The 222,245-nt window shown below is 37.8% G+C and overlaps 4 protein-coding genes and 1 long non-coding RNA gene across 20 annotated transcripts; 2 read left to right on the top strand and 3 right to left on the bottom strand.

The window, feature by feature from the left end:
• The first annotated feature begins 31,651 nt into the window (after positions 1 to 31,651).
• On the top strand, positions 31,652 to 53,763 carry COCH (cochlin). The gene is made up of 11 exons (XM_058846606.1): positions 31,652 to 31,815; positions 31,895 to 31,939; positions 37,444 to 37,600; positions 43,838 to 43,971; positions 45,168 to 45,233; positions 46,074 to 46,118; positions 46,206 to 46,353; positions 47,282 to 47,385; positions 48,736 to 48,962; positions 50,668 to 51,184; positions 51,979 to 53,763. The coding sequence occupies exons 1-11, from the start codon at positions 31,791 to 31,793 to the stop codon at positions 52,152 to 52,154; spliced, it is 1,644 nt and encodes a 547-aa protein (XP_058702589.1). The 5' UTR covers positions 31,652 to 31,790; the 3' UTR covers positions 52,155 to 53,763.
• Positions 53,764 to 61,227: 7,464 nt separating this feature from the next.
• On the bottom strand, positions 61,228 to 122,770 carry STRN3 (striatin 3). Of its 3 annotated transcripts, none has more exons than XM_058837728.1 (17): positions 122,373 to 122,770; positions 103,774 to 103,877; positions 97,712 to 97,785; positions 96,997 to 97,075; positions 96,536 to 96,715; positions 95,951 to 96,083; positions 94,180 to 94,321; positions 82,815 to 82,955; positions 77,772 to 77,905; positions 72,217 to 72,392; positions 72,045 to 72,092; positions 70,184 to 70,305; positions 68,943 to 69,110; positions 68,552 to 68,692; positions 66,527 to 66,634; positions 64,182 to 64,268; positions 61,228 to 64,071 (listed from the first exon to the last, which is right to left on the bottom strand). In XM_058837728.1, exons 1-17 carry the CDS (start codon positions 122,691 to 122,693, stop codon positions 63,902 to 63,904), a joined length of 2,328 nt encoding a protein of 775 aa, XP_058693711.1. In that variant the 5' UTR covers positions 122,694 to 122,770; the 3' UTR covers positions 61,228 to 63,901. The 3 variants fall into 3 exon arrangements, with proteins under 3 accessions (XP_058693711.1, XP_058693701.1, XP_058693718.1); XM_058837718.1 differs by having other exon boundaries at positions 96,997 to 97,078; positions 122,373 to 122,769; XM_058837735.1 differs by lacking the exon at positions 82,815 to 82,955 and having other exon boundaries at positions 62,375 to 64,071; positions 96,997 to 97,078; positions 122,373 to 122,766.
• Positions 122,771 to 122,880: 110 nt separating this feature from the next.
• On the top strand, positions 122,881 to 147,319 carry AP4S1 (adaptor related protein complex 4 subunit sigma 1). 5 transcript variants are annotated; one of them, XM_058837795.1, is made up of 7 exons: positions 122,881 to 122,983; positions 128,127 to 128,272; positions 129,930 to 130,130; positions 131,462 to 131,548; positions 132,578 to 132,646; positions 135,718 to 135,729; positions 144,971 to 147,319. In XM_058837795.1, the coding sequence occupies exons 3-7, from the start codon at positions 129,993 to 129,995 to the stop codon at positions 145,097 to 145,099; spliced, it is 435 nt and encodes a 144-aa protein (XP_058693778.1). In that variant the 5' UTR covers positions 122,881 to 122,983; positions 128,127 to 128,272; positions 129,930 to 129,992; the 3' UTR covers positions 145,100 to 147,319. The 5 variants fall into 5 exon arrangements, with proteins under 5 accessions (XP_058693778.1, XP_058693769.1, XP_058693747.1 ...); XM_058837786.1 differs by lacking the exon at positions 122,881 to 122,983 and adding an exon at positions 123,205 to 123,344; XM_058837764.1 differs by lacking the exon at positions 122,881 to 122,983 and adding an exon at positions 123,205 to 123,344 and having other exon boundaries at positions 128,127 to 128,236; positions 135,718 to 135,741.
• Positions 135,856 to 144,964, bottom strand: LOC131578725 (uncharacterized). Its single transcript, XR_009277553.1, has 3 exons — positions 143,874 to 144,964; positions 139,826 to 143,048; positions 135,856 to 139,334 (listed from the first exon to the last, which is right to left on the bottom strand). It is a non-coding gene; the product is annotated as an uncharacterized LOC131578725 (long non-coding RNA).
• Positions 146,983 to 208,157, bottom strand: HECTD1 (HECT domain E3 ubiquitin protein ligase 1). 10 transcript variants are annotated; one of them, XM_058837608.1, is made up of 43 exons: positions 208,019 to 208,157; positions 205,690 to 205,965; positions 190,220 to 190,454; positions 189,086 to 189,313; positions 186,272 to 186,553; positions 185,695 to 185,965; positions 185,297 to 185,373; positions 185,111 to 185,209; positions 184,681 to 184,795; positions 183,949 to 184,123; positions 182,439 to 182,577; positions 182,077 to 182,247; positions 180,821 to 181,043; positions 180,688 to 180,732; positions 178,142 to 178,417; positions 177,964 to 178,040; positions 176,427 to 176,561; positions 176,061 to 176,207; positions 175,611 to 175,705; positions 175,238 to 175,343; positions 174,181 to 174,315; positions 173,956 to 174,095; positions 173,129 to 173,452; positions 172,554 to 172,720; positions 172,200 to 172,376; positions 168,740 to 169,576; positions 165,071 to 165,292; positions 163,224 to 163,357; positions 160,956 to 161,112; positions 159,889 to 160,111; positions 157,400 to 157,454; positions 156,981 to 157,163; positions 156,426 to 156,636; positions 156,259 to 156,344; positions 154,585 to 154,712; positions 152,711 to 152,912; positions 152,429 to 152,566; positions 151,557 to 152,164; positions 150,003 to 150,081; positions 149,798 to 149,891; positions 149,331 to 149,481; positions 148,333 to 148,477; positions 146,983 to 147,937 (listed from the first exon to the last, which is right to left on the bottom strand). In XM_058837608.1, the coding sequence occupies exons 2-43, from the start codon at positions 205,827 to 205,829 to the stop codon at positions 147,800 to 147,802; spliced, it is 7,770 nt and encodes a 2,589-aa protein (XP_058693591.1). In that variant the 5' UTR covers positions 205,830 to 205,965; positions 208,019 to 208,157; the 3' UTR covers positions 146,983 to 147,799. The 10 variants fall into 10 exon arrangements, with proteins under 10 accessions (XP_058693591.1, XP_058693584.1, XP_058693616.1 ...); XM_058837601.1 differs by having other exon boundaries at positions 180,691 to 180,732; positions 185,695 to 185,983; XM_058837633.1 differs by having other exon boundaries at positions 168,740 to 169,435; positions 185,695 to 185,983.
• Positions 208,158 to 222,245: the final 14,088 nt, after the last annotated feature.

Genomic DNA, 222,245 nt, shown 5'->3' on the forward strand with positions numbered 1-222,245 from the left:
TGCGTGCTCAGGGCCCAATGTGAAAACAGGTGAACCTAAAAGAGGTCACTCTTCTGCAGAGCCAGTTTAAGGGTTTTTTTTACTGATAATACCTCTTGCTTATTACTGAGAATTAATCTGCTGTCTTTTTCTTGCCTCTCCCTCTCATTTCACTGCAGTATCAGTGGTCAAAAGAACAGTCCCTGTATTGTAGGGTAGGATCCTGTTTAGTCAAAAAGTCAGTGAAAACTTCATGAAATCTGATGTTTTGTAATCGTGGCAGTCATATCATGAACAGCAAATCAAACAGTGACATTTTCCAAATTGCTTTTCCTCCTTTAGGTGTCATTAGTAATTTTTTCTGCTATTGTCCTGGCCTGGCCTCCCTGTGTGCAGTCTCTGTCTGGTCAGGATCTGGGCTTCAAGTGCCAAGCTCACCTGTATCCCAGCCAGGACAAGGATTTAGCCTCAGAATACTTGTAGTGATAGCTCAGAGGAAACAACTAGTTCCATTCCCAAACCCACAGAAATATTTGTACAGCTAAAGTTCCTGAAGCAAAAACACATCACATTTAGAAGAATCCTTTGGCACAACATGACCTTGCTTTCTGTTACCTATTTCTAATAAACACACATTTTGGGAACAAAAACAGTGCTAAGAAAATAAGTGCAACTCTGGCTACAGAAAGGAAGAGATCTGGACTGCATTCTTTGGAAATTTTCACAGTAAGATATTACAGACAAATGTCTCTATAATTTAGTTAATATGCCACATTTTGAAGCTGTTCATATATATACAATTACTTTTTCTACAACGGCAATAGAAAATCTACGGGACATTCAAGTGTATTCACTGAAAGGCAATTTTCATTGTCCAGTGTCATAAGGATTTGTAACTGAAGCGGTTTCAGCCTGCCTTATTGGAGGAAAATAAGAACGAGACCATTCCCAAGGCATCAAGGTGCAGAGATCACACAGGCAGCAGTGTGTGAATGGGGAGAGATCATAAAAATATTCAAGCAGAAGTCCAACAGGGAGAGTCTCCCCTAAAATGAAAGTAAAAGAGAGAAGGTAATCCTACCAGTCAGCAAACCTACAGAGGCATCATGCAGGCTCCAGTGCCCTTCCCACAATAGCCATGACTAGGGGACCAAGAAATAACAGTGGGCTCCATCCCAGGGGTGGTCCCAGGATAGAAACCTTCTCTCTCCCTTCCTTTTCTCTCCTTCACAGGAGGAGGGCCAGGGGAAGAGCAAACATTGGTCACCAAACAGAGCCAGGAGGGAAACTCCAGCATCTTTAGATGCCACCCTACTGAGCCAGGTATGAGACAGGCTCCACTCTGGCATTCCTCCCTAGAAGAATCAGTTACCAAGGAACTAGTGGATAAATTCACATATTGAGGCACAGCACCGAATCCCAGGAAAAGACAAATGCCACCTATACAAAGAATATCTGTTGTCAAGCTATAAACACAAAGAAAATGCTGTTCAAGTGAATACAGGTACCTCTGAAATCTTGCACATTGTTAGGTGCCACAGCTCCAGTTCCACCCTATAAAACTTTGTGGGTATACAAAATAAAGGCGGAGACAAAAAGCATTAGGTTGATCCTACAGGAGTTTTATTGGAAAGCCCGGATTGAAAAGGAAACAACATCTCAGCCATGTCCATATATCAGACAAAAGTTGGATATAAACTAAAGTCATCTTTTTCTACAAATACAGCTATTTTGAAAGAAAGCACATGAAAACATCAGTTTATGCCAGTGGACTCCCTTGCAAAGCACACAATCAGTTTCACAAGTCTTTTGAAGAGACTGGTTCTCCTACAAGGATACACAACTCTGCGAGGATCAAATTCTTGTCAAATAATGAAAGACCAATAGACAAGTAATATTTAACTGCAGCATCTTACGCTGTTTTGTGTGTTCTTTTGTTCATCCTCAAATTCATCAAGACTCATAAGAAATCTCAATACTTTATGTACTATAATGGCAGACCTGCAATATATATTTACACACACAAATTCAATTATTAAATAAAAAACATGGTTTTAAGAATCTTAACATTTTCCATATCACAGTTGTAATTAGACGAATGTGTTGCCTTCCTCATGAAGCGCTTTTATTTCGTTACATGTTTGGAAAATCCCCACATCTAAATTTAAGAAGTCAGTAGTCAGTTGTTCTGAAACGGGAAGAGTTGACATGATGATGTGAATTAAAATAAAATTATTACTCATCAAATACATCAAGCCATTTTGCTTGCTATTTACTTTAAACCTGGTAGGTCGGTATTACAGGCTATACTTTTAAATGGAATGCAATTAACTTGAAATAGATTTTCTTATTATTATTTTAATAAAACTGTTTTTCATAACTCCGTGTTCCTTTTTCCTTTCCCCACTGTGATCAAAATGTAACTGTCTGAAAGTTCATCTGGCAGCGGAAATGTTGTTTCCAGTTTGCCTACAGATACAGTCATTTCTCTGGGGCTGGCTCAGAGCAGACGCTTTTGGAGACAGTCTTTAAACTTTGCCATTTCAGAGGCAAACACTTTTGATCAAAGGATGAATAAAAAGAAAGGCCTCAGGAGATTCCTTCTCGGCCAACTATCTCCAAAGGGTCCTCTCAGGTTATGAGCTCTCTGAATCACAAAGCTACCTGTAGTTTCTAATTTTATCTTCTAAATTTCTAGACCCGTAGACCCAAAAGCAACTACAAATCTTCCTTGTCAATTAAGACTTCATCTTGTTTCACACACTACCTTTGAGGAAAGAGGGAAGGGGAATCATGGATGGAAGCCAATGCTGTAGTGTAAATACCCAATTGATCTGGACATCTCCCCGTAGGAGAATATTGTCCCATGGCCCACAAAGGAGGTTATGTTTGTAGGGAAAACGCACGTTACTTGTTTTGGGAGCTGTGGATGCAGAACAGAACCCAGAGAGCAGCAGACACTTCGTGTGACGGCACAAAGAGCAAAGGGAAAATGCAGCACAGCCACCCGTGTGAACACTGCCCTTTTTCAGGCAGTGAGGCAACAGCACTGGACACAACGGGGGAACGGGAACGAAGGAGAGAGCCATATGCACGGTAGGAAAGAAATATCCAAGAGGAGTAAACAGCCACGATTTGAGTTAGAATAGCTCTTCACTGGAAACTCTAAAAGAAAAGATGTAAAAGAAAGAACTGGCACGCACGCATACAGAATTATCCTTGTAGAAGGAAAGTTTTTCCTGCTTCAAGAGAAAAGGGCCCTATTTTACTGAAATGAAATACTGGCTACTTAATAGGACTTAACAAAAAAGAAAAAAGGATCTGAGAACAATGTATCTATTATAGCCTTGTTTTCCAGCAGATGTTTTGAGGTGACACAGAACAGTTTAGTGGCTGGGTGTTCTGTTTTAAAGACCATGCTGTGAGTCGTTCCGGAACAGAGCTATTTTGGCTATACAGGGCTCTTAAATTACCATTTTGAAAGTGTACTTAAGCTAGTAAGCTATGTGTAGCTGAAGACTTTTGTTTGAGAAATAGGGGCAGGAGGCCAAGAAAGGTACCTCCAAAAGGAAAATGGGCTTTATCAAATCAGAGTGAACAAAAAATACTAATATTATTCTGGTTTTTTAACACATCACTCTGCAGCCTTACTAAAATAACATTTTTTACTTGAATTCAAAAGTAACACTTCTAGCACGTAGAAAAGGAGCTTTTGCCTAGCAAAAATATTTTTGCAACAATCAGGTGTCTGAATGCACTTCCCAAAGAATGAGCACATGAAGTGAATAATGATGCTATAAACTATCTTTGACCTTTAAACAGCTCTCATTTTGAAACAGGCCTTCACTGAAGAAATGGCACTATTCACAATGAAAAAAATTAAACAAGGTTGCTCAGCATGAACTTACCTTTCAAAAGTTTGAATAAATGAACTGCTATTTAAGTAGAAAGAAATTTGAGAAATTTCCCAATCTCATTAGTTCTTTCTATGTGACAGAGGCCTGGTTGTGACAGACAGGGAGTGGTTGCAGGGGCGATCTGCAGGTACCTGCACAGTGCTCAGACTGTGGGCAGGCAGTGCCCAAGTCCTACCCAGGCTTGTGGGCAGCAAAGCACTTTATTTTACTCTTCAGAGCCCACCGTCAATGTATTGCTGACAAGCCTCTGTTCTTGACTGGCAACTTTCACATAAATACGATTAAACCATTTTCAGAGCTGTTCTTGCCCATCACTGCCTGGAAAGTTCATGCCCAAAAAGCCTTGTCTTAAGGCTGTTTCACTATCAATGCTTTTATAGAAAAGATTAAAATAACATAACTTCAAATCTCTCTCCAGCGCCAGCAGGAGTAAAATATTCAAATACAGATGCTACAATTTAAAATGAAGATATGCGTTTATAAAAAAAAAAATTATTATGGCCAGCAGTGTTTACTGTTGTACTATTACTTCTGTCTATAGCAACCTCTTGGAAAAGAGCACTTTCTTAACTTTAAATAATTCATTAAACACAAAGCTGTTTAATTTCAAGCAGTGCCCTTATGAAAAGACACCTATCCAAAAGTGGTAGAGCTACCACTGTAAGACACTCAGTTTATCTGAAGTCCTGAATTAATGCCATGAGCTTTTGAATGCATCATGTTTCTAGTAAGAAGACCAAACATTTGAGAAAAATCAGCTGAGCTAAAATCTATTTAAAATCCCAGAAATCGCAACCACAATGAAAATCATAGAAGGACAGCTTTCTGTCTGAATTCCTGTCTGAGGGTGAAGCAGTCCTGACACAAACAGGACATTGTCCAGCTGCAAGTGCCCATGCGGTGTCTGTGCTCCTGAGGAAACTCCACTTCCAGAAGCCTCCTTGGTAAGCACCAGTGTGCACCGCAACAAGCTGACACACACACACAGCCACCATATTCTGCCTCTAAGTCAGCTAGAAAATACACAAATGCTTAAATTATTGCACCCATTAAAACCTTTGATGGTCATCTTAATTATTTCTGTCAATAACAAAGAAATTACAGACGCCACCACTACCAAACAAAACTCCAAACTATTGGTATCTATGCAAAGAGTTCACTAACAAAATTTAACAACTTTAAATGCACAGTAACAACAAAGCTGTTATCAGCCAAGTCTGTTGCAGGTTTGTGTTCATTGTCCCCAGGTATCCTAAAGGCTTGTGAGTTGAGAGGTATTTGCAAATTATTTTGATTTTATTAAAACATGTACATGCTTTATATAAAATCAGATTATTTTCAAAAGAGCTCTTTATTATCTTAATTCTACTACAAGTGAAATCAGAAAAACACAGGAAACAGCAACAGCCATATTATAGAGATCAGGCATCCATCCAGTCCAGCTCCAGCCAGATCAGTACTAGCAAAGATCAGACATTTCTGCAGCCCAGAACTTGGTTCTAATGCAAGTTCACACCCACTGTTGACTGGTGGCAACAAATTAGTCCAAGTTATCTGTATTTCATTTCCAGCCTTAGTGATTCTATGCTTCATAGCCAAAAAATCTTGTCACTATGACTACTCTGAACATTTGATCTTATTGACATTTTGCAGAGCGGACAGCTGTGTTCTAGCTTAAATGTTTTTCTTAATCACAGGTTTAAGGGTAGCAGTTGAACTACAGTCCAGCTTAAGTCCATCTTGAAAAATTGTAATATACATGCATAGAACACACAGTCATTTTTCCCAAGGAAAACTACACCACCAATTGCAAGTTCAGAGCCATGCATTTGCAGACACTGAGGGCAGCACAACAAAAATATCTGTCAATGAGACCAGGGAGTGGGAGATCAACACTACAATATCCCAATCACCTCTCTTACTTCCCCACAGTTGAATGAAAGAACAGAAATAATGTGAGTCTTCTAAAAATCAAATACATTGGCAGCTGTAGGAAGGAACCCAAAATCTAAAAGGATACTGCCCCACTAATGGGTCCTTAGGTATTGTTCACAACCATAACAGTCAGAAAAAATATGCAATTTAAATGCAAGGAAATTCTTAGTGTCTTTATTTCCTTGAAAGTGTGACTTGCATACACTTACTAATCCTAAATGTGACTTTCTATAATTTCAGCTCTTATTATGCTTCTTCTAGAAAACTAAGTCATAAAATGTTTTAGACTGGAAGGGAGCTTAAAAATTATCTGTTTGGTTGGTTTTTCTTAATTATCTGTTTCTTTAAACTTCAAATTTTTAAATTTTTTTTTTTAAAAATTACCTGGTTCCAAACTTCCTGCCAGGAGTTCTCTGGGAACATCTTTCTCCAGACCAGATCGTCAGAACTTTGAACACTTCCAGAAACAGGACATTCACTGCTTCTCTGGGCGACTCGTATCAGCGCCTCACCATCCTCCTATTAAAGAACTTTTTCCAAATATCTAATCTAAGCCTACCCTCTTTCAGATTGTCCTTGTCCTGTCTCCTGTCACTACCTGCTCTTGTGAAGAGTCCTTCTCCAGAACTCTTGTAGGCCCCTTCGGGTACAGGAAGGCTACAATTAGGTCACCTCAAGGCCTCCTCTGAGGCTGAACAGCCCCAACCCTTTAGCATTTCCTTACAGGAGAAGTTCTCCCTCCCTCTTATCACCTTGTAGCCCTCTGGACTAACTCCAGCAGGCCCATGTCCTAAGAAGAAGTACTCAAATTATTTCCCTATTAATGCTAATGGTACCACCCACCACTGACTTGCTAATTTGCTCCAGACAAATGACTCTACCAAATTCTCTTCTCTCTTTTCTCTGCTCACTCACCTGACATTTTTCACACACATATTTTCTTTCTCATTCCCTTGTGACAATGAACGCCACTTGCCATTCACTAGAATAATTTTTAAAATATCAGCATCCTTTTAAGGGAATATTTCTTTTTTATTTAAGCACTCTACTAGTATCTTAATTCAATCACATTAAATAAGAACCATCAGATATGGCAATCTTAAAATACATCCTCTGCCTTCAAACACCTCTCTCAGGCAAGCAAGGGTAACAATGCATTTTTCTGCCCCTCTTCTTTGCACAGCTGTCTGTAGAGATACGCACCTACTGTCAGGCAAAGGTACTAGTCCATGCCACACCAACCTAATTTGTTTCAGTTAAATTTTCACTACAGTTAAAGCACCAATGGTTGGAGACTCTTAAGTTTGAAGAGTGTTGCATGCCAGGAGGGCAAGAGGTTTTTTTTTAATTTCTGAAGCCTGAAAATCAGTAACATAAAGAAGGAGAGGCCAAAGGAACCCTTTGAACTTTTTTCCTTACCAAAACCACTTAAATATTGAAAAGGACAAGTGATTCACTTTGAAGTTACACTTTAAAACCTTAAATATAAGAAGGTGAAATTCTAGTGCTAAAAACTGTTTTGTTTCTTCCTGACTCTCAAGCACTCCTGCCCTTAATTTAAAGTTAGGATAATAGTCACAAATTCTAAACCAGAAGATAAAAGTTGACAGTCTAGACTGAAAACTAATAATCAAAAATAACACATGGAAACAAATTCTTTGACATTTCTACAGAATTTCCAGAATTTCTAAATAGTGCCACAAAACCAAGAGTCCGATTACTGCAACTACCCATGGCTTTATTCATGAGCCTTTCAGAGCCTTTTACGTATGTGGAAACTGTTCTATCAACAAAGTCATTTTAACCACAACTGCTTAAGCACTATCAGTGAAAAGAGATTCTACTCAACACTACTAATAGTTGCCAAAGCCAACAGATTAGGCCAATGTACTCATCTGGAAGTCCTATATTGAGCTATTTTGGAGATACAATGAGCCAAAACAGAAAGTGTTCAAGCAGTGAGTTAATCTTATTTTTCTGAAGTAGAAAAATTTCCCAAATGCCTTTTCTAATTTATCTCAATATTCATAAAACAAAATGACCCTTAGTGAAAGTTTACAGATGTACCAGATCAATTATTTCGGTAACAGTGAAGTCAGTGAAAAGATATTTTTAAATATGGAAATAAAGTCAGTCTCTGAAAAGTGAATGTGAAATAAAAACAAAAGAAAATTTATTTATAAGCACAAAACACTCTCCACAGAAGTTTTCCCTACGTACTATCCCAAACCACATGAGAGAGAAAATAAGAAAAAAATTAATTTCTTAGCAGGTAAGCAAGTAGAGATATTACAAGAATCAGGTACTCTCTCCCTCTAATTAGCCAAGACCTCAAGTTTGCCAAAAATTCAGGCTGGTTAAAGGGAAGAACTGAAAGGTCTTTAAGTTTCAGGTGAGGAAATCGATCTCTTCTCTTCCAGAGGCCTTTGGCTTCTGACTTTTTTGCACCCGCCTTCCACCTCATGGCAAGGAAGATTAAGCCCAAAGTACAAAACAAATAATCGCAGAGGTGAAAAAAAAAGGAAAGGTAAAAGGTGGGCAGAACAAATCTGAGAAGAAATTCATAAGGAGGAAAAAGTATCTGGGCACTAAAGAAAGAAAGGAATTGTTTAACTAATAGGCATCAGGAAAGATCTTCTCTATAACACCTGACAAAGAGATGTTAAATTTAAATGATGCTTAAAATACAGCAAAAGATTTTTGGGGACTAAGTCTGGAGGAAAAACCTAGTAGCATTCCTAAATTTCATTTGAAAATATCAAGTATTTATTACAGTAAAGGAAGGAATCTTGCTCAGCATTTGCTGGAGGACCAGTTATTACTGAGACTGTCAGGTAAGAAGTATTCTTCAAAACTCGCTCGAAAATTATCAAGTTTATTAATAATCTAATGATAATAATCTTGGATCAATGTAATTAAAAAATAAAATCAGTCACTGAGAAATAAGACAGAAATCAAATAAATAAACAGCTCATTGGAATAAGGATAGAAGGCTACCTAAAATTTTCCTGAAAGATGATGGTTTTAAAGTGTCCATTTTTTTTCTGGCTGCTCATGAATTTGCAATTACCCACATCTGTGTGAATCAACACATAACCACGAGGCACCATTAAACCACAGCTGAAATACAGTGAGTATATTTGTTTCATTAACTCCCTAACAAAGCCAGGCTGCAGAGACAGGGAACACTGGCTCTGTTAGGCTTGGTTTATCCTCGAGCCTGCCTGTGAGAGTGTGTCACCTCTCCACAGGAGTTGTACTTCTCAAAACAGCCAGAGGATGAGCAACACTAGGCATAAGAAATAGAGTTTTCCCACACTGACATTTTTAGCATTCTCTGCTTCAAGTTCACTTTGAGAGAAACTACTCCCTCCTCTCATTATTGTAACACTTTCATCCTCACAACATCCTAAAAATGCTCTATTTTCTGTTAAAGTGTAGCTAGCATAAGAGTAGCATTGAATTTTTAATAACTCTCACAGTGAACATTGCAGCCACTGTTGGTGAAGCTACTTGACATTAGGAGAGATATTAAAGCCAGATTATGAAAAAAAATGTTTGTCTTTGATCCTAAATTTCTTTTATGAGCTAGTTATGAGGTTGATAAACATACTGGGGAAGACAGGAGAAGAAAAGGGGATTTGCATGACAACTCTTCCAGTGCTGTCAGGGTGTAATATTGGTGTATATATACATAATAATACACAGGAAAATCCAATGTTTCCACACTGCTTCAGTTTCCAGATAAACCCTACTGCTGATATTTCTCAACAGACCCTGCAAAGCGCTGTCTTTTGCCTTCAAGTTTGTTTGCAGTTTTTCTTCTGTCTGATTTAACACTAAAACCATCGGGCCACACACATCAAGGCATTGCAAAGGATTTGTCCTTTGCTGCGTTCTACATGGGTTCCTCCTCTACAGCAGACTCAGGAGATGGCTGGTGGCAGCCAGGACCTAGACCCTGCAAATCAGTCCCTCTGGAAAGAAGGGCAGAGCTGAGCTGATTTATGCAGGGCAAGAATATCTGCATTCAGTGCCTAGGGTTTAGGAGAGACTGATGATCCAGACCATCAATCACTTGGAGCCCTTTTCTCTCTAGGGCGTCAGCAGCTCTGAAAGATGTGATTCACACCATAGTAACCAGCTGCAACAGTATCAGAATGCAACAAATACAAAGGAGTGTCTGGAAGACGGTGAGTCTTAGTCCCTTATGCCTCACTGCTGTGGTCACAGGCCACAAAAGAGGCAGGAAAGGCAATGTCAAACAAAGCTTTGTTGCTAAAATAAGGAGTTGTGGGACCGCTTGCGCACTGTGGAGCAGCACTTCCATCAGCACTAAAAGGCTTTCCAAGAAGGGTATAACCTAATCCAAATCACTTTCCTCAAAAACTGGCACGTTCTTCAGAGCACATACCCAAACCCAACAGACTGCAGGGCTACCTCTACAGTAACTAGAGTAGATCTGGTGACAGAGTACTCTGGAGATAGCGCCAAAAGAAAATCTCAGAGCTGAAGAGCAGAAAGGACTTTGGCTTGGGTTTAGCCCCTGGAACTCTGAAAACTGTAATTTTAATTTTTCTTCTCCCTCAGTCCCACTGATCTTAGATTGATATTACATTCTTATCTTTCTTACTCAAAGAGAACAATTAACTCTAATAGATACATTATGTAAGCAGTTGGATGAAGGATGTAATTGCAGTAAAATGCAACATGTAACTAACAATATCATAGCATATCTCAGACTAATCTCATGAAAACTCAGACAGAGTTTAATTTACTTGCACAAACAATGAAACCTGTTAAAATATGGTCTTTGTAACATTTTAATTTTTATTTCAATATAATCACTTTCGAATAGAAAGCTCTTTGGAAGACTGTGGCTCAATTATTTTGTCTGACACCATGAAATCTGATGAGGATGACACTAGTTGAAAAGGAGCTGGTAGGTCAAAGGTATAGCTGACTGATCACAGCTGGGTTGTGACACAGATGTCATCTTTCTACTTAGCAAAGGTTTACTCCTGCATGCCTCTCCCTCTCCTCCTCATCTCCAATCCACCCAAGCAAACTCTGCTGTGCCATCTCTGCCAAACCTGGCAGGTTCCCAGCAGAGCTCTCATGCAGGTAGAGATCCCCAGAGCTGCATTACAGTTAGTGGAGCAGTCATCCTGAGAAGTCAGGAATGTGGTTTTCATGGGTTTATAGCCAGACTTTTGCAAGCATCTGAAGAGTGATAGTGTTCTCACACTAGGACATACAGCATGGATTGGTCATTTTTCCTTGCTCATGACACCTTCGCCACACAGAAAAGGTCTTTACAGTAAATTCCCTTTACCAGCACTCACCAGTCTGTAGCTGGTTTAAAGACAGCCCACCCAACACACTCACTACTTCTTATTCTTCACTAGCACTTCTCTCACACTTTTAAATGCGCTGGTGAAATTCTTCATTTATTCTATCAGCCTGGGAAGCATAATAAAAAATAGTTGAAGATTATGTGCTAGGTAAATGTTCTAAAACTGGTACAGTTCTAATAAAATTATTTTAATCCTTTAATCTTCAAAATAGTCCAAAATATTTCTTAGAGCCTTCCCAAGCTTCTCTTAAAAAAAACCAAAAACCAAAAAACCCAGTTACACTCTGTCCTTATTTACAAGCACCACATCTCCAGTGTTATTTATTTATTCCCGTCTTCCCAGGTATCACAGTCCAGATGTTTTCCTCACACAGAAGACTGTAGTCAATAATTCCAGCTACTATTTAGCTGACATGCTTAATTGTCACTAGAAACAAAGCTTTATATAAGAGAATATTTCCCAGGAAACTCCACTAGCAATTTGCTAACTGAAACCAGCAAAACAAGTGACTAAAACAAAGTTAAGCTTTGATCTCATAACTTTTCCCACTACTCTTCTCTTCCAGTCCTCCTTATTATCCTGCCACATTACTTCTTCTCAACTCCTTTTCTAAAAGGCTTTAGTGTGTTTTTTCTAAACATGATTTCTAGCTTCCATGGACTGAAGCCTTTCAAATGAATCAGATTAACTATGGAAATTTTTAAGTACAAGAGGACCTTAACACTCAGATAAATGGTTCTGTCAGTCATGAATATCAGTTTTCCAAGTTGTAATATTTGTCTTTTATCCAAGCTTACGAATGCTGTAAAGCCACCATTAAAAAAAGAAACAGAAAAAGGAAAAACAAATAGTATTTTTTCCTACTATATCTACCAAAATTAGCTGCCCATTTCCCTAGGAATGTTACATAATTAAAATAGAAATGGCATGAAGGAATACTACAGCTTCTCATTCTGTGGCCCAACAGGGGAAAAAAACAAACCCCAAGTATCACTTATATTTATTTATTCTAGGTATAGCGTTTCACTGAAATACAACAAAATATACAACATGTTCTCTTACTTGACTACGTGTTTTACATCTTCTGCTTGCATGACAGTGTATTTGGAATGACTAAATGTCAACAGATGTAGTGTAACGTGATACAATACAAGTAAAACAGATATTACTTGCTGTGGGTATTTATATCCAAATCTTCAGAGTGTCGTTAGATACAACAATTGTTTCAACAGAGATTTAGTGGAAAAAAAAAAAAAGTCATTTGAGACACAAAGCTTTAGTTTAAGCCTTTTTGATTTTCACTCATCTGAAAAGAAAAAGTAACTAATTAGCCAAACTACAGAAGGGGTTATGGAACAAACTATCAGACAAATGGGCTCCTCAGCTGGAGTAAATTGCTTTATTTATGTCAGCCTCAGCAAGCTGTGTGCCAAAATCACGGACTCTGCAGCCGCTGACCGGGGGCCACTGGGCAAGGAGCAGCTGCAGTGTTGGCACGCTGGTGTGCTCGGACTGAAGGAAGGAGAAAGGAATACTTTCCAGCTCCATAGAAGCAGAGAGGTGAGGAGGGATACAGTAACATCACCCCAGGCTGATAGATCATCGCCCTGATGCAGCTTGTGCTGGCTGTACCTGCACGGCAAAGCAGCTGTGCCTTGGGCACTTCTTGTCTTGGGAGCACGGGGTAGGGGGCACAGCAAGTAGGGCAAGTGGGTTTCCACAGTCCTGGCCCACTGACAATGCAGAGGAAGTATTTAGGGAGAATTTTATCTTCCCCCATGCTGATGTGCTTCTGGTTCCTTCTGCAGGGAAACAGAACGTGTGATGAGATAGTGCACACCCTCACCATTTGCCAGCGACTCAGACAGAGATCAAACCTGCAGAGATTTGGTACCTCTACAGTGCAGCCTTTTCTCCCCACACAAAGTATGAAGTATTTCTGCTAGTACTCAAAAGGCGGCAGTGTCATAGCTCTGCATGACAATCTGTTTCAAGCACTACTGAATTCTAATTTTCTAATGGATTTTGAAAATAGGTGTCCTATATCCCTAATCATAATGTTACATTCTTACACTGACACACTAACATTTTACATTTCTATGGTGTTTTCATCAGATGATCTAAATGTAGCATGAAGCTCCATTTGGACTTTATTTCTGCTTTTCTCATACCCAGATTTACTATAACTTGCAATTATGATTTAGAGTAGGAAGCAAACCATGACTTCGATTGGCATAAGTGCACAAAAATTGTGAAAATTCAATTAGCAGTACCCAGTCCACAACTATGAAAGGAGTCAGAGAATTGGCACAGCAGCAGGACAACCAGCAGGACACACTGATCTGGACAAGCTGGAATAGGCTGGCACACACAGTGGCACCCAGCTGATAACACATCCCTTGACAAGCCAGAACAGAGTCTGATCCTTGACAGGAGAAAACAATCCCTTGGACCAGGAAGATCTTGACCCACACACAGGTCAGTGATATGCTGTGGAGCTTGGGAAAGCTTAAAGCTTTCCCTGGAGAGAAGTTCTCGAGCCTAGCCATCTCAGTCTCAGAGGGAAGAAACACCAAAACCCTCAGAGCCAGTGATGTGGCATCAGGAGTGCATCATCATACACTTAAGGACTGACTAGTAAATGGATTCATGTCTGGGGTTTAGTAGATAATAGAAAAAAATGCCTATTATCTGAGGATAAGTGAATGTTTCAAGATTTGAGGTTTTGCCCGGTTTGTAGATCTCGCTGAGTACTCCCATCATGCTGATCCCAAACCCACAAATAATAACAGCAGCAACATGTACTGCTGCCTTATAGCAGCCTCACCAAACAAAGATCTATTATCCCTATTTTAGGTGTGAAAAAATGGGGTGTAGGGAGGTAGTAGCTGACTTTTTGCCAAAGCTACCAAAGCCTTGATCTCCTCAGAGCAGACTGAGTGGTTCAGCAAAGAGAACTAAAGCAAGCTTTGCAAGAGATCAAGGCCAACAAGAGTAGAGACTTCTACAGTGCTAATGAGGATCTATGCTGCCAGTCCAGAGCCCAGCTCCATCTGGCCTGCTCAGAAATCCTATTTTTTCCTGAAGATCATAAAAACCACAGAAACTAGTATTTTTCTGTATTCTTGCAAGTGAATTGTTTCATCTCTTACTTTGTTCCTCTCACAAGTGCATGCGAAGTAAACTGTTGACCTATCATGCCCTAAAATTTTGTGAAAGGGTTCTGATTTCTGTGGTATAATCTGTCTACATTGTAAGTCAAGACTTTCAAAGTAAAATTTCATGAACTTCCAAGTACCGCTTTTTTCCAGGCCACAGAGTAACATGATGGCAGAATGTTCTGTAAACCTATATGTATGTGTGTACATATGTCTTTTTTGCCAAGACTTGTAACTGTTGGACAAAATTCTGGCAGTTTGTCAGACACAAGGCTCTAGTTAGGATTAGTTACAAGATGGCATTTCCATATAAATCTGTCTCTATGAAGACTAAGAAGAGAAATGTCGTTGGATTTTACTTTTGAAAACAGGGTATGAAAATCTTCATATACGTTGAGAAAATGGAACATCTTTCCCTTAAGTTTCAAGTCTCTATATTGTTTGAGTTAGACTATATCCATGGTGTATCCATATATCCACATTTTTGATGACTTATGTTCACATAGTTGTTCAGATTGTTTCGGTGAACAGGAACACAGCCATGTGTGTGTACACTGTGCAGTTTAAACTAGACCCATTCTGTCCCCCTTCTTCCTTTGCTCCTGATAGATTGTCACTGCTTATTGATCCAGTGCTTGGCTTGCTACACACAAGTCAGTTTTCATGTAATGGGTAGCTTGGCTTTGGCTACAAGCATCTAGATACACTTATAGTCATCTATTTTTACACTTAGTCACCACTTTCCAGGCAGGAAACTGGAGCAAGAGAGGCATATGCAACTAACAAAGATGTGCCACAGGTTTTAGCAAAGTAAAGTGAAATGTAACGTCAAAATTTGGAGTATAATTACTCATGATGATACTACAGCTGTGCTGCATTAAAGTCAGTTTGTCTTATGTGAACAAAAGTCCAAAACTCTGCTAAATCATCCCTATACTAGTGCAGCCCTTCCTTACGAGATGCTCTCAGACATCAGGAGCATAATTTTTTATAAAAAAACAGATGTATTTTAAACTTATATTCAGTATCATCTCCTACCATTGCAGGAAATTCTCACAACTCAACATTCCCAATTGCTGGCATTCCATTGGTGAAGTTTTCTTAATTTGAATAGTTAAACTCAAAGTTCCTTCCAAGTAATTCTCAATATCAGAAAATCTCAGATGAGCATAGCATTTTCTGCTGTTTGGGATGAACAAATCAGTGTTAGAAATGTGGTTTTAAAAGCAGTATTTTATGAGTGATTATTGGATTCTTTCTGTTCATTTTTGTGTCTGTCAACAGATTATTTTTGAAGGGACTACTGGCACTGTAATGACTTCATTAAAATGGCAACATCATCGATTCCTTGTTTCAACAGTACTTTTGAGACACTTAACATTCCACTGGTGACTAGCTATCCTCCTTTAAAAAACACACAGTCCTTCTATTAATATATACTTAAAATTCTATGGAATTGCAGCTTCCTGTGTCTCTTCCCCCTCCATGGAGTAGCATCTGCACTAAGACAAGTAGCAAGCTATGCTGCTGCTGAAGCTGTGTCTATCCTTGTACCAATAATGACAGCAAAATGAACCCCATTTTCCCTGGAATGACAGTAATTATTTTTCTAGGTGTAAGAAACACATCAACGACAACTTCAAAACTTTATCAGCAATTTTTTGTTTGAGTTTGCCTTTAGCATAGCTTTAATTTTTAATTTTATCATCAAATTTTGTTGAAATGCAAGGGAAGCAACACAGAAATTAATACCCAAACCAATACCCAGTCAGTTTTGTAGCATAATGATCAGTTCTCCATCAGGATCTCAACTTCTCTGCACACAACAGGCTGTACAGAGCAGTCTCCATGTGCATGGGGAATTCACATACAACTCTTTTTACAAATTGCTCTTCTTACTCCTGGGCTAAATCCCACAAAGTTTGCTAATTCCCACGGCATTTGGTGGGAGAGTCAGGTGGTCAGAGGGCTGGAAATTCATCCCTGTGTAGGTTGACACCTATTAAACACCAGACCCACTGTTTTTAATCCCCAGGATCAGTTTCTGACTGCTCTGTACATGTCATCAGGATTCAGCTGTTGCAGGTCTGAAACAGCAGACACGATCAACCTGATGCCAAGATAGGACAAAAGGGAATTTTTCTTTCTGTGGAGAAGAGACTGTTGTGCAAAAAATGTGACACAGGTCAATATGGAGGAGACAGCTGATGCAGCCACTAGGAGAAAATTTTATCTCCTTGGACCCAAGCTCTGGATGTGCCCGTGAATGACCAGTCTCCACCACAGCAGTCACAGGGCAGAGGGCTGAGGAAGCAGCTTGATGATATCAGAATTATTCAGAAGAGTTTTATGAATTTGAGCTCATGAATTAATACAGTTGAGGTTCAGAAGAGGAAGTGTAACCAGACCTTGTAACCACAAGACTATGAGACTGGGAAGACTTGGAAATTACTGCAGTTCTTAATTTATAACAAGATTAATTCAAGCAGTATTTTTATTCTAATAACTAATTCTAATTCTTAATAACTGAGAAGGGAATAATTTGAAGACTACATATTTTTTACTGCTCATAATGAAATGCATCTCCCTCTACTGTTTTCCCTTTGGGCCCAAATCTTTTGATTTGTGCAGCAGCTTTTAAGTGTGCCCTGCAGGTCAGGTTGGAGAGCAGGCATCGCTCACTATGGGCCCACTCAAACTGGGTGAATTCATGTTTCTTGTTCTCACACATCTTCCCAAGCCTCCTATGCCCAGCCAAGTGGACTATCTATAAATATTCCCGGATCTAATATTATAAAAATAAATTGGCCTGTGGCACTTAAGCAACATGCAAGCCAGTTTAAGAGAAAAAACTTTAAGAGAATAAATCAAATCCAGCTAATTTAATAAGTGATCATGTGGATATGCCCAGAAGCTCTATTTTTAAAATTTGAAAATTAAAATTGTGTATTAGAAACTGTTTTAAAAAATAATTTTATAAATTATTTTTACCTAGTCAATTTCATGATTTAGAAACAGGAAAAAATTGTTGATGTAGAAAAGCTCTTCAGCTGTTTCAAATATCTTGGAGACATCCAAAACCATCTACTAAATTTTAACCACATATCCTTTAGATATGTACCCAAATTGGAAGCGAAATTTGTGTTGATTTATGGAATATTGGTGTTGGAATATTCTCAGTTGCTAATTTTTGACTGCAGGTTTCTAATTTTACATGCAGATTTGCAATTGATACAAAAAATTCAATACACAGACACAGAAAGGAATGGTTCATGTAAGACAGCTGCAGGACTATTAATGACTATTAACTAGCTGTAGAACTATTAATACAGCAAAGGATTCTCAGAGAGAAAAAGCCACTAACAAACAACGTTTGCAGCTCTAGGGAATTGAGAAGACCACCTCCTTCATAGCCCTGGTTAACCCTATTGTTTTCCGCAGGAACAGGATCACCCCCATAGTTCCAAAGGTGTTAATGGCAGCAGAGTTCATCCTGCCTGGGAGGTTGGCATCTCCTTCCCACCTCCGGCTGCGTGGTCCTGCTCTTCCTCTGCAGCTTCCCCGCTCCACCTATGCCACAACAACTGCTTGCAGGACACGGGGTAAATCGGATTGCTGAAAATAGCCCTCTAGCAGAGCTATTTTTAACCTGAATCTCGTCAGATTTTGCCAGGGTGGCATCACAAGCCATGGGCGGCTGTAGAAGGGCAGGATGAGTCGCTGAGAGCGTGGCTGGGGGTGGAGGGCAGAGAGCACCTTTTAATGTGGCTTTCCACCTGAAGGAACTCTGAAACTACATCCAGGGTTAACAACTGCATGTACAATACACAGAGAAGGAAAAATACTGCTCTTTCTCTCATAGCCATGAGAGAACAATGACGTTCCAAAATGCTTAAAAATCATCAGAATATTTTTCCTTTCTTTTTCTGTCCCCATAGCTATAAAACACACTGAGATGTCTTGCAGTATTAAATAACTATTTCCTCACTATTTTTATCCTCTCAGTGTAATTAATTAACTGCCTCTTCTGAAGGACTCCATCAAATCTGAGTCCTGAGATGTCAGAAACATTCACAAGAGAAATCTCTGCTAATAAATTGGATGGCTGCGATTCACAGCAGAAGCACTTAACTCCAGTGATAGTGCCACAGCACCTTCTAGACCACTTTTCTAACGGTGTCACAGAGAGGAAAGAGTAGTACTTTTCTGATGAAAGTAAAAATCTGTGCACACTGATAAAAAAATGACATTTTCAATCAGGAATGAAGAGGGCCACTGCTCTGAAAAAAATGGGAGACTAGACCTGTACTGGAGACTTGTCAGTGCTTTCCCATCCACAGAGACCAAGGTGTTGTTCATGTACCTACATTACTTAAAAGGATGTAGAAACATTATAAACACACTTATAAACACTAGAAGGAGGAAATCTTTTTCCTAAGAAGTTCTCTCTCCTTTATTTGTTGCTTGATGAGTCCTACCCTTCATTCTCAGTAGCAACTCTCCTCTTCAGGTTTGTGGGAACTAGCTCCTAGGGGGAATTTTTTTAATAAGGAGGGCATTTCCTAACTCAGAAGGCAGCAGCAAAGGAAACCCCCAGGACTGTCTTTTCTCTCAGTATTTCCATGTATTCTTTAATAGCCACTTGGCTCCTAGATGTCTATTTGAAGGACTGGCTGCATAAACAAACTGTTTTTCAGTTGATTCAATTGGTGCTTCTGTACCTAAACAGGACATCAATATTAGCTGTTTTAGTCTTTAATTTTAGATTATTTTCGATACTTTCGCAACTCTTGCACTCTGAGACTGATCTGGGATTGATATTGCAGCCAAAGAGGATTTGGGGTTTTATTTAATCCTGTTCCTTTGCTGTGTAGCTAAAAGGCTTTTGCTTTGTTATCAATAAAAGTCCAGTTAAGTCAATAAATATTCACTATGTCTGCCTACTTCTTGTAACTCCTGGTTGGATGAAATCCTCAAAGCATTTGAGGAGAGCACAATAAAATCAGTGCTTCAAATGGTAAGCAGTGAAAAAGAACAAAAAATAAAGCTGTACAGTCAGATATCTTTTTCCTGTCTTTTCTCTTGTTCTGTAGCCCACCTATCGTCTTTTTTCAACACCTCATTCCCTGCCTCTTCCTTTTTCTGGGCTTTCCTCACTTGGTTTCACCCTCATTTTCAAGAGTTTGTTGCTTCTTTTTCTGACATCTTGTTGTCACTGCAATATCAGACATACAAAAATAACTTCTTCAAGCAGAAGATTGTAGCAATACAACTCATTTACAATGCTCATACTTGTGAATTTGCCCTTAAAATTTTCAGCGCTAACATTTACACAGCATGCTATTTTCTCTGTTCTCCTCAACATGTTATAAAGCCTTCTGCTAACCCATCATATTTACCCTTGCAGTTACCACACTTCATAAATAAATGTCCATATATTATGTGTAGATATATGTATTTACATAAGTACAAAAACCAGTTCTTTAAAACACTCCCCCCAAAAAGTTAATCTTTTTTATATATACTATATATACATATACAGTATATATATATATATATATATATAATATGTATGTATATACACTGACATGTACAGACTATTTCCTCCAGTCTGCTGTTACTGTGTACACCTGTAGATTCACCTCTAGTTTTCCTGACTGCTTCTCTACCCACCAACATCCAATCTACCCTAGCATATGAAACCCCTCATCTGGCTGCTGCTACACCATCACCCTGATTTCCACTCTCAGTGCAAAATCACCTCACACATTTAACAGCCTTTTCCATAGGCTTTTCCATTTTCAACAGTGCTGATATGTGGAAATTAGTTTTACAATGCAAAACAAATCCATGCTTTATTTCCTATCAGTTGTGGAGGAGATAGGATATTCATGAATGGCCTGGTCTCCATGGTATGGCAGGAAACAGCAAATGGCATCCCAGGCACGAGACTGCTTAAAGGCCTGCACCTATGGAAGAGAGGAGTGCCATCTCCTGAATCGTAGGATCATAGAAGAGAATCATCAAATAGAATCATTAAAGCTGGAAAAGACCTCCAAGATCATTGAGTCCAACCTTTGACCCAATACCACCATGTCAACTAAACCACAGCACTAAGTGCCATGACCAGTGATTTCATCACTTCCAGGGATGGTGACTGCACCCTGGACAGCTTGTTCCAGTGCCTGACCACCCTTTCAATGAAGAAATTATTTGTGCTGTCCAGCCTGAACCTTCTCAGGTGTAGCTTGAGAACACTTCCTCTGGTCCTGTTGCCAGTTGCCTGGGAGAGGAGACTGATCTCCACCTGCCTACAGTCTCCCTTCAGGCAATTGTAGAGAGGTGTAAGGTCATGCTTCTTCCTCCTCTCCAGGCTAAAACCTCCAGCTCCCTCAGCTGCTTCTTATATAACTTTGCTCCAGACCACTCACCCTTCTCTGGACATGCTCCAGCACCTCTGCCTTTCTTCTAATGAAGGGCCCATAACTGAACACAGGATTTGAGGTGTGGTCTCCCCAGTGCTGAGTACAGGGGGACAGTCACTGCCCTGCTCCTTCTGGCCACACTATTACAGTGTGTAATATATTACACAGTGTGTGTAATATATTACAATGTGTACTCTACAGGCCAGGGTGCCCTTGTCCTTCCTGGCCAGCTGGGCACACGCTGGATCATGTCCAGCTGCTCTTGAGCAGCACCCCCAGGTTCTTCTCCACCAGGCAGCTTTCCAGCCACTCTGCTCCCAGCCTGTAGTGCTGCCTGGGGGTGTTGTGACCCAAGGGCAGGATTCAGCACTTGCCCCTGTTCAACCTCAAACTATTCAAACTGAACATCTCTGCCAGATATCAGTCACACTAAGGAGGGGTCCCCACATTAAAAGGAAGGTAGACTCCATCTGTTCTCTCTGGTTTTGGTGAAGCACATCTGAATGAAATTACTCCTTTACCTTTTGTAGTACCTGCAGAGAAAGGCAAAGGAAATCAGCTTCTAAATTATCAGATGAGCTGTAGTCCAAAATAACGGGGTAATGAATATTTCCCAGAGAGCAATATCCAACTTTCCTATTACAATTTTTTCTTGTCAACAGCATGCACATGCATCCTATTTAACAAGGTTTGGTGTCATCAGGGGGTCGTCTTGTATTTGAAGTATGTGACAAAGCTTATACTATGAAATACACTCTATATATTCTATTTTCCTCAAAATTTGATTCAAAAACCTGATGAGGCGTGCCTTACCATTGTGTCTCCTAATGAGAAAATTAACTTATCCAATTCACTACTAGAGATTGTCCGCATGAAATTATACAGTTTGGATTTTGAATTTTTAATTACAGTTGAATCACAAAGTTAAAAATTAAAAACTTAAATGTCATTAAACTTGTAGAGATTTTCAAATAAATTAATAGACCTGCATTATAAAAATGCTTAAAATGTGAATCTAATAATTGTTCACAATGAAAAGAAAGCATTATCTTCAAAAGCAAAGGACAGAATGGGGAAACTCAGGAAGGGAGGGACAGCTGCAGTACAATATATTTTTTGTAGCTAGGGTTATGAAGCGAGGTGGTTTGTTTGGGTGTTTTTGCATTTGGCCTTTTTTTCTCCTGGAAGCAAAGAAAAAACCCAAAACAGTTAGATGTGGCTTTGCATATGCCAGATGTGACAATGAGTTCAAATCCCTTTCTGGGGAAAGAATTGCTTCATGGAGTGTTTGATTTTGAAAGAGCAAAGGTTCATTGTCTCTAAATTTTGCTGGATACCAATAAATGCTGGCATTAGTGTGACATTTCCCTTTGAAAGTTAGAGTACAGAATTAATCCTAATAAACAGTACAAATCTGCAACCCTTGCTGAGGCAGAACAGTGCTCACTGTCACGGACTTCAGAATGATTGGTGAACACAACTGTGGGCTGCAGCCCCTGGGTCTTTTAACAACCACACTTGCATCTGCTACCTAGCAAATGGAATTGGTTTTTTCTTATATTTGGATTATCTTTCAAGAACCTAATGAGTTATTAAAATCTGCTGATGAAGTACAGCATTCGTGGTTGTAACTTGCACATATTTTATCAGTTCAGTTTAGCATTTCTGTGTAGCATTTGCTAAATGATTAAACATTACTTTAGACACATACTACACAGAAACATCATAAATTTAGACATTTATTTCTTCCATCCTATCAACTGCTTCACTTATGAAAACTTCTTAAAAAAATTAATATATTCCTCTACAACATGGCATAATAGGTTATTTTTTACGTCTCTCGGATTAGACATAGTTGTAAAACACCATTTTGTCTCCTGCCCTATGGTAAATTACAATCCACAAATAAAACGGTCTAAATATATTTGTACTGATTCTCTTTCAGGCACATGAAAGAAGAGTTCATGTGTGATCTATTTGTTGGTGGTCTTCTTCAAACTGTTTTCCCCAGATTTTTCATACACATGCATTTCATAGATGCATTTATATTGGCCTTAAGTCCTGCACATTTATCAGCCAACTTGTATTTGGTCTACATTGGCCTTATCCCAGGTCTTGTGGGCCTTAGTGAGGCACAGAAATGTTTATAAAACTGAAGAATGGACCTCCTACTAGTGTTCTTTTAAGAAATTCTCTGTATTTGGATCAGAAACATTAAGAAAGTGTATTTAAGCATTCCTTTAGCATAGTTTCATGGAAAACATTCTTAATTTTAATGTAAAAAGTTAATTAAATAGCTGCAGTACAAGCAAACAAAAAAATTGAGGTTTAATGTTTGAGATGTAAATGTTAAAAATATGTATACTACCAAAAAATCAAAACAATCTTTCCCAGCAAGGAGTACTTGCAATAAATCAACTTCTGAGGGTTGCAGCAGCCCTTTTTGTGACACTGTGTGACATAAACAAAAAATCTGAACACAAAGTACCATTCTTGGGAAGGAATTTGACAAAGCTGTAATGTGGTCACCTCATTAGAGAGACACCAAATACTGCTAATAAAAGCGGGTATCTTGGAAAGACATATCCATGGGGGAAAAAAATGTGAGGTTGTCACATCTGCCACTGGCAATAAAGTACCAAAACGTACTTGGCTTTGTGGACACCTGAGTCCCACAAAGGTTAACTATAGATTAACCAATTCGTACTGACCATAAATTATCAAGTGATATATGTAAATATTTCTTACAGTACTTGTTTCACACACAAGCAAATGCACCAAACTGAAAAAAAACAAACCCTGAAGAACTGTATTTTTATGAACCGTGAATTATTCAGAAAACAGAACTGCAGACAGATATTCTAGAAAGTAAGAGTAAATCTGGTGAAAAAAAATCAGGTATTTTTATCTTTAACTAATAGCAATGTTAGATCATTCTAATATATCAAAATCAGATGTTTAATTTCAGAAAAGCAGGAGGGTTTCAATGCTTTAAAAATAAAATTGCTCACATTTTCAATCAAAATTCCATTATTTTTAATTGAAACTCTAATTTTTTAATTGAATTTTTTTAATTGAAACTCTAATGTAAAATAAAACACCACTAATTAGTTTGTGATCAAATTGAAATAAAATGCTTTAATTTTTGGTTTAGATATAAATTTTAAAATCTTTTCTCTTCCGACAATAATCAAATTGTGTCACAATTGTTACTGTAGAAAGAAATTACTTACATCACAGTAGCAAAAGTCATGCTATATACAACTAAATGAGCAATTCAGAGATAGAGAATAGTGATGATACTTGAGGTAACGAATTAAGAACTTCAAATCTTTTGCCACACTCCCATTTTTGGAATTAACCAATCCTCCTGCCAAGCTGGACAGCACAAGAACATACTTCCTCTCTTTTGATATCATGATCTGAGTAAGATTTTAAGAGCCAATACAGACAGTGGTGTCAAAAGAAAGGAAATCAGTATCAGTAAAACCAGAAGGAACTAAAACAAAAATCTGAGAACAAAGAGTACGAGTTTATGGCCTTTAAATCTTTGACAGGGTGTGAGTCTCAGAGACATCAAAGTAAACACTGTCATCCTAAACAGTTCCAGCAATTCTACCATAACCCATGTTGCTCTTCATATTTTTCCAAGCAGTTCTGAACTTAAGGGTTCAGAGAGATCCTAGTCCTACAAAGCAACACTAGCTATATGAGAATAAAATATCTTGAATTTCTGTTGCAAAGGGTTACCACAACACCTGTTTTTAAAAATTCTCACCATGGGAAAAAAAGGAATGGCCATTAATTTATGTACTGCTCCTTCATTTCAAAATGTTTTATATCACTTTCAAACTGGCAGTAGCTGACAGGGAAAAGAATAAGTTTTGCACTGAAATGAAAATCTGTATTCATCATTCAGCATGACTTTTTAAAATAAAAGAAGCATTGTTTTTCTCTATCTTTTAATCTCTGCTGTTTTGGAGGGCAAAATATTTCCTCTCTTTATTTCATAATCTGAATAAGTTTTTAAGACCCATTTAACAAGACAGAATACAGTGTTCAATGACAGAAATAAAAATCAATAAAACCCAAAGGAATTAATCCAGAAATCTCTGGTAGCTCAAAACTACCATTCACTTGAAGAAGTTTTAAAGAAATTAATTATTCATTCCAACACTGTGCAGAATACTCTTTGTACAATATAGCATCTCTCTGAATTGACTGGAACTGGCAGAGCTAAAGGCCAACATACTGTTTGCTTTCTCCTCTCAAACTTGTGTTCTTTCAAAAGGAACCAGGCTTGTCTCTTCCCATACCAGTGCAAACACTGAAATGGCTCAAAGAACAGCCTCACAAAAGGCCAAACATACACACTCATAGAGCTTAAAATATAAAAAGCCTTCAGCACATCCTTAGAGGACCTTAAAACCATCTACCCTTAGTAGGAGGCATTCCTCTGAAAGGCAGGGCTTCCCCACCAAAGTTATTTCACCCCTGGAGTCAGTGTGGCTGTGATACTCGGCCATCCAGACTAGGACCACCACCCTGCAAGGAAACCGTCACTCTGCACATCCCTGTCTAGGTGGCATTGTTGGTCTCTTATCCACGGCTGCCCTTCAGATGTATGCCCAAGTATAGATGAATGATGAACCTGGCTAAGGATGAGTTTCAGAATAATTCCAGTTTTAAACCATAGTTTTTGTTGCAAGGGAAATGCATAGGGGGAAATCTCCTTTTTTCCCAATTCAAGAAGAGTTAAACTATCTTACCAAGCACCCCTTCAGCCTTACACAAAACCAGCCACCAGACAAACACAGGCATCCTTGACCACCATTCTCTGATGTCACAAACTCTCTACAGCTCTTTACTTTTGCAGGGAGAAAAAAGGCAGACACATGCCATTGCCTTCAGAGAAAAAGAATGCAAGCAATTTGCTTTCAGCTCTGTAACTTGCACACCCTTTCCATACCTTGGATGAAGTTCCTGGAGAAGTTGTGTTTCTAGAAGTACATAACTTGGAGTTAGAGGTAAATTAGTGTTGTGGCAAATAATTCCCATTTTAAGAACATATATTTTAAAAATACTGAAGTGGGGGGAAAAGGACAGTAAAGGACTGATAGAGAGAAAAATACTTACAGCTCCATCTGTTGCTGGAGATGGGTAGTAATTCAACTGCAAAAAGAGTCAAAAGCCAAGTCTACCACTTGGTAGACTGATACGAGTTCTAGCTAAAGGAGTTGAATTCTGGAGAGTAAATCAAGCTACAAGTGTAGAAAATAGTGATTTAACAGTAAGTGTCAGATTTTTTAAAAAATCATCAAAATAGAAACTATAAAAATATTTTAGGAGCCACATAAATTCTTACAATACGTGCCAAAATGAAATCTGACTGAAATTTCGTCCCTATAAGTGGTAGATAACGGTGCCCTTGATTTTAAAAAAGAGACATTTCATCTCCAGAGACTACAAACTGCCTTGGATCAAAAATTAATCTCCTAAAAGCCTATATTTTATTGAACATGAGAGAAACACAATTATTTCTGAAAACTCTGAGTATTATCAGAATTTCAGTGTTTAATAAAGATATAATGGTACCTAAATAGATATCATAAATCTGTTTATTTTGCTGTCATAGAATTCTGCAAAAAAATATTTTAAAGAAAAGATTATAATAATACAGAGATACAGGTATCATAATGTCTGTTCTTTCTAGATATTAAAAAGTGGCTCCTTTCAACCATCTGTGTAGATTATCAAATCATGCTCAGCAAAACCATGGGTTTTCTCATTCAATTAATGACAAACAGCTAGGTTTCATTTCCATTAGTTTATTATATTCAAGAGCCCAGTGAAATAAAAGAGTTATAAATGGGTTTGCATGATTCTGACTTTGGGCAATCCACCAGTGACATATTTCTGCTTGTCAAAATGGCCAAGTACTGGCTAGTTTTGGCAATATGTACTTTCCTGGACTATCAATAAAAGCACATTACAGAGGGTCTTCACATATCATGCATATTTAGAAATATTTCTGAATTATCTCTTTTTCTTGGGTGTTTCACAACAATCAAGAGCAAAGGTACCAATTCAAATTCCAACCTATTGCTTGTCCCATTCTACTCCAGTTATAAGAGGTTAAAGTGGGTGAAATGAATTCACTGTATCTTCACTTTAAAAAGTTGGTCAGAAAACATCTTTTACATTTATGAGGACTTGAAAATATTGTGTGGAAATGTAAGTGAGCATGAAGGAAAGATGAGGAATTTGTGTTTTAAAGAATGGCTACAGTGTGTGTGTGTGGTGCCCTGGATTACCCTCAGATTGTGCAGATGACCGTTACCGAAGGAAGTGGAAGGAACAGCATGTTCACCATCTACAGAGCCAGGAATAACAGAAGCCACACATTCAACAACAGCCATATGACCACAGGCAGGCTCTGATCGGGCACTTCCATCTAGGATTAAAGTAATGTTTATATGAAGCAGAAAAATGCACCTTGCTTACAGAAAGATACGTATTTCTCCAAGAAATGTGTGCCCATGAAACAGGAAGAAGTACCTGCAGCCACTTGATTAAGTAGATGGATGAACCCTCAGACTACAGGTCCTGGCTATAGAAACAGGATTTAAAATTCTGTTTCCAGAAAGCACACACCTTTATCTGTGTTTCACCACAGAGATCAGTATCCCCAGCTCTCAGTGTACAAAAGAGATTTTCTGACTGACAGTTTGCTCCTGCACACGATGGCATTGCTGCACCAAGTGAAACAGAAGCACATGGAAGCAGGGCCCCATCATTGTCTTCACTAATTAAGAGTCTTCAGTGTTTTAACACAAAAAAGTTTCCAAAGTGTTAATAAAAATACACCTCTAGGCTGAAAAAGATGATCATAATATCTCAAGCTAAGCACCCAAGGATTAATCCAGAGCCATTAACTTCTTCTGAAAAAATCATTACAATTTTACATTTTAAAAATTCATATGTGAAGTAAATTTAACCTGTTTCCCCTTACCTATGTTATTTTACCCCCAGGCCTCTTTTTTATCCTCATGTCAGTGAAATAAGGTAATTATTTTAATTAATACAGTAATAGAATCCACAGTAACAAGCATAGTTAAAATTTTATCTTGAAAAAGCAAATCTCTTCAGACATCGTAGCAAGGACCAACCACAGGTTACTCTAAGAGCACAGAACAGGAATGGACAGAGGTGAGGTCAGCACTGATCATGAGTGAGAGATGGGCAGTCTTCTCCCTTTTCGTGGGGAAAGCTCTGATAGGAGAAGAGAAACTCTCATCTATCCCTCCTCACAGAGCTCTGCAGCTGCTGTATAAAATATATTGCTAGTCTAAAAGGTAAACTGCAGGTAGATGATGCCCATCAGGAAATATTGCTAGCAGTCATGCTTGAGCTCTTGAAAGGGGAGGCCTGAATGCAGCCCCATCTTCCCCAGTGCTCAGGCTGCTAGGCTGAGGAGCTGGCTCCACACTGCTTCTGCCCATGGTAAGGAGCCCACTCCTGAAAAGCCTTCCTGGAGAGTACTCCGGGCTGTGCAATGCCAGGCAAGGTGCCTGCTGTCCCTGCAGCCCCTGCTGAGGTGTCCCCTCGGGCATCTGAGTGCATGTGGCACTCTCTGCCTCCAAAGGAAGGAGGCAATGTTGATTCCAGGCTGGACTAACCCCTGTGCTGGGAGCACAGCAGGGGCTGGGGGACAAAGGGCTGCCAAGGAGCATTTCAGCAGTAGGACAGGAACAGTGGCAGAGTTCCGATGCTCCAGCCTGTGCCCTGGTGCTGCTTCATACTATATATCTGCTTGGATGCACTTATATTTACATAAATAGCATTTCCCCTGCCACCCAGAACAGGGGGCATCAAAAAATCCTGTGTTGCAGTCTTTTTAAGTGCTGCTTCCACAGTAATTTTCTTCCTTTTTTTGGCTTTAATTTTTTATTTATTCTATGTGTTTTTCCTACTTGTTTCTCCTGATATTCTGTTTGTTTTATTAGCAAGACAGTAATTTGGGAACAAAACAAAAACTAGTGTTTCATAAAGGAGCCTAACTAAGGCGATGGTGTGAATTAACAAATTGAGCCCCATCATGTCAGGAAAAGTGCAGTTTCCACAGACAGTGTAACATCTGCATGTACCCCTCTAAAGTCCCTTCAAATCACCTGTCTCTAAGGCATCCAACAGCCTTGCTACAGGTGGCTGCCCAGCACATGTGTGTGCTCCGTCAGCTTGGCATCAGTTTGCCTGTCTCATACCAGCATTCCTGGCAGCTCCCTAATGCCCTTCCCAAGACAGCATGGCTTCAAACTAAAAAAGTCAAGCACAGCTCAGAACCTCCTCAACATAAAATTGAAGGTGACATGCACAAGTAAATGCCAAACAGTTTGGAGGATGATTTAAGTAGCCTTTGTGAAGAAGGTGTAAAAGAAAGCATTGTAGATCTGAAAGGAATGCAGGGACAAGCCAGTAACACAAATCTCCAGAAAACGAAGGGAATTAGAGAAAAGAAAAATGTAGAAAGGAGGCAACGGAGGACTGCAGTGAGGATGGGTGAATGTATTTTCCCAGCGAGAGAACTGCAAGGCACAGGAAGGGGCCTTCCTACCCAAGTGGAATATAGGGCTTAAAATTTAATTAGTACTTTCTTCTGTCCTTTTTGATCTTCGCACAAAGCCTTTCTTCACACAAAGGACAGAGAGGTTTCTGTGGGGCTGTGTGGCAGGGCATCCAGGCTCCCTCGGTTCAGGCATTTCCCGTATTTCCCGGCATAAATGGGATGCCTCTCCCGGCTCTTCCTGCCCGTCCCTCGACCTCCGGAGGAAGGTATTCCCGGGACATTTCACTGCGGCAAACACCTTAGCCCGTGTGACAAAAGTTTCTGCGGAGCAATTTGCTCTCGCCACCAGAGAAATTGAAACATTAGCCCAGGACTAGCCGACAGCATCTCCTCCGCCCCGGCCGGGCTTGAGCTCCGCTTTAGTGCGGCTTCCGCAGGTCCGGGGGAGCGGGGCGGGCACGGGAGGGCAGCGGGGGAGCCCCGCGGGCTTGCGGGGAGGCGGGACGGCAGCGCTGCCCGCCCCACCGCTGCCATCCCCACTGCCAGCCCTTTGGCCGCCCAGACTTCCTCTTTAAAAATAAAAAATCGAGCAAATGTCCCTTCGCTCCTAAATACCTCCGCTCTAAGGAAATGGGACCTCAGGAGACTGCACCTGCGGGAGACACCGCACGGCCGGAGAGATCAGGGACACACCTTGAGGCGGCCTTTGGCACGGAGACGAAATGTGACCGACCCGCCCGAGGGCACCTCTTGCTGTAGAGGGAGCCTGCTGACGAGCAGGAATTTCTTGACAAGATCTCGGGATCCTGAGAGGCTGAGAGAAACTCCAGCAGAAGTTTCTGACATCTTCATCATCCGCCTTGCATAATTTTGCATTTGAGATGCTCCCGTAGGAGAAGACCCTGTCATGAGGAAACCATCGCCACCTTTATCCTGTGTGGGAAGCACGAGAATGTGATCCTGGGATCAAAGCTGTGGGGGAAAGGGGTATCATGTTCTCACCAGTTCCGTGCTTTGCTTGAATTAAACCCCAGAGAAGCAATTAAATTATGAATAACTTACCCAGTCATGCTTCCTATTTTGCTTTTACGGGCCGTATAACTCTGAAGAGACCACAGAGTTCTCAAATATATTTATTTTCAATTATACAAAGAGATTTTTCACAAAGGGCATTTTCATGTGACCTTAAAAAAACCAAAAAAACAAATATAGAAACCCCAACAACAAAAATCCACCCTAAAGCGAGTTGCCCTGAGCAGCTGCCTCCCAAAGCCGGTCGCTCTCAGGGCTGGCTGCAACGCCCTCCAGCACTTAATTTTCTGCTCCTGCAAATCCTAATTCCTATGAAATCTTAAAGCTTATGTTAAAGTTCATTTCGGGAACAGCTGTCCCAGCAGAAGTCAAGCAGCGTATGCAGTCGGCTGGCACAAAATGCGATTTTAAGGCATTCGTTAAAATACACTCACTTCTGCCCTCTGCCCACGATTCCCAGGTGACCTGTCCAGTGCACATCAGCGCCAGCCGGCAGCTCAGAGCACACGTGCGTGTGTGCGTTCAGCTGCGGAAACGGCTTTGCCTGTCAGCTGGGGACTTGCTTTGCTTTTCGGCTGGTTGGTGCTTGTTTTGGTTTTGCTGCTTTTCCTTCCCTTTAATTTAATTTAAGCAAAGTTTTACTTGAATGAAAGGCAGGCACCTGCAGTATTTGCGCTGTCGTTTTAGACCAAACGGAAGCGATACGCGAAACTCCGGTTCGGGCGTTTCCATCTCTTCGAAGGATTGAATCAGGCTTAAATCCCCCTTTTCTCCCCGCTGCGGGACCAGGTAAGGCCCCGCGCAGCGGCGGCTGCCAGCTCGGCAGCTCTCGCAGGGCTCATGACAGCTCTGTCCCTTCGCTCAACTTCGAGCAAGGGACAGAGGTTGCGGCTTTCACCTCGCTGCTGTTTCCCAGGGCATCTGGAGTAAAGACTCTGCCTGACATGAGGTGTTGGAGAACCGTAGGTGGAGGGGATATGGAGGTGTGCGCGGGCAAGGGCGGGAAGGCAAACCCCAAAGGCATTTCGCCGGGCACGGGGACGTCCTCACACGGCCCCTGCCCGTCGGGAGCGGGCGAGTTGGCGGAGCAGGGATGCGAGCTGCTGCACCGACTGCTGGGGGAAGCGCTGGGCCGGCGGAAGGAGCCTGCGGGGGGCGCGGCGGGGGAGGGACGGCAGCACCTGCCGGGCCCCGCGGCGGAGCTGCCCCTGCCCAGCCCCGTGCCCTCCTTCCCTCCCGCCCGCCCCAGTGCTCATGCGCCCGCCGGAGGTTTAAAGCGGGAGCGGCGGCTGCTGCTGCCCTACGGCTCGGCGGAGGTGCGGGGCAGCGCGCAGGGCACGGTGCGGCGACCCGGCCGGCACACGCCGCTCTCCTGGGCTCGGCTCTGGGCTCGGCTCTGCGGTGCGGGCCCGTCCCCCGCCATGTGGCTCTCGGCCCTGCTCCTCGGTGGGTAGCGCGGGGAGCGGCGGGGCCCGGCGGGGCGGGCGCGGAGCAGCGCCCTGACCCACTCCCTGTCTGTTCTCAGGCTCCTTCCTGCTCTCCGGCACCGTGCGCGGCAGCGACGGCTCGGGTGAGTTGGCCGCTGTCCCCCCGCCGCATCCCGTGGGGGTTTCCCCCTCGGAGCATCTCTGCCCGGCCTGCCCCGCCCCACCCGGGAGGCGGCGGAGCCTGGGGCGCTTGGCCGTGGGTCCCGGCTCGGCCCTTCCCGGCTCGGCCCTTCCAGCATCCTCACGCCGGGATGCGGGGCCAGCGCTGCCGGGATGCGGGGCGTGGATCCGGGCAGGGGGACACGGAGCATGTCTGGGAACGCTTCCAGACTGGGGTTAGAGTTTCTGGCACGGGCTGAAGCAGCGCCGTGGTGACAAGTGTCCCTATCTGGGGGAGTGACGGTAGCAAGAGTGAGTGGCGGTGTGTCTGTGTGTGTAATGAAGGTACTCGTACAGTGCTTGGCAATTTGAAGATCTCTGGCATATTTTATACCGTGGAATTCATTAAAACCTTTTAAACTTGCCCTGCCATTATTTCGACCTGGAAAGCAAAAGAACATGCTTAGGATGCCTAGCAGGGTATGGCAGGGACTGCCTGTTGCTCCATCCTGTGTTGGACTGCATCCTTGCTGCTGGAGAGCAGGCTCTCCTAAAACCAGAATAAATCCATGGGAGCCAGGAGCCACGGGAAGCAGTTGGAGAAATATGTGACAGAAGGACGCAAGCACTTTGTCTGCCCCTTTCAGTGGAATCTTTCACCAAAGGAGGATAGGAGCCTCCAGAAGAACATGTTTCCAGGCCTGGCCTGCAGAAGGTGAGTGACCCCAAGCTTTTCTGAATGGTTATTAATGATTTCACAGTTACTAAGAATCAGGATTTGCTGCTCATTTTGTGTTGAATCAAAGATTTGGAATTTTTTTTTATGCTAAGCAGAAAAAAAGCTATCTGTTGAAGGAGTGCTATGGCTAAGAAAAGGAAAAAGCCATGCAGCAGTGGAAAACCGTCTCTAACCCCAGTTACTTTCCCTTTTTTATTTTACAGGTGCTTTATAGATGAAGTGCTGACAGTCAGGCAAGAAACAAGTGAAAATTTTCTGGAATGCTTCCTTCAGGGCTGGGGAAGCCACTGTAACCTGAAGGTATCTGGAACCAGCTTAAATAGCATTAATGTGAACAGTTTCTGTAAGACCTTGCCTCTTACCATTATTCTGAGCACCTAACTTTAGCAGCACTTGGTTATTGAACTAGAAACTTGCCTTTATAATAGTGCCTAAATTCTGTTGTTCAGAGTAATGAAAGGGCATTAATTTCCTCAAGAATCTACAGTATTTAGGCTCATAATGTTTGGGAAGATCCTGGAGGATCTTACAACTTTATACTCCACTGGGACAGGCACGAATGCTGCCAAGATCAGCAGTGCTGGCTGCCACACACGAGGCTATGCAGGTGGGTGAGCACTGCCATGCCATGGCAAGAGGCCTTAGGATGATGAGAAAAGGGCAGCTCTCAGATTGAAATTAATGATATAGCCCTGACCAGGTTTCTCTAAATCCCATTGCCCTTGTCCAGATCAGGGTACGTACCAAAGATTTACATGAGTTAGTATGCAATCTGTGAATGTGTTTTCTAAAATAGGTTTACTAGTATGTCTTTTTCTGTTTTTCCAGCAATCAATATTGCTTGCATAAGATAGAAAAAGCAGGCTTGTTTAAGCCTCAAAATAAAAAATAACCTAAAATCTATTTTAAAAAGAAAATCCACTAAATACTAAAAGAATAGGAAGCATAATAGAGATGTGTTTCTCTATATTACAACTCATAAAGTTATCTTTCATGTAGGAGCCCCTATTTTTAATTTTGTAAAAATGTACATAGGATTTATTTTTTCTTTGCATGAAGTTTTCCCAAAGAAATGCACAGAAGCTTCAAGATGAGAAAATATAAGATTTTGCCTAAGGGCTTTATTTCCCTAGAATAACTTAAAGCAGTGGCTCCTGCTAAAAGTTAAGTCAGAACTTTTATAAATTGATATAAAAGGCAGCGATTCATGGAAAACTCAGAGTACAGGGGAAGAGGCACCGAAATTATGAAAATTGATGGAATGATTGAAAACATGGTTGTTTTAATAGAGAAGTGAGTCTTTGCTATTTTTTTTTCTTCTTTTTTTTTAGGTCAACAATGATGGAAGACATTCATCCCTACCCTTTAAATATGGCCTAAATCAGGAAGAATTGCAGTTTCTTTTCTTTGTAGCTTGCTTATGTAGTGTGTTTCTGTGAAGCTTGAAGGGTGTGTGTCTTGAAAGGATGGGGTGATAGTTGTTTTATTGTGGTTCTAAAGGCCTAATTGAATGTAACAGAGCATAGGTCTCATGTTTTCATCAGAGTCTAGAACTGAACCCTTTCCTGTAAATTGTAAGCTTATATTTATTTCTTCCAAAAATACTTGGATTTTGAGTATTGCATCATATAAATACTGAAAGAAATGCCTCCACTGCTTGCATTCTTCAATTACAGTGGTTAAAACATACAGGTTTTATCTCAGTTGCTTTATATATAGACAGATTTCTTTGGCAGTTTTTGCCATGTTGAAATACCTTGAATAGACTAACAAAAACAAGCACTTCTTCAATTTCAACAGTAATATCACATACGAAATTTGTGAGAATGATGAGTATGTAAGCTGACAAAGAAAGATTTTATGTATTCTTACCTGATTAATACTTTTTCATGTTTGCAATGAAATCACTGATGATTTATGTGTTGGATGACTGATCATTAACAAACAGGGAAGAACAAAAACTACTGCAGAGCTGATATCACAAGTCTTCATTTTGGTAGTCAACAAAAAAATTTGCTTTCATTTTGGTACGTCACCAAACACTTCCAATGTTAGTCTCTATTTTAGAGTTATGGCTTGGAGAAAACTGTATCTACCTACAGAGAAAGCTAAAATGAAATTGTTGCTTTTAATTAACAGCATAATTTACCTGAAAGTGTGTGTTTCTACCTCAGTGCTGATCCAGCTGAGGTAAAAACTGCTAAATCCCCTAGCTACAGCATGTTAGCTCTTCAGTTCACACAGCAGCAACGTGTATCCTTCCCTTAGAAACCTACCTCTCATGTAGACAAGGATCATGACAGTGTTTAGGCTGCCAGTACAGAAAAATCCTGTGGCTGGACTACAATGGATTTCTGTGTTTTGATTGCCCAGGAAAACACAGAAAGATTAATTTTTCCCCTCATCTTCTGTGCTATGCAAAAGCACATGACAGTAATTAGTAAGTACCTGGTGATGAGGGAAATAAAGATCTCCAAGTGATAGAGGGTTTGTTAGCTAGACATGTCTAATTACTGTCTTTGTATGCACAGCCAGCCAAGGAATTCAGTCAAGAACATTGCATTAGAAACGACAGGAGTTAAAACTTCCTGTGGTGTCTTGCACTTTTAGAGGCTGGAAAAATGTTGCAAGGCGAGCGGCACAAGCAGTGCTGCGAGAGCAGAGATTGCCAGTGGAGCTTATTGCAGTTACTCCTCCAAGGATTTCCAGCCTCACAGCTGCTGTTTGATTTTGATGGTCTTGCTAGGGGTCCTTTGGTGGATACTACTTGTTCAGTGCCCAGTAATTAGCACACACCCTTGTAGAACTTCCATGAAAGGATTAAGGGGCTCAAACAGCAAAGCAAATCAGCTTCTTTTACCTTACCAATAATACAGCACTTTTGACAATAAAAATATGGAGCTTCTAGGTATAAGCGCTGATTCTGTTTGATTTTTCTGCCTTTAGTTTTTAAGGCAATGAAATAAGACTAAGCATGGCTAAGATGTGAGTATGTAAGACTAAGTCCTAAAAGAAACATCTTTAATTCTTAGAATGCTTGAGAATCAGATTAAATCACTTCAGTTCTTGCTAGGTAGACAACTTTGATTATCTTAAGAAGGGAAAAATAAAGAAGTGCTTACTGCTTTCTTTTCTTCTTACTCTGGACTATACAGGCAGATTCAGCATATGTAAGTCCCATATTTGTGCTAACAAGTAGCAGCAAAGATTTTTCAGGAAGATGTGATTAGGTTTAACATCATTTTAGTTTAACATCATTTCAGCATAGCATTAATGATTATTGTATATAATTAACACTACATGCATAATTGATGAATGTGTATTTACACAGCCAGAATGAACAGGCATGCTTCCCTCTGCATTTCTGGCTGCAATTGTGCTGCTTTTCAGCTCTTAAATCAGTGAGATTAGCTGCAGGTATCATCTTTTCCATCCCTTGATGAAGAACAGCATATGCTCCAAGTGCTTTTATTTATAAGCAGCATATGTTGGGGTCAGGAAACAGCCCAGGGTAAGAATGAAAACAGCAGGCAGAAAAGCAGGTGAGAGACAGATCACTGATCCCTGAAACATCCAGTCCTTGGCATATAATGTTGTGGTGCATGCACTGGTACCTTGGCCAGCCTCTGCCAGCTTTCATCTTAACACTGTGCAAAGGTAGTATTCCAGGTGCATTTAGAAAAGGTTCTTGCACCTTTGGGATGCTAGGGCAAGATGTGCCTTAGGAAGTTCAGAATAAACAGCTGGGCATGGGTTAGATTTACGCTGCTCAATTGATAATGATCTAAGCTAAATCTCTAATTTGCCGTGCAACAGACCAGGGGATTGTGCTATCTTGTGCAGTAGAAGGATGGTAGTTACCATGTAAGATAAAGACCTCTGTGTTTTCAAAAGAAAAAGCATCAGTTTGCCAAGCAAAATTGTGTACTGATGTTAATCTGTGTCTGCATACCTTCACTGCACACAGGCAAGCACAATGAAAGCTTAATGATGATAACCTGGAGAGCAGCTTCTGAAAAAAGGCAGAGTTCTACATAAAAAATGCATGTGCCTCAGATGAATAAATGACTTTTGTATCACTGTATGAATCTGACAGTCCTCTGCACAATGATAATGATGTAAACTTCACTGTAATGAATCGATACCAATGTTCTAGGTGTTACTATATTACCAGAGCAAGGAGAAAAAAAGGGTGTTCCTTTGGTTTTGTTTTTTTAACACTGGCCTCAGCAGGATTTATTGCAAGACGCTAAGGGAAATGCTGCTATCAACTTGCTTCATTAATGCCACTGGAGAGAAGATTCAGAATTTCCCAAGTGACTCTTAGATGTCTTATCGCTGGAGATTTCTGTGGGGATGTCAGAGTGATTTAATTTCCTCCTTGGAAAGTGCCACCTGCATCTGTGGTCCATCAGCCCTCAAAGGTCTTCCCCTTGGCCTTCTGTCTCTGCAGTAAATTTTCAGATGTGAATTGCTTTTCCTTGTGTAATGTTCCTTGGATATTATTTTCATGTTGTCTGTTCATGGGAGTTTTTTTCCTGACACTTTTTTCCTGTAAATAATTTTGAAGTGTGTGCTTCCTTGTAATAACTGTACATTTGCAGGCTCCAAAGACATCTTTGTAGGCATTGTACCTAATTTCAAATTCAGACACTGCTTTAAACTTGGAAACTGTAGAGACATTAAAAAAGAAACCCCAACAATAAACCCTTAGGATTTTAAAATCAAAAGTTCTTCTTTTCCCTTTAGCTTCTACTGCTATCACGTGCTTTACAAGAGGACTTGACCTTAGAAAGGGGACAGAAGATGTCCTTTGCCCAGCAAACTGTCCTCTGTGGCAATTTTATGTCTTTGGGGATGGAGTTTATGCCTCTCTTTCAAGTGTCTGTGGAGCTGCCATACACAGGTAAGTCAGATCATTGTTAATCCATGTGCCAAGTGAGTTTATATAGTCCTTGCCACGCTTACAAATCTTAGCCTTTTGATGCAATCATAGTAAAAATCTCTCTGGACTTTGGGTCCTATTAACTCAATAGGAATGTCACTGGGAGAAGAGAAAACAAGGAAAAAAAGAATGTCTGTGCAACTCACAAGTTGTCAGAGCTGTGTTTGAGTGCTCCTGAATACAGCTTTGTTAACTTTTTCCAAAATGGCCCAGCACTGTCCACAGGTGGACTTTCACTGTAAAATCACTTGTATCACCAGTAGATATGGAAGGATACAGTATAAATAGTAACTAATTGAAGAACAAAAGCAGATTCACTTTCTGACTTTCTTAAAAGCTTGCATCAAACAAACTGTTTAAAAGAAATGGAGGAAAAGTAGTTACAGTATTTTATTTTTTTTTTTAGCATCAAGCAACAGAAGAAAGCTCTTTCAGAATATATTGATGTGATGCTGCAGCTATCAGAGTATTTTTTATGTTAAAATACCCACAACTGTGAACTGAAAATGTTGCAGAAATATAAATGGCTAGAAGATAAATGAAAAAAATAAAACTTTGTTCAGTTAATATTCATTGCTTGACAATTTAAATGCTGTAAAAAAACATGCAAAGCATTTTAAATAATATTTAGGGGGCTGACATTACTATATAGAATCTTATTTAAAGTGTCAATTAAGATTTTATAACTTTTAACAAGACTTCCAAAATTTGGGCTACTTGTACAGTATTTAAACTCCTAAGTAAATGAAAATGAACTTTAAAAAAAAAAATTGACTTAAGCGGGGGTTTTGAGTAGAAACTCTGGAATTTCTCAAATGCTGTAAAAGAATCTAAGGCTAAGGTACTTTAGGAGGAGTTAGAAGGAGCTTGGGAATTTTTCCATGTGTATTTTGTTGTTAGACGGGCTTTCTTCTGATGCTTCTGTGAAAAGACTTAAAGTCTCCATTTAGTGTGTTCTAAGAGTCTTCATGGGTGTTTAAAAAACATTACACTTTGGTTCTTCACTCTTCCTAGTTCAGGTATATAAAAAAAGCTTGTGAAAGAATGTCTAGATCAAATGCAGGTAGTGACTTTGGATTTGCTTTTTTAAAATTGTTTTTCTTTTTTGAACTGAGGAAAACTGTCCCATTGTCTTTTTTTTTTTTTTTTTTTTCCCCTGAGGCAGTTTGTATTTACTGATGTAGCCATTTATTTTAACATTCAATTTCTTGCCAAAGATGTCTTTAAAAAGAAAAAAAACTTGCTGTCAAGACCTCTTTCTAAAGAGATTATAAGATTTGAACCTTTTGAAAAGACACAGAAGTTCCTGACCGGTTCAACTAGGCAGCGTTCCTGTACCTTCCATGCCAGGGCTGTCTGTGACTGGCTGTTAGCAAAGTCCCACCACAAAAGCTGCTGGGGCTCAGTCCTGTCACAGCTGGGAAATACTTCTTAGAAAGGAAGAGGTACAAGAAATGGAAGATGCATATTTCTTTCCAGGATTTGCATAGTCTTCACCTAGATAATATAACATAAGCTTTATTTTATTATACTTCACTTAGCTCTGCATTGAAGTCTGTACCTTATAAACTATGTGTACTATTGTTCTCCAGCCCAGAAGCATGAGACTATAGAAAAATCCATACTTTTCTATAGTAAGAGTCAATATAAATTGTTGTGCTTGTGAAATATGCAAACCTTTTTGTAAAACCTGCATCTAACAGTCTCTCTCCACAGACACTGTGAGAATAATGAGGGCTCTAACAGTGATAAAAGGATTAAAATATACTCACCATTGTAATCTGTCTTCCAGATTGGAGTTACATTAATCTTGTTCAAGTCTCTGAGTATGAAAGGTGTTTTGAAAAAGCAGACTAAAGGTGAAAGATTATCTGTTTAGGAGAACTGCTGTTTCTGAAGACTGCCTTTAAGTTGGGGGCTATTAGTTTAGCTGGCCTTTCATACCCAGAACATAATTTGGTACGTGAGAACACTTTGGTGGCTTTGCTGCAACTGTTAACAGCCATAACTAGTCCTGGCAGAAAGGATTGATGCATGGAGGAGAGGCAACAGCTGATTAGTTCTCAGCTAATTTCAGTGCAGACTGCAAAACCCAACAAAAACATAGAAAATACTTGCTCCTTCTTGCCCTGTGTTGCAATGTATAAATCCATATTGGTGTGAAAGAAACTTCAAGACAATATTCCCAACAGGTGATTGGAGTTTGATGTTATTGTGACGAAAGTAGATCTGTGCTTTGAAAATTCTGTGAATTTCTTCCAAATAACTGAGCTAGCCACTTGTTTCAAACCAGGTGTGCCCTCCATTTCACTGCCTGGTGAATGCAGATAGCTCTGCACCTTTGACACTGTTGGGTCCTGGCCCTGTGTCACCTACCATGTGTCAGACAAACACCCAGAATTTCAGGAAACATCAGTCATGGGAGCAGGGCTTGTTTAGGTTTTTAAACTGAAAGTGGTTGTGTGAGCATGGATCTCTTCCCCCTTCCACATACACTTCAGTTTGTCTGCTGGGTCTATATTGAGGCTGGATTCCTTAATTTTATATAAATCAAATAATGTTTAGTCCTATGAGTAGTTCCATTACTGTGAGGCAGTTATTAAGGTGAGAAAATACCATGTAATACATAAATGAAATAGCAGAATTCAGCTACAAATAATTCTGTGTACTACAGATGAATAATCTTTCTGCCAGTTTTAGCTTGTTATATTTGGCTTTTTCTCTCATTTTATGTGTAATTACTCTCAGGAAACAAAACATTTATATAAAATTATTCTTTTTCTGGGCAGAGGGATAAAAGGTTTATTTGTTGAGGGAAGAATGGAGAACCTCCTACCAGGCTGACACTATGTAGGCATGAAGAATTGAGTTAAATCTACCACTGAGTGATTAATTGGATTAATAACCAGAAGGTCAAATGAAGGACTAGGTTCTCAGCTTGTGCAGTTCTGTTGTAGTGCCAATTCTACTAAACGGAGACCTAGCCCAATGCAGCAGTATTTAGATGTTAAATAGGCATGTAAACTTTTTCATAACCTTCCTAACTAGTAACAGGGTGAAACCAGTCCTCATTAAGCACTGGGGTTCCAGAACTCAAGTCTAACAAAAGCATATCATGGTACTACTGAGCTGGCCACAAAGTGCCCATAAACACCAATTGCACCTGAGCTGCCCCAGTGTTTGCTAGAAGAATAATGACAAAAAGGTTGTCTGGCCAAAGGGATTTCTGAGCAGCTGTAGATCCCTGGGAAATGTTGGTATTGTGCCTGCTTTTGTTGCTGAGCTTCTTTCCTGCCAAAAGCAGTAGGGTGCAGAAAAGGAAAGAAAGAACACAGCATAGGGGTCCAGAGGATGCTGGCATGAAATCCTGAGCAGCTCCATATCAGTGATTGATGGCAATCAGGCAGCAGCAGGAGATCAGTTTGGAGATGAGGAGGATAATTCTTGGGGTGATGGAGAAAAGTTCTTTTGGAAGGAGTTGGGAGATGGTGATAGTAGGAAAGATGGGAATTCAGGTGATTCAGCTGTCTTGTCTAAAGTCCCTGAGGATAAACTGGCAGCAGTTAAATCTATAAGGCTCACCTCCCATGGCCAGAAGACTTTCTTTGCTGTCTAGGTATCAATTTTGATGTGTAGACTCCTTAAGAAGTTCATTCAAAATTCAGCAACACCCTGTATCTTTCTCCAAGAGTGCAAATAAATAGTTCTTGCACACTGAGGAAGTGCATGGGGATCTTAAAAAGTTTCCATTTAATCTGGTGATTTACCTCAATTCAGTTCAGATTTTAAAGCATGTTTTAGCTGAAATTCCTGTATTTTATAAAACCTTTCTGCTACCCTTGGCTGGTATACTTTCTTCATGAGCTGTTGTGCAGACAGGTACTGGATCACTGCCTTGTGCATCTGCTTTTCTGTTTGTGTCTGTTTTTGAGTGAAAAATACCATTTAGGTATAAATTCAGGTCATTATTAACAAGCTAGGCAAGAGAATGGACTGACAGCTTTTACATAAAGTCCCTGTTAAGCAGCGCTGGCAGTAGCATATAACATAATGAGCAGGGAAGTGAAAGCTGTTCCTGGAAAATCTGCTGAGTTCCAGTTTAATCAAAATAGCCATGGCATGCAAGTCAGTCACACAGGAGCAAAGCACAGCAGTGAAAAGCAAAGCAGATTGCAGAGATGTAAGTCATTCTGAGGAATGCATAGGCACTTCTTCACTCTTCAAAAACCATTGCAAGACCCACAGAGGATAAATCTTGCTTTAAAAGTCAATCATAAATCATTGTCAGAAGGAATTTCCCAATCTGGTTCAGAACACCAAGGTGGGCTGGCAAAACATGGTTTGCTCCACATCAGCATATATAAACATGCACTCTGAGTAGATTCACCTGAAGAAACATCCCAGGGGAAACTGATCAGATTGTAAAAGATGACCTTAAACAGTTACCTACAGAACAAAATGGCAAGAAAGAAGGAATAACTTTCATAAGGCTACAGGTCATGTTATATCCACATCTAGTATCTAGGGTGCAACCCACTTGCATTAAGAATAGCAGTGCTGTTGTACAGAAGGAGTGTATCTCCAGAAGGCAGTATGGAACTCGTGTTCAAAAACAGAATCAAATGTTTTCAACAAATAGATAAGGAGAAGGTAAATCTACTCCAGCATCACTGTAAAGTTTCCAAATTCGGTGGAGACTGGGTAGACTTATTTTTCCTCCAGAATTTTCAATGGAATTTAATTGATTGTTATTGTTGCAATTAAAATGTAAAGACCAATAGACAAAATGGAGCTACGTAGACAACGTTGATCACAGTGTGCCTATAATAAGCTTAAATCATTGTTTCCAGGAATACTTCTTAGGCTGAGTTTTCACTCTGAAGGTTTTTCTTGAGTTCAGTTCAGCAAAGCTGTGAGTCCACAACCAAGAAAGTGGGAAGCCATACTGAGCTCTTCTTAGGAGCTAATATGGGCATGGATCAAGTTTGCTGATGTTAGGCCAAAGTATCTTCACTAAAATTACAAGTACAGACTTAAAATAGAAACTGTTCCAATTAAACACCTTCTATTTGACACATCTCCTTATCCATTAAGACTGAGACACTACTGAAGGCTTGAATGCCTAAGAGAACCAGGTACTGGAGAAGAAATTTATATTTTAAGTAAATTTATGTGTCATTTTTCTCAAAGATAATTCTGACTTACTGGATTTTTCTGTCATGTAAAACTAACCAGATAATGGCTCTTGTCTGATTTTTCTCTCACTGTTTTTTGAAGAACTATAAAGTGCTGTTTGTATTTGCTATCTTTATAATCTGATTTTAAATTCATTTAAGGTAACCTTACTAAAGCTCCTTTGTCTATATACTCTATAAATTATCCCTAGATGAGAATATATCTGTATATTTTGAAAGTGTTCCAGGCTACAAGAACTAAATATATATAATCACAGTTCAATTTAGAAATTCAAGTCACATCCATGAAGAATTAATGTCTTTTAACAGCAATACATAGAATTTTATATGGAAGTTGCCTTTGCCACGGATATCCAGATCTCCTGTTATCAGAAACATATGTAAAGCTTTCTAAACTCTGGCCTTGATTATTCTACTTTCACAATATGTTAGATTAGGCCAGGTTGTCTTTTCAAGCAGAAAATCAAACAGAATCAAAAAGTAAACACAAAGGCACACATTGCTGTGTTTAATTAGTGATTAATTAGTGATTATGATAAATGATTGCTTGTCTCCCACAGAACTGTACCTACCCATGCACTACAAGGCACCAAGTTTTGCTCCCTTTTGGAGAAGTTCAACTTTGACTTTTGGCCTCTGAAAATAATAACTGTTCTTTTAGTAGCACACAAAAAGAGATCTGACTTTGATGCTTTTCGATTCTTCTTATTGTCACTTAGGAATTTATATGGCCAGAAGCATCACTGTTCTGCATTAGACTAAATGATGGAATTTTAGGCTTTCCCGACTTCTTTTTTTTTTTGTTTTTTAATAAATCTGTGTGATGCTCTGTACAATAGTTTCTTCTAAAGTCTTTTCAGCAGCTTACAGATTGTTCAATTGTCTGCTTCTATTGCATCCTTTAGAGAAGGCTGGTGACAAAAATTCTAATGATGGTATTACTTGTATTGCATTTCCTTGTGACTAAAGTGTCTGATTTATACCAACTCTTCTTGAACCTTAGTGGGGTGATTACCAACACAGGAGGAGCTGTAAGGGTACAGACTCTCCCAGGACAGGAAAGCTACCCTGCTGTAAATGCCAATGGGATCCAGTCTCAGGTGCTCTCTAGATGGGCTTCATCTTTCTCAGTGACTGGTAGGTGGATCATACTTACTGTTTTGCAAACCATATTTGAAGCCCTGGCAGAACTGTAGGACACTTCTTCTGTGATTCTGTATATATGTATTTATGAATCATAAGGAAAGTGAATCTGATGTGTAGCAACAGATGTTTTCACTTCTAATTCATCATTTTAACTTCATTTTTCCTCAATTACCTAAAGAAAAACTATTCCAGCCAGACTAGCTAGTCTGTAACAGAAGCTGATACATAAAAATGGATCAGTTATTCGGAATATAATGACATGATAGCAGGCGGCTGATGGTTCTGTGGCAGTTTAAGCTGATCAAAGTCAATGCTTTGATCCTGCCATTGCAGTCTGGTCCTCCTGCCACTTCCAGCCATTTAGTTCTATCTCTTCTCTCCCTCTGCCTGCATTTGTGCAGGCAACAGCACTTTGTCAGGCCCTTGGAATCCCTCGTGCAGCATTCCATGCAAAGAGAACACTGACACTCCAAAAATAGCAATAACATCAATTTATGTGTGATGTGATCACTAAGCTACAGTGCAACGTAGTGGTTTTGTCCAGAAGTTCTTTTCCTCATTGTTGAGGTAGCTGTTAATTATTAATTGCCTAATTGCAAACCAGTTGTCATACCTTGCCACTCAGGTGAGGCTAAACCACCCTCATAAAATCATAATGCAGAAATATATTGGTTGTATATGTTGTTGTGGTTTCAAAAACTTTGAAGTGTGTTTGCTGGTATAAAAAGTTTGTGAAGCAGATCTCTATAATGTGTTTTTACTGTTCACACAGTTAAAATTTAGCCTACTATCTCTAAGTTACTAGTCGTCCTTGTGTAGTACCCATTGCAAGTTGCTAGCTGAGAACTTAGAATTACAGGTGCTTTTGGGGAGGGTGAAAGTCAAATCCAGTTCTCCAGATCAAGTCCTCACTTTATCTGCTAGAAATAATGGTTACTACAGCTCAAAACCTCTCATTGAATATATATGCTCATCATCTGCTGTAGTTTCAAATGCAGAAGATAATTACCTGTAAAATTAGGACTGCAATACTGGATTACAGCAAAAGTTTGTCCAGGGTCATATCCTACTCCCAGAGTAGCTAACGGCAGATGACAAAGAAAGGCTATTGCAAGTACAGTAATTCTTCAAGCACTTATAACTTCATCTAAATACACTAAAATCCAGCAAAACTATTGTTATTTTAGCAGGTACCAAGAGCACAGCACTTGAAGCAGTTGGACGATCGGTGTCAACAGCACGTCCTTCTACAGGTACACGATCCCTGCAGCAAGGGAAGCCCCTTGAGATGTGAGACACGGCAGTGTGCGAGTCCCTGGCTAAAATAACATGTTTCATGGGACTCATCTATTTTTAAAGAAGAAAAACAGATGCAGTATCTGGTTTTGCAGAGTATCTTTCACTAGAAAAAAAGAGGAATCATATGGAGATTAGTGAGGTCAGAATCAATGTTCATGCAAATGAAAAAAAAAACTGGAATGATTTTTGAAAAGTAATACAGATAAAACAAAGGGAGGTAGGAGTTCATGAGCTCATGTGATGTTCATTTTTTTTAAGTGATGGAGAAGACAGAGTTAATGCATTCCTTCTTACAGAGCTACTGAACAACTGAGTGCTGTCAGGACATGCATAGCAGAAATTAGTTGTTATGTGAATTTCACCACAGAAAATGCTGCATTAAACCATTTTTAATTTAAAGTGCTGTATAAACACTGGACTTGGAAGTTGTTTGTGAATAGACCACCTGGTTTACAGTTTAAGTCATGGTTTGCTTCCAAACCATTAAAACTCCATTATACAGCAGGGTTGCTAACTGAGAAACAGTAGCAGGTGGGAAGGCAAGGTACAGAAATCCACCTGGTTTTGTACAACTCAGTAATCAGTCAGACAGGTGTAGAAAAGAAAGTTAAGCTGTTTCATTTGAAAAAGAATATTCTCCAAGGAGGAAAGCAGTAGTAGCAGAAGTTTAAACTGATTGACAATTCCTACTGCAGATAGCTTGCACTGTAATTTTTGGAGTCAGAGCCTTTTCTGGTTTACTTAAGCCCATTCATCTTGTTCTTAAATGATCCATGCTGGTTTTTTTACCAAAGGTAAAAGACCTAAGAAGACTCTTGATAAAAAGGCTGGAAACAAAGGTAAGAACACACAGATTTAACTTTTGCAAAGCAGAATCCTAGTGTTTATTTGGTGTTAATAGGTCGAATTATTTTGGATGTTCACAGACTGTAAAGCTGACATTGCATTTCTCATTGATGGAAGCTACAACATTGGCCAACGTAGGTTTAACTTGCAGAAAAACTTTGTTGGAAAAGTAGCTGTAATGTTGGGAATTGGAACAGAAGGGCCTCATGTTGGAGTCGTACAGGCCAGGTAAGAAGAGATCTACACAAAATATAATGCAGTAACTTATAAGAAAAATCAAATAACATATCACTTCTCATTTTGCAGAACAATATCTCTCAATAATGGCTGATGAATAGCAAGGGAAAGAAACTCTTGAGCTGTAGCATGGTTTGCTCTGTGCCATATGGAGGTGTGCATGTGAGAGGACATGACAAATATGAACATCTTCTGTCTCTGATATTTGACTAGAGAGCAGCTGGACTTTTCACAGCCCCTCTGCTGCAGCTTTGCATCTCATCTTCATAGAACAGCAGTAAACACCCTGCAAAGGAGAGATGCCAGTTTCTAAAAATTGTAGAGAGAGAATATCCCTAATGGCTATGTATGTGTACAAAACAAAAGCCTGCTCTTACCAACTGATAAAAATTACAGCTGATATTTTTCAAATTGTAACTAGTCACTTGTTTTTGCTTTCTATTGTAAATTAAAAATGAAATCTGGACACAGAATACTTAAAGTCTTTAATTTCTTAGTCAGTAGCTAGCATACCCTGAGCTTCTCAAATGAAAAAACTCAAACCTCATTTTCCAGGATTTTTTTATAAGGAAGGTATTTGTCACACAAACAGTAAAAAACCTGCCAACCTTTAATTACAGAGATGCATTTGATTTAATATCTGGTATGTTCATTTTTTTTCTTTATGTATTTTCAACCTAATGTTTTTAGCTGTTTAATAATCATGAGATTCAGGCTGTCCTTAGTTTACCCATTCAGGTAGGCAACTCCTCTTGCCAAGGATTGTGAGACTTATTAAGCAAGGAGCATACTCAGATTTTAGTATTAAAATCCAGAGAAGAATATATATTATCAGGAGCAAAATTATTCCAAGTGCATTTTCACTTGCTAATGCCAGTATGAAAAGTGAATCTTACTATTCTCTTTTATATTTGCACAGTGAACATCCAAAAATTGAATTCTATCTGAAAAACTATACTGCTGCAAAAGAAGTTTTGTTTGCCATAAAGGAATTAGGGTTCAGAGGAGGCAATTCCAATACAGGTGAGTTCATATTCCCCCTAAAACAGAAATCACTTCTTTATGTATTTTTATATATGTATGTATATGTGTGTAGGTAGATGTTGAAGTTCTTATAATTCACATAGGTCAGAAAGTGTTTTAGATGCCACACTTACCTTAATCAGGCTCAATAATTTTCCACTAGAACATTGCTGCATCTCACATTTAATTTCTAGAAGTTCGGTGTGCTTATTACACATTTTATTAGAGCACAAGTGTTTATACTTGTATAAATGCTTCCTGCATTTCAACAGTAATTGACTTTTCACTAGTAACAGATATCTTGAGCCAAATTCATAAAAGACTTAGTGTTTCTTTCTTATTGGGTGGCTAATTAAAGAATTAGACCAAGAGTAAGTAGTAAGTGGTTGTGAGAAGACATTGTGATTTAGCCCCATCCAGCAACCAAGCCCCATGCAGCTGCTGACTCACCTTCCCCTAGTGGTTTGGGGGGACAACTGGGAAGAGGAAAATGAGAAAATCTGTAGATTGAGAGAAAGACAATTCATTAGAGAAACCAAAGGTCTCTTACACAAGCACAGCAAAACAAGGAATTCATTCACCATGTCCCATGGGTAAGTAGGTGTTCAGCCATCCCCAAAAAAGCAGGGCTCCAGCTCACTTAACAGTCCATGCCAACACTCCAAATGTCCCCTCACCCTCATTCTTCTTCCCATACTTTATATGCTGACCATGACACCATATGGTGTGGAATATCCCTGTGGTCAGTTGGGGTCAGCTGTCCTGGCTGTGCACCCCCAGCCTTCTCACAGGCAGGGTGGCACAAGAAGCAGAAAAGGCCTTGGACTGTGCAAGAGCTGCTCAACAATAACAAAAGGGTCCCTCTATTATCAACAGTTTTCTACACAAATCCAAAATTCAGTCCCTGCTGGTTCTTTTCCTGAAGAAAATGAATTATCACAGACAAAACTAGCCAGACATTGAAACTAAGCATCTAATGACATTGCATTTCACAAGCTAAATTTAGGTAGCTCCTGAACTTTCTTCCTTCCAATCCAATTGGCAGGTACTAATATTCCTATTTCCTAATAGAAAACTAGGCCCTTCAGCAAAAAACATGTCAGGGAATTCTACCTCAACTTCATCTGTGGGTTTTTTTTGGGGAGAGAGGTGTGTTGATTTGGGGTGATTAGTTTTTAACTTAGAGGTTGCCCAAGCTTCATTATTATCAAATTTCCTGGGGCACCAGTTCAATGCTTAGTCCTGTAGTTATAACATAAATCCTGCACAATTTCAGATGGGAAGCTGATCCCAGAATGTACCATCACTGTATGCATTATTTCTTCATTTTATTTTTCTGTTCAATACAAGGGAAAGCTTTGAAGTACACGGCTCAGAAATTCTTCTCTTTGGAAAATGGAGCACGGAAGGGGATTCCCAAGATCATTGTAGTGTTTCTGGATGGCTGGCCCTCAGATGATCTAGAAGAAGCTGGCATAGTGGCCAGAGAATTTGGAGTCAACGTGTTCATTGTGTCTGTAGCAAAACCCACAACAGAGGAGCTGGGAATGGTACAAGACATTGGTTTTGTTGACAAAGTAAGAAAGAATTAGTTGGTTTTCAATCATGAATATCATTCTGGAGAATTTACTTTACAGTAAAATTCTAATGAACTAATATATGTATGCATATAATAACCCATACAGATATATAGACATAAAGATATTCTCTCAAACCAGCTGATTGAATTACCCCTGCTCCTAAGAGTTTTAATAGACTAGCAGAAGGAAGGTTAAAGAGATAATGGAGATTTTTTCCTGCTGAAGGGGCCACACAAAGGTACCATTGTCCTCCTAGTTCAGAAGCTTGGCCAAGCTGTAGCTCCTGGAATTTGTAATTGCATGAAGACTCTCAGTGCAGGAAATTCCCCTATCTCAGGCATGGTTGAATGTGCCAAAGCAATGCAATGCTGATATGATACATTCTCTCTCCCAAAAGGGCAGACAGGGAGGTGCTTATTTCTTACCTGCTCTGTGGATAATTATTTACTTACTTTCACTACTAAGAGAACAGAAAATATGGAAAAGCATGTTCTACCAAGTCTGTGTACAAGACTTGTATGCAGAGTTTTGGGTCTTGTTCCTTTTGAGTTAGAGCAGGAATTCAAACACCAATAACCTACTCTCACATGAGCTTTCTGATCAGTAGGTCTTTACTTACCCTGCAGTGAGGAAACAGGTCATTTTCCACAGGGAGGTTGTTGATGTCTAATTTCAGCAGAAATGGCACAAACAGAATGAAGCTCTGCTTCTTCTAGGGACCAGATACCTAACTGCTGATCCCAGAGGTATTGCAGGCAGGTCCAACCCTTATGCATTTACAGAAGCACCATAGAGTGGTTTGGGTTGGAAAGGACTGTGAAGGTCATCCAGTTCCTACCCCCTTGCCAAGGACAGGGACACCAACCAATAGAGTAGGTAGCTAAATCTTGGCCTGGAACACTTTTGGGGATGAGGGATCCACTACTCGGAGTAAACTGTCCCAGTGCCTCACCATCCTCACAGTAAAGAATTTTCTCCTAACATCTAATCTAGATCTCTCCTCTTTTAGGTGATCTCTTTCCCTCATACTATCACTGTCTACCCCTGTAGAGGCACAAAAAGACATGACCTTAAGTGGCTGAGGCCTGTCCTCCTTTCTGCATTTTGATCTTAGTCAGATTAGTTGGAGAGCTGATTTTGAATTTAACCCCTTTCTCAGTTGTCTTGTACTTTATATGCATCTCATGGAAGCTAGGGCAAAAGAAAGTTTACTCTGAATGATCTGGAGCTATATTTCTACCCAATTCTGTCTGTGTTTGTGACACATTATAGATTAAAAATCCCAAAGTCTTACCAGTTTCAAAGGGAAAACAGAGGCTAATTTTCAGTGTATAAGCAAAAATACAGAAATTTCAATCCTTTGGCTATTTAGTACCATGACTTAGTTCACGTACACAAAACAAAATTACAATTTTCAGCTGTTGCACTTCTTGTAAATAAATCTATATTATTTGATAACTTTCAGAGCCTGGGGGGCAGGGTTGGCTTTATTACCGGATAAAATAAGCTGTGCTACAGCTTTCACTGACTTGGAGTGCAGATGTTTCAATTTCTTTAAAGACAAGCACACAAAAACTGATCTTAAGCTCCCACCACGAGGCTTCATTTCTAACCTGCTTTTGTAAGAAACATCATTGGTGTCTGAGTATTATCCATTCAACTGCTCTGTTGGCATTCACCCATTCCATTTGTTTTCAAACAGGCTGTCTGTCGAAACAATGGCTTCTTCTCTTACCAAATGCCTACCTGGTTTGGTACTACCAAATACGTAAAACCTCTTGTCCAAAAACTGTGCTCACACGAGCAGATGTTGTGTAGCAAGACTTGCTACAACTCTGTCAACATTGGCTTCCTGATAGACGGCTCCAGCAGCGTTGGGGAGAGCAACTTCCGCCTCATGCTTGAGTTTGTGAGCAATGTGGCAAAAGCTTTTGAGATCTCTGACATTGGCTCCAAGGTGGCAGCCGTGCAGTTCACCTACAGCCAGAGGAGCGAGTTCAGCTTCACAGACTACGTCACTAAGGAGAAGGTGCTCTCGGCCATCCGCAACATCCGCTACATGAGCGGGGGCACTGCTACTGGCGATGCCATTTCTTTCACAACTACGAATGTCTTTGGGCCAGTGAAAGATGGACCCAACAAGAATTTCCTCATTGTTCTGACTGATGGTCAGTCTTATGATGATGTTAGAGGACCTGCTGCAGCTGCACAAAAAGCAGGTAAATTACTTATTTTGAAAAGCAGTGAACGTTGATCCATCCTACTTCTGATGCACTACAAATGTTAAGATTTTAAAGTTTTCAGAGTATCATACTTGCTTTGAACTCAGCAAAATGTAAGGCCCTAGGAACTGTTATCCATTAGGGTGAAAAAATACCCAGCAACCAGTATTACAGAGCCAGGTTTGACTACACTGATTTCTGGCAGCTTAGGGATAGTTATATATATATATATATATATGTATATATTAGGGATAGTTATATATATATATATATATATATATATTAGGGATAGTTATATATATATATATATATATCCCCCATCTCATTTCCCTAAACAGTAGAGTAAGAGTAATGAGTCAAGTAGCTCCATCATCATCTAGGAAGGGAATAAGCAGTTGTGACCAAAGTGACCAAAAAGCTCATTGGGCTAATGATGCTTGAAGTGTAAGTATATGAAGGCACTAAGTATACACAAAGGAACCAAACTTACTTTCAAAATCATTTTACACAGCACTACTTGTTTTTCAAGACTGACACTGTAACTGCTACACTCCTATGTGTCACTACAAGAACGACTCAGACATCAGCTCTTATGATATCTCATATTTCCTTAGGGATTTTTCCTGAGACAAATCTAATTCCTGGTATTTAGTGGCAAAAGTTAATTATCTTTGACAGACTGCAGGTGTTGAAACATGCTTTTCAAATCCACATTGATTCATTAATGTAGAAATGGCTGGTTTTCTTGTATCTACAGGCAAAATGGTGTCTTTTTTATTTCCTTTTTGTAGGAATAACAATCTTCTCTGTTGGCATTGCCTGGGCACCTCTGGATGATCTGAAAGACATGGCTTCTGAACCAAGAGAATCTCATACTTTCTTCACCAGGGAGTTCACAGGACTGGAGCCGATGGTTCCTGATATTATTAGAGGCATCTGTAAAGATTTCTTGGACTCTAAGCAATAAAAAAAATCTGCTGTTCACTATTACTATTTGAAACTAAAAATCATGAAATTGAAATGGTCCCTCTAAAGTACAGATGTCTTATTCTTATAATATGCTATCATAATACAGAGGAAGCAGGGCTACTTTTTGATTGTGTAATCAGTAAAAGATTCTTGTGAGTTTGTCAGAAGTTGTACTTGATACTGAAGAGCAGAATTTGGCCAACAGTTAATATTTTCAACAAGCATATAGCATCCCAAAGTTTAAAGCTTTGCATATCGTGCACTTAAGAATAGCAGATACTCAGAGGAAATAATACAGCTCTGACATTTTTTTCTGCCAGTTGCTAGATGCCTTCTTATGAATTAAAAATAATATAACTCTAAATACAAGGTATTACCTTCTATAAGCTTTCTGTAGCTTACAATTCTATATCTTTTCAAAAGGGTTCTGCTGATAACATGAAGTACTTTCAGTGCTCCTCTTGTGCAACATCCATTGTTGTCAGGCAGCTTAAGAGAAGATAAGACAGATTGTAGCTGAAAGTCTATTTTTACTTGTTGGGGTTTTGCTGGATCTGGTTGGCAAATTTTACATCAAAAGTCATTTAACTTCTATGTACAGATTTCTGTGGATCTATTTGGTTGGTTCTTTTGGCACAGAATTTTAAAGGTATTTAAGGCACAGTAGTTTTTGAGGATCTGGATCCTAACTTGTTAGCTACTACTGCTGCTTTCTGCACCATGAAGTCAGCAGTGATATTCCAAATATAACTGACAACTCGGTATTTCCTGTCTGCTGCCTTCTACTGTCTTGATTTGACAAAGTTGTTATTGGCCAGATAGTTAGAGACAGGAATCTTGGGCCAAGAGATTAAATTAGACCACACAGTGGGAACTGAAAGCGCTCAAATTCAAGTCCAGAGGCATCTCAAACCCTTAAACCTAACGGATTTATATCAGATTACATGGTCAGGAAAGAAGCAAGTAGGCAGACACATTAAGTGGGATTTAGTAGTTCATAGAATAACAATTTCATAATGGTAGTAAAAACATCTTTATAGATGTGTGAGGTTTTCTGAAGATAAAAGAATGGTTTTCTTGAAAAAGGCTTTAATTTGATTACATACCTAGTAATGTTGATATATTTATATGCACACACATGTGGTCAAAATGATGTGATATTCACCAAGTTATCCCAGAGTCCTGGTGTGAATAATATATTCCAAATATTCTTTAGCAAATAAAGGGGGTTTACAAATAAAATGTATAGTAGGAAACAAAACAGCACTTTCCCCATCAATCTGGGATTTCCCTTTTTTCCTCTCCCCCACTATTGATTGTAAGATTTCTAGTAGTTATGGAGTGGCACAGAAGGGACTGTATTCATTGGGCTTTTGCTGTGCACTTTTTAATAACTTATAACTGGCTATGTATTGCTCTAAACATAAATGGCAAAGATGCCTTGTATTTTTCTAGTAATTGTTATCCTTAATTTTGTTATGTGTTTATAGATAAGAGTATTAAGCTTTTGCTGTATAAATTCATATGCTGTATCAACTTTGTGCAAAAATTTAACTAATTTAGTTTATAAACTTTTTATAGAAATACATACTGCAAGAAAACTGGGACTGCTGCTCTCTGTTTTCATATCTCATCACACAGAAGTCATTTTATGATGCACCTCATATAGGATAGCTTGAGTAAGTTGCATGTGATGCTTCCTAACTATTATCTTAAATCCCAAGTCATTCTCAAATAATAAGGGTACTATTTTTACAAATATTTTCATTTGAATGAGTCGATATCAAAATTTTAGTCATTGTTCATATTAGGTATGATGCTAAATCATCTGAATATAAATTGTGTGCTGGCTGATAGAACCATGTTTTCCCTCCTACTTTGCTTTTACTCTTGCAAAGAAATAGGCAGCTTTAATTCACATCAGTCGTTCATCAGGCACAAAGCAGGTTTGCATCCCCGGGACGCTGAAAGCTGCAGAGATAAGTGTCTACATATTTCCATTTCATAGGAATGGTGGTGCCATGTTACTTGCACCCTTCATATGCTCCTCTTGCACTCAGACAGGGAGTATAGAAAATACTTTTTAAAGATATAATGTTTATGTGCCAGAAAGTATTTGTGAGCAGTTTTGATCTGAGAAAAAGATTGGTGGGATACAGATAAAAGGATTGAGACCTGGTGAGACACAGAGGCAGGGTGGAAAGGATGTGGACTGTGCTGTAAGTAGAAGGCAAATTTGGAGGAGGAACAGCATGGTACAGGGTAGCAGACATGGGTTGAAGCTCGAGTTTGTTAAACAAGGTGAGTAAAGCCCCAGACAAGGATTCAGTTTTATGTTGCCTGACCAAGCAGTACAGAACGTGACGGGAGCTGCAGTTACCATCAGTTATGCAAACTCCAGTGGGAAAAACTGCTGCAGGTTTAGAGCTGTCAGTCAAGAATTCGGACTGCAGTGGATCTATTCTGTTCTCTTGTGAGACTAATGAAAACCATTGTAAAGGGCTGGACTACATGATCTTTAAAAGGCCCCTTCCAACTGAAACCACTTTGTGATTTTCTATGCCATATTTCCCTGAACAGTACTCAGACTCAGGGGGCCTCAGATTTGCACCCCCAGTCCTAATGACATATCAGATCAACATAAAAAAAAAAAAAAAATTAGGATTCCTTCATTTAGAAAAGAGTAGAAAACTCTGAGGTTAGGGGTGTAGGTAGTTAACTGTAACTCCCCATTCAGCTGGTTCAGATAAAATAGTAGTTAACACAGTTCAAAACTCATCCTTCCCACTTAGAGCAATCTCAATTTACAAAATTTTAATAATTTTCTGTCATAAATAAATTGAAACCCCTTTTTGTACCATGATAACTTTCAGCTACAGCCTACAGCCATGCTTTGGTTAGGACACATGTCTGAGCACTGGAAGTATTCCCTGCCACAAGCTCTTTCCTGGGTAAATTCTCCACTCACAGGCTATTTTATAACAGAACGGAGCATGACATGTCATTGGCAGTACGTCAATGTTCTAAAACTCCATTTTAAAGGGAAACTCAGGCCAGCATCTCTGATTCTGCTTACAAATTTTCTGCACCTCAAATTTTTCACCTTGCACAAATCTCAGGCATTTAGGTCCTCTCTTTAGGAAGAACCACCTTGTATATATAACTCTTGCTAGCATGGCTATTTCTAGCTCTGACAAGTGCAGTATATATGAAAAGCAGGTATACAGTCTAGGACTGAAGGTCAGTAAACTGCAGAGAAATCTTCATACACCAGACATGCAACCTGGTAGCAAAAGCCTTCTACATTATATCCTTAAGCAGAATGCAAAATGGGTCTCAGAAGTTGTCCATCCTTTATTATCATTGTGAAACCATTAATATTGAATCATCAGGGAATGAGAAAGACCCAAAAGAAAGACCTTCCTAACATTCTTAAGAGAAAATAGTCACTTTAAAAGTACTATGTCTTTTAAAATCAATGCCAATAACAAGTGATGCAGAAACGAGCCAAAATAATTTGCATCAAAAGTCAACAATTATAATTCTCTACAATTTATAAAGCAATTTTGAAGTGGGAAGAGAGAAAGAACAGGGTTGGATTTTTTGGCACATTAATATAGTCTCATCAGAACAGTAGATTCTCGTATAAGTATTTTAATTCCATTTGCATTTCGTATTAGTGTTGTCACATAAGCTCTCCCTTCTATGAGGCATGGCCCCATAAAATACAGTATTTTTACCTTCCCTGTTCTGAAGAAGAAAAGTGGGGACTTGCTGCTTATGCCTTGCTTTTAAGCTTTTTTCCTTATGGGGCAACTCTCAATATCACTACCTAGCTCCTCCAATTTTGTCAGCACTTTCCTTCCTTTCATTAGCCTAAAGGGTAAGTCAGCTCCAGAAAGCATCAAAGCCACAAAAGTGACAGAAAATTTCTCTGTTCCCTGCAAGTGTCACAGAAAGCCTGAGCACACTGTCAAAGATGATCAACTTTATTCTTAAACAAACTGCCTGGAATCTGAGGACTTAAATCCCCAGCCTAATATGATCAATGGTTTTGGTTTGGTCCTGGGACAGTAAACAGAAGTGGTATTTTTGGGAAGCGGAAGCAGAATGTGATGAATATCTTGTGATCACCGGTCATACAAACAGAGACACCAAACACATTGAAACTTCCAGTGAACAGTTTACAACTGAAGTATGAGCCACTTCTCAGTCATATACATCTTCTAACTGAAGCATGCATTCTTTTGCCTTCATTGGCCTCCAAAATTTTGCCTCTAGCTTCAGCTGAAGTAAAAATAGGTTTTGAAAATTTGCTGTCTATGATTAAATCCCAGGTTTTAATCTCAGCTTTGAAGCAAATGACCATTTTAAATTTAATCTCATTAGGATCAAAATTTCCTTTCCTTTCAAACAATCAAGACTAGTTAGTGAAGTATCCTTGATCATAAGCTGCTTTCATGAAATGAAGGGCATTTATTGTTTTATTACACTCTAATTTGTTTACATCCATCTGCATCTATATACAAACAAATATTGTATCTTATTTGTGTCTGCATTCCACACCCAGAGCAGCTGCCTGTGAACAGCTGCTGGGTCAGTTGGTCTTTAGCCATGCCAGGAGGATGAAGGGAAGGGTTAGTGCTTGCCACAGGCAGAAGGAGCAGGTAGCATCACTCCCCGCTGCCAAGCAGCCGAGGCTCACGCTGCCCCAGCACTGAACAGCCCCCCAGCCCCGGGGTAGAACTGAACCTGCAGCTGAACTTCACACTGGACCAGTTCCTAAGACACCAGCATGGGAATCCTGCACTGTTGTTTTTGCTAGCAAATGTTAACTAAACTCTTCCAACCCTTGCTGAGGTCAGATACAGCCTATAGTACTTAACGGCAATTGGAGTATGGCAGAATGTAAGCAAAGGGATAGAAAACTATTTTTCTGCCCTGGTGGATGTGATCAGATTACAAGTATGATAAACAATTATCTGCCAAAGAATACAAGTTAGAGACAACAAGAAGACAAAAGATTGAGAAAAAGACTGGCAGGATTTAAGAAAATACTTTAAAGTAGATGGGAAAATCACAAAAATTACTAACTTAGCACTACCTTCAGATGTTTGGTAAGTTCCAAATCAAACAAAATATATAATTAAAATAGTGATTTTTTCAAATGAAAAGCAAATTCACAATTACGTAGTTTCTGAAATTCTCTTGACACCCTTGGGTATTGTAAGAATATATTATTTGTTCAGAAACGGTAGATGGTAAAACAGCTTTCTCTCATCTAAACATTCTAAATTAGGCAAGATACACAAATTTGTTGAACTAATTCTGGTGAGGACTAGGAGCCAGCTTAGAAAAAAAACCATCCCAGACCTGTCTGGCACAGCATGTTAGTAGCAAATATATCAACAAGGAATTTACTCCCCAATGGTCAGATTTGCTCAAATCTAAACAGAGACTAGACTAACACAAACAATTAGGAGAAAGTGACCATGATCGCTTGCTTCTGTTAAGCCCAAATATCTGCCAAATAAAAGGTTTCTGACAGATTATAATGCATGTGCACCATGGAAACTGCCAGGTGTTAGGTCAGTCAAACTGGGGAAAACATTTCCAGCCTCTAAGAAATTTTTCTTTATGGCACCTCTCAGCTAAATCTTTACAGCAAACTTTTTTTATTAAGATTAGCGGTCAGTCACCTGGGTTATCTCAGACAAGGGAGACACATTAGTAATTCAGGAAGCCAATACACAGCTGTTTTTGCAAACATCTACCCTAGTAATGAGGATGTATCAGTATTTTAAAGACTTGCTATCGTTACGGTGCAAGGTATCGTAAGGTATTTCTAACACCAGAAAACTCCAGCAGAGGGAATCCAAGGGAAACCTCTGGCTACCAGCCAGTCCACCAAAAGCACCAGGCACGTAAGACAGAGCCATGATTCACACAGCACCAGTGCATGCAGAGCAGCTCCAGGCCCTTCCAAGAGCTTCTGGTTTTGGGCTCCTGCCCCCAGCCCTTCTCCTAGAGGCCTGATGCTCCCAACAGCTGAGCTGCAGCAGGCTGGTCTGCACACCCAGCACCCTCCTCCCTGCCTGCTGGGAATGAATAAATATCCACCCAATAGAGCTACAGGGTCTGACTGCTGTCCTCCCAGCCACTGCTGAGATTTCAGAGAAGGAAGATACTATTTCTGCATGAAGCCAGAGCTCTTTATCCCCACCACATTGTAAATCTCACAAGATTTTAGGTGCAGGATGCCCCAAATTAAGCAGCTCTTTCTTTAGAAAGAAAAGCCCCATATATTAATTAAGATACAAATGAAAAAAACATAGCCACCCATTTCGAGGTACAAAAGAGCAACTGGAAAGATACCTGAAACAATAGAAAAAGGGATGTTTAAAAAAGGTAATGAGGCCAGTCACCACAAAGCCACTCAATAATACCATCACCATGGGCAGCCCTCCTTTCACGAAGGAGAACCACATCCCCTTGGCCAGCTGCTGTGCACGAGCAAAACCCCAGCAGCCATCAGGCATGGTCTGAAAAGTGCCCAGATGCAATTCCAGGTGCACCAGGATCAATGACAGCTTTCCAACAGCCATGTGGCAAGCCAAGGTGAGGTGGAGACAAGCCTCAGGAAACACCTCAACAATATGAGACCAACAGTGGACAACATGAGCAGCTCTCTCTCTCTGCCAACACAAGTTCTGAAGGCACAGAGGGCAAAACCTCTCCTGCCTTGCCTCCTCACAGCCTGTTGTGGGACTCCTGCAGCCCTGCTCTGTTCCAGGCCAGAAGTGGCCATCACAGCCCAGCCAGCCCCAGCAACTCCCTCCACCCAGGGCAGGTGGGTCACAAGACTGCACCAAGCCTATCAAGTCCTCCTCTCAAGTCCGCTGGAACAACACATGACCTTCCACAAGGAAAGGGTAAGAAGGAGGACTAAAAAGCATGTTGTTTTACACTACCAATTCAAATTTTGTTTCTATATTAAAAAGTAAAAACAAACCAATACATTTTTAAGACATTTTAAAGTTTTTGTAGCTTGAACTATTTATTTTGAAAAATTAAAATTAATTTACTCATTGAATCTTCATAGGACTCAAGGGTGTACGTTCCCAAAGTATTGACAGAACAAGTATGGAAATGGAACATTCTTAAACTATCTTTTTTGCTCATCTGAGAAGTAGCATTTCAAAACAATTGTGAAGCCTTCTGCTTTTGTTATTTTTTAAAAAAAAAGTTCTTAAAGGCAGAACATAAATACAGGTGTGTGTGTGTGTGTGTGTGTGTGTGTGTGTGTGTGTGTGTGTGTGTGTAAGTACACACAGGCACTGCAGTGACAAGCTGAGTGGTGTGGTAACACACCGGAAGGATGACATCCATCCAGAGGGACCTGGACAAGCTCCAGGAGGGAGTCCATGGGATTCTCATGGATTTTAACAAACCCCAGTGCTGGTGCTGCACCTGGGTCAGGGCAGCCCCCGGTACCAGCACAGGCTGGGGATGGACAGATCAGAGCAGCCCTGCCCAGCAGGGCTTGGGGGTGCTGCTGGGTGAGAGGCTGGGCATGACCCAGCCATGGGCACTGCCAGCCCAGAGAGCCAAACGTGTCCTGGGCTGCATCCAGAGCAGCGTGGGCAGCAGGGCAGGGAGGGGATTCTGCCCCTCTGCTCTGCTCTGCTGAGACCCCACCTGCAGTGCTGCACCAGCTCTGGGGTGCCAGCACAGCAAGGACATGGACCTGCTGGAGTCCTGGTCATGGAGGACATGACCAGAGGAGGTCACCAAGGGATAGAGCACATCCCTGAACTTTGGGGCTGGAGAAGTGAAGGCTTTGGACTAACCTAATGATGGCCTTCCAGTAGCTCAAGGGAGCCTGTAAGAGAGCTGGAGAGGGACTTTTTACATGAGGATAAAGTGACAGGACAAGGGGAAACAGCTTCAAACTGAAATAGAACAGGTTAAATTGGATACTTGGAAAAAACCTCTTTACTGTGAGGGTGGTGAGTGACTGGCAGACAGGTTGCCCAGAGAAGCTGTGGATGCCCCATCCCTGGAAGTGTTCAAAGCCAGGACAAATAAAAAACCTGTTTAGGGGAAGCTGCCCCTGTCCATGGTGGGGGTACAGGCTTGGAGCTAGATGATTTTCCATGTCTCTTTCATCCTAGGCCTTTCTGAGTCTATTAAATCAAACAGAACAAAAATGCAAGGAGTCAGCACTGTGTGAGCAAGGGGCTTTCCATGGATGTGAGATGGGAAGTGCTGGAGCAGAATGCTATCAGTTTTGAAGTAAATTAAAGCACATATTAATAAGAGCATGCCTGGAGAGTGTGCTACCAGTTTCAAAAAAAAATTATCATACAGTATGTGAAACAGCGGGCCATTCATTGATAATGTAACTTCAAGCCCACAGTTTTTCCACTTGGAAAATCTACCAATTTTCTCCTGGCAAATAAACTTGTCTTTAGTATTTCGAAATTAGGGAAAGTTCTTAACCAGGGCTTGTTACACACTTTTTCATGTGTATTTGCTATTATGTGGATGGCATACCACCATTCATGCTATAGTGGACTGAGTCACCACCGATCTGCTTAAAACAGCTCCTACAATAAAAAGCAAGATGGAGACTAAGTCTGTTAACATCAATCCCTATTGCTAAATGCTAAAGGTATTATTAAACATATTCAGATATCTTTCCATTCAGGTTCTGAGCACCAGTCCTTTGGGTGTCACAAGAGATGTAAATCCTTTCAGAAGCTGAGATGTTTTTGCTAAATAAAACCATTTCTTTCAGTACTATAATTTTCCCCATCACCAGTACTTCAGCTCTTCCATTCTAAAAAACTCAAAACAAAAAACCAGAGTTTTCAGCATGTTATATCCCACAACAAATAAACTAAGATGTAATAGAAATTATTGGTAATATTCAATAACCGATGCCTCACTACAGCATTTGATCCATTATGCGTTAGCGAACTAAGATGATCATTAAGATTTCAATTAAGGAAAATAAGCAAATATTTTTTGTTTTATCATTTCAATTTTAATACAATTAAAAAAAAAGGTAAAGGTTATGCATGGTAATGTTTATTAAACAATCACATTTTATTTAAGCATTAAAATGCAGCAGTCTGGAAAAGCTGCCAGAAACAATGTTTGGCTTCAGAAAAGGCAATTATGAAATTACTTCCAATAAAATTCGAATACTCTCTTGTCTGTTGATTAGTTGAATGCTTTAGACTGGAAAGAACAAAAAGTGCAAGTCAGCTGAATGTTACTTTTAAAAGTAAAGTCTTAGTGTCCTACAAGCAATTACTGGAAGGCCTCACCTCAATCTTCATGATAAAGGACAAAATTCTCCAATTCCTACACAATTATAATTTACTGTAACATTTCAAGCAATGCAACATTATTACTAAAACAAAATTAATTCCAAAATGTAACTGCAGTATTTTGCCTACCATGAGCACCTCTTTCCTTTTTTTTTTTTTCAAGTTCTAATTTGTTTGACATGAAATGGCAAGAAATACATTCTTACTGGAAAACTGGAAACTTACATGGAACAATGCAGTTAAACCACTTATAGGAACATGTTCTAGCTTTAGTTAATTTATACCTAAACATACTACTTTACATGAAAATATTCATATTGTGGTATTCTATTTCTGCTGATACAATTTGAGCAAAGTGACTCATCACAGAATAGATGAATATTGACCTTCAGTTTAGTTTTTTTTTGTGCATCAATTTTATTGGAGGACTTGTAAAGAAATGGACAAAAGTAAGATATATGGGCATAGAAATTATTTTTTTTCTTAAAATTCAACATAGTTATTCAGTGGCAGTTTGAAACAAAAAGATAGTACCTTTCTTGCTCCTAAATCACTTCAGAATCACTTCATATGCAAAGATAATGAAAAACACTGAGATTATTACCTTAGAAGGGCTGTGAGAATACACTAGCAATTTTTGATTTGTCCTTGTAAAAATCTTTTAAAACATTGTGGAAACATGTTCTTATATGTGGGTACTGCTGCTTGAAACTGAACAGTTGCTCAACATCCAGACAACTATTACAATCTTGCAAAAGCAAAGCAGCTTATAAGCATAATAAACAAATGGTCATTTTGCTAAAATTGAGACCTAATTTAGTAATTTGTAGAATGACTCTTTCAAACTGTGCAACACAAAATAATGTAGCCAACAGTAACATACAGGTACACCATTTAATATTTATTATATGCATTTTATATACATTATTTTTCAACAGCTGTACTTTTGCTATGTGGTACAATCTTAAAAATTTGCTGATTCATAGTTTGTAAAACAGAAACCTTACAAAACTCATCAAAACTCGCAAACTGATCAGAAAAGTTTTGTGGAAGACTAGAAAAAATACTTTCTTGTATTAATCATGCATTACACAAACAAAATTTTTAGTTACACCATAAACTGAAGCACATCTGAAAAATAAAATAAAAGCAGGGAATAACTAGTCAAAACACAGCAGATTTATTAATCTTGAATTAACTACTTTTGTATTCTATTTGAAATGCAAATAAAAATAATTTTCACTCCAAAGGTTCTGAAACAAGATTGTTTTTTTGGAATCAACTCCACTCCAGGTACTTAACCAGAGGAAAAATAATTTCTTGGTTTGCAACTTTAGAATTATCAAATGTCCCATTTTCTCATCTATTTTAGACTGTTCAAAGAGTGCCATAACAGATATACAGGGCCCTTTAACACACTACATAAAAGGATATAAAGACCAACAAAAAGTGAAATAAATAACAATAGGCCATTAGCAAGATGGGTAATCCTTGATAAATAAACTCGTAAATACAGTAAGATGTACAAAATATCACATAGTGATAGGATGCCAAGATTAATTTTTTTTTTTAAGAGTTCATTCAGGGGTGTTAACCCCTCTGTGTTTCATTTGAACACATTTTACAGTCCTTTATTTATGAAGACAGTTATGCAATGATGATGAATTAGCATCCTTAAGCAAGGACTTAGCTGAGCTGTATTAGGCAAAAGAAGGGAAGATTGTGGTTACACGGCAGCGGGTCAGTGAGATCTCTGTGTTTTAGGGTTCTATAATGCAGAAAAACATTATCAATACAATCTTGAGCACTGTTGTGACAGGCTAAATATATAAAAAGACTTATAAAAACTAGAATTTTATCCAAACATTTTGTGCAACTAATGCTAAAATATTTTAAGTTAAATTTCCTTTTCTTTAAAGCAAAATAAAAGTTTAAAAGGGGAATCTGTGGCATTCAACTGATAAACAGAAGATTACTAAGAGATGAAAAGAAAGCTACTCTTGGAGCTCACTTCCCCCCACAAGAGCACCACATTCCTAACCCTAAGGCAGCACACAGAGTCCAAAATAAAAGTCTTTTGTAAGATCAGACTCCACGTTTGCTTAAAGACACCTAAAGAACAGACATACGCTCAGTTCATATCCAGTCAAGGCTACAAATACTGGTTTTCTTTTTTGTATTTGTCCCCACCCCCCCAAATACAGTAATTACAGTTAAATGAATGAGCCTGACATTGTTCAGGATGTGGTGACTTTTCACCAACTTCTACCTGCCCCACTCAAGAGCCTTCACCCAGGCAGATCAGATGTAGTGTCTTATAGGTAACCTTATAATTGATGGCAGTGACGCATTCCCTCTTTTTTGTCCAAACAGACCTGCTGTTATGATGCAGGTTTGTTCTGCTATGTCACACGAATACTTTGGCAAGGGCATCAGCTCCTGCACTGGCAATATATGCTTTTGATGGATGAAATGCTACATCATAAATTGATTCATCCAGCTTTTTCCTATGAGCTGTTATTTCTTGTACACATGTCTTGCTGTCCAAATTCCACAACCTAATGGAGCAATCATGGCCTGTTTAGGAAAGAAAGAAAGGAAAAAGACAAAAGACAAGGTTATATTTGTCAGAAATTCAGTGCATCATATATGCATAATTTATACAGAATATGAAAAATAATCCTTACTTCCAGACATTAAATAGATTCCATTAGGATCTACAGCTAGACTTGTGACAGCATCCAAGTGAGCAACCATAGAATGGATCATTTTACCTAAAAGAAAAATAAACAGTGAATTTCCTGTGAAGTACTTTTTATTTAAAAACAGTCAACCCATTCTCCTTAAATGCAATATAAGATAACATGCTTATTTAGATTCTAGTAATATTTGAATGGTTCTATTCCATTAGAAATTATGAAGCTTCAACTGCAGACTCTTGTATAAACATATGGGCAAATGACACACAACTCTCCAAAAAGCATTGCAAGCAATCTTTTTATCCACTTGGCATCTTTATTCGCAGTAACAACAATGAAGACCTAAAATGACTGGGTAAGAACCTCTGACTCTTAAATGTCCTAATAACTGCCCCAGTAGGAGAGTGTTGATGAAGCTTTGTAAAACGAGACTTACTGACCCATATCAATGATCTATCTATCTCTGTCATTGCTAGGAGAGAAAAATAAGGCAACTAAAGGATACTTTCCCAAAATACTCTCCAGCTTCTAACAATGAACTGTTTGGTTATATCACAAACCAGAACAGTTAACTCTGCATTCAACTACTCTTAATGCATTTCTTGGCATTGACCTCTGCTCCTGGACTCTCACTAACATCTTCTAGCACCTCATGATGCTTTTTCAAAGGAGTTCTGTAATGTTTAATTGCACAGAAGAACCACTGTCTCTCTCCTGTTTCGAGCCTATCACCTGTTGGGATCAGCAACTGAACCTCAGTTCACATGTTAAAAATGAGAGCAAATAAATCCCTGTAAGATCATGACCAGCATGAAGAAAGTGTATCGGTTGTTCATCTTCCTGAAGAATCTCAGCCTATTCAAGTATCTAAGATTATTCCTGAAGAAGCTAAAAGTTACTGAAGATCTTTGATCATCATCTTTCTAACCATTCTCTGAAACATATTAATTTGGCTGCATCCCTTTTGAGATATGGGAGACTTCACTCACAGTATTCATATAAAGGTATTAAAAATGTTCCCTTTTGCTTTTTATTCCTTTCCCTCCTTCTAATATGCATTTTGCTACTCTGACTGCTAAGCAACAAATTAGTATTTTTATCCAACCTCTTATTTTAACTCCAAGGTATTACTTTGAATAAGAAATCTGCCCAGTGATTATTATTTTGTATTATAACGTTTGTTTTCCTTACATGTATCATTTCCCATTTATCCACATGGAATTTAATTTGCCTGCCTTTATGTCTTTTAAGATCTCCAGTTCTTCCTTGTCAGCCCTCATGTTTAATAACCTGAATTAATGAATGTCAGTTAACTGCCAATATACTGCTCCCTGTTCAGATGAATCACAATGTTGAACTATTGCTGATCCCTCCAGACCCACTGATATTTTATTCCACAAAAAACATTTACTTTGACCTCCTGTTTCCTGTCTTTGACCCAATTATTTTTTCATGCAGATTTTTCTCCTTATTCTTTTTTTCTTTGAAGCAATAAATCTTAATTTCAGCAATGTCAATGCAATGCATTTAATGACCACAACTCAAATACATATGTTCATGGCAGGTGCAAAGTGGAAAAAATCTCCAGCTTTTTTGCTTTAGAAAACAAAAACCTCAAGAACACCATCCTCTGCTGGGCCCAAACCAAACACCTCAAACAGAGGTTTTGTATGTGCTTACTTAAAGTGAGCTCCCTTTTTTTTTTCTTCCAACTTTGATAGGTAACATGTAGGAAGTGACAGGTAATTTCACAAATAGGAAGTTAAAGTTTGTTCTTAGAATTATTTTAACATTTTTGTCATGACAGGCAGTGCAGTTTTCTCCTATAGCCTTCTTTATCCTCTTTCTTCCAGATCCTTTTCTGGTTTATGAACTGTATCAACAACTTAAGTATAACATAGTATTTCATTACCATAACAAATTTAGCGTTATTCCTTGCCCTAATAGGTACTAAGTGATCTTTTTTACTACTGAGAGCTGAAAAACATAACTGACAATAGTTAGAGTTAAAAGCATGGAAATGATGAAAGAAGAAACAAAGCAGACATACTCTATAAATTACGAAAGCTCTAAAGTAAAGACCACTTTTTTGTCCCTCACAACTATCTCTGCCCATTTTGAGAGTGTTTTCTGACTCCTGAAGTCACAATTGCAACAGGTATCTCTGCTTCACAGAGAAGGTACTGAAAAAGTTTAATCTTCAAAATACCAAAAGTTCTGTTTTATATAAGACTACATCACCAGTAAGTTTTCTACAAATGGATTCTCCCTATGTCATCCAGAATGTCTTCAAACATATTCATATATACAAATTAGGTTCTCCTTATCCTTACCCGTTTTGTTGTCAAAAAATTTGATGTGTCTGTCTTCATGTGCTGTAATAGTTACAGGAAGTGTGGGATGACTTACTACCTTGTTAATATGATTATTTGATTGTACACCTGAAAATAAAATGAAAGAATATTCATCTGCCTCAAAGAAAATGTCAAAGTTAAAATGACAGTATTTTAGCATTATACTTTAGATTACCACATTATTTAATATTATGTAAGCAATATTTTAGGACCAACAGACCTCCTAAGAAATAAAGCTTCTTGCTTTACAGGATGGGGCAAAGTGAGGTAGCCAAAGTACTGTAAGGTTAAAGCCTGCAAGTAGTTTACACCCATGAAAGATTCTTGCAAGATAAAACCCAGAAAGTACTGCAGGGCAGCACTAGCGAAGTAGAAACAAACTGTAGCATGAGTAATGTATGTTTAGCACACAGCTCTAACACCTCCACATCAAAAATTATTTCATTTGGGGGGGGGTGAAGGGGGGGTGGAAAGACAGAAGCACAGAGTGGTTTGGGTTAGAAGGGACACATTCTACTAGACCAGAGAATCCAAGTAACTAAAGTCAACCTAACCCTCATAGATTCTGTCAGATGTATTTGTGTCTTCAGTTTCAACTTAAACAACGAATGGTTTAAATCTCTTCACAAGTCTACAGGATACTCTTAATTTCTGTGTTTAATTTTTCTTGATTCCATTTTAAAGACTCTCTTCAAACTAGAAAAGGTATTTCTCTAAATTGTGATGTCATCCTTCTCACTTCAATATCAGGCTTTGCAGAAGATACCTGTAAGACAGCTTTTACAGTTTTGTAGCCTGTGTTGAAGTCTGTAAATTTAATTATTAAGTAAACTACACTACTTAGAGGGGAGAGGCAGATTATCCCCTTGCATTATTCTTTCAGATCACATTTTATAGAAAGAAATGAGCAGAAACTGGAGGTTTTCCTTATGAAACACTTTAGGAGGTTCATAAAAAGAAGTCTCCTCTATATAGAGTTTCATCAAATACATGCAATTACTTCTTGATGAGCTACCTCTCCATAACACTTTATTTGCAGAAACAGGATTTCTAAAAAGTTCAACCAGAAAATGTGTTTAATCCCAAAAGAACTAAATATTCTGTTTAATTTATTTATTAATTTATTATTCACCTACATGTCTTAGTATCTTCCATGTCGAGCCCATATAATGAAAACTGTGGTTTAATATATAAATCAGGCAAGTGAATCTTAAGAAATCTTAGAGGACAATAACTGTTGATTTCACTATCTCTAACTACTTTAAAATCCTGCTAAGACTTATAAAAAGGCTTGGGTGGAAGGGACCTTTAACATCATCTAGTTCCAATCCCTCCTCCCAAAGGCAGGGTCACCATCCACCGAACTGGATTCTTTAAAGCTACATTCAATCTGGCCTAGAACACTTCCCAGGGATGGAGCATTCCAAATTTCCCTGAGCAACCTGTGCCAGTGTCTCACCACTCTCACAGTAAAGAACTCCTTCCTAATACCTAATCTAAACCTATTATCTTTCAGTTTGAAGCCATTCAAAGCCCTTTGTCTTGTCACCACATGCCCTTGTACAAACAAGTTCCTCTCCAAATTTCTTGCAGCCTTGCTAACCTTCCTTTAGGTACTGGAAGATCACAATAGTATCTCCCAAGAACCTTCTCCAGCCTGAACAACCCCAACCCTTTCAGCCTGTCTTCACAGGAGAGGTGCTCCAGCTCTAGGATCATCTTCACGGCCTTGCTCAGGACTCAGTCCAACAGGTCTATATCCTTCTTATGCTGAGGCCCCAGAGATGGATGCAGCACCCCAGGCAGGGTCTCACAAGAGCAAAATAGAAGGGTTAAAACACCTTTCCGTAGTGTTTGTTCCAAGCATCTAACCATCTTTCAAACTGAATGATGCAGTAGAGGAGTAAAACTTTTTTATTTACTACACCATACAATGAGGTACCATAATAATAGAACAGGAACCTCATTCAAGATGGGTATTTAATACAAAAGAGCTCTACTTACCAGATTCTACTTGTGATGAAAACATTACCACTGACTGGGATGTTTCTAAATCATAGATGACTGTGCTGCCAGTGTTAAAAGATGCCACCATATGAGCAGGGTCACAACCTATAAAGTCAACTGATGTGGGTATTCCATTCTCTGTAAAGAACGAAAAATATCTTTAGAAAAAATAAAACACTTTAAAAATTCCTGCCAGTATAAACATTTAAGGTCATACTTAAAGAAGATATTTGGTCATTTCTTTAAAGCAATGCTATAGCACCATGATTATTTTATTACAAGTTATTCTTTTAGCTATGTTACCTACTTAGGATAAATGGAGATAATGAGTCTGGATGCATCATCAGCTGCCTCATAACAGATTTTCAAAACCACTGCGAAGAGTTACCTTTCTCTCCATTGTAAGTGCAAATACAGGGAATCTTTTCCGGTGGGTTCCATAACCTAATAGTGCCATCTGCTGAACAAGAGAGTAAGTGATTCTTTACACCACTGTAAGCGAGACCCCAGACTGCATCTGTGTGAGCAATTAATGTGCCAGCTAGAACGTTTGGCTCTGGAAAAAAAAAGTTCAGAAAGAAAACCTTTTTAGTGAAGAAGCATTAAGTATTTCTTGTACCTCAACATAAATTAAATTCCACATAAACCAGCTGTATGTCCCCCCTGCCCTTCCTGTTTAAGCAACAGCTAGAATATTACACAAGTCATTTTGGACAACCACAGCCATCTTTCTCAAAAAACCAACCAACCAACTAACCAGGAAAACAGACAAACAAACTCAAACCAAAAACTCTACCAAATCACCCAAGAAAAAACCCCCACAAACAAGTCAAACAACTATAGCCCCTTTTACAGAATTATACACTCTTGTTGCCACCCCTTCTCTTATTTCTTCCTTCCAAATTCAACATCTTAAAGATGCTTGATCACAGCCCTTCCTTTGTACAAGGTGCAGAAAATCAGCTTTCTACTTAAACACTGGATGTTTACTTGATACAGTTTTTCTCAGCATTCTCTGCTGACACATAAGTATGGTCTAAAGCTCTCAAGGACACTAATAATAAAAACAGGACTAATCTTTTCCTGTGGAGCTGAGAATCTTATTTTCATCTTCCTGATAGTTTAGAGTTGCCTTTTATAGAGGGTTTTTAAATCTGTGCAGAGTTTTCCAAGAAGTTATCAGCTATTTAATTTTAGAGACATCTAAAATTAAAGATATCTAAAGTTAGGGACCTGAGATGCAAATTAGAAACATGAGACATAGAATCTGAGCACACATCTCAGTTTTCTGCCAAATTTCCATCAGAAGAAATAAATACATCATTTTCAAGAAGTTGCAATACTGGTTCAAAATTTTTTGCTTCTCAAAAATATAAGTTATGATAATTTTTTTTCTTTACTGCATAAATCTCAGAAATTGCTGTCTCTAATTCTACACAAAGTACATCAACAGTGCAAGTGGGAATAAAGAACTAATGATGGCCACACATAAGTAGTTGAAAACACACAGCATAGCTGAGAAATGGCAGCAATATTTCACAAAAGCTCTAGAAAATAGATGAGCATCAAGTGGAAAAATAATGTTCAAGACAATGGTCAGAGGTTGTTTATCTTTTTAAAGGTACTTACCATAGGTATCATAAGGATCCACACTAGGGCTAGGCATGTTCCACCACTGGATGGTTGCATCAATGCCACCACTGAAACACTGTTCTCCATTGGAACTAATTGCCAATGACAATACAGGTCCACTATTGAGAGACAGAGAAAAAAGCTGATTGGTAACTGCCTACAGGATAGAAGTAAAAATTTGGCTATTTAAAAAAAAAAAAAATCTGGATTGGCTTAAGCAGTTAAGAACCCCTTAAACTCCATAGAAAAATTCTAGCAAAAAAATTTTTAAGTCCCAACAAGTGATACCAACCTCTGTTAAAATAATCACAAGTAATTAGCTAAAACTATGCAAAGTGAAGCAATTCAAAGAACATCACTTATTTATTTCTCAGAAGCAACAGTAACTAAAACCTACAAATGGTAAGTTTTTACAGTGCATCTATGTCAACCTAATAGCTAGCTGTGCAGAGAGAGGTGGCAGTAGCTCCCTGCCACCGAACTATTTTCTCATTTTACTTTTAGGAACAGATAGTAACCTATGCCCCAGGAAACTGTTCAGAGAAATTATCCTAAAAACTGTACCTTTTGGCCAAAAAACTCCTACTGGTTTAACTTCTTCAACCTGCTTGCAGTGATACCAGACAAGCACAAGTTGTACCCCAAAGGAAGAAACAGGTCTATTACTTTGGACACGCTACTACCACCACATGTTTAACTGTACTACAGTTAAACCACATCCACAAAATTAGGTGTCTGGGTCATTCAGTGGCCATGCTCATGATATCAATGAGTGCAGATAAACAAACTAGAACTACATATTTGAAGATGTTGAAAAGGAAGACTACTGGCTGAATCCACCTATACATTTGGTAAAGTGAAAAATAAGGATGGGCAGGAAGGTAATGCTGCTCAATAACTGCCTGAGGGGAAAAACCATAAAATTTTGTTTCATCATACTGGAAGCCACAGGGTGGGAATTAGTTCTCTATCAGAGAACTTATCTTTTCATAGTCACTAAAAACCACACAATTAACAGCTTAAATTTGGACTCAGATCTGGAGAATTCAACTGGTCAGTAACCCTCTAGATCACTTACAAGAACTTGTATTTCATGAGGACAAATTGGTCACCCAGTCCTGGGGAAGAGTGTTTTATGCTTTAGGTAATAAATGAGAAAGTAAGACATGATGTTCTATCACGTGGTGTAAGGGGAGGGTGATAAGAGCATGTGTAAATTTCCAAACACAAACTATGAATTCATTTTCTTTTTTGCTGTTTTTGAGGCAAGCACAAGAAGTGCCACCCACTTTCATGCTTATCAAAGAACCCTCTTGAAGCTTACCTGCTAAACAGGTTGGAAAGTGCATCTTTACTTATATAAGAAAAGTGCTACTCTGGCTATCAACTGTGTGTTTTTATCTTGCTTTCTTATTGAAAGAAAGCAGAATTCAAAATTAGCAAGGGAAACTCAGGTAGTAATAAAACAGTTAACACAAGCTGAAAAATCATTAAGACTCAGACCTGTATTTGAAGCTACTAGCCAAGACCAGCCTATACTTCACTCATCTTTTCCACATATTACATATAAAATCCACAGTCTGAGACATGTCTTAGGTGAATTCATTATCATAATCTATAATCTCTCCTTTCCACTGCAACTAATCAAATTTGCCACTTTCCTGTTCTTGTGTTATCATAGACTCTGCAATTCGTGACAGGGACTTGGTATTAAGCTGCTTTGCAAAGTATAATGGGCCTTTAATGTCTAAACACTGTAAAAATTAGTATAATTTCTGGCTTTTACACTGAAGTTTTTTATGAATACAAGAGATAACAACAATGTATTTATCAGCCATGAATAATGTCAAACACTCACATGTGGGCCCTAAATGTGTAGATGGGTTCTACATCTAAAGAGGCACTCCTGAAAGAAAAAGAAGAGTTATTATAGCATATGAAATCTCTACTTAAAAACTCTGAAAATGTAAGAGTTTAATCAATTTCAAAGGCATTTAAAACATATGCTTTATAAAAACCCATATACTTGCTTTTTGGCAGGAACCGTTTTCTGCAAATTCCAAAGTTTTAGAGTATGGTCCTCAGAGGCTGTAACCAGCACAGGCTCTACAGGATGAAAAGCTAATGCTCGCACTCCATCAAAATGACTGCGTAGCGTGTACTTAGGGTTCCATGTCTTTCGGAAGGCATCTTTATTAGCTGGCAACTTAAAAGAGAAAAGGAAAGGAGTAATTTTATCTTGGATTTTAAAATATGTATTTATATATATATATATATATGCTAATATATATTCAACCTTAAGTTTGCATTTATCTATTGACTTTTCTATATACATCTACAACCTCATCTGGCCAGCTAGACAGTCTGCAAATTTTTCTCTTGTAACAGTTTCCTTTGACCCATGCTGGAATGATATATAATGTTAAACACACAATAAAAAAGATTGGATTTCCAAAACCTATTTTAATTCTTTTGTGCAATGACACTAATTCTTGCAGAAAGAGAAATATTTCATTGAGTATCATGTCTGCACCCCAGGAAGAGATTACAGCCATCAAAAGTTCATTTACCACTTAAACACAATACAAATGAACTTCAGGTCCTCCTCATATAAGTAACTTGACTGAGATTGACAAGAAACATACATAGTTCTTGAATACTGCTACAGGTGAAGTTATGTACACAGAAATAGCTAATCAAAATTACAATACACATTTCTCATGACTGAGTGTGACATTACACAAATATTTTTTAAGTCTTTGATGAGTTTCAAATGTATTTGTGAGACAATAACTTAGCTGCTTTGTGAAGCAATACATGCAAATGATACATTTATATACTGTTAACATCTAAGTCATAGTCTTAACCGATTGACTGTTAGGCTAAAATACAATAATTACTTAATTATTAAGTAAGTTGCTAAGTAACTTAATATTAAGTTGCTTAATATTAAATATAGGTAACTCAAAAGAATCACCAGAAAAATTCAAGCCCTTCTAGTGATTGCAAGAGACTACTTTATTGTCAGCAAGACCCTTAAAAGACTAAATTCCATTCTAAGCCTCCATCACAAAGAAATAACATGTCCAAGTACCTCTTCTCTCTTGCCCTAAAGTCAGTTTAGAAAACTGACTTGAATTAGATGAACAGAATCAGCAAACTAAGAATTAATGGAAACAAATTGTATCATTTGTCTTACACAAATGGAAACTAATTGTATCCTTTGACTTACACACTATTCAGCATGTAATTGTAATGTATGTTTCTCAACTGTAGGCCAGAATAGCTTGACATCTCAAACTAATTTCAGCAAAACTAATAAGAAATTAACATCTCCCATAGCTAATCAAATCTAACTACCTTTTATCTGTCAGGACTGAAAATAGATAATAATGTAAGATGTACTGTAATAAGTATTTTTGGACCAGGTCTATAACCTGGATTGAATTATCATTACTCACTGAAACCAAATTCAATTCTATCCAACAAAATAAAGAGGTTCAGATGATAAAATTTACTGTTCTGAGTTACAGATGTGCAGACATTTGCTTTTCCATTATATTACTGTATATTTCTGTCCTAAGCGCAAACTTTACCTAATTCCAATCAACTCAAAGAAGCCTGTTATACCAGATATGTAACCTGAATTTTTAGGGTTTTTTAAATACCAACCAAAAAAAACATACAATAAACATTTTGTTTGCAATCTTTATACTTCAGAGTACAGTGAATACTGCAATATTTTTACCGAGATTTATTTAGCAGTGTAGTGCTAAAGAACTTAAATTATACTATATGAAATTATAATATATAATTATATATAATATATAATTATATTAAATTAAATTATATTAAAATATTATATACAAGCTTCATAAAAAGAATAATCTTTTTTTTTTTCAGGAAACAGAGCAGAGTGGAATTCTGGAGTTCTGCATTAAACATAATTTGGACCAAAATGTTGATTTATTTCCCTCCCCAAATGGACAAGGGGGAGGGAAAACAAAAGGAAAAGATGAAGGTATTTTTCTAGTAGAGTCCCTTGATATTTTAAATCCTCATTATGTAACATATTCACCCACCTAGTTAACTTATGTTGCCTCATGTATTTGCAGTAATCTGGGGCTTAGAGAAATTAAAGCCAAAAATGTTAAATAGCAATTCTTAATTTTAGCACATGATCTGTCCCAAATTATGCAAAGACTTTCAAATTTTTGGGTGCAACATGCATCCACACAACAATAGTATCTATTACAGTTGTGATGAAAAGTCATTTGAGAAAATCAGGACTGTATACAGTCATCCTTATTTTTCAAAACATGATTCTCTCTCTCTTTTTCTTTTTCTTTCTCTTTTCTTTAAAGGATTGTTACAAGGCTAATTTTGGTTTTGGCAGTACAGAGAAATCTGCTAAAATGCAAGGTATAGAATTTACACAAGTTATGAAAAGTAAGATACATTTCCTATTTTTAGTATAGCTTTGAAGTTTTAATATTTTTAAAATGGACTGGAACATGTTGATTCTTTTAGAAGACACTACATACACTTTACTAGAAACCTAGTTATATACAAGCCAATTTTTTTAAATTCTTCTCCCTATCTACGTTTCTATGGATCTTGATATCCGTACTACAAGAGAACAACTGATACATCTTTAAAGAGGTCCTTGCAATCTCTAAGAAAAAAAGCTAACCAGTAATGTATTTCCAAAAAAACAAACAACCATAAAACCCAACCCTACCTCAGAAAAACAGTCAAGGACTTGGAAAAGGGATTTGATGATTACAAATGATAATTGTGAGATTATTTCAAAATGAAACAAAATGGGGCAGAGGAGCAATGGAAAAACAATGAAATGTGACAGTATCTATCAATGTTCAAAAGTGGGACATATCCAAAGCCTCACAAAACATATGGCGTGGATAGACACACTGCCCCACTGAGTCTGGATGCTCTACTCTGTGTATTTATATACACTGGCAAGATAGAAGACAGACTATGGAACCATACAACTTCACTAGCTGCTCCTCCCTTTTTCCAAGGACTTCAGTGGACTTAACTAAAGTTAAGTTAAAAAGTTAAGAAGGCTCAAACAGCCCATTCATTCTGCCTTGTAAACTACAGGCAAACCAGACTGAATCTACATGAAACTACTGAGCTAAACAAACAAATAAAAAACAGCTCCCTCCTACAAACAAAAGGCACCAGGGAATGAAGATCTTCCTCACCCCTGCAGTCAACAGAATCCTAACACATTGTAAGGAGACATGCATTTCCCTATCTCAAACAAGTACTCCACAACAGCAAACAAAAATTTTAGAAAACAATAATTAATAACTGCAGTGTCTTTCTATGTTTTAATGTTATTTTTTTCTTGAACATGTTGCAACTTACTGGAGACTTACAAGTTTACATGCTCTGATAAAGGAAAGCTTTCCCTTTTTCAGTCAGTCCTACTGCAGAAAAACACTATTCTCTGCTGCTATGGAATCAAAAAATACACAAACGGGAGCACTTGATTTGGCAACATTATTCCCTCAGAGTACAAAAAAACTACATGCACCAAGGTCAATGTAAGTAACTAGATGGTAAGGAAGACATGACTTGAGATGACTGTACTGTTTAACAGATGACTAGTCTTGGAGACAACCTATGAATTTAATCAAACATACAGAAATCTTTTGAGTTCTAGCTGAAATTCCTAAGATTTATACTTAAATACCCCCATTGTGTATTCATATCCTCTCCTTTTCAAAATACAGCACTCATCAAGGAGTGATACATGAAAGCTAGTGGAAGCCTGTTGTGGCTTTATTTATTAATGCACTCTAATGGCTCACAAAAGCTATTTGAAGAGTATGAACCTATTGGGAAAATATGCATTAAGTGTTGGGGTTTGAGGTATTTTCATTGTTCTTGGTCTACTTACACATTAACTTAGCTTAACACCTCCTAGTCTGGAGATACACTGGAAAAGGAGGCGACTTTAGCTAAGCTTAGAAGGGCATTCGACTACGTTGCCCTCCAAGTACTGTATTACAGCTTCAAGGTCTTACTGTGCTGCAAATCCATAGCTATGAGTGAACAACTTCAGAAATTAAGAACTATCAGGGACTTTTTAACCTAAAGAAACTTGTGATGAAAAACTAATAGCATCTGAATTTCAGTCTCTTCAAAGTCACGATAGGACAGTGTCATTTTAAATATAAAAAAAATTGCTGCCATCTGTGTTATTTTATATTTTGTTTTTTCTGACACACAAAGCCAGAAGTCACTGTGCATTTTCCAGCTATGCTTTAAAAGGAAGAAAATATCCTAAGAGTACTGGGAAAGGAGGACTGGACAAGAAGCAGGGGAACCAAATGACAATTATGGTCAATCCCAACTCATTGTCGGTGAATGGTCTAGTAAGAAAACCAGACTCTACCTCTCTCTTTTGTCTCCTGTATACACCAGATACCAGAGCATGAAATCGCCTTTTCCCACTCACCTCCCAAACCAAGCTAAAATTAAAGAGCCTCTAATAAAGGGCTTCAGTGAGAAAATTTTGAAAATTCAACTACACTGAAAAAGTAAGATCAACTTAATCTACAGGATGATTAACACCTTCCAACCTTCAACAAATGTGTGCTTCTACTGCAAATTTCTTATTAGCTCAGGCAGCACTTCACATTTGTGTATTTATCAGCTATTCACTGCTTTAAGTCTCCCAAGAGCAAAGGTAACCTCTATTCTGCATCACTCTTCACCCCAGAGAAATTGTTCTGTCAGCTTTGTCACAAATAGCACAGATTCTCATGTATCAGTTTGATTAGTTGGTATCAGTTATATTCATTGTAATGCTTTCTGAGTTTAGTCCTGGCTTGCCTCTAAATATCCCTCCACCTCAGAATAAGCAAAACAGCTACACACTGTTTTATAAAGAATCTGTACTTCACAAAAGACAGCAGTACACTACAAACTTGCAACCTGCAGTCAAGTCAATACAAGACGTTTTAAATGCAATACTGCATGCAAAACTTACCTGAACACTTCCCTAACCAGCCATCCAACATCACTAGCCAATGAAAAATTTAACACTATTGGTATAAGCTTAATGAATACATTCAAAGGAATGTCAGAATACTCTGGATTATAATAAAAACATTCCCTAAAAAGCTTACATCTGAAAAATACTATTATATATACAGTCTGTGCTGTTAACACTACTTACTCATCAAAAGGACAGCAAATAAGTTAGTATCAGTATTTGTGTTTCATGCCATGTCTACTCAACCATCCTTTTGAATGTATAACTGTCATTTTTGTCATGTTAAGACATTAATATGTATTTTATGCCATAACACATTTCCCCCCCCCCCCCCAGTGACAAAATCTGAATTAAATTATTAATGTAGAAAAAACCCAAGTCATCTCACTTAATTCTGGTTACCCAAATTACTTAGCTCATTCACAAGGTGTTCTTTCCTTCCAAGTAACAGCTTTTACTAAAGAAGTACATCAATAATGTTCAGGGTTGTGGAGAGGGAACCCAACTATTATTGATTAAACTGTACAAAGAATTTTAAAATAAAATTGAACTTACATCATAACTATAGTCTGCATCATTTGTTACTGTCAAGTCTGCAAGGTCTCCAAGGCCCAGTACACTTAACAACACATCATCAGAACCCATAATAAATGACTTGCCTCCTCCAGGTGGAAACGTTATTGGCTCAGCTACAAAGAACAAAACAGTTTCTTTAAGTCTCAATAGAGTAATTCAAACTGATGAAAAGCTGCATTATTCATCACTTAACAGCAAAGCAGAGCTTAAAACTGAACTTGTATGTACTACATACAGCCCCAACTAAAAAAAAACAACAAAACAAGAGCATGAAGACACACACACATGTGCAAACACACACACATTATATACACAATTCTTGTATCATGCTTTGTCATTTGATTTCAACTTACTTTACAGAGGTTTTGATACTGACAAGTGACTTGACTGACATTATTTTACACTGCAATACCAAATGTACATCCCTTCAAATTCTCAGCTGAATTTTTCCTTCATTATACCATGCTTCCTGCCTTCTATCCACTTGCAAATAAGTCTTTGTGTTTTATACTAGGCAAATATTCCTACTTGTATACCGAAGTATTTTTTAATCACTCGAGCAAAAGACTCCTGCAAAACATCTCTTCTGAGTTTTTTCAGACAACCGAAAAAATGAAAACATCAATTATTTATTAACTTCCTCTTTTAGTTTCTCAACATGATTTTAAATTTTTCTAATTCTAATTTTACAGTACACTCAACGATACTCATGTTGTCTAGCTATGCCTTCCTCAAATTAAAATTTAAAATTCCTGCTAATTATAATTTAGAATGAATAAAAGTTATATATAGCCATTCACTATGAATTCACAACTGAATAAAAAAGTTGAAAATATTCACCCATATTTTTTACCCTCTTCAATCATTCTGTAAATCTCCCTCAAATATCAATTTAGCAGTAAGGAATAGGAATGAAGGCTTAATCATTGCAACACTTCAGCACATTTTAGAAGCTACTTTTACTTCTCAGTTTTCTTTTCCACTTAGAAATAGCAACACGTGTTAAGTAGAGTATCTAAAAATTAGGTATGTGTGAACTTAGCTAAGTACAAGCATCTGCAAAATATGTTAGATGATATTTGACATCTTGAAAAATTAAACCCGCTTGATTCTGAATTTCACTGATATGGCAGAGAGAGTTACAGCCTCACTTTAATGCCGCTCCTTATTTCTAATCCTCCTAGAAAACCCTTCAATCTCAGAGAAAATAGTTTTCAGTTTCCTGGGGTTTTTGTCTTCTAAAAATTGTTCCAAACAAGAGGAATAATTAACACATTCCTGTTTAGAAAAACACATCTCCGTTATTCCATATGGCCACTACTGGAATGGTAACCTACCTCCCATTCACTCCTGCTGAAGGAAAGTGACTGAAACCAGGTGTAAAGTTAGAGACGTCTGTCACCACTGCTAGGGCTAGCCAATGCAGCTAGATCAAAATACATCACCTCTCAAGAATAAAGTAGGTTCTAATACTTCAGCACTATCGTACTATTAAGAAATGTTACCTCATTAGCACAGTCAACACAACTGTTTGTGAGAATCTAAGAACATAACATACGTAAGAATGCAGACTGCTGCTCCTACAACTGCATACAAAGAGCGAACAATATTCTTACTATGCACAATCACCTCTTGTAAAAGTACTGACAATCCATCCAGAGGTTTGACTCATAAGAATGCTACATTATATTAACAAGCCAAAATGGCTTACCATGCCCTTATATGAATAAGCTTTTTATTTTCATTAGTAATTTACTAAAACTCTATATTTGACGGCCTACTACCAACAACTTATATTTCAAAAAAGACATATTCCTACTAAACTCCTACTTACTTTCCTGTTATTCCTATTTGATCTTTAGGACAGGCCTACAAGGTTTAGGTGAGCCCTGTAATTTGCCATCCTATTCTTTGCAAAATTAATGTCATCTTGACCTTAACAGATGAACTTTCCTATGCTTTATAATAAAAATTAAGGACCACCACATCAAGAATCTATATTACAAATACATCAAGTTTTGTTTGCATGAGTGACTATCTCTTTATTTAAAGCTTCAAAATTAATACTACTTGAAATTCAGAAGACTATTTCTCAATATTAAAGCCTGCATGTACATAGTGTGTTCTATAATTTATTTGTGAATTTTGTATTTTAAAGTGAGGCATATTTGAGAAGTTTAAAAAATGGATGCAAACTGCTTTTGTAAAAAGGAAAAGGCAGAATAGTAAGAAATTGAAAAATACACGATGTTACAGATAAGATGACTAAAAATAAAGACCCACATCTTCACATAACAAAACAATGCATCAATAGGTATATGCAAATGATAGTTAAATGACGTGTTGATGTTTTTCATCTAGAAAAAAAAAAATCCAAATATTTTTCTAATACACAGTACAATATTATTCTCATAGCATAATATAAATGCTTAACTGAGTTTGCAATCAATAAATACTAAAGTAAAAATGTGATGGTACATGTTCCCTTATAGGTGAAACTAGGTGAAATAAATATTGAAATATAAAATCGTATAATTAAATAATTGCTTAGCCTATCCTAACCAGCCCTTCTTACCTTCAAGTTCTTGACATAATACATAATTAAGTCAAAATCAAGCAGTAATACTTGTACAAACTGAAACTGCTGTAATTTCGGATCAGATATGTATATTCGTACAGGTTTTTGCTGTTTACTGTTAAACAGGGACATCTTAACCTTGTTTCCCACAAAGTCAATATGTGGTACACTAAAAGCAGCTGTTTGTACCCAAGCAATTAGCTGTTACTGCTTTTTTTCTGTCAATCTGTAGACTGACACCTCCGCAATCTATAGATATTAAGACTGAAAAACAACCAGTGAATTAAGTAATTCTCTCAACATTGGATGGAAAATCATGTCGACATCATTTCTAAAAGCAACAGAATATGCTGAAATGGAAACTCCAATCTCTCATGGCCAAAACTAACAAGTGTGATTATGACATAATATCATATTTAACCTGGCAGTTCAGAGTGAAAAAGAAAAACAAAAACAAAACTCTCACACCTTTAGAGGTGTGAATAAGATATTTCAAGACAGTGAAAGCCAGTTCCTCCCTGAAACCCCTTCAAGAAAAAATTATCTACCTCAGAATTGTAATATTTCCAAGTGTTGCATAAAACTTCCATACAGTCACAACAAAATTATGGTTTGATAAAATTCATCAGCATAGGCTAGTGTATCCCAGGAAAAAAGCCTAAAGTTATATGCAAATTCTTAGCTTTTAGGACACAGCTGAATAAATAATTGAGTAAAATCTGTATTTGTAGTGCATGGTGCAAAACCTGTATTTTATGATAATGAAGTATTTGGCTTTGTAACACACCTAGAAGTAAATAAATTACAACATTGCAAGTTTGCACCATATGGTACAGACAAAAACTCAAAAAGCCACATAAGCAGTTGGAATAGAAATAGCAGAATTTACACTCTAATATTCAAGTTAAAAAACTGTGCAGAAACTACAATGAGCAGATGACAGAGATAGTAAATATTATTACTCTTGATAAATAAAGAGCAAACTACACCGACAAGTTAAAAACATATGAACATGTTAAACAGCATGAAAATATCAACATGAAAGCAGTTTATTTGAACAGTGTGAACAATCTTTACTTGAAGGGCAACCCAGTGTTTATGCCACAAGAACCAGGCAAAAAAACCTCAGTCCACATCAAAATCAAATCTATCATCTATTTCTTCAAAAAGATTGTTTTGTCCAGTATTATTTTAGATGTAAGGCCTCCACCTGAGGCAACATCCCTGTCTGTAAGAAGGTCTGTGCTCCTTTGCACAATAGGTATGGCCTAAGAAAAACAGCCTAAGACAGACCTAGAAAATTGTAACTGCAGGGTCACATGGCCATAATACCTAAACATGGCTGAAAGGCAACCTAAAGCATGTAAACACTAAATCTAAAAACAAATATATGTTTACAAGTTTTAGCAAGTGGATTTTCACCAGGAGATTTTTTTCACACTCCACAGGTAAATTTGGTACTGCTTCATCTTGAAGATGGAAATACAATAAAGATGAAAAGGAAGGCAGTACAAAAGATGACAGTTGTAAAATGACAGTTTGGGAGAGCAACAGAAAAACCTTGAAATGTGGTTTGGAGATTTTTTCTGCTTGCCTGGTGACAGGCATTTGTGAGGCCAAAGGTGAAAAAAACCAGGAGAACCAACAGCTGCCTGGAATCAGTAGTAATGCAAATTCCATTTCTACTATAGCTGATACCATGCCAGGGCTTATGGGTCAAAGATCATCCTAAAAGAGCCAAATCTAAATACACCTGAATATTTTGAATGAATATGTTCTAAGTAGAGGACAATTTACATAATGGTACTCTAATTTCAAAGCTAATACAGGAAAATCATTCCTTTAAAACAAAATACTTAAAGGCCAAATACAAGACTTGTGACTTTATATATAATAGCTTGTCATAAATTTTCATTGCCAAAGATTATGCTGATATTTAAAATAAATACTTTGTAAAGAAATAAAAAGTGTCTTTGTAAATTTGTTAATGAAGACCAAGGGAATTTTATATAGAGAACATTAAATTAGAGGAAAATAGGCTAATTAGTCTCATAACTTAAATCACCACTTTTCATTTTAAAATCCAAACTGTGCATCAAATGTCAATACTCACCTTTTTTCCCCCTTCAATAAGTAACAACCTATTTGTGAAAGATTTTGCTAATGGGGGAGTGTCTCTAAACAGGGATTTAATAGTGAATAGTGTCAGAACACACTGCTGTACAAGAAGTTATTTTAAAAAACTTATGAAGTAATGGTGAGTTATGATAAGCCACAGAAACTTAAGCCATATTCTCATAAAACCATTTTCGAAGAACTACAAGTAAAATCGTAATGTGGCAATCTGCAACTGCATTCAGCTTTACAGAGGGGATAATAAATTACAGTGTGTGCTTTCTAAAAGAAATCTCCTGAAATATAGTAAGTAGCTGAATTTTTTGTACCTTCCTCTGCTCTTGCACCTTCATGATCAGTCATTCTAGAAGAGGGTGACCTAGATTGATTAATGATTCCTGAAGGGATGTGGGGTATCTCATCATCGCCCAGATCAGCTATCATGTCGTGAAGTTTTGTCCTGTTGACTCCTGTAAATTAATGTCAGCAGCAAAAATTCATTCGATTGCTACCGCTTGACTTGACTGAAGTCTAAAAATCCATTAAATAAGAATAATTACTGATGGGACCTCCTTAAAATAAATAGTGCTTTGCTTTTGTTTAGTAATATTTTGGAAATCAAAAGCAGGAGTTAATACACCAAATCTGAAAACTACATGCAAACAATTTTAATTCACTAAATCAAAGAATAACTCCTTTGTGTTCTGCAGATCTACTCTACAATTTCCTGTAGGAAAGAGAAAAAAAAATCATCTTATAGCCCTACTGAAAAGTTAAGCTAAATACTAAAAGAACATTCAGTATTAAACAAAAAACATATGAATTAAACATTTTCTAGTAATTTTACACAACTTTAACTATACTAAACAATTTTACATTAAAAAACAGAGTGAAAATTAAAAATAAGCTTAAAAATGAGAGCAAAAGTACAGACAACTTATAATGGGGGTGCAACGAACAATTAACTTTCCCTGCTTTGAATGGTATTTAAATTGTATGAAATGTTTGTTAAACACAGGAGCAAGAATGCTTCCACCACTGTATGAAACTGCAGATGTATATTATATTACAATTATTATAAAAGCAAGCTTCTAGAAACAAAGTATTCTGAATTATATATATATTTAATTAATATATAGACATTATCAAACAAATATAGTATAATTAAAAATATATTTAAATTACTAAATCCATTCCTGCTTTCACCTTTCTAGCTTCCATGTCAAAAAGCCAAAGCTTCAATCATAAAGTGTATTTCAGTGAGAGAATCTCTTTAAAGAAAACAATCCATAATGATGAAAGACATAACCAAATTTTAACCAATAAACCAGCCCTTCCTGGGACTGCAAGCAGAAATATTGTAGACCACTTAGTAAAGGAAGCACTGGTGAACAAGTTCTTACACTGAGGTGACATGTCTCACATTTATTAGAGAGGAAATTGAAGTTAAACCAAAGCCTTTCTTGTCAATACAGTAAAACGTAAATCCTGTGATTACAGATAACTTATCAAAATCAGAACTGTTCATTCAAACAGTTAAACACTAAAATATATTCTTTCAAAAAGTATCTGATCATTTCAGATCTTCCTAGTTTAAATCAATGTGTTCAGAAATAAGTGTCCATGAATAATAGAATTCCCTGCAGAGAGGGAAAAAAATATTTCTTGAAGAAGAATTATAGCAAGTATACCTCACATACCCCTAGAAGGATGCTATATAACGATTCTCACTAATATCTGCAAAACATTCTCATTTTGCCAAGTAATAAAACTCCCTATATTTATGGTTTTTCTGCTTTTGGTATTTTTTTTTTTTTCCTTTATGGAACACTTGGTATTCTAGTTAAATATAAAAAGACTGCTACCCAGAAGCAATTTGAGAACAAAACTGGCTTCCAAATGTTTTCCTCACACAACAGATGACTTGAGTAGTTTTGTTTCACTCTCCTGTATCTCTAGAAACCTGTGATCCCAGCTAATGAAGTAAATGTAAAATAATAATGAGAAATCTTTTTTTGAACCAACATTCTTTTTTTCTATCAGGCACTATACTGAAAGGATTGAATTTCTAAAATATAGTACTTAATATTGCAGCCAGCAGGTGAGATCTCACATTAGAAGTCACTCTTAACAAGGCCAGATCTCTACACCATACAGACTACAAAGCTTGTCTTTGTCTTTATTCCAGGTGGCCATCAGCCAGGCACCTACTGTGACCAGCAGCAGATACATTCCTGGAGGTATTATAGAGCAATCAATAAAATGACAGGATAAAAGTCATGACAGGGACACTGTTTATTTTAACAAACCCTTTGCTTTCCAAAAGAAAACACCATCTGTCTTCTCCACGTTGATATGCATGAACTGTTCAACATGTTGATGCAAAATGCCAAAAATGGCTTATAAACTCTTACTTTCTCTGAACTGAAAGCATCTTCTCAAGGTGCTTTCACGCCAAACATATAAGGATGAGAAGTTTGTCTCAAAGCACATTCAGAAGAAAGCAGAAGTAGCTCGTCTGCATTGCTACCATTAGTAGCCATTCATTTAGTTTGTCACAAATTAGGGGACTGCTAGACTTGCCTTTTAGTGTTTTTCAGTATGTTTGAGCAATTGTCCTTCAGGTATAATCTCAGAACAGTCCTCAGTCACCATAGTGACTCAGAACAGTCCTCAGTCTTCACAGAGAGAAGTTTACAAAGGAGCAGCCGCTGTTCTGAACAACTTCTGTGCCTTTCCTACTGAAAAACGTGTCAATATTCAAGACAGTGCCATCATTACAGAAGACTGCACAAGTTTCTGCCTTCAATTAAGTGCAAGTGTACCTTCATATAACTGTTCAAGTATTGTAAATGTTACAAGGAGATTTTTAAACATCTCTGCAGAAGCAACTATGTTCAGGGCACAAAATAGGATGACCCTTTTACCCTCAAAAAAAGCCAAAGACAAAAAAAAAAAAATTATAAGCCTGGTATGAACAGAAGCAAAAGTTACAATACCATCTCAGTGTACTGTCTTTCAGAAATCAAAAGTGAAAAAGATAAATTAATATTTAGCGATGAAAAGCTTTAGTCTGAGAAGCCTTAAGCAGAGTTCTATTAGGTCCAAGATGTATTAGCCCAAGTCTGAATATAACACATAGATTCTTGTGTCAAGAACAGGAGATGGTAATGAAGACGGTAAAATTCAGATCTGTGTTCACTCCTATCAACAGCTACACTATTTCCAGAAATCAAGGGTAGGAAAGTGAATGGAATGGATATTGTTTTGTAAGTACAGAACAATTAAACTGAAGGAAAAGAGCAGGAAAGTAAAAAAAGTGCGAAAAAGCAGAGGAAAAACGGTAGTAGTATATTAATTTCAACAGTGATATATACATATCTATATATATATATATACACACACACATACAAGATGTGAAACTTCTCAAACTGAGAACACATTATGCTGACCTGATAGAATGAAATGAGATATACACCACCTCCACTATTATACTCCGCAAAGTTGACAGGCTATACCCGAAAATCAGTCATCCCCTGACTTACCTGCCAAAATCGATCTTATCAAAGTTGGGCAAGAAATAGGACTTAAATTCAGCATATTACTGAAAAGAGAAGCCTGCTTTTGTAGAAATCAAACCTAGTAACTCCTTTTATCACAGTAAGTCCAGAATAGGTGAGGTTTGTTTCTCTGCTTCTGGGTTTTTTTTAACACAAGGAACTCTTCAATAAACAGATATTGCATTATTTTACAGCTGACATTATTAAGGAAATTAAAGTGTAGGGTGGTGGATTTTTGTTTTGGTGGGGTATTTTTAAAGAGCTTTTCATAAAGAGATAATATTTCCATATAACATGGTGACTACCTGGACAGACACCCTCTTTCTCCCCAGCAAACAAGAGTATTACTTAATGAAAACATACATGATGACAGAAGATGACCTTAATTAAGGTATTCCATCCAAAAGAAAACATAAGGATACAAACTAGAGAAGAATCAATACAGAATCAGATCTACTTCTGTTCATTTATTTATGTGTACATGTGGAATGAAAGCTTCCATACCTGGGGCCAGGGCTGTGTCTGCCCAGTTATGTTATAGTGTAAGTACAGATTATGGCAGTCACCTGATGCATAGTCAACAAAAGAACCCATCAGAATGTCTGTCCTACTATTCTGTCTTCAAAGTATTGCAAGAGATGACATTTAATGCACATTTGTTTGATTTTTATGATGCTATATACTACCATGCAGATAAGTTCTGATGGTACTCAAAACAAATTCTGATACAAGTCAAAACACTGAGGAGCAAAGGAAGAGGTATGTATTCAAAATGAAGTTCCCAAATGATCACACACGACCAGCAGTAATAAAAAAGCCCTTCAACATTATTTTTAGTTTCCAAATGTTAAAAATCTGAGGAAAAATGTCTACTAAATTTCATTTAAATAAATCTGTCCAACCTTGAATGCGTACTTTTACTCTGTGTGTGGAGTTCTCTCATCCAATTATCTCAGTGATTTAGAGGCTAATTTTTAATCAGAAACTATCGTGAATGTGACAAGGAAAGAATCTCACAAAGCACCTTGTAAGGCCATGTGTTTACGGTTTCTCAGAGGAGGAGTCAAACTTAAAACTCGAAATACTAAACAATGACATATGTCACTTCTCAGCATCATCACACACAGTTGTCTCCTAAATACTGTCTTCTGTGAACCAAAGAATTCAAAATTCCTTTAGATGAAGAAAACTTTCTGTTACTTTGCTTCCACTACAGTTCAAAATGTCTAAAATGTAAAGAATTTAGTAAGAAAATTTCAAATAAAAGAAGTCCATTTTGGTATTAAAAATAAATTCCTAATCCTACCAAATATTTCATGCAAATTTTATGTCAACTGGTGATTTATATGTTAAATGCTGATACACATTAACATGCAGATGACTACTGTAGGCTGTCATTAAAGCAAGGACTAGGTGAAAATCTTCGCTTTGTCAAAGCTTTTATGTGTGTGTACATGTCATGCAAAAATGCTGAAAAAACAACCAACGTGCACTAACTGACCTGTAATTGTTAGGTGTTATAAAATAAATTCAAATCTTAGTAATTACAGAATTCTTCAGGAAGTGTTATATTTTAATTATCATGTAATTTAGTTAGTGTATACCCATACAATTTTTCAAACTGAGAAATTAATCCAGCTCTGGGGTGCCAGCACAGGAAGGACATGGAGCTGCTGGAGTGAGTCCAGTATGGAATGAAATTAAACTAAAGGGGTAGGTTTAGATTGGGTACTAGGAAGAAATTCTTTACTGTAAGAGTGGTGAGGCACTGGAACAGGAGTCCAGAGAAGTTGTGAGTGCTCCAACCCTGAAGTGCTCAAGGACAGGTTGGATGGGGCTCTCAGCAACCTGGTCTGGTGGTTGTCCCCACCCATGACAGGGGGGTTGGAACTAGATGATCCTTAATGCCTCTTCCAAACCAAACCATTCTATGATGACAGATTTAATATCACTTTATGCACTAAGAACATTGTATAGTTGGAAACATAATTTCCAAAAGCATTTCTATCAAGCAGTTTAACCCTGAAGTTTGATTTAAACTACATAGTTAAAATAGGTCCACTGGTCAGAAAACTCAGAGTAAAGGGATATCAAATAAAATGTTGGTAAATACATGGAAAAGTGAAGGACACTATAAAATAAAGATTATCTCCTAAACAAAGCCACCAAAAGGTTCATATTTATATTACAGGTATTTCCTATTTCTCTATGCCTGGGGCTGTAAAAATAATTACAAGCCCACAAATAGCAATTACAGACTGATTAAAAACAAACAAAAAACAAAGAAAAAAACGACCCCACCACCCCCAGAAAAAGCCCAACAACCACCAGTCCCACAACAATATCACAATATTATACTTTAAGAAGTAGATGAAGTTTAAATCTTTCAGAAAACTTCTTAAGAGTAGGAATGTTCTCAAAATGCAAATTGTTCATTATTTTTACACCAACATTCCTATGAATTTACTTTTCTTCACCTCTTTAACCTTGAATTTTTTCTTTTCAGCATTTCTCATTTATGAAATGGATGTCAAAGGTTTTGACATATTCACATTCAGCAGGTAGAAAGTTAAAGTTGGTTGCCCCCATTACAGAAAATGATGTTTAATGAAAAAAAAAAAAAAGACAACAAACAAACAGAACTCGTGAGAAAAAATGTCTTCTATATAGATAGGCAAAAAAAGTGTTGCATTACAAGATTCAGAATCTGCACTTACTCTTCACCCCTTTCTTCCCCTTTCGTTCCTTCTTGTACTGTTCCTTCAGTTTACTTATTAGTCCCTGGTCTACATCCCAAACCTCAGCAGTTGGGGACAGGTCATCTTTGTCTACATGCAGCATATTATTAAAAGAAAAAAAATCAGCAATTGGCAATGCAAGCTGTTGGTGATTTACTGTCATAGCTGTATAAGAGCATTAATAAAGTTATTAATAAATCTTTATTTTAAAGGTGCAGTCTTAGTTTTAAGTTTATAAAAGACCAAGTTTCATTTCATACAGTTTTCCAAGGCACTGTATATTATCAGTTACATATTTGAAAATTGTATGTTAATTTGTTACCAAGGAGCAAACAAATTAAGCTTCATAAGTAACTGTTTAAGTTAGATGCTTCAAAATACACAAAAATTCATTGGTGTTCAGAAACAATTACTGCATCTTTAGAAAGACAGTGTTAAGAAATTATTCAGCCAGTGTTGAATAAGCAAATAAAAGCATTCATGCTGTATCTCTCATGAAAATGCAAGCTAAGTCAGTGCCAGTTTATTCATGAAGACCACCATGCATCCTTTCGCATTCATTCTACATGCACAAGAAAGAAACCTTGGTCCTACATATAACCAGAGAAAAAAGTCTATAAATACAGTTTTTCACATAAAGATGAAGAAAAGTAGTTTGCACAAGTGGACATCCCACTACATTTCAGAAATTAAATCATAATTAGCAGAAATACAACATTCCACTGTCATTTCAGAAGACATCTCCTTTTCTGCTTGACAAATATTGCAGAGTTAATTATTCTTTATGAAAAGTCAGGTCTCCACTTCTCTAAACTACCCATCTCAATAATTTCTTGAAACTTAGATTTAATAAAGAGATAAACCTGTTTCTAAGACAAGGCAAACATAAAATTTGCAAAAGCACTTTTTCAAGTAGACAACCAGGCAGCAACCAAACTTGGTTTGTGTGCCAGTTCAGCTTTATACTCCCAAATTCTTTAGGCATAAAATCACAAGACTTAGTTCCTCAGTTCCCAACTCCAAATCATACTTACAATATGATTGTACCCATTTTGAAATTATAACCATTATAATCATGAAAGTACACAAGAGGAGTCATAAACAGCAGAAACAAAGTAACACACATTTAGAATAAAAACTAAATAGGAATAGGAGTTTGGAAAAGGAATAGTAAATTTGGAATAGGAGTTTTTCTAAGTACATGTTTCATGACAAAACATGACAATGAAAGAGCAGACAGATACCCTAGGATACTGATGCATCTACCATCATTCAATGACCATCTTGATCAAAGAGATGTTATACAGAGAAGGCAAGGACAGAGAAACATGAAACAGGAGCATAACGGCTGAGTTCCCTGAGCTGTCTACAAAGAACTCTGGTGATGAGAAGGGAACACCCTACACCAAACTACAGCTACATCTACCAAACTGCAAAGACTTCAATCTTTCTGATCACTGGGCCTATGCACTGAGAGAGGAATAGTGATTATTCAGGAAACACAAGAAGCACAGAAAGACAAATCAGAGAACACGCCCAATCAAAAAGGAAAAAAAATCAAACCCACTAAAACTCAATTAAAAGAAAATTCCATTAAAAACTAATTAAAACTCATGAATAAAATTCCAAAGCACCATTAATAAAATGAAAATAATCAGATAGATTGCAGCATTGCACAGAAGATTAGGGAATTAAACTGAACCAGAAGATGACCACATGTAACATCAATGTAATGCTATTCTAAAAAATGTCATTTTAGTACATTTTAAAAGGTGCAGTCCATTAAACCAGGACAGTGCAGGTAATGACAAAATTGAAAGAAGATGTTCAGTCTGTGTTCTACACTGGAAGTTTAGAAAATGTCTGTAGAGTGCAAAACAAATAGGGCATTAAATATCAAGACAAAGAATTTGAAGGAACTGGGCTCATTCAGTCAACAGAAAATGCGCAAGCCTGAAAACATAAATATTCAAAACCAATACTGTTGGCTGCAAAAAATGTAGGCTGTAAATAGAAAACTAGATAAAACACAAGCTCAGATTATCTGGGTAGGCTGTGAAATTAATTTCAAACAAGATTTTTAGGAAAACCCAGAAGTATATCTGTCCAGCATGCCTAGATATATTAGGCTACTTCAGAACACAGCCACATAACTAGAAGACCTCTGCAATTGCCCCCGAACAGTGACCTTCCCTGCACTTAAGTGATACAGGATAGCACACAGGACCCAGGATGTCCACTGAGCATTATAATTGAGAGGAGAAAGGCTGGCTTTAAATTTTTCTGGTTTTTAAAAGTGTTTTGAAGATGACCCAAGGGACTGTGAATTTCCGTCACTCTGCCACCCAGAATTCTGGGCACAGTCAGTTGTTCTCTGACTCATGGTCCATCTGTAAAGAGAACTTTTGTGTTTCATGGGGAAGAGAAATCCAGTGATGAACACATGAAACCATAAGCAGAGTAAAGAGACCATGTAGTATGTAAAGTCTGCAATATGTAGCACAGTATATAACAATATGTATATATTGCTGTTTGCTTAAGCAAACTGAATTTATATATGAATTTTTTATTGATTCTAAATCACCACAAGGAATTTATAACTTTTTTAATCTAAAACTGAACATTCTTTTTTTTTAGTATCTCATATACCTTGTCTCTTCATTTAACACTGCTTGAACTTGCTCATCTTTCACTACTTTGAAGATAAGCTGCTCTTAAGCAAAACATGTTGCATGACAGGATACTTTAAACTACAATGTTTGGAATTAATTTAACACTCAAAGTATGTTAACTAAGGCACTTACATAAAATAGAATGTGTTCACAAAAAGTCATAATACAGAAGAAAAGAAAAGCAATCCAAACTTCACAACACTCAGTGACAGGTTTGAAGAAATCTTCAACAGCAAAATTCTAACTATTAAATTTGATGCTGAAATATTTTAGGATATTGCAAGTTGTATCTACAGATAATACTTTGCATTTAAGTACTGTAAGTACTGTCCCTAAACAGGACAATTACTAAAGCAAGACTAAGCAATATATTTAGAGCCTAAACATCAGACACTTTCTAGATACTAAATAAAAGCATTACAACTAATTAGAATTTTGTTTTCAGAATGCTTAAATGTTTGGAAAAGTATGAAGTGATAGAAGGAGGCTAATGACAGGAAAACTAAAAAAGGAAGAGAGTAAAAACTGTGAAAACAGAGCAACTACTACATTATGAAGAAAAATTTGAATTTTAACTGAAATATTTAAGTTCATGATTGATGCAATTGTTTAGGAAGTAATAGTACAAATTCATTTAAATTAAGTTTCCCCTCAAAATAAATAACTAACTGGCTGGATCTGGATACTTGAAGTTACAAGTTTCATAGAGTTCAAAATAACATGACAGGCTAAAATACATTGGTTTAGGCATTGTAATATTTTATTTTAGAAAGCATTTAAGTGGGACAGTATTTAAAATGTTATTTGTGATAGTTAACATAGTTAACAAAGTTAACAAAGAAGTCTTGTTAGATTTACACTGACCTTTAAAAAGTAACACAACCCCAAGATCTGATGGACTGCATCCTTAAATGCCCATTTAAGGAAAGATCATCTATTCTAAAAAATATTGCCACTACAGTTGTAGGCATGACTTTCACTGATTAAATAGTACGTTACAAAATATACAAAAAACATACGAAAATTGTCTTCATATGGCAAAACAGAACATATTTTGAAAGATGAAACTAGGTTTATGTTTTATTTCCTCCTTCCCACTTTCTTATCTCAGATATGAGTTTTTTGGAAGCAATGGGATTGCTGCAGTTAAATTAGCTGTCACAACTGTGTACAAACTCCTGAAATGCTCTGCCTCACTTTTCTATGGGTTCATTTAATTGGTAATACAAAAACAGTTCAATGAAAAGTGTGGGGGTCAATTCAATTTTTAAAACAGACCTCAAAACTGGGTAACTACTTGAGAAAATGCCAGACATAGAACACACTGGAAAGTAATCTTTGGAAACAATGACACAGAATTTCAGTGAACAAGCTAGTTCAACCCAGTAGGTTTCAGCAGTCTGCCATGGATAAATCTTTGACTGCATGAATAACAGATCAAACTATCTTGCCTTTTATTATACAATAGTGATACTAGAACCACAACTTTCTACATCACTGTATATTTGAAGGGATGTTGCAAGCAAAGTCAAAAACTCTTGCTTCAGGTTCTATGAGACATCTTACACCAAGAATCTGCCTGTGCACCTAAATGAAAAGATCATCAGGAAACTGTTCAAATAACATCAACTTCAAAAGGGAACAACAGCAAGCAACTACAATGCTACTAAAAATAGACAGTTTTTACCAAAACTAAAGGTAACAACTTGTTCAGCTTCATCTTCAAACTAGAAAAAAACCCTGAGTTTTAAAAATAAAGGTGACTAATCCTTTGATACTATTTTTTAGGAAAGAACGCTTCCTAATCCTTGGTACCTTCAAAATCAAGACTGGATTATTTTCCTGGAGGATGTGCTATTACATTAATTTTTGGAAATCTTTATATTGTCTTTGCTCATTGGGATGTTTATTGTAGTATGACTTCATTGTCACAATGACATAAAATGCTTGAACAATATCTAATGGCAGTTTGGGGCTTACAATTCAAGACTTACAGTATGTAACTACAAAACTGCTTGTATCAATTAAATTGAGATTAAATTAATATAGTCAATTCCCCATTTAAAGGCAGATATCAATTACTTGGGTCACTATTCTTTTTCCTATACAAATTTTCTCCTTTCAATCTCCTCTTTTGAAACATGTAGGTTGCAGAAGTTACTGACTTAACTATGTTGTTTCACAACAAATTACTAATAAAAAAAGTTGGGCTATTAGAAATGGTTTTGGTTTTTTTTTTTTAATTGGACTAATACAAGACATATTAGCAGCATCTAAAAATCTCAGACAGAAAAATAAAAGAATTCATTGTCCATTTCTCAAGTACAGAGAAGAAATTAATTTAACTTAGGTACAAAAAGTTTGAAGATCCTGATAAGAAAAAAATAGGAAAAAAAGAAAACTGTATTTGAAACCAAATTTAATCCAGGTATAAAACCATTCAGAATCCTAGCCTTTCTTATCTAAGAAAGAAAATATTTTCCTATTAGTTTTGAAATCAAAAACAAAACCTGAAACAAATATAATTGTACTTGCAGCACCTACAACACCATATATATATATATATGTATTTCACCATACAATATATAATTTTCTTAGCATCAATGTTTGATCATCACATTCATCCACACATCCACACCATTTTAGTAGGTATTACTGAACTCTTAGGAACTATCACTGAGAAGTATATTCCCTTATTTTTAAATGCTTTTATTAGTGTCTTACCCCACTCTGTTCCATCTCCTGAACTTCGAGCTTCTCCAGCTCCCTCACCATCTTCAGCTGTCACTAAAAAGTCAAATTCTTTCAAAGCTTCCTCAGTATCAGGGTCATCTGTAAGGTCAGCAGCTAAACCTTCATTACCAATCTGAAAGAAGACAAATATTTTCCTACATTTGAATCATAAACAGATTTTCTAGTCATTTAGGTTAGAAGATACATAGGCTATTCATACTGAGTAATGTGTTTCAGGGAAAAACATTTTTCAATTTGCAATGCAGAATAAGAAACTTAGATCTCAGTTGGCTTATCAAAACAAAAGAGAGCAGTGCAGTCTAGTGAACATTAGGAAATAAAAAGAACACTGACACTTCTGTTGTTTTAGCAACAAAAATCCCATACAATCCAGTCTTCAGTTTTTTATTTAATGCATAACAATTAGAAAACTGTTGATTTTCTTTCCTTATTAATAGCTCTGCAGAGAAAGCTTACTATGCTTTCTACTGGTCCAGAAGCCTTTCTTTCTTTCTGCTTTCCAGTTCTATTTCAGTGTTATGCATAAGCTTGGAACATAGAATATTTTAAGAAAACTGTCTTTTTACTATTTCTAACCATATCTTCACCTTAAACCAAATCAACAAACCCTGTACTCAGGCATCAGTGAAAAGTTTTATTTCACTTTTCAGGTGATGAAATTTTCCATATGTGGTTATTTGCACAATGTTCTTACTTTTGCAGAAAGAGATTATTTTTCTAAAGATAACTAAAAATGATCCTTTTGCTTTCTATTAAAAAAAAATAAACAAGCTTTATCAAAAGTCAAAAAGTGAGTGTAAGAGCTTCATATATGCTTAGAGATTTACTTGGCAATATTTTCATCAGACTTTTTAAAGAAAAAAAGGGATTTAACTCAATGCTCAACTAATCTCTTTACCAGAATTCCAAGGTATGTTGAAAACCCCTTCCTGACAAATCAGTTTGGGAGATTTAAGACTAGCATCAAGCCAAGCACATACTGCCAACTGTTTAGGAAAATACAATGCAGCCAGAGGGTCATCATGCTACAGAATACTGTTCTGAGCAAAAAGTAACAAAACTGTTAGTACAATATTCATAAATCAATATCTTTAAATAAAGAAATCCCAAATACGGGGATTCATTACAGGAGAAACAATTAAAATGGGACAGGTAAACACAACCTATCCTACCTAGAAAGCTGCCCACAGAATGGAAAACTAGACACAAACAGAACACAATTAATAGAACCTTAAGCAAAAGGTTATTTGAGACAAGTCTCTGCGAGGTTCTTAATATATTTAGTAAAAAACTGCCTAGAAGATAGAATTAAACATGTATTTGATATGGAAACAATTTTTTTTCACATTACATAACTTCCTCTAAGGAAGTGTTTCTACCTTGTTCAAAATTCAGAATGGATGCACATTGTATTGTGCTAAATTTGTCTCACAAAGGGACTCCAAGTACGCAAAGAAGATAAAATGGCCAATTCATCAATTAATTCATATTTGCAAACAGCTTGGTTAGTTGAAGTTTGCAATGTAATGTATTAAGTAAACCACCATATTTATTAGTAATGCATCTGTGTATAATCCATTTACATAGAAGTGCAATGAACACTTTGACATATTTAATACTTCTAATTTAATAGTATTTTATTTGTTTATTTTATATTGTTTAATAATATTTTTATCATCTTCAGAGAAAAAATTTTTTTAAAAGGGAATTTCAGATCTATTGAAAAAAAAGTATCTTTTACTTTGTGTTTCTTATTTATCCGATGCTTTTCTTTTCCTTCTGCAATATCTTCTATCATGTCATTCTCCTCTTCTTCATCACTATCATCCGCGTTTTCTAAGAAATTGAATGTTTCAAGAACATCACCAGAATTCCTATATAAATAAAAACATTAAGAGAGAATCCATTTTACTTGCTGAAGAGATTTGGAAGATTAGCCAGGTTAAACAAAATTTCTACCTGACAGCTTAAGAGCTTTAAAACCAGCAAAACACGAAATCGCTGAATGAAGAAGTTTCTACATCTGCTTAAGTCTTTACTACAAAAGCATCACTCAACAGACTCTTTCCTTAAAATAACAACTCCAAAGTGATTATATTACCTAATTCAGCATAACTTCCTTTATATCATGCTAGTATACATACATGTATGTAATAGGTATATGTTCTTATGTATAATCAATTTCAGTTAAGTTCATAATCATTTGTGGTCAGCTACACTCACAGGCGTTCACAGACTCTCCAGCTGAAAGTTCAATGTGAACTGACCAGTACATATCCACGACTAAGCAAAACAAACTTTATGCATTTCTTATCTCTTCACATACCTTTTGATTTCCTGTCCCTTTTGTTTTGATGAAGGAGATTCACCCCCATTCAGGATTTGTTCTAAGTTCTTCGTCTCTACTGAACCATTTGGCTCTGAATTGGAGAGCCCAAGCAAAGACCTTACCCGCTGGGAGCGTACATCCAATATTGTATCTGTATAACCTACTTCCTGAAGATACCTAGATAATATTAAAAGAAAGAAAGAGGAAAGGATATTTGATGAAAAAGGAAACTTAGTATTCACCGTTAAAAATGAATGCCACTGCTGTATCATTTAAGGAAAAATAAGCTTCGCAATCCATCTCACATGGAAAACCTTAATATGTACAGCTTAAAGCTCAGGATTCTAAGGTCCTGAACAACAAATGACTATTTGCCCACTTCAGTTACTCTGTTTCACAGACCTCCTCAAACTGCAAAGAAAGGAATGAATACACCAATATCCAACAATGTTACTTACTGTCGCAGTAACTGTCTGCCTTGCTTCCAGGTCAATTGGCTATTCTGAGGTACTGCAGGAACCTCTGTATCTTTGGTATCTTCTGAAAGACACGATGTCATAATTAACATCTAACTTACACTGCTTTTAGGCACAAACAAAAATTCCCACCAAGTCCAAAATATGCATCATGATCTCTAGTTTCAACTGTGTATAAATGTACCCAAAATGCGGTACTTGCAAAACAGAAGCGGGGGGAAAAATGGAGGGGGTGGCATAAAAATCTGTAGACCACAATTTTAAGGCACACTATACAAATACAGGGTGCAAGACTTCCCAAAGACCAACACTTCAAAAGAAGTCAAATGCAATTCTACTTATTAAAGCCCAGCATTGTTGGAAGAAATGCTTTCCTCCAACTGCAATACTATGAAGAGCAAAACTGGTATTATCAACTTGATAACTACAACTACAAAATCAGATGCACCCCAGAAAAGCAATAAGGATAGCCTGTTTTTTTCTTCTTTGGAGTCTTTTCCTTGATTTAAGATAAAAACATTCAGAGCTCCTTCATGAAAAAAAAAAGATTTATTAATTTTGATTTCCAGATTAAAAATATTTACCCCCCACATTCCAACATTCCTAAATGTATTCCCTCTAACAGCTCTAAGAGGGAGATTTGGAGAAGAAAACTGCAATAAATTAAACAGACAAAAACGTATTGTAAAAAAGTTACCTGATTCAAAAGTTGGCATTTTCAAGTCACCTTGGTTCAATTCTGTGCCATATTTTAATTTATGATATTTTGCCCTGAAAAAGTATGCAGATGTTTATCAAATTAGTAGACAAGACTTTGATCAACTCAAAACATTCTACTGTTCCCATTCAAAGCAACCACACCAACATAGTACAATTAATCCAGCTAGAACTGTTCTAATAATCCTTGCATCAAACAATTATTTCTAGTATTTCAAGAACACAGTTTTGACATAGTATTTTGACAACTATTCACAATTATCAAGTAACTTTTACAGACAAGAGTTTAGTGCATTCTCCAAGAATGTGGGATTTTTCCTGTGTATCAGCTAATAAGAGAACCATTCAAAAACCAGCAGGTTCAAGAACTTAGCAGAAAAAATTTTTCCAGCTGTACCACTGCCATAGGTAGCCAATCACACTACAATGAATGAACCTCTTATTTGGGGTTCCTGCCTATCTGCCACTTTCAATTTCCATTTCAATTTCTCTCCTGCTCTTTGCTTATGACACTTATCCCTCTGAAGAACCATTTTAGAGTGACTGTTTCTCCCATCACCCATATTCTCTTCCAGATTTTCTCCTTCTCATTGGAGGCTTAGCTTCCAATTTCTACTTAGTCCACTTAGCAAATGTGCCTCAGTCCTTCCCATCTTCTGACCTCTGATTCCCTAACCCTAATCTCTCCTTCTGCATCTGATATGCTAAGGCCTGAACAGCAGGCCTACGCCTGAGTTGACTTACAAGATGAATCTTAAGCATAATGTGATTAATACCATCAAGGTTCTTTAGTTAAAAATAGATTATCAAAATATTTATATTAGTTATTCTTAATGCCAAACTGGCTGTTGTACAGACATCCACATAACCTTTTGTAAGATATATTAAGAAATTCTCCCAACTAACGTCCCTAAAGGCTTGTTAGTAGGAGGAATCCTCCCAACCTACATCCCTAGAGACCTGTTAGTGGAATATTTTAGGCAAAAAGCCTCCCAGCCATGGTCTGGGCTCTGGCTGGGAAGCATATCATCAGAAGCAGATGTTTTCTGCACAAAAGTCCGGAGTCAAAGTCATTTGGACTTGTTGATTTGGGCCTATAAAAACTGGGCCCCTTTTTGGGTGAACCTGAGACCTCACTTATGAGTGGACACACATCACACAGGATTTTTCCAATTACTGAGAAGGCTTCTCCACGTCCTCACTGCAAAAGGATTGCGACTCTGGATGACAGTCAATTATTTAGGCAATTGATGATGCAGCTTTCTCAATCACTATTGTCTTTCTCATACAGTAATGATTAGATATATTACCTGGCTTATATTTGCTAGTTGCTAAAGCTGAATGAGCAATATGCTTATTGTTTTATCTAATGTATCCTCTTATGACTGTGTTGCCTCAATATTAATAGTAAAACAAAACCATTCCTTCCACTGGTGTCTGTGTCGATTCCACAAGCCCATCAATTGGCAAAACGCCAGGACTTTGTAAAATACTGGTCTTGGTGATATTTCCATGAAAGTACGCATGAGCCTTCAAAATCTTATCCTCTGCCCAAGTAGCCTATCAAAATATCTTCAGCTCCCTTTACAACCAGGGATCTCATCTGAACTACCTATATCCTGCAAATCTCAAACTTTATCAATGATCTTTCACAGTTTGACTTTTACCTTTGATCCTTTGCAAAAAACCTCAAAATCTCAAGTTAAAGAAGAGCTCTTTCTCTGCATTCTGCAGTAGAGCCAAAGCGAAAAATCTCCATAAAAATATTAGCAGCCATATTTTAAAGACTCCTGTAAGCAATACAGTTGTCTACCACTCTAAATGAAACACTTGATGAAAGGTTCAAGAATAACCAAACAACACTTAGCTCCCATCAATCATAAAAACTGACCCTGAATATGAAACTTCTCAAGTAAAGACACATAATGGAACACATGCTGAACAAAATCAAGGATTCAAAAAAAAAAAATTCTCCAATGCCTGAGACACTATTTCAAGTGTTTTCAAACTGAAAGTACAGGAACATCTCAAATGGTGTCTTATATATTTGATGGCCAAGATTTTTTTCTAGACTACAAAAATTCCTTCTAAAATTGCAATTAGGAAGTCTCAGAACAAACTGTCAGTAGATGGCACCACTGACCCTTTTTAGTAAGACAAAATTCCTCATGTCATGGCAATCACATTGTAACAAAAAAATTGTAAAGCTCCTGAAGACTTTTTGTGACCTGAATCTGACTGTCAAATAAACAGAATCATATTTTTTATTTATGAATATGTTCATAGCTCATCCCTGCACTAGTTAGACTGTCTACCTCAGGTCCTCTCTTTAAACTGAGACAAAACTTTCTGCCACATTGTGATAGGGCAATATTTCACCAAGCTTTCCAAATATGAGGAGGTCAGCGAGAGACTGGAGAAAATGATTATTGGCTCAAGACAACTGAAATGCATCTGGTTAACTTCAAGTTGGAAAGGTTAGAGTTTGCTAAGTCAATGCCTTGTGAAATGCTTTCTTTTGAATGTTTGGTTTAAAATTTGCCCTTGTTTTCTAAATTTTGCCAGTAAAAGTTTGTTGTCTCCTTCCTGAGACCTTTGTCACGTTTTCCCATGCACCTGCCTCAGGTTAAAAAAAACAACCTAAACCCCTTTAAGAAACTTGTCAAGCTAATCTGGGGTTTTACAAGCACATACTATGATTTACATGCCCTAAAAAATACTGTGCACTTGTGGGGTAAAAAACCCAAGCAACCCTAAACAACCAAAATGAAAATAATTCAAGTTAAATAAAGTCAACAAAATATTTTTTTCTCAATTCGTAAGTAAAGTCAATCAGGTACTATAATTTAAAAGCCAACCTAAATTTGTTCAGTTTAGAGCTGGGACATACTATTTAGGAGCAGCTGTTCCATTTTGGAGTCACAATTTCAAAACATTAATTAAAATTCTACTTTAATTGTTCATTAGCATGGATAATGATGTATCTGATCTAGAATTATATCAATGACTAGCCACTATAAATAAGACAAAATATTGCTGCATGCAATTAAACCAGTTGTCTTTCACATCACAACTTCAATTTCACAGCAAAAATTTATCTTATTAAATTCCAATCAACTATATATTCATACATCCATTCCTTTCCCTGATGGGGCCATTACTATGTATCTTAAAAAACACTAACAAACTACAATGCCACTGACAAGTCAGTGACAATACTCCTCCACACCACAGAGTAACTGAATTCTACTAGAGACAACGTTTCAGTCCGTGGAGTGTTGACTTATCCAAGGCTAGGTTTACATGAGTAAAAAAGAGTAGAAGAAACAACACCTTAACTTGATTTAACTGCTTGCTGCAATTTAATTGTTGAATCACACCACTCAGTTGCAAGGGTGTAAATTAGCTCCAGCCCAAAGCCCATGAAGCCAAAATACAGCCACAGCTTTATAATTTCAGCAAGTATCACTAATTTAAACACAACACTATGGTAACAAAGCTCAGAGTAGAGTGGCTCAGAGTACACAACAGACAGCATCTGGCTGGGTCTGCAAAGCACTGTGAAAGAATACACACTAGATATAAACAGAGAAACCCCATGCACATAACTGCATAGGACCTAATTTTATTACTAAAAAATTACCAACTACCAAAGCATTTAAGGATGCTAAAATAAGGTTTTACTTATCTAAAGCAGTATTACGCATACTTTCTAGTACTAATAATACTAGAGATAAATACTAAAAATATCAAACTACTTTGTAACAACTACTGCATCTTATTTAACTTCACACACTGATGTTCTGCTTCATAATCTTTTTCTGAGAAATCACAACAGTTGTCTGAATGAGCTTATTCCTGACTCTCTCTAATTGGTAATTCACTGCATGAAACTTTCTTATGACATCAGGAGTTAGCAACAAGAAAAGAGTGTGGGGAATCAGGTGCAACACTGAAATTTGCTGTCAACAATCTTCAGGTCTGAAATTCTCAGAGTTCATTTTGCTTTGGAGATGGTGTATTTTCATTAGTTGTGATTCTTGACTCAGGGGCCAAGTTCGACAAGCAAGAAACCAACAGTATCATTCTTGGCTGATTTACTGGCAAGTCAGTACCTGCTTGCTTTCAATTACTCAATCCATCATATTTTCACAGTTAGATCCCCTCAAACTACTGGGCATTTGTAGCTTCCTCGTTGCCTCCCACACATTCACCACTCAACTCAAGTTTCAATTCCCACTTGTAGCAATCTTCATGAGTATTACGGCTGGAACTTAAGCCAGGATCTTCCTCTTGAAAACTACTGCAGTGTTGGATTGCACCCAGTAGCCACAAGAACTAAAGCAAACAGTATTTTCCTGCTGTTATTCTTCTGCTGTACATGTTTACAAGTTTCTTATCCACCAGATGAATTTTAGAATTTCATGGGAAGACTATAAAGGCAGCTTCATTGCAGGAAAGTAATGAGGTTTCACCAAAGCCATTCAACTTCAAATTGTGCATTGTGTTACAGGATGCCTTCTTGCTCCAGGTGAAATTCAGTGCCTCTGATTTATCTCAATAAACAGGCAATTCTCACTGCTTTTTCATGTACATTTGCAAAAAGTCCCTGTGCAGTACACAGTTCATTACTGCCAAAATAAGCAAAACCTTTTCCTTCAACCTCAGAAAGTCACTTGCATGCAAGACACCTATATCTGCCATAATAGCACATTATTTCTTTGATATGCTCAGTGTTCTTTACACCCCAAGACCCTGCATACCTTTCATCTGCCTTGAACCCAGAGTGACTTGTACATTACCTGTAGGATATGACAATGCTACTTTTAGTCATACACTGCCTGGAAACCTTGAGTTACTTTCCACTAAAAGGACAGGGCTGCATGAAGTAATAGATCCTTTCTGCCTATTACTTCACCAGAAAATGTATGATGTGCTGAAATGGCTTTCTGTACGAATATACACTGTCTTCTGAAGCACCTCCATACCGGACACCTCACAAAGAGGAATAAAGCCGTCTTGCCAAAACATTAGGTTTTAATATGAAAACTACTGAAACTTATTTCTGCACAGTCCCTTACTCATAATAGTGATCCATAATGTAAAATATATTTAGACATACTTACACTTAAACAACAAACTCAAAAATATCCAGGTGAAACCTCACTACATTTTGCAACAAAATTTTAAGTTTACTCTGGCAGGAATGTTCCCCCAAAATCAAAATACACAAATAATAAAGATCACATATTTTGTTGCCTGATTGTCAAGATGTTTCACCATTGGACTCAGCTACTTTTTAGGAGCAAGATAAAACTAAAAATAAGAACTGAGTCCTTTATTGTAAGTATAGGCACTCAACAAGATTATTTCGCAAATGATTTTACAAAATTAACTACCAATTTTGGTTAAACCAAATAACAAGGAAACAAAAGAACATGTGGGTTTGAAGGACATTAGCCTGTACAGGCTGAATGGAATTTTAATCTTTTAAGCAGGAAATTAATGCTAAGGAAACACACCTAGTGAGGCTAAATATACAAGCATCTACCACATGAAAATTACTTGAAAATGAAAAAAAAAAATTAAAGTATTTTGTTCCTTCACAAAATACAGTTTTCATCATGCAACACATACAACATAGTTGAAAGGGATCAGGACAGTAGTATTTTTCATCCTTTCCAGTTCACTACAACTGAAGCACAAACAAAGGTATAGTAATAAAGTATGAATCCTTTGGGTATGTTCATTCTTACTTAGGATATCATAACTCCAACCCAGGAAAGGGAAACTGTCCAATTTGTCTACTGAAGACACAAGTCCAAACATTTTGAACATTATGCAACTTTTTATTAAAGAAAACACTAAGGTTTGTTAGAAAACACAAGGTGAAGACAACCTACCTTAAAGACAGTTCACTTAAAGTAAATCAGAATTATCTAATAAAGACAGTTGTGAATTCACTTGTGAATGTGAGGGAATTCATCTCAGTCTATTAAGTTTTTCAGGTCAGAAAAAAACCTAAATAATCTGTATACCTACCTTTCTTGTTTTAATGCATATTCTAACATTTTTATTCTTCTCACTAAATCTTTCTTCAAATTTTCTTGGCCCTTTCTTTCCCCTTGTAAAAATGCTATCCGAGCCTGAAAACACACAAAAAAAAGCAAAAACATATTTTATTCCTTTCTGTACCCAAAATAAAGCAACAAAATCTGTCACATAAGAAAGAAAAGAAAAAGGAAAAAGAAAAAATTTATGTTTTGCATAAATTATTTCAGTAACTTAGTAACAACAAAAGTAATTCTACACTAAACATTGAGTATTATTTTCTGTTCAAGGCGAATAGGTACTAAAGTCTGTATAGTAACTCTACAAGAAGCCACAAACACCAATCATATGAAACATTTTGATATATGCACACACTTTTATCCTTACAGTATTGTTAGCATAAGTTCTATTATACATTTTGTTCCATACCAAAAGCCATATTAAATTAGGTACACTGCAATTAGAAAATTTGCCTTTAATGCCACTATACTGAACAGATTAATAAATTATTACATAAATTCAAATACAGAATTTACAAATCCATTATACAGGAAACAACTTTTATCGATTCACATGTTACTACTTAAAGCACATAAATGTTAGAATATCAAGGGACAAATCGGTTCAGTGTGCTGCTCTATATGATGAAAAATTATTTTTTTTTTCAAAGCATCAGTCATACTACCCACTTAATTTAAAAAGAAGCAAGGAAGATTCCTACTTGCCTGCTAACCTAGTAGATGATCATAGATTCAGCAGAACATAGAAGCCATCTCAACTACCACAAAAAATTATAGTTGACAAATAAAGACAGTAACTTTGTTGAAGAAAAAAGTAGTCTCTTCACTACAAAGTGAAAGGACTTGTGTTTAATTTTTGCAAGACAAAATCCTAGGGAAGACAAGGGAATTAGCAGATGGGAATATAAAAATCAAAATAGTTAATGACACTCGTGGATTGGATCATTACAGGAACATCATAACAAAAACTTATTCATCCTCTCTATGACTTTAAATTGACTGAAGTCATTGCATAGCCAATTCAGTACTAGATTCAATATAAAATTTCCTGGAAGAAGGATTTAGAATAAGGAAAGTAAAGTAGAGACCATGTTACTCTACTGAGCTCAAGAACACCACCACCATTTCATTACTAAAGGAGGCATGGGGGGGAGGGAGGAAGTGCTATAATCAGCACCTAATCTATCCGTGAAGATTTTTGTAAAGGGTGAGGTTGCACATTCTCATTACTCAGTGGCTACAGCCTGAAACAGTCTCACCAGGGTGACAGCATTCTTGCATTGCTCCTTTCTTGAGCCTGAGTCATATCACCATGTAAGACTTCACACATCAGCCCTGATTTTAGCCACTCTGGCCTTCTACTTAATGGTGAGCCAAATTAAAATATGTTCCTTTACCTTGCATAAGCTCGCTACAGATTCAATGAATTAAAACCCCTAGAGATTAATTAAAATCCTGAGAACAAGGCAGTTATGAGTATTTCAGTTAAAAGTGTGTCACGAAAGCACTCAAGTAACCACTGTCACTTGGTGGGAAACAATAAGGAACCAAAGTGTATGGTAAGGGGCTGGGGAGGAAACAACACCAACTCAACACCAAAAAGCCCCGAACATACCCAGACTGTACTGATTGCACAGATATGTAAAGATAAAAGGTAAAGAACAAGATCCAGAATCAGCAAAACCAACAAACCGTACTCAACTGCAAGTACGCTAAATTCTAAAAAACACTCCAAAAATTACTCTAATAAAAAAAAAAAAGTTAACAGCCTTCTGCAGAAAACTACAATTACAAGTAATTTCCACTCCTCTAGTACCTAGGGCAGCACCTGACCAATTTCACAAGCCTAACATACTATCCCAATTTCCACTAGTCAATGCACAGCTGTTCCACAGCACACCCTAAAGAGTTACAAACATGGGTTTTTTAAAAAATATGTTACTTGCACACATGAACAACAGCATACAACAAACATTTGGAAGTTACTGTGGGAAGTTGCCCACAGACTCCATCTAAAAAAATAAACTCAGAACTACTTTTGCAGGTATCTAATGAGGGTTACGAAAGCTCCTATATCCTTTGACTTGAATGCATCTCTCAACTCTTTCCAAAATTAAGGTCTTCTGTAAATGATGGGCTTCTCCCCTTTACTTTCCTTCCACTGGCCAGCACCTTTTTGTAACTGTTTGACAAATCTTAGCCGCAACTGTTGAGCCTTATTTCAACCTCATTGAAATAAGAAATTGAAATCAGAGAAAAACAAAGTACTTGTAACCTACACAGACTGAGGCATTTGGTACCTAAATGCTCACAGCCAAACTTCTTCCTCATGGAAATGCTTCTGGAGTATTTGGCCACACGGAATCAAGTCTCCATACTTAAAAGGTATTGCCTAGATATCATACTTTTCAACCAAACAATTTAATGAGCTACATGATCTTGAGAATTAATATACTACAGCATAATGGTATAAAAATAAAATTTTAAAAAAACGTAATAAGACCCCCAAAATTTGTTTAATAAAAAGAGCTTAAAAACACTTTTATGTACAATAGTATTTATAACAATCTTTGAAGAGTCCAATAGGTTGAACAGAAAGCTTACCACACAAGACACTTTGCAGTTAAGGCTCTGACATTTTTTGTCAATATTATCAGACTTCTTTCAGAATTGCTTTCTGTAATTGTTTGTATACATGTTTTCTGATTTTGGGATTTATTACTTTTTCTCAATTTAACCATCACATGATTAAAACACAACAGAAGGTAGCTGTGCAGAAGAGCTCGATCTTTAGAACCACAAAAAATCAATTTAGACTTGAGGAATACTTAGTCATCAAGACCTTCAATACAAAACCAAGAATGAGATCACCGAAAATCAGCTCTCTAAATTAATCAGCTTGCTTCCTTCAGTCTTCAACTGAGCAGTGACAAGTGTCAAAAATACCCCCTGAATACACTGCACGACCATGAACCCTATGAATTAACACCTCCTTTTTTGAAAAACAGTAAATTTCAGAGTAGATAAAAACACAAAGTAAACAGATTCCATACAAAGACAAAAAAATGCTCAAAAAAATCTCTCTACATAATACAACTTTCACAATCCTTATACACTCATTTCCTTTGAAACAGTTCTCAGGATAGATTTGATGCAACTTGTAAATATACTAATGACTTAAGACTGTGTAGCACAAAAACTGGGAAACAAAGTGGTACACAATTTGTACTCACTCTTCCACCCCACACTCCACCCTCCCCAGTTACAAATTAGTTTAAAATAGAGGAAAGAATTCTCTTTTAAGTCCTCAGGTTGATACCAAGAGGAACAATTCTCCTCCTTCTCATATTTCCATTCCTTCTACTGTGCTGACTTTGCTGCCTGTGTTGACACACATCAAGTCTACTGAGAAAATAATTCTGTTTATTTTTTACTTGGTTCTGAATTACATCAGTTTCCTGATCCTACTCTGCCTGTAAAGCCATGGGAGTAATGCAGGCTGGCACAAGGGATGCAAACAGGATACTGAAGTAACAACCCCTTTCAGTGACAACATTGTCTTAGATCAGCCTAAAGTGACCATGACATCATAACCTGCATGTCTAAGGCTCAAGAGTTTAAAAAACATGAGCAGAGAGACTAAGAAAGCCAAATACAATACAAGTATTAACTCTTCTGAATTGAAAATTCAATCAAGATGCATTTTTTAAAATGTATTAGCCAGAACATTTCTTAAGGGGGAGAAAAACACATTCTTTTATAAAGCATGTAATAGTTCTCCAAAATTATGGCTCATGGCTTTAAAAAATCCAGGTGGATTTAACTGTGCACAGATTCTGTCAGACCAGTTTTCAACACGGGTAAGGACTGTACTTCCAATTCTTCAAAGCCTAACTAAGGCTTTCATTTTCAGCGCAGGTTCCTTCTCTCCTACCAGCCTGTAAATGTTTGCATTTTCAGTATTTTCTGAAGCCCTGAGAGGTACTATGTTTCTACAAAACTGACATTTAAATAACTCTGGGCTTCCTCTACACCTTGGCCTTCAGCTGCAAGTAAAAGTACCACCACACCAACTTGCTCAGCTTTATTATGAAAGTGAATTCAGGGAACTTTGAGGAGTAGTTAGGGTGACACACACTTTGTATTTGTGCAAGGATGCATTAAATAATGCCTGAAACTAGGCAAGACAGAATTCAAGGATAAAAAGATTTAGTGAATAGCTACTTGAACAGTATGGAGCCTAGGACAAAGAATTGTCTGGGGTTAAAAAACTACAGAATGCACATAAAGAAAGGAACAAATAAAAATTCTAGCATGTAATATTCTACACTTTGTAAACTTAGTATTGTTTTAATAGCATGCTGCATTTCAGACATATGCATTCTGTAGTTGAAAGAGGTTTTCTTTTAAATAGGAAGTCTGACCATACTCAAAACAGTCAACAGTCTTCCACTGAAACTCTAGGATCTCAAACAAGAAAGTTTCTCTTAAATTATAAGAGTAATAAAAATCACTTATTTCACTGATACTCAACATCTCTAGTATGCAATTATACTGTTCGATGAACACTGATGAATACTGTATATCAACCATTTGGAAACTCATTATCAAAATTTAAATAAAAAAGTTTCTTGGGGAAAAAAAAGGAGGATTTTTTTCCCCCTTATTTTGAAAGAAACTCCTAAAACTTCAGAATTATTCCCTACACTTCATACAGCACCAACCATGGCAGCATTCACATTAAAATTGCATTTTATTGCTTTAACTGCCCAGAAGAGCCTGATAAACTTCATGTTGATCAAACATATTTATCTCAGTCATTGAGGAAAAAAGAGGGAAGTTATTACAGCTTTTTGGGAAGGTAAAATTGCATATATAACCTAAAGGTTATATAATAGGATATCCATATAGGATTTGATAGTCTTACTTTATTAATAAATTCTGACATGCAGTATTTAAAGTACTTGTTCAGCATCTCAAACCTAGTGAAATGTATTAAAGGGAAAAAGAAGCATGAAAGAAACCTGGATGGTAAAGCATGGAAGACAGATGAAAAGCTTTCTCTTCCACTGTTGAAACACTAATACTCCTGTACAATTCAAACAATCAAATTCTAATGAGTTTACCAATACAGGACCACACTCAGAAAATACTTTCCCTTTCAGTTCTAAACATCGTTAGCTCTTGGTCTCTATAAATTTCTTTTGAGAAATCTCAACTATATGTAAAGTAATGCCAGCTATGCACTGCTTCTCTTATTTTTCTAAAGTCCATTAAGACTTCTAGAAGGAAGGCAGGAAAGGCCTTCAGTAATTTTGAAAGAAGTGGAACACACAAACTACTCAGTGCACACATTAAGCATACCCTTATCCTAGTAGTGTATGTCACAAACCTCAAAACAACAGGAACATTTCATCACACAGTAACACTAATCTAATCTTGATTTTTAGATATTTATTATACTGAAGGTGAAGGAGAATGGTTTTGGAAAGCTAAAAAATATTGAGGTGGAATACTTGACTCCTAACAGTCATTTAGGAATGAACACACCTGTGGCAGCTATCAGTGTTCCAGATGGAATTTCCAAAAGAGAAACTGAACATAAGAGAAGCCTCCACCTTCAGTTTACAACAAATACAGTTTGAAACTTCAACTCCTTCAGAACAACTAAATGTATGAGTTTTAGTGTGTTCTTACAGATCTGAATATGTTTAATCCTTAAACTGGCAACTGAGGACTAAAAGAAGAGATCTTGACTACTATAAATAAATAAATTTTTAAAAAATCTTTATTTTGTAAATTAAAGTCTTGAAATTCTGTCTCTCAAGTAAGTTGCACAGTACAATAGATGTCACTGGTAACATCAGGATCATACACACTTCAAAGACATACCACTTTTAAAGACCCTGTAGACTTGGAAGACAAAAAAATATGGAAACAACATCTCATATTAACAGAAAATCTTCATATATTCAATATATTCAATGAGCTCAGGTTAAAGATGTGGGGCGGAAAAAGAGATTTTAACAACTAGTTAATACCAGTGTACATTTGAACAGTATTTGCAAATAAAGAAGATAAATTTCTGTACAACCTTATGAACAGTCAATTAAATATGGGGATATTTAATTACTACACTTAGAGCAGAAAAGCTAAGATGTTTCCTGAAGGCTACATTTTTACAGATCTTTTCCATTTCAGTTGCTGATCATTTCTCACTCCCCAATTTATACTTTTTTCAAAGACTCAAGTGATCAGTTTCTGAGAGCTTATTAAAAGCAAATTCTAACCGCTAGAAAAGTGACATACTGGAACAACTTTTGGACAAGAGAAGCAGAAATAAGAAACCCAGCTAGCTCTAAGGAGGTTAATGACACAGCTGACATATAAGAGGATTTACTCATCCCTAAATCCCCATCAGTCCTGCAGTGGGTATGGGAAAGACCAGGCTTGCAAAACTTTCTCCTTTCCTTAACCTGTCCTTCCTCTTTCCAACTCGCACCACATCAACCACATTCAAAGGTTTGCCTTTTCACTACAGGGCCAAGTACTGTCAGGTTTAATCAGCTTCTTAGACCAACTTAGAGAAAATCCAGCCCTCAATTCCATTCTCTCCTGTGCTAGGGTCAAACTTCTAAGTTACAACTTACATTCAGCATACAACTGCCATCCTTCTGTCACTCTTTCTCAGAATTTTTTCACTGAATCATATTTTTCCCTAGGATTTTTACAGCCACTCTCTTAACCAAAATGCTATTTAGAACAGTACAGTAAGAAAACTCATACAATTCATAACTGTGTTTTTAAAGTCTAATAATGACGTCTAATGATGTTCTCTAAACATCATGGTTTGTAAACAAATTCCCAGAGACACTCCTTCTGAAAAGCAAGCTCCTGCCTTAGGAATGTGTAAAGGAACTTTCATGCTCCTGAAAGCACATTCTACTCTGTAACACTCAATTGTAACATTAGCTTCAGGAAAAGTGAAAATAATCTGGTCATTATCCTCAACAGACTGTGAAAGAACTACCAAAATGCTCCATGTCACAATGTCAGAATATCAGTCACTGTCCCTATATACCAGCTCTCTTTCTCCCCACAATCAGATATCAGACCCAAGATCCAGCAAATTTTATCTGAAGGCCATTAAACAGGCAATATTTCTTTATTCAACTGAGAGTTAACAGGAATGCTTGGAGCCACTGCATTACCTAAGTAGACACAAATGCTCATTTTGACTTCAAAAAATGTTTACTCATTTTTATCTCCAAGTTTTCTTCACCACTATCAATATAATTCTACTGAGGAATTACCATCTTTCCATTCAAATATCAAATGCCATCATGCAAGATAATCAAACAGCCAAGTAAAACATAAGCAGCAAAAGTAATTCTTACTTGTTATAAACACTATTCTATGAAGGGTCTGAACATCATATTTCGCCTGCATTTCTTAAGCAGGTTGAGTAATCCATAAAACATGTCAGAAAGCAAGCTCTAAAGACTTTAAGAGAGTCACGTTCCTAATATTTATTTAAGAAAACTCTGCAAACAAACACAAATTGAACTAATTCTCTTTACAATTCAGACTGACAATATAAGTATCCTTCCTCAAAGTGCTTCCTGAAGTTCAAGTCACAAGTAAAACTAATAATCATGAATCTATTTTCTTAACAGACTTCCTATGGAATTTTCATTTGTTTCACATCAGTTTTTCCAATAAATAAAATAACAATAAAAGTGTTATTTTTTCTTTTTTTACAGAAAAAAAAAATTATACAAGGTGTTAGGTGATCACTCATCCAATGATGTGTTTATCCAGCTGTGTGTTGAACACTTTGTCCAGAAAGATCCTGTGAGAGACAGTATCAAAAACTTAACTGAAATCCAAAAGGATTACATCAACTGGCTGCCCTTGATCAACAAGGTGGGTTACTCAGTCACAGAAGGAAATCAAGTTTGATAAGCAGAACTTTCCTCTCATGAAGTCAGGCTAGCTGTGACCAGTGACTCTGCTGTCTTTCAGGTATTTTTCAATGGCTCCCAGAATAATCTTCTCCATGATTTTGCCAGTCACTGAAGAGACTGACAGGCCTGTTGTGACCAGGGTCATCCTTGAAAACTGGGATGTTAGCTTCCAGTCAATTGGTACATCTCCAGATGTCAGGCAAAAATCTTTCACAAATGAAAAGAAATTCTTGGTTGACTATCATATGGTAAGAAATTATTGTGGGTTTGCACTTTTAAAATCCATTAAGTCATGGTATTTTCCAAATGTATGTGCTGGAAAAAACCCACAACGCAGCTTCAACACCGATGACAAAAGCTGATTCCTGCCAAAAACATCAGCTATAAGTATTCCCTCCATCAATTAACAAGACCGTATACAGCATTTCCTATGTAAATTTTCTAATTTTAAACGTTTTGTACATTATTCCAGTATGAACTGCTTAAGAAATGCAAAGCTTGCCAGCAATACCCTCTTTGCAGAAAAACTAATGAAAACAGACACATACAAGCTTGTGGACAAGTATGAGTCAAGTCACCAGGTTTGACAACCAATGGCAAAATACTCTGTAACCACAGATTACAGAGTAATCTGTACTCTGTAACAGTACAGAGTTTGAAACGCTGTGTAAACTCTGTGCAAACAGTGTTTCAAGCACTTGAAAAATACTCTTGGCCATCACAGGCCATGACACCACACTGCAGCATGTATTCTGAAAACATTTAGCATCATCCCTGATGCCATTTATTAATGACATGTTCTACATAAAGTAATGCTAAAATAATGCCTAAAGAAATTTCACTTGATTTTGAACTCTCCAAAGTAGTTGTCTGTCCAGATCTAAGCTCTCATATTGAAACATGCAATAACCAGAGATTTCAAAAGAAACTGTTGAACATACTTTTATCTTCTCTCTATATTAGTGAAATATAGAGAATAAGGGTGCTCAAGATAGGTCTGCAATTTTCACATAATGCTGTGGAATGGTGCCAACTTACAGCACAAATTGATTGCAAAAAACAGATTGAATTGCAATGGAATCAGAACAAGTGAAAGGAAAATTCTTCAAGAAAGGTCAGGATTACTTTGCAAAATTGTTGAGACTTAGAATTTACACTGCAAGGGTTCTTGTACATTTTCTTCTACCTTTAATTTTTCAAGAACGGCTTCTAACCCTGGACAGGCATATTCAACAATTCAACAACAAACTACTGAACTACTTGTACTTTGATACTTGCTATTGATTACCTGTTGAGGTCTCTGCTTTAGTTATTAAACCAAAAGGTTTTATTAAACCAAAAGACATTGCCTGTCTTAGTAGATGCTAGCTATGTTGACTACGTTCCATCTATTACAGTAGAGACAGCACTGGTTTCCTTCTCGTTCAACACAGCCATTCTTAAGAGCCCCTGACTGAGAACCAAGAAATCACTTAGCTCCCTCAGTTCCAAGGGTCCAGTCCTTCATTTAAGTCCGATGCCTTAAGAAAAAGCATGGGAAGAACATACAAGCTTAACAGCAGTAGGTAAGACTACAGATAGCTACTTGTGAATCCATTTCCATTTCCTCTGCGTCTCCATGCAGGAAAGATTCATAAATTTTCACTGCATAAAAATTATTTCAGTATGTTTTACACTTGTTGCCTGATTATTTTTCTGTCTGTTGTACCAGAACAAAAAACAAGAACTCCAAAAAACAAAACATCAAAACAAAACCACCTCCAAAAATATCCACACAAAGTAATGAAGAAACAAGAAGAGCAGTTACTCAGCTTCACACACATATCTATCACACTATTTACACACTCTCACTAGGGTTTATTTTTTAAGGTGATGTTCCAGTCCACGGTGTCACACCCCTTAATGAAAAAAATTTCTACTGTAAATTAAAAAAAACTCTGAACAAGTCTAAAACCCAGTGAGGCACCTAATAAGGCTACCTCAGACTGCTTTTTGATTTAGCAAAAGACTGAATTCTAAATGGATCAGTCTTCAAGATGTTATTTCCAGACCTCAAAATGGTTTTATGTCAAATATTCAGCATTCTTTTCAAAACCGTTACTAAACAATGGGACATTATATTGCAATGTTGATTCTGCCAGTTCTGCACAGATCACAAGACAGAGATCACTTCCCAATTTCTGTATTTATAACTGCCTTACACCACTGATAAAGCCAACAATCATTCAGGGGTTCTATTAATTTCTTTTAGCAGGAGATTCACAGAAGTCATAGAAGACAATAACAGCATGACTATTTCAGACAAGTTCATTCTCAGTTGCAGTTGCTCATTTTGGCATTATCATCTCTATTTTCTGTGTTCCTCCTAAATGCATGAATCTTGCAAATAACATCTCTGAAACAAAACCAAAAAGTAGCTACACACCTTGGACCACTGCAATTTAAAAAGATTCACACAGTCTTTTAAACAGCTTGACATTTTTGGGAATACATTTTGCTAGTAAAAGAAATTTCTTTCCAATAAAGTCACAACTACAACAAGTAAGACTAATTATATATATACATCAAAAGTCAGTATTTGAATTTAGTAAAATTTAAAATATCTTTACTATTAGCACCACTATATTGGCACATTATTGCATTAACATGAAGAAGCTACTTTTGACAAAGTGCCACATTTGGAGCTTCGTTAGATACTAAATAGAAATTAGAATGTTAAGCTCATTCTCTTTACTATTATTAGTATTTGTAGTACAAGAGCACACAAACGAGAGTGAAGTTGTATTCTTTGCAGTGTGGCAGGCTCTTATGATCACTATAGAGCTCGAAAGGGAAGGGAGGAACTGCAGTGTGGCAAATATCCTCAAGAATGTACCCTTCCTCTCCAAAATCAGAAGCCCCTATTTGTTATTTTGGAATAAAGACAAAAGCATAACCCACAGCAGACTGAGAACACACTGAGCTGAACTGACCTAGGCTGCCCTAGTGATGAGCACTCACATCAGTGTTCATCAGCTGCATGTCAGTAGCACACACTCCTAAGGGACCACAGAAAGCAAGAACTAGTAAAGTCTTTGAATGTAAGAAGCCATATGTATAAAAAGTTATATACTAATATATATATCTAAAATAATAGAATCTTAGAGTGTACCGAGCTTTGCATTAAGGCAATGGCAACTCTGACAATAACAAAATTGAATATAATAAAGTTAATGGAAATTAAGTTATGGAAGAGTAAGACAGTTGAAATAAAAGTATAAAACACAGTATTTTCAGTGAGGCATGACAGAAAGTTGACAAGGAGCAGGTATTTTGCACCTCCTAAATGTTAATCTGGCTTCCTGGCACAGAAAATCACCAGTACTGTCTAATTTACACCACTTCACCAGGGAGTTAACAGAGACAGCAGTCCTGCCTTCCACCAATACAAATGTACTAACCTTGTCTGAAGATATGAAACAGAATAGGTGTTATAAAATTTGTAAACCCATTTAAACGCTCTGCTTATACTTCCTTCTGAGACTTCTGTTTGCCAAAGCAGGATCTTTTCTTTGCCCAGGGACTCAAGGTGTATTGCAGGATTCTGTTCCAGCATCCTAGGGTCTCATCCTCAAAGAATGCAGACCACCACAGTTTCAAGTTAAATATTGCAGTCAAGCATTCACCAGCTTCTTATGGTGGTCACTGGCATAAAGTCAAGGGACTTTCTTTGGGCTTTTTTCTTCTAGGAGGAGTACTATAGGACCATCAACCTCAAATTTGGTAGGAGTTAAGGAGTGACCGTATTTTGGGTGAAAAGAAAACAAAGTGAACAACTGGAAGAAATTTTAGAGCAATCAACCCATTAAAAAAAAAAGTATATATAAAATCAGACAGATCTTCAGGCACCTGGACTTACTGAAGTTTATTCTCTGTTTCAGGATAATTTCAATCAGCATTCAGAGAAGTACTTTTTTTCAGAACGTTACAGCCAACACATGCAGAATTTTTGTATGCACAGTAACTTTAAATAAACCTAGGAATGCACTTCATCTCTCATTAAGTGGAATTTGTTCTGGAATCATAAAAAGGTATTTTTACCTTTAACTGCCAGCAGCAGGCTGTCTCTACTCAGGCATTTTTATAAAGATACTATAGCGGATACTGTAGAAAATACTGTAGGACAACCTAGACTACTTAAATTCATGCTGTACCTTCAGGACTGGTCCTGAAGAACAGCCAGCTTCATAATTGGCACCTAACACCTGTTGGAGTTGCACTGATGAAGGCAGAAGATATCATTAAACTAAGTATCCTGCTGAGCATGGCTTAGGATAATTCAAGAACAGTCTGAGTGACAAAAAGTAACCATCAGACAGGCAAACAGAGCTCTTGCAAGTCATACATTTGTCCTGAAGATAGATCAAATCACTGGAGGATGCAACTTCCCTGGCCACTTTCTTCATCAGTTAGGAAAAATAAATCCATTATCATTTTCTCCTAATTTCTTAAATGGCAAGAAGGATCGAGAACACCCACTACTACCTCAAAACCTACTTTCAGCATGAAATATATAATTATACCCACAGATACTTCAACCCTCACAAAAAATTCCTCAAAATGAGATTTCCCAACGAGCTATTAAATATGCATAGGTATAACTGCAATGAAACTAAGAAGTAAAATGCATGCCCAGTGTTTAAAAAAAGAAGTAATTCTTCACCAGGAAGTGTTATATAACTTATCTGCCACACATTTCTACATGTGCCTAAAAGAAAACCTCACCAGAGGAACTATTATAAAATGACAGCTCTGTGCACTGATTCTAAGTAAAAGTATTATTATTTGGATTTATTTTTAATATACTTGAATTTTTTAATTTCTGAAAAGGCAATTACTACACAATAGAAACCACTTTTATACCAGGTGTTACCAGAAGGGAATTATTTAGAAACAATATTCCAGAAAAAAGTTACACAACTACTACACTGATGAGTATCCAACACATAAACCTCATAGCTATCCAGGTATTTCCTGTTCCTGTTTTGATATGAAGCTTAATGTAACTCCATGTCCTGCACTCTTATTGTTTTGCCTCCATGAGGTGAATACTGTAAGGAAATTTTACAGAAATGTTCAAGATCTAAATCAAACATAAAATTGGAAGAATGAGGTTATCCATACACTAAAAGGAAGTATCTCTGCACACTTTATTTGGAAGTCTTGCCAAGAAGCCTATGAAGAAAGGCAAGATTTACCCAGACACACAGAACAGACTTCCAACCTTCAGGGAACAGGCACCTGAAGTTTTACCAGAAGTGATATGCCTGTTAATGCAGTTAACTAAACAGCTATGGAAGGCACAGTAGGGAAACCCTTGATTATGTCTAATTGCCCTTTACCCAAAACACACAGAACTCTCAATTCAGCGCTTTAAAAGGGATTTAACACTAAAAAATATGTAGCTGTTTTCACCATTACCATAGAAAAATAATTAATGAACAGAAGCTTCTGGGTTTTAACTTCTTATATGTATGTTATTTTATACAGAAAAAAAAATCATTATAAAAAAGGTATTAAATATTCAAGTATTTTATTATGTGAATAAACATTAGTTATTTGGACCACAATGCACTTCTGCAACCCTGCTACAGCAAGCACCTGAACAATTTGCACAAAAAGTTAGACAGTTCAGATGCACACAGTACCCACACACCTTGTGGCATTTACAACTAGCACAAATAAGAATGCTGACCAACTTTTTACAACCTATTTAACTTTATTTTCAGTCAGTGTTGCTCAAGTAACTGTTGGGGTTTCTTAAGAACTGATTTAGATTTAGTTAAGCTAATTTCATAATAAATACAGAGATTCACCTGTAAGATCCAATGAAATAGCAGTTTATCAATTAATCATATTTCCAACTTCAACTATGTAGAATGCAATTGATACACAATCATGTGGTTAAAATACACCGTGCATTTCACAACAGCAGCATCTGAATTTCCTGCCTCAACTCTGTATATCACAATTAATACCCCTGGTATCAATCAGGGTTTGTTTCTTTAACAAAAACAGTATTGAAACAGCATCAAAATGGCACTAAATCATCATCAAACAATCAAAGCATTTTCCTGCCCATGGCAGAGAAGTTAGAACTACATGATCTTTAAGGTTCCTTCAAGCTCAAGCTGTTACATGACTCCATTTCAAAGCTACCTTATTGGTCAAAAGAATATAAGGCCTGGTCAGACCAATAGACCATCAACCTCTGTGTGCCACTCGTAACCACAGGCTAACAGTTCCACAGGACTAGCATAAAAACAAACAAAAAAAAAACCTCACAAAACATTTCAAATATCAAAAAACTTGTAAATCAAAAAGACAGTATCTTTGAATTTAGACGCCCACAGGAAATTTTCTTCCATGAACTTATCCAAACACTTTCTGACCCAAGAAAATGTTAGGCTTTAGAACAGTCCCCTGCACAAAATGCCACTAATTCCTGAAAAGCCAGGAGTTTTTTTTAATAATTATTTTTACTGTATGCTCTCCAGTTGCTGAGACACAGATTGTGGCCAACAAATTAACGACCATTCTACAACCCTCATAACAACTTGCAATCTATCATCAAAACAAATTATTTGCAAGCCAAAAGCAAGGCAAAGTCTGTTATGAAAAGGATTAATTGTTCCTCCAAATTTAAGAGAGAAACATTCCCAACATTATCTCCATCCCCCCTTCAAACGTGCAACAAACTAAAACAAGGAACATACAGAAAAGTATTTCAGCAAATGATTCTTGCTACACTTTGGAAATGCTGAAGTACAGCATGACTGTATATACACTCTGAGCATGGTCTCATTTTGTTCACACTTTTGAACGCTTTTACATATGTTATCTGAAGATACATGATACTTGAGAGGCTGTATAATGTTTAAACCAAAATTGGATATATTTTGTTCCAAGTGATTATGTTTCTTAATTACTCTTTCTATTGATTAAAGCATTTGGAAGTAGCATCTACTGGCAATTCTCTCCTAACATATTCTTGTGTGATTCTGAAGTATCAGAGAATATTCAATCTGGTCTTCATCTAGTTCAGAAAACCTGTACAATTGAGACTTTTACTCCAGACAAGCATTATCAGCCTGCAAGCCCCATTAGAAAGTGTATCCCTCAAATTTCCCCCCAAAGTTACAAGCTTTCCTATGATACTCTTTTTTTTGACACAACTTAATCCTTAATCCTTAAGAGTTTCTGTGTATCTCTACAGTGTTTGCCCATCCAAGTTTCTTTTAGGATACTATGGAGCCACTTACCACCTTGAACAAATGGCTACTTCTAACAAAAATCTAACTTTCAATATGGACTTACTGTAACTCTTCTAAAATGCATACATGTCATAGAAAAGACCATCTCAGCATAACAGCTGGTCATTATTGACCAACATCAAGGTCATTAGATTGGCAGATCAAAGTTACATTGCTACAGTGAAAATCTTTAAGTTCACTAAACAGTGAACAAACGTGGCCATTATTTGCAGTGAACTATCTATGCAAGGCCAGACGGCTTATTTCCAACATAGCAACCAGCCACTGCAGCAGCCAGTATTACAACCGAAAGAAGTGCACAAGGAAAGAAGTTGCACTATTTTTCAAGTACTACGCTCCTGATATTTAACATTTCTGTACTTGATACTGGTTTGCACACACAGATTTGTCTAATGATTACGCTGCTTCACTTCTGCACACAAGCATAACAGCATGCACCTGAAGAGTTGGAAAGACAGCATAGAACTATAAACATTTTAGACTCAAAGTCTGATGCAAATGTAGATCCAAGTCTACCAGTACAAAATTTCACATCCAAAAGGCTTAAGACCCTCTGTCAGTCATTACAGCCACGGCATAAACCCCAACCCAATACAGTAACATGTGCTTTATTTATAAAAAACATGTCCCATGGGTGGAACAACAACAAAAAAAAGTCCTTACAAGTGCACAGAAAGAATAAACTGTTACTGCAGATCATCTCTCCCTTCACCATCTACGTAAAGAGCACTCCTACTAGGGATGCCAATTCCTCCACTCACTTGAACTACACAGATAAAAAAAAAGGTGGATGGATAAACCACACAGGAGGCTCATTAATTCATACCACAGATAAGAAAGTATCTTCTTCTTTGGAATAATAAATTCTTTGATCCAGAACACATAAATAAAATCACACATATTGCAAAGTCATTTGGTTTTCTGCATACTTTTTATAAAGCATGGTTAGCTAAGTTATAAAGAACTTGCAATTGCCAGCACTGAGAAGCAATGTTTATGGAGTTTACTGTCATCTTGAAAGAACAGAGAAATAAGAATGAAATTACCTGCTCCAGGAGATTTGCAGCTAAATCATCCAACATCCACTTCCATATAAATTATCTACTGTCATGTTATGGAATTATTGTTTTCCTTTCAACCCAGGAGGCCTCAATCATCAAAAGACTCACACTTGTACCTAACATCATGATTAACACTCTCATTAGCTTCAACAGACAAAACTGTTGTTTGGGGTCCAAACTATTCCAGTTTTACTGGCCACAAACCATCCTGTGACTTCACAACTTAAGTTGTAAAACCAACATAAAACCCCACAGACCTAGCAAACATGTAGCTTCAAAAAATATTCACAACACATTCCTGTATTGTATAGGCTGAGACCTAAAATCCAAAGGAAACGTTCTCCCCTGCTGCTGCCCTGGGATTCCGAAGTTATTAAAATCCAACTAAAAACATCCTCAAGTGCTGCACTGTGCAGCAACTCTGCTGTCTCAGTCCCATGACATTGGCACACATATGTGAATCAACACATACATAATCAGGGTCAGAACTGCTACTGTACCTCCACACTCAAAAGAAATGGTATGGCCGTGGACAACAAACAGCAACCACAACCAAAATGCAGCAGAGTTTGCTAGAGTGCATCAGGGAGTCTAGAGGCCACGTGAGTTCAGAAAAGCACTTTATCGGTCAGACACAACTTTCCAAGTCTCCAGCCTACTCTTCATGTTAGGGTACAGCAGTACCTCTTTTTAAATTAACAAGCCCATGCCTAAACCAAATATTTCAAGGTGGTTTTGTCTGATAATGAATAGCACTAAGCAACTTATTTATAAACATAATGCCGTATCACTAAGATGCTAGAGAAAACAGGACAAATAGCAATTGCTCTCCCCTAAAAACATCCACCCACGTCCATCACAGATTTTAAATCCAACCATTTAGTGAAGTTTAAAATGGTAAGACTAGCAATAAGTGAAAGAAGCAGTAAAACCTCTTCAATTGTTTCCTTTGGTGGTTTTGGAGTTATTTTAATTCTTTCTTAATTGTAGTTGCAACAAAAATAGTGCAAATTACATGCTTATTACACAGCTGAGAAGTTCCTAAAGAATTACCCAGGCTCAGGTATGCATCTTGGTTCTGAAACCCAAAAGTAAATGCCTTGGAAACGTCAGCTGCTGCTGCAGTGCAATTTGATGGGATGCTACCTCAACATTCACTCAGTACAAAAATCACCAAAAAATTCTCTGGAAGCAATAGTCTGCTAACTTTTTTTTTTACATTTTTATTACATTTCTGTCCTATAAAAAGATAATGGCTGTTGTCTGGATACCTCACATTCACTGGATTTCGTAATCTATTCATAAACTGGTAATAGTCTACTTGAAAAAATAATTAGTAAAATTATCCTATTACTAAAAGCAAATATTAGTGGCAAGAAATGTATATTGAAACTCCAACACTTGCTCTCTATCCTGAAAAGTTATTAAATTTCCGTTCCCCAGACGCAGCTGGTATTTTTTTGTATACTGAAATGACCACGCCGCAGACTTATCGATTCCTCACTCTTCTTCGTGAAATCTCCAAAGAAGCGAGTCCGAAAGGAAGAGAGAACAGATTCAACCTGGCTCAAATTGCACGCCTGGCTAAGTCTTTTAGTTACGATTTACCTGAATTCCTTCTCCTCGTCCTGCCCTTGCTAGGGAGGCAGGCACTCCTGCCGCCTCCTAACTCCCTCTTTTCCCTCCAAAGTCAGAGCTCGCTGAGCTGCACGGAGGTGTCAGTCCTCCCTCCCTCCCAGGCCCGGAGGCTCTTGCTGTCGGTAGCCCGCACGGGGCCGAGGAGCCCCGGAGTCATTGTGCTGCGGGAGCCGACCGCAGCTGTCAAGGCGTAGCGCAGCTCGCCCCGCCGCCGGGGAGGAGGGCGAGAGGGAGGGTCACAGCCCCGCGCCGCGGCAGCGCCCGCCCGCCCTTCCCCGGCCGCGCTCCGGGCCCCGCGCCGCGGCTCCGGGCGAGCGGCCTGCGGGGCCGGGGCCGCTCCGAGCCGGGCGGGCGCCATGCTACAAACCAAAATGGCTGCCCCGGGGAGGGAGCCCGGCTCGGGCCTCCGCCGGTACCGCCGCTCCGCCCGCCGGACCTCGCCCAGGTACCGTCTCCGGGCCACGGCGACCGGCTCGGCCTCCGGGGCCCCGCGGACCCCGCTCGCCCGAGCAGCGCTGCCCCCGCACTCCGCGCGCGGCCCGGCCCCCGGAGCCAGCCGGGCCAGTCCCAGATCGCCCTCGCCCCCCGTACCTGGAGCTCGGCCCGCTCCACCTCCCAGTGCGCCCTCTCCATCTCGAAGCGAGCCCACTCGTGCTGGATGTAGTGCAGGATCCCCGGGATGGTGTAGTGCTGGGGCCGGGACAGCTCGGCGGGGCCCGCCGCCTCCTGACCGGCCGGGGCCGCGGGGCCCTGGGGCTGCGGCTGTTGCCCTCCTCCTCCGCCGGCTCCAGCCCCCACGCAACCCCCACCCGACTGCAGGTTCATGTTCCCACCCGCCTGCGGCGGCGGCTGCTGCGGTCTCGGGGCGGCCGCCATCCCACCGCCTCCTCCGGCTCCAGGGTGCTCGTCCATTGTCTGCGGGGAGCCCTCCTCCTCGTCCCGCGGCGGGGGCCGGGAGCAGGGGCCGGGGAGGGGGCGAGCGGCGCTGGCTGGGGCGGGGAGGAGGGGGCGGGCCGGGCGGGGGGGCTGCGCCGAGCGGGTCCGGGTGTCAGCGCAGCGCGGAGCCGCCGCCAGCCGCCATTACAGCCCCGCGGCCCTCCCACCCTCCCACCCGGCCGGGCGGGGAGCGAGCGGCGCCTGCCGGGAAACGCGGCCTGGCCTCCGCCGCCTCCCGCGGCCCTACGCGCCTGCGCGGGAGGGAGGTGAGCGCCGCGCCCGGGGGAGCGGGACGGGCCCGGGGCTGCCCCGACGGACCCGGGGCTGGCCGTGGCTGCCGGCGGCACCCGGGCTGCTTGGTGCCGGGCCCGGCGGTCTGGGGCCCGGCCGGCTGGTTCCCGTCTGCCCCGGGTGACAGTCGGAGGTGGCGGCGAGGTTCGCCCCGCCACTCGGGAGTGCCGAACGCCCTGGGAAGAGTCGGCGGGAACGCGGCCAGGCCGCGGCCTGCGTCCTAAAGCGGCGTGCAGCCGGGTCCAACACTTCAGTTTTTGAGACTCTGCGCGATTTAATGGTGCGCTGAGTTTTCTCCATAAGGAGATGGTTTAGAAAAGATGTACTAAATTTATGGTAGGTTTCTGGAAGCTGGCTAATCTCTGGTCATCTTCATGATAACTCGGTTGTGATGTGTGTAATGTATTCCCTCCTTGAGGAGGACCATGTTCGCTATTAGAAACTCTTCCACGTGAGGCTGGTTTTGCAAGAAATTGCTGGTCTATTTTATCTGGCTTAGTTTTATCGGTGATAGCAATGCAGTGTTTGAGGCTGTAGTTTGAATATGGTGAAGTTACCTCGGTTGCAAAATACTATTCTGAGATGTAATATTTAGAAACTATCGTCACCTCCTATTTTAAATGATCCATAGATCACCCATTTTAAGTAAGGTAGGTCTTTGGTTTTGCCTGTCTTCAAAATTTTTGTATGCTGTACTCATTCACTACATGGGTAGTTTCCTAAAAAAGATCTATCCTTATCAGACCTGGAATTCTGTTAATTACTGGAAAAAATTAATATTTGTCTCAGTACTGGTGTTTCCTTTCTTTACCAGTCTCTCCTTAGGTGTATGTTGATGCTTCAGTTAGTTCATCCAGTCCTTCCTTTCCTCTCCATTAAATCATTTCCTACTAAAATGTCATTGTCCATTCTTCCTGATTCCATACCGATTAGGCAATCTAAATCCAGCTCCTTTCCACCACAACTGATTTATTTTCATTGTCGACTGACAGTTACCTAATCATTATTAAAAACTGAGACTTAGCTCATAACTAGTTTAACCTTTTGTTTAGCTCCAATTGTCCAGGACATTCCTCATTCCTGAGTATATGAAAGTTATTGGAGTTTAATTCTGTTACTATATTCAGCCGGCATTTTGACAACAGCAAAGGAAAACGTTTTTATTCTTTCCTTCCTCCCTTGACTTCCCTAGACAATTAAGGTTGCCTTTTTAAAAAATCCCTGTCCTGAAATTGAACACAGTGTTTTATTTTAAAGCCACACAGACATACTTGTTTCATCTTTTTTATGAATTGTTTTGGGCACAGTAGTAAACTGGAATGCAAAAATTACTTTTACTGGTAAATTTAAAATAGTATGTGGTTTTATTAAAGCCTTGTCCACTGACACAACAGAAGTAGGAAGACCAAGGGTTCTGATTATGTTTGTGGTCTTCATTTGCTACATGGTTTTGTGCAATAAATCTACAGGAAGCTCAATAAATAAAAATATTAAAAATACTTGTTCCTGTGCTACACCTGCTTGTGCTTCGTGCCTGTCATTTGGCCATTTTAAAATTCACTAATGTTTTCATTCCAGTTTAACCCATTTTGTTCTACATTTGATGAAGGGCCCGGAGCAGAAGGCATATGGGGAGCGGCTGAGGTCACTTGGTCTGTTCAGCCTGGAGGAGACTGAGGGGAGACCTCATCACAGTCAATTTTCTCTTGAGGGGAAGAAGAGGGGCAGGCACTGATCTCTGTGGTGCCCAGTGACAGGACCAGGAATGGCCTGAAGCCGTGCCAGGGGAGGCTTAGGTGGGATATCAGGAAAAGGTTCTTCACCCAGAGGGTGTCTGGGCACTGGAACAGGCTCCCCAGGGCAGTGGTCACAGCGCTGAGTGAGTGACAGGGCTCCAGAAGCTTTTGGACAGTACTCTCGGGCACAGGATGTGACTCAGGATTTTCTGTGCAGGGCCAGGAGATAGTCTCAGTGATCTTTGTGGGTCCCTTCTAACTCAGAATATTCTATGATTCTACATTTCATACACAAAGTACCATTAGATCTCTACATCCAGAAAATCAACTTGTTTAGAGTTGGACAGTGCAGTACATTATTTGCCTATAGTTCTATATTGTTCTAACATTTATTTTTAATTCTTGGTGAAGCAATTATGTAATATATGTAGTCATGCCATTTCTTCTTTGTGAGATTTTTATCTCTTACATTCTAGCTAAGAGCCCTAGAATGTTGCAAACCTTTCTTAGACTGAAATAACTAACATACTACTAAATCTGTAGACATTGACTGGAGTGGTTTTAGTTTGAGACACGTGTCTAATTTGAATTACAGCTGTACTGCAAGTACAATTCAAACTTAGGATGTGTTTCCTTTTTTTTAATATATGTGTCAGATTATGTACAAATATTGGTGAAATCTGTGACAAACTAAATTCAGTGCTTGTATCTATACCAGAGGAATAATTAAAATTATATTTAAAATATGCTTTATATTACTGCATGTAGATTCAGCAGGGTTGGCCTCGTGGGAGACTTCAGATCTTTTTATCTGCAGAACAGGTATTGCAGGCTTTGCCTCACTGTGAGGTCTCAGCTGTTATCTGAAAAGGAGTGTCACTCAAACAGGGACAAGTTACTTTGAGGTGTCTCATGTGGTTATGCAGCCTGCAGAGCTGACATGTACTGGAAGCAGCTCTTGAACCATGTCAGCCTGGCAGTATGAGTCACACAGGCCAATCACTATATGAATTTTCTCTCATAGATACTTATCTGCAAGAGATACTTTAATGAGGATGAGATCTAACATACCGTAACAGCTCATATTTAAATCACAGTAGATAAACTGTATGTCATCTGTATGCATGCCAAATTATCCTTACAGAAGATGTATTTTGTTACGGAAGTAAAGGTCACTCCAGAAGGTAATTTCTTTCGAAGGAAAGTTTGCAGTTTCCAGACTTTTCACATCTTCCCCAAGCAATACCTTTTGAGGTTTTTATTTCTGAGGAGTCTTCATTCAGTGGTAGAGTTCCAAAGGTGTTTTGTAGATTGGCTGTGCAGGAAGCATATACCATAGGCTGTTCTGGACAAAATTTCTAATGCATGGTTGACTGGGATGGAGAGAGTTGGACTTGACAGTCCATCAGGATCTCGATAGTCTCTTACAGTCTTTGGTTCCTAAGCACATTTGTGCAGATAGTTGTCCAGTGACCTGGAATGGGAGAGCCTATTCATTTCTGACAAACAGCCTTCAGATAGTAATGTCTTTTCATTACTAAAATGAGCAAAATAATGGCAGAGATATGAAAGGCTTGCATCTTGTCACCAATTCCTTTGAACCATGTGATTCTGCATGCATAAAAGCATCGTAACCTGTGTGTATGGGCATGGATACACACAGACATATGCGTGAGAATGCTCAGAAGAGTATGTAAGAGTTGTATCAGAAGAAAGGTTGCCAGCTTTTTGAGTACTGATTATTGATCATAAAAGGTAGCTTCTCAAATACAAAGAACTTGAAGGAATGGGGTTTCTTTACCCATTAACATGCACAGATATGCTTTTTAGTTTTTTATTATTCTTCACAGGTTTCTTTACATCCTATATATGCAAAACTCATTTTAATGTGTTTTCTGTATCTGAAAGCCAAGGTGAAAAGAGAAGAAATAAATTATGTTTGTTAGAAACAAAACTCAGTCATTTCCTTTTTTTGCCCAAATTTTGCAAGCAAATGCTTTTACTACTACAAGTGATTTTTTTCAGAATTAGTTCTAAAAGAAATAAAGAAACCCGTAAGATATTTTTAACATTAACATTATTTTCAAAGTCAGCTATACTTGCATACTTTTTGTAAATTTTTACAAAGTTATTATTTGAACTTGTTAATTTATACCACTTTTTCTGCACAAAACTGTGTGCTTGTGCTGCCATTTATACAAACAAAGTCTCTGGTTAACATCTGGAAAGCTATCTTTGGGGCTGGTGGGAAAATACAGAAATAGCTACAGAAAGAATGGACCTCTTTCCTACAGATTCAATACCAGTTGATTATGTTTTCCAATTCTATGAATAGTAATTGTCTCATAAATTACAGATAACACTTGAGTGCTGCTATGGTTCTACCTCTGTTACAACATTTTTTTATTTTTTTTTTTAATCGATTATGGATAAGAGCATTTGTGCAGATTTTTAAAAAACAATCTGGTCTAAATATTTTTATCTGTAAAACAATCTAGGCCATTCATAAGGATACATGGAGATAAAATAAGCATAACATCAGAGAGGGATTAACCATGTACAAAGATTAGGTTAATAAAGGAATAATTAGGATTAGGAGCCAATCCTGCAATAGGATCAAAGGTATGAATTTGTCGTATGTCTTGCTGTTACGTGTTGCTTAGCAGTAATTCAAAGTACAACAGCTCTGTCAGTGCTCCTGGGATAGTTGTACTGTTCTCCCTGTCCTTTCTCAAGCCCTTGGTCCCATTTATAACTAAATGATTGAAATAGCTTGGATGAAAACAGAGAACTGTTAATACTTGTTTCAGCAGTGCCAAACACAATGATGAGGTGTAAAACTAAGATGAAAAAAGAAAAGCTGTCTACGCCACTGTTATTATCTGTTTAGCATGGACAGACATCTTTTGCAGTTGGTCTCCTGTGCCTGAGCTTGCTTAAAACAATGGGCAGCATTTCTTAGATTGTTTCTTTTTCATGCCGCAGCTCCTCCTTAAGTAGCTTTAAAGTTTCAGGTTCCTTCTGCCATGAGGTTGGCTCTTGCTAGGGGGCCTCATTCTGAGCTGGAAGGAGTTGTTTGTTCTTGTCCTTCTTGGAAGGTTTTTATCAAAAACTGACTGCATCATCTTAGTATTTCAACTTTATGCTTAAAAATATCAAGATATATTATTGCAACTCAAACTTGAGGCAGGAATTAAAACAGAATGTGAGGGTGAAAAAGAGCTATATACTAAACACAACAAAGATTGTATATATGCTAGTCTTCCATTCAGTCATCAATGTCAGTCTACTTGCCATCCAACAGTGAAGATCCCATCATACATTTCTATCTGGGTCCTTTTTTTATCTTAATGACAATAATATCTGGTTCATTCTTCCTCAGAGACAAACTTGTGCTGATCCAGAAGCCCTGGTGCAGTGCACAAGCCGCGTGCAGCCAGCAGCAGCACTGACCAGCATCCAGGACTCTGCTGTCGGAGCGACACAACAGAAGTGAGTGCCTGAGGGGGCTTCACATGCCTGGAGGAGGTGGGAAAGCTCTGAGATTGTCATGATTCCAAATAGATTCTGTTGTCTTGAGGACTGATCCTGAGCTAACTGCATGTCACTCAACTACGAATGAATTCTCAGTTTCAAGTCGAATTAATAAAAACACATTTGAAATTACATGTGGAAACCCAAACTTCTTTGTAGATAGAGTAAGCCACAGCACACTGAGAAAAAGAGGATCACTTTCTTGAGATCCAAGTGGTGGTATAAAAGAGGTTGCTTTTCTTTCAGAAAACAGTGACCACTGTGAATCAGAAGTAAGTAATAATTAATGTCAGCACAATATATTGGCCCTTGCTGCATCACTGTCATGAAAGATTTGTCACCCAGGGATGGTACATAACCAGCTAATTCAAGTTGCTAATATGATGCAGCACCTGTGGAGCTTGCCTTGTATTTTTTCCCCCTTTTGCTTGTCTGCATTAAGATACACTGTTTGTACTCAAAGAGCTACACTGTATTGTTTTGTGTATTCCTGATAGCTTCTGTGACAAAGCGTGAACACTAAACTGAGACTTAAGATGCACCAGATAAGGGCTAGCTCTTCAGAACTGGAAAAAAAGGAATAGCTTTTGCAGTAGTTGTTGTATTTCCAGTGCACAAACCTTAAGATTATTTGGGCCAATAAATCTGGGATGCAAATAGAGAGTCAGATGGAAAACATTAAAGAGATTGTTCTCAGGCATTAAAGTAAATAACCCAGAACTTCTATTTCAAAAAATTACGTCTGCAGCTTACTCTATTTTCATACTATTCAAAACATCAGAGATGTCAATTGTTTAGCAAGCAGATTCTGACATATGCTGTGCTCTTTTTAATGCTATTTTCCACTGTACATTGCATGTGGTATGTTTATGTTCTACAGCTATATTTCAGTGGCATTGGGTGGATTAATATTTATTTACACTGAGATAAAGCTCTTTTGAGTAATTAATGTGAATCAATTTCTCTATCTATTGAAGACCCACACTTAGTTTGCATTAAATGCAGAATTTACCTATGGCATCAGTGTGGGAAATCAGATAGCTCCTGGTCCAGCTCAAGATATATGTTGATACCGCAGATACCCAAATATTAAGGAGTCTCTCATTCTGCATTAAAGAAATTATCATCTGCTGTGGCCCATGCATTTCCCTTTGTCATCTCTCCATTCAATTTGTTATGACAATGATATGAATGTAATTGTTAAATACAAGTCAGGTGGGAAAAAACTACTTTATAGGCAAATTTTGCTCTTAGTAGCTGTATTAGAGTGGTTTGGTATGGGGCAAATTTCGGATGTTTACAGACCAGTTAGCATGCAGGAAGAAAATGGTAAATAAATTTATGGTTATGAAGAAGTAATTGTTTACTCCTCTGATTTCCCAAATCCTATCAAGGCTTTAATTTGATTGAAATATTAAAATTTTAAATATGAAAGCTGTTATTTATTAGGTAGTTTCTGAATAGTTGTGTGGGGTGAAAAAGGGAGTTTTTCCATGGGATGTGTGCAAAATATTTGAGATTTTTTTTTTCTTATGTTCTATGTTTTGGCAATAAACTCAATCATAAATATATGCATACCTGGGCTGGATAGCTTTTTGAAAGTCTTTATTCCTATGTATTATTACTCTTTTTTTTTTTTTTCTGCTCCCAGAAATACTCTTCTTGATTCCTGCATCCAAAATTGAAATCTACCACTGAAGTCAATATAAAAGAAATGATAAAATTTTTTCTTATGGTTAACAAACAAGGTCAAACAAGACTGTCCAGGTATTATGAGCATGTAGAAATTAATAAACGGGCAATACTGGAAGCTGAAGTAATCAAAAACTGTCTCTCCCGTTCAAAGGATGAGGTAGGTTTTGTAGGTTTTATTTTATCCACATCTCACATCTTTCCTATTTATAATTCTGAAACCTATCAGTGTCTGTCGCAGGTCATTATTTCATTTGTACCCATGATAAAAAAGATTTAGTTTCTAGCGTATGGGTTCAGTCAGTTGAACTGTTATTCTGTATTGAATAAATGTTTTTTTTGAGGCTTACAGAGATTTTGGAGTTGTGTGTATCACTGTCATGAAGATTCCTCTTTGTTTGAAGAAGCTCAGAAGTCAGGAAATCCTCATCCTTGTATTGCTTGTCTGATAGAGATGGATGGTGGGATATTACTGTTTTGCCAGAAGGTAGAAGGCAGAATAATGACAGCTCCAAGTTTAAACTTTTATGAAAACATTATCTAAAGCACAGGGCAGGTTTGGAAACACAGATTCTTAGGCCTCTGTATTAGACTCCTTTATTCAAAAAAAGCGTTCATGTCTTCTGCAAGAAAGTCAGAAAATATAGAAGTTGGAAATTTTTTTGTATGAAAGTTCAGATTTTCATTGCTCTCTGAATTAAACCGTTGGTTCTTTAAGAACAGCATCAAACTTTTGCAGATTGACTTGAATTAGAGGAGAAATATATGACTTCGATAGTGAATGAAGTTTTTTGGTTTGTGTTCTGAAGTCAGCTTCTTTACTTCTCATTAATGATGTGTGTTCTTGCACAGCACTCCTTACATTCTAGGAAGCCTCAATAAAAATAGCAGTTCTTATAAGTCCCGTAGTTCGGAGCTTTGGCTAAAGAAATGACCATGTTCGTGACGCTCCTGCGAAGGCATTTCCGAGCTCAGGAGCTGCCGGCGCTGCCGCTGCCATTTCGGGTGGCGGGCGGAGTGACGCGGAGAGCAAAGGCAGGAAACGGCGCCATCTCCTGGCTCCCTCCTCTTGGGAAAGACCTGTTAATTCACCACTGCATCTGGAATTTTTTCATTTCCATTTTTACATTAAAATATTGGTAATTTTTTTAAAACAGGAAAATTACCTTTAGGTCTCTTTTTGAAAGGGCTTGCAAATGAAAATTATGGGAAAGTAATGGGTGCCTTTATAACCCCAAACAAATCACTTTAGTCCTGCATGTTTCAGTTTTTCCATTTAAAAAGTGGTGGCATGTTTTCTGCCAGCAGATGAAAAGTGTGGTGTAAAAGTTACCGTACTAAATTTCTTTCAAGTTAAAATTGATGAATCTCGGGGAATCCATGTTCTCTGTCCTATGAACTTGAAACCTCAGGCCTTTTGAGCAATGTCCTTTACACTGTTGTATGCTTAAATGGCAGCTGCTCTATTTGACTCATTTTGCTTCTTCCTAGTGCTCTTTCATTGAGTATAAGGATTTCAAGCTGGTGTACCGACAGTATGCAGCTCTTTTCATAGTTGTTGGCATCGACCAGACAGAGGTGAGAAATTATATACCCTCTTGCAATGAGTGTTTATAGTGATTATCACAGGCTAGGCTTTTCATGCAGTATGGAATTTTTCAATAGCAATTAGAGAATTTCAAGAAATCATTGTAAAAAAAAACAAACAAGCCAAACAAACCAATCCCCTCCCCCCAAAATTTTTATTTCTGTGAAGTAAGAGAGGTAATGAGTATTACAAAAACCAAAAAAACAAGTGTGCTATGTTTGACTTTGGTCTTTAGCAGTAGATTGAACTGTTACCATGAGGTAGTCTTCCTGAGCCCTGTACTGATTCTGCACTAATTTATGTGAGGTGGGTTCCTAAACAAATGTTAACATTACAGCCGGGTCATCTCTCTCATCTGTGATGACTTCTCACTGTTTTTAATGTCCTTGGACAAAGAAAAAATTCCTATACTGTCAGCTACAAAGATGCCAATTGATTTTGCTTTTCAAAAAGGGAAAAAAGAAAGGTATCTGAAAGCGGACAAGTACTAGGATTTCATTTGTTCAGGTTGCACCTGGGAGTGTTTGCATTGATAACTTGTTCTGAGAAATTTATACAGCATTTGCTGTTAGAGACCTTAACAGGGTGGTGTGGAAGGTAGCTGCTGCCTACCACAGTATCTTCAAATCAGGGAGGCAGTTTGGGACAAATTGCCCAGCAGAGGCTGGCTCAGTGCTACAGCTGGCTGGTGTGACTTCAGCATGGGTAAGCTTAACCTAGTTAGCCATGTGTGTGATAGAGCTGAGCTGGGAGGGGTGGCACAAAGGCAGCAGGGGGCTGGCAGCAGCCCGGGGCAGAGAATCCACTGGCTGTTGCAGAGCTGCTCTGTGTGGCTGGCCTGAGCTTCTACCCTGAGCGCTGCCCAGCTCTCAGCATCTCAGCCAGGCAATTACATGGCCTGAGCAGGGGGCTTACTCTACTGTCTAGTGGCTGTTCATTCACCACAAACTGAATTAACACAAAGAATACTACTACATTTTCTAAATATTGATTTAATATTCGGTTGGTTTTAATTTCAGAATGAGATGGCAGTATATGAACTAATTCATAATTTTGTGGAAGTTTTGGACAAATACTTCAGCAGAGTGGTGAGTGAGACACTGAATTTGTTATGAAACATTTTTTCTCTTTCAAAACTTTGGTGAAAGTGCCATTTCAGAGAATAAATCAAAGGAGAGAAATGTTAATTATTTTAGAATTTTAATAAATATTATCCCTGTGGGGAAAGGTAGTATGAGCTGATTTTTCAGAGAAGTAAAAGTATATGTGGGTTATAAATTATCAGACAAGGAATACCAGAAATATTTCTGTTAGAAAAGTATGGGTTTATGGGGTTTCTTTGGGTCATATACTGTTAAATTAGCCATGGGCATTTTATATGTTTTAAAGAAATAAAGAGGTTTGACTTTGCAGTTCTTATGCGCTTTATAGCATTACATTCCCCAAATGAACTTTATTCATGATTAAGATGGTGTAAGCATGAAGCAGGGAACTGACATCACTCTCACTGAACAAGATCAGAGGAATGGAGCAAAAGAAACTTCAAAAACCAGTCTGTACTTGTAGACCCCATATTGTTGGCAGGCAACAGTGGACATCTGATAAAACAGCTATTATAGAGATAGTAATTTTGTTAAGGATACAACATCAGACATGGCTCCACTTAAAATGACACTGTTCCTTTTGGTGGGAGAGTTTTTTGCTTGCTTGTTTTTACAAAGTTTGAAAATGCAGCATTGTAATTCTGGTTAGAAAATTTGATATTTAATATAGGGTTTGTAATAATCTTGTTACAAAAAAAATTGACTGAAATCATACTTTGGTGCAGTTTCAGTTAACCTTTGCTGAAATGTGTTGGCTACCCCTCTCAGAAAAGAGGACTGTCTCATTTCCCCTGTAGTCCATGTACTTGAGGGTATTACACTGGTGACTGTACATACAAGGTATCAGTATGCAGGGTCTGTAACTGCTTCCCCAGCTCTAGTACCATAGCAGGCAGGGCAGAGCTCCCTCTGTGAATTCAAGGACATGCTTGAAAAAGTCATCTGCACCCTTCACTGTTTAGATGCTTGGCAAATCTTTTAGGCTGTTATCTCAACGTCACCCCAGCCCATTGAAACTGCTGCTACTAAGTATATCACTTTCTGACTGCACTGAGTTCAGAATTTCTCTTAAAATTGCTGATTGTAGTCTCAACCTAAGCAGTGATAACCAAGAATGGAATTAGATCTCGGCAGCACAGGAACACACAATAAAATTTAGTCACATCTTATTTGTCTGACTGAGCTAATAGTTGCCAACCACCTTTCAAATTTTATTCAATTAAAACAGAGCAAAAATAGATGTAGTTCTTATACATATAAATGTAGTGTATATATATGATCTTTTGACCACACATATAACCCAGCCACTGAGAGCTGTTAGAAATTTGCTGAGTTCATCATTCCAGAGGGGTTTTTTATTTTCTATAGCATTTTGGGTTGGAGACTAGAGGAACCTAAAAGCAGAGGGCTAAAAGAAATCTTTGATGGTTCTGGTTTTAATATCATATAACACAATAAATGGCAGAGCACTAAGACAAGGGCTGCAATTCTACCTGGTGTTTCTGTCAGTAATCACAGAGCAACAAAGTATAAATCTATACTTGTACAGATTACTATTTAAGATTTACAGAATTTTAGCAGAATCCCAAATTATGATGATGGCAACAGAGACAGAACTCTGGGAAAGGAGAGAACATGTGTCTCTAGAAGGACATTTTGTCATCTATTATTTTTAGACCTGAGAGCTTTAAACATTCTCACGTACTCTATTTTTATCTAATGGAGTTTACAGAGCTTGAATTCAGATATGAGAACAAACATTAATGGAATTAGGGGGAAAGCTTTCAAAGTTGTTTGTGAGATGTAATTCTGAGTCACCTTCACTTTTGTATTTTCACTACCCAGGAAAAATTCTGCATACTGTTCAGAATTCCAATTTCTCCAACTACTTTTTGATGCTGAGAACACTTAAACTGATCATATCCTTAAAATGCAACTTTTGTGATGCATTAAAAACTTCTAATTGAAGAATGGCAGGGTCACTCAGCAAAGGCCTGTAGACTAGAACTACTCCAGTTTATATCATCTGTAGACCACAAAAGTAGTAGCAATTTTAGCAGTAATACCTTACCAGCTTTACTCTGCTTTAAAATCAGGTTTAGACCATGAATGAAAACCCCTTTCTCAAACTAAATTTTCTAGGTAGCAGGTAAAGATTGCCTCTTTTAATAGAGACTGGGGAATCTCCACCCAACTCTGCAAGATCTTAAGTGCTAAGGCTAAGTGATTCATTCTTTCTAAGTTTAGCTATTTAACTGAGGCACCTAAGTTAGAAATTTGGTCATCCTAAGCTCCCATTACTGGCAATGGAGACTGATGAGTATCTCGAGAAAGTGAGTCATGCCTCAAGTGTGCCGAGTCAACTGATGAAGATCCCCATCTCTTCTGCTGACTGCAGAGAGACCACGAGGGCTTGTAACTCAGACATTTTGGTTAAATGAGTAATACTGCTTGGGGTAAATCCAAAATTAGAAGGAAAATCGTAACTATATGAAGAATTGTGTTGCTGGGGCTGGAGAAGACTTAGAAGTGCTAAGAGTCCAAAGCTTGGAGTTGTCTTGCCTTCCCTAATATGTGCAGCCACTACCACAGCCATGGGTATATACAGTGTCTAGATTTTGCTGTTGAAATGATCTGCAGCAACAACTTCAACTGTGTAAACTTGGCATTAACATCCTGGTTTTGCAGAAGGAGGAAGAGAGAATATAGGGCCAGAACCACCATGATTACAGCTGCTGGTTTTCCACCCACTCACTCAGATGGCACTGACTATATTCAAATTGTTACTTGTAGGTGACCTCAGTGGGTTTTTTTAAGTAAAACATTAGCTTTGATTACAGAGACAGGAAACACATGTAAAGCAAAGCAGTGTTGCAGGAAAGAGCATGTAATTGTCCAGTCCAGAAGAGAAATCTGAATCACTCTAAAATTTTCTATCGATATTTTGAAGACTTTCTTTATCCTTTGAAGGGATGTGTAATGTTTAGTGATTATGAGATCATCTGAGATAAGAGATCAAACTGTAACTAATGGCTGTCTATCTCTTTTCCCTGCAGAGTGAATTAGATGTATCCTTTTCAGTATCAGGAATGCATTTGTTATAGTGTGTATGTTGCAATTCATACCATCCTCATAGCACTGACTGTCACTGAAGTCAATGCAGATGTTCACCAGTTTTGCACTTGGAGTAAGTAGCACCATTTTGGCACCTTTCTGAAAGCATGGCTAATGTTCATATGGGTCACCTATTTAAATCCTCCATCATTAAGATAAGCCTGGTTCCATTTAAAATAAGACACAGAGACCTTGCTTTGAGAGAATGAAGTATGTGAAAAGATAATTAATGAGGAACTTGAAGGCTTAACTAGGCTTACTACTTTAAGGTTTCAGTTTGAGTTTACAATAAAATAGATACTGAAACTACTGTAATAACAACTGAACAATACTGTAATAACTCAGTGTTACAGCTGTAATGTCTAGAGCCAAATAGCAGCACTATTTGTAAGATTATGTTTGCAGTTTGATCTTATTTCATGAAAACAAGAAGTGAGATTTAATTTCTGTATCTTTGGAGGAAGGGAAAAACCTGGGACAGGAATATTTAGGAAACCAGGTATTTATTTCTTTTCCCACTCCTCCCCTTACATGCTGTATTTTCATGTGTATGTTTTGCAGGGTATTAATTAAACTACAATTTAAAACTCGCCCAAATACAAATACCAAAATACAGTCCAAAATACAATTAAACACAAATAGCAAGTAAATAAAACACAATACTGGAAAACTTAGACCAGGAGAATGTAGCACAGTTTTCCTTCTCAGTTCTTCCAATTCCACTGTGTGTTCACTCCAGCAGTTCTTATGCTTATGTTTGTTGTTGGTTAAATGCAGATCTGCTGGTATAAAGAGTTTCAGTTACACACCTGAAATACAGTTGTCATCTTGCAATCAAGTACTGTCAAGTAATTTAGTTTATTTACTTTCTGAATTACCACTTATGAAGAACATAGAAAAAGTCTGTAATTGTTCTTGTTCTTACTTTAACTGAAAAAGGAAAAAACAAAACAAAAAACAACAGGAAATATTTAATTTCACTTTTGAAAATATTTTAAAGCTTGCTACATGCTGTAACTGTCTCATTTGCTGAGTTAGTAAAACACCCTTAAATTCACTATGAAAGAGCAATAATGACATTCCAGTGTGAAGGGACACTTAAGGTGTGTGAGCGATTATAGAAATACAATTTTTTTTATTCAATTAGTTCTAATTCTGAACTATGTATTTATGTATATGAGCTTTGCCAAATTAAAGACTAACATGACCTATTTAGTAATTGCACATGAAAAGAATCCCCTGTGTTTCCATGTAGTGTACTTTGAGCATGCAATTGCCTGATTATCTGAGTCATTTGATAAACTGATGATTCTAAATTCTGCTGCCTCTGCTCAGCGATTTCCTACCAAGAGCTCTACACCTTGAGCTACTCCCACTAGTCCATTTAATAGCTGAGGAAGGCTGCTGCATATCACAGAATGGTTTGGGCTGGAAAAGACTTTAAAAGTCATCTAGTTCCAACCCCCTTGCCATGGGGACACCTTCCACTATACTAGTTTGCTCAGAGCTCCATCTACCCTGTGTCTTGAACACGTCCAGGGATGAGACATCTATGATTTCTCTGGGAAACCTGGGGTAGTCCCTCAACACCTTCACAGTAAAGATTTTTTTCCTAATATCTAATTTACATCTGCTGTCTTTCAGTTTGAATCCATTTCCCCTTGTCCTGTCACCACATGCCCTGGTAAAACATACCTCCCCAGCTTTCTTGTAAGGCTCCCCTTCAAATACTGGAAGGCCCCAATTAAGTCACTCCTAAATCATCTCTTTTTCAGGCTGAATTATCCCAATTCTCTCAGTCTTTCCTCATAGAAGAGATGCTCCACCCTTCTAATCATCTTTGTGGCCCTTTGCACTCTCTCCGGCAGGTCCATGTCCTTGCTGTGCTGGCACCCCAGAGCTGGTGCAGCACTGCAGGTGGGGTCTCAGCAGAGCAGAGCAGAGGGGCAGAATCCCCTCCCTGCCCTGCTGCCCACACTGCTCTGGATGCAGCCCAGGACACGTTTGGCTCTCTGGGCTGGCAGTGCCCATGGCTGGGTCATGCCCAGCCTCTCACCCAGCAGCACCCCCAAGCCCCTCTGGGCAGAGCTGCTCTGATCTGTCCATCCCCAGCCTGTGCTGGTACCACGGGCTGACCCACGTGCAGCACCAGCACTTGGGCTTGTTAAAATCCACGAGAATCTCATGGGCACACTTCTTGAGCTTGTCTAGATCCCTGTGGATGGCATCCTGTCCTTAGTCTGCACTGTTTGGAGAAGTTGCATTATATGCCAACATTAATGTTGGCAACAGGTGCAATTCCGTGTCTGGATGATTTCTGAAGTAGTTCATCTACATAGGTCTCATCTGCATGATGGTGTGAATATAAATATTTAGTAAATAGGAGTGTGCATTACTAACTTACTTTGTCACAGTGGAAAAAATACTGGAAAAACTCATGTCTGATATGTCTCTCCTTAACACCTATGACATATGCATGAAGTATGTAGTTTTAGCATTCAGAAAGGCACTTTTTTATGATACACATTTCAGGAACAATTTTACAATAAAACATTCTACTTCTATAAATGTACAAAATAATTATCCCATTTAGGAAGAAGAGCTTAATTATTAAACTGAAAGGCTACCTAAAATAGTCAAAATGAAATAAGATTCCTCCTTTATTAAATGTAAAGTGGAGGTGTAACTAGGAGGAAGTGGGTTGTTCAGGACTGTATTTATTTTTGACAACAGATTGAATAGCTGACCCAGAAGAATAATTTGGACATGTGCCTTTAGCTATTATTGCAGTGCAAGAAATAAACCATCAACCTGCCTTTCATAATGTGAAAGAAAATATCCTCCCCTGCAATTGAACCGTTGTCTTTGCCAAATGGTCTCACATTAACTCTTGTGCTCAGTGCAGTTAGCTTGGATCCAAAGTATCTGCTGGAAGAGGTATCATCTGAAGGTCTGCAACAGTGAACACCTAGTAGTATTTACAGAATCTTTGTTTACAGAGTATCTTGCAGGACACTCTCATGATTTCCTGAGTGTCTGCTATTATTTTTGTATACAGATCCATAGGAAGTTTATTTTAAATGTGACAGTGGCTATTCTATATAGCCAGTAGTGTTTACTAACATGAAAAAAAATAGCAGGAAATGACAAACTCAAAACCCATTTGAAACAGATCATAATTACTAAGGCTATTCAGCCATGCACCAAGCAAAGCCCAGTTAAATCCAAGGGCTGAGCCTATCACACAACGGAGATGTCCCTGGAGCCCTCACCAAGCACATGCACTGGTTCTTGCAGCTCCCAGACATTATTCCAGTATTCCTGGCAATGCAGCTCCATCAGAGGCAGAACTCCAGCTTTCATTTAGGTCCACACCTGAATTCATCCAGGGCATCCACACTGTAGCTCATGTCATGGTCTCTCTGGAGTCAGATGTCAGGAAGGGTGCCTTGGGCACCACAAGGGACTGGGTCTGATCTGGATCCTTCCCAACAGGATTTGTATATCATGTTGGTATTTATGACATTGATGCTAAACAATGCACAGTTCTCTCATGTTTCTGCAAAAATGAACACAGAATACCTATTGGCTAAGTACTTGAGAATAGCCAGCTTTTTACAGAAGCTTTCATGTGTCTGTTGTGAACCACTTAGCCATTATATGATGTTCATTTTCAAGAGTCAGTTGCACACTTAAAGAGTACCTAAGCTGGAATGACCCATCATTCCTAAAGTTGTTTGTATTGTTTTTAAAATATCAGTAAGGAGTGTTGTTAGGCCAGCTGAATGAACAAATACTGAAATTGTCCTCGGGGTGTTGTGCTCTAATGTGTTAATAGTACTGGATAAGCTTCCCTTTGTCTATAAAATAAGTGGGAGGGGTTTTCTGTAGCACTACAACTCCAGCTTGGGTGGTGTAGGAACTACTTTCTTGCTATGATGAGGACAAAAGAGACTATAAAAACAGAAGTGTTAGAACAGCAACTTTAAGGAACAAAACGCTGGTATGTATGACAGTTTCTAAAATTACTTTTAGAAATAGAAAAGTTACCTTTTCTGTTGCTTGAACTGGTAAAGCAAAGCTTGCTTGAAGACACATTATTAACTTCTATAGAAACAGATATTTACACTCCCCTTGTGGGAAGGGAGAGGGTGACAGAGTGCTCTAGGACTAAGCATCTGAAGAATGTTGTCTTGATCCAAAAAAGCCATGACATTCCATTGCAACTAGCTGCTGCTGCTCCTCCTAGGATAGATCAGAAGCTTTGATACAGGGAATATTTCATGTGAATCAACTATTCTTCAGCTCCCCATGGGATAACACTGAGGATTCCATGCATTTAAGGAGTGAGAAAATTGAATGATGAATCTATTCTGAGAATTTATAAGGATACACTTCAGTTGCACTGTAACATAAGTGGGTGAAATGGAGACCTATAAAGACTAGCTTAAAATTAGCTTCTAGAATTTCACAGAACTTGAAGGCACCTTCATCTCCTGTTTAATATCAGCATAGTCATTTGACAAATAAATGGTCAAAAAAGCATTTCACAGGTTTCAGTGCCTTAAACATGCCTGCCATTAGATAGGCTAAAAGCTATTGAAAGTGAACATTGTCAAAATAAGTCAGAATGTGTGAGTCTAAACTAAATAAAGAAGCAACTCCAGCTAATCTCTAGCTGAAGATGAATGTACATGATGGAAATCAAGGGCTGTATATTCAGTAGCAAACCATCTGCCCCATATGTACCTGTACTGTAATCTACAAAGCCTTTGTTTGTAGGTGGGTGTGTTCTGTGATCACAAGGTGTACTTCAGCATCTCTGAAGCCTGGACACACCCTTGAATTACTTGCCTGTAAAAACCTGAGAGCTCTTAAAATGCCTCCATATGAAGAAGTTATTTATTACATGCAAGTCCTAACGATGCCTTTTACACTTCTTTCCTCCCCCTCTTCCCTGTTCAACTGTCTAAATATAATGTTTTGGGAAAGGAGACCTCTTACTATGCATTTGCCATAAAAACTCTGGGTTAATAGAAAGTACCATTAATGTCTTTAAGAAGAGGAACTCTTTAGGTTACCAACAGCCAATGTAACATTTAAAATACCAGTTGTGTAGGTACCATTTACTTCTGCTGCTTGATACACAGCCTCTGCAGCATTGCCAGCAATTGGGAAGCCAAAGCCAGGAGGGCTCATCTTTGCTCAGGCTGGCATGCAGAGATGAACACGTTTTCCTCTGCATTCTTGTTTTTCAAAGTCCTGTTATCCTGTGCATGAATCTATTGAAAGTCCCTTAATGTTCTTTTTGTGGGCAGCCAAGATTCTTACTGGAAGGAGGACCTTAAATGACAGCTCTGGGTGGAGCACATGGCAGTGCAAACACCAAATACAGCTTTTTCCTGTTGCCAGCTGCTCAAACTGGTTTGCTTTGCTGCTTCAGTTGGGTGTGGATCTATGACTCCAGGGCTTTAAACCCTGAAATTTGGGGTCACTTGCCAAACAAGTAACAGGTGAGGAGGATGAGCCTTGCTAAGGATCAAATACATATCCCTCCCTGGGCAGGGCATTCAGACATGAATGGCTGAGCTGTGCTGGGCAAGATGTAACCATAAAGCATAGGTGAAACCTAGAGGAAGGGGAAAAGAGCCAGGCTTGCTCCCTGTATAATACAGTTGTTTTCCAAGAACAGTGTGGTGAAGGGAGGTGGGATGTTGGGTTGAGGGTAGAGATTAAAGAATGCTTTGGGACCTTCCAAAATCAAGTTGATGCAGAAGTCATACCACTTCTCTGCAGTGGAGTAAGCCCATTTGGAAATAACCTGGAATGGCCTGCAGGGAAATTGAAATCTCATTGAACTACATTGAGAGTGGAACAGCTCCAAGATTTTTATTGGCGTGGGTAGAGTTTTCCTTTGACATAGTGTTAGCTCTTCTAGAAATACAGCAGGGGAAAAAACAGCACTAGATGTGATTTAAATGTTTTCCTAAACAGGATGATGCAGAAAAATAAGATGGGAGTGGCAGGTTGCTGCATCGTCACTGATCCTGGTTGATTAAGTCGTCTGGGTTTTAGAGTTTTTGACTGCTAGAGGAAGGTCTGGACTCTGCAATGGGAGCTGGGGCAGTGTGAATCAGTGGTAGAGTGTAAAAATTAAAAGCCAGGAGGAGTTGGCTTTCTCACTTGTTGAAACCTGAATGGAATGTTATCTAATTTCCCTAACAGATCTTGCAGCCCAGTGCAGAGCAATGCCAGAGGAGAACTAAGTAGCAAAACAGCTGTCTTTCTAAAAATTCCCACATTGCTGTAATAAAGAAATCCTAACTTCTCAGATTAAAATATTTCTGTAAAGGCTGATTTACTCAATAAGTTTATCACAGCAAGAAATTTGTCGTCAATCTTTAAACTGCCAAGCCAAGTAAAGCTACCACCTTTGTCTCTGGTACCACAAAAATGGTTACTGAAGTTTCAAGGACAGCACTGCCCCTCAGTATCAATAGGCATGAGTCCAATTTTTAGAAACAATGAAGGCCTATGGTCAGATTCAGGAACAAGTCTGGTATTTAAAAAATAATTTAGAATTAAATTAGGTAGTTAAGTTTAGATCAGCAAATTAGAAGCTGTCTGATGAACCATGGCCATCCCCAAGGCCCTGTTGACAGCTATAGTTTCTCACCTAGCAGTAACTAATAGAAAAGTTATTTGGGGACCTGAATTGTGCTACTACACATACTTAGACATGCTGTGCTCTTGGTGAAGCAGAACACGTCCTCTGGAGCAGCGTTACAATTGCTTCCCCTTATGGGCAAATAACACCATAGCACTGAGTTCAGCCCGGAGCATTCACAGCAAGGAGGAACAAATACAGATACCTGGCTCCTAAGCTGTTGTCATTCGCAGTTCAGAACTCACACTGCTCCAGCTCTTTGGCAGAGCATTAGGGCTTACTGCCAAAACCAGATCCTCTGGCAGTCAGGAGACAGAGCAGTCTTCTTCAATGCCTGAGTCGTGTTCAAAAAATTAGACTGATATTTATCACACTGAGCAGAGGAAACAGCTGATGCCTTCAAAAACCTGATTCTTGCAACTCCAATGATTAGCAGGGAAGTCCACTAACATAAATATAAAGACTACAGCAAAACCGAGGCTGTCTTCCTGAGTTCAATTCATGGTGTCATAAACAGAAGAATGGGAGAGAAGGCACTCAAGAGACTCTTCAAAATGGGGGGAAAGTACTGAGAGATGTATTTAGCAGTTACTGTACAAAGTCTTTCTAGCTCCACTGTGTTACCTCTGTCTCTCTTTTCTTTGCCTCCTTTGGGCTCTGTTCTCTGTAGATACAGCCTTTCTATAGTTTCCCAGCCTTCTCTGGGCTGAATTCTCTGTGAATACAGCTTTCTATAGTTCCCCAGCCTTCTCTGGGCTGAATTCTCCCGGGATCCTCCCTCGTGGGGAGTTCCACTTATCTCAATCTTCATTATTTGAAGTAAACTCTCGAGCTCGTTAGAATCTTGTTTCTCGTGTTTATTGCAGGATCCTTACAAAAGTTAACAGGTTTCTTCAGGCTGGTTACAAGGTTAATCTTTGCAATTTGGTACATTTCCTTCTTCTGATGGTACAAACAAGGCCTTGTGGCACACTTCATGTCTGATACACAAAATGGCCTCGAGCTACGCAGTTCTTTTATCTTTATACTTATTTTTATCCAGTTAACAATAGGCACGTATATTATTTTTCTTAATGACCCAATGACCCATCACCTCTGTGATGCACTGCGGCATTTTTTATCCAATCACTAACTATTACCCAAAAACCTCTAGGAGAAGGACATGAAGAAGAAAGAAGAAGGACAAGGGACAACACCCTAAATCCTCCATCTTGTCTCCTGTTCTCTAAACTACTTTTTCACCCAGTGATTTAAGAAACTTTCTAATCTACACACCTACCTTTCTTATCTTTTTCTATCTAACTTTAACATTTGTTTTCATGTATCACCATGAAAACACGCTCATGAATTTCATATTATATGAAATTCAGTGTTTTCTTGAATCCCAGAACTAAACATTAAAAACAAGGGCACACAGTCTGTATTTCAGACTCCAACACACTGCAGCAGTCCTCAATACATGGGCAAGATTTAGAAGGTACAAAATGAAGGCAACGCAAATCTGTTGTGCTCAGCATAGTACACATGTAAAGAGCAGCAACAGGTGGAGAGTAAGGCAGATAAAGGGTTATTCATACTCTGTGTATGTATGTCAGTGAGGCATAACAGATGCACCCAGCAGGCTGCTTTGCTGTGCCTGTTTCCATTTCAGGTTCTGGTGATAAATGGCAACATCCGATTCTTTTTTCACAGCCAAACCCTTGGCAGTTGTTCAGTGGATGCACTGGACACTCATGTCTGCATGTACGCACTTGCGTGTCATGAATGCCAACCCCTTCATACCCCTGAAGGCCTGCCATCATTGTTTTGAGACAGACACTGTCAGATAAACTTAGGGAAAGACAGATGTGTTTATGGACAAATTTTATATATCACAACAGTACAAATTCATATTCGTATTATTTTCCTTTCGGTGAATATCAGAGATTATAAATATATTTTAGAAAGTAATTAAAGTATGAATCATTTATTTACTTTTGCTCTTCTTTATGAGATTTACTGCTAGATCAATGACTCTATGTATCAGGATATTCCTCTTAAGCTATTTCCAAACAGATCAAATACTGTTAGTAATTCAGGGCAAGGAAATTTTGAGAATCTAGTGTTTAAGAACTTGGTAATTACTTTTCTTGGAAGAATGCAGAATTTTCACATCTTCACATAGAAGGTTGTGACCCCTTGATAACATTGCACGTTCAGACAATACGTGGTACTCAGGCAGACAGTAAAATTAACCACCTACAATCTAAGTGTAAGTTTATCTGGCTTTTGTCACTATGTACTAATACTATATTCCAGGACAGGGTACTGCTGGGGCTTCAACTTCTCTACTTCTAACCACTCAGTGATCAGAAAAAAGTGTCAGCCGAACTGTTTCCCTAGCTTTATTAAAATAATGGTAAATAAACTAGAATAAATTAAGAAATAGCTATTTTTGCAAAATTTTATTAAAAACTTAGGTGCCTATGATTTTTTTTTTAAATTATCTTCACATTGTTCAAAATACACTTAACTTGAAATGTTTCTAGATCATGTTCAATTTGGACAGAGTGCACATCATTTTGGATGAAATGGTGCTAAATGGTTGCATCGTGGAAACGAACCGGAACAGAATTCTTGCCCCTCTGTTTGTGCTTGACAAAGTGGCAGAAGGCTAGGCAAATGCAAGAGTGACTAAGGTGTTTTACAAAAGATGGCAAAAGCATCAATAATGTGCCTATAGCAGTTTTCTGCTGTTGTAAGACTGACTCACACAACATTCAAATTAGTCGGAAAATATTTTCCATTTCTCTTATATGTGTACCCAATGGGAAAGATACAGCTAAACATGTGGATGCATTCAGATGTAGCTTCACTGATCCAGCAGAAACATTCCTAGAATGGTCAATAATTTTAAAACATTTTGAGGATGAAGAAATGGAAACTTACCATGACTGACTAGGTACCACTTTGAATTATGTAGTATCATGCCAGACCTAGAAGATATAAAACATAGAAATATAAATTCAAACTGAGTTTCAGTCCTTCCCTTAACCACCACCTTGATTTATTTTCATACAAATTTACAGTTAATAATAGTTCTGTGACTTTTATGCCCACTTTTTAACTATAGTCATCCTTCATGAAAAAGCTGTTTTTTCATCAAAAAAATGTTTCCCTCCCTTTGCAATGCAAGTCATGGACACAAAAAGAAAAGTACAGATGTATTAAGTATTTCTGCATACTTTGCAAGTTGTAACTGGAATAATTTAGCACTTAAATATTATATTAATAAAATATAATTAAAATCAGAATTTTAATGCTCTTTTGTCATGTTTGCTTCATAAATTACACAAAATCTTTTCTTATTTTGGCACCCCAGTGTATTTTTTTTCTCTTGTATACACTATCTATGCATAAAAATTAAAACTTTTACAGAAGATGAGTAATAGATATGCAAGTTCTCAGGACCAGGTAGGAATGGAATGAAGTCTCCCTTCTTGAGCAGGAAGCCGTAGCTATGCTAAGTTGCATTCCCAGGCATCCAGCGTGCTGATTCACACTGCACATGGCTCTGTAAGTCAGGGGACAGTTGGTAATCTCAGCTCACTTCCACTTACCTTTCTAGAACTTGTATCTGCATCCTTCTTAACCTTCAGCCCAACCCTACATATAACCTGATACTGAACAACCATATTTTGTGTGAAAGGACACACTGGCCACATCAGTGCCACTTAGAAACCATGGTCTAAGGAGCAAAGAGTGTGGTGTGCAAGAATAATCCACAGGGCTTTCACACAGTAACACGCTTATCAAAACAAGATGATGTTGGGACTGGTGTAGAGTTGCATAAACCTGGACACAGGTGTTTGTCTGAAGCACAACAGGTACAGAAGTGGGCAGGATGGTGGATATTCCTCTCCAATTCTGCATAGGGAAAATCCAAAAGACAATGCTGTAAAGTCCTACAAACAATGCTATGAAAAGAAATCTGGCACCAACCTGATGTGCATGTGCAAGGCAGAGTCTTTTGGCAAGCTCCTCTCAGTAGTAGCCTAAGAAACGGTTGTTACCAAAGATGACTGGCACAAAGCAAAACTTATTACACAAATTCAACAATAGCCTTTTCATTTTTTTTTCCTGGTATCAACACTACATAAAAATCTTTAAAACCACAGTGTCATCTTGCTTTATCTTACTGTACGCCACTTTTTTTCCAATAAATATCAAGTGCTAACACCAAGGCAGCCCATCCATCTCCTCTAAAGCTGAATCAGCTGTATCATCTGACCCAGATTTTATTCCAGTATAATGAAGAACTATAGTCTCAGGTCACATGGGCTCACTGAAGAGCACCAAAACCTGCTACATGCAGTACTCGTCACTGCCAGACTTATTCCTAAGAAATTCCACTTACTGTGAAAAGATTTGAACACAGAGATGAATTTGTGAGGTCAGTAGTTCTCTTATGTAGTTCTTTGAAACCTTCATAAAATACGGCACATTGTTCAGAACATGTACAGAGATTTAGAAAGTACTAATGAAGTATTCAGAAGAGACATTTTTATATGTTGCAAACATTTTAATGATTACTTTTGAGCTTACACATTGGGTGCTTTTTTTTTAAACTTCAAACTGCAACAAGTTAAATAAATGTTTATAATATACAAAGAAAATACAACCGAAAGTAAAACTTGCTTTAAGTGTGCCTTGCACTAGGAACCAGTGTTTTTTAATAGCTTTATTGTTGAGCTGCACAAACACACTTAAGGATTTGATCTTTATAGCAGGGCATTTGAGAAATCAAAATATATTCCCACTTGAAAGAAAAAGAAGAAAAAAAAACCGGTTGTGCATGATTATACGCAAAAACCCACTAAAATACTCCAATAGTGCAGGCACCATTAAAAAAGAAAAGGCTGGAGATGCCCATTAAGTCTAAATTTTAAAGGAAGCAAGTTTCTGACCAGTTAGCTTAAAGCCAGCAAAACAGGGATCAGTGATGGCAACCGTAGTGTACAGGGTATTAAAAGACAAACTTTACACAATACACTGTTAGAAATTTGTATCAGTGAACACTGAAAATCTGATGATCTGTTCTTTGGAACAGTCAAACAGAAACACCTTAATTTCCAGTTGTGCAAGCCCTTGAAGCATCACACAGTGTTCTGTGCCAATTTCTTGCTGGCTGTGTAGTTACAAGGATTTATTTTGTCATTAGCAGCTAACAAACATTCCACATTTTCCTAAAGCCTCACAGGTGAAAAAAAGGCAAGTCTCATCAGAGCACAGCGTGGAGATCGTATTTTTTGCACACAAACACAAGAGGCTTCGCTAGTATCAAAAACACTTCCACGTGTCAGGCTGCGTGCAGTGGCTCAGTTGAGATGGAAGCCTTTCTCCATGGTAGCAGCCAGCAGACGCTCCCTCATGATCTCCTCGGAAGAATATTCAGGCAACTTTAGGTAATGCACACATGTATTCACAGATGGATAACTTGCATCTGTAGCATCAACCTGAGGGAAAAAAAGTATGCTTACTGCAGTTGTTCACAGCACTCAGTATGAAAGATAAAAGCTGTAAAGTCCTCTAATTCATGGCACTTGCTACATACCTAACACTAGTTGTCAAGAAACAATAGCATCAGCAAAGCTACCGGCCAATTTATAAATACACTTGTTTTATATGTACATTAATATTTTGATATTTAAGTATATAAATTATATATGAAAAATATATATACATATATATATAGTATCAGAGAGCAGACCTGAAACAAGAGGTTAGTATCAAAACCTTAACACAGTGCCATAAATTAAATAACTATAAGAAAATCATCACTGTTAATGTAGAAGCTCTTGCATTGTCAAACCAAAGCAGCTGGTTTAAAGGGTGCTGGGTGCCATCATACCTTGCGCACAACAGTGAGCCGGGGGTGGAGGTTTGCTAGCCCTCCTGGTGGGAGTGTTGAACAACCAGTGGTGAACTGCAGAAAAGCCTTCCTCTCATCCGAAGACATACCACACAAGACTCTCACAAATCGAAGGAATCCAGGGCTTTAAAATAAAGTAAAATAATTAGTTCTGATAACACTACAAGAGAGAGTTAAATTTCTCTTAACTTGACACAGTAGTATTACAATCTTTAGTCATGTTTAAGCAGACATTGTAAGATTCTAGGGCTTATTGAGTATTAAGAATAAAACATCCTTAAATAAAAATAAATAGTCTTTAATCTCCTTGCAGAGTATCACACAAAAAAATATAGGTACACAGTTACCTTGGGGTGTTATTTGGGTATCTTGCATTTGAATGCATATGACTGGGTAGGGAACTAGAGCTCAAACACTTCAGCAGGCTAATTCTAACACAGTTCCAGAAGTAATTTTTATGTTATTGCTACCGAGTATGACAAGCAGCAAGAGCAAATCCCAAACCCAACAAACCCAAAAACATCGAGACCACCTTCTGATAGCCAACTACCAGTAAGTATATTTGTCCCCTGCACACTACACTTTCTTTTTTAATTACATCTCAAGAGAAAGGTGTAAGAAATATAGGCAAAGTAACAACTGTACATGGCCAGAAAAAAAATTATAACTACTACCAAACATGAGAATAAAAACTCTAAAATCTATTTTTAGTATCTGTATTAGCCGCCTTTATGTTTTCACTAGTTAGTTGTATTGGAATAATTTTTTTATCTCATCTCATCACAAAACTACCAAGTACCTTCTAACCTCTCTGTTGTAACACATGGTGATTTCATGTAGTTTTAGATAATCACCTACTCTTCAGTAATCACATGTTTCATCCAATTTGTCATCTTCATCTAATGAACATTCTGGACATTCTATCAGTTAACATGCTCTTTTAGCTACTATTTTAATGTCACTCAAAATGAAAGTACCTATCTCTTGTATATCCCAGTTTGGGTTCGGTGTAATTGATGATATCCTCAGCTGCCCAAGAAGGTGATTGATTTCCACAAAGAATCATCTGAACCTCTTCATGGCTGAAGGAACTCAGCTTCTCCATTGGAAAGACTCTATTGAAGCCATCTTTAATTTACATAAGACACAATTATAAACATGAGTCCAAATAATGTTTACAAAATAACATCAGCATTTAAGTTCTATTTTAGTCAAACCAGAACCAATCAGTAGTTTCTTAATTAGGGTAAATAAAACATCTTCACAATTAAAAACAGCATAACTGATGCAAAGGTATTCTGAAATTAGTATCTTACCTGTTGCATTTTTAAGTAACAAAAATGTTTATTTTTGAAAGCCATTCTATGCCACCACTTTAAACCAGCATGCCCTAAACACCCATTATTCCACCTAACTGCATATATGCTGTTATATTTACAATTACCTCTGAAGGCCTCCATTTGTTTCTGTATACCAGTATGCATGCAGAAATCAAACATGAGATCTACATACTCCTCTGCATTATCCATTGTTACAGTCTGCAAAGACAGTAGATAAATACTGTAAGAATTCACTGTTCATTAAAGTTAGTGTTGAGACAATAAAAATTTAACTGCTAGTTAAATTGTAATAGTAGGTAATTTCCCTACCTCATCTTCACCACCTGGCTTGAGATCCACAGCTGTAAACCCATATACTTTGGATGAAGGGCAAAACTGAAAATTTAAACTTCAAAATACAAAGGTAGTTAATAATTGAAAACAAGTCTGCTACTGCTTTTGTAAACACACCAGATTTACAACCGGTCACACCCAAAAGCACCTCACTGGATTACAAACCATTGTGAGTGGCTCACTTTGAACCACTGCTCATGTATATACAAAAGCACAGAACTACAAACAGTAATGAACTACAAAGATAATATGTCTTCAAACATACGGTATGCAAATACATATTCTCACTCTCTACTTATTTGGATTTGATAACCACGGAAAAATTCATACATTTGATATCTTTAAGCTATCATTAAGCTATCAACTTCAAAACTACTCAAACCATTTAATTTAGTTCATAAATTCAGAAAAATAATTTCCATTAAATTCCAGCAATAACCATCACAGAGCCACTTAGCCTGTTAGGCACTTAGGCTCTTCAATAGTACTACTTGCTTTCTCTCTGTAACAAGCCAGGCTAAATTCCACAAGCCCTCTGAGAATATAAAGCTGTTACAGACCACTGACAGAAGGGCTACAAAGATGGGGAAGGGTCTAGAGAGGAAGCCAGGGGAGACCTCAATGCAGTTACAGCTTCCTGTGAAGGAAGAAGGGCAGGCACTGATCCCTGTGTGGTGACCAGTGACAGGACCTGAGAGAATGGCCTGAAGCTGAGTCAGGGGACGTTTAGGTTGAATATCAGGAGAAGGTTCTTCCCCCAGAGGGTGGTTGGGCACTGGAACAGCTCCCCACGGCAGTGGTCATAGAACCAGCCTGACAGAGTTCAAGAACTGTTTGGACAACGCTCTCAGGCACAGCGTGTGACTCTTGCGGATGGTGCTATGCAGACTGATCCTTGGGGGCTCCTTTCAGCTCAGGACAGTCTGTGATTCCAAAGCCATCAGTAATTACTGAACTCTGACTATACAATTTTGTGGCACAATATCATCATCACAAATAATCCATAATATTAATAGTAGAAAAGCTGTTGTTTCAAAGGAAATATTTAAAACTAGGAAGAATGATGTCCTGACATGGGTTTACACAGGGATGAGTATCTTTTACAGTTACGAAAATCAACACATGCTCTGTTTAACATGGATTCAAACACTGCACTAGGAACACAATCTGAAATGTCAATCTGTCCTCTTCAAAAAACTTTCAAGTTTTCAAATATCAAGTTATCATAGCAAAGAAATTACTGAATCACCCTTCTCTTAAAGCTATGATTTTTCAAGGATTTGTGTTTACAAGTATTATGTTTTCAGAGTATTACATCACTGCAGCGTATCCACATTTAAGATTAGGAAACTGAGCAAGTGAGAAGAGAAAATCTTCAAACCAAGGAAAAATAATATGGCTGCATCTCTATGGATTCCCCCTTGCAATGATGCTACTTAAAACTAAGAAATCTTCAGCTGTAATTATGTGTTAGCTTCTGTCTCTAGCACAACACTGTTTGCCTATCTATAAATAAATATGAAAACTTACCCCAAATCCTCTATGCTAAGAGGAGGCCCTGAACCTGATGGATTCTTCAGCATTAATTCCTGCAGTTTAGTGTTCTTTTCATCTTCTGACAGATTTTTGTTGCTTAAAATTTGACGTCTTTTAATTGCAAGGTCCTTAATTTCTTTCAGAAACCTAGCTCTATGTGGGTTTACTAATTCAAAGTCTTCCCATGTCAAAATTCCATTAAACCAGGCAGGAGGCTTAGGTTTTGGTGGATCAAGAATAAATTCTGATTTGGAGTCCTCTTCCAGACTTCCTACTGACAAGGAATCATGTCCTTCTTCTGTAGAAGCCTCTGACTGACTTTCAGTACAGTGCAAGTCTCTGTCACCCCTTGATTCATATATCAACTTACTCATGTTACTTTTAATGTCCCCCATACACATGAGTTTAAAAAAAGGCTTAGAAATGGGTAAATCCACAAGTCTATTGTCCTGAATGCATTTAGCCAAGAAAATTCCAAGGAAATGAAAGAGTTTGGTTATTCTTTCAAGTTCATCACTATCTTGTGGGAATGGTGCTGTAAACAGTCCACATGATCTCTGTACATAGTAGCCAGGCGGTTTCAATCCACCTCCAATATCAACCTGATTTAAGAGACAGACAAAAAAAGATTTAAGAGACAGACACAGTTAAAGGTGGATTTAATTAGATACCTGCACTGTCTAACTTCTTATACTCCACTGCTCTGTTAAAAAGAGAAGAACTAAAACACTAACTGTGGACCAGAGTGGTCATTCTTGACCACAATGACTACCTGCTGTATGAACATGTGTTCTTCCTTCCTGGATGTAGCTCATTTTTCATTTTTTTACACAAGTACTCAGTTTAAAATACAAATTAAAATATACCTGACGGGACTCATCATCTGGAAAATCATCATCACAAAGCCAAGCTCCCAAATCGGTCCTTTGAAATTCTGCTGCCACCAACGCATAAAATTCCAAGGTAGGACCCAGGCCTGTTCCTTCCTCCCCTAAAAACTCAACCTAGAAAAACATAAGGAAAATTAATAGTAAAAGAAAATCCTACTGAAATGTTCAGCATTGGTTTTGGAACAGGATATTCAATATCCTGTCCAGTACATTAGAAATAGCTATCTAACCTCGCTCTGCTAGGCAGATATGCTTTACCTCTAGAACAGATTTTCTGTCTGCATGAATCTGCATGACATTTTCTGCCCATTCCATCAAGGATTCACCTCGCGGAACTTTCACTCTTTCATGTTTGAGGCGTCCAACTCTGAATTCTCCCGGATCATCACGTCTCACTGTGCTTGTGGTCCTTGTCCGTTCAACAGTTGCTTCGCGTCTGTTCTGCAGCCATACAATTGCTCTGGAAAAAAACAAACACCAGTTGTTTAAAATTTCCATGTCTTTCAGCATGAAAACTTGAAAGTAGTCACCAATAAAAACTGACTTGTTAAGTACTAATTGCCTTCTAATTTTTTTTAGGCATAAACCAAACTAAACTATTTATCAGCCTGAAATGCCCCAAGATACGGGTTGCTTCATATTTTATGAAGCCAAAAAACAAAGTAATTTGTAATATAAGTTCCAGCTCCTGGTAGCACCAATGAAAATATACAATTCTTGATCTGAATTCCTATAGTTTTTACATTACAGTGGAAAGGACAAGAAGTTGCATTTACTGTAGAATTCTTAATCACAGATGCTCAAAACTATTCAAAGACACGTATTTCACCTTTCATTATATACCATAAGACAGTTGCACATCACCCCTATGATACTGACCAAGTTTTGCAGATATATTTACTTACACACTCCTTAGGGCAACAGAGAACCAAAGTTTAAGTGCAATCACAGACAAATAGACCCATATCTGTGAAGAACAGCTGCCTTTAATAGCAGTACTTACACAAAGTCAAATTTTCAAATTTTTATATGTATTATCATCCATGCAGCAGTAAACTATCTACAAAGCTACCATCTGTTGATTGTTTTGCAAATATAGCCAAGTGTCATGACAGACACAGATAGTGTACACACCCACAGTTCATACAGAATAGGTGAGTTTTAAGAACTACTTCCAGTATTTTAAGAGCTTAAGAAAGCTCTTTACTTACAAAATAAATAAAATGCAATGTTTCCTGAGAGATCTCTTTAAAACGCAGCTTCTCTAAAAATTAACTTCTTCCAAAACAAAACAGGCCCCAACATATGGACCATTTTTCTGTAAAAGTTAAAATTTTTACACAATAAAAAGACATAAACCAATGTTTTGCAAGATAATACCTTTCATTCTCTTCCTTTTTCTTTCTTTTTAAATACCTCATTTTATACTCTTCCTGAGGCACTTCTACTGCATATAAGACACAACAGTAATTTTGGCAACTCTCTCTCTCCTCTTTGATTTGGAAAAAAATGTGTAGCAACAGCCAAGAAAACCCTCAAAAACTAGTCTTTCCTTTTCATTACAAAAAAAGTATACCAGCAAAAAGGTTTACACTGTCTACATACTCTCAAGGTTATGATTGCTGCAATCAAAATATTAATGATTCCGAGGTAACAAAGAACTCTAGAGGATACCCTTAAATGTTTTAGAGTCTGGTTTTGTTCTAGTTTCATTACGCAGCTTATAGTAACTTTCAAAATAGCATATTTTTCTTAGTTTTCTGTTTTGTTAAAACATTAATGAATTAAAAATAAATGAGCCAAAACAATCACAAGTTGCTGGAACTCTAAAAATGTATTAAAAAAAATATAAGTTCATATGATTCTCCAAATGTTTTCTGTTTTGTAGTCCTTTATGCAATGAACTGCAACCCAGACAAATTGACCAACAGGTCTTCAGCTGAAGTTAAACAATAAAATTCCTTGGCATTCTGAGCTTTTCCATGTTCTTCCTTCCATCCAAAATTATTCAGATTTGGCAAGAAAAATTTGTCTCATTAGGAATAAGGTCTTTCTGGAAATCAGCAATTTAAAAACTATTATATGTAAAAAATGAAAAGGAAAAAGTCATATTTTAATTTTTTTTTTCTTACCTTGATGCTCCAAATGCTGTACATGTGAAGTATAACTGTCTTGTTTCAAATGGAATTAAGAAAGGACACTTGCTTGTTAGTTGCTCACACCAGTCTGGCAAAGCTCCGCTTGCTAGTGCCAATGGTTCCTGTAGTTTGATGCAAGGCATAAAGAAACCACCAGTGTTAGTAATGTTTGACTTAGGTGGTCTCAACAAGTTTGTAACTAAGTACATACACAGAAAACACACCCAAGTACAGAGTTTCCATCTGTGCTTGAGTAAGTTTCTTCTCAGCAACTGAGATTTTTTTTCCCCTTTTAAATGCTTTCAATATGGAAGCTGTATGATGGGCAGCTGAGGTCACTTAGTCTGTTCAGCCTGGAGGAGACTGAGGAGAGACCTCACTGCAGTTCCAGCTTCCTGTGAGGGGCAGAGGAGGGGCAGGCCCTGATCTCTGCTCTGGGATGACAGGGACAGGACCCAAGGGAATGGCCTGAAGTTTTGTCAGGGGAGACTTAGGGTAGATGTTGGGAAAAGACTGTTTACCCAGAGGGTGGTTGGGCACTGAAGAGGCTCCCCAGGGCAGTGGTCACAGCACCAGCCTGGCAGGGTTCAAGAAGCATTTAGACAATGCTCTCAGGCACAGGGTGTGACTCTTGAGATGTCCTGCACAGATCCAGGAGCTGGACTCCATGATCCTGAACAATCCCTTCCAACTCAGCATATTCTGTGATTCTAAGTTTGTAAACTTTCTAAGACTTAAGTGTGGACACAGGGTGCTTTGACATAGACACTAAAAGCTGTAGTAAATCTCTGGGATATACACTACTCAAAGCACTGTGGGGAGATCTAAGAACCCAATTACCCGGAAAGAATTACTACTCAGTTTTGCCCAAAAGAAATTAGATATTACCGTTTCAATATCAGAAGACATGAAAGAAACTTAATGGAAGAAAATTATCCCCTTAAAATATTATTACAGTCCCTTCTGAATCACAATTATAATAAACTATACTACAGAAATTATTACTACAAGGATGTTCAAGGTGCCAGAGAAGTGTTCAAAAGAACATGAAAAATTGAAACTCTTTTTGAAACAAATAATTGGGACAATGTGACAATGTAACAAAACCCCCCAAACCTCAAAAAGCACACAGGATCACTAAGATGAGAGTCTTCTTTATCTTTGTTGAAGAGAATGTAGCTCTACTGAAAAACTACATCCTAAAATTTTCCTTTTAATGTATCTAATTAACATGGTACCAATAGGATGTTTTCTAAATGCTATTTTTGAAAGCTTTATGTAGAATGCATGAGTAATAAAATGTCTGTGAACCTTAACATAATCAATTGTCTTTTTTACATTATCATCAGGTAGACATACATACACACTACATTGTAACATCAATGTCTGGTACAGAGAAAATATTATTATTATTCATAACCAAAATATATCAAGTAAAAAAGTTTTGTATGTTTTGTACAAAAACAAACTGCACAGTTTTATTCAAACTAGTCTGTTCTTACAGAATTTACTCATTCAAAATATAAGGAAGAAAATATGTATGAAACAATTCAAAAATGAAAAATGGCAAAAAGTCAATAATTTCAAGCAGTGAAGGTAAGGAAGAAAATAAGAGCCCTAAAAACAATACTATATATATACACTGTGTATAATGCATTAGTGTAATACCTCAATCTGCTGGAGAATCTTTGTAGTAATTTTTTTACTTGTGAATTCATCTGGTGGGAAGTTAAACTGAGGATGCTCATCTCCTTCTGAAAATAATCAAGAGAAAAGTTTTCCTTTAATTTTTTTCATTAAAATATTTTAGAAGCCCTGTAAAATAACTAAGTTACCTTCTTGAGAAGTCCGTGCTGTGTAAGGGTCACTGGCAACTATATACAAAATTCTAAGTAACTGCAGAACATCTTCTACTCCACAGGAGTTCTGTCCACTGCCAGCTTTGGCCTGGGGCTGTTCCTTGGCCAAACTAAGGATATCAGAATTTTGAAGAGTAGAAATGGCCCCTTGACTCAATCCAGATTTTGATCCATGTTCACAAAAATCCTGTAAAAAAAGAGAATGGTTAAGAATGAAAACTGCATGTGTTGCTGGCTTTAGGACTGTATTACAAGTTGATTTGAAAAAATCAGAACAGTTACTGTGCTCAAACTTAGCACTTAATCAAACTGTGCATGGTGCAAATTCAAATGCATTTTAACACAACTACATTTAATAGAAGACATTAAAATAAAAAGGCAAGAGCAGCAAAACCTAAACTTGAAACTGGCTTTTGAACATTCAATTTCCCTGTAAATACCATGGCTCTCCCTCCACAAGAGTCTTTAAAGCTGCAAAACAAAGCACACAGCCATTCATAATAAAAAAAAAGTTTGGATGCAGACATATACCTTGTATGCAGCTATGAGCTGGGAACAATTTCTGTTTTTCCTAATACTTTTATTAGTGCCGGTTAATTTCCAGTGGCGCAGGAAAGCTGAGTCTGCATTCTTCTGCAGGTAGGTTATCAAGTCATTCTTTGGTAATTCATCAGTGCCAAGGTACTGCTCCACATGCTCTACTGACCAGCAACCCTACAACAGGAACCACCAAATGTTGGTTTTTCCTGATTGTAAAGTCTTTAAGATTTCACATGCAATATATAATGTCTTTTTTTAAAGGAGCATGCATTTACAAATATACTCACATATATTCTTTAAGTAATTGAAAACTGTTAGTTTTTTTAAATGTAGCATTTCAAAAACTGCAATATTTCTTTTGCTTTTATTAAAACACACATAAAACACAAAGGCACCGAAACAGGTCTTACCATTTTCCCACTTTCTTTCTCTTTATCAGAATCCTTCATTTCTCTGTACATGATTCTAGACATCAAAACAATGAGTTAGTATTTCATACTCATAGCACATCCTCTAAATTCTAAGGTTACACATTGACTTGTTAGGTATCAGTGACATTTAGATAATGTGATGTAAAACAGAACAGCAGCTGCTCTTTGCTGCACAGAACATCTGAGATACCCTGAGGCAGCAAAGTTCTTAAGCTCTATTTTCATGGTGTTGGTATTTATCTCGCAAAGTTATTTATGTTTCCTTAAGTGAGACTTGAGTAATCAAACAACCTTCATTGTACCAATTTCCCAAACCAACTTTAGATTTTTCACTACATGTGCACAAACTCTTGAAAATTTTGAAGTCCTAGGGAAGCTTGCTTTGCATTAACTTAGAAGACAGACACATTTACAACTATTTCTCATGTTTTCTAACTAGGAATCCGTCTGTTGCAGCACGCAATTTTTGACAGAAGGCAACTCAGAAAATAGGTGAACAAGCACTAATTAAATCTGAACTACAGTTAAAAATACTGCACCTCTCCTTACTGCAGCTGTTGTTTTCATACACATTGTTCTTTTAGTATGACAGAAGTTACATTGGGGTAGTAAATGGAAAACACTCCCCATCATATAGTCTTACAATTTCTATTACTACAGAGCTAGTAAGGTCATATTAACATTGAGAGAATAGTTGAGGTAGGAAGGGTCCTCAAACATAATGTTTAAATAGAATTTCCTGTATTTCAGTTTGAGACCTTTTTTCTTCTTGTCCTTTCACATGTCACATCAAAGGGAAGTCCATGGCCTGGCTTCCCTATGTCCTCCATCAGGTATTCATACACATCGGTAAGAGCCTACAAGTCTTTTTTCCTCCAGGCTAGACAGATCCAGATCTCTCAGACTCTTCTCTGTACAACAAAAGCATTCAGTGCTTAAATCATCCTAGCAGCCCCTTGCAAGACTCACTCCAGTGCCCATGTCTCTTGGTACTGAGGAGCCCTGAACTGGGACATAGGTGTATCTTACCAGCGCTGATGGGGACAATCACCTCACTCAACCTTCCTAATGCAGCTCAGGGTGCTGCTGATCTTTGCTACTGGGGTCCATAGCTGGCTCATAGTTAACTTTATGCCCACCCAGACCCTCAGGGCCTTTTTCACCAACCTCCTTTCCAGCCTGCTGGCCCCCAGCCTTAAGCACACACAGAGTTACTCTTCCCCAGCTGACACACTTTATATCTGCCTCTGTGAAATGTCACGAAGCTCCTGTCTCTCCATTTCTCCAGCATGATGAGGTCTTTTAGAATGGCATCACAGCCATCTGGTCCAACAGTGACTCCTCCCCAGTTCTGTTTTGCCTGGAAGCTGAGGGTCTATTCTGTCCCATCATACAGTCAGCTAATGTAGATGTTTAAACAGTCCTGGACTCATATCAACCCTTGGGGTACACCAGCTGGCCTTTACACCGAGGATCACAACCATCTGAGCCCAGCAGTTCAGGCATTTTTCAGACACTATCCAGTCCATGCTTTCTAAGTTTGTCAGGGAGAGAAAAACTGTTGAAAGCCTTCCTAAAGTTGAGGAAAATAACATCTACTGCTTTCCTCTCATCCACTGAGCCAGTCATATAGCAGAAGGCTGTAAGGCTGGCTAAGCGTGATTTTCTCTTCATAAATCCATGCCACATACTTCAAATCACCTTCTTATCCTTCACTGCTTGGAAATGGTTTCCAGGACTATCACCATCACCTTTCCAGGGATGAAACAGTAATCAGTTTGTAGTTCCCTAGATCTTTCCTGCCTTTGTGGGAGGCAGAATGACACTTCCTTTTCTACGGTCCTCAGATGCATCTCCCAATCCTCATGACCTTCCAAAGATATCAGAGGATGGCCAACTCTCCTGGGTACATTCCACTGGGTCCCATGGGCTTGTACGTTGAGTAACAGTCCTCTTGCCATTCATATATCACCAGATTCAACTCCAGATGTGCTCTGGCTTTCCTAATGTTCTGCCTTCAAGCTGGGACAACTAGGATTCCTCCTAGATCATATGACCCTTCTTCCACTCCTTGCATGCTTCCCTTTCCTGCTTCTTCGTTCATCCATGCAGGTCATCACCCATACTGACTCTGCCTGACTTCCTATGTATTGGGATGGACTGTTCTTGAGTCTGGAGAAAGTGATCTTTGAAAAAAAAAATCAGTCATCTCTCCTGGACTTTTCTTTTCACTAGGACTATAACCCCATGGGATTTTCCCAAGCAGATCCCTAAAGGTTATGATTTTTTCCCTTGGTTTTGCAGGCACAGCAGTAGTTTTAAAACCATCATTAACAACCTGATATAAACAAAAAAAAAAAATCTAATTCTAGCATTGCTTGTTAGAGAGGAAGAGCTAAAAAATTAACATCCATTTCCTACTCAGCCACAGTGTTCTTTACACAGAATAATGGAACTGGTGAGCTTACGTGTATGTTGGCTCCCAAATCCGCCTAAGTTTGTCAGATTTCACACTGCCATTACAGGAAAGCTGTAACAATTTCTGTACATAGTAAAAGATGGTAGATCGAAAGTTTGTTAGGGGCAGTTCTACTTCTCGAGTTGTTCCAAGACCCGAAACTTTCAAGGTAAGTGCTAAACGTGGCGAAGGCATGCACTCCACCTCTTCCAAGAGTTCTGAATGAGGGGTACCTGCAAAAATCATTTGAGAACCCTTAACACAAAATACATAATGCGTGACAAGGCGGCTTAAACATTAATAACATCGTTCAATGAGGAAGTGTAATGACTTACTGCACACATGCCAAAGAGGAGTTCTAAATATGAACTAAATAATGACTGAACCATTTCTTTATGGGAGTAAAATTCACAGGAATTTCTGAAATCCCTACCGATCCCTATATCTTGGTAACACCTTAGATATTATCACAGCACATGAGTTCTTCTTTTCCTATGCAGTACCTTCCTTTCAGTTCTTCAAAGTAAGCACTGGCTTATTCCCACATATGCTAAAACCTACTTATTCTTCTCTGTAATGAATGTTGAGTACATCCACAGTGCTGAACAAGGACGAACTAAGGAGCCAAGGAGCAAGATCAGGTACTGTGCTGCTAACTGTACACACTGCTCCATCACTGCATTACCTTGCCCCTGCCTCAGCTTTGCACTGTTTCAGCAAACCCTCTCCAATCAAATCTATTCTGGGTAGCTTTAACACAGTTAAGTCCCTGAAGGTCAAATCAGGGATCTTTATCACATCTTTAACATATCAAGAGATTTTATTACTTATCATGGTAAGAGATGATCCAAGCTAAATTCCTAAATTTGCTTATTTTCCTCAGCATTTAATTTACTTCTCCCTCAATAATGCTTAGATCTGCAGAGGTAGATGAAACTCTCATTCAGAGAAAAGCCACACAGCCACAAGAGCATGTTGTACTGATGGATAGTGATAGCATCCCCAGATCCAGCGGGCCCTTAACAGTGAATCTCCATCCTAAAGTCAGATTAAGCATTACATATTTTCTCAGCATACCTGGTGGAGGGATTTCTAGGTCAGTTGTCTGTTGCACATTAGTACGACCAGGTCTTGGGTCAAAAGCAGGAACCAAAGCAGAAAACTGCCGTTTCAAGACATAATCATCATCCCATGTTCTTCTACGGCCTCCTTTGGTTTCATACTCCTCTTCTTCCTAAAAAAAAAACCAACCAAAAAAAAAACCCAAAAATCCTGGTTGTTTTTTTTGATTCTGCTAAAGAGAATAATCTGATAAAAGAATTGAGAGTTCATCAATACAGCAGTCACAAACTAAACTGCAACTCTACTCAGCTCTGGTAAGGCTGCATCTGGAGTGCTGTATCCAGTTATGGGCTCCTCAGTCAGGAGAGATATGAAGCTCCTGGAGAGGCCCCACAGAGGCTACAAATATGATTAAGGGACTGGAGCATCCCTTATGAGGCAAGCCTGGGGGAGCTGGGCCTGTTTAGCCTCAAGAAGAGGCAAATGAGAGGAGACCTCATCAATGTCTGCCAGTATCTGATGAAACAGTGTCAAAAAGATGGATCCAGGCTCCTCTCAGTGGTGTCAAGCAATAGGACAAGAGACAGAAACTGATGCACAGGAAGTTCCACCAAAAGATAAGGAAGAACTTTACTGTGTGAGTAAACATCCACTGAGACAGGTTGTGTGTCAAGCTGGAGATACTCAAGAGCCCTCAGGACACAATTCTGTGCCATGGGTCTAGAATGACCCTGAGTGAGCAGGGAGGCTGGACCAGATGACCCACTGCGGCTCTCGTCAACCCTACCCATTCCATCATTTCATTATGTCTTCATTATGTTACATTTTCTCTATAAAATTAACACAAAATAAATCAAAGCTGGCACAGGTGTATTTATAGCTTCTGGAAAGAATTAAAACTTTCCATGAAGCACCAGAACATAGGAAAATACAGAGTATTGTAGACCAGCAAACTTGGTATAGATGCTTTGTGTATTCCACAAACTTTGCAATATCAGAGATTCAAATATATCCAATAACATCAAAATAAACATTTATTTTTTTGAAAACAAGAAGCACTTTTTTCCAAACTGTATACGTATATTGATATGTAATGTATACACATTTTATCCAGAGATTAAATCAAGTGTCAAAATACTAGAAGTATTTTAGTGGGGAAAAAAATCTAATTTTCCATAGGTTTTAACAAGTATTAATTAGTTATGAATTCTCTACAACAAGCTTTTAACCTGTTCTTATTCTCATTGAGAAGAATTTCATGGTATATCAGAAGGAACCCAAGAAAGGAAAATTTTCATTTCCAGGCCTGCTTCTTCCTATGTAATCTAAAGCAAAGTCTATTTTAGCTATTTCTGCTACTTCCCATGAAGAATGATAGTAAATCCATTGAATAATTTTTAAAAATTGGTCAACATTCTACAAACTAAAGTTACTGTTTGCACTGTAAGATCCACTTCAGTTGTACTGGCTTGGTTTTTTTCCTAACTTTGTATCTTTGTACAGAAGGTGAAACAAGATGTTCATTCATGTACCTGAGCTTCTATTAAAACCATAAACAGTAAGTAAAAATGCTAAATATTTTGGTTCAAATTAAATAAATATTAGCATATTAATTACAAGATGAAGTTTCTATAATTCCATAAAACAATATTTATGTTTATTCTGTAAAACATTAAACTAGAACTAGTGAAGCCTTCTATTTTTCCTCCTAGATCTTGCAATATTCATTCTGATCACTTCAGAAATAGTAGAAGACCAAGCACTATTCATACCAGTAAAGAACAACCAAATGAAAAGGCAGAACTCCTGACAGTGTAGGCAAGAACCATGTGAACCACCATGGTTTTGTCTAGCCCCCACCCCACTGGTTTTCTCTTGGGGTTTTGGGGGTGTTCTTAAGAAGAGAGAGACTTCCTTTAGCAAACTCTTGCTTCATACAGGCCTACAATTAAACACACCCTGGAAATGAATCACTACAACCTGTATCCACAGTTACACCAATTCATCAGCCTGTGAACTAGTGAGTCATCATTTCTGCTGTTTGTCAACTTCTTCCCAGCCTCATTTTAAGACATTAATCCTGTAAAGTCTTGGGTATGGTGTTGTTTAATAACAGTTTTCTTGTGGTTTTGGCTATATGCAAGAAACGAAATAAATCTAAATCAATTTAACGAATGGAGTTAATATTGTAGCTAGAAGTTGCTATTGCAAAAAAAAAAAAATTGGATTTTTAAAGCAGCTGTTAGCCAGTTAAGTTAGTCATCAATGCTAACTATACCATACCATAACTTCTTCATATTCTTGATCTTCTTGGTTATCATCTTCATTTTCATCATCTTCTTCATCTGGTTCAGGTAGATCCTCATCATCATCTAACTCTGCCAGCAGAGTGCTAGCTCGGCAGCTATCAAGAAAATCTAGAACACACATATATATATTTATATACAGGACAAAAGACAAGAATAACTTATAAAGCAGAATTTTTAAAATAAAGAACAGAAGCACTGGGAAGAACGAAAAAACAAATCTCACTTAAACCAGAAAAAGAAAACTATAACATTGCTTATTGCATATCAGGGATAAAAGCTGTGATAAAAGCATACACCTCTTAAAAAGTCCATGGATCTAGTCAATAGCATAACTATAGAAGCACTTACTATTGGTACAATTAATAGTGATCAGCAAGAGTGCTCTGTTTCTCATTTGATTATAACATTTTATAATTACACTTATTTTAGATTACAAAAGATCACCAGAAAATTATGCACAAATGCAGATTGTCTATGTCTCAATAATTTAAAAATAGCTGAGTGATGTAATTTCCACTAAAAATGTGTGGTTTAGACCTTATATGTCCTTTACATTGTAAGTTAAAATAAACATTTAAGAGTGATATTTTAAAGATTCAATTGCTAATTAATTACTGTAACAAGAAATTGAAGGCAAAGTTCCATTCTACTCACTTCATACTAAGATTTAAAAAAACAACCTCCCAAAACCAGGAAAGAAGTTCATAGCAATCCAAGTGGACTGGGATGAAGCTTTAAGCAACTTTTTTTTTTTTACATTTTTCTGTGCATATGGAAACCATCTATAACCACCCAAACACCCTTTGCATTGTTGCTAACACCCCGACTGATACTTGAATGCACTCTATTTGCTCAGTTGTTGGTGATATATTTTAAGACTCGTCACCCAAAGTATCAAATTAGACTTAATTAAAAGAGTAAAGGGAAATGGTATATGCAGATATATTAATCAACTGCCTCCAAGAAGTTCAATTCCAACACCCATTGAAATGACCAGAAATATTTCAAGCAATTTCAATAGGTGACAAAATAGAACACAATCTTAATCCAACAATATTTTAAATAAATCAAGTATCTTTCTTTCAGGAATATCTCACAATTCAATAAACTTCACATTAGGAAGTATTTTCTCATATCCAACCCAGGTTTTTCTTGACTTCATTTTATCAGCTCAATTCCCAGGTATTACTGACCAAATTATCTAAATCTTCTTTTACTGTATTCATACGCCTCAAGTAACCTCTGTCCTAAAGTCTTGTTCTAAGGCACCCACATAACTCTGCATCTGTTTGTCAAATCATGTAATTTCATTCTTTCTGTCAATTTTTGTGTTTTTTTCAATGTTTTGTAATTACTATTATGGTATTGAGATACCTGGAAGCTATTTTAAGGGTACAATGTGCCTAATGGGGGATGCTTTTCAATCAGAGTAATACAAGGTACATCAGACTGTGCATGTAGCATGCCTATACAACACAACAAGAAATAACACTGATTGTAATTAGAAGTACATATGCAAACTACATTAGGAACTAAACTTGGTGATGGAAAATATTAAAGTGCATAGATAAACTATACCATAAATAATAGTAATATGGGATAGAAACTGCTGAAAATAAAGATTTGAAAACATAAGGAAATACCACTACTTTAACATTATTTTACTTACTGCCTTACAGAACGAGCAACATATGAACAGCTCAACTTTCAAATACTTTTCAGTAAATAAACTACTATATGAGAAAATCATAACAATGGGATAAAAAGAAAAGTCATTAATGGGAAGTCTAATGCTTATGTTCATTTAAAAATGAAACTTACCATATAAAGAATATTCTGCCTCCTGCCCTGTATCGCTCTCACTAGATGTTGATGTTAGGCTAGTAGTTAGAGTATTACTAAGCGACTGACCAACAGATAAAACTGTAGTTGCTGTAGCTACATTGCTGCTGCTAGTAACACTGGATGTAGACATGGTCACTGTTGATGTGGTACCAGTTGTAGTCAGATTAGGAAAACTTTGGGCACCCATAAGAGGAGAAGCTATAGATAAAGATATGGTAAGATAAAATAAATGATTTGATGACTTGAAGAGTACAACTTACATGCATGACTCCTGTGTTGAAAAATATATTTGGGGTTGAAAAATTATCAGTGTGTTATTTTATAATAAAGAACAACAGACTATAAAGGGGAAGGGTTTCCCAATGCAAAAGTGCACCTTACAATACAGATGCCCACTTCTGAGCTTATTCCCTTGCAAACATTTAAAATAAGTAATTTTATCAAATAAATCCCCCAAATCCCACTATAAATCTGAAATTAAGTAATTTAATTTTCAACATATGTAAAGAATTTCTGAAATCTCTTACTCCAACACTGTGATGTGTCCTAAGCCTAAAATGAAATTTTACATCTAAATTACATTATCATATAGTGCAAACAAGTGAATTTGGAACAGAACATACCAAAACAAATGTGAAACTTGTGATTATTGTGCATTTTTCTAAGGTTCTTACATCAGCTCTGACTTGTTATTTTTTACACAACTACTAAAATATATGTTCATCACAGTCAACAAACCTGAATTGACACTACTGTGAAACACATTTTATGTTTGGATTATTAAATTATGTTGGATGATTTACAATTTTCAGAATAAGCAAGCAACAACTAAAAAGTTACCTTACTGTACATTCAAATAAAAGAGTAAATGCATTTTAGTGAAAAACTGAAACAAAACTGAATTCACTGTAGACTCAACAGAAATAACTTCAGATAGTGTACATAACTGAGTTTAAGTTATACCTACGTGCAACTATACATTTATAGCCCAGTCTGCAAAACATGTTCTCACATGTTCTTATCTTTAAACGAGAAGACTAATCACAAGTTTGGAGGGAAAAAGTGAGGGATCATCTGTTCTAAGAATTTGTCTTAAGTTTTTCAATCTACTTTTTCTGAGCTTTATCAAATGCAAGTTTTTCAGTTATAAAAGAAAAATTTTCATTTTTTAACGTAATTGAAAACTGAGAAATTGCTTTCTTTAAAAAAATAAAATAAAATAAAACAAAATAAAATAAAATAAAAATCTCTGCATTTCATATTACTACTACCAAAGTTTGCAAAGGTTACTACTCTGAAAGAAGGATCTAACAAAGCTTCTTTCCCCAAGTGAATTTGGTAGCTTGCAAAAAAACAAATGTTACTGTCTCTGCTTTCCTTCTCTGTTACATACACTTACTACATAGATCCCTGCCCCTTAAGAACATAGCTAAAATTTTGCAAACAAAAATATAACAATGCAGAGGAAGTGTGAAATAGCGGTATAACAGTGAGGGAAAGCGCAAAGTTTAAATTTAGGGTTGTTAATAAGCTTGTGTTCTTCTCTATGAAAGCATGGAAAAGAAAAACCAAGGAGTTTTTCTTTTGTTGTTCAAGAGCTTGCTCAGTATCCACATCTTTCACCCTCTGCTAATTAATAACAGCAAACTCTTTGCTGTTACAGTAAACAAAAAAAAACATTAAGCATCAGCATTTCATTTGCTCTGAATTCAAGAGCAAAGAGAAATTGGCTACTCTAGACACCACTTAGCTTCTGGCAAATACTGATGTTTTCTATGCAACCCGTACAGAAAGTCCAAAAAGACTTATCTCACTAATGATCATTTCAGTCTTGACTTTTGGGGTGTTGGGTTGTTGAGGGTGGCTTGTTTGACAATAAGGGTTTTTTGTTTGGTTTGGTTGGTTAGGTTTTTTTAACCTGAACAGGCTAAAAAAACAAAAAAACATTAAAAAAAAAAAATCAAGCTTTTTACAACGCTTTAATTGAACTCTGGTGAGATTGCTCTAATTTAGTTTCTGATCTTTCAGAAACATGAGTTACCATTTACAGTTTCTATTAATATAAAAAGTATAAACCAAAATAATTCCTACATGAAGGATAATATAATGCATGACTATTTTTATCACAGAATTTTTAAGATGCCCCATTCCTATTTCTAGTTTTTGTAGTGTATAGTATCCAACATTCATGAAATGTTAAGTATGCTGTTGAAGTATTTTACCATGTTTTTCAAAGGTGGTCTCTTTTCTCTACCCTCAAAACAAAACTACTTCTGATCCACAGCCACTATCTGTCTACATCAATAACTGGAATGCTTTCTTTGAGTATCTTATTTATATTTTCATTGCAAGTTGCAAAAGACTTCGCCCCCATCTCCAGTATCACAACATGAATGTAAGGATACATTAAAAAAAATCTCCCCGTCAAAAAAAGAAAACATTCAGTATTTTAAAATATTTTAAAATGCTAAAAGCAAACACCACATTTCTAAATAAGGAAGCACAGAGTCACTGAATTGCTAAGGTTGGAAGAGACCTCAAAGACTCAGTTCAGATGTTAGCCCAGCACTGCCACGTTCACTGCTAAACCATGGTCCTAGATGCCACTTCTACACGACTACTGAACACTTTCAGGGATGGTGATTCCACTTCCCTGAGCTGTTCCAGTGCTTGGCCACCCTTTCAATGAAGAAATGTTTCCTAGTATCTAACCTAAACCTCCTCTGTCACTTCCTACCTGCGAAAAGAGGCTGCCCCCCACCTCACTACAACCTCATTTCAGATAGTTGTAGAGGGCAATAATATCTTTTTTTCTAGCTTGGGTAATTTCACTTCTTCTAACTTGCCTACCCCATGAAATGCAGGTCTCTCTTTAAAATACTAACACCATCAGTGAACAAAATAGCTACCAAGTAACAACTTTGATGGGAGCGTGCTCAAAACAAGCAGGTTTACAACTTACCTTGCTAATGCCTTGCTCCTACTTATAATCTGAGAACATGCAAAAGTTAAAGCATGTGCATAATGTCATTTAAAACACTGTTAACTACAAACTTCCTCACATTTAATATGCCTGAACAGTTCACCTAATCTAAGCCTCAATGACCCTACTATCTCTAGAAAACACACTCAATGTTAGATCATATTATCTTATGCAGCTTGACAGAATCAAGAATCTGCTAACATTTCACTGTACTGTAGTTCTTTTTCCTTTGTATTATGTTCTTAGCTCCTATGCTCAGATACTTCACCATATGCACAAACTGCCCTTCCTGAGGAAAATGTCAAAGTAATAGAAGTATGCAAAATCTACACAGATCAGAAAGCCTAAGTAAGTACCTGACATTAGCTACTATTGCTAGACTTGCATCCTCTTGGTCTAAACCATACTCTCTCCCTAAACATCAACATCAATTTCAATTTTCTTTCCATTTGATGGGTACCTGTGATCTGACATCATAGGGCAATGTTAACACTTCAGCTGACAGAAATTCTGTGAGTCCTTCATGGGTTCTACAGGTACACACAAGGTCAAGGCTACACTAAGTACTTTTCTCCATTAGGCCAACACAATCCAAACTCAAGTGTAACGAAAGCCAAATAAACAAAAAAATCCTCAACTAAAAATAAAAACAGCTTACTTACTTGCAGTACTCACAACATTTCTTCCCAAAGTATTAGTATTGTTATCGCTGCTACTCCGGCTTAAATTCATGTTGTTTGTGGCGTTGGTACGTGCTATGTTTGCCACTCTTCGTACAAAGGACTCCAGGCTAGAAGTTTCCCGAGATGATAAGTTCGGTACACTTGCACTGGAGCTCATGGGTGCCCCAGCAGCCAACAAAGAACTGACTGAAAGTCTATTACTCGCTGAAGAGCTTAAGGGTCGTTGGGAAGCTGCTTCTTTATTAGTCAGTTCAGAGACTGAACTCACATCAGGGGAGCTTACGCTAACAATTCCCATGGATATAGCACTGGACTCCCCAGGAGTACGTATTGAGTTCTCAGGACCTAACTTCCTCTCTGCATTTTCGTTTCCCATGTCCGCTGTTAAGGTGCTGGTGCTCGCACTGGAGGATGACCCTATGTCAGCCTGAGGCACACTATCAGCGGAAGACAGAACAACAATTGGTTCATGGACGTCAGTGCCTGAAACTATATTTTGTTCCAATACACTTTCTGATCTCCGCTCCATTTTGGTCGAACCCAAGCTGATGTCGCTGCTACTTGCCACGCTACACACAGAACTGCTGCTTCCTTTTCTACTTGAGGAGCCTGCAGCAGCAGTCGTCTTGTCTGGACAGTTGTTTTTCACCAAGCTGCTCCATGACTGCGTTGTGCCTGAAACAGTGGATGAAACAGGTTTGGGTGATGCCGCTGAATCAGGGTCGTACCCTGGTGCAAGCTTGAGGTCAAACTTTCCTTCTGCGCCCATACGGTAAGAGTTAGAGCCACCAGCATCCCAGGTGACATCAATCCAGCCTGGAAAGGGACAGGAGTGTGTGAGATCCAGCAGAAAGCAGACAGGAGGCGTGTCAGACAGTAGCTCCACAATGTGGGATCAGCTTCTCACAAGGGCTGTATGTCTGAATTAATTAAATCACTAAGTAACCCTTAACGCCAATTAAAAAGGAAGTGTTTAAATCTAAACCTTAGTACTTCATAACGTTGTCAATTTAGAGGCTGCTCTTGCCACCTTAATCTTCAGGGTCACAGAATCCAGCCAAAAATAAAGTTTCCTTCAGGAAGGAACCTGACCTACCAGCATCTCTCAAAATTTTATTAGCATCTATCAAAACTGTATTATTTAATAACAAAAATGTATATTAAAACATATCATAACTTTACTAGAATCTGTCAAGAAGCTGTAATTACTACCAGGACATTCAATAACATTTTACTTTGTCGGATGCTTGTGGATAAGCATGTTACCCAACAGAAGACATGTCATGAAACTGCTTTGCTTGAGACCACTTAAATTAAAAGAACTAATTTAGTGATACACAGCTTTTTGGTTCAGTAATTTACACACACTTGAACATTCCTCATTCACAAAAAAATCTTATGGCAATCAAGTAAAATTTCAGGGTTGCAAAGAGAATATGTTTCATAGGAAAAAACTATGCTGGGATGAGAACAAGACTCCAAAGAGATGATACTCTTCTTTATTATTTTGAGTAGCAAAAATTTTTAACAGCTAAATATAATAAGTCTGCAATAATGAGGGTAACATATAAAATTTAGCTAACTAGGACAGAAATGGGGGCAAAATGATTTATTTTTACTTGTCTAAATATGTACCACAATCTAAGAGTCACCTAAAAAATTTCTTCTAATATTTCTCACTGTACCTTAACTGCAACAAATGTTGGTGTAACTACATTAACTGATACACATTCCATACAAAAATGAAATCTCTAAAGTTTAGTAATCTTCTGCAATCTCAGACAAAATCAAAACAAGTATCTGGTCCAGATACACACTTATTTTTCTTTATTAAAACAGAGAAGAGCTAATATCAAGTAAAGTATTCTTCTTATTACTGTCATGTGCACCTTCAGCTTTTAACCACCAAAAAATTACCACTCCTAGACTGAAACAGATGATCACAGGCAATCTGCTATTTACAAATATCACTCTGGAGGAAAAGTAGTTAAAATGGATCAAGTTTCAGATATGGTAAGTAGATATCTCATTCCCAAATGACTAAGTTTAAATCATGTTATTTTTGTATGATTTTATTCCTTTTTCACAGCTATAGTTGAGTAGCTTCATGTCACTAAACCTCTGAAGGGTAAACTTCTGAAGCAAATCTGATTTTTTTTCTTCTATGATTTGCCTTTTTTATAAAATACAACAAAAAAGCTCCATACTGTAGTTCAACAGTATATTTTTCCCCCTTTATGAATATCTGATCCAGATATTTTTTTCAAAGCATAACTAAATAACTGGTTTTGTTTTGTATAGTTCCTCTCCCTAAAATATTAATTACAAGCGTTTTAAATCTAAACAAGTTTTAAGTACATATTATGTACTCAAAGTTGTACTGCTCCATCATTACAGGCCTAAAACAACTCAATATTTATCTATGCTTTTGAACAACAACCAAAAAAGTAAAATAGATACTATTTTCAGAATTCTATATGAAAGAAAACTGTGACAGGAATGAGATGGTTTGGCATCACCATTTGATATTACTCACCAATCATACCTAAAGTCCTCGAAGTTATTAAGTAGCTATGGATACTGTTGCATCTGATATGAAAAATATATGGATGATGGAAGACTTCCCCACAAGCTGTACTGAACAGCTTAAATGAAGTTCAGTTTCTAAACATTTTAAAGGATTGTACTTTGGAGATTTCTCCATGTTCAAGAACTGACAACTCAAACTAGAAGAAACTTTCAAGTCTAGCTAAAAATGAACCTAAAAGTGGCTGAAGGCACTTCAGAAACAAGGCAAACCTTGGATACCTCAGAAGAGGGGGAAGAGAAGGGAAATGGTGGAAAGCATATTCAGATGACAAGATCACCACCTCTCCTGGAGCCTCTTCAATAATTTAACTTCCTGAGTACTGTCTTCCCTGCCTGTAGCAGGTCTTTATTTTGCTCCATTAGTTAATAAATTTTCATGCCTTAACTGAAAAAAACAAAACTTGATCCCAAAGAAGCTAGCAAGATAGGAAAGGTATAGGATATAACAAAAGTCAAGAAAAATATTGCAAATGCTCAGCTAGAAGAAATGAGGAAGGTAATTATAGATTTTGCAGGCCCAAAGCTTATTTTATCAGTTTGCATCACTCACCTTCATATAGTTTTTAACAGATGTCTAAATAACAGTTTCATATTTGAGTAACAGTTTAATATTTTAATTAACGAAAGCTGTATAAAAGTTTCATTTACAGCAAGAATTTTTTTCATGCGCTCAAATGGAATTTCACAAGTGGACCCCAACAGCTGTAGTATTTTAGGCTCCTTCTCTCCAAAGTACTTAAACTTTTATCAACTTTATCAAGGCATTACAAAGGCAGTACTTTAATGCTACCCATTCTGCATGATGTAATCATGCAACAGACATTTATAAATTCAGGCTATTCATGCTCACCATTATGCAGTTCTCCCGTAACAGTGCCTTCACCCTGCGGGCTTCCATCCTGATCTCTCCATTTCCAATCAATTCCTCTGATCACACGAGCTCCTGGAACCATGTACTTTAACACCTGAGAACGGACCAGACGTCGTTGCCTTCTCAGATTTGCTTCAGCTTCTTTAGCAGCTTTTCCTACAAGAAATGTGAATTGAAAAGACTTTAAAATATTGAATGGGGGGAATAATTTTGAGCTTATTTCTAAGCAAGTTCAACTGCAAAAGTTAACCTCCTTTTAAACACTGATTTTTATATTGTATGCTCATCAGAATTTTAAAAGTGCAAATAGAATATATGTGTTCTTTTTCTTACCCAGCTGATCTTCACATACTCCATTCACTGTGCCATAAAGTTCAAATCCAGACAGGGAGAGGTAGTGTGTTTGTCCACTGGCATTCTTTCCCATCTGTTTTATTCTGACATGTCTCCAACCTTGTTTCTCATCCTTTGGAGGATCTAAAGGCCATGTTGCTGTAGATCTTTAAGTTTATTAGAAAGCGGTGATGGTAGGTAACAGGAAAAAAAAAAAGCAAAACCAAGAAACCTTAGTACCAAAGCAAACAAAACCATAACGCCAATCACATATGCATGTTACAAGATATATAAACCTATTAACACCAGGGCAAACTTCGGATGAGTGTTGGTGTTACGACTTTGTCAAAAAACAAAATGCAAAATTTACAATGATGGAAAAGCACAAATACCATTATGTAAATCACACAGAGAACCTATCACTTCTTCTCCAGCCCATCCTTGACAATTTGTATCACTTACCTCTTTAGATAGATACATTATTACAACCACAGTACACATTAATTTAGTCTACAGTCAAATACATTTTTAAAGGCTCTCAGTTTTATGAATAGTGATAAAGTACACTGACATACCCTGGTTCATTGAGACTACAGTCATCAACATGAGTATACAATGTAGTCCAGTTCTGTCCATCCTTAGATACCTGGAAAACCCAATTTCTGAGAGCAGATCGTCCATAACCTCGAGCATGGCGTAATGTGTAGGCTGATGGTATAACCCAAAGGCCAAGATCTATGGCAAACCAAGCATTCTTATCATCATTAGTGTGACAATTGAGAGCTGAACTGTCACGACTCAGGATGTCTTCCAAACGACCATAAGGCAGATTTCTTCCTTCTGAGGATGTAACCACTACTAATCCATAGGCTGCTGGATTTACCCACTCATATGCAGTTCTGTATTTAAAATGAGAAATATACAGTTCAATTATTACTTAAATTTAAAAAAAAATGGTTTCAGCAACATTTGACATTTTTAAATTGAATTCAATATATTTTGAACATATCTGAATATAATTTAAGATAATTAGATAACTTTAGATATGTTCCAAACAACACTTCGTTTGCATTTTTTACAACACTGTAGCGAAGGTTAAAAAAAACCAAACCAAACCAACAAAATCAAACAGAACCATGGCAAGCAAAAACAAAGACCCAAACATCCCAACTCCTTCATCTTCTTAGGGAAGCATAGAAACAAATTCTCAACACAAGTGATTCATACTTTTCCATTATTCAAGCAGATCTAAAAGAAATATTATTCTATTGATTAAAAGATACCTTCCACTTTTAAGAAAATAACAGATTTAATTTCATTATTAATTCTTTGTCCCCATCCTGCCTCATGGATTATAGTTTATTGTGTCTGACTTTAAAATACCTAGCTTTGAAAAACTCACTTTGCATTTGTTCCAATCCAGTAAATAATTCCATTTTCATCAAAATCATGTTGATGCCTGAACACAAATGTCTGGCCTTCTCGCAGTTTTCGTACAAAAACAAATGAAGCCCTATCAAAGTCGTACCATTGCTTTGCTACCTACATATGAAAGAAAAGAAACCAAATATTAAAGAAGCAGAATATAACTATTCCCTGTGAACTCCATGTGTGGTATGCAGCTCACCATTTTCAGGAGATACTGTTCTAGAGATTCAACAGTTGCCAATGGCTCCATCTTAAGCATTCTACCAGTTCGATCTATTAAAGATGTCTCCCCCGAGGCACGTTCCAAACGAAACCTCAAGCGCCTTGTCAGTATCTGAAAGAACAGCTAAACATTAATATGGGCTTTTCTCTTTAGGTTTTGGAATTTTAATAAAAACAGTGTATTTCACTACAATTGTTTTAGTGGCCTACCAAGTATCTTTGTTGCTCTAACTTAAGCACTATATCCTAATGAAATGCTTTAAAAAGTAATTTCCTAGTACTACCTTTTTTCAATTAAGCAAACAATTCTTTACTATGACAATGTGTAAGTTAATTACACACTCAGCTGACATTTTCTCACTTTTTCTATGTTTTCATAGCTTTCATTTGTTGACTAGCAAATACAATAATATAGAAACGGAAAATTATTTTCAAAAGTATTGAACAGCAACAGTGGTTTTGCAAATTTTTAAACTATTTCCTAGACATTTAACATGAAAACAGAAATATTTATACTTCCCTACCAATGTTGCAAAATCCTGAACTGTGCTTTCAAATAGAAAAAATTAAGACTCCACACAAACTGGGAAAAAACAAGTAATATTTATAGCCAAACTGCCAAGTTTCCTGTATAAGAAGCATCTGAGCTGGGAGGCATCTCGCATTACCAACTGAACACAGAGCCATAGACGGGACCCTTTAAAGCCTATCCCTTTGTTCTTACTAATAATTGTCTTGGAATCGAAGTAACATGGCCTTTAACTAGAGGGCATGTTCCTATATAAAGACAACAATATCAAAAGACAGAAGAAAGAACAAAACTCTTCAAGCAACATTTACTTCCCAGTGTTGAAGTGACAGTAGAGGAACAGCCATGCATTTAAGTGTTAGAGGAAATAGATACCAAAATTTGGTTGTTTTTCCCTAATTCTAGCCACATCTACAAGAATGTGAATCTTGCAGCAAGGTGTGCAACATACAACCTTCAGTTGTGCACCACTCAGTGTGATATGCTGTTTTCATTGTGTATTTACCTGGAGATTATACGTAGACCCTGGTGTATCATACAAGTGGAGAGGTAGACGTTCAATAGATTCTAACACTGCTATCAATTTCCGAATCAAGGCAACGGCTGGACGACTGTGAAAGAGAACAGTTACTATGTGACCTTAAAACAGAAGAAAATTCTACAGTATCTCAGAAAGGGATCCAGCTGAGGAAAGTATCTCAGCAGGCTATTTCTACTGACTGTAGCTGTTCTAGTCACATGGTTACAGCACATTATTCTACAGGTTGACTCTTAGAAATAAAAATTTTCAATTGCTACTTTGTCTTTAAATTTTTTTAAACATACCATACTGCTTCACAATTTCAAAGGGTATTTTCTTGGTTTGGTATTACTTTTACCTTTCATCATCCTCATTTTCACTGAATGCTGTTTTGAAAACATTTATCCTCTCTACCAGTTGACTACAGTCTTGTTTCACATCCAAATCAACATTCTAAAAGGAAAAAAAAAAGTTACATTTAATATAATTTATTTAGTTTTTATACAGGCAAAAACATCTATGTAGTCTCACTGAAATCCCAATTTAAAGTCTGTACATGAAAAGTTAATCATCAGCCACTAGACCCGAACAGAGTTGATTTATAGATTTTTAAAGGCTCATTCAAACTTAAGTAATATATTGTGACAGCTTATCTCCAAAAGATAGACCAGTAACTGGAGCAAGTCCGCCCAATTTTCACCATGACAAAAAAAGACAGATATATAAAAGACCTTTTAAATTATGGCACATGGCTTAATTTCATTTTTTTAGGAAGTTTTTCTTTAAACACTTATGTCCATAAACTCACATTGTTTAAAACTGTCAGAAGTGATTGAACTAAGCCACTACTGCACATTTCATATGGAGAAATAGTATTCTCATCCTTCAACAGTACAATTAAGTTCTCCAGAGCAGTCTTCATTAAATCTCTCCAAGTATTTTCTCCCTCAATGCACTGAAAGACAAAAAGATGATTATCGTGAAACACAGTAATCTGTCCACTTGCTTCAGTTAAAAAATAACATCCTAGGGATGTACCAAACTAGGTAATACATGCATTAAAACCCTCCACTTTCAGACATGCTATGACTCTTCTTCCCATCATGACAGGCTGGTCTAAACATTAGCTGATTGCACTGATGTCACAATTTAAAATTAAAGGAGATACACATACCTGCCTGTTTGCATGAAGTTCCCATGCAGACTCTAACTGGGTTGCTATGTTCCTCAGTGTTACAACTACTCCTCGAGGCATACTTTCAACTGCTTTAAAATGATCATCATATAAATCTCTTGCCATAGTGCGTACCTACAAATGGATTTTGATAATCAGAAATCAAACCTTCCTGTAATGAGACTGTTACTATACTCCCAGATACTGCAACCCTGGTTTTTTTTTTTTGTTTTTTTTTTTTTTTTCAGTAAGTCCATAACAGGCAGACAAATAGGGAAGAATAAAAACCCATGTGCATCATGAAATAGCAAAGGTTGTGGAAGGAAAAAGGAACAGGAGAAATAAATGGAAATATACAAACTCTTATTGACAGAAATGAAATTTACCATTATGTACTAAGTTAAAGCATAATGGGTAATCAGAAAAGGTATGATTCTCAATCTGTCAATCTTTCTTTTAGAACTGTATCATGGGTCACGTAATCTTTTTAAATGTAAAATTAAGCAGATTTAATATGGTTTCTGAATGCTTTATCAACATTCCTTAAACCAATTCACACAAAATCCCCATACAACCTCTTACAGTATGAATTATTCTTTCTACAATGTATGGTTCACACAAGATACAGATTAAATGAGTTCTTATTAAACAACATCTTTCTTTTGTAAGAAATTTCCCCAAAAATCTTTCCTTTTGATTATCACTCTACATGCTACAATAATACATTACACAAGCTTCAGAACTACACAGTGCAATCTTAGGTATAAGAGAGCACTGCCATTCTTTTATCATCCCACCTATTATCATTCACACACATTAAAATTTCAACTTTTAATTTAGTGTCACATTTCCTAAGATATATGTCCCTTAAATGCTGCAGATACAAGGTACAGAATATATTGGCTGCACTGTTAGAAACTGCAAGACAGTTCCAAGACTAAAGATTAGCCTGAGTCCTTGGCGTAAGAAGATCACAAAATGTACCGTTATTTTGTGGGTTTTCTGTAAAGTGCTTAATACTTGACTTCTTAGTTCCTCTTTTTTCCCCTTCATTTTGAGGAGAAAGAAGAATTTTAAAGTTATCTAAAATGTGGGTGTTTACTCATTTTGCTTCACTACCACAACTCAAAAATGCAGACTGTTCACTTCCAGCACCCTGTCACAATATCCAGTCTGAAATTAGTACCTAGATGGACAGAAGTATTATACGCCTCTGGCACAACTGTGTTGTCACATCTTTTCTTGTAGCATAAAGACAAAAAACAAACCACAAAACTTAAAGAATTACACAAATGCAAGTCAAGAAGATTGGATTTTCCTATTTTTTTTTTTAATGTATTTTCCTTTAAAGGAGCAAAAAGTTTACTAAGACTGTTGGATAATATCACCCAAAGAAGTGTTTTGTTCTGATTTAAGTTTTCCCCTTCAAGTCTCACATAAAACTGTATCTATCTGAAATCAGAAATTTTAATCCTCTAGAAGGAAACTACAATTCTAAATTATATTCTAAATATAAAATTTACAGATGCTCACAAACCTTTTGCTTTGTCTTCTCCAGTTTAGATTTCAGCTTTCTTCCTCTTTTGCCTGTCCAGCCAGTCACAAATTCTGACCCTGCAACATATATTTTAGAAAAGTTGCATTTTCTCACTGCTACGAAGCAACAAATAAAACTGCCTCATATACCCTTGTTCCTACCTGCACATAACACATACCTACATACTTACCCAAGGAAGTTTCAGCTGTAAATGAATGCTTTGTTCCTCTGTTGGATTCAAACACAAAGCCTGGCAGGTCTTCTTTCAGTATTGTAGCTTGCTGACCATCAGAATTGTGAATAGCAATTTCTCCTTCTTTTAAACAGGTCAGTGACCAGTTTCCTACAGTAAGTTTAGTTGGCCCTGGTGTTGACAAAATTGGCTGGCTTGTGGTAGATGGTTTTACTTGGCTTCGAGCTCTCTGCAACTTCTCAAGGAACTCACTCCTACTTTCTATTTAAAAAGAAACAAATTTGTTTTTTTCCAACAACTGCTTCCATCATTATGCAGCTTGTTTGTTTTTTTCAAGAGCAAAACAACTGAGTACATTCAATGCAAAATTAAGTTTGAAATTAAGGGTTTTAAAGTGTCCTGAATATCAGTGTAGTATATTTCTGTACTTCAACATTGATTTATTCTATGATCGCATCAAAGCTGCAATGCAACAATGCAACTCTTTCTGAAAGGTGCAATCCAGACGTATTCGTTCATCATTACAACTATAATAGGAAGATCAAAGAAATTCAGTTTAAATTTTTAGTCTTTGAAAAATGGGTCTCAGAATGGCCAGCAAGAACTATTCTCAAAAGTGAGTTTTCAGTTTTCAGAAATAATTAATCATTAAAAGGCTAAGTACATAACTGTTCAAAAATTCCATTTAAAGTAAAAATGGAAACACCTCATTAAAGATTATTGCTGCTTGCCTTTTGCTGCAATGACAAGCTCTAGGCTTTTTAAATATGCCTCTTTTTTAATAATACAAATTAATGCAAAAATAAATATGCACTTGAGGCATAACATTCTTTATTGCTTAAATTTCTTAGCATACACAGATTTGATCAATTGAGATTTGGTATGCAAGATGAAAATTTTGTTAATTAAATGTTTTCAGGCTTCCATAATTACATTTTAATAAATTTATTATATAGCATGTTGCACTGAAAGTACTAGATTTCTACATGTTTGGGAATAACTTCAGGTTTCCTTGGACAGAATTTTGAGACTCATTTAAAGCTTCAGAATTACCATTAAATTTCAATTTTTGCATTGAATCTTTTTTCTAAAAATTCAAACAAAACAAGTATAGAGTTAATGTGGAGAGGGGTGAGTACAGACCTTCCAAAATGTTCACAGTATATATACTTGACCACCCACCCCAACCTTCCATCATGCAATACACACTAACAGATTTCACTACTCAACCCTCTATATTCTTGCCAGTTGTGAAGTTACTAAAAAGTATACCACGAGATTAATCAGTAATGATTTAGACAGCAGAACATATAGTACAGTTCAGGACTTAAAGATACTATTCTGAGTCTATACTGTACTGTAGTCATTTTAGTTAACAAATATTAATTTTTTTAAGTAAAATGGCTGCTGCACATGCTTAGAGCTCATGGTTAAAGTTCAGGCAAATTACACTGCAACATCAGCAATCTTAGTAGATGTCTATTTGACTACATTTAGCTCTTTTCCCTCATGATATTCATACTAGGTATTTTGTTAAATTTATTCAATATTTTTCAAAAGACTGTTTTGAAGGAACATCTTAAATGCTCAATCTGACTTATTCTCTTTCAAGTTCTCTACACTCCAAATTCATCTAAGGTGTTGCCATTTCATTCATCTTATACAGAAATCGTCTCATCCCCTTGCCCAGACCATTTGGAAGCAAAAGCCAAAATCTTTACCATCCAGGGACTATGAGAATTTAAAAAAAAATCTTCATGAATCTCCTTTAAATTGTACTGTATGATAAACAAGTGTCTCAACACAGATTTGTTTACCTCTTAAGGCATTAGCCTTACTAAAAAGAATGCAAAGACATTTTCTGACCAAAAAAACCCCAATAAATCTCTAAGTGGTTTCCAGCTGCATTATAATCAGAAACATTATATTGCATTTTGTCTTCTTGCCCCAAACTTGATGCATGAAGTCATTAGCACTTCATTTCCATCCTGAATCATAATATGTTCTGTTTTTTCACTCAATGGCTCATTGAAAACATAGTAATATTGCAAAGCATTTGATGTCTGCAGGTTCATAAATGCATGAACTGCTGCAAAAAAAGACGAAACAATAAAAGGAGGGTTGTTTCTGCATCCAGAACAAGATGTGTATTCTGTACAGAAAATCAGAACCACCTGTGCATTGCCAGTGCATAAGGTCTGTTCCCTTATCCTCTCTCCAACAATTAAGACACTGTAATTTGTTTCCCAATCTCAATGAGAAACTTTCCATTACTTTGTCTTCAAACACATGCAAATTCATTCTACTAGCTAGAAGCAAACAACAAATCACCATTTCAACCTGCTTTTCCTGGGATGGCCACTACAAAGTGCTTTTAATGACTGGGGTGAAAAAATTAAGTACGCATGGAGAAGAATCAAAACAAAAAGTTAATACGCTTTTACTGGCAAGATGTTTACTTAACACAATTCACCAAGAAAGTCAAGTTATGGCCACATGCTATCTGATAAAATGCATCACAATTAACTGACCACCTTCCACCTGTTTACATCCTTTACTATTTAGTAAGCCAACTCCTGCAAAACAAAATAGCTCAAATCAAATTATATAAACAAATGTAACGGTCTTAAAACTTCACTTGGACTTGAAATGCAAAAAGTCTACCTGAGCTATCGGATCCTCCTTCAGGGCTCCCACTGGAATACATTGTGGCCAGCTTCCCATCCAAGATAAATCTGAACCATCCATTACTACCATTAGATAGCTCCAGGGCTGCAGCATCACTCCAGATATACAGGCAGTCCCTTCCTCTAATGATTGACCAGTCTCTCCAGTGGTATGGTTTACCCTGCTGCAGTTCTTTAGCATCCTCCTGTGGTTCATCCTCCTGTAACAACATTGTATTAAGCAAAACAAAAACCAAAAAAATCTCCATTCCATTAAAAAACAAGAGAAAAAAAAAAAAAACAAACAAAAAAACCCCAACACACAAAACCCAGACATTTTTAAAAGGAGGAGATGCTCTCTCTTTAGGACCAAAAGTATAGGAACTATACTACTTCTGCCAGTAAAACATATCCTTGAAAGTATCCTTTACTAGAATAAGATACTTCTTAAACATTTCCTTTTACATACAGCTTTATCTACTCAACAATAACAACAGTCTACTGCCTATAATATCCACTTCTGTTCAAAACTTGAATTGCAAGATAAGAATCACAAAATTATTTAGGTTGGAAGAAACCTCTGAAAGCCATCTAGTCCAAACCTCTTCTCAGGCAGGGCCACATATGATTGGTTATCTAGGACGATGTCCATATGACTTTTAATATCTAATCACTAAAAAAACAAAATCAGTGCCTCCCCCAAGAAACCCCAAACCTCACAGTAAAAAAGTTTAACTACATACTTAAGATTTTAGCTATAAATATAATTGAATTGGTAACAGAAGTCTGTTATTCATTCAGTTCATCTGACTGGCAATAAGACTTGAAAATTGATAAATAACTTCAATATGCACTTAAGGTTTTCATTAAGCAGAAAATTATTTTCTTTTTTATATATTTAATAATAACATTTAAAACATTTGGAATTATTTAATCCATGAACATCAAAAGAGATACACTTCTGACACAAATACTTCAGGAAGGATTAATTCTGTTTACCAGCCATTTTCCAAACAATTGACAAAATCAAGCACCAAACAACTTAGCCACAAGGAAGTATGAATAGGAAAGCTAAGCAGATAATAATATGCTAACAGAAAATGAAGGTAGAGAAGAAAACTACTAAAACAAGTGGTATAAAATAAGTATTAATTTAATATCTTAACTCCCTTGCCATTTTTGTAACAATGAACATTTTACTAGAAGTGTCAATTTTACACTAATAAATAAAGCAAATCAATTCCAGACACTTACCTTCTCAGGTTTAGATTCCTCTTCATTTTCATCATCAGATGATGGCCCCGCCAAAGTTGACACTTTACTAATTACACCAAGTCTAGCCAGTTGGTCTAGAAAAAGATCACCACCTTTATCCACTAAATCCCTTATGATTTGCAAGGCTAACAAATGGCCATCATCATCATCCTGTAATACATTGGGATGAAAAGAAAATAACAAAGGAGATCTTGTTACTTTACACACTGAACTGCACGAGTGGTCACAGATGGACACTGTGAAAGTTTTAGGGTTAGTTATCAACAAATACATGGAATCAATGAGTATAACTTCCTTTTTTGTACTGGTTTCATAAAGGATAACATTTTCGTTCTGCCTACCTCCTGATCAAGCACTGTAGCTGTTATCTCAACCAGTATTGTGGGCAGGTTGTGGCCAGCATCAGAGTCACAAACCTCTTTCAGCAGCGCCTCAGAACAAAAATGTATCATTTTTCTAATGAGCGCAAGACTTGCTTTCCTTTAAAAGATTGTAGGAAAAAGAAAGGTTCATACAGTGATAAAGTAAGCAATAATCAAAGCAACAAAAAGGTTCAAGATAAGACTTCTTTTGTACTCTATTTATGCATGGTTTCAAAACACATAAAATTTAATCTGTTTCAGTTCTTGTTACTGGTACAAAAATTTGCTGTTGTTACTAAATACTAGATTATCTTTAAGAATAATGCACCTCTTGTACTTTTTGATTCTACAGCATTATCAGTCTAACATACACTTTTCTCCTCAACCCCTTCCTAGGCAAACCTAATCTATGTCCTGTCTATCAACTTTTAGTGCTGGCAATTCACTTCTGCACATTGTCACACTCAGAGGTATTCAGCCTTTCATGTTAGTAATATATTTCTTATGTTTCAAAATCCCTATAACTTTTAACTCTAAACATACTATTAGATCATGCAGCTTTCCACACTAAGAACCATAATTAATCTAAAAGCAAATCACTCCTGTAGGGTTATAGATGATTTTTTTGACTGACTTCCAAAACCACAATTTTTCTGATTCATGAAGATAATTTTCAAGTAGAGATCCAACTACTTCTGTGCACAATCTGCAATGACAATTAATCATATATAAACTGTTAATATAGTTTCTTATTTCTTTTATTTAAAATGACCTAGTTTAAGCTTTCTATCATCAGCTCATGTGGAGTCTGGCTCCACTAGAGACCTTTCTTATCTTGCATTTTCACCCAAAGTACCTGTATATACTGGGAACACAAATAAGAGATTGGAATAAATGTCATATTTTCAGTATAAAAGGCTAAGAGGTTATGATCAGATGCAATTTATCACAACCATTATGCCATGCACAGTATTCCCTTTTAAGTAATAAATTAGACTATATTTTTGCAATTCAACAGAATTACAAGGAACATATTCTCCAGTTAATACGCTGTTACGTCAATCTTCTAAAACCTTCTATAACAGCTTTTTCTAGTCTTGCTGATTTTTCCAATGAATGCATCTTGATATAATGTTATTATAGTAGCTTTTCTCTACTAAATTACAACTTTCATTACAGTGGGTACAAACAGTTGTAACCAAATCCTGATGCACAGTGTTGACAACAGACTATATGAATAGAGCATTCTTTCATCATGCTGCTACAGTCAAGAGTATGCTCTGCTCTCCCATCACTAACCAGGTTTTTTCCAACAAATCACTTCACCAGAAAGGAAAAAATGCTCATTAAAAAGCTAAGTAAAAATCATTCTTGCGACACTTTCCAAACAACCACTTCTATTCTAACATACATTGTCACTAGCATTACTTTTAGATTTACTTTGGCTTTTTAAAGAGTATTAAGAAATTGTCTCTCATGATAATATTACCTTATTGAAGGCAACATAGTTTGTTGAAATGTTTGTGCAAACACAGGCAATAGTCTTTTCAAGTATATGGGTGCCATTTCTGGATCTCCTTTGGGTTCATTACATTCTTCCTCATCCTTGTTTGCATCTTTCTTTTTCTTTTCATCCCCTTTGTTGACAGGACACATCCAATCTCCTGGAAAATTTTTTTCGCCCAATACATTCAATTGCAAAAGTCAACAAACCGAACAAAAACTCTTTCAAAACATCCAAGTTTTCTTTACTAACATCCAAGTACCTGAACATGAATACGCATTCCTAAAAATCTAAAATTTACAAGTGCATGACTTTGAATAAAATATTTAATAGCAAGCATCATCTGTGGCACCAAAATTCTCAGGAACAGGGAAAGTGCAGTTCCCATGCAGAAAGAAAGATGCCAGAGAAGCTACCAAGGCTGACACGCTCAGAATCCATAACAAGATCCCAGTCTAGGCTGATCCCATAGCTGAAGAGCAGGACAACTCGCACTGTTCATGCCCACTCAGTTACTTCCTTGGTAATTCCCCTCACTTAACAACATCTTAAAATGATAAGGTTTTTATGCATACTTTATTGGTTCAGGAAGGTAGGTCATGATTTTTTTTTTTTTTTTAATAACCGTAATAGAGCAAAATTCTACTAACTGCATAACTTAACATATATCAGCATTTCTACTATAGCAAGTGTTATGGACTTAAATATTGCACTCACCTGGAGACTGAAGAATAGCTACTACTTCACTGTGCCCCCTTTCCCGAGCTTTGTCCAGAGGAGTTTTCCCATCTTCATCTCTCAAATCAGGATTTGCACCATGTCGTAAGAGAGTCTGAGAGCAAATATTTTTATGTATTAAAAAATATTAAGATTTCTTCTTCCAAAGTAGCAAATGTGCTTTTCATACATCATTTATACAGTCTTCTCACGCTTGTAAGTATTGTGTGCTTTTTATATCCATAGAGCTAATATAAACTACTTTTATTCATTATTGCCCTATAATGAAAAATCTGTGTTTTGATAAATACTGTAAAGAATATGTAAAAATTTGACAGCGCATGTGTCCAGCATATTGCACTGACATTTTGAACAGAACAAGATGAAAAATCAGCAGGTAATGCTTTCTAAGTGTCAGTTTAAATCATACCTTTGCTACCTGAGGTCTTCCAAAACATGCTGCATAATGTAATGAGGATGACCTCTGACCTCTGTTAACATCAGCACCCCTTTCACAGAGGAATTCTACCTGTTAGACAAGAAAAAGGAAAATAGGTTTTTTATCTTCCTTTACATAAATAATGCAACTTCTTAAGGGTCTATAAACCTAATTTACCATTTCCTGAGTTCCAAAAGCTGAGGCCCAGTTTAAAAGAGTTTGTCCTACATCATCCATAAAATTTACTTCAAAAGCTGAAAGACAAAATTAAATAAAATAGTTTAAGTTCCCGCAACTATAAACTAAAGTTCCGCAGTATTCTTTAAATAAAAAGCAGTTTTTAAAAAAATTAAGTGTCCTCAATTCTGGAGAAGCATTTATGCTCTTAATTGAAATAAAAAAAGGTGGCACAGGTATGATTACTAACAAGACATGTTGAGTATTTAACAAAGTAAGCGAACTTGTATATAATGATTTTCAATGAACTACCTCAGCATTTGTTATGACACCTCAGAATATAAAAATCAAAGATAAAGCAAGCATCTCATTTTGGTTTTCAGAATGTTTTTGCTTACCTCCTGTGTCAATGGCATCTATCAGTGCATCAGTGTCCTTACTGCGGATACAATCTATCAGTTGCCGATGAGAACGTTCCCCAGAACTATCCAGTCTTCGCAATCCTGGGATTCTGCCTGTAGATCCAGCACTAGATTTTGGCAGGGCTTTTCTGCCTTCAAACAGTAGCACCAAAAGAAGATCTACTAACCGCATGGTATCCAGTACACATCTCTCATCACCCTGCAATGCGCTTTCTATAGAGTCTGGAAGTTCAGATCTTAGGAGATCCTGGAAATAATTAAAAGTCTGAACAATAAAAAATATACAGGGCTTTAGAAAATACTATCAGAATTGGATTTCATTTCCATATGAAATGTTCCCTTTTTCCCCTTTTTAAAAATAACTTACATGTACATGTGTGTGTATGAATATGTGTGTGTATATATATATATATATCTAGAAAAGAATAAAATCTATAAATACATATATGTATATCTAGCTATAAAATACCAACATAAATCTTGCATATATTGAAGTATACAAAGGGAAAAGCCTCATGAAAACAAAAAGCTGTAGCATAAAAGGATTTCTTACATGTGTTACTACTGGAGAGCCTCTACACAGGGTTGACAACAGGCTTACAATAGTTGACACCTGATTACTTAATTTAGAGTCTGCAGCTGTAGATGGTGCTCCAGTACTACTCCGTCCAGGTTTGCAAGCTGAAGATGGTCCTGAGGCTGACCCACCAGCAGCTGCCATGCGAGATAACAACTCCTCAGTTAATCCATGTTTAGCTAATGGGGCTGGGTCAACTCCACGCCGTGTGAATCTGTCAGCTAATGAAGCAAAGCATCTCAAAGCTCCATCTGAAACCTAAAAAAGACGTGCAAGAAAAACCAATGAAATATCTTTTACTTAAGATGAGAAGATGTTAAGGGGATATCCACAATAATACAGGACACATATGAGAATTTGATTTTCACATGAAGCTCGATCCTTCAAGTTAGATTTAAAGATCTACATATTTCTCTTAAGCACAAGAAAGTTTTCAATTGGACCAAGCCTAAAAATAGGACAAACTGGGAAAAAAATCTTTTACTCTTGGATAACTCTGATTATCCATTAAGCACCTGACATAGGAATACGCAAGAATTTTTGTGACAATAAAATACAAACTTCCAAATTTAGGTTTGTCACTAAAGGGAGGAAAAAATCCAACCAACCAACCACACACAGAAAACGCCAGTGACACTGTGGAATCAAGGCTTACTGATGATCCTCTTAACAATCCAGAAAAAAATACTGCTGGCAAAGTGCCCAGGAAAGGATTCAACATCTCTTCATGTCAATACTGAAAATAAAGGAAGGTTTTGCCTTTAATATCTCTCTATCTATACACTAGAAGTGTCTCAGTCTTTCAGATCAGGAGGTTTGCACTGCCCAATCGAGAGAACTTGCTTCAGGCACATTTGCCTTTAAAGATGTGCAGTAGCAAACCAGACTAACAGCAAGAAATAGCAGAAAAAACCCCACAATACCTATTCTCTAACCAAATTCTGAACCACTACTAGTTCTTACTCCCTAAAATGTTAATTCAGCAGTCCGTTTTCAATCTGTCTGCTATCACAGACCAAGGACTTCAAGACAATTATTCAACTACACACAGAACAAGATTAGAGTAGTAGCCAGACTTCACGAAGACAAAATTCTTAAATCTCCATTAAGTTTGCAGACTTCTGGTATGGTCTGTACATGCCAAACATTCTGCATTATCAGTACTCTTTTGCACTAGATTTTTTCTTTAATGTGTAATAATCACTGTTGTGTCCTCTGGCATCTTGCTCCAGTTCTTTGACAACACAGATAAACAATTCCACCAATCTTTATGCAATTTGCAGATAGTCCATAGATCTTTACCTTAACAGCTGTCAGAAATACACAACAAAGTTCACTTGTTTAACACACTGCATTAGTGGCATCAGTTTAGAAAGCAAAAGAGTACTTGGAAAGAATTTACATTTCTTCTCTCAAATTACAAGTGTAACACTAAGGTTAAAACCCCAAAATTATAGATAAGCTGATCCTGGGGACACATTCATCTGGTCTGAACTCATCCGTCAAGCAGTGTTACTAACTGGCAGCCCACACAAAAAGTCACCAAACCCAACAGCATAAAATGACAAAGTCGGGAGCAACAAACTTGAAAAGGGACAAAGGGACAAATCCATAATACACATCCAACATCCACTGTAATCCTGAGGCTTGTTTAATATATAACATTTTTCTCAAGGACACCAGCACCGATTTATTTTCTATCATCTAGGTCCCATCTTAAGCATGCTTATCTTTAAGTTTAACAGCTGAACAATTAAGTTAATTTGAACTCTCATTCACCTCTCCAACAGCCCTAGCAACTCTTTTTCTCTAACACCATATAAACTGGAAAGCAGTTAAAACACTACATTAAGATTTAATGGTCTGAATTCCAGTATTACCTTGCCTCACATCATTAGTGTACTAATAAAATTATTTAATGGCTAAAAACATGATAGCTTGCTCTGAAATGGCTAGTGTATGACAGCCCCTTGAAAATTTTTAAGATCTAAAAATATATATTTTAAAAACCTATCTCACAGGCAGAAAGATTTAGTTTCACAAATATGCTGTGCTTAATAAACTAGACTGGAGGCTGGATCTGCACATGTAGAGAAAGGAATGAGGACAGAGGTCAGAGTGAAATGGGGACTCAGCTCTGAGTATGGACTAGAAGCCTGGCCAGGCTACAGCAAGAATTTGGCTAAATGGCTATTCCTGAGCATTACCATGACATACACAAAAAGATTCTACTAGTAGAAAGATAATGCCTCTGGGATTCATTTTCTAGATTTTGCAAGGACTACTTCATCTCAAGTTAGTAAAACTGCAACAAAGAAGTGGAGCAGCATTTCTGCTAGTATCATTTAAGCTGGCTTCCAGTGTAATACTTTAGCATTAACCATGGATGTTTTTATTGCTTCTCTTAGTTTGGCAAAAGAAACATAAGCCAAATTAATTTTTGCCTCTTACTTACACTCAAATTTATAGTGATTGAAGTACAGTCATAGAACACTAATTACCTCAGAAATTGCCTCAAAGTGCACTGAAAAAAGTTATAGGATATTTTCCAATACAGTTTTCAGAGGTTAAATAAGATGATATTCAAACACCAGTACTTGGAGCCAAACACTAAACAGTGTTTTTATTCTCTTATCATTACAACTATACAGGAAACTGTTGTAATACACAAATATAACAACTTCTATGTAAACATACAGTTAGGGAGGCTGTATAAAGTTACCTACTCATTCCTTTATTAAACATACTGAAAGTTAAATTCACAGCACATTGAGCCAACTATTACATTACCTGATGGTCTTCATGTTTTAATAAACTAGACAGTGATTCCACACAAATCTCTAATGAAGAATCCTGAGGCTCCATTTTGCCACACAGTCGGGATACTACAGCCATAGCTGAATGCAAAGTATCTTTATGAACAAGGTGTCCACTGTCACGAATGAATGTCAGAACACAGTTCAACCCTCCAGCTTCAAACACAGCTCCTGACTCACGGGTACAGATTAATTCTAACACCTATGCCAAAAAGAAATTTAATTTGAATGAAGTACACACAAAAAGTCAGTTATTTATATCCATAGTCAGATACTTATATCCATCTACAGAACTGGTTAAGAAAATGAAACAACGGGAAAAAAGAAAAATGCCTCTCTTCCTCAACACCCAGAAGGGGCCAAAGTTTCCAATACTCCACTAGTTAGTGGTTACAGCTTTCTTCAAAAATATGGGAGCCAATACAAGAGCATCCCCCAAAGGCATGGTTATAATAGGTGTTCATGAAGATAGGTAATTAATAATCTCTCACCCTGGGAGAAACACAAAACTGAGAGTTTTGAAACTTGTAAGAGCACTGTTACCCCAGTGATGCACTTCTGAGTCAACTGGAAATAGCAAATAGGAAATAATGCATAAATTCTGATGCCATGGTAATCAAGAACTCCAAATATATGCTACCACATGGCCATGCTTTAAATCAGAGATGGTAAGAGTCTTCTAAATTTCTCTAAAAACTTCACAAGGGTGCAGGGGAGCTATATATAGTGCTATAGAAGAGGCAGCAGACAATTATTTTACACCAGGCAATTTATCTACATCTGGAGCAACTCTTCATTTCTTCAGCAGCATAAAAATAGCCCTTGGCATTCTATTAGCATTCTAGTCATACAAGATCAACAAGAAATTTCTTCTAATATTTTTTGTTTCCTTTTCTATATATTTTTTTTTGAAGAAAATCAAGCTGTGAAGAGCACCTGACTGACAGTAAGGATAAGCACCAGTGTCTGCATGTGCACTTTTGTTGTAGTCTGTGTTTTTGCATTACATTTTAATAAAAAAACTAGGATTGGAATATGAGGATACTCTTTGGAAATAGCAAATTATCCAACTCCTTCTAAAAAACAAGAGGTTCTTAAGTATACTTACCTTCACACATTGCTCAGCCAAATCTCTGCTCGTTCTGTTGTTAAGTTCAACAACTACTAAACGATTACAAAGTGCTTTGATAGCTCCATCCACTCCCACAATCCTACGGGTGCATTCAGCTGATACATCCAGGTAATATGTTATGGCACGAGCTGTTACTTCCAGTACATTGTCTGGAGCACTTTCATCAAGAAAAATTTTGCACAGTGCTGGCAAAAAAGTTCGAGGAGGGCATCTGCAGGAAAAAAACCACAACACATTACTATGTTGTGCATACTTCTCTACATTAAGCAATTTCATACACTTCCACATTAATGCTGTCCATGCACACATCATTTGCTCAACTAGTTTACAGCTGGTTCAGAACATTTATTTAGAACACTACATCTCATACACACATGAAAATTCAAATAGATAATATGAAAAGATGATGCATTAAGAAGCCAGCAGAAAAAGATACTCTTGAAATTTTACAATCATACAGGGGAAAAATTTATCTTGTTGGGATTTTTTTGTAGGAATTAATCTTCCATCACCAAACAGAATGCATGTTTTCTTAACAGTGCTTCAACGTTCATGATGATTAATAGCTACTTAATAATGAAATTTTATACATAAAGACAAAAGATTTTGGGTTTAATACACAATTTGATTTTGAGTTTGGGTCCTTCTTCCCTATGTTATTTCCCTTGTCATTATATCCTGTTTCAGTCTCTTCCACCACCCCCTGCCTCATTTTTTCCACTTAATCACATAGAGAAAATAATTAATTTTAATAATTAAAATTGCAGCTATTGCATTTTCACTCCAGATCCATATCTCAGTAGCCTCTGGCTCTCCTCTTTATTGTTAGCCTCATTTCCATAGGCAAGAATGGTGAGGAACATCCCCAAAACTTCAAAACATAAAAAGCAAGCTGCAATGGTCTGCCTTCTATTCCTCTGACATTACAGAACATAAACTGAAATAATACTTTTCATTATTAGAACAGCTGTGGATAAGACTGATTTGGATCAGAAGTTCTAAGACATGGAGCTATATTTTAAGTCAATTTATCTTCCAGCAGCATATTTAGCAAAACATAGCATTATGATGGCTCACCACAGTGGCAAAAGACTTCCAAGGTGATGGTGGGGAATTAAGTGAAGGGGATATATGGTGTGACAGTAGTTCAAATAGCTGGATACCTCAACCCTAGATGTAGGAGACCAGAGTAAATCTACAGGAAGCAAATACTGCAATTTTTCCTTCAAGTAGGGTTTTGGTTTTCAAAAGATGGCCTAAAACTTTCCTAAATCCACAAGAGAAATAATAACATGTTTTTTAGTCTGGAAGACAGGTGAAGTACTTGTTGATGAATCATTCTGAAGACTCAGAGGTCATTCAGTATCCTATCTGGTACGCAATGACTCAAACAGTGGCTCCAAATCCTGGGACAGCAAAATGCTAATAGTTTCCTTCAAGATCTTACCATGCTTTATGAAGTAACTAATAATGCTGCCTGACAAATAAATACATTACCCAACAATACTTAATGACAAATTAATAAGTGAAGCTTCAATAAAGCTCAATCACATACATAAAACTTATACTGGCCTATCCAGCCTATACCGTCTGTTGTTCTTAAAAAATTTGTTATTTAACTCTACATCTTTAAGAAGGGTTTAGACAGTAACTTTGTGTTTCAGACATTTTCCACTAGGGGGAAAAAAGGTCTGAAAATTGTATCCATTATTAGATGACAACCATTTTCTGACACATTTCAATACATAAAATTTAAAGTGCACAATGTATTCAAGGGTTTTGGTGCTGTATCTTTTATATTGTATTTTATGCAACACAAGGCAGATAACTAAAACATTGCTATGAACAATGTTCTTCAAACTATATTGCAAGAAAAATAATACAATAAATACAAATCTTAAAAAGCCCCAAACAAACCAAACCTATACACATATTACCAAGTGGAAGGTACGGAGCTCCTCTGTCTATTTTAATACTAGCAAGAGTAGTTCACTATTTTTCTTAGATGGCCACATAGCTGTAGAAAGTTAAAAGCCATACTTAGCAAATCTAAAATCTACTTTCTCTTAATGATTTAACAGCTTATAAAGAACCACAACACAAAAGGAACTCAGCTGTGTTTTTTAAAGGGAATTTAAAAAAAATTAAAATTCCTGTCCTTAAAACACTTATCTACCAGAGCAAATCACCCAGTAGACACAGTAAAATACTAAGTTACTAAGAGCATATCATTTATGTTGAATTCTTTGTCAGCACACAAATGCCTGTGCACTCTTATCAGCAATGCTGTCCTCATAAAAGCACAGCTCTCTAGCAAAAACTTATGGATTGAGGTTTTTTAAAATGGCCTTTCTGCTAGAACCTCTAGCTACACTAATCAGAGACCACTTTTTCAATCAGCAGGTACAGAACAGTGTCCACTTGCTGTCAGTACAATTTTTTTCTGACTTAGAGGAATTATTTCCAGTCTTCCCACAAGAAAACCAGGCTTCATCACAGAATCATAGAATGGCCTGGGTTGAAAGAGACCTTAAAGATCATTCAATTCTAGCCCTCCTACAATGGGCAGGGACACCTTTCACCTAGACCAGTTGCTCAGAGCTCCACCCAACCTTGTCTTGAACACTTCCAAGGATGGGGCATCCACAACTTCTCTGGGCAACTATATTGGGTTTGCATGGCCAGGTTTTGGTAGCAGAGGGAACTACAAGGGCAGCTTCTATGAGAAGCTGCCAGAATCTTCCCACATGTCCTGCAGAGCCAATGCCAGGTAGCCCCAGTATGAACCTGCTGCCTGACAAGGCTGAGTCACTCAGGAATGGTGGCAACACCTCTGTGATAACTTATTTAAGAAAAAAAAAAAAAAAAAAAAAAAATGTCATTGCACAGATGTAATTGTGACCAGAGAGGAGCGGGGTGAGAATATGCCAGAGGAACAGCTCTGCAGACATCAAGGTGGAAAAGGAGCAGGAAATGCTGGAGCTGAGCTTCCCCTACAGCCTATGGAGGAGACTCAAACTGGAGCAGATGGATGCCCAAGAGAAGGTTGCAAACCCAGGGGAAATCCATGCTGGAGCAGGCTGTGCCTGAAGGACTGTACCCCATGGAAGAGTGGCCCACACTGCAGTAGTTTGTGGAGAACTGCTGCCCATGGGATGGACTCCTGGTGAAGAAGTTCCCGGAGGACAGTCACCTATGGGAGGAACTCCACACTGGAGCTCCTCTTCCTGAGCAGCAGCAGGAACAATGAGTGATGAACTGACTGTAACCTCACTCCCCATCTCCCCGTACTACTGGTGGGGGAAGAAGTAGATATTGGGAAGGAAGAAAGGGTAGGGGAGAAGATGTTTTTAAGATTTATTTTACTTCTCAATATTCTACTTTGATTTTGTTAGTAATAAATTCAGTTAATATTCCAAATTCAACATTGGTTTTCCTACGACAGTATTTAGTGAGTGATCTCTTTCCCACACCTTATCTCAGCCATGAACCCTTCATTATATTCTCTCTCTCCTGCCCAGTTGCAGAGGGTAACAACAGAGTGGCTTTGGTGGGTGCCTGGCATCCAGCCAGAGTCAACCCACTTGTCCTTGTCACCACATGCTCTTGTAGAAAGTCCTTCTCCAGCTTTCTTGTAGGCTCCCTTCAGGAATTGGATGGCCATAATTAGGCCAGCCCAAAGCCTTCTCTTCTTCGGGCTGAACAATCTCAATTTTCACAGCCTTTCCTCATAGGAGTGGTACTCCATCCCTCTAATCATCATGGCCTTCCTCTCACTCCAGCAGGTCCATGTCCTTGCTGTGCTGGGGACCCCAGAGCTGGTGCAGCACTGCAGGTGGGGTCTCAGCAGAGCAGAGCAGAGGGGCAGAATCCCCTCCCTGCCCTGCTGCCCTCACTGCTCTGGATGCAGCCCAGGACACGTTTGGCTCTCTGGGCTGGCAGTGCCCATGGCTGGGTCATGCCCAGCCTCTAACCCAGCAGCACCCCCAAGCCCCTCTGGGCAGGGCTGCTCTGATCTGTCCATCCCCAGCCTGTGCTGGTACCGGGGGCTGACCTGACCCAGGTGCAGCACCAGCACTTGGGCTTGTTAAAACCCATGAGAATCCCATGTGCCCACTTCTCAACCTTGTTCATCCCCCTGGAGGGTACCCCACCCTTCAGGTGTGTCAACCACACCACTCAGCTTGGTGTCATCTGCAAAGTTGCTGAGGGTGCAGTCAGTCTCTTTGTCTATGTCATTGACGGAGATATTAAATAACAGTGGTCCCAAAACAGATCGCTGAGGGACACCACTTGTCACTGATGTCCAACAGGACTCTGAGCTATTGACCACTACTCTTTGCATGTGACCTTACAAACAATTTCTAATCCATCTAACCGTTCACCCAGCAAATCCTTCTCTCTCCGATTTAGAGAGAATGATGTTAGGAGGAAGCCTGTCAAAGGCTTCACAGAAGTCCACATAAATGACATCTGTAGCCCTTCCCCTGTCCACTGACAGAGCCACCCCATCACAAAAGGCCACTGGGTTGGTCAGGCAGGGCTTGTCCTGGGTGAAGCCGTGCTAGTTCTCTCAAACCACCTCCCTGTCCCCTGTGTGCCTTAGCAGAGCTTCTAGGAAATCTGTTCCATGACCTTCCCAGACACAGAAGGGGGCTGACAGGGCAGTAGCTCCCAGGGTTCTCCCTTCTACCTTTATAGAAGGGTTCAATATTTCCTTTTCCAGTAACTTGGGACAGCAATGACTTTTCATAGGGTGTGACTTGGCAATTGCAAACAGAAAGGTTGTGGAGTCTCCTCAGGAGATACACAGATTACACTCATAAGCACACATAGACCATAGAGACAAATTCAGATTATTTTGGCTTGTTGAAGTTCCCTCAGGTCTTATCAGTGTGTAAAGTTCCTGAAAACAAGAGAGCACAAGTATCAGTTCTGTCATTCACACACAGTATAGATCAACAGTTCAGCCTGTGATAGCAGGCAAGAAGGATGAACACATCCCTGGTGCTCCAGTCATGATCTTCTCAAACAGGTGGCTAAACAATTACAGCATAAAATTGCTTAGCTGTCATTTTGAAGGACTTCAGTCTTTATGCTGTAGCTAACTTTTCTATCAATAACTGCATACAGACAAAAGGACACAGGTCAGCTTTATAGCAATCGCCCTTTAATTCCCAAGTCTGGACTAAGCGATGACATGGGTCTCCTGTGGTTGAAACTATGAGCATCAGCTCTACATTGTCTCAGGGAGAAGAATGTGCCTGTGTGAGTAGTGCCAGAGAAAGAATTAACAGAGGTAGGTGGGAACACCAGCCGCACAATGAGAGATAGGGTGCAACACCATCAGAGCCATGTAGCAGATGCCCAAAGCACACCTCTCCCTTCTGCTCAGGCAGCTCCACTGGGGATTTCTCTGTGCAGGCATTTGACCAATAAAAAGAGAGGGAAGGTGTTGCCCTTATTCAGTTGATGGTCTTTATGCCTCAGAATTGTGGAAATTGGTTTTCAGAGCAGCCCTTGAGTCTTCACTCAATCTAACGGCAAGTGAAGGCATTCAAGCATAAGCAAAGGCAGCAGAGGGAAGAGAAATCCACTGCTTACCAGCAGGCCAAGCACAGCATCTCCTCAGGACCAGCCCTCTTTTTAATGAAGCACCAAGTAGGCAAATACAGCCAACACCAGCAGGAACCAAAGAGTGAATCAGACAAATCATGTAGCACTATGCTGCATAAAATATCATGCAGCACTATATCACCATAATTCCAAAGGTAAATCCTTACTTTCTTTCTTAGGCAAGCCAAAATGGAGCAAAAGGACCTAAAACTGCTTCAAATACTGGCTGAGGAAGATTAGGGCCCTTTAGTAATATAGACCTTAATGCTGCTCCAACTAAGGCTATGCTCAGAACTAAACTGTATTTTGACAGTATGTATTTTGGGTAGTAAAACAAAACATTCCAGGAGCGTCCATAACACAGACAAAGGCAACTGAACATTGGATTCACCTTTAGAAAACAGTCTACATGGGAAAAACAAGGTTGTCAAAACTTCCTGGGACAGAAGGGAAACTGAGGTCAGAGCTACAGCACTGAATGAACTGATGTGACAGGATAGCAACCAATGGTCAGCTTTTAGTACACTTCCATCTACTGACAAATGATGCTTTTGGTTTCCAAGAGAAAAATACACCAATAAACCTGCCATTACTGCAAGCATCAATACCCACCAAAAAAAAAAAAGCTAAGTGCATAATTTCTAAATCATCCCAGTATCAAAACCAGGTTCACATGTTGCTTTTATCAAGACTATATATTACCTAGAAGTAATACATCTGAGAAAAAAAAAAAAAAGAAAGTCTAACAGAAAAATTCCTAAAGTTGTAGGTGAGGAATCACTGTTCACAATGACCTATTTGCAGTGAAACAAGCAAAAAGATAGTGGTGAGTTTTCTTTACTACAGAAAAAGCTATTCTTTAATAGTGTTTATTCTTTCAAATCAGAAAATAATGGCAAATAGGTACCTCCAAAGTTCAGGTTTCTATTCAGGCCCTTCTTCTAATAAACATGAAAATGAAAGTAAGATCTTTTTAGATTTTTATTTCTAGGGTGCTGTATTAATATCACATTGGGCACTTCCTAAAGTACTTCAAATGTGTACTTTGGAAGGGTGATTAGGGACTACTTAGTGAATTAATGAGGTCACTCTGTGTTACTCCTTAGTGAAAGACCAACTTCAAGTTAATGAGGTTATTCTACAACCCACACTAGAGCTCTCGCTAATTACTTTAAGTCTTGCAGCTCTCAATGTCCACCCAACTTCATTCCTGTATTTCCTGGAGAAGAGCTGCTGTTAGTTACTATCTTCCAAGTTTTCCATCCACCATGGTTCAAAGATTTTGCTGAAAGATAGCTTTGTCCAAAATAGGTAATATTCATTATCAATATTTCCCAACTATATTATGATCTATTTATATTAGCATACTAGAGCATTCTCTGTTTCCTGTACTGACTTCAAGAAGTAAATCACATTAACAAGTGCTGATTCTGTCTAATTTATATTTAAATAAATATATTCATACTTTCAGTCTTAAAATGAGTTATTAGGTTGTACAGAGCATAATACACAAATTATTTAATATGCATTCTTTCTTTGCAAAAAATATACTTGATCTAAAAACATTTTCTAAATATCATAATCATCTTGATGTCAAGAAAAGCTAAGAAAATTTGTCAGTAAAATTGTATTACTACAGAATCTACAGCACCATAATCAGCATTAACTCCACATGCTGACACACTTCTGGATCTTTACACACACACCCACCTCTTTAGGAACAGATATATCCATAGGGATACAAAATTCTTAAATAGCTACAGCAGTAATCTCCTGCCAGTGCTAATCCCTTAAACTCTAATGAAGTGACTCAGCTGATTTTACAGCTTGCCAATGTAAAAAGATACTAAGGAAGTAAAAACAGGCACTGTAAACTCATTTCTGTAATTACATTTCATATTTTAATGCACTTAAAATCCTTAGCTAAAACAGAAACAATAATAGTGAAGACTGCACTACTGCTTAAAAATAAACTTAAAGGAAAAAAGACCAGTTCAGTTCATCCCCAAAATAGTTAACAAGTACTGCTAGCATTAGGGTGTGTTACTCAATTCCAATGTAACCGCTGGACTCAGTTGATGCGGAGCCCCTGGCATGTGACAAAGCCTTCAGCGAAGCTGCCTGGTCCAAGACATGTGACTTGTGGCAGAAAACCAAGCTCAGCTGCCTGCCAGCAATAGCTGGATCTTTAAATGCATACCATCTGCTGAGACCAGTTAAAAGTGGGAAAATAAGGAATTATATGTGTCTACACTACTTAATATATAATAATTTTAAATAAAAACTAAAATACCGAAGTTAACTCTTATCAGTAACAGTTTTTGAGGAAAAATAAACCAGATAAACACTTAAAACAACACGTCACACAACTTTGAAACTTTTAAAAACATCCTGCACAACAAATTTTTCTTAAAGCAAAAGTAGTTTCAACTCATGTTTGATTAATGTTTATTTTTCCTTTCTATAGTTCTTTCTAAGGGAAGAGATCTCAGACTTTCCCGCATTGTTTCTTTCACTGGAAGACTGTTTTGTTTCTACATGCAACCAAAACCAGCAGCAGAGTAATCAAGACCATCCATAAGAGAATCCACACACCTGCACTGCCTGTATGTATTCTTCTGGATTCACTACCAAAACACATTTTGCACTGTTTTCATATAACACTTTTACAATACAAATGAAGTCCAGAAAACATCACTCATGTATAAGAATTTAGACACACCATATCATATTTTAAAGGTACAAGGAAAAAGCAACTAAAAATTATCTGGCAATTTAGGAACTTTTACCAGAATTACAAAACATTAAAACTTGCACAACTCTGAATTTCTAATTGCAATCACAGCCTAGGCCAATAAAATTAAGGTGAAGAACTAACAATTCCATCCTGTATTCATCCCAGTAGAAACCCTACTTTATTAAAAACTAAAAGAAAGTAATTTAGAATTCAAATCTGACATTTAAAAACACTTTCAAACTTTCTTTTAGCTAAATAAATTAGAGCTGAACCCTCTTTTGAGAGTTCATTATTAGGCAGGAAGACAATTAGTATTGGACATTTAGTATTCAACTACACATTCAATAAATATCAGTTGTGTAAAATGAAAAGTAAGAAAAATGCCAGCTTCCACAGCATAGGTAATTTCTGTATTTCTAAATAAATTATCACTTGCTTTATTCCTAAATTTATAAAGGATGTGTTGGGCTGCCTTTTGTATTTTTCAGCATCTTATAAAAGCTATGCCATACCTCAGGGTAATAATGCCACAAGTTCGCTCTCCAATCTCCAGCATTTTGTAAATATTTTACAGACACCTAGTCCACAAAAGCTGAATAAATTAAAGAATGTGAATCTACAGGTCTTCCTGCCCATGATTTCCACTAGTAGCAACCTCAATTGTGCAAACAGAAAATGCCTGGAGTACATATTACATCTGTCAACATTTCAAAAGGAAATATACAATTTAAATAAAAAGTATGATTTTGTATGTGTGCCTAAATATGCACGTCTCCAAGAGCTTCTACCAGATTCTCAGGTGCTCAAAAAAAGAACTGACTTACACAAGAAAACTTCCACTTCCCTATTAGCAATCTATTTAACATCTGTGCTATCTACATCTCTTGTTAAGAGGCCAATATTAAAAATCACTTGACCAGTAGTCATGCAAGAAAAGGAAGCCCGCAATTTGAAATTCCTGTAACATGTTTTATTGGTCTCATCCAATCTGTTAGGAGCTGACACTTTCAAAAGTTCATTAACCTGATACCTGATACCTTCTGCAAATAACATGCTGCACCCATCTTTGGCACATTAGTTGCAAGAATCATTTCAGTTTTATTTGACACACAAAATTCTGAACAAAACAAAGGATACTTGACGATTCCACTAGAAAAAAAAATTTTAAATGCCAGACTAGTAAATAGTGACAATGTGATGAGTTGTCTGGACTACCCAGAGGCATGGGCTCATTAAAACAAAATGTGTTTTAACACATACAAATGCCAAGTTACAGACCTCAGTCAAGTCATCAAGCCATACCTAACCAGAAAGCACTCATATCCTGGAAAGCAACTCTGAAGACAGATAACTAAACCCACACTTACTCTACAAGGTTTTGGAAACATCTAACTCAACTTGGCATGTTTAACTGTTAACAGTAGGTCAGAGGCACTACTATAAAGAGCATGGATGAAGGCAACACTGGAAAGTATTTCTGAAGAACTTGTAAACTGAAGAACTAGAGAAGGGGAGGAAGATCAAGAGCTGATGAAATGTCCGTAGAGGTACATTCACAGTAAGAACACTACTGGCTTTTAATCTAAATAGGCAAAGGTGAACTGACTGCAGTCTACAGATTTCATGAGACTGGCCAATTCTTATGGAAAAGAGCAAAAAATTTCAACAAAGACAACTTAGGTAGCAGATTCAATTGCAAAAGAGAGGGTAAAACTAGGTAGGATACCCTCTCAGAAGCATAAGCTACACATTATGCTTATATGAAACAAGATGCTCAATCCAGTAATAACCATATAAAATATAAGGGCCAGGACAGAAGAAAGGATGTTAATTTAGACTTAATCTTCCCTTCTGACCATTGGAACCATAGTGGTCCTCAAAATAACTAGACAAGGTTAATTAATCTCCACAATACCAGCAACAATGAGGCCACAACTCCCATTTTACAAAGAGCAACCAGAAAGACTTTTAAGTATTTTAAAATTCTTATAACTGAAAAAGAGAAAAAAAAACCAAAACCCAACAACAACAAAACAGCCCTAAAAATCAGGAATAATTATAAACATTACATTGTAACAAGACAGCTCCCTGAAAAATACAGAGTACACCTCTACTTCCATCTCAGAAAACCACTCTACAGGACGCTGAAGATCCCACTATATTGGAGGTCACAAAGTAAATTACTCTAGTTCTGGTATTTCACTGCTCTGCATTCATTAAAAGAAAAAAGCTTAGCAGGAATCACATGAGACTTGCCACTATAAAAGTTACAAAATTTGGGAGAGATGTCTACATTACTGCAAACCAGTAATTCACTAAGAATATATGCTTTGAATGGTTTAAAATAATGAAAACTGTAGTCTCTTGTTGACAGCAATACCTTTCCTACGTTATTCACTGCTGCACTCCAGCACGAAAGTGTAGCAATGATCTTTTTTTTCCTCATGATTTTTCCTTCCAATGATCTTTATTTTTTTTTCCTTAAAATAACAAAACATGAAACCACCTTGATACCAACAGAGGTGCTCTCTCAGCCTGCTAGTTTTTCCACAATTGTCAGACCTGTTAAAGGGCACTTGACTGTCTGAATTACAAAGATGCTTTTAAAGGCAGGCCAGATTTTAAATATATTCCTGAAAACCAGCACTTTGGATTTCTATCCCTATCTCTAAAGGAAAAATTGTTTTTTTCTATAGATCTAACTTTGATTTACTCGAGTTTTACAATCCTGATAAAGAAAGGAGAATGTCGTTTTAAGCAGGTGGAGGCAGCTAAAGCTAAGCTGTTCCACATTAACAGTCTCACAAGCTCACATCAACAGTGAGTGAAATTCACTAGAATTTCTTCTTAGACTTGTCAGCAAATACAAGATATATGCCTTTTCCCTAGTGAATACATATTTTGGAAAGAAAAAGGTTTAGAGTGAATTAAAGTAAATGTATTTGATCTAAAAAATAAACTGAAATTATTTCTATTTTACACATTAGAACCCTAACATATGACCCTTTGTACAATTTGTTTTTATTTGTCAAATGAGCTGGTAACTCCTGATAATTTTTTGCTTACCAAATCCGTTAGTGCCAAATATACTGAGGTAACCTACAGAACAGCCAAAGAGGAAGATGTTTTCTCCTTCTGAGCATTAATAAGGCCTACTTCATCTGCTGTGTAGAAAAGGTTTTAAGCAGGTCTTACTTTGTAATACTAGGGCCTTAATCTACAAATTTTCATTGTAATTAATTGCTAAGTACTTTTACTCTGACAGACAGCAACAGAAAGCCCAACCAGAAGAGCTCTAATTTCATTTCACCAAAAAAAAGTGAAACAGTCACAGGAGGTGAAAAAAGAATAAATTGAAACACCTATGTGGAGAAGGGCTACATTAATAATATGAGATTGCAACTAATAGTCTCTACACACATTTAAACTGTTACAGGTAATTTAAAACACAAAAGAATGACTATCATTTCAATTAAGTTTATACTAAATGCATTCTTTAAACTCCTGTTCAAGTGGATTTAATAGTGCACAGTTTAACTACAATTTGGGACTAACACTTATAATCACAACAGTTTTGCTATTTTTCTCCAACTCAAATACTTAACAAAACCATTTCTCCTCATTCATTAAGTTTCTGTAGTTCAAGCTAGTGATTTTTGCTGCTGGTAAAATGTTAGCCATTCTTCATGCCAAGTGACTAGCAGTGTCTGTGACTCATTATCACCAGAAGATGAATATGCCACTGATTTTTGTAATGTTAACATATGAGTAACTTCCAAAATAACTTAATTGGATGTAACATGCAAATCTGGAAAGAAGTAAAGAAACATCAATTATTTGGCAGCACTACCAATTAATCAGCTGCATACCATGAAATCTGCTGTGATGCTGCTAGAACTCCACAAGAACATTATGAAATACACCACCCTGCATGTGGGCCTGCTTCCGGTTTGGACTTGACCTGTAACACGTTTCAGTACCCAATATTCTTGTACAAAAGCAAATTATTACTGTTATCATTACCTATATCATTCCCTTCAGAACATGTCTGCAAAGTAACGGGTGTTACTTTACTGCAAAAATGAAGTGCGAGATTCTGAATCCAACATTTCAGCACTTCTTTTCCCATTCAACTTTGTGCTTTCTTTGCCAAGTAATATTGTGCATTGCCCTTAACTCCTTAAGAAAGCAGTATGGAAACTGTATTGTGGTTTTAGAGATGGTGCAGAGCATTCATGTCAATATTTTTAATGTGGTCTTGTTTCACAGCTTTGCCAGTTCTCACTTTTAATATGCAGCTTTTAATCATCAGATGTACTTCACTAAAATGATGGGCTTTTTCTTAGCTTACATCACAAAAGCAAATAATTTCTTACATAAAAGTGGACTAATACTTAATATTTAAAGTTACTTCTAACTAAGCTGTGAAAAACATCCCATTTCATTCTCCAAGAAACTGTTTTAGAAGTCCATCTCAAAGTTGTTGAGTTTCACAGATGAAAAATTTTCTTTAAAGTTTTGTCAACATATAACTAATAGCAACAATTCCAAGATGTTCAAATAACATGCGCACAGCATTCAAAAATTTGGAAATGCCGTTCTTATTTAGTAGAAGAAAAAAAGTTTGTAAAGTCTAGAGGCTGGTTTTCTTACCAACAGAAAAATACATCCATATTCTAGATCAGGCATGCACTGAAAATATTTCAAAATTAGTTCCTGAAAAATGGGGGTTTAGTAGCCTTTCCATCACACAATAAATCACCTATTTCAGTAAACAGCAATTCCTTTACAAAACATGCTGAAAAGGAACATAAAATATTATCCATGATTAGTTTAGTTATACCCTCTCAGCATGTTACACTTTTGGCTATTTGAACTGTCATTTGGAAAGACTTTAAAAATACTTTTCAAGATATCATCTGTTTCTTACAGAGCTCCAAAATAAATAAAGCCCCTTTGAAACGCAGGCACCCGTAAGCACCTGAGACAACCACTGAGAAGTTGTCCACTGAAGACTGGATACCCTTCTCTGCTTCTCCCATACTTCCAGTTATGCAGTTCCACCTCCAGTGCTCATCAGACACCTCTCTATATGCTGTAACTCACTGTAACAGCAGAAAACTAACAACCTTCCTCAGCAAGTGTAAGGAGCAGCTTGCACTTGCACAGAACTAGAGGAGTCCAGTAAGTCCTGACAGTGGCAGGAACAAGAGTGTGGTTGGGAGGAGTAAAAAGGCTGGGTGACAAATGGAAAGAAGGTAATGAACTACCATGTCAGCTCACCAAATACCATGGTAGCCAATAAAAAGTAGCAGTTTCAACGTTATTGCAAAATTCCTTCAACAGGCAGAGAACTTTGGTAACTTCTTCCCCTATTTACATTTCATTCTCTTCTTTTTGAGGAAAACTTACAAGGGCAAAAGAAACTGAGAACTTAGAAGACGAGTAAAATTAAACTATACCAACACTCAAAAGAAAAAATTAAAATACCAAATGGCATTTTAAATATTTCTTCTTTCAGACATAAATAATTTCTAAACTACAACAGTGCAATAACAGAACATTCATTATAATCATTTTAAGAAAAGAAGAAGCACTTGGACAATTTAATTCATTTATATTGAAATAAAAGACTGTTCTAAATAAAATGCATAAAACTCACAACTGGTTTGTATTTTTTAAAGTTGACATTTCATTCCTGACTCTCAAATACACAGAAGATAACCTTAAAAATGCTTATGCCTAATTCTACACCAGTATGGAACAGAATATCCTGAAGCAGGCAGTTCACCCAGATACATCAGAAAAATTCACTCTTAATAACCAAGGTTTTTTTTACCATGGTGAATTCTGAGGCTTCCCCAGTATCAGTAGTATGAGGATAGACAGGGAAATCAAATGGATCTCACTACAGTAAGGATCTTCAAGTCAAAATTTTACCTGTAAGCTCACCAAGGCAAAGAACAGGCAGCTTCAACTTCTAAAGCACAGTACAAAATTATGCTCAATGCTCCGTAACTACGACAAATTTTAGAGATGTATGAATTTTACATTTCCTGTAACAAATGCAGTCATAAGAACAGCTTCTAAGATGCAAGTCTGAAAACTGTTTCCTTCATAGCTACAAAACCAAACAGTGTAACCTTCTCAAATGCTTCTGAATGTATACTCCTAAAAAGCAGGATGTATCTGAAAAAGACTAGCCATATTTTACTATGAAAACAAAGTGAGAGCAATGAAAAAAAAAAACAAAAACCCACAAAAAGGAAGACAGGAAAGAGCATGAAAATCAGAACTGAACAAACCAACTAAACAAGTAAAAGTTGTGATTGCTTACACTTTTGCTACCTCTTCCAGACTAGTGGTGGGCTCCCACAGACAGAAGTGTAACACAAGCACAGCAACAAGTAACAGAAGTGATTACATCAGCATTTTGTGCTGTGAGAAATATAAAAAAGATTGAGTGCAGGGACTGTGCTATATGACATGCACAAATGAGAAGGAGAGTGGCATGAACAGCAACATGCTCCAAAGAAGGGGCAAAATATTTGTGTGAACAGGGGGGTTTTTTTGTGATTTCTGCTTGGACTTACAGAACTCAAAAAAAGCTACAATATCCCTTGATAAAAGTACTGTGAGAGTACGGATGCTTAAATATATCTAGGTGATCATTATAATCCTAGTGCAAAAAAAGTTTTTCTCTACCAAAAAAACGCAAACCAAAATATACACACACAAAAAAACCCAAAACCACCCCCCCAAAATAAAAGAAAAAAATTTTCTTTTATTTTAACCCAACAAACCCCACCACCACACATATCCATATCATTCAATTTAAAGAAATGTATTAAGAGTCGCAATCAGCTCCTGTGTCAGAGCAGGCACTGCGTATCACCCAAACAACACTACATTTTTAATCAGACAAGGGTACTCCACGTGACATTAACAGAAACACTTGAGTCCAGTGATCTAAACTGAAGTTCAGACTGTAAAAACATCTTTGAGGCTGAAAGTTTCTAGGAATGTTAAATATTACATTCAGCTGCAGAAAGGGAAAAATAACATTCCATAAATGAGAGCCAGGACTACTTACGTTTCAAAACAGCGATCCACGTTGTCTGACATCAGAAGCAGCATGCAGAGCTGTTCCAGTGCTATTAGCTGCATATCCCTTTCATCCCCCTGCCCCATCTGCAGCCATTCCAGCAACGTGTCTGGATCCACATCTGCCATGGTTTTTTATAAAAAAAAAAGCCGCCTCCACTTCAATTAAAAAGTACCCAAAATATCCTTTAATTGTTGAAGCCAGACTAACTTCAGCACAATTAATTTCTCTCTTCAGTCAGCCTCACGCTTTTGCAGTTTTCACCTGGCAAGAAAAAGTAAAAAAAAGTAATCATCATCACAATCTTGTCATTGAACTTTCTGAATTTGCTCCTCTCTAATGTATAGCATATGTTTGGGCTGAATTAAGGAAATTTTCACATATTTTAGCTGCAAATGTTTTTTTTTCAAGCTTTATAAGCAAGTAAATAATAATGAGTTTGGTCTGTTTTGAGTATAACTCAAAATTAAAGCTAGAAAAATCAAGCTTAACTGTTTTGTGTATTCTTAAAGCTAAGAGAAAGAAAGTGATGTCTTGCCCATCCCCCTCCTTTAATATCACCTTATTATAAAGTGTTCAGCTTTATGAGAGATGGATTACCTCCTGATGAAAATACTCAAATACAAAAAGATAATGGATTTCACATTTTAAATAGAAATCCATAAAATAAAGAACTGAGATCTACAATTACAGACTTGCAGAATATCTAGAAACCTTTTATGAATCCTTCATCTCTTAAAATAGCATTCGAATATAAGGAAAATAGGCTTTTCATGTCAAAGGATAAAAAATGACAACTTAAAAATCACTTCCATTTTCAAGAGTTGGAAGTTTGTTGGATTATTTAGGGACTTTTTGGGGAAAAAAAATTAATTCATACCTTTCTAAAAAATCCAGTGAATAATTCAAATAATTCACATACATATAAGGAAAACAACATTATTTGCTGGCCCAATGCCACAGCTGTACATGCAAACTGAAGACCAAAAAAGTCCCTTTAAAATGTTAAGATATTTTTGGCATACGTGCCTGCTTTTTACTTTGTACTTAACAAACAGTCAAATTCACCTTCCTTGCCCAAAAACACAATAAACATGACTATTTTCATACAAAAACTAACAGGTTACAAACCAATCTCTCCAAATTAGACATACAAGAAAAATAATACTCTTAAAATACAGCTTAGAGAAAAAGAATTAGTTTACCAAACTGATAGGTAAATATGAAATGCTGGACAGTGTTCCCACAAACAGGGGGGAGGTGATGTGGGAGGAAGAAGCTTGATGTGGACAAAGTCTGCCTACTTGTTTACTTGCTGCTAATGAGTTAATAGTTAAAAAATAACTCCATCAAGGGCATGTCTACAAAAGGGAATCAGAAATTAGTATTATATGAAGAAACATACACTGAATCAGCTGTTTCACAATAGCTTCAAACTCAAAGACGTGAAAGAAGTACAACAGATAAGATTTTTATATAATTTAGGACCATAATATTACAGTTCACTCAACTACTGCTTGCCAGTTATATATTTGATGTTATCTTACTCTAAAAAGTAATTTAATATTAGTAAATTGATATTCTGTGTTTTACACAATGCCTACGATTCTCCAAGATGTTTACAGACTGCATTTTCTGCTCTAATCCTTTATAAAACTACTTTTAGACAATAAAAGTGGGATCGTATAGTAAGTATTCTACCTCTCCTTAACACGACGAAATCGTTATTTCCGGGAGCGGGGAGATGGGTGATAGCGAAACAAACAAGAAATGTAAGAGACAGCGAAAGTGGGGTAAGTTCCACACAGGCACCTGCTGTTCTCACATCCCAGACGGGCTGTACAGGAACCACCGCGCAGAACAGGAGCGTGCCGAGCGGCCGGGACCCCCGGGAGAGCCGCCCCGGAGCAGGGGCCAGGCCGCAGCCCAACTCATGCCGCGCCGCCCGGGCCTGCTCGCACAGAGCAGGCGGGCCCCGGGCCCGCGCGGCGCCTTGGGCCCCTTCCCCACACGGCGCCGCCCGGGGCAGGGGAGGCACCGCCTCCCCCACCTCGCCGCCCCCGCACGGGGCACCCGGTGGCGTGAGGGGCTCCCCGGCAGCGCCGCCCCGCTCTGCCCCCGGCCTCTCGCACAGACTTTACGGCACCCGCCGCCTCCCCCCCGCCCGCAGCTTCGGCCCGCTCCGACAGGCCCGGGCAGCGACGCTCGAGTTCCCGGCGAGCCGCAGGCCGCGCAGGGTGACCCGGCCTGGCTGCGAGGGAAAGGCGCCGTCTCCCAGAGCGGGCCGGAGAGGCCCCGCGCCACCCCCGCCGCTCACCTTAGCCTCCCGCAGCCTCCTCGCCGGAGCCGAGCCCTCCTCAGCGCCACGCCGAGACCAGGGCAGCGGCGCGGCGGCGGCAGCCCGAGCCCCGCGGCAGGCGGCGGCCAGCGGCATCCATGGCGCTCCGCCCGGCGCGGGTGGGCGGGCGGGGCAGGAGCCGAGCTCGGGGCGGAGCTGAGGCGGCCGAGAGTCCGCTGGGGGCGCTGCGGGAGCCCCGCGGAGAAGGGGCCGCTCCGCGGGCCCGCTCCGCCCGCGCCGCCGCTGCGGAGCCGCGAGCGAGGTCCTGGGGAGCCCCAGCCGCGGCCTGCCCGGCGAAGGGGCCTCCCCGGCTCCGGTGGCCTTTCCCTGGCTACGCGGATTTATTTTTTTATGGTTTACAGGTCATTTTATTTCTTGCCATATTCTGATTATTTACTTCAATACAATATTCTTTTACGGTGAAGCCTGTACTTTTCAGGGGCCACTGTTGAAAACGCTTTGATGCCCCTCCAGCAGCTCCGTTGAAGGGGATCTGGTGAGCGGATTTAAGCGTCGCGGTGCTTGGTCTCACAGAGCGGAGGTTTTAGGTTGCTCTTACCCATCAGGGAGTTTGAAGTGCTGCAACTACGCCGTGTAGCTTGAGACGCCTTTTGCAGTAGAATGGTCTGCTCCCACACGTGCTGCAAAATGCTGTGCAATTACCTTGCAAATGATTACAAGACAAAGGAAGCAAACTGCTAGAAATTTAAAATTAAGGATTTTGAAAACAATTCTATTCTCTGTAGTATGACATGTTTTGCAAAGGAATTTAAGCCTATTAATATAAGTACAGTAAATAAGATTATTGTACATTCGAATGTCACTCGTACCGACATCATAGACATTTCCTGTAATTAGGAGGCTAAAACTACACACAGAAGAAAAAGGCAATAGCAGTCATGCTTGGTTAAAACTTGCCGAATGCCGACATTTTTGTTGGTCTGTGTTGTAATAACACTTCTAGAAAGTGTTTTCTTTATTGGTGCAGGTTTTATTCAGAACACAAGAACAGTAGTTCTTTTGTCTCTGTTTCTGATTTCTAAGGCAGCTTAGCCTTTCGGTCTTACCACATTACATCTCTCTTAACTGCAATTTGTTCCAGCCCAGCCGAGATTTACATGTGTATCCTTTGCCTGTGCTTGTCCTTCAGAGGCCAGGAAGACTTCTGATATGCTTCAAGTTAAGGACACAAGGCAGTAGGAGGACTGAGTCTGCAGCCTTTTAATTTAGAAACTCAGTCTTAAAGTTTCCACCAGCGCAGAAGCAGCAGAATTAGGCCATTCTTATGAGACCTGCATCTACTAAGTGACCTTGGTCCTGTTGCATGATGCTAGAACAGTTGCCTTCACTTTTTTCGTGAAGAAAACTTTCAGATAAAGAAATATTATTTTCTTCTGAAGACCAAAGACTTTGAAATCAAACAAAAATTTCACTCCTTTCACAAAAAATGCAGTTTCTGGTTCAGGTGTCTGATTATTTGTGGACAATGTGAATATATAAAAATACAGATTAATTTAGGAACAAAATCAAAATTTTAAATATTGTACTTGGAAAGAATGTGAATCATGGATTTAAAGTATTATTAAGCAGGAGTACAAAACTTAAATGCTGGAAATATCTTTCAGTTGCATAGTTATTTCTAAAAGGAGAAACATAAATACTTCAATGTCCTGTTGCATGAATTGCCCAATTTCATATATCCTTTTTTTTTTTTTACTTAAAGAAGTACATTGAGTATCACAGCTTCAGGATCAGGATCAGGAATCCTTTTGCATTTATACAATATTTAAGAGTGCTAGTGATTTTTGCTCCTCATTATGTGATTTGTTCTCACCAGAACAAATCTGAAAATATTGTTGACCAGATCATTTCCGCTTCATTGATTATATACTTCTTACAATATATGTATGTTCATTGACTGATTAATACTTTTTTCCACTTCCTGTGCTGATGGACAATCAAATTATTTTCTACTCTTTCTATGTCAAGCAGTACTCCATTGAAATACAACACAGCAAGTGATGCCCCTGAAGTTACTGTTTCAAACTCCCTCTGCATACAGCACCAGACTAGAACTGCCTCTTCAAAAGTGACTGCTCTATAATACTTACTAAGAAGGAAATCACTAGCAAGTAAGAGTGCAGTTAGCAGATAAGAAAGACATTAGAATCACATTTGCATGGAATTACTCACATTCATTTGAATTTTCACACGAATTAAGGTTTGTTCAGACCCCCAAGTTTCCAGCCCATGACTATCGTTCCACTAGTGCTGGGCCTAAGCCTTCTGAGGAAGAACTTTATGTGGGTTACTGCAGCCAGATGGGGAAGGCAAGTGATGGCATATATTGAAATGACAAGCAATGGAGTTTGACAGTCGTAGCTGCTTTGAAGAAAACCACACCGAGCATTGTGTGAAACTTGCAAAAACAACTCCTGTTCCCCGTGCTTGTGCAAGGTACATATTTTTCATTCAGCTAGAAAATTACTCAAATGCTAGCGCTAGCTGGCACACACTTCATGTATGACCTTGGCCTAATCCCTTAATCACTGTGTGTCTCTGTTTCCTCCTTTACAAAAGAAGATAGTAATGCTGGAGTCAGAAATGTCTTAGCACTTATGGAACTGTGAGTTGCTGAGGCATGTTACTATATTAAGTCCTAAATAATGCCATATATTTATGACTACACTTGAGCAGACCACACATGTAAGTGACTGACAATGCCTTTGGAAATTAGGCCACATAGGGTCAACACTGATTGATCTTTGTAGAGTGTTATATTGAGCAATTATCATTTTTGCTGAGTATTTACCTGAAAATTAAAACCTGGCTTTAAAAGAGAAAATGTCAGCACAATTAATAGAATAATGTCAGGGACACATGGACAACAGAAAAATGTGCCAAGGGTAGCAAGAATCAGGGATTGGGTTGCAGACACAGAGATTCTGAGGTGTGTTGTAAAGGACACCCTGCTTGAGACAGCTTCTCAACAAGAAGACATTGCAGGTGTTCTCAAAACGATTTCGTTCTCTTGGAAAAGAAGTCACTTTTAGCTAGGATTCCACAAAATTGTCTCACAATGGGAAAATCCTAAGTGTTTTTTCACTTGCAGCTCCAAAAATAATAACATTTATTACTGCTTTTATATTATATTCAGGATGGTGTTTTCTATACAGTTTTAGCTGATAGCAGGACAAATGTCATGGGCACTCTTAACGGCACTGTGTGATAGTAAGGATTGAAAGCTTCAGACTGGAATGATTGGACTTTTGTTATAGAAAATACAAAACTGACCAATAATCAAGCTGAAATACACCTACAATTCAAACAAAACAAGAAGACTTGGATTCCTTCATATTTTTTTAATTGATACAGCAACTAGAAGCCAGGATAACTGATGTTTTTGTTAGCTATCTGCCTACTTCTGTGTACATGCCAAGCTGATGTTCCTAAAAATATCACTCCTCTGTAGTAAAAAGATCAGAGTGTGATATAAGCAGGCCCTGAACACCTCCATAAATTTAAGGGAGTAGTTTATGCTGAAGACCAGGGCTGTGCCCAGCAAAATAAAACTGTTAGGTTATTTAGGGATTATTTATTTTTTTGCTTTAACACTCTTATCTCTGCCACCCACACAATAACCTAGATGAAAACACTGAAAGTACCAACTCCTCCAAACCCAAAAGACGAATAATTCCATACATTTCTCTTTTTTTGGATGAATATTATACTTCTAAAAAAAAGTTACTAAATGTTTGCTACACATTTCAAAGCAATGAGGTAAAATATTACAGAAGATTTCTTGCTATATCAGGTAAGATTTAGTTTTATAGAATTTAAGTATATTGTTAACATTTTCTTACAGAAAACCTTTATTTTTTTTTTTTTCAGAAATAAAATACAATTGTGAAAAGCTTTTTGGATTTATATCCTCCTACATTACCATAGTCTCTTCTTAGGCACTCCACTGTTGCACAAGCCTGGGGAGCACAAACATAGTGTCAGCGTCTTGACTTTCCAAAAGTAGGTGCCAGCCTTTGCAGGCCCGGCAATCAGCAAACATTTCCGTGCTGCTGCACAGCCAGGTGTGTTTACGAGGTGGTTCTGGCGCAAGCCTGCAGCAGGAGCTGGGTGAGAGGTTTCCTCTTTGGGAGGCCAGCTCTTGCAATGACGCGTCCGTGTGGTGAGCACACGAGTGACGCTGACGTGATAAAAATGCCAGTGACATGCTGGTGTTTACTGGGAACGGGGCTGAGTCACTGCTCAGCTTGGAGGACTCCTCCTTAGCAGAAGCTCAGCTTCCTGGAAGCTTCTTCCTCAGTCAGCTACCCTCAAAACTGACTACAGAAGAGCATGTTTTTCAGAGATCTGCAAATACTCTGAAATTATCTTTTCTTCTTTCTGAAATTATTGCTCAAAATCATATGCATTACAGTGCTTTTTCCTAAGTAAACTCACTTATGTGGGGTTTCTTGTTTGTTTTTGGAATGCTTTTTATTTCAAATTTACTTTTTTGATGTTCTAGGCTGAAGAGTGAGAAGTAAGTAAACTTTGTAGCAGTTAACTACTTTCTACCTCAGTGTAGCTTCAGTTATATCACTACTTGGGACAGAAAATAGAAATTAAGCTGCCCTTACTCATGTCCCTTCTACCTCCAGCTGCCAAGGGAAGACAGAAGTTAGGCAAGAGCTTGCTATTTCAGGCTGCTAGCTCTACCCTGTCTCCGGGTACCATAGGCAACAGCAATAAGGCTTGATCCAAGACAAGTGGAAGGAAAGATCAGTGACTCAGATCACAGGACTTCTTGCTGTTTTAATGGCACAGACTATGTTGTGACTTTCTGAATCAGAAGGTTAATTAAGATTTGGTATTTGTTCCTCATAGTTCTACTCAGTTGTTACAAGAGTAAAACACATGTAGTCCTATCAAGCATTTGATGTGTCTCCCTAAAGTCCAATGAAGAATATTAATTAATTTGAATTATTTTTGTTGATGAGAAGACTTAAAATAAAAAGAAAGTGTATTTATCACAAAATGATTCTTCTGTATTGTGGGATTAAAAAAATCCACCTTAGAGTTTTATTGAAAAGACTGTAAGTTTTACATACTTAAAAGCTTACTGATGCCTTTCACTATTCTTGTAATGAAATTATGCCCTATTCACCACCATTGAATATCATGACACACAAAAATAAACAGTCTCAAGCTTTTAAAATCTGTATTTCTAGATTAATTACTAACTGAAAAGAGCTATGTCATCACACAAACCAGGAAAAATAATCAGAATAGTGTGGTAGAGCATGGCAAAATTCAATAATAACACTGTCCTAGGGCACATGAGAAGGGCACAAGAAGAAAGTGTTATCATTTACTACTGTAAAGAGGGAAAGGTCCTTGCCCCGATGACATTTAGGGAAAATGGGAAAGTGGTGTATTTCACTGATGGTTTGTTTGATCAGAAAGTTAACATTCTGCAATCTCAATTGAGCTTGGACAGTTGGGTTTGTATGAAAGGTGCCATTCAAACAAATTAAATCTATACTTTGTTTAGAATTGTTCTAGCAATGTGAAACCAGGTTTCTGCAGATCTTCAAGTCTATACTTCTGCAAGGAAAGAATGCACATTCCTTAAGGAATTTATTAGAGGTAATAAACTGTACCAAGTTTTCTCTTCATTAATTTTTATTGATAAATGAAGATCACATTGTGAATATATTGGGATTTGCCCTCTGTTGTAACCTTTGAATTTACTACCAGGCTTCAAATTGTATTAAATAGAACTGGCTGAAAATGGGGAACCGATTTTGCAAACAGGGTTGATTTTCATTCTCTGCCCATTGCTAGTGAATGCAGTAAATGATGCTGTGGGGATTCCTCCTATTTTCTTAGCTTTTGTTTTCCTTTTGTTGATTTTTTTTTAAACTTCCTTAACAGAAATATTTTTTAAAAGACCAGAAATAACCCCTAAAGATCAAAGCCCTGAAGTTCATTCTGTTATGTTGAATGTGAGGAAAAGGATGAGAAACTCAACAAAGACATTAAAAACAAATTGACACATTCCTGTTCAGGGAAGATCTTAGAAGAAGCAGGTTGTGAATGAGAAATTCGTATGTCTCAGATGTCCTTAGAGTAAGCTGTACTGGATTAAACAGCACTTCTAGTGGGAGAAAAGATGTGGATCTACAGTTATGAATGTTCCAAACACCATCTTTGCTCACTACATTTCAAACTATGACCCAGGCCAATTAAGGAGACCTTTTTGATCTGATAGTGGATAGCTTTGTGGTAGAGCTGCATTTTTGTAAGAGAATAATAAGTGGCCATGGAAGAAAATTGGTATAATTATCAGATCATTTGCCTAAGAGCTTTCAGTTAACTATCTAACACAAACACAAGGGAAACTACAACTTACTTCTTTTTTTAAAGGTATGGCAATTAGCATATTTTTTTTAAGTTTCATCACCTGTGTTGAACTCCTTAGGAGTTCAGAGATCCACCTGATGAGTGAGTAGCACACAAGAAACTATTCATATCCATTTTTCTTTTCGTACCCAACATTTTACCCATTTTGGACCCATTGACTTATGCTGGTAAAATTGAATATCCATGAAGAGGTCACAGATTACTCCCACGAGTGCACAGGATTTGAAATTTCAGTTCCTGTGCCCCTGGTACCAATACCTTAAAAAATGGAGTCAGCTGTAAAGTAGTTCCAGTCCAATTCCAACCCAAGTTGCTGCAGCTAAGCTTTTAATACCAGTGTTCTGATTGACTCTTAGTTATATACAGCAAGACACTACCGTTATTTTCTTATCCAAGCATATTGCATGTACTTTTTCTCTCAGTTTTCTGTGTTGCAAGGTTATATTTTTGTACTGTAAAACATTAGCTCTTTGGGGCTTTGCTGTATGTAAAATTTCTGTGTAAACGCTGGTCTCAGTGGACAGAGGTAACTTATTAAAATGATGAATTATTTTGTGTCAATCTTCATCAAAGCAAGAATGTACTCAACCCATTTTTTCATACAGGGCCAGCCTTTAGATCAGCAGGCCAAATTATCTTTGCAAAGAAATGCCATTCTACAGATGTCAGTAAGGCCTCACCAGTCTGGGCCAGCATGCAATTGGGCCCTAATACTAGCACTGATTATAGGAGTTTAGCTAAACTGAGTCTACAGAAATTTAAAGTTTTGTACAAGATTCTTAGCTGGCTTGACATTTTAAGGTGAGACCCAGACCCAGATATAGTGGCAGTTCTGTTCATTTAGAAAGCAGCAAGTTGCAGATCAAAAGAGTGCAAAGACTTGATAGACTTTTTGCTTGTATTTCAGTGAGAAGCACCATTGAGATTGCCTCTTGCAAGTTAATATAAAGGGAGCATTGGACAGTTATTTTGACAGAGAAATGTTATCTGCTCACAACATGTTCTCAAAGTAAGTGGTGTGCTGCACTGACAACGTCAGCAGTTATTTTAGAGGAGAAACATTTGTCTATGTCATTTTTGCAGTAACATTTCACATACAACAATTAGTTTATGTCCCAGTCCCCACTCTGATGAGAGAAGGAACAGCCTGGGGCTGCTGAATCTTATGCCAATGATTCCCAATTCCCAAGTATTTCACAGTGGAGGACCAGTGTCATTGACAGACTTTTTAAATATTGAAAGGCCCCAGTGAAGATTCAGGCCTCACTGTACACATGAGATAGAAGACATCTCCACCTCAGAATTAACAGTAAACAGAAAATTCAGACAAAGGCTACAAAACAGATCAGAGAGTAACACAGCCCATGCTGATAAGATGCTCAGTAGTTTAACTCCAAAGTCTAAATATTAGTGGTCTCCCAACTCTATTGCGCTAACTCTTTTGGTTGTGCAAAGAAAGCCAAGAGGAAACCAGAAGCTGCTCTGCATTCGCACTTTTATAGGGATCATGGCTGCAAGCTAGCTTGCACTTCCTGGCCATGGAGTGACCCACAGACAAGGAATATGCACCTAGAGGAAAGGATTCTATCTCAGCACTGGAAAGAAAGGGCACACAGCTGGAGTGAGGCTGGCCTTCCCCATGTCACACCAAATCAGGGCTTCTTTCCTTGTTGGGAAACTTACACACAAAACCAGAATCCAGCCCCATCTCAGAGGCAGGGCTGGTAAGATTGCCCAACGTTTAGCAGTACTTGTAACTTGATAGGAAAGCAGTAAGCAATGTTTTGAGAAAAACAGTTCATTACTGGCCACAGAAGTTATATGAAAATATACTTGCAAGTTATCTCAAGCAGGTAACCTTAGGAAGCAGGCTTAAGACTGACATTTGGAGGTAAATTGTGCCCTCCATAATAGTGTTGTACCCCACCAATGTATGAAATTCAATCAGTAGGTGCTTGTGCATGTAAATGTGGGCAGAAATTAACCCAAAAGGACATTTGAGAGACTTCCTCCTGTGGTGTTAGGCAAGAAAGATGAGATCTTTGTGTTCAGTGTCTGGTGCCTCATGTACACTTTAGCAGAACTCTGCTGTAGCAATAGAATATCCAGTTTTAAGTAATAAAGATAATAAAGATAATGAAGACTTCAAGAATGTAGCCCTACCTACTTTTCTTCTGTACTTTGATAAACCGTTGTGGTAGATACTGGTATCCTGGTGTCTCCTAAAATGGTTAGAAGATGCAACCATCAAACCATTCTCAACTGTAAAATGATAGTTTTGTGTCTTCTATAAGCTAAATATCTGACTCCTTACTGCCTTCCAGTATTAACCTGTACCTAACTGCACCTAAGGTGACACTGTGCTCTCACACAGCAGTTTTAGACACCCCACATGGCTGCTTTGGCTGTGAAGCAGAATTTGAAAGGTAGAGAGAGTTTGTCATTATCAACTGTATTCTGTAAATCATAGTTGACTAAGGACATTAGTAGGGACATTCCAAAATAAGAGGACTTGAAAACATCACTACCATTACCACACATCTGCATTCATTGTTTTTAATGAAAAGGTAGCTCGTTTGAATGGTACCATGCATTCGAATGGTACATGAGGTACATTACATATTTAGCTTAAAACAAGAGGAAATGGCACCCTCAGTCAGTATGTCATTAATATGGTGGTGCTGGCTCTGCACTAACTCCAGGCTTGTTTCCCTACCTCCACTCTGCTTCTGTAGCTAAATTAATCAGCTTTTTTGCACTGGCAAGAGCCAACACAGTACTGCTGTATGCTGACGCTTCTTAGCTTAGCTCAGTGACGCTTTATGCTGTCAAGAGTAAGCACAAATCACAGATGAGGACTAAAAACAAGCGTAATAATTAATATTAAAGGGCAGTCCTGCCAGTACAAGTTGTGGTTTATAAAAACATAGAATAGCAGAATACAAAATCATGCAAAACTAATCTATCTTGTACTACTGATCTGTAATAGGCAGTTGCATCAGAGAAGGAGTCTCTTCTGATTCTCCTTCTGGCCTTAGATACTTACAAATAAGACTGACAATTTAAATATTAGAATTAATTTAATTAGTATAAATTATGTAGATAGGAATGAAAGTTTCAGTATCACTTCACAGTGATGTTGCTGGGTTTCCTTTCAGGTAGCCCCCATTGGCAGAGCTATCTAGCAAGATCAATTTAAGGTCAAACCTGGATGATAAAATATTTTGTTCCTCAGGGCCTTTCATGTCAGAGGTAGAGCATTTCTGGGACCGTAGAAACCCCTGTCCCAGCTTTCCTTTGAAAGAGCTTCCCATTCTCTGTCCCCTTTCCCATACCACTAACACCAACCCTCTGGTGCAGTTGTCACAGAAGGTTAAAGGATTTTCAAGGAAACACTTTCTGGTCTCCAGAGTGCCTAAAAATAGTTTCCAAAAATTATAGTTTACATGGAAAAAATGGTTCATTGGCTTTTCCATCTTTCAAACAGGCCTCTCCCACCTCATCCTGCACATGACAGATATATCCTATACATAAAGTTTCTCCATTAAGATCAAGTAAATCAGACAGGAGGGAGCTGGGAGTCCCAGGGTGACCCCTGCACCTTGCAGGCACTCCCAAGTACACTTGTCCTCTGCCACCCAACCCACAAGCTCCTGCTTTCACCCTGTCCCAGCAGGAACCCCCTGGACCTTCATTCAGGCCTGGTGATGGAGGTAGCAAGGACAGTGCAAACATTCTTCAAAAACCGTCTAAATCTCAATACCACTGATACAGTATTTCTGAAAAGTAGCCCCCTGCACTATTTTTCTTTCTCTCCAGAAATGATGCCATGTCTAAACCAAATTTGGAGTAAATTCTAAATTTTCCTTGACAGTCCATCCAATCTTTTTTCATCTCTTCCTCCCATTTTCACTCCAGACTAGGCTTTAGTCAAAAAATTACTTGAAATTCCAGGAAATTCCAGTATTTAAAATCAAGGTTTGGCTATAAAACATTTGAATTTTATTTAAATTGTGCTTAAGTGTTGCCTTCAGCTTTCAGAACCATGGAATCAGAATGCTCTTTGTAGGATAACCTTAAACTCAGCCTTACATCAAAATTCAGATCACACCAGGAGATGTCTGAGGAAAGCAGTAAATGGTGGATCTACAGGAAAAAAAAAATGGCTAACATATCTTTGTATGTTTCAATACTTATGTTTGTAAAACTTAAATTTGTAACTTGTACTAACCTACAAACTCCAGCTTGAAAACCAAAAAATTACAGTGACTGATCAGATACCAACATGAAAAAGATGAAGATAATCTCATTACCACCCTTTCATGAATGTATCCCATCTGGTTCTGAGTCTAATCTGCTTTGAAGAAATGGAGTAATGTGATTTTAGACCAGAAAGAAACCAGGGAAAAAAGCTTCCCTACACTGACCTTATATAAACATCTTACCATGTAGTGATAAATAGTAAATTTTCTCAAGTTTATAAATAACACCAAATTGTTATTAAATTTTTGGAGGTTTTCCAGGATTCTTTTGTCTTCAGGATTCTGTCTTACTTGGTACAATGTTTACCTTGGTACAATGTTAATTACTGAGAATTTATTCACCAATTTTAGTGATCTAGTTAGTAGAACAGGAGCCAACACTTGTCACTAAAGGACGTGAAATGATTCATACAAACACCTTGCAGCGTTAGAACAGGAAAGAACCAACCTTTGTTCTCTGACTCCAGTATTTATAGATTCTCAACAATGACCAGGGATTGGATAACTAAGTTACCACCTTCCCAATCACACTGGTCATGTGAAGCTTCCATCAGAAGATGTTTCTTAGAAGGAATGTGATAAACAACTTATGTTTATAGAACTATCATGGGAAAGTAACTAAATCTATGAAAACATTATCAGATGGCTTTAGTTTTCAGGGTGACAAACAGTGACAGTTCAGCTAAAACACAGGATAATCTTGTATTTCAAAGTGGGAAAAGTTTAAAACGTTGACCACTCCATAGATTTCATTTTGCCATGGAATAACTCTTTTACCAGTGCCAATTCATCAGCCTTGCTGAAGCTGTGAAGAAATTCAGAGGCTCTGGTTTCTAGACAGCATTTGCTACCAGCTACTATTAGGACTTCTTAACCAGATAACCTGTACAGCAAGAACCTTATTTGCATGACAGTGCTCCATGTGGCCTCAATGCATGTCTGCCAAGGTCGATAAGGCTGGCACTTTGCAAATAACTAGACCCTTTTGTGGGGTTGGGATGGGGAGGCACAAACAAGGGCACAGCAATATTTACTCTTCACGGAATGTTTTCTCTGGCACCTCCATGATTTGTTTCCAGTGCCTCTCTCCCCCTAAAAGAACAACAAGTACATTTATTTGTGTTCATAGAAACCAGTTCCCATCTCAGGCCTACTTTGTGCAGACTGTGTTATCAGCAGCTTCCATTTCTTCTTAACTGGGGAGTAAGAACAAGCTATAATTAAAGGCTGAAGGTATTTATTCTTTCTTCCCTGCCCTGAAGGGACTGAGCTGTTGCCAGCAATTACAGGCAGCTGGCAGTTCCTTGGGATCACAGTTACCAGGAACCAGTAAGTGCACTCTGTTCCCATCTATCTGCCCTAGAAAAGCTCCTCTCCCACTGCACAGTGCCACTTCCCAACTCTGTCTTTCCTCTGGCCTCTGAACACCCACCAAGGAATGGTCTATATTTCCAAAGGCTACCCACCCATTTAAGTCAAAATCCTGATCTAAGAAGAGTGGTGAAAATTTTGCAATTCAATTCACTCCTTATAAGCAATTTCAAACTTTGTAGAGGTCAACGTCCAAGGCGCATATGCACAGGTGTTGTAACCGGTACTGAAAAGGCCATGGAAACCAGGGCGTGTGGCTGCTCTGGCAGCTGACGAGTTACATCACTGCTAACTTGTCCTCCTACTTTGTATAATATATAAAATTTCCCTTTTGTGTGTGTATAACAAGTAGTGCTTTCTGATGAAGTTTCCATCATTGCAGGGGCTGTTTTCATGGCTTACTTGGAAGCTGTACAGAACAGGATCCTGTTGTGGCAGCTTTATTTTAGTAACAGGTAGAGACTCCCAGTATTGTTTGCAAGTAACTCTGTTACTTTTTATAGTAATGTTGTTAACTTGTCTCATCCTGTGCTGCTACTACTCAGTGTTTTGCTTTGATTTACATGGGTTGGCAGTCTCCTCCTAAGTAATAGGCAGGACGAAATAGAACAAGAAAACCTCATGTAACAGAAAATCATGTGAACTTTTCAAATCAGAGTAGTTTACTTTATAAAATATTTTTTAGGATTCCAGTCAACTATTAAGTTATGATACTTCACACAGGCTGTTTTGAAGCGATGAATCAACAAGGTGACTGATTTAATTATTATTTTCTCTTCTTTCTTTTACTACCCAGGCGTGTGTCTCTTGTTCTGCTTCCTCATTCCTTCATTTCTGTCCTGTCCTAATCCTTCAGCATCTGTTTGATTTGAAAAATCTGCCTAGAACGTTTCTTCCTCAGCAGACTTTGTATTTGTTCATTTCCTGCTGCTTTTTCCTCTGAGCTGCCCTGTCCCCACATCCATCTCTCCTGGTTCACATTGTCCTCTAGCACCTGTACCCAGCAGAAGTCACAGCTGGGTGTTGGCTACCTGAACATAAGGAACACAACCAGAAAAGATCGCTAACAGCAAGCTGCACATAGTTCTCATTCTGGGATTTCAGCAAGAGGAACTGGACTTTAGATACTTGCGTGTCTGCCTAAGTCTGTCCACTTACTAGAAATACACAGATAAAAAAAAAAAAAAAAAAAAAAAAAAAAAGGAAAGATAAAAAGATTTAGTTCTTTTGGAGGAATTCTGTGTAGTCTAGGTTCAGCCTCACAAACCCAGAGGGTTGAGAGAGAACTCCTGACAGTTAATACATTCATTACCTCTTGAAGGAGAAAATGAAGGCATTGAAGGCCATTCCTTTAGGTAAAGTCCAGAACAAGCCAGTGAAGAATACAGTTTCAAATCCTGGCCACCAAATGTAAAGTTGATCCAGCCAAGATGTACCACAGCCTGGAACAGTCGGTTTCCACAGGCTGTAGCTGCTTCTGTAGTCTCTCTGCTCTATAGCCAGTACATTCAAGATCCATTTCTCTTCTGTCTTGGCCAGGAAAATCTCCAGAAATCTTTAGGACTGACTGCTGCTTATCCTAAATCATTGCAGTTCATGGTGCTGGATGTTGTTGCAAGTGCAGAGAATGAGCAGGACACGGTGTGGATAACAGGCTTCAGCAACACGTGTGTTGACAGGCTTCAGCAACTGCTGCTCTCAGGGGTCTCAGGGAGAGACACGCTTACATCATGGCCCAGACCAATGTGAAGAGCAGCTCACTTCCATGTATCACTTGATTTTATCCACGAAGTCTGGTAGCACTTGGATAGCAACAGTCTCAGAACAGATCCAGGCCACTGTCAGTGACTGAGTAACATGCACACCCATGCACACCCATACACAGCTCAGCTCTCCTGTGCAGCAGTAGCTGCATGGACCAGCAGCATTCCAGAAGAGGTGCCTGAGAGAGGAGCAGGTGGCTAAAGAAAACCTACTGGAAAGATAGGAAACTGCCTTCTCAGAAAAAATTAACTCATAGCTTCCCCAGGTGCAGCTGCCCTCACACAGAGAAAACTACTTTGGTGGTTCATACGATGCTCACTGTCTTTCCTCCTTGTACCAGACAGGGACACATCTCTGAAATTATGTGGGAAAGTCAGGATAGAATA

The sequence above is a fragment of the Poecile atricapillus genome, chromosome 1 (genome assembly GCF_030490865.1).
Source record: "Poecile atricapillus isolate bPoeAtr1 chromosome 1, bPoeAtr1.hap1, whole genome shotgun sequence".
Taxonomy (NCBI): domain Eukaryota; kingdom Metazoa; phylum Chordata; class Aves; order Passeriformes; family Paridae; genus Poecile; species Poecile atricapillus.

What these genes read in the sequence shown, in the direction of transcription:
- COCH (XM_058846606.1), top strand. Translation starts at nt 31,791, where the DNA reads ATGTGGCTCTCGGCCCTGCTCCTCG. An exon ending in TTCATCTTTCTCAGTGACTG is followed by an intron (nt 43,972 to 45,167) that starts GTAGGTGGATCA and finishes TTGTTATTTTAG; the next exon opens with CAGGTACCAAGAGCACAGCA. An exon ending in AGGAGGCAATTCCAATACAG is followed by an intron (nt 47,386 to 48,735) that starts GTGAGTTCATAT and finishes GTTCAATACAAG; the next exon opens with GGAAAGCTTTGAAGTACACG.
- STRN3 (XM_058837718.1), bottom strand. Translation starts at nt 122,693, where the DNA reads ATGGACGAGCACCCTGGAGCCGGAGGAGGCGGTGGGATGGCGGCCGCC. An exon ending in AAAACGGTTCCTGCCAAAAA is followed by an intron (nt 72,093 to 72,216) that starts GCAAGTATATGG and finishes TTTTTCTTTCAG; the next exon opens with GAGTGCCTCTTTAGATGTAG. An exon ending in GGATCCTTATGATACCTATG is followed by an intron (nt 69,111 to 70,183) that starts GTAAGTACCTTT and finishes TTTTTTTTCCAG; the next exon opens with AGCCAAACGTTCTAGCTGGC.
- AP4S1 (XM_058837764.1), top strand. Translation starts at nt 129,993, where the DNA reads ATGATAAAATTTTTTCTTATGGTTAACAAACAAGGTCAAACAAGACTG. An exon ending in TCTCCCGTTCAAAGGATGAG is followed by an intron (nt 130,131 to 131,461) that starts GTAGGTTTTGTA and finishes GCTTCTTCCTAG; the next exon opens with TGCTCTTTCATTGAGTATAA. An exon ending in TTGGCATCGACCAGACAGAG is followed by an intron (nt 131,549 to 132,577) that starts GTGAGAAATTAT and finishes TTTTAATTTCAG; the next exon opens with AATGAGATGGCAGTATATGA.
- HECTD1 (XM_058837591.1), bottom strand. Translation starts at nt 205,829, where the DNA reads ATGGCAGATGTGGATCCAGACACGTTGCTGGAATGGCTGCAGATGGGG. An exon ending in CTACAGTGCTTGATCAGGAG is followed by an intron (nt 182,248 to 182,438) that starts GTAGGCAGAACG and finishes AATGTATTACAG; the next exon opens with GATGATGATGATGGCCATTT. An exon ending in ACAAATGGAGGCCTTCAGAG is followed by an intron (nt 149,482 to 149,797) that starts GTAATTGTAAAT and finishes TGTAAATTAAAG; the next exon opens with ATGGCTTCAATAGAGTCTTT.